We start from the raw sequence: 285,651 nt of genomic DNA, 5'->3' as shown, positions 1-285,651 counted from the left end.
CTTTGTGTTTGCCTGTGGCGGCTCGCAGGAGGGCGGGGCATGCTCATTCGGACTCTGACAGTGTGGGAACTCCTACCAGCTCTGTACAAGTTGAGTTCATCGCTTTAAGATGACAAATTAACAAGATCCTCCAACCTAATAACTCCTAGAGTGGCCTGTGTCCACTTTGGTCGATGAGCTGTGGTCGCATTAAGGCTCCTGGACACCTGCCTGTATGGTTATGCTCAAGGCTCTGGTCTATTACCATCCAGGCTGCGGAGCCAAGTTGGTGCCCAAAGCATATTTCTCTGTTTAATGGACAGTCTCTCGAGGACTCCAATTCTCCTTCTAAGTTTCCCCCTCCTCGGGACACCATCTTTGCCAACCATTTTCCTACCACGAGGCAGCTAGTCCCCAGGGTCCCACCCACCTGCTGCTCCTTGACCCACAGTCCAGTTCCAGGGACTCACTGTCACCCATTAACATTAGTCAACATTGCTGTGAACCTGTAAATTAAAGGAGTAACCAGGTACCAGGTTTCAGTTACCAGGTCAGTAAATACTAAAAAGATTGTCATGCGGGGGGCGCTTTGGGGACTTTGGAACTTTGGTCACTTATCTCTGTGGGATACTTTGATGTCAACTACCAGAAACATTAAAAATGAGTCCAACTTCTTAGAATTTGTCCCGAGGATATAAGAGATATGCCCCCCAGATTATAGGCACAACCATGTTTTCACAGCATTCTTATTAAAGTTAAAATCTGAACAATTTAAATAGTCAACAATGAAGAATTAGTAAATTGTATTTATTCAAACAACATCATTCTCTGCAATTGTCCATTTACTGACCTTGAAAACTGCTAGTGCTATAATTAGAAATGAAAAACCTATACAACAGATCGTCTATTACATGTTCATATAGGAACATGCATAGTTACCTATGCTTATACAGATATATGAGGCATTTTTCTGTGGGATGGCATTATGAGCATCTTTTTTTCTTTTTGTTTATTAATTATATATATATTTTTGCCATGAATATGCGTAGCTCGTGCAGCAAACGTGGAATAGGTGCTTCCCATGGTGTGAGCAGACTCCACATTCCATTTCTTAGTCTCAGGTCTCTGGAAAATGTGGTTTGGAACAGTAGACCCTCTGCAGTCTCGCTCCTGCCCGGACACCTGCTCAGACCTCTGCCAAAGAGCGGAGCCCTCTGGAAGCAGAGACCTTGCAAGCTCCCTGTGCTGGAAGAGTTTGCACATCTGTCTGGAGTCTGGTCGCTCCGCCCATGGAGCACCTGCCGGGTGCGCAGACACCCTGGGGATGGAATGTGCTAGACATGCAGCAGCAGGTCATGGCAGGAGCTCTCACACAGGATGATAGAAAACAGCGAGTGTGAGCTGAGCCTCAGCGATGGCTGCTGGGCCGACAAGGATAGCAGTGCAGTGCTAGGAACACAACCTCAGTGTCTGGGAATGACAAGAGAGTTCCAGTCACAGAACAGAATAATACCATGCGCTGAACAGAAAATCCAGAAATGCTCTGCCAGATCTCAGGATAAAGGGGTGAAAGGAACTCTTACAACTGGCTGGGCGTGTGGGGTGGGCTAACTGCTCTGACCAGTACTCACAAAAGTGCTTCACTGGCTCAGACACAAGACAAGTGTGGTCATCGCTCCTGCAAAAGTTGAAGGAGGTTCATTTGATGGGACAGGCAGGGTGAGGGCAGTGGGAGGGCTTGAGTAGGACAGAGGGTCCCTTCCCCAGTCAGCCATCAGGGAACAGGCTGCCATCTTCCACATGGGGTTTTCCAGGTCACTGGGCTGCCTCCCTTCCAACCTGCTGCAGAAAGAGAATGGGGAGGTGAGAGAGTCCGGGAGCATCACTTCTCCCCACAGTCTGTTGGCTGGAACTTAGTCCTAGCCCACCGGCCACAAGGAGGCTGGCAGTGTCATCAGAGTGTGGACCAGGAAGGACCACAGGGTCTGTGAAGCAGTGGGCGGCATCTGCGTGCACGAACAGTTAATTATTGATTATGTTGACACTTTATGTTTTCTAGAATAAAAATGATTAAGCCCTGGCTGGTTTTGCTCAGTGGTTAGAGCATTGGCCTTCGGACCAAATGGTTACAGGTTCAATTCTCGGTCAAAGACATGTATCTGGGTTGCAGGTTCGATCCTCAGCCCCAGGCAGGGTCGTGCAGAAGACAACCAATCAATGTGTCTCTCTTATATTGATGTTTCTCTCTCTCTCTCTCTCCCCCTCCTTCTCTTCCACTCTATCTGAAAATTAAAGGGAAAATATCCTCAGGTAAGGATTAACAGCAACAACAAAAATGATTCAGAAAAGTTTACATGTGGCAATGGCAGGTATAATTCATGAGAGGCCTCTCATTAGACACAGAGGGTCACTTCAACTCTGCCGCTGAGAACAAGAAGCAAGGGCATTTCGGGACCCACAAATCTGCCCTTTATTAACTTCTTCCCTCCTTTAAAATATAAGTAGTATAATTATGTTATGAACATACAGAGAACAATGGTTTTAGACTCACAATTACTGAAAGTATTTAATTATGTGGTTCTTTTCAACCAAAGTTAATGTAAATATCACAAAAATGTTGACTTGAAGATTTTGTTTCTAAAAAGAGCTTTCGTGGCAAACACTGCATATCTTTGAATGGCTTTTAATTTTTTAAACACATTTTCCTGTTTTTCTTCCAGTGTGTGTTTTTTTGTTTTTTTGATCCCCGTATAACTTTGCTCTGACCACACTTATTTTTCCAAATTCTTTTGTAATCGAATCCTGTATTTTCAGTTTGAACCAAAACTATGTGAAAGTTACCTCGACCAAGAAGTCCCTGGGCTAATGTTCACCAGATGGGCTGATGTGTGGCCTTCTCTGCAGGTCGCCAGGCTTCCTGAAGACGGATCGGGGAGGGGCAAGATGCTGCATTACTACCTCGACAGCTGCCAACATCCAGAAATGAAGAGAAGAAACGGTTCCTCTATCTACACTGCTTACAGGCTGAAGGACATTAGATGGGAAATCCTGATCAGCAGAAGGTACATGTAGCTTGTAAGCATCATAATTGCCTTGTTAATTGATCACAATCTCCACTCAACATCGTTTTAATATGGAGAAACCCCCAAATATAAAATTTTAAAGTGCAGCTATTGAATATGGAATTTTCCTTGCACATTACTTCTTACCGAAGGAATATGTCATCTAGTGATGGGAATCTATTTTAGGGGCTTACTTTCTTTTCCCGGTGGAATGCCCGGAGTCCGCAAGCAGATGGGGAAAGCCAGATCATGGTTTTACTGTAGCAGCAGCCAACTCCTCAGTCTGAGGAGTTTTAAAATGTTGAAATGGATTCTGCAGAAAAATCTTAAAATGTTAACCATCCAACCTCGTGTTGGCCTCTGAAACTTAATCTTTAGCAAAGAAATAAAAGCAATTCTAGATTTCTGTTTTATTGAGCTCCTCGGAGAGTAAAATTATGCAATCACATCATGGAAGTGGCTTTTTTTTTTTTTTTTTTTTTTGTTACAGCCTCTGGCTACCAGTCTTCACCACCACAGCTCTGGATATAAAATCAAAAAGACCAGCTGGAATGGAATGCTAGGCATACCAGCAGTATTTCTTCCTCTCGTCACATTTTGTGTAAAATAAGCACCTAATATTTTAGGAACAACTTTGGATATATTTGTTTTACTTTTAAAATATAAATGATTAAGTTTTGCACTTTATAAGAGTCCATTCTTCCATCTCAAGCCCTGTGCGCCGAGGGCCACCATCAATGGTGCATGGAGGGATGTGGGTTCCCGGTCTCTCTCTCCTCCTCATCCCCCCACCCCCACCTTTCTTTGTGCTCACGTTTCACTTTAAATATCCTTACACCTCCATCACCTGCTTTATCAATTTCAAATAATGCCTTTGAGCCCCCGGCGGTACAGGTGTGGACATCAGCGCATTCTTTCTCCTGCCCACCTGCTTGACCCTTTCCAAAGCCTTGTGAGTGTTAGGATTTCTCTATGGTCAGAAATGTATGACCTGACATTCTCAGATTTGTTGTAGTTACATTTGTTCCGGCCTTAGTCCTATAGTTAAACAGATTCACAGTTCACAGTTGGTTATTTCGATAATGTTTTAAAATTCGTTTTTAGTTCACTGAAATATACCCTCTGGCTCATAAGAACCATATCCCCTGAGTTTTGCATGTTGGGAAGTGTTTGTAGTGGCCTTTCACTTATGACAGTACAGCTGGTGATGACATTGCGTTCACACTGTCTTTCCCTGGGGGTCTCATGGGCAGTGCTCCTGGGCCTTCTGGTATCTACTGCTGTTGTGAAGATGTCTGAGGCCAGACTAATTTCTCTCTTTATAACTAACTTTATATTCTTGCTAGGCTGCTGAAAATGTTTTATAGTTTAATTATTTGTAGTCTGGTAAATTTCTGGGGTGTCATAGTGTTGGCAGTGCTGTGGGGTGCTCATTTTTCTTGCGATACAATGTTACTTTTTTAATCTCTATATCTGTCTCCTTTCATTACAGAGAGTATTCTTGAATTACATGCTTAAATATTTGTTCTGTCTCATTAGTGTGCTATTCTTCTTTGGGGCTCTAACTGTGCACATGTTGAAACTCACTTGACTGTTTTCCATGTTGAACATTTTCTCTTCAATTGCTTTTTTAAAGAAACACTGCTGTGGAAGAGCCTAGGACTGAACCTCAACCGAGGTACATGCCCTTGACTGGAATCAAACCCATGACTCTTTGGTCCACGGGCTGACACTCTAACCACTGAAATAAACCGGCCAGGGCTCATTGCTAAAATTTTATTGAGGATTTTTGCATCTATGATCATGACAGATATTAGTCTGTAGTTTTCTTTTCTGGTAATGTCTTTGTCTGGTTTTGTTATTAGAGTAATGCTGGCCTCATCAAATGAATTAAAAATAATTCCCTCTGCTTCTATCTTCTGAAAGAGTGTAGAATATTTGTATAATTTCTCCCTTAAATGTTTGGTAGAATTTACCAGTGAACCCATCTGGGCTTGGTGCTTTCCGTTTTGGAAGGTCATCAATTCTTTAGCAGATTTCTTTAACAGGTAGAGGTCCACTCAAATTGTCTACTTCACGTGTGAGTTTTGTCAGATTGTGTCTTTCAAGGAATTAGTCCTTTTCACCTAGGATGCCAAATTTGTGAGCATAGAATTGTTCATAGTATTCTTTTATTATCATTTTGATGTCTATGAGATCTGTAATGATGTCCCCTCTCTCATTTCTGATATTAGTGATTTGTGTCCTCTCTTTATTCTTAGTTACCCTGGTTAGAGATTTATTGATTTTATTGATCTTTTCAAAGAAATAACTTTTGTTGATTTTATCTATTGATTTCTTGTTTTCAATGTCATTGAATTCTGTTCTAATTTTTATTATTTCTTCTGCCTACTTTGGATTTATAATTTGCTCTTCTTTTTCTAGCTTCCTAAGGCAGAAGCCTAAATGCGTGCTTTTATATCTTTCTTCTTTTCTAATATATTCATTCAATGCCATAAATGTGTCTCTTAGCAGTGTTTCACTGCATTGCACACATTCTGGTAAGCTGTGTTTTCATTTTATCTAAAAATATTTTAAAATTTCTCTTGGGATATCTTCTTTGACCCATATGTTCTTTAGAAGTGTGTTGTTTTATCTCCATGTATCTTAGGATTTTCCAGTTATCCTTCTGTTACTGATTTTATTTTAATTCCATTGTAGTCTGAGAGAAGATATTATATGGTTTCTAGTCTTTTAAATGTGTTAAGGTGTGTCCTTGACACAGAATGCGGCCTATCTTGGTGAATGTCCCACGTGAGCTTGAGAAGAATGTGTGTCCTGCTGTTGTTGGCTGCAGTCAGCAGATGTCAAGTGCATCTAGTTGATCGATGGTGTTGTTGAGTTCAACTATGACCTTGCTGATTTTCTGCCTGCTGGAAGCTCTGTTTTTTGAGCCCATTATTTGAATCAGTGTTACCAGTGCGCTGTGTTCCTATGGCTACTGTTGGGATTTTCTACGGATCTATGGTTTCCAGTGATTTGACTATGATGGACTTAGGTGTGGTTTTCTATATATTTATTCTTCTTGGGGTTTGCTGAGCTTCTTAAATCTATGCACTTATGTTTTCCACCAAAATTGAGAAATTATAAGCTGCTATTTCTCTCCCTTTCTTCTCAGACTATAATTAAATGGATACTACTATACTTTTTAATATTACCTACAGGTCCTTGAGATCCACTTCATTATCCAAATCCTTTTCTGTCTGTATTCTTCTAATTGGATAAGCACATTAAAAAGTGATCAATGAGCCCAGCCTGTGTGGCTCAGTGGATTAAGCATGGTCCCACGCACCAAGAGGTCACCAGTTTGATTCCTGGTCAGGGCACAAGCCAGGGTTGTGGGCTTGATCCCCAGTGGGGGTGTACTGGAGGCAGCCGATGGATGTTTTTCTTTCATTGATGTTTCCATCTCTTTCTCCTTCTAACTTCCTCTCTCTCTGAAAATCAATAAAAACATATTTTTAAAAATTTTAAAGTAATCAATGACATTATGTATTTGAGGCTAGGGATAGTAAAATACAAGAAATTCACCCAGTGCCATCCCTTCCTCTGGTGTCCCCTCACCCCTCCAAATCTGCCTGATTTGGGTCACTACCCAGTGCCCTCCTGGAGCTGCCTTCATCTGTCTTCTGAGTGTATAGTTGTCATCTGGGACAGGGATGGAGAGATGAGGAGCTGCCTGGACTAACGGCAGAGCCTGCTAAATTTCTTTTGTTCACAAGATCACAACAAAAACATTTTAAAATATGAAGGAAAAACCAGCAGGGGGAAAAAAATCAGCCACCGTGTGAAATCTCTCAGAGAAGAATCATGTTCCCCGATCTAATCTTTATAAGTACACATTCAAATTTCTTCAGATGCAAATAAGCAGCTGAGATTTTATTTTTAATGTTGAAAATAGTGCACTGATTTATATTTAGACTGACAACTAAACCATCTTTATACCAACGACAGTAAAGGCCTTTCTGTGGGCGGATGTCAGGCGGGGGCAGGTTCCCTGGGCTCTGTCACCTCCACTCAGGGCTCAGCATTCCCGGGGAGCCCACGTGGAACAGGAAAGGGCGTTTGGTAGTCACCCGCTTTGTGGCCTCATGTGCCCTGTTGGGACAGATTGAATCTGGGTTTTTTTTCTACTTTCCTTTGGCTGGGTGTTAAATTCACTTAAAAAAAAAAAAAAAAAAAGAGAGAGGAAGAAGGAACCCAAAGCTGAACATCCCCACCTTCAGCATCGCTATGCTCACCCCAGAGCCCAGGCTCCATAGGTCACAGGTCAACATTCTGGTCCCTGCCCGCTTCTCTCAGCCTCCAGCGCTGGGCGGACCCTGCATCACCTTTGCTCTGGCCTCCCTGGGCCTCACTTCCCCTCTAATCAAAGAAGTGCCGTCTGCTTTAGAAAACTGCAGCATTGCGGTTCTGCTCCAGGACGCAGAGAAGGATTTTGCAGTTGGCTTTGAGTTGACTGGGAGTTTCAGGGGAGGCAGCGGGCCTCCAAGACCTCTGGAGCACTCTGTTTGCCCAGGTCAGCCTTGTTAGTCTCCCACAGGGTGGGCACGGTGGCCCTGGCATGCAGGGTCCCCGACATCTGAACCAGGCCGAGGGAGAAGCGGTGAAGCAGGAGATTTTACATGACCTGCTAAGTCAGCGCACACAGCGCGCGGAGCCACCACACCCACAGAGCTTCCCAGGGACTATCAAGTGACAACACATGCAAAGGCCACCGGCCAGCTAACGATTTCCTTTCAAGGCCAGGGCAATCCCTGTGAATGCAAAAATGTGTCGAGATGGTAACGAGGCCTCGGGTCCACCTTACCTTGACCTGGGCCTCCCTTACCTTACCAAGGGCCACCTATAAATTGCGCAGGTGGGGCCTACACGAATGAAATATTTCGGTTAAAAGGATCAACTTGAAAAGTTATTTATTGTACCTTTGCTTTCTTTTATATATATATCTATTCTTAATCTTTTAGCTTTTTACAATCTTTTTATTGTAACATAAAACACAGATTAAGAAAACCACACAAAACAAACACAGCTGAATGAACTGTAAAGTGAGTATCCATGAAGTGGAACATTACCAACCCCCAGCAGCCCCTCCGAAAACCCCCAAAGTCTCCACGACCCTCCTCCCCGAGTAGCCACGACTCTGACTTTCACAGTAATCACTCACTCTGGCTAGTTTTACACCCAGTGATGGACGAGACACCTTAGACGGGTCTTGCCCGCACTGCTGTATATAACAGGGTGTGTCTTCCAGGTCTCTTTGAACCTACGGGGCAACCCTCCATCCGCATCTTGTCCTTCTCGAGCTGACTGACCTGCAGAGGCTCCCGCAGCCGAGTTGCCCTCATGGTGCTGTTCAGCCAGTTCCTCTGCCTCCTGAGCCTGGCAGGTGAGTCAGGGACAAGAACAGGCTCAGGTCCCATACCTTTGCCAGGAGTCCAGGAAGAAGGACAGGCTCTGTTTCTTTGGGATGTCAGCAGCCTCTGACTCTTAATACTCACATCTCTGAATTCGCTGTGTTTACAAAGTGGTGATGTTCTCATCTTGTTATTTCTGTACCATTTGTTGGTTGTAAGACCATCGTAAAGGGGCAAGTCTCTCTTCTAGCACCTGTTTGCACAGTGGACTCGTTCAGATAAGAAAGGCTTGACTTTTTCCTTCACTTATCAGTTTTGAAGAAATGATTGGTACCCTATCCCTCTGATGATGACTAATACCTTTTAATAATACTATTACAAATTTGTGGCCTTATTTGATGGGTTTTAGACCATTGCCATGTTCATTATTGAAGCTCAAATTGTCCCAGTAGGAACCTCTTCAAATGGGCTCCTGAGTCTTTTTTTAAACAAAGTTTTAATTTTCTTTTCTTTAAGATGTATAGAAAAGTTGCAGAAATAGTACAGTGTCCATATGGCCTATGCCCAGTTGTACCCATTTGTCACAACTAATGAACCAATATTGTTATGTTATCAAGTTCATGCATTCCTTAGCTTTCCTGAGTTTTCACTTAATGTCTTGTTTCTGGGGGGAAGGGGTCCCAGATGCCACCACCCTACATCTTGTTGTCATGTCTTCTGAGGGTCCTCTTGGCTGTGACACTTTCTGAGACTCACCTTGTCTAAATGACCTTGACAGCAGGAGGAGCACTGGGCAGGCATCTCATAGGACATCATCAGTGTGGGTTTGTCTGCTGTTTCCCCTCGCCCTTCTGATATGACCCCCGTTGGATCTTAATGTCTGTTCAGGCAAGTTCTCCCTCTTTGCTCTTCTGTTTCAAACTTGACTTCCGCATGTGTTGCTCTGTCTTCTTTCCCAAACAAATATAGAAGGTTTTATCCAAAAGAAATCTGACTAGAATCTGATGGGACTGCATGACATTCACAGATCCTCTTGCGAAGAATGGACAGCATGACAGCATTAAATGTTCCACTCAAGAGCATAAGTGACTCCATTTAATCACACCTTGTATTAACAAGTTGTTTTTCTTCCTAGAAGTTTTGTGTACTCTTTGTCAGGGTAAGTCTCAGAGTTGTCTTTTGTTGCTATCTAAATGGGATTTTTTACCTTGTATTTTCTAATTTATGACTTACTCTCTAGTGCACCTTCTGGTTTAGTAGTGGAGAGAAATTCTGTTGAGTTTGCAAATCGGCCTTGTATCTAGAACTTTGCTACAGTCTATTATGAGTTCTGTCTTGTGCCTATTCTGTTAGCTTCCCACCACAGATGATCTGTTCACGTGTAGATAATGAGCTTTATTCCCCCCTTTCGGATCCCTACTTATCTCATTTCCTTTCCTTTTTCTTTAAGGGGCTAGGACCTGATCCCGGGTTACACAGAAGCACGACACTGGGCATCCTTGGTTTGTTTTTCCCAAGCGGAGAGGCAAGGTGTCTCCTCATCGAGTGTAATGTTTGCTGTAGGTGCTTGGTAGATAGCCTTGATCAGGTTAGGGAGCCTTTCTGTTTCTAGTCCCAGCCCCACCTGTTTGCCTCCACACCTGGCCTGTGTCGTGCAGGTGCATTTGGCTCCCAAGGGCACCGGACGGGGAGAGTGATGTGGAAACAAAGGCTGGACTCAGACTGCTTCTCCCAATTCTATGTTCCCAAAGCTTCGTTCCCCGCACCCAGACTGTAGTCACCACAAAATGGCACGCACACACACAGCCGTGGGTGCACACCCGTTCACTGTGCAGCCCGCTGACCCACGAGGGCCTGGGCGAGGCTGAGTCAAAGGCCCAAAATGTCAGGGCACCAAAAACTCAGGAATCAGTAAATTTTATATATATACATAAATAAATAAATAAATAAATAAATAAATAAATATACATTTTTATTTTTATTTTTTTTAAGGAAGGGAGAAGGAGAGAGAGAGAGAGACAGAAACATCGACAAGAAAGAACATCGACCAGCTGCCTCCTGTGTGCCCCCCACTGGGGATCGGGCCCACAACCTGGGCATGTGCCCTGACCGGGAATCGAACCAGTGACCTCTTGGTGCATGGGTTGACACTCATCCACTGAGCCACACCGGCCAGGCAGGATAAATAATATTTCAATGCAAGATCATTGGATATAAAGAATCCGTGAAGAACAAAACATCAACACAGTGGACAAAAACAGGAGCCGTGTCACTAACCTTTTGGCCTCAGGCCCATCGGGCACCAGGCACCGCCGGGCTCTCCCGGCTTCTCCACTGTGCATTTCTAGGTGACGAGACGTTCCCGTGACAGTCCCTCTGGGCTGCTTGGGACAGGAGCCAGCTGCAGCCCGGGCCAGTCCAGCGTCTTGGCGAGGCCCAGAGCCTGGTTTAATTCTCCTGGTTGCTTTCCCTACAGTGGATTTCTGGGAAAGGAAGTGAAAAGGGCACGGAGGGGGGCTGTCGCGTCCTTTCCTCCGTCGCCCCAGCAGACCCGTCCCGATGGGTTGTGGCAGCGTCCAGAGGGGACTGGACAGTTACCACAAAGCTTCACCAGCACGAATAGCTCAGCCATGGGTGAGATTCCGACTCGCCGTCGCCAAGTGATTTTTCAATGACTTATAACTTTGTTATTTTTTCCTTTTTCTTCCCAGAATCCCTCAGGAGGACTCTGAGAAGACCAGACACATTTCAGCTTGAAGCCTGGGCTGTTTTTGATTTATCTGTAGGCAAAATAACAGAATCCTTAGACGTCTTCAGAGTGCAAGCGAGGACTTCATCACCTCGCGTAAATTTAAAAATGCAGGAAAGTAATCCAGTTCAACTCTGAAATGTGAATTTAGACAGAACGCTTCAGGCTGAAAACAAACATTTGTGGAGCCTTAAAATAAGAGCTACAGTGGGAGGGCTGCTTCCACCTTAATTGCCACCTTCCTGTCCTCAAATAGAGAAGCCCCCGCACAGGTGCGGGCAGGAGCCCCAGGCACACGCTCTTGGTGGCTTCGCCGCAGAGGCGAGACTCTGGCAGCCCCCAGAAGCCATTTCTGGCTCCTGTGCTCAGTTCTCTCAGCCACCCGAGCACCCTCTGGGTGCTAGGCTCAAGGTGGTTTTTCACCCTTTTTCCCCAATAAAAGTTTACCTTGTCATATAAATCAGCTCAGAGGGACCTCTCAGGCCACCTCCCCCACACACCTCTGAAGGGCCCCTGGGTCACCTGTCCCCTCTGGAGGCCAGGATGACCCCAGTGTCCTGGAGCCTTGGGAAGCACCCTTGGGTACCATGTGGGAGTAGTGGGGACAGGTGTCAGTGAGCCACACCCCTCCAGGAGGGCATGGAGCACTGGGGACATGGGCACAGGGCACAGGGTCTCTGGAGCTGCAGCAGAGTCTAGACTGGGGGTTAAGGGTGCTTCATGGCGAAAAGGACGTCGTCAGTGACAGCCTCAAAAGACAGGTGGGTCTCAGGGGGACCCAGTGCCCACAGGCAGTGGCCTGAGAATGATTTGAGGCAAGGACCCAGCCAACGGAACTCAGTGGTGCAGAAGTGGGTGGGCACAATTCACATCTGCACACCTGGACAGTGGGTGGAGGAAGGGGGGCAATGTTACTTTATTTTGCAGGAAAAGATGGGACCCTCTGCCCTGTCGCCCACCCCACAGGTCTTATGGTGGCCCCTGTGATAGCTTGCACTGGATGGTGGGTCTGGGATGGTGGTCCAGCCCTTGGCCACACCTACCCACCACTGGGTGGGCTGTCTGCTCTGCTCCCCTCACACCTTTGCCCTGGGGGTCCTCCCAGCCTGACCCTGGGCTTTGAGGGACTGAAGCACCTCCTGTGAGCACCCCTCCAAACTCCTCCCAGGAGTGCCCCTTAGCATCCCCCTGCTAAACCTCCTAGGAGCCCACTAGCATCCCCCAGGAGACCCTGCATTGCTCTTAGTGGCTCCCTCCCAGTGCCCCTGCCAGGAATGCCCCAGGAGCATGTCCCTGGCATCCCCCCAGGAGTGCCCCCTAGGCTGACCCCCAGCACCTCCCTAAGGACACATCTTCAGGAGCCCCCCAGTGTTCCCCCAGCAGTGGCCCCCAGCAGCCCCACTCTACGCAGACCGTGGGTGATCCAGCATCCCAGGTGCTGAGGACCCTGCTCAGCTGCACTGGAGAGGACACCTGGGTGAGGTGTGCTGGACACAGATGCCCAGAGGCACCCAGCACCCCTGCTCAGAGGGGCTGGGGAGGCTCCTAGTGGCTAAGGCTCCCCAACATCTCCACGAATACAGACATACCTAGGGACCCCCAGCCCAGGACCCAAACAGAACCTCTAGCCGACCTGCCAACCCTAGGGATACCCCGAAGGTTGCCAGGTGCCCCAGGGTCTGAGTCCCAGGGTCCCGGGTTGGGGAGCCTGAGGGAGGCCATGACAAGCCTGCCTGCCTGCCTGCCAGGGACCCAGTGTGATTTTAAACAATAATAATTTAAAAAATAATAAGCCAAGATTTGTTCTCTTTCCTTTTTACCTTTTGGTAAATTGTAAATCCCTCCACCCCCCACCCCCCGTCACTTGGGACCCTTCGTTCTGAAAGGTGATCATTTTAGTGTTTTTATGAGTTGCCCCTCCTTCCCTTCCTCCCCCTTAGGAATGTTCTATCGCCAGCCCTTCTCCGTTCGTCTTCTAATCAAAAGTGGATTTCAATTCTGTTCCTAATCCTCTATTTTCTGATGCAACTTTATTTCCATTTCATTTAGGTCTTTTAAAAATGGGTTTAAAAAAATAAAGTCATCATAAATATGCAAACTATAACAATACAAGTACAGCCCTGGCCGGTGGGGTTTAGTGGTTGGAGTGTCGTCCGGTACACCGAAAGGTCGAGGGTCCCGTTCCTAGTCAGGGCACATGCAGGAGGCAGCAGCTCCATGGTTCTCTCTCTCCCCTCCCCTCTCCCTAAAAATCAATGAACTTGTCTTCAGCTGAAGATTTAACAAACAAACAAAAGCCAAGTACATTAACTGGCAGGCAACGCCCTTTTCCCCTCGGTATCCCAGGAGGTGCGGGTGTGGCTTTGCGTCACTCTGGTCTGCCCTCTGACACTTAGTGAGAGCTTTACACCCTGATTCTTTTAAAACATAACAATTCCTCAATTCGGAGTAGGTGATGCCCTCACAGCATCCTAAAGGAGCCCAGCGTCTCCTCTTCCTCTTCCCACCACCTGTGTCCTGCAGTCAGTTTCTGGACGTTGCCTCCTTCCCAGGGGTATCACAGACACGCAGGTATCTCATCCTTTATCTCCTGCGGCTGCGCTGTCCCTCAGCCCTGCCTGCTCTGTCTGTACCAGGAGCCAGAGTGTGCGGGAGAGCCCCTGTTCAGAGAGTGTGTTCCCATGCGTCACGTCTGCACACAACCCACTGTGTGAACAGCCCAGGCGGGCGGGGCTGCCCAGGTGGGTGGCAGATGGTTTTCAGTTTTTGTGTCTGGTGGGCCTGTAGGAAAGCCTCCTGGAAGGGGACATGTGAGGTCCAAGGGCCTGTAGATGTGGAACAACCTCCACGTGACAAGCCCACGGCACAATGTCAGCAAACTGGGACCCCTGCCAGTCCAATACGTCAAACAGAGCATCCCGGATAGGGCTGAACTGTATTTGGGAGCACTTTTCTCTCTAGTTTACAACCATTACATTTGTGTGTATGAGTTCTCTGATGTTTTCTTTCTCTCTTATTCTATCGTTACTCTTTTTATTCTTAATTTCTAGACACTCTTTATATATTAGAGGACTCAGGACTTTGTCTGTGAGATTGTCTTTTGACTTTGGTTACAATAGCTTTGGCCATGCAGAAATTGTTTTCTTTTTATGTGATCAAATTTATCAGCTGTTCACAGCTTCTGGATTCTGTCACAATTTTAAAGGCCTTTCTCATTCTGAAGTTTTAAATAATGTTATTTTTAAAATGCTTTTGAGATCTTATTTTTAACTATTAAATATTTGCGCTGTTTGGAATTTACCCTGCTGTATGGGGTGATGTATGAACCCAATTAATTTTTCCTCTAGGTAGCTACCGGGTGTCCCAACCCACCAACAAGTTCCCTGTGGACATGAGGTGCTGTCTCAGCACCGAGGACATCTGCACAGGGATTTGGGTCTGCTTCTGGACCTTCTGCTCTGTCACACTGACGTGCCTGTCTCTTCACTCGGTACTACTGTGCCATTTGGATGTTGAGGCTTTATGACATGTTTTATTTTATTTTATTTTTATCCTCACCCAAGGACACTTTTGCATTTATCTTCAGATAGAGCAGGAGGGAGAGAAGGAGGAAAAGAGAGAGAGAAACATTGATGCGAGAGAGACACATTGACTGGTTGCCACCCACACGACCCCAACCGGGGCCGGGGACAAACTGCATCAGAGGTACATGCCCTTAGCGGGAACCGAACCTGGGACTCTCTGTCCTGCGGGCCGACGCTCTCATTGCTGAGCCAAACCAGCCAGGGCATATGACATGTTTTAAATACTCTTCTTAGAAATTATCCTGGCTGTCCACGGTTCCCGACGGCCGCGGTAGTGGATGTTCTCCCTCCCTGCCTCGGTGCACGCCGCCCTGCGTGTGGTTCTCTTCAGCTGCCCTCCTCTCTCCTCTCCGCGGACACGCTCTGCGCCCCACTCCAGACGCGCCGTGGCCTTCTGTCACGTCAGCTCCTCAGACCTCTCTCCTTCCTCCCTATCACCAGACCCTGCTGCCCGGTCCTCAGGGGTCAGGGCAAGTCTCTGTCTCTCAGTTTTCAGAAAATGAAATTTGCATATTTTTATCTCCTCCTTGTCGCTTTTGCGTGATTTCTAGGAGGAGAAGAGGGACATGCTGGCTTTACCAACCCTCTTGGCGCGCTGAGTGTGGACACACCCCGCTGCCCTTCCTCCCTCCTCCCTCGTCATCGGCTGCAGCATTACTATTCCAAGGTCTAGGTCGACACTGCTTGCATTCCTTTTCATGTCACGGAGTACAAACCTCTGCTTCGTTTCGGGTTTGGAGCCGCCGGCAGCGTCCTTATGGCTCCGAGCTTGGTCACGCTCGGGGCAGAGAGAGGAAAGGCAGCACTTTCCTGTGCCCAGACTGTGCGGGAGGGACTGGCCAGTGTGGCGCCTGGTGCCTGAGGGAGCGTGTGCGCGAAGGAGAGGCCGGGCCCCCTCCCGCCCGAGTGACAGGTTTGAGCACCTCCTGCCCAGCGAGTCAACAGCCCCAGGCGGCCCTTGCCCTGAGTGTGGCTGGGGTGGGATCTGGTGGCGACTCGGAAGGTGCCGCCAGGCCGTCACCTGTGAGGGAGAGCAGAGCAAGCCTCACTTGTTTTTAATCTTCATCCAAGAACATGTCTTTTATTGATTTTAGAGAGAGAGGGAGGGAGAGAGGGAGGAAGATAGATATATACAGAGAGAGAAACATCGATCAGCTGCCTCCCGTACACACCCCAACCGGGGATCCAACCCGTCGACCTAGGTATGTGCCCTGATCAGAAATTGAACGCACAACGTTTTGCTGTACAGGATGATGCTCCAATCCACTGAGCCACCTGGCCAGGGCGCAAGTCTTAAATTTATTCAGGTCATCGCTCAACCCGACCACCTGTCACGGAACCTCTCTGGTTAGCTCCCTGGACCAGAAAGGTTACTTCACCTACAGCAGCGGTTCTCAACCTGTGGGTCGTGACCCCTTTGCGGGTCGAACGACCCTTTCACAGGGGTCGTCTAAGGCCATCGGAAAACACATATTTCCAATGGTGATTCATAACAGTAGCAAAATTACAGTTATGAAGGAGCAACAAAAATAATCTTATGGTTGGGGGTCACCACAACATGAGGAACTGTATTAAAGGGTCGTGGCATTAGGAAGGTTGAGAACCACTGACCTACAGCTTCTTCAGTCAGCACAAAACAAGGATTTACAATTTAATTTTCTTTTAAAGTACCATCAGGCCCAAATGATTCCTTCCAGGTTTGCCTCCGAAAGTGAGGCTTGCGTCCCTATTTTCCTTTGTCCTAATTTCCTTTGTCACAGAGAGGGCTGGTTTCGCTCTTACTTCAGACCATGACCTTGAGAAGCACGTGTTTTTTCATGCTTTGATTTCAGTCATGACCTGGCCACGTGTCATCAGAGGCAGACGCCCGAGCCTGGAACACAGGCGGGCTCTGTCACCTCACAGCTCCGTAGACTCTTGCCACATTGAGTTGGCTTCATATTTGGATGTCGACTTGCTTGGATAAGCCGTGTTTATCTCAGGGTCTCTAATTGCATTCTTTTTTCTTGATGACAGAAATATGTCCCCACCCAGCTCATTTTGCTTCTTAATTATTCTGTTGTTGAAAGGACTCTGCCTGTATTAGGAGACATCTCTGGGAGGCCCTGACTCCTGCTTCATGTGGAAGCTGCCATCTGGACCTGGGCCACATCCATCAACCCAAGTACCTCTCTGCACTCTTGTTCTTGGGGTTGGGACCACTTTTGCTGAGGTCCCATGCCTTCCCTTTTCTTTCCAATTTTGTTTCAAGTAGGATGGGAGTGCATGTCTAAGCTCTTGCATGTCTCTACTTTGCTGTCCATCTTGGTGGCCTGTTGGTCTGGGTATAGAATTCTAGGTTCTAAATCCCTGATTATCAGAAGCCCAAAGACCCTTCCATAGAAATCCAACATCCATGATGCTGATGCCAGCATGATTCCTTTCTTTTGCCAGGCTTTAGAGTCTTCTCCTGTGCTCCACATTCCAGAATGTCCCAGGTGTGTCTGTTCTGTCCTCACCCTGCTTAGGACACTGTGGGCCTCAGTCTGATGGTCTTTCTTCAACTCTGGGAAATTTTATTCCATTAATTCTGTTAGCATTTCCTCCCCCAGATTTCTCTTTTCTCATTCTGGAACTTCTATCAGCTAGTGTTCTGAGTACCTGAATTAAGCCTTCATAATTATTCATTTTTCCCTCCCTTGTTCACATTTTTATTTTCTTTGCATGTTAGAAAACGTCTTCCCCTTTCTCTTCCAGCCTTCCCACTGAATTTTTATTTTGAAAATATTGTTTCAAATTTAAATCCACATAGAGGTGGATTCACTCAACTCAACTGTAGTTATGACTTTGGGATCATGTGATTATCTCTAATGGTTTTTTAAAGAAATTAATCTCTAAAAGTGTAAAACTGAAAACAGATGTAATCTGTAAATACCAAACTACGCAAAATATGTCATTTCAAGAAACTTTATAATGCAGTATTTTGACTGTATGTTCCTAGTGGGAAGTATTCTAAAGACTCAAAGAATCGCATAGACACCTTAGCTTGCATTCGGCAGTCATCTTGTTAGTCACATGATCAGTGCTGTCATTTTGAAACCATTGTGGATAAACTGTAGGAGTAAGCACATGGTAATTAAGTCACTGCTGTTTACAACCAATACTTCCAACATAAGACAACTGAGATACCCTGAGACGCCCGTATCAAGTCAATGCAATGAAGTAAAATCTCTTTAGAGTATATTTGAATAAATAGTAGCAAGGACTCATACCTTTTCTTCTCCTAGAAATATGCACATTTCCTAAAGCTGTCCACTGAAACAGCTCAAAAACGATGGCGATCCAGCAGCAGCAGGCACTCCAAGCACCCGAATCCTGGTCTCTAAAGACGACTTCTCACTCTGAGAAGCCAGGACTTCTTGGGAAATGACTCTCAGAGGCTTGGAACAGAAAATGCATACAGTGAGCCTGGCAGAGAGCAAGGGCAAGGCTCAGGCTGCAGGGAGCTCCCAGGGTGGCATCTGACCCATGGTGGGGGGACTACAGTTCAGACTGAGGACCTCAGGGTGCACCACGTACCACGCAGGGTGAGGGTCGCATGCCCTCTGGGGACTCTGCTATGATCTGCAAGTCGAGGAAAGTGCCTTCTCTTGCCAACCATCCGTAGTGTGGGAGACAAGAGTACTTCCACGCAGGCCTAGTTGTACGACTCTCCGGGCAGCAGTGAGGGGTGGAGTGGGGGTGGGGCGCGGCATTTCCCATCATCTCATCCTCACGGAGTCAGTCCCATCTCAGAAGGGGTTAAATTGGGGCATGCGTGTGACTTGAACCAGGACTCTCGTTCAAGGCTGAGTCCCTCCCTGTGCTCTGCTCAGAAACGGCAGATGCTGAAATGTGAGCTGCGAACTTGTGAGTGAGGACGGCCTGGGCCACTCGAGGGAGATGCGAGGGAGCGGCTAGGTTTGGGGGTCTGGGCATGACTCGAGAGCATCCTGACGCCAGCTTAGTGGCTGCTGACGACAGCAGGATGCTGTGCACAGGTGTGGGAGGTCCTGGCCGAGGCCGAGGCCGCCACACTCAGCTCCGCTCAGGCGGTAATCCTGCCCCGAGGGAAGTGTTCCCCTGCCCGGCACCCTACACCCTCTGTGACCCCCGGGAAAACGCACGGCCCAGGGGAGCCTGCCTGCTGCATGCTCACCTGTTGGCTCCGTGGGCAGTTTCCTGGTCTGCAAGCCATCGCCCTAGGATCTGTGGTGGTCTCCACTCACCGAGTGGCCCCTCCAGTGAAGAAATCTGTGCCCGAGCCTAAGGATCCCAGCTGCTGCGCCAGCCTGCAGAGTGGTTTGCTGTCTGGTCCCAGCGGAGCCTGGTTCCTTCCGGCCAGTGGCTGGGGCTCCGGGCACATGGGAAGCAGAGTGTGGTCAGCTCGTGTTCACCAGCATGGAGCTGGGACCCCCTTTAGACAGGAGCAGTGTGGGGTCAAGGGACGTAGTTCTCATCTTAAAGTTGGTCCATTTTTTAAAATCCAAATCCTATCAAGCGTCGCATTCCTGAAGCTAAAAATAAAAGTGTAGCCCGACATTTCCTAAGACACAAACGTCCTGGCCAAGAACTTCGTGGCTGCAAATCCCACTGCAAAACAAGACTCAGACAGGAAAATAAATCACTGTGTTCCCCAACAGGCGTGTGGGACAGGCCTTTCGCCGCCACTGACCTCTTCTGAACCTCGCCTGTCCCCTCACACGTCTGCAGGCGTGACGAGTCCTCAGTCACAGGCCACAGCACGTCGGCAAGGGGGCCTCTCGCTCAGGGCCTGGCTTGACCAGAGCCCCCTTGCCCGCCACAGGCCTGGCGTCAGCCCACCTGGAACACGGGCATCCCCACTCACGGGGTGCTGCAACCCTGACGTAGAAGCATGAAGACGACAGCTGCTGACTCACGATGAGAATGCCTCTGGCTCTATCCCCCACCTCTCCCAGCTCTCACTGAAATCACCCAAAGGGGCAGGAACCTCTGTGGAGGGAGGGGGAAGTCCGTCTCCCATGGAAGACATTACTCAGAGTTTCTAGAACATATGCACAGCCCATTGTGATGGAGCGGGTGTGCTGACCACATAAGTCCTCGCATGCAGGGATGCACATGGATTCAGTGGAGGCCCCCAGGTTCACCCCAGGTGGGGTGGGAATGAAGAGAGGAGGCAGCAAAGGGCTCCCAGAGAGACCTGGCCCCTTGCCTTGCCTGACAGGTGATGGGGGGACATCACCCCACAGAGGGGCCCGGGCCTACCCCAACCACTGCAGCCCTGCCCTCCACTGACCAGGAGTTGAGTCCCCCAAGAATGAGGCCTGAAGGATCTGACATCCCAATGCCAGCAGGGGGCACCGACTCTGCTTAAGCCGCCCCTCAGGAAGAGAGGGGCAGGAATTCCCATGTGGAAGGGGAGGGGCCCATCTAGGCAGGCAGGACCATGCCTCTGTCTGACTCGGCCCCTCCAGGACACGGGAGCAGGGCTCAGAAATCCCACCTGTGCACTCAAAGGGAGCTCGTGTCGCCCTGGCTGGTCTGGCTCAGCGGTTGGAGCGTCAGCCTGTGGACCAGAGAGTCCTGGGTTCAGTTCCCACTAAGGGCACGTACCTCAGTTGCAGTTTGACCCCAGCCCCGGTTGGGGTCATGTGAGTGGTGGACATTCGATGTGTCTTTCACATCAATGTTTCTGTCTCTCTTCCTCCCTCCCTCCCTCCTGCTCTATCTGAAGATAAATGAAAAAAAAAAAAAAAAAGGCCTTAGGTGAGGATAAAAAACCAACAACAAAAAGGGAGAGCTCCTGTTGCTGATGTGCCTGCTGATGGCTTTGGTCAGGATCCCTCGGAGGGGAGGACAGGGTCCTGAAGAGGAGAGATGGGCTCGTCACCTCTGAAACGCAGCGGGAACAGCTCAGGGCAGCTTGGCCACCCAGAGAAACAAACCCAGGGATTGGGAGACATTCAGAAAGCCTCTGGGGACAGAAAGATGGATGTAACAAGACGAATGTGACAAGGGGACCAAAAGACTGGAGACGAAGCCAGGATGCCAGGCGCACACCATGGCACACGCAAACAGGGCAGAGGGGAAAGCCAGACATGGAGGACCCTTCCTCTAAGTTACAGGCAGACCCTTCCTCTAAGTTACAGGCAGACACGCGCTCCTTCGAACAGGACTGATTATAAGAAGTAACCCTGGCCGGGTAGCTCAGTTGGTTGGAGCGTCATTCAGTACAGCAAAAGGTTGCAGGTTCAAATCCCAGTCAGGGCACATACCTAGGTTGCAGGTTCGATCCCCAGCTGGGGTATGTATGGGAGGCAACCAATCGATGTTACTCTCCCCTTCCGTCTCTCTATTCCTGTCTCTCTAAAATCAATGAATATATCCTCAGGTGAGGATAAAATAAAATAAAACAAAACAAAACAAAATAAAAAATGAAAGAGAGGGAGAGACAAACAAACAAAGACAGAGACAGACAAATCAGAAGACAGAAAGAGGGAGAGCCACAGAGACAGACTTATTTTAAAGGCTTTAGAATAAAGAAAACACCCAGAGCACGTTGTTGGTGCTGAGGGATCAATCTGCAAAGGAGCAAACCCTCTTGCGTCTGGGCCTCTGCCCAAGCACCGGCGGACCTGGGGAGGAGGCGTGAGGAGCCCTCTGCTCGTCCCCACGCAGCCTGTTTGCAGAGGGGCCTGATGAGGACGAACCGGATGAGCCTCTCCGGGAGGTGGAGGGCGCGCCCAGTTGCCTCCCCAGCAAGACGGGTCAGCGCCCCAGGAGAGGAGCCACCAACAGCTCCTTAGAAGGACTGGGGAGAAACCCCTCCCCCAGCCTGACATCACCTTCCAGCTATGTTTATTAAATGTTCTGCTCTAGAGAAATTTCAAATTCTTAGACTATCAACTAGGTCCCTTTAGCTTTATGACGTTTGGCCCTGGGGCCACGCTTGAGTCCTTCCCCGCGGCACGATCTCAGTCCACGACCCTAGCTTGTTCTGATGGTTCATGATTTCGGCTGCGCATTTAGATACTTACATGTCAGACTCATTTGGGGCTCAGTGTGACCTATCGAGAGACACGTGAGCTGCTGTCGGCTTGTCCGTCATTAGGATCCTTGTAGGGCCCTCGGCAGCGGCCCTGGGTGACGGCTCCGTGGTGTGAGAGGATGGGGTGCCTATGGTGTACAGGACCCACGGGCCACAGCAAGCTGGCACTACCGGGAGACAGGGACCGAATGTGCGGCCCGATCTCTGGTGGGGCCCACCCCTGGAACTGTGATCAGGGGGCCAGGCACATTTGGGGGCAATGGGAGCCCATGTGGGCTCCAAGGGGAGTGGGCCTGGGGTCCCTGCATGTGCAGAAAGTGTCACAAACAGGCCTGGGGACAGGACTGTAGCCAATGGGTGTAATATGCCCAGTGAGAAAATGAGCAGTGTGGGGGGTTCTCCCTGAGGGAAGGTCAGTGCCCAGAGCCATCACCAGTCTCTGGGTGGGCATGGTCACGTCTGTGGATCCTAGACCCAAACACGGAGGGAGACAGGCTGTCGGGGTCCTAACAAGGCCAAACCTGAATTGTTCTCTGCCTTTCCCCTCCCACAGCCCTCAGGCCTCTGCCAGGACCCTGCACCCTGAGTTCCGGCTCCTGCAGACACGCTCCGCCCAGTGACCGCAGGGTTGGCTGTGTGAGACAGGGGTCATCTCTCGTCTCTGCTAACCACTGGCCCCACTGAACTGCTGCTCAGAGACAGGGCCTCATTCTCCGAGCCCGAATGCAAATTTCCCAAGAACTGGCCACCTCAATATCTTCTTTGAGACTAGTTTTTTTTTAATCCTCACCTGAGGATGTTTTTGCATTTATCTTCAGATACAGCAGGAGGGAGAGAAGGAGGAAGCGAGAGAGAGAAACATTGATGAGAGAGACACATCGATGAGAGAGACACATCGAGTGGCTGCCACCCACATGACCCCAACCGGGGCCGGGAACAAACTGCAACCGAGGTACGTGCCCTTAGTGAGAACTGAACCTGGGCCTCTCTGGTCCGCTGGCTGACACTCTAACCGCTGAGCCGAACCGGCCAGGGCTCTTTGAGACTAGTTTTAATTTCTCCTGGTGAGTTCCAGAGGGGGGTTCATGGACATGAGAGGTATTTCATGGCGAGGTCTCAGGTGTCATCGGCCATGGCAGCCCCTTCCCCAGAGAGGCCATGCTGGACCCCATTTAGGGGGGAAGGAGAAAGGACCGGGTGCAAGGTAGCCTTGGAGAAGCCGGGGCGGGGATGACAGCAACCGGTAAACGAATGGGAGCAGCAGTGACTGTCCTTCACCGGAGGCCGCCAGGCCCGCCAGGTGGAGGTGGACACAGGCGTGTGCAGAGATGGGCTCCCTCCCAGCGCCGGCTCCCACCAGGAGCGCTTGATGTGGAGCATCTCTGGCTATAAATACATGTGTGAGTCAGAGAAGAAAAGCCAGGCCGCCGGCCTCGGCAGCAGCTTTGCAGCCTTGAGGGTCCAGGCCCGTCGCTAGCCGGCCTGCCCTACTTTCCAGTGTAGATGGAGAATGATTAACAAAGGAAAGATTTCTGCTTCTCTGCCCCACCCCACCCCAGGCTGGGGAGGGTAACTGCACACCCTACACCCCGGCTGGAGCTAAGAGGACCTCAGGGGGCCATCAGGACGGTGCCTCACGGTACGGGGGTCCCTGTAGGCGGCTGTGGGACCCTGTCCTGAGGAGAGTCCAGGTGTCTGTCTCTATCCCTCCCTCCCCGATTCCTTCCTCCAGATATTCGTTCTTCCATCAAAAACCAGTGGTCTTAATGTGTCTTGGTCCCACTGTCAAGAGCCCACCTGACACAGGAGTACAGCCTGGTCACCTCAGGGCAGGCAGGAGTCAAGCAAAGCCCCACCTCATTCCACCCCACCTCCTCTTTCCTTTCTTTCCCTCCTTCTTCCAGGCTCTGGCAGCACAGTGGAGCCCCTGTGCCTAGTAACAGGGCCCGGTTCCATGGAGACCCCAACCTCTGACCCCTGACCTCCAAGGAGGCTGATAAGTGGAAGGCGGGCCAAGCCTAGTTTTCAGGTCCCACAGCCTCAGGGTCTTAGGCAGGGGGAACCCCAGATTTTGTGGGCTCCTGCCCCCAGCATTCATATGAGCAACTTGCAGTTTAGAGGACACACGGGTGCCTCATCTCTCAGGTGCCCCATGTCTTAAGGGTTTGGAGAAACAACTATTTTCCTGTCCACACCTCTCCCTGGTCGCTGATCCCAGTGGACGCTTGGCCCCACCCTGGCCCCTGCGGGTTCTTCCACAGGTGAGACTCCAAATCCTAGACAGAATTCTAAATCCGTTGGTACTGTGTTTATATAACCACGCGCATGCTGTGAGCTGATTGTGGGGAAAACACCCAAAAATAAAATAAACAAGGATGGTGTGACTTCTTTTTATGTTTTCACAATGTCCCACATTCTCCACAGCCAGCATCAGCACTCACAAGCTACAGGACGTGCACACCCGTTTCCCACGCCTGCCCACCGCCTCTGCCGGGTCCTCCCTGCCGCCTCTCCTCGGGATGCCTCGCCCCAGCCCCAGGCAGCGTGCCCATCTCCAACAGATTCCTTCCTCCGCTCTCCAGATGACACCCCTGCCTGTCGAACAGAAAGGTGCATGTGCTCCCGAGACCCCGGACTCGGACTCTGCTGAGGTGTGGCTGAGGTCCATGAGCTGCTCAGAAATGCAACCCCACCCCCAGAACAGACTCAGAACCTTCATTTTATCGAGATCCCTGCCACTCCCATGCGCACTAAAGCATGCGAGTTTCAGCAATTCACATACATATCACAACTCTGGAAATGCTTAGCTGTTCGGGGCAGTGGGAAACGAACATTTAGGGAGAGGTGGGGGCATTGGCCATACCTTTGGGGGACACCCATTATAATTCCAAAGGAGCTTGGCTAATTTCTTTGTTTTCCTGATCTTAGATACATTTAATTTTTTTTATTATACATGACAAACTTTTATTTCTCACAGTTCTAGAAGCTGGGAAGTCCGTGATCAAGGCACCAGCAGATTCCGTGTTTGGTTAAAGCCTCTTGCTGGTTCACAGATGGTTGTCTTCTTTTTTTTTTTTAATTAAAAAAAAAACAAACTCATTTTATTATTGTTGAAAAGATGCCCTCCCTTTTCCCCCCATTGACCCCTCCTCCCCGCTCCCACTCCGCTCCAGCTTTCCCCAACCTAAAGTCTGTGTCCGTGGGTTGTGCACATGTGCATATACGTTCTTTGGTTTATCTCTTCCCAACCCTCCCACCCCCATCCCTTGAGGTTTGTCTGTCTGTTCCCCACATCCACGGCTCTGGATCTATTTTGATCAACAGCATATTTTGTTCATGATGTTCCATAAATCAGTGAGATCATGTGGTATTTGTCTTTCTCTGACTGGCTTATTTCGCTCAGCATAATACTCTCCAGATCCCTCCATGTTGTCTCAAAGGATAAGAGATCTTTCTCTCTCACAGCTGCATAGTACTACATTGTGTATATGTACCACAGCTTTTTATCCACTTATTGACTGATGGACACTTGGGCTGTTTCCAGATCTTAGCTATTGTAAATAGTGCTGCTATGAACATAGGGGTGCATATATTTTTCTGATTGGTGGTTCAGGCTTCTTAGGGTACATTCCTAGAAGTGGGATCACTGGGTCAAATGGCGGTTCAATTTTTAATTTTTTGAGGTAACACCATAGTGTTTTCCATAGTGGCTGCACCAGTCTGCATTCCCACCAGCAATGTATTAGAGTCCCCTTTTCTCCACACCCTCACCAACACTTGTGTTTGAGGATTTGTCGATGGCGGCCATTCTGGCAGGTGTGAGGTGATAGCTCATAGTTGTTTTATGCATCTCTCTGATAATTAGTGACACTGAGCATTTTTTCATATGTCTCCTGGCCATTTGTATGTTCTGTTTGGAGAAGTAAAGCCAGGTTGGGACTGGAGCTTGGTACGAACAGGCAACTTCAAACAAAGGGCCCAGCTCCCCCCAAATGAAGTCACTTGAGGTGACCAGAGGCAGGTGCAGGGCTCCGAGCAGAGAAGCTGCTTATTAAACGCAGGCTTAGGGCGGGGGACAGCCTGCAGAGTTGGGAATTCAGGACTGCTGGCCACCCGACCAAGAAGAATCTGCTGCCCCAGGATGTGCTGAATGCCACCTTTGTCGGGCAATGCCATCTCGTTAATTCCATTTTCCGAACTGTCACACTCAGCAGTTCCTGCCCATCTGGGGCCTCATCAGACTCGTGGGAACGGAGGGAGGCCGGGTGAACTCCCCTTCTGGCCACACGCTCAGACACACACTCATTCAGGAGAGAGGGGCGAGGGGGCCCCATGCCAGGTCACACTTAGGATGAGGGGCTGCAGATCACACCCGTCCTTGGGGATGAGCGCACAGATACAGCCTGATCTTAATGGGGTGGGGGACCGGCAAGACCACCACGACCTTGTGCCTGTCAACTCTGAACTCTATTTTCAATATTAAGTCCTGATACGAGAAGTCAACACACCCCCAAACACGGAGCGACCCCAAGCTGCAGAGGGTCCACGCTGCCCCTCAGATAGCGCGGGGCCTCTTCCCTCCAGACCCTGGGCCAGGTCCTGAGGCCGGTGGGCAGGAGCCAGAGACATCTTGCACCGGGCGGCCGACTCGGTCCTCCCACCTCTGTCGGGCTCCCGTTCGCCCCAAGTGACCTGGTCATCTCTGCTCGTCTGCTTCTACTCTAACATTCTGGCTTTCACGTGTGGCTGGTGATGCCTGTGGCACCCTCCACAAGGGCTCACAAGGGCAGTTAGCTGGCCAGCAGGAGACCAAACACTCACCACCCAGTTGATGAGTCTGGACCGAGCAGGGCCTCTCAGATCCGACGTGCACAAGAGAGTCAAGCCCCGTTGGTCACCGGAGCCTGCTGACAAAGCCCGTCCTCCTGGGCCGCCGCCCATCGTCACACTGGCCCCATCCTAAACCAACAGTTGGGAAATCTGCTGGGCTGGGGCCCGCAGGCTCCCTGTACAGACGCCCTTCCTGCTGGGCCTGCAGTGGGGACAGAGGGCTCTACTCAAGGGTGACTGAGGCCCATGTAGCTCCCAGGCCCCGCACCCTCCGGCCCTCTGCCTGCCCTTTCCACCTCTGAATGTCCTGTGTCCCCACGCTGCCTCTCGGTCCTCTCTGCTCCGCTGCGGCAGGCCTAGCCCTCATGGGCTCCCTGCTTGAATCAATGCCAGCGCTCCAGTGGGACGTGGGTTCCTTTGTCTGCAGGCATTTATCACATTCCAGAGTGTGTGAGACCCCTCAGACCTCTGGTTTGGACCCTTCTGACGGGGCACTGCCTGGCTTCACTGGGACCTACCTCCTAGGCTCTGGTCTGCACAGTCAGGTTGCTCCTGAATCCTCGAGCTAAAAATACAATTGCTGAAATTATAACAAAACACAACTGTGCTCCGCAAATCTGCTAAAAGTCCTCCTGCCAATACATAGATCCGGAGGCAAAACAGCTGCTCCAAGTGTCTGTTCCTTTGGTGACATTGAAACAAGCGAGGTCATGTGGCATCTGGCACCCCGGGTCAGAGCTGTGACCCCTCACCTCCGTCACGAGTCCATCCTGGCCTCCTTCCCTGGTCCAGCGAAGGAGCTGGAGGCTGGCGAGGCAGTGACTGTCAGTGGCATGGCATAGCTCCTGGTGGCAGGGGAGGGGGGGCGACTTCTGGTCCTGGCCTGGGCCACCAGTCTGCACCCTGCCTGGTGATTGTACCTGGGCCCCTGGGCCCATTCTCCATCGGTTCTGGACTCCAGGATCCAGTTGGCAGGTGAGTCTACAATATACTCTGGCCAGCGGGATGGAAGTGGAAGAGGTCAACATGCCTCTCGAGTAATGTTCAAACAGAGCAGACATACTTCCTTTTCATGTAGCTTTCTCCAGTTTGCCGGATGCAGACATGATGGCCAGCACTTGGGCAGCCACCTTCCACTAGGAGTTAGCAAACAAGCATCAAGGAGGCTGCGCCGCAGGGCAAAAAACCAACGGTGCCCATCCCAACCCTGGGACACCACATTTACAGGAGAAAAATGAAAATTCTGTCTAAGCTGCCTTTTATTTCTCTTCTTGTCTTTCCTATGAAACATTCCTAGGACTTACGCAATGTTGACTAAAACGGTGATGGTAGGCACCTCTGCCTTGTCCTGGTCTTAAGGGAATGATTTCAAAAGTTTACCATTAACAGCCCTGGCCGGTTTGGCTCAGCGGTTAGAGCATCGGCCTGCGGTCTGGAGAGACCCGGGTTCAGTTCCCACTAAGGGCATGTACTTCGGTTGCAGTTTGTCCCCGGCCCTGGTTGGTCGTGCGGGTGGCAGCCACTCGATGTGTCCTTTTCACATCGATGTTTCTCTCTCTCTGTCTCTTCCTCTCTCTCCCTCCCACTCTATCTGTACAAAAAATGGAAAAATATCCTCGGGTGAGGATAAAAAAAAAGTTTACCATTAACATATGATATAGGTTTAAAAAAGTTTTTTTTTTCATTTATTGATTTCAGAGAGAGAGGAAGTGAGAGGGAGAGAGAGATAGAAACATGGATGAGAGAGAACATCGACTGACTGCCTCCTGCATGCCCCCCACTGGGGATCAGGCCCACAACCTGGGCATGTGTCCTGGCCGGGAATCAAACCAGCAACCTCTTGTGCATGGGTCGATGCTCAACCACTGAGCCACACCAGCCCGTCTATGATATAGGCTTTTAAAAAATTCCTTTTTATATAATCTCAAATGATGTTTTAGTTTAGAGTTAGTCCTTTCTTAAATATTGGTAAAACTTGCCAGTAAAACTAGGTTTTCTTTGAAAGGTTTTTATCAACTGATCCAATTTAATTTGTTTATAGAACTAGTGAGGTTACGTATTTCTTCTTGGGTTGTTTTTAAATTAGGCCATCCTAGAATTTTGTTCACTTCACCCAAGTTTTCAAATATATCAGCATAAAATTATTCCTAACATGCCCACTGTAATCTCTGGAGCGTCTGTGGTTTCGTCTCCTGTTCTCACTCGCAACACCGTTTATCGGTGTCTTTTGTCTTCTTCAGGATTACCAGGAGGCTGGTCAATTTTATCAGCCATCTTCAAAGATCAGCTTTCTGCATTGTTGATTCTGCACTGCACGTTGGTTTTGAACTTGATATCTGTCTCCCTGTCCCTGTGGGGTTGCCCCTCTCCTTTTGGCTGGTTTTGAATAATTATCCTGTTCCCACCCCTTTCCTGAGGCCCCTTCCCTTCAACGAGTTTCCAAGCTGTGTGCTCTGTGTCTGGCCTCTTGCTGGTTATGTAACTTACTAAGATCTGAAGTCAGCCCTACCCTGCCCTCTGCCCTCTTGCATAGTCTGCATTAGTTTCATCTTGGTGGATGGGCATCACGGGTCTTATCTGAGAGAGTCTACTTTTCAGGTTTAACTGTACACGTTTACTACTTCTTTCCCGTTAATCACGTACTCTTCATGTTTTCCATGTTTTTCTTTCTGCCGAAGTAGAGAAAATTTCTTCAGATCTGCTTTCTATTTCACTGGTTCTTTCTTTAGCTATCTCTAACTGCAATTCAATCAACCCACTGATTTCCAAATCTTTATTTTTAAATTTTTATTTATTTTTTAATCCTTTGAATTTTATCTCCACATATCATATTATTCATTTCAAGAAATTCTATGTGGTCTTTTTCAATTTGGCTTGATCATTTTTTTTTTTATGGTCACATACCCTTTATTCATATGTTAAATCCCTTTTAATTAACTTAAGCATATCTAGCTTACGGGGTATTCTGCCCTGAAAATCCCATAGTCAAAGTATTTGAGTCACTTTCTGTTGCCTGAAACTTTTCTGGCTCCCATGTGGTGCTTGTTGCCTGGGTGCTTGATGATTTTTTGCTGTGATTTCATGTGTCTTGGACTTTCGCCTGTGGGAGCCCCTTGAAATGGGGCTGAGGTGACTGGTGCACAGAGGGGCTCACCACAATCACTACCTACCTGAAACCATTTCAGTTGAAATTCTGGGCTTTGGACCCTCAGGTACTATAATTGGGGATGCCATCCTCAGGAGGGCCAGCTGGTGGTCACAGGTCTCAAGAGAGAGGTTTTCTCTTCTACTGAAAGCGAAAACTAGAGACTGGCATTTCCCTGGGTGTGGGGGTCAGGGCGCTGTTCTAGTTCATCCTTACACAGAGAGTGTGGTCCTTTGAGTGGCAGGGGTCCCCCGCTAGACTGTCCTCCTCCAGTTAGACTTGAGCTGTGTCATCTTCCAGCTGGGCCTCTGGGCCCAGCTCAATTCAAACGTGCAGTCCGGCAAGTGCTGCCCGGGCACAGACTGCCCCCAGCTCCCCGGGCCCTGTACACACCCCAGGTTCAGCCTGTCAGCGTCCATTCCTGACTGCCAGCTCACTCAAGGATCTGAGAAAACACCGCTCATGTTTTATTCAACACTTCTGCTTCCAGTGGGAGTGATGGGCAGGGAACCAAGTCCCCAGATCTGCCAGAAATAGCAGTCTTCTCTGTGTGCGTGTAAGCTCCCTGGTGCGAGAGGGCTCCCCTGCCTGGTCTGGGGTGGGTGCGGGGTGGTGAGAGGATGCCTCTGCCGCCTGCAGGTGACCTGTGTGCACCAATGCCCAGGTTGAGGCTGGTGGGATCAAGGATGCTCCCTGGAGAAATGCTCTTTGTTGTCGCTACATGAGAAAATGTAAAGGCCTCTGTCATATGGCACGTGCAACGTGCAAGGCTGGCTTTGCTTTATAACATGCACGTACTGTAGCTGTTTCTTTATTTTTGCTGTGCAGGTGTTTTCGTCACTGTTGTCACATCACAGTATTTGAGTGGCCTGGCCCTAGGTCCCCGACAGGCTGCAAGCCTGCTGCTGGGATCCCACTCGGTAGGGACAGATGCTTACCCAGCCTCGGCCTCTCTGTTCCTGAGACAGCCCAGTGAGTCATAAAATGACCTCATATCATCAGCAAAGGCAACTGGACAAAAAGCCCCTGTGTTAGGCTACGGTGGACAGTCACCGTTTGCGGAGAGGTGACTGGGTGCACAGAGAGGGCTCCGGCGATGCAGGGAGGGGCCTCCCCACCTGAGAGATTTAAAAGGCACAGCCACAAAATGCAGAGGAGCGCAGCCAGCACAGCAGGGTGCTCGATGATAAAAATAAAACCATTTCTGCACACATATCTCTGGCTGTTTACAGGCACTTCACAGGCCTCCTTCCACTGTTCTGCAAGGATTCACCAGCCTGCTTTGCAGACGCCCCATGGGCCCCACTGTTGCAATAGCCCCAGCCAGCCCCAGGGGCACATCCCCAGGTGGGCAGTCCCAGCGGGGCACCTCTTTCATCCTGCTTCCGCTGAAGACCCAGGGAGGATGCTCGCTGGCTGCATATGTGTCCGGGCTGTCTTGGGCGTGTGCCGCCTGATAGGTCCAGCTGGCCATTCATCAATCCAGTCCTTCCCTTCAGTGTCCTGTGTGTCCAGGGTCATCATTCTAGGCTGGTGCAGTTTGTTGGCTGTGGTTTTATAATTTTTGGACACCTTTCTGTTGCCGCCAGGTGAGTGTGGCTGGGTTTGGGGTAGTGGGAGATCCCTGGGCTGGCTGGCCCGGGGAAGGGCGTGTAGGGAGTGGGGACTCTTGGGTTCCCCTGACACTGGCCCCTCAATGTCCCTTTGGCTCGGCCCTTTCCTCATGTTGGTGAGAAGTTCATCCTGGCCCTACCCCAGGGCTGCCGCTTGACCTTGGTGCTCCAGGAGCATCAGCCCGCCCCTCAGGACACGAGCAGAGGGCCCTCTTTCCTTTCCCCAGCCCCCTTCCCCTATAAGCCTGATTGTGGCTAAGGGGTCCCCAACATTGCCGCCCAAAGCCTCGCTCTCCTGCCTTTGGCCCAGGCCTCATGAGTTGGAGGAGGCAGTGCAGGGTCTGCCACACGTGAGCCTGGCCCAGGGTGCAGCTGGCCAGGGCTCAGCTCTATGGCTCCTGGAGGTCACCTGTCCTCCTGGGGACGGGAGCAGCAGCGGCCCCTGCTCCAGGCTGTGTGACAGGAGCTCTGCATGCTCAGTGGGGCCAGCATGCAGCAGGGCCTTCCCTCAGTGAGAAGCACCCAGGCACATGTAGTGGGCATGTCCTTGTCCCTCCTGCGAGCCAACACCCAGATTCCAGTGGGGGCTTCTCCCCGCTCTCACCTGATGAGGTTCCTTTGGACTGACCTAACCTCCTCTGCTCAAGTGATGGGCAGTGTCCTGGCCTGTTCAATCACTCTACGCTTGGCCCCACCACTGTGATTAGCTCAGGATGAGCACGTGACTCAATTCTGGCCAATGAGCTTCTTCCCCGAGACTTTAGCTAGAACCAGGAGGAAAGAGGCCCTCTCCACTAGAATTGTCCACCTTGGGGAGAGGAGATGGCTGGGACCTGAGAATGAGGCCGACAGGAAGTCACCAGAGCTGAGGGGAAAAGCAGACAGGGAGAGTGCCCCCTGCGTGGGCTGAGTTGATTATAGCATCCCTGCCTTGGTGCAGGTGTCCAGGGCCTCCCGTTCCTGCCGCGACAGGTCAGAGTGGTGGTGTTCAGACCTCGCCTCTGGGTTTGGGGCACAACCAAACATTCATGGACGCGGGACAGATCGGCCTGTAAACCGTCAGAGTCCCCCACAGTCAGCAGACGCTCTGAGCCAGGTTCTTTCAAATCACACCACGAATGCATATCTGTTATGGGAAAGGGAGAAAACAGAGGCAGGCAAAACAAAACGTTTCAGGCCATCCGCCGTTCCCAAGTGACAATGGTTGGAGTTTGCTCTGACCTTTCTAGACAGTTTCCTGTGTAAAATTACACTTGTCAGCATCTGTGTATTGATAGTAACAGCCACTGCTCTGCACACTGTGTTCTAATCCCACTCTTTGCGTCGTGAACATCTTCTATGACAGCAAGGCTATAATGCAGCCACCGTTTTTAATGGCGACATGGATTTCACTGTGGAAATCGATGATAATTTACATGAACAATCCATTGTTATTGGTCTCTTGAGTTTTGTTGCTTTCCCTTGTTTTAACTGAACGTTTTGTCTACCTGCACCAGTTTGCACGTTTGTGCAATGAATTCCCTGGGGTTAATGATAGGCGTGGAAATGCGTGTGTCTGCTGGTCACCATGTAAGTCACCCGGACGGTGTCCGGGAGGGTGTGGGGACAGCAGGCACACGGGCTCCAGGGCCCGGTTACACTTTCTCATGACATTAAGACTCCACCCATCTCGAGGGTGGAATACGGTTTCCCACTAGAATTTGCAATTCTTCTATTCCTAAGCATTTTTATACAGTTGCTGACTATGTGTGATGTGTGTTTCTCTTTTGGGGGGGCACTTTCACCACGTCAAATGGGGGGGTATGTCTTTGTTTGACTCCCTCAGGACCACATCCTCAGTCAAGGATTTGCCTGTCAGTGTTTGGGAGGTGACCCCAGAGCCACCCAGGCAGGGAGACAGTGAGCTGGAAAGGGAAGGCGACCAGTGGGGGGATAAGCCACTTGCCCTGTCCCCCTGAGTGGGAAAGGTGGGGGTTGACCCCAGCACTGTTGGGCACTGTTACAGCTGCTGGTCGGGGGTGTGGGAACAGGCCCGGGACAGAGGATCAGGGTGGCTGGGGCAAGCGGGCAGGTGGGGGCACCTGACAGGTCGGCCAGGCTGCTTGTCTTCTTGGTCATTTGAAAGCTCTCCTATAGTTCAGTGTCGACTGTGTCAGCATCCATATCACACAGGCTGCAATTTCTGCCCCCACCCCAGTCGCTAGCCATTCTGCTTTGTTCTTGGGATACTTCTGCCATGCAAAAACATTAATTCCTAATTTAAGTCTTAGGCCTGACAGTTTCTGCCTTTATGCTGTGCTTAGCGTGTATTTCTTCACTCTGAGAGAACATAAACATTGTCCTCATTTATTTCTTGTATTTTAACCATTTTGTTTTGAAAAGAAGCCTTACATCCACCCAGAACTTGGCCTTGAGTCTCCCGGTGTCCTGGGGAGAAGCTGGGAAGAGCCATGCAGAGCTGCAGGGCAGGGGACTCCAGGCGCCAGGGGCCCAACTTTGATTTTGTATCAGAAAAGGGGGTAAATCTAGACAAAGATCAATGAAACAAGACGAGACGTCCCTTTTGCAAATGGTAACAGCAAACATTTATAGCCACAGTCACTGTCATGTGCAGGCTGTCCCTCCTCCTCTGGCCACCTGCATGGACCAGGGTGGGTGGCCGCAGGCTCAGGAAGGGCTGAGGCCAGCTCTGCTCTCCCTGCGTCGAGTGAAGGGCGACGGCACGGCTGAGGCTGCCCACGCGGGTTCCCACCCTCTCAGGGCCAGACCTGGCAGCAGTGCCCACACAGCCTCGGAACTGCTCCCCAAATGGCAGTGGGGTGTCTTCACCCCACCGCGAAACTCTGCTGCAGCTCTGGTCTGGAGTCCATGCTGGGCAGAGTCAGTATCTAGGCCTGTGAGCCGTGTGGTCTCTTGAAGCCCCTCACTTGCACGTTGCGGCCACAGACAGTGCACACATAAATGACGCAGCTGACTGCCAGTGACACGCACGAACACGAAGTTTGAATTCCACGTAATTTTCACATGATGATATTCCCGAGTTGGCATCCATGTGGCTTCTCACCCTGTCCTTTCTAGGGAAACCCCAGAGCTCACTTCCAAAGGCAGACTGTGTTCTAGCACGGTGAGACTCCAGGGTCTGTCCCGAGTCTCTCCCACCCTCCTCTCCCCTGAACATGTCACAGAAGTAGCTTCGGGCACCACCGGCCTGACCTCTGGGTGGACATCACGAGGCCCATGTCCCTCAGACCAAGGACTGCAGATGCCTCAGGGTTCCGACACCCAGGGAAGACGACATCAGATGGTGTGTGGACTGCACACTGGCCCACGTGGCTGCTTCTGGAACATGGCCTCACCTCTCCCTGGAGAGCTCCGATCACAAGCTGCCGGCCACGGCCAGCATTCCCCGGGGGTGCCCCCACTTTGGTGTCCGCACTGCTGGGCGCTGCGGAAGCCATGGCACTTCTGCTGCTTTGTTTTGGCGGCGTGGGCTGGACGCACAGTCCCCACTGGGCTTGCCTGGTTGCTGACAATCAGCACATGGTCGTAGGGGCCCAGGTGGCATCTGGCCTTGCTGGGCGCAGCAAGAACAGACTTCTCCACGGGTGGGCTGCACACAGGGGCCCATGCCCAGGGTCTGACAGATACCAGGCATGAGCACCGGCCACAGACTCCGTGCCACAGTCGGTCTCGATGTCTTCTGTTTGCCTGTGCCAGATCCAACGTCATGAAGCTTTGCCCGGTGTTTTCTCCTAAGAGTTTTGTTTTTTTTTAATCCTCACCTGAGGACATTTTTGCATTCATCTTCAGATAGAGCGGGAGGGAGAGAGGGAGGGAGAGAGAGAGAAACATCGATGTGAGAGAGACACACCGACTGGTTGCCACCCGCACGACCCAACCAGGGCCGGGGACAAACTGCAACCGAGGTACATGCCCTTAGCGGGAACCAGACCCGGGTCTCTCCGGTCCGCAGGCCGACGCTCTAACCGCTGAGCCACACCGGCCAGGGCTCCCCTAAGTTTCATTTCTTACTTGTAGGTCTTTGGTCCACTCTCAGTTGATTTGGTGTTAGGGAAGGCTCCAACTTCATTTTTTGCATGTGGATGTCCAGTCTTCCCTGCATCAAAAAGACTGTCCTTTCCCCACCGAATGGTCTTGACATCCTGGTCAAAAGTGACCTGACATCGATGTGAAGGCTTCGTTCTGGACTCCCTGTGCTTTCCCACTGGTCTGGATGTCGGTCCTCAGCCATCAGGAGGTGTGAGTCCTCTTCCACGTGCTCCTGGGAAGAAGCCGTGTCTCCACCTGAGGACGCGCACACTCTTCCCAGCCTCTGCCCAAGCACAGCCCTTGCTGGCCTAGCCCTGCCCCCCGCCCCAGGGAAGGAGGGATGGAGGAGGGATGGGGGCCTTCCCTCCAGTGGGGATGGGTTGGGAGCAGGTCAGGGTTCTCCATGTACTCTGGAGACCAGGAGGCGGTGCAGAACTGCACAGGGACCTGATCTATCGGGACTCACGGGCCATCGCAGTGACCCGTCGCTCCTGGTCCAGGCGCTCACGGTCCCCAGTGGAGTGGTGCCACCTGTTTCCTCTTACGTCGCTTTCTCGCCTTTGACGGCAGGAGTCCAGTTGCTCACACTGTGGTCAGCCTCGGTTTCCGGCCTCACTGTTTCACTGACCCATCTCCTGTCCCCTCTTGATGGGGCATGCGTTCTGTGGCCCCAGGTGACCTGCCAGCCCCCCACTATTTCCTCTGCACACACATGTCCCCATGAGCCAGAATGTGCAGCCTTGTCTGTGCCATGGTGGCATCCACAAAACGGTTGGGGCAGATGTCACACCCCATCAGCACCACATTCTGTCCCCTGTTCCATGAGAACATGGAGTCCGGTCAGTGCTTTCAACTTCTGGACACCGCGTCATGGAATGTCGGCCACACTAAACCAAGTCGTCCAAGTTCCACTCATGGAGGACTTCGGTGGCCAGAGACAGTAGGTGAGCAGACAGGTTGTTGGAGGAAAGTCCTGGGAGAAAGAGGGGGCCGGCTGAGATGACCAGTGGCCGGGCTGGGGGCTCCGCTGTGCCCGGGGCCCAGGAAGAGTGTCGAGAGACCCAGGTGAGCAGAGAGCTACAGCAGGTTGCCAGGTGCTGCAGGTGCGTCGTGGGCTGGAGTGCGGCCGGGGGAAGGGGGGTGCTGGGTCAGAGGGTGTGGGCGGTGGGGGCAGGTTCCCCTGGAAAGTAGCAGCTCTGGAAGGGACCCCACCAGCTGTTGTACCCAGGATGGGGGTTGGTGCAAGGGCAGGACAGATGTGGCTTGGACTTGGAGGCAGTGGGGAGGGTTCCCTGAATGGGGGGAGGTGGTAGTGGGGAGGGTTCCCTGGAGGGGGGAGGTGGTAGTGGGGAGGGTTCCCTGGAGGGGGGAGGTGGCAGTGGGGAGGGTTCCCTGGATGGGGGAGGTGGCAGTGGGGAGGGTTCCCTGGATGGGGGAGGTGGCAGTGGGGAGGGTTCCCTGGATGGGGGAGGTGGTAGTGGGGAGGGTTCCCTGGAGGGGGGAGGTGGTAGTGGGGAGGGTTCCCTGGAGGGGGGAGGTGGTAGTGGGGAGGGTTCCCTGGATGGGGGAGGTGGTAGTGGGGAGGGTTCCCTGGAGGGGGGAAGTGGTAGTGGGGAGGGTTCCCTGGACAGGGGGGGAGGTGGTAGTGGGGAGGGTTCCCTGGATGGGGGAGGTGGCAGTGGGGAGGGTTCCCTGGATGGGGGGGGAGGTGGCAGTGGGGAGGGTTCCCTGGATGGGGGAGGTGGCAGTGGGGAGGGTTCCCTGGATGGGGGAGGTGGTAGTGGGGAGGGTTCCCTGGATGGGGGAGGTGGTAGTGGGGAGGGTTCCCTGGATGGGGGAGGTGGTAGTGGGGAGGGTTCCCTGGACGGGGGAGGTGGTAGTGGGGAGGGTTCCCTGGACAGGGGGGGAGGTGGTAGTGGGGAGGGTTCCTGGATGGGGGAGGTGGCAGTGGGGAGAGTTCCCTGGATGGGGGGGGAGGTGGCAGTGGGGAGGGTTCCCTGGACAGGGGAGGTGGCAGTGGGGAGGGTTCCCTGGACGGGGGAGGTGGTAGTGGGGAGGGTTCCCTGGACAGGGGGGGAGGTGGTAGTGGGGAGGGTTCCCTGGATGGGGGAGGTGCCAGTGGGGAGGGTTCCCTGGATGGAGGGGAAGTGGCTGTGGGGAGGGTTCCCTGGAGGGGGGAGGTGGTAGTGGGGAGGGTTCCCTGGATGGGGGAGGTGGTAGTGGGGAGGGTTCCCTGGATGGGGGAGGTGGTAGTGGGGAGGGTTCCCTGGAGGGGGGAGGTGGTAGTGGGGAGGGTTCCCTGGATGGGGGAGGTGGTAGTGGGGAGGGTTCCCTGGATGGGGGAGGTGGTAGTGGGGAGGGTTCCCTGGAGGGGGGAGGTGGTAGTGGGGAGGGTTCCCTGGAGGGGGGAGGTGGTAGTGGGAGGGTTCCCTGGACGGGGGAGGTGGTAGTGGGGAGGGTTCCCTGGACAGGGGGGGAGGTGGTAGTGGGAAGGGTTCCCTGGATGGGGGAGGTGGCAGTGGGGAGGGTTCCCTGGATGGGGGAGGTGGCAGTCAGGAGGGTTCCCTGGATGGGGGAGGTGGCAGTGGGGAGGGTTCCCTGGAGGGGGGAGGTGGCAGTGGGGAGGGTTCCCTGGAGGGGGAGGTGGCAGTGGGGAAGAGTTCTGGGCTTGTGTTTGGAACTGGAGCCACTGCTTGATTTCTTTGTCGTTAGGTTGTTTCTAAGGTCCAGCTATGCAGAGGGCACCGCCACGCAGTGTGTCCTTGCTCCAGCTTGGGAGGCACTCGGAGCAGAACTGCTGACGTCCGTCTGATGTGCAGGCTCCCGGAGTCCTCAGCCCCTCAGCCCCGCCCACTGGCTCTAGCTTGTCTGACACACTGCCTGACACCACGTCTGACATGCTCTGGACACCACATGAAGGCTGTCCTCAGTTCTGACTACCGAGCTCTCTGGACGCACCTTGATACCCCCCCACACATTCCCTTCCTACTCAGTGGGGTTTCCAGCAGCACCGGGAGCTGGTTAGAAATGCTGCCTCCCGGCAACACTGACCCACAGCATCAGATCCGCAAGAAGCCCGGTGACCCACGTGACCTTGGAGAAGCTGTGCTCCACACCGGACGGGAAGACTCGCTGTACGGTGGACAAGCACACAGGTGATGTGACACAGGTTGGAGAGGACCCTTACCCCCAGAGGAGCAGGTGCAGCCCTCTGAGCTCTTGTTAAGTTCCCTCCTTTCGCCCAGAGCCCTGGGGGTGTCCTCTGCCAGGGCCCGGTGCAGTGCAGGGAACCTGCAGAGCCCTGATGAAGGTTCGTGGCAGAATAGTGGCCCCCAGGACAGCCACGTCCCCATCCCTGGAACCTGGGAACCTGGGAGGTCACATGGCAAAGAGGAGGGAAGGCTGCCGTCAGACCTCGGGGGAGGCTCCTGGACTCGAGGTAAATGGGCGGCTGTGGTGACGGCATGCGTGTGAAAGGGGCAGGAGGGGACCGGGATGAGTGGCTGGCCCTGAGATGGGGGAGGAGCCGGAAGAGGCCGGGAAGGATGCTGCCCTGCAGCCTCCAGAAGCCTGCCCTGCCCACACCTCACGTGAGCCCAGTGGGACGGCCTGGCTGGCCTCCAGCTTGTCCGGCTGCAGAGGAGCCTGGAGCCCACCTGTGCTCTCCCATCTCCAGTCGGGACTGAGCACCCGGAGAATCCCCGGCTGACCTCTGCTGCGGGGCCCCCTTCCCGCCTGGGACCCCTCCCTGGGCCCAAGGCTCCTCTCGATCTCTCCCCTCCAGCCCAGCTGTAGTGCAGGGCAGCCCCAAACCTGGGCCCCCTCGTTTTTCTGTCAGTGACCCACAAACGGGGCCATGCAAATGAGCAGCTCCAAGGACGGGGACTGGCTGGAACGGCGGCATTTGAAGCCCTAGGTGCCCCCACCCCCAGCCATCCACAACCTTCAGGAAAGGGCTATCTGCTAACGACACTTGGGTGACCACTGCACCCGCACCCCCACCCCGATGGACACAGCCAGGCCCCGGATGGTGGCAGCATGTTTGCAACACTCTCTGTCCTTCAGTCAAGCCCACAGCCCGGTGCCAACATCCCAGGACGACTCCACAGACTGGGCTGGGTGACCGCTGCCAGCCACGGAGGCATGCGGCTGAAGGCTGGTCCTGGGAAATAGGCACAGACCAGCCCAGGCGAGCGGCTGAACTGCTATCTGGGGGGGAACTCAGCTCTCTTTCACTAAGTCTTCCTGTCCAGAGCGCAACACATGTCTGTGTTTTTCCTGATGTCATCCTAGGTCTCCTAGGACCTCGGTCTCCTTTTTCACAAAGGCACCAGAGTGCATGAGGCCACTGTCCATTGCCTGCCCCCAGCCCCGGCAGCCTCAGTCTCGTCGTCATGGAATCGAGGGATCAGGACTGCAGAGCACTGAGCAGTCCAGCCAATGCCCAGCTGCCCAGGCACTGGTGCTGGCAAACCGTACTCCCCGAGGCCCGCAGCAGCCACCCCAGCCAGCGACTCCCTCCTCAGAGCCGTCCCGGCCCGTCCACGGCAGCAGCGGCCCGTGCACAGGGCCCCTCGGGTCAGGGCACAGGGTGGGAACGGAGCCCCTGAGTGTGCTGCCCACAAAAACAGAGCGGTGACCGATGGCATCCGTGGTGACAGAGCAGGGCCTGTGGGAGCCAGAGCTGGGCCCTCTTCCCAGCGCCGCCCACCAGGATGCCAGGGGCCCAGGAGCCCGAAAACTGTCTGGGAATGTCCAGTATCGGCTGGGGGTGAGAGTTTCCAGTCAGCCGGGCGCAGCTGGCCTCCGGGAAAACAGTCACAGATAAGGCCGGCGCGCTCGCCTTCCGGGTCCCGCTGCTGACTTTGGCACTGCCAGCGCCCCGCACAGGGACCTGGCGCCGGGGACAAGTGGGGCTCGAGGCTGGGGGCAGCCTGAACCTTCCACGTCCAGGTCCGATTCACAGGAGGACAGGGGTCCCGTAGGGGGCTGGACCCTGCCCAACCCACAACTCACACTGTCCCTCTGTTCCCACCGCATCACACAGGAGTCACTGACCCTTATCTGGCAATAAAGGGTTTGCTGACAAGGACAAGCTGCAGCCCGAGAGCCAGGGGAGGACAGGGACCTGGGGTGGGTCTCCGGCTGAGCGCAGCCCCGGCATGGGCCTTCTGTGGTTTTTGCTTCCACTGCAGTTTCAGTTGGTCAAAGACACACCCTCGCGTGGGCATAAAAGTCTGAACAGCACTAAGGAGAGAGCCCATGGTGCCTGCCCAGCCCCTGCTACCGGCAGCTGCCTCCCCTCCACCTCCCCCGGCCCCGCCCCGTCCTCCCGTCTGGACCTGTGCTCCCTAACCCCACGGGGTCTCCCTCCTGGCTCTAGGTTTCACCCAGGCCACAGGTGCAGTGACCGCCTAGGGTGGTCCTGGTACCACACTGCCACACAAACAGGCCGAGTCCCCCACTAACCGCTCCCACCAACCGCCCCCCCACGCTGGCTTAGAGGCGCCAGGGACTCAGAAGCTGGCCCTGGCGACCTGCGACCCCAGGCAAGGTCAGAATGGAGTAACTCAGCCCAGCCTGAAAGACGGCCATGGAAACAGTAGAGAGCAGCCACTGCCAAGGGCTCGGGGCCACAGCCCGGCCAGGAGCTGCCAACAGCCCAGCTAGGTGTCAGAGGAGGGCCCCAACATTTCTGCCTCTTTCTCTCAGTGGCCACGTGCAAAGGTAGCTGTTCACTTCTCACAGAGGGGACAGGGGCCCAAGGCCACCAGGCTGGGGCATCACAGCTCGTTTGTAGAACTGGGTTTCTGTGGGTTGACTGCATCAGCTCAGTTGTGGGCTGGAGGAAACGGGACTTGCCCTCTGAATGAGACGCTGCCTGGGGCTCCGATCTCTCGGGCAGACCCTGAGGCCCTGCCCATGTCCCTTGCCCAGAGATGAGGGGCCACAGGCTAGGAGGACAGTCCCCACTCCCCCTGCCCCGGTGCCCTACAGAGGAGGGCCCATGACAGCAAGCAGTAAGGGCCAGCGTGGGGGGATGTCCAAGGGGTGGGTCCGGCCTCCTTCGGGGCTCTGGCTTCCTGCCAGGGCCTCACTTTGGAGAAGAGCATCTGCTTTCCCACCTTGGGGGGCGCACCGTCCCTCCCGCCCTTGTCAGCGGGGACCCCGCCGTCCTCTGAAGGGGCTTCGCCCACGGGCTGTGACTTCTTCCCGCCAGCGCCGGAGCGGAGCTGGGGCTCCCAGGAGTGGGAGGCTCTAGGAAATGGCCAAGACCATTTGCCTGGTAAGCCCCTGGGCCAAGGCCAAGGCCCAGCACCGTGGGGGGCGCTCTGCCACTGCCTCCGGTGCTGCCCTCCTGCCCCACCTCACCACGCCTGCCAGGCCCCTCCGGCACTGCCATGTGCGACACCCACTCCTGGTACCACCTCACACGTGTCCACACGCTCTGACTGCAAACTCAGGTCCACTCCGGGTGTGCCTCCTGCCAGCTCAGACAAGCAAACACGTGCCTCCGGCTGGTGCCGCAGCAACATGAAGGGGACTCTGGTTCGGGCCCTGCTAAGTCACCGGGCCCCGTCCCTCTCACACCCAGGCTCTCTCTCCCTCCACGGTGGCCCGGAGGTGCCCCTGGCTGGCGTGCTCCAGGGACAGTGGGCACCTCTTTCCCGAAGGGCTCTGCCGGCTGGGCTCAGACCACGTGACTGTTTCTGACCAACCCGTCCAGGAGGAGTGGCCCAGCCTGTCTTGCACACCCCGTCTGAGAACAGGGGTCCCCAGTTACACCTCAGGCAGATGAAAGACCCGCATGATTCACAGTGAAATCTGGGAGGACCGGAGTGCACGGGCACAGGCCTGGGTACACAGACGGGGGGACACACGCAGCGGAGTGTACAGCACCCAGTCAAAATGCCAGGCGATGTTCTGGACAGACGCTCATACCGTGAAGTGGAAACACGGTGCCGGATGACATGAATAGTGGTCCCACACATAGCTGACATGCCCCGTGGTAAAGTAAACATCCGGGGACTCTGTCTGAGTGGTTGGAATACCAGAGAGTTTTATTGTCTTCCTCTGGCCAATCTGTGCTTTCTCAAGCCTCTAACAGGAATGCACACACATCTTGTGATAGGAAGGGGAAGGCAGGCTACTGATAACACCTCGGGGTGTCCTGGCCCGGCCCCGGGTGCCTCCTGGGGAAGCCTCCGTGCTCTCCCCCGTGACGTGTGGGCTGCCGTGACTGCAGCTGCGTGTCCGCTACCTGGCTGTCCTCCTGTGCAGATGACGTGGGGGCTCCAGACCAGCCCAAGGGGCTTCACTAAGGCTCATCTCCACCAATGGTGGACCCAGGCCCTCCTCTGGCCCTGGGGTCCCCTGCTCCCTGATTCCCCTGGCCGGTCCAGCTGTCCCCCTGGGAACCGCGGGCAGGTTCCCCAGACTGTCCCTCCCACAGTCACCCATCAGCTGCTGAGATGTGAGCAGGGCCCAGCCCCCGACCCTGACAGCCCCCAGCAGCAGCAGGTCTGGTTATCGCACCAAAACACGCGCAGCTGCCCACACCGCCTCCTGGGCCCGCACTCCACGGGCACGGTCACCCCGCACGCTCGCTGGCCATGCTGCTCGAAGCCTCTCCCAGGATCCTCGGGGCCCCTCGCTGCCCCTGCCTGCCAGCATGATCGATCCTCTTAGGGAAATAAAAACTCAGAACCCAGTATTGATCTCCTGGGAGGCTTGTCCGTTTCCTGATAAATAATTCACTGTAAAGCAGACCCACTGCTCACACTTAAGAAACACATCAAGCAAATGGATGGAGATACTTAATTTAACGGCGAGCACGTCCTGGCACTGGTGGCCTGCGCGCACTGCTCCTGGCCACGGCAGCATGGGGGGCCACTGGCCGGGGCCCCAGCTGTGCCTGGGCAAGCCAAGTCTGTGGCCAGTCCCTCCACATCTGGCCTCTTGGCCTCACGGGGCGGCCGCTGGGAACAGCTGAGTCCGGGAGGCGGGCTGAGTTCGGGCAGCCTGCCCACAAAGACCACCACAAGGCGAGGCTGCCTCAGAGCTCCCGATGGCCCTTCCTGCTGTGCTCAGGAGCCGTCCACAGCCCAGCTGGAGTGACAAGGACTGGACTTACTTTCCTGCCAAACAACAACAACAAAAAACACGTGAAACCAGGGTATTCGAGGCGCTGGACATCGGGCTACAAAGAGCCGCAGAGCCTGAGAGATGAGAAGACACAAGGTGACTGCCCCAGCTGGCTGCCCGGGGACTTTCCAGACCACAGGGCAGGGCGCGGACCCAGCTGGAGCCTGGCGGATCCGGGGTTGGGGATGCTGAGAATCGGGGAGACCAGGAAGCTACGGCCTGCAGCTGGAGACCAGAAAGCGGGCTGCACTCAGGGAAGCGCAGTTGGCCAAGCACACAGCGAAGGACAATCACAAACTCATCTCTCGTTAAAAACCTTCCCACAAAGGAACCCCGGGCCGGCCCAGATGGCTGCCCTGGGGAATTCCATCAGACAGCCAAGGGAGAGCTAGTAGCAGCTCCACACAAACACTTCCACAGAACTGAAAAGAAAGAAAGAATTCCCAAGTCATTCTACGAGACCGGCATTTTCCTGACACAAAAGCAGACACAATATTATAAGAGAAAAATGCCAACAAATATCTCTCACGGCGTAGATACAATTCTAAATAAATGCTTATTAAATGGAATCCAACAACATGTAAAAAAGAGAAGACATCAGAACCAAGTGAAGTTTAGCCCAAGAATTCAGGGTTAATATTCAAAATCCAATCAACATAACTCACCATATTAACAAACTAAAAGAAAAACAATATGATAATCTCAGTAGACACAGAAAAAGCGCATGACAAAATCCAACATTCATTCTGATAAAACCCTCAGCAAACCAGAAATAGAAGGGAACTTCCTCCACTTGACAATGGGTGTTTACAGAAAATCCACTTACTGGTGTGACTGAACGCTTTCTATCTCAGATCAGGAACAAGAGAAGGACATCTGCTCTCTCCACTTCTATTTAGTATCCTAGCCAGAGCAATTAAAGAAGCAGCACCGTGATTGGAAAGGAAGAAGTAAAACTATCTTTATTTGCAGGTGACATGCTCATTTATGCAAAAAATTTTATGCAATCTACAAAAAAGTTACTAGAGCTAATGTGTGAGTTTAACGGGTTTACAGGATCAAGATCAATATGCAAAACTCAACTGTATTTCTATATACTAGCAATGAACAACTGAAAATTGAAATAAAAAGAACAATTCCACTTATAATTAAATTAAAAATGAAATGAAAATTGAAATAAAAAGAACAATTCCACTTATAATTAAATTAAAAATGAAGGCTAAATCAGACAAAAGATTCAAAAGACTTCACATAAAACACTGCTAAAAAATCTAAAGAAAAGCTAAAAAATGTTTCCTTCTGCATAAGTTGGAATACTCAACATTTCTTAAGATAGCAGTTCTCCCCAAATTGAGCTGTAGATTCAAAGTCAGTCCAATGGAGAAAGGGGAGTCTTTTATTTTGCATTGATTTTTTTTTTTTTTTTTTTTTTAGAGGGAGGGGCCAACATGAGAGAAAAGCAATGATCAGTTGCCTCCCCAGTGCACCTGGACCAGGGATCCAACCCACAACCTGGGTATGTGACCTGACCGGGAATCGAACCAGCAACCTTTTGATGTATGGGACATCACTCCAAACAACTGAGCCACACTGGCCATGAGAGTCTTTTTAACCAATGCTGTAGGAACAACTAGCTAACCATATAAGGAAAATCAAACATTTATCTACACCCTGCACCATATACAAAAATCAGCTCAAAATGGATCACTGATCTAAATGTAAAACCTGAAACTATAAAACTTCTAGAAGAAAACAAAGGAGAAAATCTTTGTGATTTCTGGGTTAGGCAAAGATTTCTTAGATTTAATAACAAAAGCATGATCCTTAAAAGAACAAACTGATAAACTACCTTCCATCCAAATTGGAAACTTGTGTTTTAGGTTTTTTTTTAAATCCTCATCTAAGGACATGTTCATTGATTTTTTTAGAGAGGGGAAGGGAGATGCAGAGAGAGAGAGAAACATCAATAGGTTGCTACCTAGGTATGTATTCTGATCAGGAATCAAACCCGTGACCTTTTTCTGTCGTTGTTAGTTTTCACCTGAGGATATTTTTTCCACTGATTTTTTAAAGATAGTGGAAAGGAGGGAGGGAGGTAGAGCAAGAGAAACATCAATGGGTTGCCTCCCACATATGCCTCAACTAGGCCAGGAATCAAACCTGCAACCCAGGTACATGGCCTTGACTGGGAACTGAACCCACAAACCTTCGGTGTGCCCACCAATGCTCTAACCACTGAGAAACAGCCAAGGTTAAAACTTCTGCTCTTCAAAAGGCTCATTAAGAGAATGAAAGACGTGTCACAAACTGAAAGAAAATATTTGGAAACTATGTATCTGATAAAACTTGTATCCAGAATATATAAAGAATTCTCAAAACTCAATAATAAGAAAATTAACAACTGAGCAAATAATTTTAACAATTTGCCAAAGAAGACATACATATAGTAAATTAAAACACAAAATAACACTCAATATCATTAGTCATCAGGGAAATTAAAACCACAATGAGATACCCTATCCAACTATTAGAATGGCTAAAAATGAGAGTCTCAAGTGTTGGTGAGAATGTGGAACAATTTATACACTGATGGTGAGAAGGTACATCTTTTAAAAACAGTTTGACAATTTCTTAAAAAGTTAAATATGATCCAGCCATTTTACTCTCTAAGATAAATGAAAGCCCACATCCAAAGAAAGACTTATACATTAATGTCCATAGCAATTTCATCTGTAAAAGCCAAACTCTAGAAGTAACCCAAATGTCTACTAATATTTAGGTTGGATAAAAAAACTGTAACATATCCATACAATGAAATTCTAATCAGCAATAAATAGGAATGAAACATGAAGTCACACAGCAGCATAGACAGATTTCAAAATAATGATGCTGAGAGACAGAATGACTCCACTTATATAAAATGTAAAAAAATGCAAATTAATCTACAGTGACAGAAAGCATATCAGTGTCTGGAGACAGGGTGTGGTACAGAGGGCAGAGAGAGGGATCACAGAGGGGCATAAGGAAATTTGGGGGGAGATAGATATGTCATTATCTTTATTGTAATGATTTCATAGGTGTATACAGATGTCAAAACTTGTCAAATTGTGCACTTTAGTTAATTGTATGTCAATTTTACATCTATAAGGTTGTTTTTAAAATTCTAAATAATGAAACCAGTAAAATGGCAGAATAACACCCAAAGAGCCTTTTAATCATAAAAACAAAGTGAACGCTGGCAAAATTCAGTGAGAGCTCGCTAGCATATCTGAGCAAACAGAAGAAAGAGTCAGCAAACTTGAAGAAAGGTCAGCCTATCCAGTCTGAGGAACAAAACAAAAACAGAATGGCCCTGGCCAGTTGGGCTCAGTGGATGGAGCGTCAACCTGCGGACCAGAGAGTCCTGGGTTTGGTTCCTGCTAAGGGCACGTACCTCAATTGCGGTTTGTCCCTGGCACCGGTTGGGGTTGTGTAGATGGCAGCCAGTCAATGCATCTCTCTCACATCGATGTTTCTCTCTCTTTCTTCACCCCTCTCTCCCTCTCGCTCTATCTGAAGATAAATACACACAAAAAAAAGTCCTTGGGTGAAGATAAAACAAAAAACAAACAAACAAAAAAACAGAATAAAGAACAATGAGCTAAGTCTCAGACCTGTGGAACACCATTAAGCATACTAAAATATACATAACAGAGTCCCAGAAATAGAAAAAGGAGCAGAGAGAATATTTGAAAAAATAATGGCTAAAAATGTCCCAAATTTGATGAAAAGCATTAATTTATACATTATAGAAGCTCAACTAACTCTAAGAAGGATAAACTTACATTAATTAACACCTACACAAATCATAATTGAACTATGAAAAGTCAAAGATGGAGATCTTAAAATAGGAAGAGAGAAGTGACTCATCACATACAAGGGACCATGAATAAAATAAAAAACTGATTTCTCATCAGAATGCATGGAGGCCAGAAGACAGTGGGGAGCCATGTTCAAAGTGCTGAAAGATAAAGACTGTCAATCAAGAATTCTATATATAGTAAAACTGTCCTTCAGAAATGAAGAGGACACAAATTACAAAATGAAATAATAAAAATACTATTTATATTTTCACTGTAAATATATAAAATGAAAAAATATAAAAATGTTAACAAAATGAATAAAAGTAAACAAAATCTGAGAGAGAGAGTTCATTGCTAGCAAACCTGCCTTGCAAGAAATACTAAAGAGAAGCCTTTAGGCCAAAATAAAAGGATACTGCATGGTAACGAATCAACATGAAAAAATGCAGAACACTAGTACAGGTGACTCCAGAGGTAAACATAAAAAACAGTATAAATGTATTTTTTCATTTGTCAACTCAAACAGTTAAACAGTTACCACATGACCCAGCAATTCTACTCTAAGGCATACACCCAAGAGAATGAAGACGTCCACATAAAACCTTGCCATGTAGTTTTGTTCCAGCAGTATTCACAATAGTGAAAACCACCCAAGTGTCCATTAACTGAAGAATGGATAAACAAAAGGTGGTCTATTCATACAGTAGAATACCACTCAGCCATGAAAAGGAATGTGCTGACAGGTGTCATGGATGAGCCTCAGAAACATGCTAAGTAAACAAAGCTATACACAAAAAATCACCTACTACATGAGTCCATTCATATAAAATATCCTGAATACAGAAATCCATGGAGACAGACAGGAGATTCATGGCTGAGGGCCTTAGAGAAAAAAGAAAGGAGAGGGGTTGCTAATAGGTACAGAGTTTCTGTTTGGGGTGTCAAAAAACTCCGGAATGACACGGTGGTGATGACTGTGCAACTGTGTGTGAATGTACTGAATGACACTGAACCACATACTTCAAGGTGAGTTTCAAGACAGGTAAATTATACTTCAATTTTTTTAAATGCTGTAAGAAGTGATTTTTTTTTTTTTTAAGTAGGTAACTTTGGCCCTGGCCGGTTTGGCTCAGCGGTTGGAGTGTCGGCCTGCGGTACAGAGAGACCCGGGTTCGCTAAGGGCACGTACCTCAGTTGCAGTTTGTCCCCGGCCCTGGTTGGTCGTGCGGGTGGCAGCCACTTGATGTGTCCCTTCACATCGATGTTTCTCTCTCTCTCTCTTCCTCTCTCCCTCCCGCTCTATCTGAACAAAAAATGGAAAAATGTCCTCGGGTGAGGATAAAAATAAATAAATAAAAATAAGTAGGTAACTTTGAGTACAGGGATGCACCAATGGCAGGCCGTGTCCACAGTGCTTGGTGGTCCCTCGGGATGGGTGCTGTGCCTGACAGCAGGGAAGCAATCCAACTGTGCACCCGGGCCGATGGGCGGCAGGTAGGGCTGCCCTGGGGCCCAGAGGGGCGGACAGAGCTGGTCTCCTGTGGCTCTCAAGGAGTAGCCTGGCCCCGTCCTGACCCCGACACCCCTGTGCCGAGAGCCCTGGCATCCTGCCACAGCAAGCGGCAGTGTCTGGCAGGCTCCCAGCCCTCTCCTGCCCTCCAGGGCCTAATTCACTCGAATCTGCCACTGATTTCTGATTCTAAGGATGCTGTGTTTACAGTGTGCTGAGGTGAGTGTGTTCCTACAGGAAATTCTAGAAGCCAACCCTCAGAATGAGTAAGGTGGTAGGCTGGGCATCCCCTGCCCCTTGGTAACTGTGCCCCATGCCTGAGAGCCTGACCTCAGTCCTGGACACCTGGTGCAAGATGCTCTGGGGTACCAGATCAGGGGGCACGAGAGGTAGGAGCCCAGGACCATGGCCCAGCCCCTCATCTTCCAAGAAGGAACCAAAGGCAGGAGGCAGGAGCTCGGCCAGGTTCGTGGTGCTGAATCCAAGCCCTCGCTCCCCTCACGGGAAATTGGACAAGGGGACTGCAAATTCCTGCATTTTAAGAGATCATCTTTCTGACTCTCAAATATTAGAGTACACAGTTCCTTGGTTGTCCTATCTTCTTTCGACCAACCTGACTTTCTTGATCTCTATAAATTCTATTCTGTCTGGCATGAACACAGCCAGAGCAGCCTCCATAACCCCAACGGGCCCAGGTTGTGACCCCTTCCTTTTCCACCTCTGGTCTTGTCGAAGACGTGCCCCTGGAGGCTCCCACCTGCCCTGAGGGGCATTTATGTACCAGGATGCAGAGGCCCCGTCCAGGCCCCGTCCAGGCAGGGCTCCCAGCCCAGATCCTCCTGCTCCACCAGCCAGCTCCTGGCCCTGTACGCTTGGCCCCACCCACGGTCTCTCATTCCTCCCCGGTCTCATTTTGTCAACAGGGGGCTAATGCAGGATAAAGGGTTTCCACCGTTACCTTGTTTGACCAACAGCAGTGAGATGGGGCTGGCGGGACAGCTTCACTTGTGGGTGATGAGACAGCCTTGGCAGGCCTGGGGGGCTGGGACACCCGACTGGAGCAGGGTCAGGCTCAGTCCCTTCCCTGTCCTGAGCTGGTCAAATTCCCTGCTCTCCATACCTGGGGGTGCCAACTGTGTCACCCTCAGATGCCCTTGACCTAATGCACCATAAAAGACACTTTGACACCCTTTTCCAATGACTAGGCCACACAGCAGGAGGGGCAGAGCCGCCTGAAGTGAAGCCCGGCTTTCCTTGGGCCTTTAATGGTGTGACTGTGACTTCTGGGTCCAATGGGGGGTGTTGGAGGGGCCCAGAGCAATCTCCTGAGTTGGGGTTCAGTCGTAGAAGCAGGTCAGCCTCTCACTGTCCAGGCAGGGGCCACAGGTCAGCGGGGGCCACATCCCTCCAACCTTCAAGACCAGCATCTCCACCTCTCTGCTCAGTCATCGTGTGGCCTCTCTTACAAGGACACCTGTGATGGCATTTAATCCAGGATCATCTCTTTATTTTAAAATCCTTCATTCAATCACATATTTTCCCATATAAGGTGATATTCACAAATCCAGAAGTTAGGAACGGAACACATCTTTGGGGGCTTTTCTAGTCTGATACAGACTGCTATATTTTCTATTTCTGTGGTGTCGGTTGTTACTTCTCTTTCATTTCTGATTTTGTGTATTTGGGTTCTCTCTCTTTGTTTCTTGGTGAGTCTGTTATATTTTCTAAAGGCAATTTCCTATATGTAGGAAAGGCGTTGCTTAAACTTTTGTAATAGCATCTTACTATCTTTTATATTAGTTCTTATATTTCTCAGCTAATTCTCTCTGGCATTTAGAGTTAGCAGTGATCAGCCTGCAACAATGACTCATCTGTCATTTGTCCTCAGCTCATGGCATCATTGCAACTCCTGGCCTGTGTTAGACCCGGACAGGGCTCCATGGCAGTTTTACTGTTGGATATGATGCTGACCAACAGCTCACAGTGGACCTTCATACTTTTTTAAAGAGTGTCTTTCATGCCTAATTCTCTAAGATTTTCTTATGCAGAATTAAATGATCAGGACAGGGAGTCTCTTTACTAGGGGACAATCACCAGAACAACTGCACAAATGTGAAATTGATACCACTGAGTTTGCTGGAGAAAACTGTCAAGTCACCGTTAGCCTGACTGTGGATGATTTGTGGCAGGGCCTAAACTGTTTCTGTTGGAGAACCACAAACTTGAAGCAGGCAGGGGTAGAGCCTGCAGAGCTGGTGGGGTGGGTCCCGGGGCACAGGCATTGGCTGGGAGAGGAAGCTACCCTGAGGAGCTAACAGACTGGTTAAAGAGCATGAGTGGGAACATCTGCAGGGGGCCTTGACTGGACCACGCATGTGGGCACTGGTGGGGCTACACTGGCGCGTACGGTTCTGCCATTCCCACGAGAACTCGGAAGGATGCACACACCAGAGCCAGGGCGGTGGCTGCACGGCACCGGCCTGGCCATCCCACTGCCCTGTGTTGGTGCAGGGGAGCAGGACAGAGGGTCTGTTCTCTGCAGCATGGCAAGAAAGTGGCTAGGGCTGCGTGGAGACAATGGATTTCTTGGAAAACTTCACAGCAAAGATCTGCTTACTACTGCAGAGTTTGAAAACATCATAGAATAATTGGAGATTATCCTGGCCTGGAAAAAATCTCACACAACCAATACACTAGCCAAAAACTTTTGGAGATGGAAGACAGAGTGGCATGCAGGCCATGTTCACCAAAGCCCCCCACGCCCCTGAAGACAACCTCGTTTCACTTCCTTCTGTTTGCAACACGGGTGCCTCTGGGCCCCAGGGCCAGGCCAGAGCCAAGGCGCCATCCTCCTTGAGTGAGTCAAGGTGGGCTGGGTCACGATCAAACACGCTTCCTGCCTGCATGGCCGGCCGGGCAATCACTCCAGGCCCAGGCGGGCAGAACAGGACCACCTAAGACGTGTGGACAGCAGAAAGAACCAGAGGGAACCAGGGGCCTCAATGCCCCGGCCCAGAAGTGACACTACCTTCCCCTCATTTCATCCGCAGAGCAGGCCCATGGCCAGGCAGGAGCAGACAGGAAATGCAGCCCTTCCATGTGCCTGGCAGAACAGAGCGCTGAGTATCCTTGAACAGCCCTAACCATCCACACTGAGACCTCTGGGACCCCTGCTGCTGGGGGGAGACCAGCACAGAGGGCCTGTGGACTCTGCCCGCCACAGTGACAGAGGTGTGGGGGCTCCTGCGATCTGAACAGCTCTAGTTAAGAAGGCCAGATGCTACTGGACAACTGTCCTGAGGGTCAGAGAGCCATGGTGGTCCCAGGAGAGAAGTGGGGCATGAGGCTGGCTGGCACCTGGAGAACAGAAGTAGGATCTCAAGCGGCACGTGCCTCCTCTCCTGGCACCTGCGGTCACTTCCCACGAGAAGCCTGCTTCGGACCACCGTGCCCTGACTTGGAAAGGGCCTGGTTTATCCAGAGGAGCCTACACAGCAGCGGCCCAGAACCAGAACCGGTTCCACGGCTCTGGCCCCCAACCCAAAGCTCCTCCTTCGTGAAAGTCCTCTTACAACCGCCTTCTCTGGGCGTCACACGGGGCACACGTGCTACAAACGTGCAGCTACCTGTGCACTATCCCTGCGGGCAGGCGGTCTGTCGACTGGAAAATGTAACCATGGATAAAAACAGAGAAAAAGCCCTCCTCCAATTCCATCAAATCAATGGGAAATTAACTTATCAAAATGCAATTTAGATGTGCCTTTGCTGAAACACAGATCAGGACTTGTTAGACAGCTGCTTAGCCCTGGTTACATGTGTTTAGTCATTCAACAAACTCCTAAGAGCACCTCCCTGCCCAGGGCCCTGCCAGGCCCAGGCATGCCACCTCCAGGAGCTCATGGGTGCGTGTGCCGTGACGGCCGAAGGTGCAGGTTGCTGGTGCCAGGACTACTGGGCAGCAGAGAGGGCAGCAGCATCCGTCTAGGGGCCCCCACCCAGGGGCGCTGTACTGGGCTTTGCCTCTCCCACCCCCACACAGTGGAGACTCTTGAGAATGGGGTCACCGAGGACTTGGTGTGACAGGATGTCCTGCTCTGTCTTTTTACCTCCCACTGTCTCCAGCTTCCCCACCAAACTGCGACAAGACCATCCCGCCTCCAGCAAGGACAGTGGCACCTCTGGGGACCGCTTCCCTGGGGGAGGTCAGGATTGAGGGGCCTGGGTCCCCTCAGCTCTAGTCAGCACAGCCACGCCTTGGACACGGCACTGGCCAATTTCCCACAGACCCTCCGAGTTCACTGGCCTGCAAAGGCGCCCCCCACAGTTACCCCAACTGCCGGTCACAGCTGAACCCCATGACTGGGATCCAGAAAACTACACACAATGAAGAGTCGAAGAGACCAGGGTCCCCTCTGTGAGGAGCGAGGACACAAGTCAGTCTACACACACAGCCGTCTACACCCGCCCCGACTCCTGGGACCCCGCCTGGATTAAGGTGAAGGCAGCAGGCGCCATGGGACCCACTCCCTCTAGAGCAGTGGTTCTCAACCTCCCTAAGGCCGCGACCCTTTAGCAGTTCCTCATGTTGTGGTGACCCCCAGCCATAAAATTATTTTCGTTGCTTCTTCATAACTGTAATTTTGCTAGTTATGTCTTAGGCGACCCCTGTGAAAGTGCGGTTCTACCCCCCAAAGGGGTTGCAACCCACAGGCTGAGAATCGCTGCGTCTAAACGGTCAGGTAAGTCCTGCTGCAGAACCGGTTTTCAACCTTGCCTAACCCTGCACCCACCACCCCAGAGCTCATGAAACTGACCTTTGGTGAAGTTGCCATAGCAACAGACCATGAGTCAGGCAGGACCCAGCCTCCAGACATAGGTTCCTTTTGAGCAGGACTTTGAAACCCTCCTTACCCACCGGCTGCACTCCAAGCCGACAGTACCCTCTTTCTCCCAGCAGAGGAAGGTCGAGCAGCTGTCAATACTGAGCCCTGAAAAGCAGAGATGGGAGAGAGCATCAGAGATGGGGTGCCGAGGCCCCACCCAGGCTGAGCCAGCCCTGACGGTACCAGGGCTGTGAGGGCCACAGGGACAAGTGGTCCCTAAGCAGCCCCACTGGGCTCGGTACTCGGCAGGGGGGCTCAGGTACCCTCATGTGAGGCCTGGGAACTCCATATGAATTCAGCCCAGGAAGGCCCCACTAGTCGAGCCTCCCCCTACGGCCTGGCCCCTCCTCAGATCAGACCCTTGGCCTCCACACAGCTGTTTCCCCTGTACATCCCTGGAGACCGGAGATGCCAGTGACCAGGTGGGTGGGTGGCCAGAGACTCCAAACCTACGTCTGCTAATGCTCCTCGTATGGGCTGAGCTGTGCCCTGCAAAATCATTTGTGGAAGCCCTACCCCCAGCACCTCAGAATGTGACTGTATTTGGAGATGGTCTTTAGAGGTGATTCAAGTAAAGGGAGGTCATTAGGGTAAGACCGGATCCAATCTGACTGGTGTCCTTATGAGCAGGGATTAGGACAGACACACAGAGGACACAGGGAGAAGACGGTGTCTGTGTCCCACAGAGGAGGCTGCAGGAGGAGCCAGCCCTGCTGACACCTTGATCTTAGACTTTCAGCCTCCAGAACTGGGAGACAATAGCCATCTGCTGTTTACGCCTGTCTGTGTGCCTGGTCTGTGGTGTTACAGTGGCCTGGGCTGATTAAGTCACCTCGAACGCTAACTGGCAAAAGACAGACAAAAAGAGCCAAGGAGCTTGATCCTCTTCTTAATAAAGAGCAAGAACCCCGAGTTGCTGTTTCTTGCACCATTTAGCCATTTGGGAATTTGGGGACCGCCCGGGCAGCACCACAGACCCTGGCCTGGCCCCGGCCCGACTATGCTGCCCTCCGCACACTCAGAGTTCCTACATCACATTTTAGTAGCTCCTGTTCTCTCCCAGGGGAGCTTATGTGACCATAAACCAAAGGCTTCTCCAAGAAGCACCCAACTTGCTACATAATAGCACTCGAGCTGCCCACCCCATCCCTGCTCCCAAACCCTCCCCACCCGGGATGAGGGGGCGGCCAGCACCCAGGGAGCCGGTGCAGGACCAGAGCCAGGCTTCTGTGGCTTTGGCCCCCTCACCTCCCCAGCTTCCCAGGCCTGGTCGGCCTCAGCCCCTCCCTGTAGATCTGGGTGGCCCAGTGTTCCGGGGCACCGGGTGGTACATGGTAGAAGGGAGGTGACCACAGCAAGCAGAGGCCGACAGTTCCCTTATGTCCCTGTTGATGGAATGAGGGTGCTGGTGGGTCCTGCAGGGATCTCCCCTTGGCTCCTGGACGCAGCTGCCGAGTCAGGGGCTGCCGGGCACCACCGCCCGAAGAGGGCTGCGTTTCCTCTACAGGAGGGGGTGTGTCTGGTTGTCCACTGTCCCCCACCCCACGGGCTACTGCAGGGATGGCTCGAGGCCCCCCTCCTCCAAGCCGGGCTCGGGACGGCCTGTCCTCGGGAGCAGGCGACCCCTCCAGGCCGGGGGAGGCCGGGCGGGGACGCTCCAGCACAGGGTCAGCGCAGCGACAGCCCACTCAGCCGCCCTGCAGCAGTGCTGCCCGCGCTCCACACGCCAGCAAAGCTGGAAGCCGGACTAAAAATAAAAGGTGTTTCTCCTGGAGGAGCCAAGCTCGTGATGTCACCCCCTGCAGCCAGCTCCTGCCGGGTTACCCAGGATGCTGCGCTGGAAGAAGCTTCGGGGACCACATGACCCACAGAGAGGGGATTCAGTGTGACACTGGAGGCTGAGGGACCAGCCACAGACCCTGGCCCCGCAGCTCTGGTAACCCCCTCTTCCAGGGCCACATTCCGCCGCCCCCAGGAGCACCACTTGGGGGCCTTTCCCTCCCCGACCTTGTCCTAGGAGACGTCATATGCACCTGCGTGGGAAGCTCACTGGGAAGAGGGGTTCACACCTGGATTCCTATCCCCAACCAAGCCCCAGGGGATTGGGACCTCAGGGTTGGGACCTGGGCCTTGGACAGAGGCCAGGGCAGTGTGGGGCTCAAGGGCCAGGAGCAGGAGGGGGACAGCTGATGCCCAGCACCTGGGCACCAGGCAGGGCAGCCCTCTCTCTGGACAAGGAGGTCCGAACTCAGCACAGAGCACAGTGGCTTGCAGAACTTCCCTGGGCCCTTCGCTCACCCCCCCCCCCCCTCCCCATCGCTGCCACACAGAAGGGCCCGGGACGGCTGGGCCAGCCTCCGCTTCCACATCTGGCTCCCAGCTGCCAAGGGCCGTGGCCTCCGCAAACAGACCTGGGGCTGAAGCGACAGGGCCTGCTTGTCAGACCCGAGGCTCAAGTGTAAGACGAGAAAAGGGCAAACGCCATGAAGTGGCAGAGCAGTGTGTGGGCCAGGCCTCCTGTCTCTCCAGCAGGGTTGAAGGTTAGAGGAAAAACCCATTTTTCTAAAGAATGTCTGTTCTGGGTGAGTCCTGACAGGCCTCAGGCCAGGATCCTTCTGCTGCCTGCAGGACACTGTCCCCTGCGAGGCCATCAGCGAGGCAAGGTGAGGGGCAAGGCCACAGCCCCACCTCCAAGCAGCACTCTGCATCAGGGCCTGCGCTTGGAGGGACCATGGAGGCAGAGTCCCCTCTGGGAGCTGGTTTCTGGGAGCTGGTGCCGAGGCAGAGGCTGCGGCCTCAGGCTGATGGAGCTCCTTCCGCGTCCTCTGGTGCTCCACGTGGCCCCAGCTCTGTCCAGGCCAGGCCCCAGGCCATCTATTCCCAGATGTCACCCAGGGTTCCTGCTCTTCCTTCCTCTGGCCCCAGGGGGCAGGCTGCCGGAGCCAGGCCTCCTCGCCACCTGTTCCTGGGCCTGGCCATGGGCTAGGCCCCGGGCCCGACAGCAGCGAGTCTGCAGGGTCTCTGCATGTGCAGAGCTGCTAAGCCCAGGCCCCGTTACCGAGTGGCCACCAGCTGTCCCAGGTGTGGCCGCCAGCAGCTTGTTTTCCTTCCTCTCCTGAAAGACGGGCTGTTCCTGCTGCTTCCGGAAAGTGTTTGTTGTTTGGATCCTGGAAACACCACGTGATTCAACAGGTCTGCCCTGGCCTGCCAGTCAGAGGCTGCGGGCCCTGGGGACCCAAGGCAGGAAGGAGAGGCCACTACGCTCTGTCCTCCCAACTGAGACTGGGCTGCCGACAGGGAGAGGAACAGGGCTTCTCAGAGAAAATACCCACTGGGACTTACCCACCATCAACCTGCTGCAGACGCTGACTCTTCAGGTCGCCACCCCTCAATCAAATGGGTGCCTTGAGCGCAGGAGTTCAAGTTCAGAAACCAGAGAGGCCCACTTTGACCAGGTGGTTCAGTTGGTTGGAGCGTTGTCCTGGACACCAAAAGGCTGCAGGTTCAATCCCCGGCCAGGACACATACAGGAGCCAACTGATTGATGTTTCTCTCCCTCTCCCTCCCTTCCTCTCTCTAAAAATCAATAATAATAATAATAAAAAGAGACTCAATGGCACATATGTGGATTGACGCAAGCACATAAGCACACACGGGGCTCATTTATGCATTCTGTGCACACCCCCTTGCACACATTGGGACATACATACACATGTACACACACAGACACATGTATGTGGGCCTGTCTCAGCACCATCGCAAACTTATAGAAAAATCAGCTAACCCCCTAATAATTGGACAGAAATATAAGTTAACAAAGCCTCATAAACGGAAATCAAATGGGAATTGTGTTTAGAATGTGTGGAAATGGCCCTGGCCGGTTTGGCTCAGCGGTTAGAGCGTCGGCCTGCGGTCCTGAGAGACCTGGGTTCGGTTCCCGCTAAGGGCACGTACCTCGGTTGCAGTTTGTCCCCGGCCCTGGTCGGTTGTGTGGGTGGCAGCCACTCGATGTGTCCCTTTCACGTCAATGTTTCTCTCTCTCTCTCTTCCTCTCTCTCCCTCCCGCTCTATCTGAACAAAAAATGGAAAAAAATATCCTCAGGTGAGGATAAAAAAAAAAAAAAAGAATGTGTGGGAACGCAGCCTACACTGGCAGACATCTCCCCCATCACTGACCCACGAGCTTGACAGCTGTCCCCAAACATTCCTTCTTCCTCTCCCCAGGTGCCCCAGCCCTCCCATCCCACAGCCTATAGCCTTGAGGACATAAGCCAAGACCATGGCCACCATGCTTGGGCAGCAAGGGCCCCTTGGAGGGACTTGGGTCTCCCCTGGGACAGCCATAATCCGGCCACAGCTCATGCAGGATCTGCGTCATTGCCACACGGGAGGGGCTGCACCAGGAGGCGAGGGCAGCTCCGAGACCAGCTGTTGTGAGCTGGCGACCTGTGCACCTCAGGCTCCACTGGATGGGTGAGGAGACCTGCCTCCCTGTGCCTGTTTCCTCCTCTGTCATATGCAACAGTAATGACACCTACTCTGTGGGGCGGAGAGGGTTCCACAAGATACTTGGCAAGAGCCCAGCACCCACTTATCATCCCTCTCATTAACATCCCCGACTGCACGTCGCCCCTTTCCAGGCCCACGGTGAGCAGCGTCTCCGCAGCGGCCTTTGGAGCTCGGGCGCACGAAGTCGTCTTGAATGACAGCAGAAGGGCCATGAGGCTCGTGGAATGCGACGCTCCCCTGGGCTGAGGCTGCACTCACATTTTTCTAGGTGCGCATAGTGGAAACAGAATGAAAATATTATTACAAGGCTAAGTTCTGTTTTACAGCCGCCGTTAATATATAACAGTCTTGTTTTAGTTTCATCTAAACACTTTCCCTTCGCTCCAGGCAGCTGCTGGTCTTTCTGCTCAAGGCCCTGGAGCTGGACACAGGCACATGTTGGCGGTGCTCAGGGGTCATTCATTCAGCTAGGAGAGGAGCCACAAGCAGACATGGGGTCCCCTGGCCAGTGTTGCCCCCAAAATGCTTCAGAGACCCCTGCTTTCTCCTGGAGGTGGGGAGGGAGTGGTGCTTGGCTGAGCAAGTTCTGTCCGTGGGGGGAGAGGGGTGCATTGTTTCCTTCAGTGTTCATGGTCCCTGTGTTTTCTGAGGTGCTAGGTAGCCTACAGATTCTCAAGATGTGTATGGTCAGCTCCCCTGGACAGAACAGAGACGATGGGGTCCAGTAGTCACCCTGGCATAGCTGTGGTGGGTACTCTGGCCTGACCTCCACCCCAGCCGGCCGGGCTAAGGGCGCACAGGGAACTTCCTGGCCCACAGCCCTACTGGGGCTCCTCAGGCACTCACAGCCCAGCCATCAGAGCCTGTGGCTCTCTTCCCAAGTCACTGAGACCATCTGGCCATGAAAAATGACCCTTTCGAGCAGAAAAGGCCCTTGACCCCCTGCACCACCCTGGGAGCCCAGCTTCCTACCGCTCAGTCCAAATCCTTCTCTTCAGTAGGCGTGGTGCCACTGTCTGCCCTCTCTCCGCATCACCAAGAGGAGCAGAGAGCTCCCGGCTGGCAGATCGGTCTCCAGGGAAGAGTCATGATGTTCCTCACACCAAGACCCGGCAGCAACGACACCATGAACGCTACAGGACTAGGAATAACATCTGTAGAACCTGTCCTTGTCCCCGTGCACGGGGGCTGAGTGAGGCACAGGGGCTCCCTGGCTATAGGAGGACAGGCTGGAGCCCGTGGTCACCTGGCCCCAGGGCTGGTCCTGGCAGAGCAAGGACTGCCCTTCTCACAGCCGCCAGGTCAGGAAAGCCAGGTCACCACATTCCTCCACAAGCAATCCTAGGGGCCATCAGGTCTTGGCTTTATGGATTCTAAATTCTATCTTTTTTCTGTTGACACTTCTTTCATGTTTTTTTTTTTTAAACATGTTCCTCCTGCTTCCTTGGGCTTCAGGCTTTATCTCATTTTTCTTCTCTACAGTCTGGTAGTGAAGGCTTAGGTCATGCACTATTTATTCTCTCTTGTACATAATGAAAACATCTGAGATGTAAGTCTCCTCCGCCTGCCTTCTAGAAGGTTCACTGGATCGCCTCTTCTGCACTAGTGTTTTCTACACGGGCTGTTGTGTGCTGCTACCTCCTGTTGGCCGGTCACTTGGAGGGATCTGTTTCTCTCCCAGGTTGTCGCTGGGCTCAGTGGACCGAGGACCACTTCCAGCTCTAGGTGGTGCAGCGGGGCCGTCAGTGGCAGTGTTCAGTGTCTGTCCGGGAACGTGGCTCCTGCGAGCAGGTGCTGTCCCATGAACGGCCTTCACAGGGGACAGCAAAGGACAGTATGTGTCATGTCAGGGTGGAAACCTACCTGGAGGCCTGACTGTTTCTTCCAGAAAGTTCTCATTTCTCAATCCTTCTGGCCTTACTTGCTGATGGACCTCTGCTGACCTCAGAATGGAGAATGACTGTTCCTCCGTCTTCTCAAAGGGAACCAGAGGGGTGTGTATCCATCACCACGTGCTAGACTGTGCTGCCACAACGAACATTCCCACACGGCCGATGCTGCCTCTTGCTCACGCAACAGGCCCACTGTGAGCTGCCGGGGGCCCTGCTCCGAGTGGTCCTCACGCCAGGACCCACGTAGGCTACTGTCTGAAGCGCGGCCGGTCACCACTCGAGCACAGGGCATCATGTGCTGACTCTGGAAGCTTCCCTAAACTGTCACACGTCACGTACGTGTACTTTTCTGGACAGATCAAGTACACAGCGGTGCCTGACTCCAAATGGAGGAAAGGGTCCAGGCCTGCACGAGCCCAGGAATGCCAAGCCAATCGGCACATGGAAAATTAATCACAACATTTGCCCCCCACCTTGGGAAGGAAAAATAATAACAGAACACAAGACTTTTTCAACAGGAAGCAAGATAGAATTAGATCAAATTCAATGTCTCTCCTTTTTCAATCCTCACCTGAGGACATGTTTATTAATTTTAGAGAGGGGGATGTGGAGAGAAACATCAATGTGAGAAAGAAACATCAATTGGTTGCCTTCCCGTATGCACCCTGACCAGGACTGAACCTGCAACCTAGGCATGTGCCCTGACCGGAAATCAAACCTGCAATCTTTCAGTGCGTGGGACGATGCTCAACCAACTGAGCCACACAGGCCAGGGCTCACTGTTTCTTCTAAATAAAAGTGCTCTACATTTAGGAATGATTCCTATTCTGACAGAGGACCCACTGAGACACAAATGCCTTCCTGATACCTGATTGGATTGGCCCCTGACAGCACACACACTCACATGCATAGATGTTAAGTACACATGCACATAAAACACGTATGCACATACACGAGCTTACACAACCGCACGCACGGGCACCCACGTGGGCATGCACACACACATGCACACACACACCACGGCCCCCTCATCTAAGCCAGGGGTGTGAGTGCAGGAGCAGGAGGAATCAGCTACGTGGCCTCCTTGGGGAACCTGAGCCCCCAGGGCAGCCGTCAGCCCAGCCTCACAGAAGCCACCCTTTCCAGGGTGCTGTCCTCCCTCTCTCCCTCCCCTCCATCTTCTCCCTCAATTTAACCCCAGTACCAGTCTCTTCAATCATTCATGTTTGGGATTCGGGCCACCCAGGATCCCCACTGGGCCACCCAGGATCCCCACTGGGCTGGTGTAAGGATGTGGGGTTGCCCTGGGTACCAGGAGAGTGGGGACATGGCGCTGGATAAGGCAGGGTGTCCAGTATCACTCACCCAAGTCTTGCATCCAACATTGGGGTTATTTTTTCTCATCTACACAAACCAAGGACCCAAGGCCCAAGTGATTGGCCAGGCCCCCCCAGATGGGCATGAGGTGGACCCGTTTCTCTGGCCGAGTTGTCCTCATCCAGTGCAGAGGGCGACCTGACTTCAGAGCAAACCCAGACACCCCCTACAGGTGCAACAAGGCGCTGCTTTTAAATGGAAACACCCCAGAATAGGACAAAAACATCATTCCTAACTGTCCGGTACAGCTATTAAGAAGAGAAGTTTGCATTTTATTTTGTAGGCTTGACATTTCGGTACCATGTAACATTTTCCATAATTATAGAACAAAGTTAAACGTGAGAAGCAAGCCCTAAAAATCAAATGAGACAAGTGAAGCCGCTGTGTGTCCCACTGATGGCAGTCAGAATCAGGTGCTCCGCAGACCTGAACGTGAGGTGACGCCAACCGCCAAGAAAACGGGACAGTCAACGAGACGCGGAGGCAGGAAGACCGAGGGGACACGTAACATTAAGACACTGTCGCTCACTTTGTTCGGTCTGACTCTGGTCTGTGCTCACTCAGGAGCCTGCCGCTGAGATCCTGCGGAAACACTCCGGGTGGTGGAAGTGATGCCAGGTCTCCTTGGCGGGGGCGGGGGTTGGACTTGGTGGTTGTGGACACACAGGACTGCCTTCAACTCCTCCTTGGTTTCTATGTGCCTAACATTTGTACAATAAAGAGCTAAAAAAAAAATACCACTCAGACTGCACTTTGAACTTGAAGAAAGGACTATTTTTGGAAACGATGTCTACGTGGGCAAAGAGAAGGCTTTCTGAGGAGCCATGGGTCAGGCGCCCTGGCAGGCACGCTAGGCTCGGTCTAAAGGCTGCAAGGGGATGTAGTGCTGACCCCACATACTAACCCCCCCAAACTGGGGAGGCGTCTGAGAAGGGGAGTGGGGAGCAGGTCATACCTTTGTGCCATAAAGCATCTTCCCATCAGGCAAAAGACAGAGGCAGCATGTGGCCCTGATGGCCTGAGGCCCAGCTCCTTCCTGGCTACCCCTGGCCCCAGGGTGGGGGCCCAAAATACACTTGGATAGAACCCCGATCCCTCTGAATGAATGAGACTGAGCTGAAGATGGGTCCTACCAGGTGACAGGCCAGAGGACAGGGGCACATTAGCCGGGGGCGGGGTGGGGTGGGGGTCTGGGTCTGTCAGGCCCAGGGCACGGGCAGGAGGCTGAGGGAAGACTCCAGCGCATCCCGAGGGAGCTCTGCAGCCAGAGGGCTGATGGGTACTGGATTCTCTAATTAAACATTGTTATGTAATTAGAATCTGCTCCCCAGCCCAGGAGAGCCCCGAGGTGGGAGTTATCACTGCTGTGCTGGAAGCCCAGGCACCAAAGGCAGGGAGGCTTGTTGGGAGGTGGCTGCTCCGGGTGGGGGGAGCCCTCCCAGGGCACCCTGAGCCCTGCTGACCTAAACTGAGGCTGGAGGTCAAGTGTGTACATGGCGGTCATGGGGGCGTCAGGAATCTCTGAGGGTGTTGTCAGGAAAAGCACCGACAGCTCCCAGGCACCACTCAGCCTGTCACAGGAGGGGGGCATCCCCTTTTCTGCACCTGTTTTCCCTCTGGAGAGAAGGTCCCGGCCAGAGCCCCAGCTCGCCTGGCTGCCAGGGCCTCCCCTCAGGTGCAGGGACCAGAGGGACAAGGAATGATAAGGCAGCCTGTCGCAGGGACCCATGGAGATGCCACGGTCCCAGAGCCTCTGTGGCACTGGGGATAACACTTGGGTTCAGAAATACAAGTAATCACTGTTTTTGTAGCAACAATGTTCAATTAAGATTTCTCCAATCTTAAGAAAAACAAGCCAATATCAGGAATATGCATGTACATAACTGTCATTTTAACCAATTTTATTTGAACATTTTTAGAAGAAAACGCAGTTTAGTCGAGTCTGACTTGAAATTAAGAAGGTTCTTTCTCCAGGCAGACCCGCTGTCTCAGGTCCAGAGCAGGGGACCAGCTGCCCTAGGAACATGACATCAGAGAAAGGCCCGGCCGGCCGGCGTCCTGCTATCTCCACCAGCAGTTGGCTCCCCCGATATCCTGGAACCAGGCACCCTGGAAAACTCTAGTCATCGGGTGAGAACCCATGAGGGCATGGAGGGGTGGGCCCCCACATATCAGCACAATGACCTCACCAGCTTTACTGCTGCACAAGGAACATTCCAGAAAGCAGTACAGCCACTGTTTGTACAGCAGCTGGCTTCAGGCAACATAGGACCTTGAGGGGTGCAGTTGCTGGGCCTGACACCCCGCTGTCTGATGCTGCACGGCCATCGTATGCCCTCTCTGTCCAGGACAATGCTCGAGAAAGCCAGTGCTTGGAGTACAAAGGGTGTCTGAATCCCTCTGAGGGCTGGCACATGAACTCAGGGACTGGGCAGGTGTCGGGAAGGTGGCCACAGGTGACCCTGATGCAGCCATCATCAGTCCAATCATCCAGCTGCCCTAGGCATATGACATCTGAGGGTGGGACCCACACATAGGCCAAGGCTTGGAGGCAATTCCAGCAACCTGGGACCAGGTGCCTAGTGCAGAGGACCCCAGGGTCCACCCTTCCAAGCTGCACATCCTTCACTGTCCCTGAAGGATGTGGGTGGTCAGCTAGTCCCCACACAGCCCAAACCCCACACCCATCCCTGAAGGTCTGAGAAAGGCACCCACCCCTCCCACATCTTCAGATCAAGGGTGTAAGTCAATGTTTCTGTAGCCCAACCTTCTTACCCGGGACCTGAAACAACAGTAACTGTCTCGTTCATGGGACAGCCGAGCACCAAAGGAAGCATTGTCCCACTGCCTGGGTTCATAAGGCATTTATTCACCCTCTGGGGTTGGGGGTGAGTGGTCTGCCCCACCAGTCCTAACAAGTGAGCAAGGGCCGAAGCGGCAGCCCTCCAGGCTCAGGGTGACGATGTGAGGAGTTGGTCCTCCCTGCCACCTCACGTGCATCCTCGGAGCTCACGGCACCCCTGGGGCCAGGTCAGAGCAGGCCACCACCATCCAGCTGCATCTGCCGGGCCAGCTGTTGCCCGATGGCCAGCAGGGGGCTGGCTCTGTAGGCTGGATTGGCCAGCAGGTCTCGGAAGCGAGTCCTTTCTTCCTCGCTGAAAAATTGAAATCGGAGGTCAGCACACCCCAAGCCCCTGGGGCAGTGGGATGAGCATTCAGCACCCAGGACCTGCCTCAGGTGGACCACCCCACACCCAGATGCCTCGGGGCAGGCTGAACCCTGGAGTGGACAGCAGAGGCCGAGAGTCGCCACAGGGAGGGACAGCGGCAAAGGGCTGGACAAGGGACAGGGATGAGGAAGGGAATCTGAGCTGCTCAAGTGGGACAGGCACGGCCTACGGGTCAGCCCAAGGGGGCCCGAGGGCTGAGCAGGGCTATGGGCGGCAGGGAAGAGGATGACTTGGGCCTCCTCATGGTCACACAGTGACCCTAGAGTCACTGTGCCCACCCATGAGGTTGAGGGGTGCTGGCATCCCTGCCCCTTCCTCAGAGAAGGGGTTCTAGGCTCCTGTCCTCAACCCTGACAAGGAGCTGCTATTAAAGGCCAGAGGCGGCAGCCCGCAGGCACCCTGCACACACAGCCTGACATCAGGGCCTCTCCCTCCGGCGCTGCCCAATCACACATGGCCACGGCAGGAACGAAGGGCCAGGAGTTCTGTGTCCCCACAGGCCCCAGGCCAGCTCTGCGCACAAAGGGGCACCATGGTGACAGGAGACACCTGGTGCCCTCCCAACAGAAAAGTTAGGTGGATCCTTTCCTCCTACAGGAGGCCCTGATCCCAGAGTCCTTAGTGGAGGCTGCTGTTCCCCGCATGCCTGTCTCGAAACCCAGCCAGCCCCGCTGGTGCAGGCGCGGACATGCTGCCTTCTGGAAGTGCTGGGGCAGCTCGAGTTCTGCAGGCCCTGCAGCCCAGCCATGGCTGCTGGTGCCCTGGCTGGGTGCTCCTGGGGGAAACTGAGGTGACCCGGTCAGAAACCTCAGGTGGCAGCTCCAGGACAAGTCCATTTGGACCTGCTGTGGTGGGGAGGGCGCCGTGGCGGAACGACCTGCCTCATGTGTGTGACCGTGGGCAGAGCCACACCATGCCAGGCCCCAGCTTCCCTGGTTGTTAACGAGAAAACCTGAACCCCACTGGACAAGGAACTACCTGAGCCAGATGACACCTAGCACAGCACCACCCCACCCACCAAGGACCCGGGCCCGAGGGCAGCCCCTGAGAAACAGGCTACTTCACTGAGCCAGCCGGGCTGTGCCCCAAAGCTGGCCCTGGCTGAGATGCCCACAAAGCCCGAGGGGACTGCGGTTGGGGGACCTGGCCAGACACCAGACAGCCCTGACAAGGGAGGGTGGGAGCACCAGAGCCTCGTCTTGGCGGCGGGCCATACTCACAGGAGCTGGAGCCGCTGCGTGGCGCTCATCCGGCTCAGCTCGGCCGGCCGGGGCTTGCTGCTTGTCCTGCTGTGGACAGAGAGGCCAAGTCAGTGCCACACACTGTGTACCTGGAACGTCTGCCAGGGGCACATTTCTGAGGTCGCAGCCCACAGTAGGCTTTGGGGGGTGCCAGGACCAGCACTCCGCTCCCTAAGTGAGACTGGGAGCAGGAGTGGCCTCATGGAGGGAAGAATCCAGCGGAGGTGGCAGGGGGAGAAAAACTGCCCATCCCGGCCAGGAGGCCTCTTCTTTAACTGTTACTTCTTTTCAAGTAGGGACGAAAAATATTTCTGGTCCACCCTGAACAATGCCTGCATCCTCACGCTCCTGTTGCCCCAGCCTGACTTGGTCCCAACTGTGTCAGCTCCAGGACACTGCTCTGCTCTCCCAGCCACTGACCCTGCCCCTGTGTCCACCTGAGCGTGGGTCCCTTGCTGACCACCCACAGCTCTCCTGGGCTTGCACGTGCAGAACTGGGGTTCGAGCTCCCTTCCCCCAGCCAAAGCCCCCAAAAGGTGGTCATGCTCTAGGAGGTTCAGAAAGCGGGGTCCAGCACAGCCCTACCAGCCGAGGCCTCAGGCCTTGGATCCCCACCCCCACTTACTAAAAGATAGAATGGCAGGTGGGCGGAGGCCTCCCACAGACCCTTCCGGCCCAAGGGGGTACAGACGAATCCAGGAAGCTCTTCAGGCCTAGAGTGGCTTGAGCCTTCAGTGAAAGTGGGAAGCAAAAGGGGTCAGGACCCTCACCCAACCTGAGGGCCCATCCAGGGCCTGGTAGGCAGCTCCAAGACAGGCATGACGTCCTCCCCAGTGGGGTCCCCATGAGGTAAGGACACAGTGGACAAAGCCGGGCCAGGTAAATCTCAACTCAGCAGCATGGGGAAGGGCTTTCACACGCCAGTGCCAGTCCCAGTCCTGCCCCCGCTGTCCTGACTGGTCTGGGCTTCGGCCAGCTTGGACGTTTCTCCAGTGGAGAGCCTCTGACTGGGCGGACTCACTCACAGCCTAGCCAACGAAGCCTCGAGCTCTCCAGGTAGCTGCAGATGGACACTCACCCTCGGGTATGTGGCTGCCTGGTGCCAGCCTCCAGCTCCAGTAACTCAGGGAGGGCGTCCCGAAGGGGCTGCAGATCCCCCACCACCACCGTGGCCCGCCGCCGCTTCTCCGCCTTGTGCTTCTGCTCAGCCAGCTTTATGGCTTCAATTTCTGTGGAAGGGCAACAAGATGGTTAATGAGGGAGCAGAGGACGGAGGAGCCCAGCCATCGGAGCCCAAGCCTGGGCCTGGGCCTGCTCCCTTCCTGCTGCATGACAGGCCACTCACTTGTTTCTGTTTGGCTGGCACCTCCAAGCCACCCTAGGAACTGGGGGTGGGCTGGCTTCGAGTTATTTTCTCCCGAGAGGTGCGCTTTTAAATTACAGGGTTGATGATGAGGCACTGAGGACTTTTTCTCCTAAAAAGGGACTCAGGTACAGGGGCTGGGCTCTCAGTGGGCGGGGGGAGCCACACAGTCACAGAGAGGTTGGTGGGAGCATCACACACCTCCCCCCCGCCCCCCGCTCGGGGGGGGGGGGGATGCACAGGAAAGGAGAGTCCCATCAGAAAGAGGTAACTGTTCTCAGAGGGGGGCCGGATTCCTAACGCTGAAACGGGTGCGGGGACAAGCGCTGCGGGGGCGGGGGCTCAGAAGGCTTCCGCACAGTCCCTGGGAAGGAGGCACTGGGACAGAAGAGGGAGGTGGTGAAGCAGAGCAGGATGCAGAAGAGCCAGAGGGTGAGGCTGTGGTCGGTGCAGGGCCTGAATGAAGCACCGCATTGCAACTGATTTCCATTTAAATACATATTTATTTCACCCTGGCTGGTTTGGCGCAACAGCTACGAGCACTGAACAGTGGACCAAAGAGTTGCGGGTTTGATTCCGGTCAAGGGCATACACCTCGTTGCGGTTCAATTCCCAGCCTTGGTCAGGTCATGCAGGAGACAACCAGTCGATGTGTCTCTCTCACACTGCTGTTTCTCTCTCTCTCTCGCTCTCTCCCTCCTTCCCACTCTATCTGAAGATAAATGAAAAAATATCCTCAGGTGAGGATTAAAAATTGCTAATAAAATACACACTCCGACATGATTTCCAGTGTGGCCTGTGGAAAAGGCTGAACTGCTGATGGGCATGCAGACCTTGGACAAAGGCCCTTCCGTCCCCAGGGATACAGGGGCCAGGCCACCAGAGGGGCCCCCACAGGCAGCCTTAGATGAACCAGTGGATGGCCAGAGGCTATGCTAATTAAACCTATGCTAACTGATCTATTAATCTGCTCTGCACTAGATTTCTCTCATACATAAAAAAAGGCTCTGCTACTAAAAATGCTTGGAAATGAGGGCAGTGATAGGCTTGGGGTGAGATCTGAGCTTGACACCCATCCCACTGTGGTTTGTTGGGCTATAATGGGGTGTAGACTCTGAATCAATCTAAACAGGGAACTAAAAGCCCCATTCCCAACAAAGTGCAGGGACAATTCACAGCCAGCTCCTCACAAAGCACAAGATGCCACCAGAGAAGAGGCAGCCAGTGGCCCATTGGCTAGGTACCAGACCGTTCCCTCTGTGCATTCTTGTTGTGACTCTACGGCCAGGACCTTCAGAGCACTGTGGCTGCCATCAGCCCCACAGGATGGACGCAGGAGGCAATGACGGGCACAACAGTGATTGTCACCAGGTGCAGAGTAGGCTGGGAGAAACCGGGGACCTGGGTGGAAACCCCAAGCCTAAGGATAGACTCAGGACAGCCTGCCACTGATTAATGCAGAGAAAGTGTGCGCGGCACGGGGCCCAGCAAGTGTGTGAAAGGTGACTGGTAAGTGAGGACCCTGGCAGGCTTTTAAGAGGCGAATTTCCAGAAACTGATACTATTCATCTTCTACCAGGCAGAAGTGCCTGGCAGGCTTCCCAAAGGCCAGCTCCTCTCCCAGCTCCCAGCCAAAGCACACTGACTACCCTGAAGCCTCCCAGATGACCAAGAGCAAGCTCTGGAAGGCCCCGAAGTCTGGGAAACATGCCTGGCCCCAACCACGGTCACTGTCTAAGAGCATCCCAAAGGGCCTTGTGTAGAGAGGGTTGTTCTCCTGGCCCCAAATAGCTGAGACCAGGGCACAGACCACCCATCATCCTGGGCCCTGTGCAGCAATCCCACACCATCCCTCGGAGTCCCGCAGTTATGAGGGTTCATACGGTGACAATTCAGGCGTTCCATCTTTCTAGAACGATGGTGAACTGTCTGCTCAGCACCTTACCACACCAGATGCCTCTTCCCAGAGAGCCAAGCACCCTGGGGAGGGAGGCAGCTGGGGCGGCTGGGGTTGGGCCTTAGGGGGGCAGCCTTGGGCAGGAGAGGAGACCGGAAGGGCAGCGCCCTGAAGCTGTCACTTTTCACTGACTGGAGTGGCAGGCCCAGCGCCAACGCCGCATCAGGACCAAGCAGAGCAAAGCAGAGCCCAAGGCTCCAAGGAAGCCGGACACAAACGGTAAACCAACGAAAGCCAAAGCCTTTTAAATTAACACAGGGGTGGGAAACCTTTGTTCTTCCAAGGGCCATTTGGATATTTATAACATCATTTGTGGGTCATACAAAATTACCAACTTAAAAATTAGCCTGCTATATTTGGTCAGGCTCATTTGGTGAGGAGTTATTAACACGTGGTGTCCAATTAGGGAGTGTCTGAGGCATGCAAGAACGACTCACGTGGGGACATCTGCCAGGCAGCCCATTACAGTGGCCGCTTTAGAGGGGAAGCCATTAGTCACCAGAAGTGCCAAAAAGAATCCAACAGAACTCACTACCCACTCACGATAAAAATGACAATGAAACCACGAACAGAAGGAACGGCCTTAATCTGACACAGATGACCTACCTCCCAGAGAAACCTGTAGGAAATATCACATGAGTGGTGAAACACTAGCCACACTCAGTTATGAAGCAGAACAAGAAAAGGACAACCATGACCCCTGCCAGTGCTGGAGGCGGCACAGTCCCCAGAGAGGGATCATGGGTGGGCAGGCCTCCGCCGGAGGACACACACAGCTGCCATGACAGCTTACAGGGGCCAGCTCGGCCTCCCCACCAACCCACAAGTCTGACACGGCCTCAGTCAAACTCCAACAAGTAATTCTTAACCAAACCTGTGACGCTCGTTCTAAATCTTACTTTTTAAAAAGACTCAATGGCCCTGGCCGGTTTGGCTCAGGGGTAAGAGCATCGGCCTGCGGTCCAGTGACCCGGGTTTGGTTCCCGCTAAGGGCACGTACGTACCTTGGTTGCGGTTTGTCCCCGGCCCTGATTGGGTCGTGTGGGTGGCAACCACTCGATGTGTCTCTCTTGCATCGATGTTTCCCTCTCTCTTCCTCCCTCTCTGTCTGACGATAAATGCAAAAATGTCCTCAGGTAAGGATTAAAAAAATAAATAAACAGTCCAGCCGGTGTGGCCCGGTGGTTGAGCGTCCACCCATGCACCAAAAGGTCACCAGTTCGATTCCTGGTCAGGACACATGCTCGGGTTGTGGGCCAGATCCTCACTGGGGATCATGCAGAAAGTGGCCAATCGATGTTCTCTCTCATCGATGTTTCTATCTCTCTCTCTCTCTCCCTCTCCCTTCCTCTCTCTCTAAAATCAACAAAGGGAAAATAAATAAATAGACTAAATGCATAAGAATAGCAAAAAAACAGATTTGGAAAAAAACAAGCAATAAAGAGTTGACCTACTGGATATTAAAGCAAATTATGAAAGGACAGAAATTCAAACAGACCCATGTGCAAAAGAGCCTCGCAGGGAGGCAAAGACGCAAAACAGTGCTTCAAACTGACCACTGACCGGCTATCCTCCTGGGGGAGAAGCTAACCCCTCCCTCCTGCTATTCCTAGAAATTAATTATAACAGAATTAATCATGACAAATCAAAAAGAAATCAAAGGTCAAAAAATACAGGAAGAGCTGCTCAACTCCACTTGAAATCAGGGAAAATGACAATGGTGAAAGTCGTTTGTCACCTGTCAGAGCAGCAGATCTGACAGCCCAACAGTACCAAGAACGAGAGGTCGGGGGCGCGGGGGCGGGAGCTGGGACGCGGCAGAGGCTGGGCCCCAACGGGCAGGTAAGGAGAGCCCGAGTGCCCGAGGCTGGGCTGTCGGACAGGTCCCGCCTCCGGCTCTGGGTGCTGGGCAGCGTGTGAACAGGAGGAAGGGGCTGGAGGCAGAGCGCGGGCGGGCCCGCCAGCAGGGCTGGTGGGACACAGGCCCTGGGCAGGAGCTGCATGGGGCAAGAGGGCAGCTCCACCGGCACCGACGGGCACGGCTTCCACACATACTGAGTGCAAAGGCACAGCAGAGGAAAAGCCTCTCTCTGACACACACACACCACGCATTTCCAAAGCCTCGCACCCAGCTCGAGTGCACAAGTGAAGAGAAAGGTCTACAGTTTAATCTCACACAACCAACCAGTGCTCACTCCTGAGAAGAAAACCAGATGCAAGTTTGGTAGCTTTGTCTGTTTTCCTTGAATAGTTTCATAACTTATTACATTACTCTGTCCTTAGATGTGGATGTCATTCCATCCCAGACTGGAAGATGGCAAAGAACAGTGAATTTAAGGGGTGTCAGTTCCATGCCAATGGGCTCCTCTCCCTCCTCTGCCCTGTGCCCCACTGAGCCTGCCCTCCCCTTCTAGACAGAGATGATAGTGGGAGGAGGAAGGAGGGAGAGCTTGGGCACTTACTGCCCCTGCCACCCCACCACCCACCTTCCTGGCTGTGGCCCTTGCCAAGCCCTCTTCTGGGGAGGGGGGACTCTTCCCTTTGCCCCTGCAGGCTGGGCTGGTACTGGTTTCTCAAGACCCTGGGGCCTCATCACTCTCACTGGCTCCCTCCACACCTCTGTATCTAATCCACGCACAGCCCCTTCATTAACTTCTCTCCGGGAAACCCTTTGGAGGGTGCCAGACTGAACTGACCATGTGCTGATGTTTGTCCCACCAGGGCAGGATTTCAAACCCTTTGGAGGGTGCCAGACTGAACTGACCATATGCTGATGTTTGTCCCACCAGGGCAGGAGAGCAAAGAAGGACAAGAAAAAGTCCCTTCTATCAACTTTGTCGTCTAAAGCAGCAGGCTCTGAAACACTGACAGTTGGGGAGCATCTCCAGGGGCTTGGCTACTCTGATCCCTCTACCCTCCCCCAAGGCTCTGTGCGGGAAGGTTCCCACTAACAATGCTGCTCATCCTAGGAGGTTTAATCTAAAACTAGCTGAGGTGCAATCAAGAAAGCTTAACAGGCTTCCGGTCAAGATGGCAGCATAGATAAACGCAGTAATCACCTCCTCCCACAACCACATCAAAATTACAACTGAAATGCCCTGGCCAGTGTCCTCAGCGGTTAGAGCATTGACTGGCCTACCAAAGAGTTGCAGGTTCAATCCCTGGCCCCAGTTAGGGTCATGCGGGAGGCAACCAATTGATGTGTCTGTCCCACATCAACGTTTCTCTCTATCCCTTCCACTCTCTAAATATCAATGGAAAAACTCCTTGGATGAGAATTAACCAAAAAAAAAAAAAAGGAAGCATAACATATGCAAATCAGGTCTCTAAAACCAATCACACTGGCTATGTTGAACATGGAACATTTTTATGGGCTGAAACCTGCATTTCTGTATGTTCCCCCTACTGAACCAAGCAGGTTGGTAGGACAGTACCATGGCCTCAACCCCTGGTTCTCAGGAACAGGAACAATTCTCACGGCTTTTATCACTGCACCAAAGGTTTGAATCACTGCAGTTAAGATTACAAGAAGAGATCTTTCTTTCTTATAGCTGCATAGTACTCCATCATGTATATGTACCACCGCTTTTTTATCCATTCGTCTAATGATGGACATTTGGGCTGTTTCCAGATCTTAGCTATTGTAAATAGTGCTGCTACAAACATGGGGACACATATATTCTTTCTGATTGGTGTTTTGGGCTTCTTAGGGTATATTCCTAGAAGTGGGATCACTGGGTCAAATGGAAGTTCAATTTTTAATTTTTAATTTTTTGAGGTAACACCATATTGTTTTCCATAGTGGCTGCACCAGTCTGCATTCCCACCAGCAGTGCACTAGAGTCCCCTTTTCTCCACACCCTCGCCAGCACTTGTTGTTTGATGATTTGTTGATGGCGGCCATTCTGACAGGTGTGAGGTAATACCTCATTGTTGTTTTACTTTGCATCTCTCTGATGATTAGTGATGTTGAGCATTTCTTCATACATCTCTTAGCCATTTTATGTCCTATTTGGAGAGGTGTCTATTTAGTTCCTCTGCCCATTTTTTAATTGGGTTCGTTGTCTTCCTTTTGTTGAGTTGTATGAGCACTCTCTATATATTGGAAATTAACCCCTTATCTGATATATCATTAGCAATTATGCTCTCCCATACAGTGGGATAAAAAGATCTCTTATCCTTTGAGATGACATGGAAGGACCTGGAAAGTGTCATCCTAAGCGAAACAAGCCAAACAGAGAAAGACAAGTATCATATGATCTCACTTATTTGTGGAATATAATGAACATAACAGTCTGAGGAATGGGGTAGTCCCAGAGACGTGGAAGTGGGGTACAGACTGACAATCCCCAGAAGAGGGGGTGGGGGGAAGATAAACCACAGAACTTATATGCATGTATGCATGAACAATGGGCATGGACAACAAAGCTGGGGAGTGGGCGGGGAGGGGGGGAATCAGTGGGGGGGAAAAGGAGAAACATCTGTAACAAAAATAAATTAATTAAATAAAAAAAAAAGATTACCAGAAGACTCTAAAACAAAGTTTGGAAGGAAGATATAAAACTGTCTCTATTTTAAATGGCATGAGATGAGTACTAGTGTAGAAAATTCTAAGGGAGCTACAGAATAACTACCAGAACTAGTATGATTTTAGCAAGATTAAAGGATGTAAGATTAGTATTAAAAAATACTTTTACGTACTAGTAGAAAACTGGAAAATGTAGATTTTTGAGGGTTCTACTTATAATAGTTTTAAAAACTATAAAACAGCAATGAACTTATTTAAAAAAAAAAGTGAGACTTCTATCTATATAACACTGACGTAAAAAACTAAATAAAATCTCAATAACTGGGGAGACATAGCATGTCCAAGGACTTGAAGTGTCAATATTGTTAAAATGGAAATTCTCCCAAAGTTGATCTATAGATTTGAAGCAATCTCAATCATAATCCCAACTAGATTTTTTGTTGGTGATGGTGGTTTTTAATAATTGACAAACCAAGCTGATGAACAAAACAGACCCAGAGACAAAGAAGTAGGGATGAGACTGATAAACCTCAGAGGAGGAGGGGGAAGAAAGAGATAAACCAAAAAACTTATATGCATATATGCATAACCAATGGACATAGACAATGATACTGTGAGATGGGGGGAGTGGGGAGGAGGGTGTCAACGGGGGAAAAAGGAGAAACATCTTTAACAAAAATAAATTAATTTAAAAAGTATATAATTAACAAGCCGATGCTAAGATTTGGAAACGCCGAAGGCTGAAGTGCTCAAAGCAATCTTAAAACAGAAGGACTAAGACACAGGACTTCCATTATCTGAGTCCAAGACTTACTCTGAAGCTACAGCTGTCCGGACTGCCCAGAACTTACTAAGGCACAACAAACAGCAGGAGTCCATTTGATTTGTCACAAAGACACCAAAGCAATTGAATGAGGAAACAAAATCTTTACAACAGTGCTGAGCAACTGAATATCCACCTGGAAAGACTCATATCACAGACAAGCATTAATTCAAGATGGATCAGAAACCTAAATATAAAGGTCAAAATGATAAAGTTTTTAGAAGAATAGTAAGTCACAGTCTGAGAAAAAATTATTTCCAAAACATACAGCTGTCCAAGGACTGGTGTTCAGGACATAAGAATTCTTAGAGCTCAATAATAAGAAGGCAAAATGCCCTGGCCAGTTTGGCTCAGCGGTTAGAGCATCAGCCTGTAGTCCAGAGAGACTGGAGTTCGGTTCCCGCTAAGGGCGTGTACCTCGGTTGCAGTTTGGCCCCGGTTCCTTTCACGTCTGTTTTGCGCGCTCGCTCGCTCTCTGAACAAAAAATGAAAAAATGTCCTCAGGTGAGGATAAGAAAAAAAAAAGACGAAGAGCCTCAGGGAATACTCGCGATACTCACGACACTGGCGAGAACTGGATGCACAAAGGGGCAGTTAAGACATGGAGATGCTGATTTGGGCAATGAACACTGATTCCACAATAAGCTACCACTTTGTGTTCGGCAGACAGCCACCACCACATGCCCGCAAAGCTGTGCCACAGCCAGAGCTCCCAACATCATTGGTAGGAGTGTAAATGTACAACCACTTTAGAGAAACATCTGGTAGTTACTTGTAAAACTAAACATACAACTACCCTATGACCCGGCGTTCCATTCCCAAGTATTTACCCAAGAGAAATGAAAACATATGTCCACAAAAAGACTTGTAAAGAATGTTCAAAGCAGCCTTAGTCATAGCAGCTAAGAGAGAAAAAAGACCAGGTGTCCATCAATAGGAAAGTGGGCACCAAATACTATGTCCATATAAAGAAATACTTCTCAGCACCAGAACGGCAGGGACCACAGCCACCTGCAGCACGGATGGATTTCAAAACCACAGGAAGAGCACATCCCACATGGCTCCATTCACATGACGTCCAGAGCAGTGAACTAAACTGTGACCCAGAAGGAGCAGGCAGTGGTTACCCTGGTGGTCATGCGATTTCTGGGGTGGGAATGTTTTGTAGTGAAAGGGATTATGGCTGCACAGTTGTGCACCATCGTCATGAATCCCTCACTGGCACACTTAAGATTCCATTTCATTGTATGTAAGTTTTATCTAAAAATAAAAAAGAACCATAAACAAATACTGAACTCTGGCAAAATTACTTGGGAGAAAGTGTACTGATGTCTGCACTTCCTTTGGAATGTGTAGATAAAACATGGGTTGGTAGATGGACAGGCATGTGAATGAACAGTTGCACAGATTATGTAACAAAGAATTTAAAAAACTATTTCACATACAGTTGTGTACAGTACATAACACTTGATCATGATAATAAACAACTGTTACTGGTTTATGTATTTACCACATTATTTTTGAGTATACTCTTTCTACTTTAAAAATCTTTGCTGTAAGACAGTAGCCTCACACATCTGGTGTTTACGTCTCTTGACTGAGTCATTTCTCCTGGGCTTGATTTGGCCTAGTTCTGAACAGTAACCTGCTATACAGGCTTGTAGCCCAGAAGCAAGACGCTGCACCATACACCTAGGTGTGTAGTAGGCTGTACCATTCAGGTGTGTGTAACTGCTTCTGCGATGTTCTCCCTAATGATGTCTTTCTCAGAATGTGTCCCCATCAAGTGTCATGTGACTATTTTCAATCCAGGTTGGTAGAATCCGAGGATGCAGAACCCAGAAGGCCAACCGTATTCTGACTTACAGTAATCATAAAAGTCAGCAGAATCACACTAAAAACACAACAGTAAGGGAAAAAGTATAAAACAATCTTTACAAGGAAAATCTTTAGAAAAACATTAGCAAATATTCAGCATCATAAAAAATAACTATATTTTCCAAAACAAAATTAGTGGGAGAGTGGCATTCAACCTGTCACGAGACTCAGCCGGAAGTGCGTGAAGGAAACCACCGTTACAGACAGGTACCTGGAGACAAAGGCCCCTCTGACCCCCAAAAGATCCGGGACTCAGGAGCCCTCGGATCACACAGAGAACCACTGTCGCCCAGAAGCCGTGTGCAGGTGTGTGCCTGGAGGTCTGAAAGGACACACCCAAAGGGACGATTTTTCACCTACCACTCCAGACAGTTTGTATCCTTAAGGACTCACAACAAGCATGTGTCACTTCTGTTAACTACAAATTCGTCACAGGGTCAAAAACAAGAGTTTCTACACACAAGAAGCTGAGTGCAGCACTTCCTGGGACCATTTTTTCAGGGAGAAGTAAAGGCTCTGTGGCAGCTCATACAGAGCCACCCCCAGGGCCATCTGTTTGTCACATCACAGGCCATCTCCAGTATGCTGCCAAGGCCCCAGCCCATCCACCAGCCACGGTGGGGCCTTGAAAGGTGCAATGAGCTGGACAGAGGACAGGAAGCCCGCGCCCTCCTGAGCCACGCCACCGCCGGGAACGCACTTACTCTGCAGCCACCGCTCACGCCGCAGCTTCAGTTTCTCCTTCTTGGGCAAAATCGTCTTCGCCTCAGCACCTGAGGACAGAGCACATGTGTGATGAGTAGAGCGTCCCCGTTCCCACAGGACACAGCCTGAAGCTTCCACCCACAAAGCCTGGGAACAGAACTGGGCAGGTTCTGATGGTGCCAGGCAGCACTGCCGCCACATGGACCACTGCGCCCACAGCAGCTGGGCTGTCCCGAGGACGAGGTCAGCCCTAGCCTCTCACGGCACCCAGGGAAAGATGGAGCAGCAGCTCCTGCAGTGCCAGGGACACCATGCTGCACCTCAGCAGAATGGCAGGAGGGTGCCCGAAGCACAGGGGTCCCTCTGAAGCAACAGGATGCCCAGACAGGCCTTCACCTACCACCCTCTGCACCGCACCCAGGATGACCTGCAGGAGGACGCTGCGTAAGCATGCTGACAAGAAAGGGCCACAAAACTCAAAGAGGACCCATAGCTACGGAGAACTGAGTGGGCACCTCACAGCACCAAGAGTCCCCTCTGCTGAGCCTGGGGCCTGGGCACACTGGAGCTTAGGCTCACAAGCACCATGGGCTTGGAATTTCTCTGCACAGGCGCTGCCAGAAGCCCAGAGAACTCAGGTGAGTACAGGCTAAGCAAGAAGTCGTCCCACAGCTGATCAATGAATCAACCAAGATAAGAAAACCTACTCCCTTCAGACATGCCTTCTCCCAGAGCCCTCTGTCCACCCTCACCGCCCACACAGGGATGTGTCCCTGGCCTCACCTGCCAGCATCAGGGTGTGAAGTACAACACACACCTTCTCCTTTGTTCCCCAAACAGCTGTTTTCAAAACACTGGCCACCTAGAGGACCCTCTCACTGCCCACCCGACTCCCCTCAGCTCCTGTCCCATCCTCCTCCCCACCCCGTACTGTCTGCTCTTACTTTGTGGTGACTTCAACCACATAGGTCTGTGGCCTCCCCTCCGTCATGTTCCTGTCCTCACCACCGTGGCCTGTCTGCACATCTCTACTGTGACAGGCTCAACTCTGTCCTCCAAATTCACATGCTGAAGACCTAAGCCCAGTACCTCAGAACGTGGCAGTACTGGGGGAGAAGGTCTTGAATGAGGTAATTAAGTTGGAATGAGGTCATATGGGTGAGCTCTAAGCCAGTAAGACTGATGTCCCTATAAACAAGAGGAGATTAGGATACAGACACGTACAGAGGGACAACCACGTGAGGACACGGGGAGGAGAGGGCCGTCTATACACCAAGGAGAGGCCTCAGGAGGAGCAGCCACCCAAGACCTTGCTCTCGCAAATGGCTGCGGTTTGAGCCCCTGGTCTGTGGTGCTGTTACGGCCGCTGAGCTAAGACACCAATGTCTCCTCAGTGACAGAGCGCGGTGCTTCCCGCAGGCCAGCCAAGCTGCACACCTCTCCCCTCCCTGTGAGCAGGCCCCTCCCCGTGAGCACATGCAGCAGCACAAGCTGCTAGGAGCCAAGACGCCATCACACTTGCTAGCCTATGACACTTGCTAGCTCCTGAAGAAACCTGATAACCTCTAGGAGCACTGGGCACATTTATGTCAGTGACCCCATGACTAGTCCCATTTTACAGATGAGAAAAACAAGGCTCAGAGGGGGCCAGTCACAGGGAACTGCTGTGGACCAGGCCTGGAATGGAGTGTGACATGCGGGCTCACAGCCACCAGGCCTCCACAGCAGTGTCCTTGGGCTGGGTGCCACGGAAGCTTCACCAGCACCCCTGGGACCAGGCCACTGGAGGGGTACTGGGGACGGGATTTGGGGGTTAATTCCCCCAAATAAACTATGAACCAAAGTGTGGCCACAGGTGCAGCTCCCAGAGCACTCAGATAATGCACATGGCCCAACTGCAGGACACGGAGAGTCTCAGGTCAGCCTCACTGATCCCCAGGCTGTCACCTCCCCCACTACAGGCAGTGGGGTGGGGAACGAGATACAGAACCCATGCCCCCAACAGGCACTTCAAGGTGGGCGGACTGCCAAGGCGCAGCACAGTGCCCACTGCCCTGGGTGGGAGCCAATGCCCGTGTTGGCCAGACCTGACTCCCAGCCGGACAAAGACAGTCACAGTGTGTCTGAAGCTATCGTGTGGCCCCAAGAAGGCTCAGGTAGTGCCAGCTGGCACATCAGGCAGCACTGGACTCCGCTTGGACAGGCTGGAGCGCCCATATACATCCCGGCCCAGGGGCAGGAGGGGGGACGCTCTGGGGGGAGCCGACACTGCCAGGCTGGCGGGTGCGCCACTCTGGGAGCACAAAGACGACGCAGTCCAATGGCTGTCTGCCCGACGTCAGGACTGTGGCATGCGGGCTCGCACGCGGGAGGGTGGGAGGTCGGAGACACTAGACCTGCCAACGTCATCTCTGCTTCCAGCTTGCTCTAAAAATGGAGCGAACTCCAGGCTGACCACAGTTCCTTGGCCTTAACTGGACCCAGGACGTTTAATACGAGATGTACATCTGGACTCATCTTTACTTCATGCAGATTTTCTTACTGCTACAACCGATCCATGACATCTGAGAAAAACAACGCAGAAACAAGTTCTGTCAAGAGCCAGGTGGTGATTCTGCTCATGTGAGAAACTCGTATAAACCCTGGAGCATATGACTTCACAGGAATTACAGTCCCTTTCCAAGAGTGAGGCCCTACGTGCTGGCCCCACTACACTCCCAGACGTGCCCGAAATCAACAGTAGCCATGGGGAGGGCGACGAGGCGTCCAGCAGCATTTCTGATGAATGACAAAGTGAGAATGATCCAGATTCTGGGGCAGGCCATCCCAGACTGAGCGCTCCACCTGAACCTGGGCAAGGACCAGAAACCTCGAGTCCAGGGCAGGTCTAGCCAACCTGGAGTGTCCATGTGACCCGGCAAGCAGTTTTTTCTTATCTTAAAGATGAGTAAAATTCTCCAGAACCTAAGATAAAAACACTTAAAACAATCAACCAACCAAGCTAAGCACTGGCAGGGTGGGTGGGGCTGGCCACCCTGGGCCTCCTGCTCAGCAGACCAGGCTCCTCCCGTGCCCAAGCCCTGCCCTGTGCCTGCCCTGAGGTGCCTCCATGGCCCATGGGTGCCAGCAGTAACCTCAGATGCAGACCCAAATGGTACCCAGGAGCACAGAGAGAAGGCCCAGTGCAAACTCAGGCACAGGTTGCTTTCACAAGAAAAGCTGAAGGTAAGATGCTGTTGTGTATACAGCAGAATGATGAGCTTTGGAGCTTTGACTATAGAGACACAACTTGGGCAGCTATCTGACCCATTTGAGCCTCAGTCTTATCCAGAAAACGGAAGTGCAACTCCAGCAGTGTTAGTGAGGTCAGTAACCCTCTGCTCTCTTCTCCTAAAGGAGCCTTGTGGAACAGAACACAGAGTTCAAGCAAGGGGACACCTGTCTGCTTCCCCCTGTGCCACCCCTATGCCTGTGCGGCCCACCCCCTTTCCCAGGTCACCAAGGCGACCACCAGTGTGGGATGGTCAGAGGACAGGAAACAGTTTTGCAGGTGCTGACTTCTGGGAGGACATGGTTAACAGGCTATCACACGAGCATGTTCTAAATGGAACTATAAGAAAAATCAATATGTAATCAGCCTTTCTATAAATGATGTCAACAACACTGTGTAAAAGGACATGGGCACAGGCAATGAGAGATAACTATAAGTTACAGCTGATGTGACCAAACTCATAAAATACAAAGGCATTCATGATATTGACAGTCTCCTTATCACAATGGTAACACAACCTAAGACACAGATTTGGGGAGAAAATAAAGCAGGAATTGTTCACCTCTCTCTGTAAGGTCCCAAAAGATTAATGTGTAACTAAAAAAAAAATAAAGCCACAAAAGTACTACAAAAAACACAGAAGAATTACAAAACACAAAGAAAACACAGATTTGACTATATACAAATGTAAAACCTCTGCAAGGAAAAAAATTATGTGAACAAGTGGACTGGAGGAAAGGGGCCCTTCTAGGCAAACTGTCCTGTCAGTGCCTGCTCTCTCCTGCCCCGTATGATGCGAGTGACTCTTTTCTGGGGCCCCCATCACTCTCTCCCTGTCTCCACTAACCCAGCCCATCTTGAGGTTATCAATAGATGGGATGGACCCAGATGAGTTCAGGCCACTCTGGAGTGCTAGCATCCAGCTCCTTGGCACAGCGGTCCTGTTCACACAGCATCCCTCAGCCCAGTGTGCACAAACATGTCCTCACAGGTGCCCACAGGCCATGGGTCAGGTCATTCCACACACCATGTCCAAAGGTGTGAAGAACTTGTTGGGAAACAGAGTGACTGTGGCTTGTTCCAAAGTGGGGAGAGAAGGGAATGCAGGCACAGGACAAGGTGCACTCACGCTGACCCCCCAAAGCCCTGACATGGATAAACCTGGATGCAGGACCCTCCACCACCAAGGAGGAGGCAGAAACTGGCAGGCCCAGCCCTACAGCCGTTCATTCTGCCCCAACCCCTTCCCTCTCAAAATGCCTAGGCAGAGTCCTCTTTGGTTGCTTCCTTAACCTTGCCCTTTCCTGCTTGTCTGTTAAAAATAAAGGGCCCAGCCCGGCCGGGGTGGTTCAGTGGTTGAGCGTTGACCCCTGCACCAAGAGGTCATCGGTTCGATTTCTGGTCCGGGCACATGCCCAGGTTGTGGGCCAAATCCCCAGTGAGGGGCATGCAGGAGGCAGCCAATCAATGTTCTCTCTCACTGATGTCTCTATCTCTCTCTCCCTCTCCCTAAAATCAATAAAGAAAAAAAAATTTTTAAATAAAATAAATAAAGGGCTCCATGCGGACCAGGCAAGAGCAGCCTGACAGCAGGGACCTTCCCACCTGCCCCATGCCACTGCACAGCCAGAGCCACAGCATGTGGGCTCAGCAACCTCCCACCCCCAAGCCGCCAGAGGCCCAGGGCGGAAGCCCAGGCTCTGGTCCTACACTTGGCCAAGCACACAGGCCGTCAGGCCCTGCGGCCAGGACTTCCCTGGAGGCAGTGGAGGCCCTCTCTGGGGCCTGGTGGAAGCACTCCCGCCAAGGACCTACTCCCCACAGCGGTCACCAGAGCCCAGGACACATGCAAGTTGCTCATAACCAGCACCCTGCAACCACCTGGGACAGCCAGCAGCACACGCATGGCAAGGACACAGGCCCCTAAACACAGCAAATGCCACCCACTCAAGACTCCAGGATGCCCGTCCATTGTCCTCAGGGAGCCCACACACAGCTAAAAACAATGCCAAGTAGTCTGTCCAGAAAATGGCTACCCCGAGGCAGTTAATTCCCTCTCCACACCCCTTACTCTTCATTGGTTTCCCTTTTACAACTGGGGGTGGGGTGGAGGCGAGGAAGGGGAGTGGACTGAGTCTGTCTTACTGCTTACTGCAAGGCTGATGGAAAAATGGGAAGAGTCTTTGGAGGGGGACTTTGTGGAAAACTCCTGAACAACCCCTGGAAAGCCCTGGGGTTCCCCTTGTGCTGGAGCCCAGCTTCCCCAGCTCCTTTCCAGAAGCAGGACTGGCCTCTCTCATCTGAGCTTGGCAGCAGAGGAGACACAGCTTTGCTGCCCTCTGCTGAGCAGCCCGGTGCCTGCACCTGCCCTGCTCTGGACTCCTGTTTCATGGGGAACCCCTGCTGCAGGTCAGAGGCACAGGCTGGGAAGCTCAAGCACAGGGAAAATGCAGTCGCTGTACTGTGGTCTGCATGGCCATGAGGCCCAGAACTCTCTCGGCTTGGGGGACACGGGGGGTCTCAGCAGCACAGTCCTGAGACAGAGAAGGTGAGCGCACATGTCAGGGTGTCCCTACAGCAAGATCCCTCCACTGTGGCATCCTTGTCCACTCAACATCACCATCTCCCCAGGTGCTTGTCTGAGAACAGAGAAGGCTTATTCTCTGCAACTTTCCAGCACAAAGGAATATAGGACTAGAAGTAGAAGGGCAGAGCAGCAATCTTGTGAGGGAGGACTGCATCGCCACATTCCTTCAAGTCCCCACCACAAGGGAGAACACAGGAGTGAAGAAGTCCATGAGCCCAGGTGCCCTGACTCTCAGGGCAAAGCCAAGCTTGGCTGGTGGTGGCTGGGGGTCATCTGCAGAGGGAGGTAGGTGCGGGGTGGCCTCTAGCTGAGTAGTTCTGCACAGGAAGCATGGAGCCCTGTCTGCAAGGGGGAATTTGAAGGGAAACGGGAAAGACTGGGCTCCAAAGGCCACAGGGCTCCAAAGGCTCCATGCAGCAAAGCAGGTCCCACTGTGTCCTGGGGCTGCAGGGAGTGTGTGAGCGCACATCTGCCTGGAGGAGGGCAACACACACAAGCACATGGGAGATGCACGATGGACATTTATCCACCCAGGTGATAGACCCACAACAGGCCAGGCTCCCCCCTGGGTGGGCTTGGCCTCTTCTAGTCCACGCTGGCTAAAAGGCAGACACAGCTGGAGAGACGAAAGTACTTCTATTTGTGACTCAGCCCAGGGACTTGAAGAAAGGATGCATCTGAGCTAATCCAGGCAGACAGGTGCCCTCGCCTTCACAGCCCAGCAGGTCACTGAGCAGCACTGAGAAGACTGGATACCACTTTCCACATGACCTGCACCTACCCCGGGCCACCAGCCCCAGCTCAGGCCTGGGGACCACAAGACCCATTGTTCCCCTGGAAGATCCAGGCGTTGGCCAACAAGGAGGGGGGCAAAGCTGAGGAAGGCCAAAACAAAAGAGCTGCTGAAAAGGGAGGCTCAGGTGGGAGACAAGACTGAGACACAGTCACCTGCCACCAGGAACCTGGGGCATCTGGACACCTTGGAGGCTCCTTCGGGAGCTGCAGCCGTTGCAGGACCCAATCAAGAAACCAGGGAGTACTTGGCTGAGCACAGCTCAGAAGCCAGAGGGTCCATCTGAGCTCCAGGATCTTCACACAGAATGAGAGGGCTTGTGTTCCTGTAGCTGCCAAGCAGGACCCACTAGGCTCTGGGCCAGGGTCCCACACTTGGCAGCATCAGAACCTATGGGAGGGTGTGTGAAGACAAGGATCGGCAGGTCTGGGAAGGGGCCCCAGTGGTGCTGGTGCTGACCTGAGGCTCCCTGAAGGTGGGTGCACAGTTTAGCCCGTCTCTCTGTGCAGGTGGAATTGTGACAGTGCCCACAGAGAGCAGTGCTGGAGGGAGGCCAGATGGTCCTCCTTTTCCCAGGTGAGGCCTCAGAGCTCTGAGCTCAGCAAAGAAAGGGGCCAGCACCTATGATGGCCTTGGCCTTCCCCTGCATCAGATCCATGTCTATGAAAGATGACAAAGTGGGCCAGCCCTTCACTGTAACGGGAGTACCACTGGTCAGCATGGCTGAAGAAGCCCAGTAGGACCCCCAGGCAGGCCCGCATAGCACACCTGGCCAGTAGATGCCATGCTCATCTGATGCTCAAGGAACTAACGGTCCTGAGAAGCCACACAGATGCCTTCGAATCCAACAGCCAACAAAGCAGAGCACCGGGAATCCAACTCAGCTCCTGTGACTGAAAACTAATGCTCTGTCCCCTCCACTTCCTCCAAACTGCTGGGGGACACCAGCTGTAGCACACATGGCTTCTCCTCCTGGGTGTGTGCACCACCAACAGGCAGGACAGCATGCCAACCTGGACCAACAAGGCAGAGCCTGTTCTATGAGCAGAAAGTAAACTCAGTCCCACAACCACCAGGAGAAGCGGGAAGGAGAGAGAGAGGTCCCAGAGATGATAGGCAGGAGGGGTGGGAAGAGCCGCCAGGGGAAACTGTCAGAAAAACAGCATTTGTCAGCTCTCTCTCTGGGGGAATAACTTTCTCAACAATTCTTAAAACCCAAGAAGAGTTTTTTGTATGACATGACAAATAGTTGACCTCTAAAATACCTAAGCACTTGTTCAAGGCTAAGAAAGGCGATCAGAACTGCCCCAAGTACTTAGACAAGCCATAAGAGAATCAGCGAACAACAGAAAACTGATTGATTGCATTGGTCACCAAAGAAACTTCTGAAAAATAAGGACTGCCATGAATCCCCTCTCAGGGGGAAGCTTTGTGGCTGTGAAGGTGAGGGAAGGTCAGAGCCAAGATGGCCCCTCATAGACAACTTCCTCCATTTGTTCCCCTCTATTTACCTTCCTACAGTCTGTGCCTTGTAAGCCTATAAACATACTGCTTGTTGCTAAGATGCTATAGAAGCCAAGTTCTCCCCAACCCTTTGAGTTTCTCATCATTGCTGCTTCTCCTGTGTGAAGTGTACTGCACACATTAATAAATTGATTTTCTCTTGTTGATCTGTCTTTTGTGAATCTAATCTGCAGGATTCCAAGGAGGGTTGGGGGAAAAGTGTTTGCTCCCTACAGTTTCAATGCACAAAGAATGGCAAGGAGATTCCCATACATCTCCCCAGTGACATAGCAAAAACCCAGAGCAATGATATAAACAACATAAAACCCCACAGAAGATGCTTGAAATAAGTCATACCTGTGAAATAACCACATATTACAACTCTAAGCTGTTTACAAACTGTAGATAGAAACCTGGAAAATGATACTAAAAACCTGGATGCTGCTCAGTCAATTAACAAGAAATAATTAAGAAAAGTCTGTACGTCAATTCACTAGAGAATCACAAGAACACAAAGAGTATTAGAGCAGTAAAACAAAAAGGACAGCTACTTACAACTTTCAAGATGAGAATGCATGGTAGGACCAAACCAACAGAAACAGATGTGCAGGTCGGGTACAGTAGGACTACCAAGAGACTAGAGTGCTCTTAACAAGGCTACACACCTCTATTATTTTCTTTTTTATTTATTTACTTTTATTTATATATTTTTTATCCTCACCCGATAGTCTTCCATTGATTTTTAGATAAGAGTGGGAGGGAGAGAGGGAGAGGGGGACAGAGAGGGAGGTGGAGGGGGGAAAAGAGAGAAAAAATCAATGTGAGAGAGACACATCAATTGGTTGCCTCCTATCAGACTCTGACTGGGGCTGGGGATTAAACCTGGGCAGCCCAGGTATGTGCCCTTGACTGGAATTGAACCCAAGCCCCTTCAATTCAATCCGACGTTCTAACTGCTGAGCCAACCTGGCCAGGGCCACACCTCTATTATTTTAAATGTGCAACTGTGTATGTGCAGCTCACACCCAGGCAGCATTAAGGCTTCTCTCCAGACAGGGCGGCGGTGCCCTCTCCAGGCCTCGGGAGCTCACTCCACCTCCAGGGCAGCTCGAAGGAGAGCGGAGCTGCTCTCCACTTCCAGGGAAGCTCAGCCAGAAAGACGTGGCCAAGCCTCTGCTGATCAGAGACACATGTTAAAGACACCAGGAGAAGGCAGCCGGCAAATCCAAAACGGGGAAAATGCCCTTCCTCCTTACATCATAAAAACATGAGGAAAGGTCAGGAGGGGATTGCAATGCAGTGTGGGCACTTGTTTGCACCCGGATTTTTTAAAAAAGCAAACACTATGAGGCAATCATGAAGATGAGAGCACTGTGTGTTTATTTGAAAAGAAATTACTGCTAATTTGTTTAGATGTGATATTGGCATTGTAGGTGTTTTTCTTAAAAAAGAGCCCTTAGAAAAGATACTAAAGACTTCATGAGGGAAACTCTTTTGCTTCAAAATAATGCAGCATGTGTGTGTCGAAGGTGGGTGATGGGCACATGGGATTTATTTATACCACTCTCTCTATTTTAGCAAATCTTAAATTTTTCCATTAATAAAAATGTTTTAAAAATGTACAGTTAACTGAAATTTGCTCTGGCCCATGCATATGAATAACTCAAAGCCAGCCAGGCACTGTAAACATACAAGCCCTAAGGTCCACCTCGCTCCCTCTCACCTCTCCTGATGGAAGTAACGCTCCTCGTGTCTAAGTCCAGCTTCTGCACCAAGGTGCTGGGGTCTATCTTGGTCCTGGCAAAGATGTCAGTGTTCACAAAAGCCCACTCCTAAAAAAGAAAGAAAGACGACCACTTAAGACTCGCTCCATGGCCTCATGGTGAAATGCAAGGCCTGTCACACAGCAGGGAGACCCCTGGGTGAGGGTCTCAAGATGTGCAAGGATTGGCCCAGCTATCACAGAGGAGGACCTGGGGAAACTACCCTCACTCCCCAGCAGGGAAGTCCCAGGACCCTCGGGAACTCAGACCCCAGAGCCCTACAGTGGCACCTTCAAATCACCAGGCGGGCCATCCCTATATCAAGGTTTCAAAACCCTCCAAGTCACTCTGCCCATCACACCATGCTCACCCAGAGCCCACCTCCCAAGCCCAACCAGCTCATTCCAGGGCCAAGCTCCAGGATAGGGGCGTCAAGAAGGACCTCAGCATCCACCTCCAGGGTAGACTTACACCAACGGACAGGATGGGATGACGCAGAAACTAGCCTAAGCGCCAAGAAGGTTTTGGGCTGAGTGCACCCACCAGAGCACCTGACAGAGAAGCCCTGGCTCCTGGGGACTTCCCAGGAGCAGTAAACAAGAGCCGTCAGAGAACTGACCAGCACAGGGAATAAAAAAAGCTGGGGCTATTGGGGAACACATGTCGAGAAGGGCAGAGTGAGGGTGTGGCAGACTGTTTCCCCAACAACCATTTAACTGGAGAAAATGTTAAGTCTCCTTAAGAATTTATGGCATATCAGAAACTACCACAGCTTTATCCCTTCCCCCAGCTCCCAGTCCATGCCTATGTTTTCACTGGGGTCAGGGGAAAGGGGTGGAGAGTCAGGCTGCCAGCAAGTTCCCCCACCCCAAGTTACACAGGCTCTATTCCAATAAGGTGAGGCCAGAGAACCAGGGCTTCCTTCCCCTGCCTCCTGATCCCCACTTGTTTGGCAGACACTCCACCCTAGGTAGAGAAGGTCTAGAATACTGGGTCCTGACCATCCTTACCCAGCACTGCAGGGTGGAGCTACTCACGAGCTAAGAAGATTAGGGGTCACTCCCCAGATCCACTTGTAGAGGGGGTGTCATAGTGAGAAGCTGAAGTTGTCCCTACCCACTTCTCTAGTGTGGGCACAGAGATTCCACCCAGGGGAGGAACAGGCTCTGAGGAGGGGACTGACTCTAACAGGACAGAGTGAGAAGTCCTAGCCCAAGGGTGTTGTGGGACACTGGGGATCTGAGCTGGCTGTGCAGCTCACTGCGCCACAACACTAGCAGCAATCAGCTACACGGCAGAACAAGCAAAATGCAACAGAGAGAACACTGCAAAGACGACAGCAAGAGCCCTGGGGTGTAGGCTGCACCCCCTCAAGAGCAATCTACTGCGAGCCCTTCCCCTATCACAACCACCTCTGGATGGGCACAATGGAAAGCATGCCCCAAGCAAATACAATGCCGGGCAAAGGCCCTGCGCACAAGGGCTTATGCATAGAGCCCCTCCAGGAGTGCACCCTGGCAGTCTGGAGGCCAAGAGGCTCTAGGCCATGCTGGCTCAGGAGCAATCACAGGGAAACTCAAAGCTGCTAGTCCCTGGCTGAAGGTGATTAAAAAAATGTGAACTCCTGAAGGTGACAGCAGCCTGCGGGCCTCATGCACATCCAGTGGTGAAGGGCCAAAACCTAACTGGATGAGGGGGCTTACACACAATCTGACTAGTAAGTGGCTTATGCTGATCCAGGTAGCCAGGCGAAAAGATTAAAACAGAAAAATATATATGAGCCAGAAGATCTGAGGCTGCACACTGGAGGGAGAGTAGAACAGACTTCACAAAGTTAGTTCAGAGCCAGGCCAATACACAAGTAAAATGACCAGGCAAACAACATCACCCCCCTGGGGTGCTACAATGCACTTCCCAAAGGTCCAGTTTCCCACAACAACCAAGTATGACACATACAGAGAAACAGGAAAGCGTGATCTAGGTCATTGCAGCTGCACTGAGGGGCCCAGCCTGCATGTTGAACTTACTAAGACTTCAAAGCAGCCATTGCAGTTAAGGCCACAGAACTAAAAGAGACCATGTCTACAGGAGGGTACAATCACATCTCATCAAACAGAGAATATCAGGAAGAGAGAGAAACTATTAAAACAAAATAGTCCGGCCGGTGTGGCTCACTGGTTGGGCGTTGACCCACACACCAAAAAGTTGCTGGTTCAATTCCTGGTCAAAATACATGCCCAGGTCGTGTGCCCGATCCCCATTGGGGTGGGGGGGGCATGCAGGAGGCGGCCAATTGATACTCTTTCTCATTGATGTTTCTATCTCTCTCTCCCTCTCACTTCCTCTCTCTCTAAAATCAATAAAAGAAAAAGAAAAATAAAACATAAAATAAAATCCTGGAGTCGAAAAGTAGTGATAAAAATGAATAATTTCATTTGAGAGATTCAAAACTAGATTTGAGCTGGCAGAGGAAAGAATCAGCAAATTTAAAGAAAGATGGATAGCAATGATGCCGTCTGAAGAAAAGAGAGAAAATAACAGAGCATGACAGACAAATCAATAGAAATAAGTTTACAGAATAGGCTTGCAGATGTGAAAATAAAGGGAAACCTGACTGAAATGGAGTGACCAGTCCAGGAGGGGAGCTCCAGCCAGTACCCACCTGACACCAATTACAGGAAAAATAGTCAATTACAGACCCCAACAGAAGAATCCTCCACAGGGAGGAATCACCAATTACAGGCCCCAAAGGAAAAGCTGTACATGGTATCTCCTATAAGAAACCGACTCCCCAGCATTTCAGCCAATGAGAAACGGTCACTTCCCTGAATTCTCCCTTTTCTCCAAAGGTCTTTCCTTCAAAACAACCCCTCCAACTTCCTCCTTTTCCTGTTAAATACCTCTTCCAACTTTGTTAGACTTGCCTGTGGCTTTTGCTATAACTGGCTTGTTCCAAACTACAATTCTTTGCTATTCCCAAATCCGTTTTTTTTGCCAGTAAAATAACTTTTATTTTTAAGGGCAAGGTGGAAAAATGAATAGCATCTTAAGAGTACCATTCAGCACACCAACATAAGTAATAGATGTACAAGAAAAAGAGAGAGAGAGGGGGGCAGAAAAAATATTCATAGAAATAATGGTGGAAAACTTGCCAAATTTGATGGAAAACACTAACCTATATATCCAAGAAGCTCAATGAACTCCAAATGGATATACAAACTCCATACAGAATAAACACAGAGATCTACATCAGGCACATCACAGCCAAAATGTTTCAAGGCAAAAAGATAACCTTGAGAGCAGTTAAAAAAAAAAAAAAAGATTCATCACAATGGAGGGCACTCTTATAAGATTAACAACTGACTCCTCCTCCTCAGGGACCATAGAGGTCAGGAGGCAGTGGGATGGCATACACCAAGTGTTCAAACTATCTTTCAAGAACGAAAGTAAAAAAAATAGTCCCAAATAAACCAAAGCTCAGAGAATGTGTTAACAGACCTGCCTTCTAAGAAATATTAAGTAAAATTTTTAGGCTGAAAGCAAATGATACCGAACAGTAATTCAAATCCACAAAAACAAAACAAAACAGGGAGCCTAGAAAAGGTAAACATGTACCTAATAATAAAAGAATAATTGTAACAACTTCAGGCTGGGCTGTAAAATACAGTATATAGGAGTGGGCAAAAGTAGGTTAAATTACTAGGCATGAGTACCTAAAAGATAAATCCTAAGTAAGCATACAGAAGAAGAAGGAGGAGGAAGAGGAGGAAGAAAGAAGAAAGAAGAAAGAAGAAAGAAGAAGAAGAAGAAGAAGAATTAATAAATAAATAATACAAGAATAAACTGCTTCAAGTACTCACAACTGTAAACCTACTTTTGCCCACCCTTATATAGATACAATTTGCAAAACAATATAGTATGACAAGGGATGGCAGGAAATGGAGCTATACAGATTGTATATTTCACTGGAAGAAGTCAATACTGAGATATATCATGGCCCTACATTAACCCCTAAAGGACATCCATTGTCAAAGAGTCTCTCTATAACCAAACCCTGCTCAAGCTCCTCTGTGGTTTCCTTGGCTTTTTCACAACACCAAAAGCACAAGCAACAGAAGAATACAAGATAAATCGAACCTCATCAAAATTAAAACCTTTCTGCTTCCAAGGACAATACCAAGAAAGTTAAAAAACAACTCAGAATTTGAAAAATATTTGCAAACCATACATATCTGATAACGGTTTGCCATCCAGAGTATATAAAGAACTATTAAAACTCAACAAAAAGACAAACACAATTTTAAAATGAGCAAGGGACCTGAACACACATTTCTCCAAAAATATATAGCCAACAAGCTCATGAAAAGATACTCAACATCATTGTCCTTAGGTAAATGCAAATCAAAACAATGAAATACCACCTCACATCCACTAGGATGGCTATAATAAAAAAGACGGACAATAACAAGAGTTGGTGATGGGATGTGGAGGAATTCGAACCCTCATATATTGCTGGTGGGAATGTAAAACGGTGCAGCCACCGTGGGAAATGGTCGAGCAATTCCCCTAAAAGTTAAGCATAGCATTCTGTACCACCCAGCAATTCCACTCCATACATCCACTGGAAACTCTACAGGAATGTTCACAGTGGTGTAATTCATAATAGCCTAAAATTAGAAACAACCTAAGTATCTGTCAACTTATGAATGGGCCAACAAAATGTCGTGTGGTATGGTACAGTATACCCAAACAATGAGATGTTTTTCAGCCATAAAAAAAAAAAAATGAAGACAACAAAGAAATGAATGCTACAAAAATAATACTACAGGGAACCTCAAAAATATGCTAAGTGAAAGAACCCAGATACAAAGGTCACGTTAATATAATATTCCATTTATATGAAAGTGCAGAACAGGTAAACCTATTAAGATAGAAAGTAAATACATGGTTGCCTGAATTATTATTAAGTACAGGCTTTCTTTTTAGGGTGATGAAAATGTTCTGAAATTTGTAGTGATTTTTGCACAACTCTGTGAAATACTAAAAAATACCCAGTGAACTGTACACTTTAAATTAGTTTTATGACATGATAATTATATCTCAATAGTTTTTATAAAAACCAGAACACTGGTACCAGACCCTGGGTTCAAACATCAGCTCCTCCATCAGCAACTAAGTGTCACTGTTAATTTACTTAAACTCTCCGCTTTTCACCTACAAATCAAGGGTTAGGGCAGTCAGAAAGATGTGAAGTGACTGGCACATAGCAAGTGATCAATAAACACGGCTGTTCTCATTATAATTACTTAACCAAAGTCTTGGTCCGCACGGACCAACAAGGTCTTGTCTGCTTTCCCGCAGCTAGCCTCTTGGCTGCACCCTAAATGCTTCCAGGGTAGTTCAAGGGTCTGCCCCTGGATAAACAACCCGTGGTCTATCCACACCGTAGATTATCCTGCCATAAAAAGGAACGACGCACTCATATACATAAGATACCACCTGGATGAACGTTGAAAACTGAGAAGTCCAAGAACCCGAACACAAAGGCCACAATGTAGATGACTCCAACCATGTGAAAAGTTCACAGGAGAGAGAAAGTAGTGGCTGCTTAGGGCAAAGAGGGAGGCAGGGATGGGTCTCTTTTCAGTTCGCTCCTTCCTTTTTCATTAACCCTGGGAATTTCCTTTGCATTCCTAGGAGCTCAGCGGGACTTGAAAAGGTTCTGCCACATTTGCGCAGCATTTCTGGACACTGGTTGGAGGTTCCTGGTTCTCTGTCGCGGAGCTGAGGGCGCGGGGAGTCACCCTCACCCGCCATCCGAGTGACAAGGGCCTGAAGGCCACCACACTTCGCGCACCCACAAGGCGCTCAGGTCGCACAGCAAACACGACTGAAGGCGGGCCCAGGGTCGCAGGAGACCTTCCCAGGGAGCCACAGGGCCGAAGCCAGCCCGGGAACCCCCACAAGCGGCACAGAGCGGCGCCCCAACCCACACCCGCCGACCCTGTTCCCACCGCAGCCGCCCAGCGCCCCCCTGCGGTCCCTGCTTTACCTTCCTCCCGACTCCGCCAGCCGAGGCCTGCGGAGGGGCCGCCTCCTGGGCCTGAGGGGCGAGGCCGGGCGCGGACTCCCCGGTCAACCTCACGGCAGCCTGGTGCACGCGGGCCCGCAGCCCCCTCACTTTCCCCATGCCTCGGGTTGAGACCCACAGTGGGCCGGAAGCCACAGGGCGCACGAGTCGGAGCCTGTGGGACGCTGCTCCTGCACTCTCGCAGTCCGGCGGAAACTGGAGCCCGGGCGGCTGGGTTCCGAGGTCCGCCCCGCAGCGGCTGCGCAGTCGCTCGGAAAAGCAGGGCAGCGTAAGGGTGGGGCCGCGGAGGGGCGGAGGGGCGGGGCCGGGCGGGGCGGGGCGGGGGCGTGTGTCCCTGTCCCGCGGGGCCCCAGCCTCTGAGAACCGGGCCTGCCCCGCAGATGCGGTCTAATTGCTGAATCCAGGCAGCCTCATTGTGGTTTGGGGATAATGAATATGGAGCTGGATGTAACAAGCTTGTTGAAAACACACGAGTGTGTTCGCCACACGACACTTGTGCCTTTTATAGTCTCTGAAGGAGAAAAAGAATCAGAGGACTGGGGCAGGGGCCTGCATATTTTGAGAAGTGGTGACCAGTCTACAGTGGAAGATCCGGGACTCAACATGGATGAATCTCAGAGGAGCCCAAACAACTCTTGCCTGAGAGTCCCTTTGTTTTATTAACTGTGCTTGAACCGTTACTTCATGTCCATCTTTTTTTCTTTTTTTACAGCATGTCATTTACTCCTCAAAATAATTCCTGGAAATTGGGTGTAACTCGACCCTTTAAATGGGAAAGAACACAGTGGAATACCTTTTGCCACACAGGAGTCCTGTGCTAGGAAGTTCCAGGACCAGGACCTGAATGAGCTCTGCTCTTGGGGTCTCTGGTTTACTTTCAGGCTCCCACGTATCCAGCCCTGAGAAGCTCGTTCAGGAAAACAAGCTGGGGGTGGGGGTGGCTTTCATCCTCAAGAAGCCCCTTGTCCTGTTGGGGCCACACAGGAGTCCAGGCTCAGCCAGGAGAGAGGACACACCTCCCCCTTTCACTCCCACTCCCCTACACAAGGGAGGCCTTGGGTTCCAGCACTCAGGACTCCACCCAGTCTAGGAGTCCAGAGGAAACCCAGCCACAGAAATTAGTCTTTGGAGAGAAACAGCAGGCCCCACACAGAATTGGGTACCACTTCTCAAAAAGGATGAAAAGGTATTTGCCCTGGTGTGTGGTCTCCCCAGTGCAGGCAAGTCACTATTCTTTTTTATTCCTCACCCGAGGACTAGATAGAGTCGGGAGGGAGGGAGAGAGAGACAGAGAGAAACATCAATATGATAGAGCCACGTGGACTGGTTGCCTCCCGCACAACCCCAACCAGGGCCAGGACGAACCGCAACCGAGGTATGTACATGCCCTTGACCAAAATCGAACCCGTAACTCATTGGTCCCCGGGCCAGTGCTCCGACTGCTGAGCCAAACCAGCCAGGGAGGAAAGTAAATATTTTATTGGTTGTTACAGGTCTGTTCAAGGTGTGCAGGAGCTGACCTGTACAGTTCTAGATTGTTCAACATGGAGGGGACATTTGTAGATGATGAAGGCCCCGAGGTACACGAGGCCTGAACATAAAGGAGCAAAGTCACAGCATGGATCCAAGCTGAGGAAGAACTCCAGAAGCCAGCTCCCAGGTGGGGTACCCCGTTCTGTAAGAGCCACAGGCGATCAGTGCTTTTCCAGGAGCCAGAGACTGCCACCTGCCCAGTGCTTCCCAGACCAGGTGGTTGAAAGGAGAGCCCAGCCTTCTTTGGCTGAACCTCTAGCTGGGCTGAGAGCTAGACTGGCAGGTGGAAGCTCTGGGAAGTAAGGATTTTGGCTCAGCAGATGGGCTTTCTGGAATGTGGAGAAGGCCATGCCCACTCCAAGTCAGGTACCCACCAATCCCATGGGACTTACGTCTTTATGGGGGTGTCATCCATCAAATGTAAAAGAAGCCTGGTTCTAACCAGTTATTTGAGGAAACGAAGCAGTTCCCAGCTTCGCCATGATAGAACAAGGACGCAGAGGTAATTTCTGCTAATGAAAGTCATGCAGGGGTGAGCTACGGGCATAGCACACAGGCACAGAGACAAAGCCCAGCTGGCCTCGAGGACTGTCCTCTTGGCAGCTGCGCAGGGACACTAGAGAACATCCCAGAAGCAGCTCCACTGGCCCAGCATTTCTGACCTGATCTTTAACAAACTGTATCCTCTGCATCCAGCCATCCTCATTTCCTGAGTTGTCCGAGGCAGAGAGACCCCAGCTTGGCTCCTGGCAGGTGACAAGGTTCCCTGCCTGACCCAGCCAGTGAGCAGCTCCAGAGGCCGATAGGACAGCTCCAGTTTCAGGCTTTCCTTTCTGCCTCCCTGTGCAATCCATGCTGTCTCACTGCGAGGAAACAATGGACACTGCTCCGAAACGGATGTGTCACAGCTTTACAAAAATCCTGCGGCCCCTTCTCTCCGTGTCTGTCCTCTCATCTCCCTTGTGACCACCTGTCCAGGCCTCTCCATGCCAGAAGGGTGCCCAGGCCGTGGTCTCCCTGACTTTGACCTCTACGGGAGCTACTCGCACCCCCCTCCTCCCCAGCAACATTTTATTCTCTGGCTCAATGTTTCGTCGCCAGAGGGCACTTACGGGCCAAGGGGGGCACACTCCTCGCTGCTCCACAGAGCGGAGGACAGGGGGGCAGACCCAGGAGTGCCCGGAGAATCCCAGCGAGGGGCCGCTTCTCTCCGACACCGACGCCCTCCAGTTACCGCAGGACGCAGACCACGTAGGAGCCCTAGAAAGACCTCTTCACCCTGGGGTCAGGGGTCCTTTGCAGTAGTGGTGTTATAACCCAGTAATTCTCCATCTGCTAGAAGAAGAAACCTCTCCCGGGTTCCTTGAGCCCAAGTTGTTTTTACAAAAACTCTTGAAGAGATGGATCAGCCATGACCATGAGCTTAACTAATCAGGAGATGCCAGACGGGACAATGAGGCATTCAAGGCTAGAGTTTAGTAAATGTTAAGAAATATAAAACAAACAACTTGAACAGTTACTAACTGCTGATATCTGCTTCTGTACACGTAGCTTGCTTGCTCTGCTAAACTCTTGAGTAACCCCTGTCCTATATAAGCAACCCTCCCCCTGAGCTCGGGGCTGCAGTTCTCCTCTGTGTAGGTTGGCTGCAGTCCCTGCGCAGGTAATAAAGCTCCTAATATTCAAAATTACTTGATGTCTGAGTGAGGATGACTCTCCTGGGTTACAACATTTGGAGGCCCCAGCGAGATCAACCGCGAGGTCCCCCTTTTCTGTGGGGTCGACCTCCTCAGACTACGGAGGGCTGCCTCCTCGCCCTCTGCACCTACATTTGTTCTGGCTTTTGATTCGGCTAATTCGGACTAAGACTTCTGCCTCGAGGATCTGGGTAAGGGATTTCCCCTTCCATCTGTTTTCTGTCCGGTAGCTCCGGAGCATTCTGGGATTGTTGCGGGCGGGACGCCGCTCAACCGCACTTCCCCCTCAGGGTCGGGACGCCGACTCCTGACCTGGGAAACCCGGTGGGTTTCCATCTGTTCTGAAATTGGTACCAATCTGTTTTAATCTGGCACTTTCGGGTGCAGGAAACCCGGTGGGTTTCCATCTGGCACTTTCGGGTGCGTCTGGCACTTTCGGGTGCGTCTGTTCAAACCCATCTGGCATTTTCAGGTGCGTCTGTTCTGAAATTAGTATTTTATGTTTTGACCGCGGTTGTCTGTCTATTTGTGTTCCATGTTCTCTGCTGCTCTAACTGTTTTGCTTTCCGTAGGATGAGACAAGGACCGTCAACGCCCCGTACCCCCCTTGAATGCATTCTTGCTAACTTTTCTGACTTTTCCAGGAGATCCCAAGGCTACAGAACACCAGCCGATCCTGGGGTCCTCCGGACCCTCTATGAGTTGGAATGGCCAACATTCCGAGTTAAATAGCCATCCGAAGGGTCTTTTGACTTGAATCTTTTTGCTGTGAGGTCCGTTATGTACGGGGTTTCCCACCCTGATCAAAGGTATACATTGATATTTGGATTAGAAATGTCAGTGTCCGGAGGTTCAAATGAAAGGAAAAACAGTTTTGTTAACAATGCCTCCGCCTGCCCTGAAGGACAGTTAACTCCTCCCAGCCTCAGAGGAAATTCTATCTTGTCCTTCAGGACCCCTCTTGAGGATATACTAAAATGTTAATTAACCTGAGTTTGCCTACTTTGGGTTCTTATCACAGGGAAAAGGAGAAGATGAATTTGGATCTATTAATGCTTTCAATGCCAGCCTGGGCTGCTCCTCCGCAGCGGGTTTAGTAGCAACTAATTTCCAACAGGCTTCTCTGAACTTTAGGGAATTAAATATAGGGATCCCAGGCACGGGTACAAAGTGCTCTTGGAGAGTTAAAAAACACTCTGCCCCGCATAAACATATGTGTTAGGATATTGCTCCCCTTTCCTGCATCCTTTTGTAAACCTGGGGTCAGGGGAAATGTTCCCATTCCTCTGACTATGGTACTGTTGGGGGAAGGGCTTCCTTAGACACATTTCACCGTGTTCTCTTGTTAGGCCTATTGGCCCAATTGGCTGAATTAGCAAAGGTAATAATAGCAGATTTAAGGGAAACAGGGCACACAGAATAGGGTCACCCTAGGAAGGGAAAAATGAGGAAGGGTCAGGATAGGAGGCCTAGGTCCCGATTAGAGATAAAAAAGACAAGGGCAAAGTCAGGTATAGAGGAACAAAATGAAAAGCCATCCTTAATTTAGGAAAATGACAGGGCTAGGGCTCCTTCAGCTGAGCCCTCCGGAGCCCAGAATAATACAAGACAATAGGGAACAAACTAATTAGTTTCTTGGTAGACACTAGTGCAACAGACTCAGTCCTGACCGAGCCAATGGGACCCTAACCTACCCCTAGACTTCAAAGAGGACTATAGACCTTGGGAAAAATACTGTGACTCATTTGTTTCTGTTCCTGCCGGAGTGCCCATATCCCCTACTCAGACGTGATCTCCTCCAGAGATCATTCAATTGCTGGCCACTGCCACTCGCATCAAGTTCCCCAGGATATTGCCATCAATCCTGCCAGCCTGCCTCCAGATGATGACCCGGAGAAACCTCTGCAGGACTGCCTGGAGGCAATCGACACTGCAGATGGCCGCCCAGACCTCAAGGATGACCCACTGCCATCATCAGATGAGGTATTGTTCACGGACGAGAGCAACTATGTCCAGGAAGATATCAGGTATGCTGGGACAGCAATAGTAACTCTGGACCATATCATTTAGTCTCAGTCTTTAAACAGAGGAACTTCAATCCAAGGGGCTGAACTCATAGCCCTAATCCAGGCTTTCTGATGAAACAAGGGGAAACCGTGCTACAAATAAGGAAGCATGACAGGTGGCCCTAAAACCAGTGGGGACCTATCCAGATATCAGTCACCATGCCAAACCCAAGTTTGCCTCTGACTCCTACTTACACTGGGTCAGAAAATGACTTAACCAAGCAGAAACAAGCCATGAAGAAAAGCAATGGATAATAAATACTGTCGGATGGGAAATTATTAATCCCAGAGGCTCTAGGTCGGACTTTAATCAACCAGGTGCACCAGACTACCCTGTTAGGTTACACCAAGCTTACTGAACTCCAGTAAGGTCACAGGGAAAAGGAGAAGGTAAAAGAAAACAGAAATATATAGATCTAAATAGGGAAAGGAGGAGAAAAGCTAGGGGATGTGCAGACAGTAGATAGATTAAGCAAGCTCTCAGGTTCACGTCAGAGGGACTAAGAAAGTCGCAGAGGGTCTATGTAAATTGAAGAAGGATTATATAAGTCGCAGAGGGTCTATATAAGTTATAGACAGGAAAGAAATAAAAAGAAAAGGATTATTCAGAGGAAATAAAAAGATAAGGAAAGATAAAAAAAAAAGGGACATAGAGCCCTGGCCAGTTTGGCTCAGCGGTTAGAGCGTCGGCCTGCGGTCCGGAGAGACCCGGGTTCGGTTCCCGCTAGGGGCACGTGCTTCGGTTGCAGTTTGTCCCCGGCCCTGGTTGGTCGTGCGGGTGGCAGCCACTCGATGTGTCCCTTCACGTCGATGTTTCTCTCTCTCTCTCTCCCTCCCACTCTATCTGTACAAAAAAAATGGAAAAATATCCTCGGGTGAGGATAAAAAAAAAAAAAAAAGGGACATAGATATTACAGGAAGACAGGACATTGGAAGAATACTCAAGAAGGGAAGAAGATAGGACACTGAGAGGGAAGAGCTTGCCCCTAATAAGAGAATAACAGTCTAGAATGTAATAAAGGGAGTAACAGGTTTAGGCTACTCCTGAGCCTTAGATCAGACAATGGCTCCGCCTTAATAGCAAAGATATCACAGAATATCTCTAAGGAATTAAATATAAATTAAAAGCTCCATTGTGCTTACCACCCACAGAGTTCTAGGCAGGTAGAGCACATGAATAGGACCTTAAAGGAAACCTTAACCAAATTTACTTTAAAAACCGGTGAAAACTGGACCACTCTGCTCCCCTTCACCCTCTTACAATTCTTACAGGCCCTGCAGTCTACCCAGAAGGCCATCCATAAACACATCTGCGATGCCCTGCCTGTGCCCACCTCAAACCTGTGCACCTGTTCCAGCTCAGGGATTCGATATAGGTAAAGAAATTCACCACCCAGGGACTAACTCCGGCCTGGAAGGGACCATACACTGTCATCCTGCCTGCACCAACGGCTATCAAGGTCAACGGCATCTTAGTCTAGCTGCACCATTTCTGGCTGAAGGCGGAAAAAGCGGAATAGACAATGCAAGCCTCTCCAGATCCTTAAAAATGAGACTCTTGCATTTATCAGGACTCTAATTTTTCTAATTATAACTGTACAGGGGAATCTTTATAGATCTGTACTCCAGTAGAACTGGGAACTTAGAAATAGAATATTGGAAAAAATCTTAAAAATGTCACCACAAAGGGGATGTAATAACTCCATTCTGACCCTCAGTTACTGCATGTACACACCCTAGCAGACTTTTTTTATGAACATAAGGGCTTTTAGAAACCCAAAGAAAAATATGAAGATAAGGGGTTAATAATGGCCTTGGGGAACTCAGAGGAACCATGAGAAAAATAAGATTAATAGCTGCCCTGACAAAACAAGCTCCTCTTTCCCCCTTCTCTGTATCAGACCCCCCTTAACGGTGCCAAAAGCAGCGCCAAGAGAATGTAGTTTTTTTCTGTTGTTTGTGCCTTTAAAAGCGGACAACAAAGAAGGCAGGTTACTGAGGATTTGGGGAATGCCCCCCCACCCGGCCTGCCCATATAATAAGGTGCTCCATTACAATTTGGCTCTCTAGTTATCTCACTGACACCTTACAGCATTTAGAGCACTAAGGGAAGCTTGCTGTTTTTATACCAATAGATAGGAATCATCAGAGGGGGTATTCAGGTTCTTAGGAAGCGCCTCGCAGAACAGGCCAGAAGCGAAGAGGCCTCTAGTAGCTAGTTCGAAGGCCTTTATAACTGGTCCCCCTAGCTCACTACTCTTCTCTCTGCTCTAGCAGGCCCCCTCATACTCCTATTTCTAGGACTATTTCTATGGACCTATAATGATAAACAAATTAATAGCTTTCATAAGAGAGAGGGTCCAATCTATCAAATTATTAGTCCTGGCCTCTCATAACCAAAGGTTGCCATTAGATCAAAGATTTGATCTATGCATAAAACCAGTGGGGAATGTTATAACCCAGTAATTGTCCATCTGCTAGAAGAAGGAACCTCTCCCGGGTTCCTTGAGCCCAAGTTGTTTTTACAAAAACTCTTGAAGAGATGGATCAGCCATGACCATGAGCTTAACTAATCAGGAGATGCCAGACGGGACGATGAGGCATTCAAGGCTAGAGTTTAGTAAATGTTAAGAAATATAAAACAAACAACTTGAACAGTTACTAACTGCTGATATCTGCTTCTGTACACGTAGCTTGCTTGCTCTGCTAAACTCTTGAGTAACCCCTGCCCTATATAAGCAACCCTCCCCCTGAGCTCGGGGCTGCAGTTCTCCTCTGTGTAGGTTGGCTGCAGTCCCTGCGCAGGTAATAAAGCTCCTAATATTCAAAATTACTTGATGTCTGAGTGAGGATGACTCTCCTGGGTTACAACAGTGGAAGGATGATTTCCGGGACGTGCAAACACCCCCGCTGTGCATCGCTGTCCCCCGGGTCCTGGGGCTCTGCTCCAGCACTTCTAGTGAAGGAGCATTCTGCTGTCGGGTTTTCCAACCCTCCAGGATGAGCGTTAGAGTCGACAACGACCTGCCAGCAGCGGAGTTGCTTCTCCCAGAGTGACCACTGACAGTCCTGGAACATGAAGCTCTGGGGCCCGCTGCATCCCAGCCTTGCCTGACCCTGGCCCAGTGAGGGAACCACAGGTGTCTGTGTGCTAAGTGGCAGGCCTTCATTCCTGGTCTGGTCATGGGGGTTGGCCACCAGCCTCCCGGGTGCAGTGCCCAGCCCAGCCAGGTCAGCCTGACTCCGAATGAGCCTTCCTCCACCCCGGGTATGTGTTTTATCAGCCGCTCTTCCCACTATCATTTCTCCCCCAACCCCTCCTGATCAGAGTCCAACCTCACTTAGGGAGGGGAGGCCCCAGGGAGGCAGCCAGGATTGGAGGTGACTCGGGTAAGGCAGGAGCTTCTGATCCTCAGTCTCCCCATCTCTACAATGGGGATGCTGTAGGGGTCTTTGAGGATGAACAGCTGAAGAACCAGGAGCACCTGCACGTAGCACGTGCATGTGCCTCTCATTTCCACGGCCAGATAGAGGTGCTTCAGTTTTGGCGACTCCAGTTATGGAGAGTTCGGATATTAGGGTTGGGTGTGGGGTGTCTTGGGGTCAGCGTTGGCACCAGGCAGGACCCCGCAGAAGGTGGAGGCTTGGTGCACCAGCCTTGGGGTGCCTGAGCCAGTCAGGGGCGAAGTCCTGAGCCGACCCAGCCCTTCCTGGGACTCCAGCCCTTGGGGCGATGGGAAGGAGAGGTGACCTCCCCCTCTCCTTGGGGATCCTTCCCCAAGGAAATGGCTCTGGGAAGAAGGCACCTTGTTCCAAGGCCTATGCTGAGACTTGCCTGACTCAGCACTCAGGGATGGGAAACAGAGGCAGGCGCCACGTCCCGCAGTCCTACATCAGGCCTGGTTCTCTGAGGGGTGCCCAAGCTTCACCCAGACAGCTTCTCTGAGGCCCAGTAGGGGCGCAGGTGAGTGGCAGCCCCTAGGGGATGAGGGCCACCGTGCCTCAGCAGCTCGTGGGCACCTGGGGGCAGGTGCTTCTCAGTCCCACTGCCTGACAGAGGCTCCTCGGTTCTGGCTACTCCAGTCACTGGCTGCGCTGGCTACGAGGACCCAGCACGCTGGGCTGGTGGTCGCCTCTGCCCCCCGTGACTTGCGGACTTTGGCTTTAGTTCAGGGACTCTCATTGGGCCAGGGTCAGGGTTTGGCTTTAGTTTAGTTTAGTTTAGTTTAGTTTAGTTTAGTTTAGTTTAGTCTAGGGTTAAAAACGATCGGTTGGGGTTTTTGCGGGACAGTTTGTCGTCTGAACATCTCAACTGGGCGAATTTCCTGAAATCTGGCACAGATGTCACCCTCTTCTCACCTGGGACAGCAAGGCCGGTAACCAACCTGTGAACCTTTGTGCACAGCGACCGCGGGGTGGCCCGTCCCTCTTGTCATGGGACACGAAGTCAGATGCAAACGATTTGGAGCTGAGGAGTTCCCACATCTGGAAACTCATGGGGTAAAATGCTCTGTCGGACTCACAGGAGGATCGGGGTGCGATTCAGGGGAGATGGGCGGAGTAGGAAGAAGAGGCTGCTGGCGGGATGGGAGGATGTTGCCCAAGTCACGATTTCACCAACCTACCTGAGTTCCTCCTAGGACAATGGCGCCGCCCTTGTGGCCTGTCCTAAATGATGATGGCCAGACCTTGTCGCCCTCCAGGGACAGCCCCAGAGCCCCCGCCCACCCTTCAGCTTCCCTTGGTTCCTCTCCTTCCAGCCCTTTCTCGGCTCCTCACAGGGCGAGCACGTGGTCTTGGGTCCCTTTGGTTTGGTTTTGTATCTGATTAACTTGATTTATAGTAACTTCCTTTTCTGATTATAAAAATAATACGTGGCTATTGTAAACGATAGCCCTTTGATCTGATTGTCCAGAAAAAACCCCAGTGCATACGGACTGGGCAGTGTATAGGAACCCGCCCTCCCAGCATCTGTATTTTCCTTCCCTGGGTCACACAGCCTGCTTAACTGGGAATTTTTGTTTTTGCTAAAGTGTAAAAATGGTTAGTTCTTCCTGGTAACCACCCAGCACACAGCCCACCCGCCTGACCATGGGGAGACAGCACTCGGGCTGGACCCTTCAGGAGGGGAAATGGGGGCCACAGGGCGGGGTTCAGAGTCCACTGTGGGGTGAGACACACAGGTGTGCTCAGGGATGAGGCAGGCAATGACTTTTGGCTCAAGCTAAGGGGTCCCCAGTGGAGGGAGGTTAAAAGTGCGCTTTCTCTGTAGACCTTCCCAGGGATCCCGGTGGGGAGCAGTGCAAGAAAAATTCCTCAGACGTTCCTCCAAAGTATCAACATGCCCCAACCCACCTTCTCCTGGGGAGGGCAGGGCAGGTGTTCCCACCTCTCACCCACCCCTCCCGGGGAAGCCTTGGATGGCAGGCCTTGCTCTGTATCCTCCCCACTCCTGCTCTCACCGTTCAGAGGTCAGGGTCCGTGAGCACCGTGTCTCCAGGAGGGATGGGGGAAGAATCCGATTCCTGCCTGTGACATGCAAAGAATCCAGTGCCGAAAAATGAAATTGTTCCCCCGGGTTCAAAGTTAAAAGGTAGCCCGGCTGGAGTGGCTCAATTGGTTGAGCATCATCCGTGTACAGAAAGGTTGCCCATTCAATTCCCTGTCAGAGCACATCCCTGTATTTTAGAGCATAAAGTTGGATCATTTCTTAGAAACCACGCCTGTCAATATCTGTCTTGAAATTGGTGTTTTACACTTAATGTAGTTACTGAAACGCTTGGATTTAGGTCTATCATTTAAATGTTTGTTTTCTGTCTGTCCCCTTTTTCATTTTTGTTTCCTCATCTTGCTTTCTTCTGGATTGTACTAGTATTTTTAATATTGCACTTTAATTGCTTATTTGACTTTTTTATTATATCTCTGTGAAAATTAATACTAAAGGAAACCTCAGCTAAAAGTGGAGTTGAGAGAGCCTGTAGGGAAAACTCTCATTCATTGTCAATTACTCCAAACAGGAAAATGCCTTATACTGTGCTACCCCTACTAATGCCTCTATATAAAGAACAGTTCCCATGGATACTGTCACTTACATGGGAGACTTATTTATACCTCCTTGCTACATCTTTATATGTGGAGGTTGGTAATGGCTTTAAGGCTTGAGTAACTCTTTGCCTTGACAGCTGGAGGATAAAAGTACTGTGTGCACATGCTCACTGCCTATTCTATTCTCTTTTCATAACAAAATAGAACCCTCCCATTGGCCTGTCCCATTAAACCTCTATAACTGCCGTAAACAAGAACCAGGAGGCATGTGAGATTGTAGGTTTGCCTCCACAGGGGGAGCTTTTTTCTATGGATAGCAGTAAGGGCCACTGAACAAATTATTGGAAATCTCTCACTAACATTAAGAGAGTTGGCTGATTTCATAGCCAAAGCAGTTTCAGCTCAGCAGTGATCATTGGCTCAATGATCATTTGACTCACTGGCCAAAATAGTTTTGGATAATCATCATCTAGCCCTGGATTATTCATTTGCTGAGCAAGGAGATGTCTGTGCAATAGTAAACACCTCCTGTTGCACATGGATAAATGCTTCTCAAGAAGCAGAAACCCAATTACATAAAATGAAGAGACAAGCATACTGGCTACAACTTTCACCTGATGATTCACTGTCTTTTGATCTGTTCAGCTGGTCGCCTTCAAGTCTGGGCTCCTGGTTAGGCTATTTACAGACTAAGTTTATATTGTTTTTGTTTTGCTCAGTATACTTGTTAAGATCTGTACCTGTTACTTGTTGAACTTAAGAAATGTCCGAGAGTTCTCACTACTACCTGATCTTGTTACCCAAATGTGGCCACAAGTGGTTCCCACGCCATGCCCTTTCCCTCAGACATGGGACACGACACTCAGGAAAGGCTCTTCCTGGCACCAAGGCACAAAGGCTACAAATGCTTTGGATCAGTGATGCTTTCGGAGAAAGATCTTGATCAAAAAGGGGACATATGGCCCAGCTGGTGTGGCTGAGTGAACTGAGTGTCATCCTATTGACTGAGAGGTCCCAGTTCAGGGCACATGCTGGGTTGTGGGCTCCATCCCCGGAGGGGCGAGGGCATGCAGGACACAGCCAGTGTTTCTCTCTTACATTGATGTTCCCTTCCCCTCTCTCTAAAAAATCAATAAAAACATATTTTAAAGGGGAGGAGGGTGAAATTTAATGAAGGAAACCTCAACTAGAATTGCAGCCTGGAAAAGACCTGCCTTGCAGATGTTCTCTATTTTACTTCCCCAGCCTGGGAAAGAAGATTTTCTCCTTGCCTGGCAATAGGCCCAGCCAATGAGAGATGTCAAAACTCAACCAATGAACAGCCACTACACTTCAACTCCTAGTTTCCTCCAATGAATACTTTATTTGTAACATCCCTTCCCAAGTTCCCCCTTTCCTCTATAAAAGAATGTCCCTCTCCTTTGTTTTCTGAACTTGCCTATGACTTTGCCATAGCATGCTTGTCCCAAATTGCAATTCTTTGCTGTTCCTGAACAAACCCATTTTTGCTGATAGAATATCTGACAGTTTTGTGTGTTTTTTAAATCCTCACCCGAGGATATTTTTACATTTATCCTGAGACAGAGTGGGAGGGGGAGAGAGAGAGAGAAACAGCGATGTGAGAGAGACTCATCGACTGGTTTCCACCGCACAACCTCTACGGGTAGGGACGAACCGCAACCAAGGCACGTGCCCTTAGTGGGAACCGAACCAGGGACTCTCTGGTCCGCGGGCCAAAGCTCTAACCACTGCGAAAAACCAGCCAGGGCCGACAGTTTTATTTTTAAGGTCAACAGTCTTTAATGTAGGTTTTTCAGTGGTTGCTGTAGAGATTACAGTATTTCTACTAAAGACTTCCCCATCTACGTAAAATAAATAATGTAGCCCTGGCTAATGTGTCTCAGTTGATTAGAGCATTGTCCCATGTACCGAAGGGTCACAGGTTCCATTCCCAGTCAGGGCCGATGCTCAGGGCCCTGGTCAGGACACATATGGGAGCAATCAATTGATGTTTCTCTCTCATACTAACATCTGTCTCTTTCTCTCTCTCTCCCTCTTCCTCCTTCTCTTTCTAGAATCAATGAAAACCATATCCTCCAGTGAAGATATAAATAAATAAATAAATATTGTACAATTTCAAGTGAAATGTAAAAACTGTGTAGGTTCCTTTACTGTCCCCTCTTTTTTTTTTTTGCTCTAGTTGTCACATATTGTTACATCTACATACACTGAAAATCCCACTAAGCAATGTTATAATTTTTGATATCAACAGATTTTAAAAGACCTTAGGCGAAGAAAGTCAATTATATTTACCCAGAAATTTTCCATTTCTGTTGCTCTTTCTTTGTCTCTAAGTTTCCAAGTTTTCTTCTGGTATAATTTCCCTTCTGAAATCTTAAGGTTTCTTTTAGATCTTGTCTATTGGGAACAACTTTTCTTTCTTTTTCTTTTATCCTCACCTGAGGACATTTTTGCATTTATCTTCAGATAGAGCGGGAAGGAGAGAGGGAGAAAAAGACAGGGAGAAACATCAACGTGAGACACATCAACTGGTTGCCACCCACATGACCCCAACCGGGGATGAACTGCAACCAAGTTACGTGCCCTTAGCGAGAACTGAATAGGGGACTCTGGTCCACGGGCTGACAGTCTAACCACTGAGCCAAACTGACCATGGTGGAAACAACTTTTCTTACTTTTTCTTCATTTGGAAATGTCTTTATTTCCCCTTCATTAGTGGGGAAGAATTTTTCTGGAATAGAATTCAGGTTACTGTCCTTTGCTTTGAGAACTATAAAAATATTGCCCCATTTTCTTCTTGCCTCTATGAATTCTGATGGAAAATTTTCAGTTATTTAAATGGTTGTCCTGCAACATGTAACATCATTTTTCTCTGGATGCTTTTAAGACTTTTTTATCTTTGGTTTTCAGCAGTTTCAGTATGATGTGTAAAGGTTTGATTTTCTTTAAGTTTTTCCTATTTATTTGTTTGTTTTTTTACCAAATATGGAAAGTTTTCTGTCATTATTTCTTCAAATATTTTTTTCTGTGCCAACCTTTTACTCCTCTCCTTCTGGGATTCCACTGACACAAATGTTAGACCTCTTTTGTTGTTATTGCACAGGTTCCCAGACTCCATTCCTTTTTGGTCAGCCATTTTTTTTCTTTTTGTCATTTATATTGGATAATTTCTATTGGTCTTCAAGTTCACATGCTATTTCTTCTGTCTTTTCCATTCTCCTATTAAGCCCATTCAGTGAATTTTTAATTTCTGTTATGTTTTTGTTTTTTTTTTAATATACCCATGGATTTTTAAAAAATAACTTCCATAACTCTGCTGAAAAATTTTACCTTTGCATTTGTTTAAAGAGTGTTTTCCTTACTTAATGTACCGTATTTATGATAGCCAGTTTACATGCTTTATGCAATACTTTTAACAGTTGGATTATTTCAGAGTTGGCATCTGTTGATTATTTCTTTTCTTACAAGTTCTTGAGATTTTTCTTTGTTGTTATTGTTGTTTAAGTACTTTTAGATTGTATTTTGAACATTTTGAATATTATTTAATGAGACCCTGGATCCTATAAAAATCTTCTCTGATGTTTTCCAAAAGGGACCGCTGGAGTCGTCTGAGATTAGATATGTGTGTTACTGCATAAAAATGAGGATGACATTCTGATGAAAGGTGGTAAAAACATATTTATATTTGCACTTATCAGGATATAAAGTTACATCCACTGATTACACTGTCCCCCAATCACGTGTGTAGAAAACATTAATAAACTTTCCTAGAGTCTTTCCATGGGAGCGTGCTCTGCAGGCTATGTCCTCCCTCCCCCACCCCGCTCTCAACACACTTAAAGGGCTCATGGCGACATTGATCCCTGACCCAGGGCTTGACTTTCTTGTCTCCTCCACCACCTGCTGGCCATGCATACAAGGCCTCTCTTGATCGCAGCCCCTGCTCCACATGTAAGCAGCGCTCAGAAGATGTGGGGCAGCCCGACTGGAGGAGGCTCTGAGAAGCCTGAAAACGGTGGAGCAGGCCCAGAAATGAACATCCTGTACCCCGTCTCCAGGGTCTACTCATGCTCTTGGGAAATGGGGTTAGGAGGCAAATGGAGAGTTAATTTTTTTTTCTTTTATTGATTTTTAGAGAGAGAGGGAGAGGGAAATAGAGACAGAAACATTGATGAGAGAGAACATCGATTGGCCGCCTCCTGCATGCCCCCCACTGGGGATCGGGCCCACAACCTGGGCATGTTTCCTGACTGGGAATCAAACCAGTGACCTCTTGGTGCATGGGTCAATGCTCAACCACTGAGCCACACCAGCCAGATGGTGCTACGCATTTTAGATCTTATTTCAGATTCTGTTTTTGCATACTGGATTTGCATTGGTTTACCATAAAATGAAAATTGTTGTAACTGTCTTGAGGTATCTGTGGATGAGCCCAAGTCTTTAAATATAACAACGGCTTACCCCCTTATCTTCATAGTCTTTAAAGCCACAATATCTACCACATGGCCAAAATGAGAAAACAGTACATATAGGGACCTCTTCAATTCTTCTTTTTAAATTTTGTCATTCATGCTGTTGATATAAATTGTACGGTTTGGCCTGATATCCGTCTTTTGGGTTAAACTGCTCAAACAGCCTGAGGCTGGCATGGTGCCTACAGTTTGTATTTTAGAGGGAGGCTGGTCCCTACCTTTCCTGTCTCTGCCAGAAGCAGGGCTTTGAGGAGGGGTGGCAAGGGTCACGCAGATGCTCAGAGTCCAGCACATCTGGCAGCCATCTGTGCACAGCTCAGCTTCCATGGAGCAAGGAGCTCAGATAGGATGGGGCCAAGGGGCTTTGTCCACAGCCCAGACCCTTCTACTCCTCCTGAAAGTCCAGAGCAACCTCCTATCTGCTTCTCCCAAGCATGCTAGAAGCCAACCCTGTCCCGCTGCCCCTAGGCACTTCTCTCCCGAGCACAGAGATGTCCCCTCAGCCAGATGCTGCCCCTCGGAGGGCTAGGGCCTCGCTGCAGCCAGGCTGAGGCTCTGCTCTGTCCAGTGTGGCACCAGACATGGTGAATTTATCTGCCAAGTGAATGTGACCACATCCCATCAGAACACCCAAAACATGCGTCAGTTCATAGGAGAGACCTCAAGTGTTCTTAAACCCCAGGTGACATGTTCTTCTGCCACTGTGTGATTAAGCCACTGTTAAGGCCCTTAAACCCAACATGTGACTTTGATCTGAGGGACACTCAGCCAGCCATGCGGCCCATGAGTATGTCAGCTCCCACACTCCAGGACAGGGGAGGAGGTGGGGGTCACTGTGAGCCTCCATGCCACCTGCTCGGGCCATCTGCACTCAGAGCTCTGCAAGAGTGAACTCACAGGGTCCCCTACAACCCTCCTTGCAGATGAAGAAGCTGACCACAGCAAGCCTCGGGCTGCCGTTGAAGACACAGTGGACAGGACATGACTCCACGCAGCATGCTGGCTCCTGACCACCCACCAAAACTGGAGAAAGAGTAACTGAAGCACATTCCACCAGGACAAACACACCAGCACTGCAGATGGTGCACCTGCCTGTGAGGAAACCCCAAAGTGCCACTAGGAGGCAGCACAGAAACATCTATGAGTCACACTGGCCCAAGGGCCACGGTGTACCCACCCCTGGTCCAGGGTCTCTATGTGTCACCTCAAGAACCCCAAAGTCAAGAAATAGCAACTCACTGGCTTCCTGAGGCAGAAAAGCTATGCCTTCCCAGGCCCCCAGAGGGCTTAGCAGAACGTTCTGTGACAGTCATTTATGGGGTCCACAGCCATGAGAGGTGAACAGAGACACCTAGAGCCATCCCAGGACACAGGGATGAGTGCCTCCCCTTGCCGGTGCCACACAGGAGCACCCCCAAGGTCTAGAGAGGAACCCAGACCCACAACTGGGCCCCGCCCACAGGCACACCAGAGAGCCGTGACCAGTGACTCAAAGGCAGCAGCATGAATGAACACAGGCCACGGTGGCTGCCCAGGGTATCATGGCTCACAACAGGGTGCAGGCCCCACTGGGCATGGCTATCACTGGGCCAGTGCCACCGCCCCTCTGAGCAAAGGGCCCCCCTTTCCTCCCATCAGAGGGTCTCTGGCTTGGCGATCAGTTTCTGCCTTTGCACCCTCAGGAGAATGAAGGGTAGGCCAGGCAGCCGCTCTGCAGAACCAGGGCCCAGGGGCCCAGCTGTCAGCAGGAGGGGTTTTGGGAGGGGAACTGGGAGGACAACACGCTCTCTGGACAGGTCGCTAGGGTACCACAAAGAAGGGACAACACTGAGAGTTCGGGCCCAGGCTGAGGCTCCGAGAGAGGGAGTCCCCGAGAGAGGGCTCCGGCCTCTGGTGCGGTACCCCTCAGGCTGGCTGGGCCTGGCAGGGGCGGTGCTCAGAGAGGGTCACCACACTCCACAGACCCTGCTTTCCGCCCTGCAGAGCCGCCTCTGCAAGCCACCTGACGCCCCTGCCTTCAGTGGGGGCGGAGGTCGAGGACAGTCATGGGAGCTTTTACCACTTCCCCTAAAGCAAGGGAGGGGTGGTGAGTGGATGGAGTTCCTCCTCCAAATCCCACCCACCCAGCTCCTGCCCTGGCCTCCTTTGGGTCTCCCTGCCCAGTCGCTCCACCCTGGGTCAGAATGGACACCCCCTTCTGCTTACAGCACCCCTATCTACCCAGAGGGGCCCCCAGGCCATGATATTCCTGGAAGGAACCCCTAGCCTTGACCTCCCCAGAGCACACCCTCCTTCCCCCTCCCTCGGCCACTCTTCCTTTCCCAGCTGTCCCCTGTACTGTCTGCCTCCACACCAGACCTCGGGGCCTTGGTGGGCCCCTGCTCCCAATGCATGGCTGGGCTGTGAAGGTGTTTGTTTCTTCTCTGACTCAATCTTTTGTCGACCAAGGGCACTCATGGACCAAGGAGGACGCACCCTCTACTGCTCTGCAGAGCTGGAGACAAAGTGGGTATATACTCAGGGATGCCAGAAGGTCTCAGCAACCAGGCTGCTTCTCCCAAACCCCAAGTCCCACCAGCCCATGCCGGGCACGGACCACACAGGAGCTGTAGGAAGATCTCTGCCCACTGGGGCCTGGGGGTCTGCGCTGCTGTGGAAGGATGGCTACCTAGACATGCAAAAAGCCCGCTGTCTGCCTGGTCTGGGGCCCTCCACCAGGACTTCCTGGAGCAGCGCCAGGTTTGGCTGTTGGGGTTCCCAAACTCCCAGGATGCCTGTCAGAGTGGACAATGACCTACAAACGATGGGGCTGCTTCTCCCAGTGTGACCAGTGACAGTCTGGGACCTGGAGTCCAGAACTCGCAGCACCCCAGCGTTGCCTGACCCTGGCCCGGTGCTGTAACCACAGTGTTCAGTGTTAGATGTCTCTTGCTGGGCTGGTCATGGGGGTTGGCCCCCAGCCTCTTGGGTGCAGCCCCCAGCCAGGTTAACCTGGCTCCAAATGAGCCTTCCTCTGCCCCAGGGACAAAGACACATCCTAGCAGCTTCTCTCCCCACCATTTCCTCTCCCCGCCCCCCTACTAGGCTGAGTCTGACCTCACTTGGGGAAGGGAGGCCCCATTTACAGCCCCCAGGGCGACGGCCAGCCTTGGAGGTGACTTGAGCAAAGTAGGAGCTTCTGGTCCTCATTCTCCCCATCTCTAGAGTGGAGATGTCATAGGGGTCTTCGAGGATCAACGGGAAGAACCGGGAGCACCTGCATGCAGCACCGCATGTAGATTCCAGCAACTCCGGAGTAATTACAGGCTAAGGCAGATAATTCACGGATGAGGTTTGGGGTGTCACGGAGCCAGGTGGAGGCTCAGTGCACTGGCCTCGGGGTGCCTGGTCAGGGGGAAGTCCTGAGTCTGCCCTAGCCCTTCCTGCCTGCTCCAGCCCCTGGGGGTATGGGGAAGGGGGGCGGCTTTCTCTCTCCAGCACCTCCCACCTTTTCGGGAACCCTCACTTGCTTCCCCAAGGAACTGGCTCTAGGACAGAGACACCTTGCTCCAGGGCGTGCCCTGAGACCTGCCTGAGCCTCAGTGTGCGGTGGGCTCCTTCCACCGGCTACGGGTTGGGAGAATGAGGCAGGAGCCAAGTCCTGCTGGCCTGTGCCAGGCCTGGTTCTGAAAGGGATGCCCAGTCCCCCCAGCTCGGAGCAGCTTCTCCCAGACACAGTGGGCAAGCAGGTGAGCAGCTGGGGACAGGGAGGGGATGGGGGGCGGGAATGCAGGTCGCCTCTGCCTCTTGGACTCCTTGGGCACTGGACACATGTGCTTCTAAGTCTCAGTGCCCGAAGGGGGCACCCAACCTGGGGGACATAGTGCGCTGGGCTGCTGGTCGCCACCTGCAGCCTTTGGCTTTGGTTTAGGGACACCTGGGGTTTAAAATGATCAGTTTGGGTCTCTACGAGACAGTCTGTCTGAGCATCTCCCTAACTGGACCAATGTCAGGGAATCATTGTCCCATTGGCGCCTGAGACAGCAAGCCTGTGCCCAACCTGTGTGCCTCTCAGAGGCGGGATGGCCAGTCCCCCTTGTCCAAGCCCAGGAACTCGACAGGAAGTCAGATGCAAATGATTCAGCTGAGGAATTCCTGCATTTAGAACCTCCTGGGGTAAAATACTGTGCTGGACTCAAAGTGGGTAGAGTCGTGGGATCAGTGGGATCGTGGGATGGCTGGGGTGATTGGGGGAAGTGGGTAGGGTAGGAGGAAGAGGTCTAGGGAGGAGGTTGCCCAAACCACAGTTTCAGCAAGTGAGGCCTTCCGCCCCACCAGGGTAAGGCAGAGTGGCCCTATGGCTGTCCCTTTGCTCTTGAGGAGAGACCCCTCCCACCCTCAGCTGCAGTCACGCCCCTCCCTCCAGCCAGCCCTTCCCCAGCTCCTCACAGGGTGGGCATGTGGGCTTGGGTCCCTTTGATTTGTGTCTGATTAATCTGATCGATTGATTGATGGCCTGGTTCCATGTGAGAGAGACACATTGATTGGTTGCCTCCCGCAGAACCCCGACTAGGGCTGGGGATCAAACCACAACTGAGGTACGTGCCCTTGACTGGAAATTGAACCCACAACCCTCTGGTCTGTGGGCTGATGCTCTAACCGCTGAGCCAAATCAGCCAGGGCTGATTAACTTGATTTATAGTGACATGCTTTTCTGATTATAAAACTAGTATGCGGCTATTGTAGACAATTTGGAAAATATAGGAAACTATTTTAAATGCTAAAACCCCTTTGATCCTGGGCTCAGAGATGGCAGCAGGGCACGTGGGTGGGCAGTGCATAGGGACTAGCCCCTTCCAGCACCTGCTTTCTCTCCTTGGGTCAGGCAGCCTGTTTAACTTGGAATTTTTGTTGTTGCTAAAGTGTGACAAGGATTAGGTCCTCCTGGTGACCATGCAGCCCACAGCCCACAGTCTCAGTTCTATCTGCCCAGCCTGGCCTCCCACCCATGGGTGACCTTTAGCGGGTCATTTCTCCATGGACGAGGGCACACCCAGATAAAGACAAATGCTCCTTCCGCTGCTTGGCCTCTGTCTCACCCCTGCTTAGCTAACATCAGGGTGAAATCCCCTCTCCTCTGCCGCTGCCCTGCTTGACTCACCGCCCTGCTGGGCTGGCCCCAGGCGCTTGGTCCTGACCTCCCCACTGCCACCCACCTTGCCCTGCTCTGCTGACAGCCCCACACACTTCATCTCTGTCCTCAAAGGCAGAACCTCACCCCCATGTTACAGATAGAAAAAGGCCTTCCGGTAGCTGCCCAAGGCCGGGGCCGCCTTCCCAGGGGCACCGTGGGTGTGCAGAACTTCAGTGCGGGCTTCTCGGAGCCCCGCCACAGGGCCCCCTGCTCCCATGCCCAGCTCCTCGGTGTGCCAGAAACAGCAGGGCCCCACGTTCCCACGCGGAGAGAGGTGCTATTTTCGCTTAAGAAAGAAAACCTGAGGGAGCCGAAAGATGGAAGAGAGCCCCCACCCCACCCACCCGCAGCAGCCTTCAGGGGCTTCCCGGGAAAGGAGGGCAGGATCGTCTGAACGGTCCCTTGAGCTGAGAGGCTGTTTCTGAACTGGGCCCCAGAACCTGAGGGGGGGAGGGGGACAGGTCGTCGGAGGTGGCACTTCCCCTGCGGGAGGGAAAGAGGCCAAGGCCCCGCACCAATGTCCACAGACGCTGGGACACCCACCCAGGGGTTCTGTGGGAACTGGGGGCTCAGATGAGGTGTTCAGTCCCCTCTGGGGGGAGGAGGTGTCCTGAAACTATCAGAAGAAGCCGAGAGAGAGGAGGTTTAAAAGAGAGGGCAGAGACCCTTGGGGTTCCCTTCAGTGTTCAGAGGTCTCTGTCCTGTTCCCGGCCTCTGTCCTCCTCCTCTTCCTCCCGGCCCACGTGCCTTCTATGCGCAGGCCCAGTGGGGCCTGGGAGTCAGGCTTCAGTCTGGACCGTGTCTTGGGCTGATGATCAGACCACCCCAGTGTTTGTTAAACAGACACCAGGGCAAACCTGGGATCTGGATCCAATGGGTTGGATGTGGACCAGTGGATCAGACCTGCATTTCTGACAAGGGCCCAGGCCCAGTATTTGCAGTTTCACGTGTGTGGCTCCCTGTCCCCTCACATGATCCTCACTCCCCAGAGAGTGACTGGTCTAGGGCAGGGTTCAATGATCTACCACCCAAATAAGGCTGGCCCTCCACCTTATTTGTAAATAAAGTTTTATTGGAACACAGCTCTGCCCATTCAATCACAGGGGTCTGTGGCTGCTCTGGTGCCACAGCAGCAGAGCTGAGTAATTGTGACAGGAGCCCTATGGCCAGGAAAACAAAAACATGTGCTATCTGCCCTTTCCAGAAGCAGTGTTCCCACCCTGCCCAGTGGAGTCATCAAGCTAACGTTTGCTGAGCCGTGTCTCTGTGCCGGCTGTACTGCTCATAACTCCTAACCTGGCACACGGTGACGTAGGCACAGTGATTGTCATTCCCACTGGCTGGTGAGGGGACTGAGTTCCAGGGGGCTGGGTGTCGCCACGCCCTTCCCCTCTGCACAACGGATGTGCCATGTGTGTGTAAAGTGTCACCCAGGAGCCAAAATAAGGAACAGCTCCTTACAATTTAGGGATACAGCAGGGATAAGTGAGGTCCTGGGGAGACAGCACTCGGGCTGGACCCTTCAGGAGGGGAAATGGGGGCCACAGGCCGGGTTTCAGAGTCCACTGTGGGGTGAGACACACAGGTGTGCTCAGGGATGAGGCAGGCAATGACTTTTGGCTCAAGCAAGGGGTCCCCAGTGGAGGGAGGTTAAAAGTGCGCTTTCTCTGTAGACCTTCCCAGGGATCCCGGTGGGGAGCAGTGCACGAAAAATTCCTCAGACGTTCCTCCAAAGTATCAACATGCCCCAACCCACCTTCTCCTGGGGAGGGCAGGGCAGGTGTTCCCACCTCTCCCCCCACCCCTCCCGGGGAAGCCTTGGATGGCAGGCCTTGCTCTGTATCCTCCCCACTCCTGCTCTCACCGTTCAGAGGTCAGGGTCCGTGAGCACCGTGTCTCCAGGAGGGATGGGGGAAGAATCCGATTCCTGCCTGTGACATGCAAAGAATCCAGTGCCGAAAAATGAAATTGTTCCCCCGGGTTCAAAAGTTAAAAGGTAGCCGGGCTGGAGTGGCTCAATTGGTTGAGCATCATCCGTGTACAGAAAGGTTGCCCATTCAATTCCCTGTCAGAGCACATCCCTGTATTTTAGAGCATAAAGTTGGATCATTTCTTAGAAACCACGCCTGTCAATATCTGTCTTGAAATTGGTGTTTTACACTTAATGTAGTTACTGAAACGCTTGGATTTAGGTCTATCGTTTAAATGTTTGTTTTCTGTCTGTCCCCTTTTTCATTTTTGTTTCCTCATCTTGCTTTCTTTTGGATTGTGCTAGTATTTTTAATATTGCACTTTAATTCCTTGTTTGACTTTTTTATTATATCTCTGTGAAAATTAATACTAAAGGAAACCGCCCTGGCCGGTTTGATCAGCGGTTGGAGCGTCGGCCTGCAGTCCAGAGAGACCCGGGTTCGGTTCCCGCTAAGGGCACGTACCTCGGTTGCAGTTTGTCCCCGGCCCCAGTTGGTCGTGCGGGTGGCAGCCACTCGATGTGTCCCTTCACGTCGATGTTTCTCTCTCTCTTCCTCTCTCTCCCTCCTGCTCTATCTGAACAAAAAAAAAATGGAAAAATGTCCTCGGGTGAGGATAAAAAAAAAAAAATACTAAAGGAAACCTCAGCTAAAAGTGGAGTTGGGAGGGCCTGCAGGGAAAACTCAGGCAGGCACTCACCCCCGGTCCTCAGTGGCACTGGCCAGCACTGGCGTGTGGACGAAAGAGGACCCCACGCTAGGCTGACAGGCTCAGGGGAGGCCTGCATGGCCGCCTTGCAAATGCAAGGACCTGAAGTAACCACAGAGGATGGTCTGAAGTTAACTTTTTAACTGAAAGCAGTTTAGGGCAGGTAGTCATGTCCCAGGCTGGCATCTTCCTTCACAAAGGTCAGTCTTTACCTTAACTGAGCCTGTCTATTGTCTCTTGCATCTATTATAACATATCTTTGGAATGTCAAGGTAATTTTCCTTTTTCAGGACCCCTCAAAACACAGGCACCGCGCTGTGGAGACCAAGTCCCCTCACTGTTATTGAGTTAATCGTTGACCGTTAACGATCCTATACCCACCTACGTAACAGATGTGCGTGTCTATCATTTTATTTTTCATCCAACCCCAGAGGTTTCCCCGTTTTGCTTTCTCCCACCTCCCTAATCTATCACCAATGGATTTCGTGTAACTCACATCTTCTCTTTTGACTGTAATGTATAAAATAAGGTGCAAAACTGCCTTCTCTGGAGCATTATCTCGATCCGCTGAGGTTTTGCTTCCTGGCAATTGTTGACAGTTTGGGCTCAAATAAACTTACAAAATTCTTTATAGGTTAGAATGTTTCTTACGTTGACAGGTGGCAGCCACGAACTGAGTGGGAAATGGCAGCTGGATGAGTCCTAGGATGGAGGGGAGTGACCTGAGCCTGCATTAGAGTTCGGTGGCCCCTCAGACACTGGGGCCCCACAGGTCCGTCTGGCCTTCGTGTGAAGGGAAGACATGATTCAAGGGTGTGAAGGCATTATGACTTTCCTGTTCTGGTAGATGAGGGTTAGCTCCTCACCCTCCACCCCCGCCCCTCCCTCTCCTCTCTGGAGAGCTTGATGGTTTGGCCTTTCACCCATGCTCATTGCTTTCCTTGTTTAACCGTGTAAATGCTGGACATCACTGAGCAAACTTTCTGGTTTTCCCCCAGAGTTAGTAATTGCTTAAATCTTTTTCTCCTTAATCGCTTTGAATTTAAAGCCAAGTCCTTTTTGCTGACAGATCTGTAATCCACTTTTCAGTGTGACTTGCCACATGGTCACATCTGTCAGTTAATCTCTGCATTCTTATGAGGGTTGGAGACCCCTTGCTCAGGCCAAAGGTCAGCCCCCCTCAGCCCACTCTCAACCTTCCTGGGTGCTCTGGCACCTTCATTTGGGTGAGTCAGGGAAGCAGAAATGCCACTTCTTCAGCTTCCTCCCAGGGAGGGAGGAAGCCAGAAAGAGGAAGGCTAAGGAGAAGTCTGCCCAGTGTGGGTGGTGACTGGGAAGGAGGTGGGGCTGAGGCATCCAGGCCCGTGTTCAGGGCAGGAGATGGCTAGAAATTCCCAGCCTCTGGCATCTCTTCTCTCCTTTCCAAGTCACCTGGCTGTCCCCTGGGTCTACATGGCCTGGATTGCACAGGGATCTTCATTGCCCTGGCTGGATTACTTACTGCTGTTTCTGTGGATCTGTGAGAAACAACTCTTTGGAGCTCTTACCACAGCCCACAGTGCTTCCTGCTCTGCACCCCCAACCCCAGGGAGTGTGCCTACCTCCCCATGCTCCTCTGACAGCTCCTCCCACCCTCTGCCTCCGCAAAGGGGCGAAGGGTGCAACAGCTGAATTAACACTGCAGGAGGAAGTTACTAGTAGGAAGAAATTAAAAATGAAATGAAAAGCAAAGATGGGAAAGTTTCAGAAAAAGACTAGGGTCCGGTTGCTGGGAGAATTTGCAAGCCAGCTGGGAGAGAAGGTGGCCCAGAGGCCAGAGTGAAGGTGTGAGGGGGAGGAGCCAAGAGCTGGAAAGGGCTGCAGCAGCCTCCCTGCACCTGAATGCCCTCCCACCACCCCATGAGACTGCTTCCTGCCTTCTGGGTGATGGGCAGCGGGGGGTTGGGCTGGACCCCGGTGCTCCTGGCTCACTCAGCCCACCACCACCACATCATGGGCTGCGGTGCCTTATCCTCTCCAGCTCTCACCCCAGCACTGCATCAGAGGCTGATGCCACTGCCTCCGCCCTCCGCTGCCAACTCCCATCACGGAAACTCTGTAATGTGAGCCTGGGTCCCCTTGCCTCACATTCTCCGTTATAAAAATACTTCTAATCTAGCCCTGGCCAGTTTGGCTCAGCAGTTGGAGTGTCGGTCTGTGGTCCAGAGAGTCCCGGGTTCAGTTCCCACTAGGGGCACTTGCCTCGGTTACAGTTTGTCCCCAGCCCTGGTTGGGTCATGTGGGAGGCAGCCACTCAATGTGTCACTTGCACATCTGTCTGAACAAAAAATGGAAAGATGTCCTCCAGTGAGAATAAAAAAAAACCTTCTAATCTTTAATTTTTTTTTAACCCTCGCATGAGGATGTTGTTCCATTTATCTTCAGAGAGAGTGGGATGGCGGTAGAAAGAGAGAGAAACATCAATGTGAGAGAGACACATCGACTGGTTGCCTCCCACATGACCCCGACCAGGGCCAGGGACCGAACCACAAATGAGGTATGTGCCCTTGACCAGAATTGAACCTGCAACACTTTGGTCCATGGGCCGACTCTCCTATTGCTGAGCCACACTGGCCAGGGCAATACTTCTACTCTTTAAACCATCACAAAGAAGCCCCATTCCTGAGCTTTCGGGCTGTGTGTTGTTGAGACGCAGCTAGGTGGGAAGTAGGACTGGGGTGCCTGAGCCTGTGTTCAGCAAGGAGGTGAAAACAGCCTGCCTCTCTCTGAGCTGCCCTCAGTTTTTTGCTCACCTGGCTGCCCCCACACACACTTGGATTACACTTCGGGAGACCCTTTCCATTCTGCCTTGTATCAGGGACATGCTTGTCTCCTGACTGGGGGCGGGGGGGTGATATTCTGGAGGGCTTGGGCTGTGTGGCCTCTGGGCATCCAGCTCATTGTTGGGCAAGTGCAGGGCATCCTCAATGATCCTGGGTGAAACACAGCCCATGTTCTAGAAGACCTAAGTAAAAGTGACAGCGAAGAGAATTCTTGGCTGATTTGGAGGACAAGGCTATTCCGGAATCCTGCCGCAAATCTCACCCATTCCTGGCTTCAAAATGCAAGTCTTGTCCCTGAAATCTCTCCCCAGCCTGTGATGCCCCTTTAACAGGTTACTTGAAAGACAGCATTTTTTACGCTTTCTTTTTCTTTTAATTGTGATAAAATACACATAAAACAAATTTAACCAGTTGACCACATTTATCATTCTTAAGGGCATATAGTTCAGTATTGTTAAGTGTATTCACGTTGCTGTGCAACCAATCTCTAGAACCTTTTCATTTTGCAAAACTGAAACTCTGCACTCATTAAACAACTTTACACTTCTTTTAAAATTTACTACAGAAAATTTCATACGTATAAAAGTAGAATAGTTTAATAAACCCAAATGTCCCCAAAATCTGCTTTAATAATGATCAACTCATGGCCTATCTTGTTTTATTTACACTCTTCCCCACTCTCACCCATCCCTCTCCACTAGATTATTTGGAAACAAAGAAAAAACATAATATCATATTATCTAAACTATTTCAACACGTAACTAAAGGATGGAGATGCTTTTATATAATCACAAAACATTCGATATACCTAAAAAACTAACAGTAATATATGTTATGCATGTGATGGGTTGATGCCTCTTAAATCTCTTAATCTATGGGATCTTCACCATGTCTCTCCCCCCCACCCCCACTCCCTTACCCTGTATAATTTCCTTGCTATTTTTGATGTTCTGTGACAGCCTCAGAATAAGCCTAGTTACAGGACCTTCTTTCTCTCTCCCTAAGACATGCAAAGACTCTTAATCTGGGTCTTCTTTCTGGAATCAAGCTCTTATCTTTTGTTGTCTGAGTATCTCCTCTTCTTTGTTCACTCTTCTTTCCCCTGGACTCCTGTTGGGCATCCATGGGACAGAAGGATGTACTTGCCTCTTCCCAGCTTCTTGTGTCCCTGAGCTGATCTCTCATCCTGTTCTCTGATTCGCTCTCCAGCCTTTGTCCTTCTGTTCTTTGGTTCATGTAAACTTTTTTATTTCCATAAACAAATGTTTGTCCCCAACACCCCTGTTTGCTTCTTTTCTGACAGGTGCACTGTCCTCTCTGGGTTCTCAGTCTGCAGGCCAAACCTCCTCTCCTGGGCACTCCCTCTACAGTTCTCTGTTCCCTGCAGGGCACAACCACCTCCTCTGCATGTGGTGAGTCCTTCAGTGCCACCATGGGGCCCTCTTCCCAGTACTTATACCTCCTTTTCACTACTCTGCTTCTCCCCATGACCTACATAATGAATGTCATGTCGCACCATCTGATATCCCCCCTTGGGAGCCTGTGGGCTGGAGTTTCATGGGCCACATGTGGTGCAATCACCCACGTATACTACTTCCTCCCTATTGCTGCCTTAGAACAGGAAGCATTGTGTCTTCACCATCAAAGTCTCAGCTGGACAGTTTCCTCCCAGACATTCCACAGAGCCAACCTGGTAAAGAGAGGGCAGAAGGCCCTGCCAGCCGAGCCGGACGCTCTTGCCACAGTCTCCAGAACATCAAGCGGGTGAGTGAACAGGGCTTATGTGTCCAGGCTGGTCTTTCTAATTAGGAACAGTTTGGCCTGTGGCTCTTCCTTGGAGAGTGGCTGTTGCTGTTCCCAAGGGAAGCAGCTCCAGCTGGCCCAGCCCTGGTGGTCTTGGTCCCTGATGCCAGCCCTGAGATCAGCCTCTCCTGGCCTCCTTTTACTGAGATCCAAAGCGGGGCAGTGCTGTGCCCACTGCAGGCGGAGCTAAGCAGACACATGGCAAGATCTGTGACTGAAGAAGACAGGACCCAGCCTGGTAGGAGGAAGGGCACACACCCCAGTCCTCGGCATCTGGATCTAGAGTCTTCCAGCAGCCACAGACACCTTCTGAGCCCCCGAAATGAGGACTGTGAGGCTGGCAGAGGCAGAAGGAGGCTTGCGGCAGGCAATACCCCCCCCCCCCAGCTGCTGAGTATGACACTGGGCTATGTGGGAGGGTAGTGGGGCCTCACCAGCCGTATCTTCCTCTTCCTGCCTGAGTCAATCCCCCTCTTCTCTTCATGCCTCCAGAGCTGCCTGGGTGGGTCTGTTCCCAGCAGAGTCTGTGTACGTGTCTGAGTGTGAGTGTGTGTGCTTGGTGTGTGTGTATATGAGGAGCTTGTGAATGATGTGCGTGTGTGTGAGAAAGTGTAGGTACATGTGAAGGTATGTGTTAGTGTGTGTGGTGTGAATGGAGGTGTAAGTGTGTATGTCTAAATGTGGATGTATGGGGGCGGTGTGGGGACATGTGAGTGTGAGGTGTGTGTGTGTACATAGCACATTTTCTTGGTGGTGTGTCTGTCACTTCTCTTGTATTCTCGAAGGGTCACAAGCCCAGGCCTGAGGATGTGTAAGTGCTGAGTGACAGTGAGTTTTAGGAAGACAGGCATCATGTATGTGAGCTAAACCAGTCTTCTAGAGGCCTTGCCCAGGGTCTCCTGGGAGTGGAGGAATTGGAGCCAGGGGTCCACTGAGACCCACTGCACAGTGCTAGCCCTCCTCAGTCCCCCCTCCACCTTCCCCTGGCATCCAACCGCTGTTCTCTTCTCCTGACGGTGCTGCGCGGGGACCCCCTGCTGTCCTCAGCCCGTCTCCCTGCACCTGCACTCTCCTCTGAGGGCACCTGGGACCACGGGTGGAAGAGAAGGGGCTGTATGAGAGGGAGGGGAGAGCGAGTTCTCGCCTGGCCAAGGCCTGGGTCTTTCCACACAGTGAAGAGGCCAGATGCCCGGGAACTAGCAGAGAAGAGCTGCTGAGAAGCTTCAGGAGGTCGATGAGTACCCAGCCGCTCTGTAATGCAGGGGCCCCCACCCCACTCAGCCTCTGCACTTGGCCGCTTCAGAATCCAAGACAGTGTCCCTGTAGCATTGAGGGAGTCCCTTCACCGCATGGTCCTGGCATGGCAGTGGTTGAGCCCACGCCTCTGTATCGCATCCTGAGCAGAGCCATAGGGCCGTACTCTGCGCATGCCCGTACTCTCCGGGTGACCTGGGAAGGCTGGCCCAGGTCATGCGGGTCTCTGTGAGGTTAAGTTCCTGGTCTAGGACGTGTCAATGGCATGTCACTGCAGCTCAGACACTGCAGCATAGCCAGTGAGCGAATCAGCGAGCAGTGGGCAGAGGTGCCTATGGACAGGCAATGGCAGAGGGCACTAGGGGCTGCCCCAGTGCTCTGCCCGAGGGAGGAAACTGAGGCAATTCCTGAGGGGCCAGCTGGACAGCCAGACGCCTCTCCACCGGCCTTGGGTCTCTCTGCTGTCATCTGGGCGGGTTTCCCAGCCCTCCGACTGTCAGCTTGCCCACGGGTAGTAGGCCTGGAACAAGAGAGTTATTACCTGGAGATGTTGTGGGGGAAGAAGAGGCAGTCCAGTGCTTCGCCAAAGTTCTGCAGAAGAGGCACCCACTATCTGGGAGATGGGATGGGCCTGTCTGCACCCTGTCCCACCCAGGAAGAGTGTGACATGAGCCAGCTGCTTGGTCTTCCCATCTGTGAAATGGGTGGGCTGGGCTGGGCCGGACTGTAGTTTAAATTCCAACTAACTCTATAGTCAAATGTAAAATCACACCTCGCTTCCCCAGCAGTGCAGGTGTGGGGGACCTGTGGACAAGAGGTGCCTGTGTGCAGAGGGGTCCTGCAGGGTCAGCTCAGGCCCAGGCCCCTGTCCATGGATGGGGCAGACCAGACCCTGGGGATGCCATGTGACTCAGGCCCTGCAGTTCTGGAAACACGTCTGGAGGGCTCACCTTTCTGCTCACCTGTCACTTTGTGAGTGTCCCACGGTCCTGCCTGAGGCAATGTCAGGGGCAGCTGACTCCATTTTGCAAATGAGGACACTGCCTACAAGGGGTTGCTAACACTTGTGTTCCCCCAGCGGGTCGGGGGCCTGACCATGTCGGGAACCCTCACTTCAGGGGCCCCTGTGCCCTGTACTGGGCCATCTTTTGGTGATGTCTGGGTGACATTCACCAGGCAGATCTGGCCGGAGTGCTCACTGCCTGTTTTCCTTTGCACAAACTGGACCTAAAATGAGAATGTTGAATTTGTCATCATCTCGCCCAGACCCTGCCTGTGACCATGAGGCTAAGACCCTGTTCGAGGGCATCTGCCTAAACGCTCCACCAAAGGGAAGCGAGCAGCTGGGTAGGGCGGGGCTCCTGGGTCTCTATGGGCCCTGTGATTGTGATCTTGAGACCCCAATCACTTGTACAGTGCAGGCCACCTGTCACCTGCACTGGCTGCAGGGCTGGGCCTCCTCCCTACACGTGGGCTTCCCACGCCGCGGGGCTCGCAGGGTTCTGCATTCAGCTGGGCCAGAAGGTGAGAGGGGTGCTGTTCTAGGCTTAGAGGGGCCGGTAAGAGCCCTTCAGCACTTTTGCTCAGGACAGGGTGGGTTGTGGGTGGAGTGGGAGTCCTTGACAGGGCTGGGGGGTTCCAGTCGCTTCCACCATTGGTGAGTGGGCGTCTTGGTGATGTGGTGCAGGCAAGGTGAGGCTTGGGCAGGCACAGCCAAGTCCAGAGCTGCCCAGTCTGTGACATGGGCAGGCCTTCCAACTTTGGCCCAAGGCTGCCCCCTCCGAAAGCTGAGGGCGTCCAGGCCACTCCCCCTCCCAATAACCAAGTAGCAAGGCCCAGGGGAGTTAGGGAGGAGGCAAACCTCGGCTTCTGCATTAGCCCCTTGCATGGGTCCCTGCTCAACACAGAATCCACGTAGCCCAGGTCTGAGGGCGTCATGTGGCGTCATCTCAGCTCTGGGGGAGCTGTGATGCCACAGCCCACAGCTCTGATTGGGGGGAAGAGGAATGGGCTTAGAAGTACCGCCATGGCCTCCAGAACCCATGGAGTAGGAAACCATGGTGCAGCCAGCCCACCTCAGCTTCAAGCTTATTAAAAACACCTCTAGCGCCCTGGCCAGTTTAGCTCAGTGGTTAGAGCATTGGCTTGCAGTCCAGAGAGACCCGGGTTTGGTTCCCGCTAAGGGCTTGTACCTCGGTTGCAATTTGTCCCTGGCCCTGGTTGGGTTGTGTGGGTGGAAACCACTCGATGTGTCCCTTTCACGTCGATGTTTCTCTCTCTCTCTCTCTCTCTCTCTTCCTTTCTCTCCCTCCCACTCTATCTGAACTACAAATGGAAAAATGTCCACAGGTGAGGATAAAATAAAAACACACCTCTAGCAATTTTTCCTGAACCTGGACATATATCTTGGGATCTGTAGCGGTCAGGGTTCTCCAGAGAAACAGCACCAACAGGATGTGTGTGTGTGTGTGTGTGTGTGTGTGTACAGAGAAAAACTTATTTTAAAGAATTGGTTCATGCAATTGTGGAACCTAGCAAGTCAAAACTCTACAGGGCAGGCCAGAAACCGAGGAAAGAGTTGATGTTGCAACTTGTGTTGGAAAGCCATCTACAGGCAAAATTTCCTCTCTCTCCAGGGATCCCAGTCTTCTTAGGGTCTGCAGCCGATTGTGCAAGACCCACCCACACTATGGAGGGCAATCTGCTTTACTCCAAGTCTACTAATTAAATGTTAATCTCAAAATAGCTTCTCAGCAACATCTAGATCAGAGTTTGAACAAATATTTGGGTACTGTGGCCCAGCCAAGATGATACATGAAATTCACCATCATAGCATCCTTGGTTCTCTTTAACAAGCGAGGAAACTGAGACTCAGAGGGCTGAAATGGCCTGTCCACAGTCACTCAGCTGCTGAGTGTAGGTGTAAAAGTGTCATCCTGATGTGATTATGTAGGCTGGGGAAGGGACTGACCCTCTTGATGCCATTGCATGGAAAGGCACAATGTAACCCCTTGTGGATGGGGGTGAATTGAGGCCATGAGTGCAAAATGTAGCCAACAGGGTGGTGCTGCGGGCAATGCCCAGTGTTGTTCTCGTGGGACCCGCAGTGCTGAGTGGGGATCTGGCAGAAGCTCCCCATGAAGACGGGCCATGTCTGCTGTGGTCCCCATTTCTGCATAGCGGGCCTCCCACAGCCACTGCCCTTCGCCCAGGAGGTGTCACAGAGTGACTCACGGCCTCTTTCCATTTGGCAGGAGATGTGGGCTTGGGTGGGGCTTGGACCTCTTGGGTGCTCAAATCCAGCCAGTCTGAGATGCAGAGACCTCCATGCTCAGTAGTGTGAGCCCACTGCACTGGAAGCTTCTGGAGAGAGGGTCACTGGGGAGTGTTGTAGCCTGGGCTGCAACTAGAAGTCGTCTTGTTATCAGTGGAAGTGGAGTTCTCAGGGTACTTTAATGAAAATGATTTCCTGAGGCCCCATGGGAGAATGGGGTTGTGTGGAAAGCTTTTGATGTAAAATTAAGGGAGTTCCCCTCCAACGTCCCATCTCTGCCCGTCCCACCATGGGAAAGTCCAATCTTGTCTTTAGCAGGGCCAGAATTAAGGCTACTGCCCAAAATTTCTATTCCATATTAAAGTCTAGTCCAGCCCGGCCACTGTGGCTCAGTGGATTGAGTATCATCCCATGGACTGAGAGGTCCCGGTTGGATTCCCAGGCAGAGCACATGCCGGGATTCAGGCTTGATCCCCCGTAGGGAGCATCAGGGGGCAGCCAATCAATGTTTCTCGCTCACATTGATGTTTCTATCTCTCTCTCTAAAAAACCAATGAAAGATAAATATATATATTTAAAGTCTGGTCCAGTCCAGCATCTGGCTGACTTAGCTTGCGTTCAGCTGTAGTTCATCGTGTGTGGGGTGTGCACAGCCATGGACTGTGCAGCTGCTTAAAGCCACACGGCTGTGGAGAGAGCCCAGGTGAGGACACAGGCAAGTGTGCCCCACAGAGCAAGAAGAAGAGAACAAGAGCAAGCAAGAGAGATGGAACTCTGTCTGGGGTTTTAGCTTTCCAAGATTTCACACATTTCTGATGGGGTCCACCCCCCAGCCCATCCATTGTTCTCCAGGCTGGACTGGCAGGCAAGCACTTCCCCTGTGGCACCTTTACTTCTACTGCGCATGGGTCCATCTCACCCATCGTCCCCAACAGTCCAGTCCGGGATGGGGAAGGGAGGGATAGGAATCCCCTTGGGGAACCATGCTGTGTAAAGTTGTAGCTTCCAGGGAAAGCTTCCCAGGTGGCCATGCCCACAATGTCTGACTTCCCTTCGTTTTCTTTCCTTCATTAATATTAACTAGCTAATTATGACAGTAACAGTCTGAGGGGTTTCCTGGTGGTTGAGGAGCTAAGGCAGCCCCTGAGGCTGGCCTCATTGACAGCGAGACCTCACCAAGCCAGGGCCCCTGCCTGGGAGAAGCCATGGGGACAGCAGGCCACCCTGGTGCCTCTTCGAGCACTGGGCCACCTGGGACCACCCTGGGCACGGAGCACAGGTTCCCTCCCAGTGCTTCTGTGGCTGGGGACACACGCAGAGTCAGCCCATGGAAACAGTGTTTCCCCAGTTCATTTTATTTTTAATTTTTATTTTTTTTAGGGATGGAAATGGAATGTTAGTTGGTTAAATATATAATAGACAACCTTTTATCTGACACAATTGGGATTGGCAGGTTAACCAAGAAAGTGAGAAATTGTATCTTAAACTGGGAAAACATTTAAAAAAATAGTACTTCGACACTTAAAATACTTTAGTTCCACTTACATATAAAAATACATGTATTTGCCTTTGCCAGTCTTCTGGTGTGGAGCCAAGCACTTTTCTTCGTGAATGAGTTTATTAACTAGATTTCTGCATTACGTTTCTTCCATAAATCAAAACCATAATGCATTTTCTGATTTGCAGTGTGTTTCTCTAATGGAGCAAGAACACAGAAACTCTTCTGAAGCAATCTGAGTGGAGGTTCCTTACTGACTTCCAGTTTTTCCATAATTGTACAGTTGTCTCACCTACATCTAATTCAAAAGAAATACTTCATCCATTTAAATTAATGAGTCTTGCCCGGGCCAGTTTGGCTTAGCGGTTAGAGCGTCATCCGCGGACCAGGGAGGCCCAGGTTTGGTTCCCGCTAAGGGCATGTGCCTCAGTTGCAGTTTATCCCCAGCCCTGGTTGGGGTTGTGTGGGTGGCAGCCACACAATGTGTCTCTCTCATGTCGATGTTTCTCTCTCTCTCTCTTTCTTCCTCTCTCCCTCCCGCTCTATCTGAAAATAAATGAAAAAAAATTAAATTAATGAGTCTTTCTAGCCTGGCCCGTGTGGCTCAGTGGTTGAGCGTGGACCCCTGCACCAAGAGGTCACCAGCTCAATTCCCAGTCAGGGCACATGCCCAGGTTGTGGGCTGGATCCCCAGTGGGGGGCATGCAGGAGGCGGCCAATTAATGTTCTCTCTCACTGATGTTTATCTCTCTCTCCCTCTCACTTCCTCTCTCTCTAAAAATCAGTAAAGGAAAAAAAAACTTTTTATAATGAGTCTTTCTAAAGGAACTAGATTGCATAGAAACTACCCCCACCCCTTTTCTCAGTTCATTTCCGAGGCATGGACGTGGCTGAACTTTGACTTGCCCAGTGCAGAGGCTGCCAGCGGGAGTGTGGGGGTGGGGTGCTGCGCCGGCTCAGCCGTCAGGACCCAGCTCTGGGAGGCAGTGCTGGAGAAGAGACCCTCAGCCCTTGTTCAGCGAATACACGAGAGGACGAGCGAATGCACGCACCACCCACGAGTGTGTGTTCCAACGGGGCCTACCTCAGCGTCTCGGTTCTTCCCACCACCATGGAGCAACCAGCCTCACACCCGTGGGCAGTAGGAACAGAAATTCAGGACAGTTCCTCAGCCACCACAGAGTATGGATGTTCTTAGATGAATTAACATTTTAAAAACCATTATGTATGTTGATTGTAGAAAGTTTGGAAAATACAAACAGAAATAATGAAGAAAATTGAAAATACTGCTCATTGCACCATCCAGAGAGAAACCTGGACAGTTCTGGTGACTTGATTTTTACTGGTTTCCCACACAGTCACTTTGACCATGAAAAGCGAGCCATTCGCACATTCTAATTGCTGTTCGGGTTCTGCTGGGGGGCCTTAGAAATGCTAAACACATCTGCTATTGGTAGCTAGCCAAGAAATCTCATTACTTTGACCAAGCAGGGTAACTTTCATTTACTGACCAGTTGCATTTTCTCCTTTGTGAAAACTCTGTCGGGCCCACAGCCTTGTCGATGGGGTATTTGCCTTTTTGTTATTCATTTCTAAGGCCTCCTTGGAGAGGAAAATTACCGTTCACTTTTTTTATCCTCATCTAAGGATATTTTCTTTTTAAAATTGATTTTAGAGAGAGAGGAAGGGGAAGAGAGAGAGAGAGAGAGACAGAGAGACATCAATGTGAGAGAGAAACATCGATCAGTGGCCTCCCACACTGACCCCGACTGGGGATTGAACCCACAACCTAGGTATGTGCCCTGACCAGGAATTGAACCCACAACCTTGTGGTGTATGGGACAATGCTCCAACCACCTGAGCCACCCGGTCAGGGCACCATTGACCTTTTGCATCAGATAGTAGTAATTAAACATTTTCATCCATTCCATTTATTTTATGTGCCAATTTGTTGTTCAGAGTCATCGATCTTCTTGACCTTTTTTCCCTTAGTTTTTCTCTTTTTAATCCTCACCCGAGGATATTTTTCCATTTATTTTCAGTCAGAGTGGGAGGGAGAGAGAGAGAGAGAGAGAGAAACATTGATGTGAGAGAGACACATTGACTGGTTGCCTCCCACACGACCCCAACCAGGTCCTGGGACTGAACCAAAACCGAGGTACGTACCCTTGACCCGAATTGAACCCGCGACTCTTTGGTCCACCAGCTGATGCTCTAACTGCTGAGCCAAACTGGCCAGAGCATTCCCTTAGATTTTATGCTTAGGTTTCCTCACTGTAAAATACACATTCATCTATTTCTTTTATTTTATTTCCTGAAACTGAATTAACATGCCTGTAGCGTGAGGGGCCCTGACAGCCAGGCTCCTGGGGTGCAGTGCCCAAAGCAGACTGCCTTCAGGGGATGGTGTGTCCCTGCTCAGCGCCTACAGGAGGCCAGTGTCACACCTGCCCCCTCTTCCCTTGCAGGGCCAAGGACTGTAAGCCAGCATCACCTGGACTCCATTCTCGAAGCTTCTTACTGCATTTACAACCCAGTTAATAACTCTACTCGCAGGCCTGACTCTTCTTTTCAAAGTTCCTTAGCTATTGTCATACATTTTTCCCTTCCAGATGACCCATTTTATTGCTTCTCCCCAGGAAATGGATTTCGATGTCATTATCCACTTTTGCTATTGCGCTTGTTTTCTGATGCACAGACTTCCAACCATGTCCGTGTGTGTCTGCATCTGTTCCACAACTCGCTGCTCCTCCGCTCACCTCTGGACTCTCTGGCCCTGGAAGGGAGCTGTCATTCCTTCACCTTTGAAAGTAGGGCATCAGCGTCAAGTCCCCTAGGGGGACAGACGGTGCCATCGCCCTGCACAGAGGATGTTTTCGTCACCTCCTTTTCTGCAGTGTCTGTAAATATGTTTGAGTTCCTCTTCAACTTAAGACAGTGAGTTTCAGCCAGGGTGCGGCGGCACACTTGCAAGAATTTTTAAAACATGCAATATCTGACTATTTCGTCAAGGGCACTGGCCTCTTTTCCTTAGATTATCAAACAAAAAAAAATGATAATAGCTGTCTGGTGTGAATGAATCAACATTATACCTATCTTTTTGTTAGATGGACAAAGAAATATATTTTTTGGTGTGACACAGAATTTCACTAATTAGTTTATGTGTGCCTTTAGATGATAAAGGTGGAAAATGTGTGTGTGTGTGGGGGGGTGTCTCATTGTATTCCATTAAATCAGAAACTGTGTCCTTCACATTTCTGCTCTCATACGTCTCCAGTGGTGAAATTAACAGCTGTGACCATGTCCATGGGCACTGGGACAATGTCTCTGTGGGGCTGGAGTTTCAGAGAATGGGAGACTGTATCCTCCTGAATCCTCATACCCTTTTGTTCCCTGGATCAGTCTGGACTTCTGAGATCCAGGGTGGTGTGTTCCTGCCCCCACTGGGTCATGCTGTCTTCTCTTTCGTGTTTCTATAAAGCAGATAAAACAGATCACATCCTGACACTCTGTCTTTGATTTGAAAGGCTGAGGTCTCTTTTAGATCTATTGTGGACATTTGCTTTTTTCTCTCCATAAAACAGCCCTGACTCATCCACTCCTGGGTGGAGAGAAACCTGCCTTCTCTTCCTCCACACTCTCCTCCCCGGGATGTCATCCATGCGCATGCCTCCCTGTCCCTGGGTCTGGGGTCTCTTGTAAGCCAGCACTGAGGTGGGTTTACTTTCTGATCCCAGTGGTCAAGGGGAGCTCCATGCCCAGTGCTGATGGGCAGTGGGACCTCGGCAGCTCCGACAGCCTCGTCTGAGGGTTGCACTTTGGCAAAACCTTCATTTTTGTCAGGAAGCCTGAACTGACACCAGCTTCTCATCCTGATGCTGTTCCTCCCCCTGCTTCTTGCTGAAAGTTGTGTTTCTTTTCTATCATTTCCTTTTTCTTTTGTCGTTTACCAAATATGGATATCTTTGTGTGTGTGTGTGTGTGTGTGTGTGTGTGATTTGAAAGGAATACTCTATTTGCCTTCTAACGCTTCTCTTGCATCTCAGAACCTGACTATGTCTGTGGTGAGCTGGCAGCCTCGGGAGCAGCATTCGGGGGATGTGAGGGGAGGGCTCCAGCTGGCACAGAGATTTGGGGATGCCCATACTGTCGTCTCACGCAATTATGCCATCTCTCCCGTAGTGGGCAGGGTCTAGGGCCTGGGGCTTGGGGTTTCGCAAACTACCTAATTTAGGGTTTTGCACCTTGCGTGTTGGTGAGGGGAGCTTTCGAGATCTGGGACATTGAGGTCTAGCTGGTGGGAGGGCACTCGGGCCCCTGGCAGAAGGGTGGCAGGGCTGCCTGTCAGAAGAACACCTCTGGCATGAGCTCAGGCGGCCTGGCTGGAACCGCGCCTTCCTCCCTGGTGGCCCTGCCCTCTCCCCTTGGCTCAGCCCTGGGCCTCCCCCTTGCCTGCTCCTTCTCCTGCCGGCTGTCCTTGCCGGTGCCAGGTGCTGAGGTCGCTCTGTACATGACCGCAACCCAAGCCTGTTCTCTCCAGAGCCAGGGGCAGGTCTACACATCCCTCCAATCACACAGAGAACTGGGCAGAGCACGTCGCTGAGCAGGCCTGTCGCCCAGGCTCGGCACTGCACAGTGCTGACCTGGGGACAGCCTCCAGGACAACGCCCAGAGGGGAGCTTGGTCTGGGAGCGTCCACAAGCTGGATTCGGGCAAGGCCTGGGCCTCTGAGGGTGGGTTCTGGCTGCCATGCACAGCCCTGTGCCCCAGGCCAGAGAGAGTCCTGCCCAGCCCTGCTGGCCGGCCGCAGAGAGGGAGGCTGACTCCTAGGGTCCACGCTGCCTCTTCCCTCTGCCTGTCCCCTGAACCCCCAGAGCCACCACGTGTCCGGGCGTCCTGCCCCATTCACCTGCGGCCGGTCCAGTGCTGCAGTGAGTGAGAAGTAACACGGGGGGAGAGGGCAGCCCCCCCACCCGCCCCTGCCTGGCTTCCTGTGGCCAAGGTCAGGACCTTGCGGCCTGTGGTCTTACCCTAACGAGGTGCACTCCCCTCTCTGTGGGAGGAAACACACTGAGTGTAATCATGCCCAGGTCCACATCCTGCTGCTGCTTGGTCCTCAGTTTCCCCAAGTGAGGACTCAGGTTTGCATGCTGGTTGAGATGAATGTTTGGGGGGTTGGGTCTGTGGCCACAGCAGGGAGGACAGAGCTGGGGGGGATCCAGTCACCCTGCCAGACCACAAGCATGGTTGGAGCACTTGGGGAGGGAAGTCACCATCCTCCGCTTGGAGCTGCCTCAGCCTCAGAAGTGGGGGTGCTATCCTGGGGCCAACCAGACCTTGCACCCTGGGACAGTGCAGGTCAGCTGAGGGTTCAGTGGGCACACTTAGGGCACCAGTCACACTTTAGGGAGACGCAGATGGAAAGCTGAAGCCAGCCTTGGCCTGAGCCCGTGCCCCATGATTGTGGGAACAATGGGGGCCTGGAGTGAACCGAAACCACCTCTGCTGGCTGCTGCTGTGACCAGGAAGCCAGAACACGCAGGAGTTCTTCTTTCAACTCCTTCCGAAAGAACTGAGGGTTCTATTCTGTTTTGACATTTCTGGGTCCCTGGTGGGGAGCAGGGCCACCTAAAAAGACAGGAACTTGCGGCTGAGCAGGAGAGGAAAAAGGAGGGCAGGATCCACCATGGGGAGCACCCAGAGGCCCACGGCAGGGACCCCATGCACCCAGAGCCCTATAGCCATGGCAGGGACCATGCAGTCCCCAGAACAGGCAGGTGGGCTCTGGGTTGGGGCATCTGCCAGCCTGAGTAGACCCACCCCAACTAGGCAATGTGTTGGGGGGCAGGGCACCCCAGGAGCCTCAGAGGCCCACCTGGGAGAGCAGCTGGCACTCACATTGCCTTCAGGGTAAGTTGTGTTGATCTTTGCTTCTGATAAAAAACGGCCCCTTCCTGCCCGCTACCTCCTGGCTGCTGGCTTCTCAGCACCTTCTCAGCATCTCGGTGTCAGATAAAAGTTCTCAGACCTGGGGGCACACCCACTCAGGAAGCCTGGCCTCCCCTCCCTGGCTGTTTTGGAGGGTCAGTGCTGCTTTGTGCCCAGCCTGGGACTGCAGCCCCCTTGGGTGTCCTCTTTCTGGCCTCGCCCAGTGGGCGGAGGGTTAGAAGGTCCTGCCTCTGCCTCAGAGAACCACAGCAGAACTAGTAGGCCAGGCCTCCACCCCGCACCCACGATCACACCTCCGGGAGCATCCGCAGTCAGACCACTGACTGTGCCACCTTGCTGGAGGTCCTGTCCACGCCTTATCCCGGTACTGGGTTTGTAGAGACAGCAGGTGTACATCAAGAAAAACAATGGTCAGCGACAGCTAGTGCCTTGGACAGGTGGGTAGTGGCTCTGCAAACCCTCCCTCACTCCTTAGTGCAGGGGTGTGCTGGGTGCTCAGGGTGGCTTCTCTTCCTGGTCTGCCACCGGCCAGAGGTCTGGGCCACCGGAGTCTCTGCTCTGAGCTCAGTGCTCAGTTCACTGAGGACTCAGGGAGAACAAAGCCACCCACGGCCCTGAGCCAGAGTGTGTGGCACCAAGTGTATATGTGTGGTGTGTGGTGTTTATGATGTGTGTGGTGTATGGTTTGCAAGTGTGCATGTGTATGTAGTGTGTGTGAACATTTTGTGATTGTGTGATAGGTGTACAGGTTTGTACATGCATGGGTGCTGTGTGCACATGTGTATGCACTTGTGTGACGTGTGTGGTATGGAAAAGTGGGTGTGGGTGTGTACATGCAAGGGTACACAAGTGTGCTGCTGGCATTAGGCCCACTCTGGTTATCTCTGGAGGCCCTGTGGGCTCAGGGGTGTGTGGCCACTTTGCAGGGAAGTCAGGGAGACTGACCTGTGCTGGCCTCGTGCACATGCTAAATGCCCCAGGCAGCAGGGACAGGGCCTCCTGGCTCTGCATCTCCAGGCTAGTGAGGAAGGGCTCCATGGGCGGTCAGCCCCAGACTCTGGGGTCTGAGGACCTGTCACTGAGACCTGTCCCTCCACAGGAAATGCTGCGTCCGCACTCCCTGCTGCTCACCCTGTGGGGTCTGCTCTCCCTCGGGTCCGGTGAGTTCAGTGGGACATTCCTGGTCAGGAATGATGGGGCCACCCTTGCCCCTTCCGGGGGGCCCTTCGCTGGAGCCTGGCAGACACAACCCTCCTGGCTGATCCCATCCTTCCTGGTCCTCCTGCTAACCCTCCTTCTCCTTCGCCCCTGCTCGTGGGCTTGGTCATCTGTCCACCCGTCCATGAGCGCAGCCCTTGAGTCTGCCGGCTCTCCGCATGGGGTCAGCAGCCCCGCTTACAGAGCCTGTCTCATCTCACCCCAGTCCTCTCCCAGGAGTGTACCAAATACAAGGTCAACACCTGCCGGGACTGCATCGAGTCGGGGCCCGGCTGCGCCTGGTGCCAAAAGCTGGTAAGAGCCTCATTCCTGGCCGGTCCTTCCCACCTTCCCGCCTCTGGACTGCACTTCCTTTCTCTGCCTCTGACACCGCGGGACCCAGGACCACCACCAGTCCCTTTCCTAGTGGGGCAGGAGAGAACAGGGTGGCAGACAGACCCCACCCGTCTCAGGGCAGCCTGGACCCCCGTCAGGACGAGGCTGTGCTAGGTCAGGACAGGCCCTGCACCCTGGGCCCCCAGAGGCAGGAGGCAGGGTGGAGGGAGGTGCTTGCCAGAGGGTCCAGCTGCCAGAGGGTCCTCTACAGGCCAGAGCACACAGGGAGGTGAGAGGTGGCCCAGCTCTCAGAGGTGGGTTAGAAGTGGAGAAGTGCCCTGCTAGGACCCTAACTCCCTCTGTCTTCAGTTGTTTTATGGGTGAGGGCCCTGGGACGAGAGGCAGAGGCCCAGGACAGCCAGGGTGCAGGGTAACTCCTTGTCCCTGGGTCACAGCCCCTGTCCCAAGCCCACCATCCTCCTGGGGAGGCACCTTCTCCTGGGAACCCCCAGATTCTGACCACACCCTTCTTCCCGGATGACCCCCATCATGTACTGACCATGCCATTCGTCCTTCCCTGGGGACCCCCAGATTCTGACCACATTCTCCTCCCCTGGGGGCCCCCAGATCCTGACCACATTCTTCTTCTCTGGGGACCCCCAGAAGCTGACCATGCTCTCCTCCCCTGGTGGGGGATCCCTAGGTATCTTTGGAAATACACTGGTTCACTCTCACACATTATTAATTTTTCTCAACCATTTGAGAATCCATTGCAGACATGAAGCCACTTTGCCACTTAGTATTTGAAATGTCATTCTTAGAAACAAGGTGGCCCTTAGAAAACTTTGGTCCAGTCATCAAAGATTAGACAAGTAGCATGGTACTTCACTCAGATCTCGTACACACCTTATGCAAACTGTGCCAAGTCTTCCAATAATGTTTTGGTAGCAATTTTTTCCCTGGTCGCTATTATAACCCGGGACCATGTATTGGCCTCAACTGTCACGTCTTGTTAGTCTCCTTGAACCTGGAGCGTCCCTCACACCCTTGACGAGCGTGGTGGACGCCCCTCCGTGGCGTTGGTCTGCCATTCCCTCTCATTCTGGCCAGGTAGACGCTTGGCAGGAACCCCACACCGGGGCTCATGCTGTCACCGTCCCAATACTGGTGACACTAGCTGGGACCACTCAGTTGAAAGGGCACTTGCCAGGCTTGTACACCGTGAAATCACTGTTTCCCTGTGCACTAACAAGTAATCTGTGAGGAGGAGCTTGAGGCCAGCGAACATTCTGTCCCAACAAACTTCCACCACGAACCTCAGCCTCCATCCTGATCTGAGCTTGAGCCAGTCGTCACTGCGGCGGCCGGTTGACTCCCAGTGGCTTCTGACGTCAGGAGATCCACCAGCCCGGTCCCGCCCCCAGTCTCTCTGTCGTGGGTAGAGACCCATTGTTTTTTACATTATTCAGTTGCTCAAATCTATCACTGTCATTTTTTTGTGCTCAAATAGTCCCAAAGTTGGCCATGGGACACCCCTCCAGGCTGGCTCTGTGACCTCAGCTGCCCCAGCCTCATCTTCGCGCCCTTTCTCACTCTCCGGAGTAACAAGACGCCCCGGCCCGTCTTCACTGTGGGCCCAGCTGTGGCATCAGGCCCTTCTCTGAGGCTGCTGCCCTCTCGTGAGGGGCGGGCTCCTTAAACCCGTAAACATTTCCTTATTTCCTCCATCCTACAACACACAGAAAGCTGTCTCCGAGTCACCAGCCCACACCACTGCCCCGAGCAACCCAAGGGAGAGGTCGGTGTGGTCGGCGTTCCTCCTTCCGAGGGGATGTCACTGCGCGGGGGACCCTCCCGCTCCGGCCGGGGTCCTCCTGCCCTGTCCAGAGCATTTCACATTCCTCTGAAGCCTCTGTGGGCCCAGTGGTTACGTCTCGGGGTTGTTCCTTCTCCGTGCCTGTTGAGTTACTACTGTTCCTCGGGTACTTGAAGAATTCACAGGGTCCCAACACTGAAGACAGTACCGAGGCAGGTCAGAAAGCATGGCCCCTCCTCTCTGTCCCCTCTCCTGCCCCTACCCCCGTCAGGAAGCCCCTGCACCCAGCCAGCCTCCTGCCTGTCTGCTTCCTCTCCCCGAGCCTGCGTGTGAAAGGAAGCAGAGATGGGAACATCCTTCCAGCAAGTCCTGTGTCAGCTCGTCCTCCCCGGGGTGTGGCTGCCGTGGCCCAGCGTCAGAACCCAGCCACATGGCCCCTCTCTTTCCGGCCGGTGCCAGAATCCAGGGGCCTTTATGGGGGCAAAGTGGTCACAGAGAATATGCCCTGGACCCAGGCCCCCTCCTCCCTCCTGCCACATTCTTTTTGAATTGCTGGGGCCTCGGCCCCGAGCTCTGGCCTGTGTTCTGGGGTTCCGGAGGTGCCCCGAGGTCCTTGGGACTGCCACGAGGTGAAAGTGGACACCCACATTTCTTTTTCTTTAAAAAATATTTTTTCTTTATTGATTTTAGAGAGAGAGGAAGGGAGAGGGAGAGGAAGATAGAAACATCGATGAGAGAGAACATCGATGGGTTGAGAGAGAACATCGATGGGTCACCTCCTGCATGCCCCCCATTGGGGATCTGGCCCACAAGCTGGGCATGTGCCCTGACCGGGAATGGAACCAGTGATCTCTTAGTGCACGGGTCGACTTTCAACCACTGAGCCACACTGGCCGGGGCTACACCCACATTTCTTTGTGAAAGAGCCACTCCCCTCCAACAAAGGGTCTGCTGAGGGAGGGCAAAAATCCCCAACCAGATGCTCAATGAGGCTGCGCCTGGCTCTGGGCCATGGAGTGTACCCCCAGGGTGGGCCTGGCCTGAGACATGGGTTCTTGCGTGGTGTCTGCTGCGGGAGGCAGTGGGAGAACAGCCTGCCCCAGGCTCTGTGGTCTGGGCACCTCATGGAGGAGCCGTCTGAGGTGGGTGTCTCCCTAGGGACTGTCCAGCCCCCACCTCCTCACCACATCCCTGCGATGCTTGTCTTGAGTGCCAGAGCCAATGAGGAGGGTCTGCCTCCTCAGGGGACCCTGAATGTCAGCCTCGCACACAACTTCAACAGTGTGGCCCTCCACAGTGCTCCCTCTTTCTGACCCCCTCCCCCCAGAACTTCCCCGGGCCAGGGGAGCCTGACTCCATTCGCTGTGACACAAGGGCACAGCTGCTGTCCAAGGGCTGTCCAGCCGATGACATCATGAACCCCAAAAGCCTTGCAGAGACCACAGAGGACCAGAAGGGGGGCCAGAAGCAGCTGTTCCCACAGAAAGTGACGCTCTACCTGAGACCAGGTAGGCTTGGTTCTGACTGGGGTTCTGCAGCTGCGGACCAGGCATCTTTTAGCCCTGTGTCCCGTATTCCTTGTAAAAAGGAGGGGAAAGAAATCAAGAAAACACTATTCTATTCCTTTCTCAGAAGGCTAGGTGCTCCTGGCAGAGTAAAGGCTCTGATAAGTCCTGCCATCAGCAACCTGAGTAACACTTTAAACCAGCTTTGGCCAAACCGACTTGCCCCTCACTGTTTCTGGTCTCTGCGGCAGGTCAGGAAGCTGTGTTCAATGTGACCTTCCGGCGCGCCAAGGGCTATCCTATCGACTTGTACTACTTGATGGACCTGTCCTACTCCATGGTTGACGACCTCAAAAACGTCAAGAAGCTGGGGGGTGACCTACTCCGGGCCCTCAACGAAATCACCGAGTCTGGCCGCATTGGTGAGGTCAACCTGCTGAGTCCTGCCCTGAATCTCGGCTGGCCCTGCTGCCCACACGCCTCCCCCAACCCATGTCCTGAGGGACAGGGCGCCGGGGGCTTCACGCAGTGTCCCTCGATGCGTCCTCACCAAGGCCATACCAGGGGGCTGGCTCGCCTGACGCTGCAGACACCGTCCAGCCTCTCCGCTCCCTCTCCTCCCCTTCCTTCTCCTTTTGTTTCTTCTACAGTATGTTTGAAGGCAATAGTCCTGCAGTGCTAGTTATTAAAACATTAAAGACCACGAGAGTATACAGACTGCAGGGCAATCACACAGTTAATGAAATTATCATGTTAAACATGCACAGCCCTGGCCTCCGGGCGGAGGGCCTCCGCGCTGGACGAGCAGGGACTCACTCACAAAGTGAGGGAGATGGAACAGCCCCGTCTCATCTCTGCCTTCCTCCGAGCTGTTGTCTCTCTGTGTGGGGGCACACACACTCACACGTGTAACTAATTACACGTGTGCACACACTTGGACACACACCTGTGCACTCACCCCATGGGGGGTCCTGCTTTCTCCCCTGTCCTGTACCAGGTAGGAAAACCGAGGTTCCACCCTCGTGTCCCCGGGCTTGTGGCTCTGCTCTCCCACCACCTGGTGCCACCTCTGTGTCCCTCACTCACCCCCCTGCTGCCCCTTAGGCTTCGGGTCCTTCGTGGACAAGACGGTGCTCCCCTTCGTCAACACACACCCCGAGAAGCTGAGGAACCCATGCCCCACCAAGGAGAAGGAGTGCCAGGCCCCGTTCGCCTTCAGGCACGTGCTGAAGCTCACCGACAACTCCAACCAGTTCCAGACAGAGGTCGGGAAGCAGCTGATTTCTGGGAACCTGGACGCACCTGAGGGCGGGCTGGATGCCATGATGCAGGTCGCAGCATGCTCGGTGAGGCCCAGTCCCTGCTCTGTCCCTGGATCTCCCCCACCTGGAGACCTCAGTCCCACAGCCACGGGTGCAACCATCCCCTGGAACACCCTTAGGGGACCCTCCAGTCACCCAGAGATGTCACTATCAGTGACACATCTTCTGAAGCATAAATATGAGCAAATAGTCTTGCAGAGCAAGACCAGTGAGCAGCCAGATCCTGGGGTTCCTGGAATGGAATCACCCCTGCCTCCTTGCCCCTGGGAAATACGAGGCATCCTCAGAGGTTTGCCCATGTCATGTGGCCTAGGCGGCCATGTCTGGCCTACCCCTCGCCCAGCGGCCGTCCCCTGCCCAGGCTGTCCTGGTCCACCCATTGGATATATGACATAAATGGTACAATACCACCGACCCCATGTGTTTACCCACGCAGTCCTGACCCCTTGCAAACTGGCTCCCAATCCCCCAGCTTCTCTGTGGGTCCCTCGCAGGGTGGTCCTTGTATCACAGACACACACTTCCCTTTCGCGTGACGTCACAGTGATGACACGCATGTTGTTAACAGGCTGTCTCCCTCATCCCCCATTTCGGGGCCCCTTAGGTTCTTTGCTCTTTGTATCTGCAGTATCTTCAAGTGTCATACACATTTCCACAGGTATTCTCTTTTCTTCTTCAGCAATAGTTCCTTAGGATTTAGTCCCAGGTCCACTCTGAGTGGGCCTTAGGGGACATATGTGTTTTCATACAAACATGCATTTCATTCCCCTCAGTGTCCCACACATTTATTGGGCGTTTGGGAACTTGTTGTCCTAAAGACAATTCACAGCCCCGTGTGCTGGAGTCTGGACCGGACAGAGGAACCCGGGTCGAGAAGCTGGTCCCAGACGGGGTCCTTAAAACTATAGTCTGGGTCCTCCTGCCGCGGAAACCCCAGAGTGGAGGGGCAGGCACAGCACTTTGTCACCTCTCCTCTATGAGGGCCCCACAAAGGAAACTGAGGCAGGTAACCCCACCTTCTTCTCAGGAGGAAATCGGCTGGCGCAATGTCACGCGGCTGCTGGTGTTCGCCACAGACGACGGCTTCCATTTTGCTGGCGATGGGAAGCTGGGAGCCATCCTGACCCCCAACGATGGCCGCTGCCACCTGGAGGACAATATATACAAAAAAAGCAATGAGTTTGTGAGTGTCCCCTCCCTGGGGTTCTTGTTGGGAGGGGGCACAGCACACGGGACTGGGGAGGAAACACTGGGCCAAAGGGGGAAGCCCAGGGGTGTCTGTAGTTCTGTCCAGGGGGACCAGAGGCCAGAGTCCCCCAGCCTGGCTGAGAGAACACATCTGGGGGTTCAGAGGGGCGGGAAGGGGCCCTCTGTTCAGGTGAAGAAGCTTTATGGTCTGGAGAGGTCAGACATTCTTCACTTTGGGGGTGAAGCTGCTGCCCTGAACCTTTCACCTGGTGTGAACTGATGCTGTGCACCCCGAAATTGTAAACTCTGGGTGCTACAAAGCTCTTCAGAGATGGTACAACTCAGGGGATCTTTGCCCGGCACCTACAGACTGCAGGGGAAGGTGTTGGTGGATACATTTCAGGGGTCTACAATTTGTACAGGAAAAGTACGCCATCTGAGGTTCTGATGAACCTCTGCCTGAAACTGAAAATGTCCCTCATTTATGAAAATAAGCTGCCCCATGCTGGGGGCCGTGTGTGAGGTTCTGCCCCTGATCAAAGTCAGAGGAATTCTCCAGCACTGCACAAGCACAGACACCCCAACATTATGCTCACTCCTATCTCTACTTCGCACATCAGGGAGAGCTGGTTTGCCGCCAGGCTTCTTCTTCAGTGTGCTGATCAAAAGCATGTCACAACCTGAACACTTTCTTGTCACCTGATTGTTGTTGGTGCCAATTCAATGCCAATGGGCATGGCCAAGTGCAAACAACTCAATCATGCTAACGATGACCGTGAGGTTGCCCTGGCCCTGCTGGTGCAGCCGGGCCCCCTCTGGCTAGACAGTTCTGCTCAGCTCCAGTCTGCGCGGTGCATCTGCTCAAAGGCTCCGTTCTGGTGCTCAAGGCTCTGGACAGGGAAACAGTATTTGGAGGAAAAGGAAAACGCCCTCCCCAACCAAGTTAGAGGGAAGCTGCCTTACATGGAGAGAAGTCCCTGCCCTGATCATTGATTGGCTCCTTCTCTGCAAATGAGGATTCCAAATCCTCACAGTTTGATTGGTCCAAAAAGCACTATCCTGATTGGTCAGAATGGAGCCACTCTGATTGGTCAGTGAAGATGCTGATGGGGATCTAACTGTGCAGTGCCAATTGGGCCTGGAAAGTCACAGTCCTATTAGTTGAAATACAATTCCAGCAACTTCATTATAAGGACTGCCTTGGATGGCAGGAACCCAGGGCAGGCAGGCAGTTTACCGCAGGCTTCTCCCTGAAGCATATCTTGCAAGAGAGGCCCCTGTTCAGAAATGGCTTCTAGGTTCTGTTTTTAAATTTGAGCCCAGTTACACCAAGAGCCCTTCTTGCTAGTTATCTTTTTGCTCAGGGTCAACATCTTTAATTGTGTTTTAATATAACTGGTTTCCCTCATAATCCCAGTGTTTTATGCATTTGTCCACATCGTTCCAAAGGGCTCTGTGGAAAGGCTCAGCCTCTGGGCCCCAGGCAGTCTCTTCTCTGGGTGGAGTGGGTGGTCGGCCTGGACATCTTGTCCTGGCCTCCGGGCTGTCTGACCAGGTCTCTCCCCTCCAGGACTACCCGTCGGTGGGCCAGCTGGCACACAAACTGGCTGAAAGCAACATCCAGCCCATCTTTGCTGTAACCAAGAAAATGGTGAAAACCTATGAAGTAAGTGGACTCGAGGTCTTGAGCAATAGGGTGGGACTCGGCCATGTCAGCATCACCACAGGCTGAGTTCTGCTTCCGTACACAGCTTATGCAGCCGGCGGCTGCGTGGGGCCGTGGGTTTAGGGGTGTGGACGCTGCTGTTGGGGAGTCTGAGGCCTCTCTCTGCCACGTGACATTTCTGTGTAGATAAAAGAGGATTGTTTCCCTTGAAATTTAGGATATTTGCAGCCCATGTCTTGCATGGGCCCTGAGGTTTTCATTTTTGCTACCACATAGCAAGTGTTGTGACTCCGCAGCTCCAGTTCTTCCTCGTAGGGACACTCCCCTGCTTGGTGTCCACATACATGCAGCGTAAGTGTTTCCATGAAGTACAGGACATACCTGGAAATTTCACGAGCCTAAACGTGTGGCTTGGTGGACTTCCCAGGGAAGCACACCCACGTTACCAGCGCCCTGGGCCCCCACCAGCGGCTGACTCCCCATGGAAACCTACACTTTAACATCCTGAGATCACTTCCTTCTTCTCTGTCTCAAGAACCCTGGTCCTTCCTGATTTTACTGAATCATTGTTCTTACTACATTCTTTAGTAACATGGAACTCTTGTGAGGGATTGTCTCCTGTTCCCAGGGCAGCTTCTCTCCATCCTTCCTTCGCTCTTTTTGGTCAGCGCTGTGTGTGTTTGGTGTGTTTCCATTGGCCAAAATTTAGCAAAGGGGCTCCTCTTGCTCTGATGGGTATGGGACTCTCCTGGCCCCTCTCCGACCCTAAGCCTCGTTCAACATTCTGCTGCTGCGGGGGAGCCTGCTGCGGCCTCTGGTCACGAGGCATGGGCTGCTTGACCGTGGCCAGTTGTGAGACCAGTAGTTCCTGCTGCCTTTTCCCAGACTCTGGAGTAAGGACAGGACCTTGTGGGACACACAGAGAAGTGGGAGGGGCAGGCAGTGGGAGTGGGCCAAGCAACAGGGACAGCGGCTCGACTCCCTTCAGGGCTGTTGGCTGGTTGCAGCAGGTTCAAAGGCCACCCATACTAGCTCCATGAGCACCCGCAGGGCAGGCCCTTGCAGCCACTGTGCTGACTGCAGTATGGAACGTGATGGTCCCCTTCTCACCAAATTGTAGCGGGCACCAGTAATTTACTATTAGCCACAGGAGTTGTATTCCAAAAGACAGAGTAATGACAGGGCGGAAGCTGAGACAGGAGACTTGAACCCCAAACCGTGCATAGACAAGGCCCTGGGCAGGTCACAAGGCTTTCTGAGCCTGTTCCCTGACTCCCGTTCACAGTGCTCCTGAGAAAGGGGTGTCAGGGCGATCAGTTGTTCATAAGGACCGTGTACACTAGACCCTCCTGTTGTTTCTGCACCCAGTCTCTACACGGTGGAGAAGACAGGATGTGGAAGCCACAGCTGAGACCCTCAGCTGGGGTGGAGAGAGTGGGTGGTAGAGGTTGGGGGCGGTTGGTGGTCAGGCTGTAATGGTCCTTGTGAGCTCCACGGAGGTGATGGGACTCCACTCTGGAGAGTCACAGAAGGACTTTAACGTAGGAAATTGACCCAACCATCAATTCTGTCAGATAAAGTATTGGAGCAATTGTCCATGAATGATGTGTGACCCTTGAACCAGGTTAAGGTGAGTGTGGGGAAGGAGAGAGCCAAGGTTCCCTGGAGACTGGCCGAGGCCTGTCTGCATTATAGGTGCTTGGGCCTGCTACCCCACCGGCATAGCTGAACCAGCTCACCTGGGCCTGCCAGAGCCGATTATCACATTGTTTCTAACCTGATCATTATTAAAACTGAATTATATCAACTCATTGAAATGTTCCAAACACTCCTTCCTGATGTGTTGTCATATTTCCAATAACCTACGCCCTGGTTGTTGTGCCGATCATATCTGCATGGTGGGAACACTCTCTAACCACGGCAAGGCGCCGCTCCCCAGCTCTATGTTCAGTGTTATCAGTAGTGTGAAATTGACACAGATAGAATATTTATACCAAGGAAATTGGCAAACACTAAAACTCAGGGTTTTCCCTCTGAGAACCTGATGTTAAAAATTTATCAGCACACCACTGATTATGCAGTGTCTTAACTAAATACTGTAAGAAATTGGGGGTAGAGGGAATAGTCTGACGCATTGTACAGGCAAGAAGGAACTCTCTGAGGTGTTACAAACTGGTGGATGCAGAGGTTTCCATGGCCCCAGGGTTCCATCCATGACCCACCTGGTCTTCTTGCCTAACAGAAGCTCACCGAGATTATCCCCAAATCGGCAGTTGGGGAGCTGTCAGAAGACTCCAGCAATGTGGTCCAGCTCATTAAGAATGCCTACAACGTAAGTTCTCGGGTGCTTTGTGGGGGGCAAGACACTCAGCACAAATGCCACCCCCGGCAGGTAAACAAAGGGTGGTCTGGAGAGGCGAGAACAGGCATTGTAAGGGCCACCCTCGGGCCTTGTGGACAAAGTGACCCTGGGCTTCCCACAGGGCCGCTGTGTCCTCTCTTATTGATGGTGTGATAGGTATGTGCCACATCAGACCTTCAACAGTGCCTTCTCTGAAACATGAGTCCCAGCCTCCTTCTTGGCCAAAGGTCCTGACAGCCTCACCACACCACACTCCCTGGGAGCACTCAAAACACACTGAAGCCATTGACTTTAATGAGAACCCATTTGAGGAGGTGCTGATGGCTTCTTGTATGCTCTTGCTGCTTTATACCCCCAAAGAGGGCCCTCCAAACCCCAGTCGCTGCCTGTGGATGCTCCTGTCTTTTCCAGAATGGTGCCATCTTCATTGGTTCACTCACCATCTCTCTCTTTCTCTCTCTGGTCTCTTCCTCTTTATTTGTCTCTCTAACTGTCTGTCTTTCTCTCATGCACCTAAACAGTTTTCCAGCTCCTACCTATGCCAGGCACTGGGGATTCAGTGGTGAATGGGATAGCCAAGCCCCCACTCTCATGGGCTTGTGATCTGTCTCCATATCGGTCCCCTCACTGGCTTGCATTGAGGGACAAGACTGTGGCGATGGTAAGCCCAACACCCGCTGCACAGGACACAGGACCAAGCACCTACCCGGCTCTCACTGGGCCGAGGGTCAAGGGAGGGGAGGAGAAACGGAGAGGTGTGCGAAAGCCATCTCCTGGAAAGGTCTGGGAAGAGCCAGTGATCCTCCTTAATACGCAGCTGCTCTCTGCCCACAGAAACTCTCCTCCAGAGTCTTTCTGGATCACAACCACCTCCCCGACACTCTGAAAGTCACCTACGACTCCTTCTGCAGTAACGGAGTCTCGCAGGTGAACCTGCCCAGAGGGGACTGCGACGGTGTGCAGATCAACGTCCCGGTGAGATCCCATCTCAGCATTCTCCCAGTAACAGCCAGAAGGAAGGGCCCCCAGGCCAAAGGGAAAGCTCAGGAACAAGCTGGGGCAGGAGCCAGGGTCCGCCAGAGGTCCCGTTCATTCCTTTCAAATCCCCTCTGAGGTGAAAAGTACTGGGGTAAGTTTATGTCTTACCTGTTAAGGGGGAGCAGGTGGTGCACTTAGCACTGTCCTTGCACAGGACTTCCTGGTTATCCACACCAAAGACGCCCCTTGTGTAGCCCTAAAGAGCGGGAGGTCAGCAGCGCCCCCTGGGAGCAGACACTGGAACAGCATGTAGCCACAAAGAAGGGCCTTCCTCCACATACTACTCATCTGGGTTGGTTTTCCTGATTTATGTTTTTGTTTGTTTGTTGAAAACACATTAAAGCATGAGCCAAGCAGGTGATTAGAAATAAACACTGACTTCTTTTCCTAATTTTTAAAATAATCCTCACCCAATGATATTTTTTCCATTTATATTCAGGTAGAATGGGAGAGGGAGGGAGGGAGGCAGAGAGAGAGAGAGAGAGAGAGAGAGAAACATCGAAGCAAGAGAGACACATTGACTGGTTGCCTCCCACACGACCCCGACCAGTGCCAGGGACTGAACTGCAACCAAGGTACGTGTCATTGACCGGAATCGAACCCACAACTCTTCAGTCCACCACTGAGCCAAGCCAGCCAGGGCTATTTTTCTAATATTTTAAATTTATCATGACCATAACAATTACAATTTTTTCTTTCACTGGCTATGAACTAATATTCAGCAAAATACTTGCTTTTATTTCATTTTTAAATATGACATTAGAATTTCTTCAAACATGTTACTTACTAAATGCCACAGGTGAACTTTTAGCCAAAAATCTTCTTGCCCTGGGAAATTCACAAGGGAATTTATGCAGTCTTGTGGTTGGCTGATTGCTTTTTTTGTTGTTGTTAATCCTCACCTCAGGATATCTTGTCTATTGATTTTTAGAGAGAGAGACACACACATGAATTGGTTGCCTCCCGCAAATACCCTGACAGGGGCCAAGGATCGAACCTGCAACCCAGGTATGTGCCCTTGACCGGAAATTGAACCCATGATCCTCCTGTGCAGAGCCCTGTGCTCTAACCACTGAGAAAAGCCTGTCAGGACTGATTGCTTCTTACACATACATTATCCTGACATTTCTGCTCTATGTTAATGTACCTTTCAGAAATTCATTGAAATTGATTTGGGGGTGCCTTGCTCTTGACAAGCTGGCACTCCCTGAGGTTCAGTGCCGGTGTCCACTCCAAGTGTGCTTGTGGCTGGTGGGGACTCTGCTCAGTCCCACTCCATCCTCTCAGGCATGATCTTGACCCTTTATTCAAGGTCAGACCAAACATCTGCGTTCAGAACTTAGGATCTTCTGTGGAATTCAGACACCTTAGCATGCTGAACTTAGAGACAAAGTGTATGTCCTTTACAAAGTCGTTTTTAAATCCTTTTGAACACTTGTGGTACAGAAAGTATTCTGAAAACCGTCCTCCCAGCCCAAGTCCAGACTATGGAGAGTGGGTCAGGGAACACCATGGGCCTGCTACTGCCGTGTTCCAGCATCTCATCCTTTTCTCAATCAAGTCCCACGTTCCAGAGAAAAGCCTAGTCTTCTGTGTTCTGCCCCCGCCCCGATCTCCGACTCCCTCCGGGGACCCCTGAGAAGCCGGTGCCCTTCAGCCCGGAAGCGAGCCCTGGTCCTGGTGTCCTGACCTCTCCTGAGCTCTGTTGTTCCCCACACAGGTCACCTTCCAGGTGAAGGTCACCGCCACGGAGTGCATCAAGGAGCAGTCGTTTGTCATCCGGGCACTGGGCTTCACGGACACGGTGACAGTGACAGTGCTTCCCCAGTGCGAGTGCCAGTGCAGGGACGGGAGCCAGGACCGCAGCTCCTGTGGTGGCAAGGGCTCTGTGGAGTGTGGCATCTGCAAGTGAGCCTCCCCACCCCACTCCTCCCAACCCCGGGCAGGAGCGACACAGAGCAGCAGAGGGGCCCGAGAGGGCGCCCTGAGCTGTCCCGCCTGTTCCAGGTGTGACGCCGGCTACATTGGGAAGAACTGTGAGTGCCAGACGCAGGGCCGGAGCAGCCAGGATCTGGAAGGGAGCTGCCGGAAGGACAACAGCTCCATCATCTGCTCGGGGCTGGGGGACTGCATCTGTGGGCAGTGTGAGTGCCACACGAGCGATGTGCCCAACAAGAAGATCTTCGGGCAGTTCTGCGAGTGTGACAACATGAACTGCGAGCGCTACAATGGCAAAATCTGCGGGGGCATCGGTAAGTTCCCGGAGTGGGGGTCGGGCAGAGTGGGTGGTGCGGCGGCCGGCAGACCGAGCCCAGGAGCAGGGCCGGGGCGGGGCCTGGGGACGGGAGGCCAGGTCAGGGGTGCGGGCCGGGCCGGGGACTCCGATGGCCCCTGTCTCCCAGAGCGTGGGGAATGCCGCTGCGGCAAGTGCCTCTGCAAACCGGGCTACGAGAGCTCGGCCTGCCAGTGCCACAAGTCCACCGATGGCTGCCGGAACCTGCGGGGGTCCGTTTGCAGTGGCCGCGGCCAGTGCCTCTGCAACGTGTGCCAGTGCGACAGGGGCTATCAGCTGCCCTTCTGTGAGGAGTGCCCGGGCTGCCCATCGCCCTGCAGCAAGTACATGTAAGTTCTCCCTCCGCCAGAGACAGGTGCACGTACCAGCCCCCAGCAGAAACCCACTGCCTGGCGGAGGCCCCAGCAGGAGACGGGGGTTCGTGTAGGCTGCCCCCCTCCAGGTTCTGCACACCGGCTGCTGTCCTTCAGCTCCAGGGTGGCAGCCCATCCTGGACCCCACCTGTCAGGCTTCCAGGTCCCAGGGGCTCCGTCCACCTTACTCCCCGGGAGCACCACCTCCTACCCCAGCCACACAGGTCACACAGGCTCCAGTGCCAGCCCCAGAGCACCCAGGACCAGCCCCACCTGAGCACCCTGGTGCCCAGACAACGGCACTCTCTCAGAGTATTGCACACGCTCGCACCTGCTCGCACACCATTGTGCTCCCTGTTGCACATGTGCTCACACAGGGGCTCTTCCACAGCTCCTGTGCCGAGTGCCTGAAATTTGACAAGGGCCCCACCATGAAGACCTGCAACGTGGAGTGTCAGAACCTCAACCTGCTGAGTGACCCCCACGAGTCTGGTCGGTCTAAGAACCCCAAGCTGACCCGGAAGTGCAAGGAGCAAGACTCAGAGGGCTGCTGGGTGACCTACACCCTGTGGCAGGTGGATGGGAGGGACACATACGACATCCACGTGGACGACATTCGAGGTAAGGCCCTGCCAGGTGGGACATGGGGGCCAGAACTCAGGGCATGGGAACTCTGGCGACGGTGAGGCTGCTGTGCTGGGCCCTCTCCTTGCGGGAAGGCAGGACTGGCAGGGTCAGGCAAGCATCCCAGGCGGTCCTCCTGCCCAGACCCTCTCCTCCAGTCTCTGACCTCACCTCCTCGTGAGTGACGGGCAGTGGACGGCCTGCGTCTTTGGCTCAATGGGACAGGACACTGCTGGAGGGAATACATGGCACAAGAAGGTGATCACCCTCAGGAAATGACCACGACCAGGAACCCCATGTCCCAGACCTGGTCCAGGGCCAGCTTGGTGGCCTGTGAACAATTTTCATGCTCGGAGTTCGGCCCTGGATTTGGGGTCCTGGGGTCCTGGGAGACCAGGCACCGCATTTCCCAAGCGCTGCTCATGGTCTCTTTGTTCAGCTCTGGGTCTGTACCAGGCCCGATGATGACATGAAGACACCAACCCTGTCATCACGGAATTAATGTGCCGAGGGGGTGTGAGCCCCTCGGCCAACTCCTCAGAACTCTAGTGCCAAGACAGGGGGAGGGCTTGGCCAGGGCACAAGGCGCGAGCACCACGTCCGTGATCTTCCCGAGAGCAGCTGTTGGAGCTCTCAGAGGAGGACACTGCAGCTCAGAGCAGGACGAGAGCATCCAGATGTGGGGCCAGGGGCTGTGCAGTCAGAGGCCTTGGTGCCCGTCGTTCAAGGGCTCTGTGTCCTGGGAGGCATTCGGGTCTCTTTCCAAACATAGCAGGGAGCCCTTAGCAGAATTTCTGGAGAGTGAGGGACACATCTGAACTGTTTTCAAAATCCAGACAGAGACCCGTGGGGCACGGGGTGAACACAGGACTTCGAGGGGCCAGGTGGACACACACCTGCAGGGGCTGTTTGAGGTCCAGGCGTTGAAATTCAAAGCTGAACCAGGTGGGTTATGCTGGACCATGGGGTACTGAGGACAGAGGAGGGGACAGCCCACAGATGGAACATGGGTACCTAATCAGCAGCAACGGGGGACAGGTGCAGGACCCCCAGGCTATGAGAGGTAGCCGGGTTAGGTCAATTCCAAGGAGGTACGTTGGGTGACAATGACAAAGCATATGTGGGACACCATGACTTGTGGTAAACCAGACCCCCCATGGATGGCTTAAGGGCTTCAGACAAGCAGCATGAGGAGTCCACAAACTCTCAGCATCCCCACCTGTTCCTGCTCAGAGAGGCTGAGGGGACACAGGGCTGAGATGGTTCATGACCACACGTGGGCCAGCAGTGCACCGTGGCTCGTACAGGACTGAGACCTGCTCTTAGCTCCCTCCCCCACCTTGGGAGCCCTCCGTGTGGCCTGGAGAGAACAGCCTGTTCACAGCTGGTGTCCCGTCCATGCTCTGCCCTGGTTAGCTGGTGACCTGGGCCCCTCTTTCTTTGTAAACAAGAGTCCTCCCAGTTTCACGGGCAACTGCACAGCCTGGTCCTATCCCCAGCTCTGTCCTGACCCAGACTGGGGGTGGGTCAGGTTGTTCGCTCAACCATCGGTGACTGTAAGTCAGGTGGTGGGAAAGTTCTGTTCACCTGAGCACTGTGCGGTGACCTGGAATGAGGACACACATGAGTCCTGGGAGCTGGGGAGGCCTAATGCATGTGCTTCCTCCTCACCATAGAGTGTCCAGAAGGTCCCAATGTAGCTGCCATTGTGGGTGGCACTGTGGCAGGAGTCGTGCTGATCGGTGTCCTCCTGCTGGTCGTCTGGAAAGCTGTGACCCACCTGAACGACCTCAAGGAGTACAAGCGCTTTGAGAAGGAGAAGCTCAAGTCTCAGTGGAACAACGTGAGTGGCCATCCCTGGGGGCCCGAGACAACTGGTCCCATGTGAAGAGTCTCACCCTCTGGCCCCCGTGTAACCCTCACATGTGGCTAACACCTGCCTCTTCCCCCACCTTCCAGCCCCCCAACCCCCGCCCCGCATCCTCAGAGCTGCTGAGCACAAGTCCTGCCAACAGGATCAGAACTGGCGGGAAGGTCACCTAGATCTGAGCTCCTCCCTCCCCGGCACTCACACGTCCCATTTGCTTTTCCACTAGGATAACCCTCTTTTCAAGAGCGCCACCACGACTGTCATGAACCCCAAGTTTGCTGAGAGTTAGGGGCACGTGGTGAAAATAAGATCATCTGAGCTGAACAAACGGAATCACCCCCAAACCACGTCTCCCCCATCAGGCAACCCTGCTCCATGGACATGGCTCACCACACCTGACAATTCCATCCATTAATTGAAAATCCAATGTTACTTTCTGTCCTCGGAATGACAGATATGGCCATGTGATTATGTGGACTCCTCAGGAGACCAGTTGCCCCTTCTGATACATACAACCTTCTGGTAGAGACTTGCAAAGGGACTGCTGCAGTCTTAGGGGTTAGATACATGTGTTCCTGTGTAAAAATGAGGATGGTTTAAAAAAAAAAAAAAAATGAGGATGGCGGTCCAATGAAAGGTGGTAAAAACATATTTATATTTGCACTTATCAGAGTATAAAGTTACATCCATTGATTAGACTGTTAGAAGGGACAGAACTGAAGGGACCCTGCGCAGAGTCCCTCTCCCACACCACCCAAGACGCCATCTTTCCTAGGTAAAAGGGGAAAAAAGATAACATGCTACTGTGTATAGAGAACCCTAAAAGATTCTACCAAAAAACTAATAGAACTGATAAATAAATTCAGTAACGTAGCAGGATACAAAATAAATATTCAAAAATTGGTTGGATTTTTGTACACCAATAATGAACTATCAGAAAGGGAAACTAAGAAAACAATCTCATTTATAATTATATTAAAAAATAAATAAAATAACCCAGCTGGTGTGGCTTAGTGGCTGAACATTAACCCATGCACCAAGAGGTCACCAGTTTGATTCCCGGTCAGGACATATGCTCAGGTTGTGGGCCAAATCCCCAGTGGGGGACATGCAGGAAGCGGCCAATCAGTGCTCTCTCTCCTCAATGCTCCTCTCTCTCTCTCTCTCTCTCTCCCTATCCCTTCCTGTCTCTCTATAATCAATAAAGAAAGAAAATGTTTTAATAAAAAAATAGAATAGAATACCTAGGAATAAATTTAACCAAGGTAGTAAAAGACTTGTACTCAAAAAATTATAAGACACTGAAAAAAGAAGTTGAAAAAGGTACAAATAAATGGAAGCACATACCATGCTTATGGATAGGAGGAATTAACATCATTAAAATGTCCCTACTACCCAAAACAATCTATGGATTTGTCACAGTTCCTATCAAAACACCAATGGCACATTTCACAGAACTAGAACAAATAACCCCCAAATTTATATGGAACCATAAAAGACCCCAAATAGCCACAGCAATCTTGAGGAAAAAAAGAACAAAGTTGGAGGTATCACACTACCTGAAATCAAATTATACTACAAAGCTATCATAATCAAAACAGCATGGTACTGGCATAAAAACAGACATATAGATTAATGGAACAAAATAGAGAGCCCAGAATAACCCCAGCCTATATGGTCAATTAATATTTGGAAAAAAAGAGGCAAGAATATACAATGGGGTAAAAGCAGTTTATTCAATAAATGGTGTAGGGAAAATTGGACAAATACATGCCAAAGGATGAAACCAGACTACCTTCTTACACCATATACAAGAATAAACTCAAAATGGATTAAAGACTTAAATGTAAGACTCAAAACCATAAAAACCTAGAAGAATATAGAGGCAGTAAAATCTCTGACATTTCTCTTAGCAATTTTTTTCCTAATATATCTCCTCAGGCAAAGGAAACAAAAAAATAAATAAATAAACAAGTGGGAATATATTAAACTAAAAAATCTTTGCACAGCAAAGAAAACCATCAAAAAATGAAAAGAAAACCTACTGTATGGGAGAACATATTCACCAATGATACATCTGATAAGGGGTTAATATCCAAAAGTTACAAAGAACTCTTAACTATGTATAGTGCGACGTGGGTATTGGAAATATCAGGGGGAATACTTTGTAAAGTACATGACTGTTTTGTTTTGTTTTTTTATCCTCACCTGAGGACATTTTTCCATTTTTTGTTCAGATAGAGTGGGAGGGAGAGAGAGAGAGAAACATCGATGTGAAAGGAACACATCAAGTGGCTACCATCCACACGACCAACCAGGGCCGGGGACAAACTGCAATCGAGGTATGTGCCCTCAATGGGAACTGAACCCGGGTCTCTCTGGACCACAGGCCGACGCTCTAACTGCCTGAGCCAAACCGGCCAGGGCACGTACATGATTGTTTAACCATTATGCTGTACACCTGAAACCAATACAAAATGATATTGAATGTAAACTAAAATTGAAAAATAAAATTATGTAAAAAAAAAAAAAAAGATTGAGAGAAATAAAACTGTGCCCCTCATTCACTGAATTTCAACTGCTAATAACTCTCACTGCTGGTTGTCCTGGGACCCTTTCCCTTCCCTGTAGACTACAGTATAGTGAGCCTGTGCTACATTGTGAAGTGCTGAGAGTCGCACCTGGCTTAAGCAAGAACTCAATGGGATTAGCTACCTTTTTTTTTTTAAGCCAGAAAGGGAGAAAGGGAGAACAAAAATAATAGTAAATATATCATATATAACTTTTCTGATGATAGAAAAAAGTATGACTATAAGAGCAAATCATATAAAAAGAAAACCAAATGTTCTATTAAGGCAAGAATCTTTATTTGTGATTAAACAAGTCAGCACTCAGTTATTCATTACACTAATTGAAATGAATCAATAGAAAGGTTAAGGAAAGATTCCGTGGGAGGTTGAATAGTGACCCCTAGAATTCTTGTCCACCCACAACCACAGAACATGACCTTATTTGGAAATAGGGTCTTTGCAGATGTAATTAATTAAGATGAGGTCATGCTAGATTAGGGAGGGCCCTAAATCCCATGACTAGTGTCCTTATAGGAAGGGAAGAGGACACACTCAGACACAAAGAAGAGAAGGCATAGATTGGAATGATGGAGCCACAAGCCAAGGAACCCAAGGATTGTCAGCAACCACCAGAAGCTGAAGGAGGCAAGGAAGGATTCGTTGTTAGCACTGTGAGAGGAAGCAGGGCTCTGTCAACACCTTGACATCAGACTTCGAGCTCCAGAACTGAGAGAGAACACATTTCTGTTGTTTTGAGCCCCCCAGTTTGTGGTATTTGTTAGGATAGCGACAGGAAATGGATCCAGGTGCCATGAAGTACAGCCACCAGACCACAAGAGGGCACTGTCTACCATCAAGCACTACATACATATAAACTTGGGTCAAAATAACGGCGGATATTTGCAGAGAAAGCCCTACAAATTGTGTTCAGATATAATTTAAACACTTGTTGTTTTTTAAAATTTCCAACCAGTTGCTCTGTACATGGAGTAGCTACTCTCTGTCTCACTGCTTCACTAATAAACTCTTTCACTTTAAACTCTAAAAATAATAATAATAAAATAAAAATAAGAATTTATAGCCCTGGCTGGTTTTGCTCAGTGGTTAGAGCATCGGTCCCTGGACCAGAGAGACCCTGGTTCAGTTCCCACTAAGGGCACGACCTTGGTTGCACTTTGTCCCTGGCCCCAGTTGGGGTTGTGTGGTGTGTGGGTGGCAACCAGTCCATGTGTCTCTCTCGCATCCATGTTTTTCTCTCTCTCTTCCTCCCGCACTATCTGAAGATAAATGCAAAAATGTCCTCGAGTGAGGATAAAAATATAAAATAAAATAAGAATTTACAACCATTTACATATTGCTGGATAGTTTGTGACATTTGCAACAAATTGGCCAGGAACTGAAGGCATAAATTCCCCCCAACAATTTCCCTTCCAGGAAGAGGAACATATTTTGAAATTTCTATAGTCAAGGCCTAATTCCTCTCCAAAGAGGTAATTCTATGCTACATACTCAACAGAAATATACAAGAAAGGCTCCCCTCACCCCCCAGCCTGGGCAATACTGCTCTAGGAAAAGCAGTGATGTGGGTCCCAATACTGCTCTAGGAAAAGCAGTGATGTGGGTCCCAATACTGCTCTAGGAAAAGCAGTGATGTGGGTCCCAAGGACAAGGCTAAGGGCCCATAGACCCACATTTCCCAGCTCAAGTGCTTCACCAGCCTGATAGGAGCTGAAGATCCCCAGCCCAGCATGGGGAGAGCTGATGCCCCTTTCCAGCCTGGAGCTAGGCTTTTAGACCACACTTCAGCCAGTTCACGCCACATGTGCAGGGAGAAGGTCTTGCTTCAAGTGTGCGGTGTTTATAGCACCCCTTTCCCCTGAGTTTCTCTGAATAAGGAGGCCAGAAACTAAGTTATGGTACCAAACGGATAGCCGCCATGGTGGCCTCAAGAATAGTTCTAGACTCATAGATACAGAGAACATTTTGTTGGTTGCCAGATGGGAGGGGAGTTGGGGGAACAAGTGAAAAAGTTGAAGGGATGAAGAAGAAGTACAAATTGGTTGTTAGACTGAAGAACCTCAAAGGGAAGCAGGGAGGTGGGGTGGGAAGAGAGAGACCAGAGAACTATGCATATATGCATAATCAATAGACACAGACAACAGTGTGGGGAAGGCAGGAGGGGGGCAGGAGTGGGGAGGAGGGGGTCAAGGGGGGGAAATAGGAAACATCTGTAATACACTCAACAGTAAAGATAAGTTTAAAAAGGAAAAAAAAAAAGACTAAAAATAAAAAGAATAGTTCTCACACCCATGCATATATGGTCAACTAATATTTGACAAAGGAGCCAAGAATATTCAATGGAGAAAAGACAAGCTCTTCCCCAGCTGGGAAAACTGGATCTTCACATGTGAACAAAGGAAACTAGACTCCTGTCTTACACCAGTCACAAAAATTAACACAAAGTGGATTACAGACTTAGATGAAAGGCCAGAAACCATAAAACTCCTAAAAAAAATATAAGGAAAAAGTGCCTTGACATAGGTTTTGGCAATGATTGTTTTTTTATGTGACGTATATTTATTATTATTATTTTTTTTTATCCTCACCTGAGGACATTTTTTTCTTTTTTTTGTTCAGATAGAGTAGTAAGGACAAAGAGGAAGTGAGAGAGAGAAATATCGACGTGAAAGGGACACATGCAGTGGCTGCCTCCCACAGGGCCCAACCAGGGCCAGGGACAAACTGCAACCAAGATACGTGCCCTTAGCGGGAACCGAACCTGGGTTGCTCTAACCGCTGAATCAAACCTGCCAGGGCTGATGTGATGTATAAAGCACAAGTCACAAAATTAAAAAATAAGCTAACAGTACCACATCAAATTAGAAAGCTTCTGCCCAGCAATAAAAATGATCAAACAAATGAAAAAACAATCTACAAAATGGGGAGGGGGAGTTTACAAACCATATATTTGATAAGGGAGTAATAAGCAAAATTCATAAAGAACTCACACAACTCAATAGCAAAAAAAAGAAAGATCCAATTAAAAAATGGGCAGCCCTGGCCGGTTTGGCTCAGCGGTTAGAGCATCAGCCTACGGTCCCGAGAGACCGGGTTCGGTTCCCACTAAGGGCATGTACCTTGGTTGCAGTTTGTCCCCGGCCCTGGTCGGTCGTGCGGGTGGCAGCCACTCGATGTGTCCCTTTCACATCGATGTTTCTCTCTCTCTCTCTCTCTCTCTCTCTCTCTCTCTCTCTCTCTCTCTCTTCCTCTCTCTCCCTCCCACTCTACCTGAACAAAACAAAAAAAAATGTCCTCGGGTGAGGATAAAAAAAAAAAAAGGGCAAAAGGGCCTGCACAGACATTTTTCTAAAGAAGATATGCAAATGACCAGCAACTCCATGAAAAGGTGCTGAACGTCACTAATCATCAGGGAAGTGCAAATCAAAACCATGAGATATCACTTCGCACCTGTTAGGATGGCTATAATAGAAGTCAAGAGGCGAATGGTGGCGAAGATGTGGAGAAAAGGGAACCCATGTACACTATTTGTGGGAATATAAATTGGTACAGCCACTATAGAAAACAATATTAAGTTTCTTTTAAAAATTAAAAGTAGAACTACCATATGACCCCGTAATTTCATTTTTTAATTTCAAAGGAATGTTCATCACAGCAACAGTAGCCAAGACATGGAAACAAGTTTAGTTCCATCTATGGATAAATGGATAAATAAAATGTGATACATATATACAATGGAGTATCATTCAGTCACTAAAAAGAAGAAAATCCTGCTATTTGTAACATGGATGGACCTTGAGGGCATTATGCTAAGTGAAATAAATCAGAGAAAGAAAATACTGAATGATATCACTTATATGTGAAATCTAAAAAATCTGAGGATTGCCCTGGTGAGGTAACTCAGTTGCTTAGAGCATCATCCTGATTCACCAAGGTTGCAGGTTTGATCCCCAGTCAGGGCACATACAAGAATCAACCAATGAATGCATAAATAAGTGGAACAACAGATCGATGTTTCTCTCTCTCTCTAAAAATCAATCAATAATCAATCAATCAATAAACTGAGAATTAATAAACAGAAACCTCATTTGAATTGGAATTCGGAGGACCTGTGGGGGTAGATCTTACCCCTGTACCATTCACCGATTACCCCAAACAGGAAGAGAGGTATTTTCTATCTCCAACAGGAAGATGTTTTTCTGCTCTATTCTTCCAGCAGGAAGGAGGATCTTCTCCTTGCCTGGCAACCACTTAGCCAATGAAAGACTGCTACTATTCAGCCAATGACAAACCACTATACTTTGGGAGCTCCCAGTGTCTCCCCATGGACTCTTTGTTTATCACAGGCCCTCTGAACTTCTGCTTTCCTCTATAAAACTGCTTCCTCTCCTTTGTTTCCTGGACTCGCACTAGTTCCCCTTTAGGCCACATGTCCCAAACTGCAATTCTTCGTTGTTCCCAAATAAACCCATTTTGCTGGAGAAACATCTGGCTGTCTATATGTTTAAGAGCAACAAAATCAGACTCATAGAAACAGAAAGCAGATTGGTGGTTGCCAGAGGTGGGGGTGAGAGGGGTGGGAGAAATGGGTGAAGGTGGTCAAAAGGTATCATCATTCAATTTTAAGACAAGTTTTCAGGATGTAATGACAAGCCTGGCAAATACAGTCAACAAGACTGTATTGTATATTTGAAACTTGCTAGGAGAGTAGATCTTAAAAATTCTCATCACAAGAAAAAAGAATTCTAACTATGTAAAGTGATGGATGATGTTAACTAAAATGATACATACAGCAAAGCATTATGTTGTACACCTTAAACTTACAAAGCTGGAAAAAAATATAATGACCTCCTGAATGGTTGACTAGAATAAGACGTGAATGGACCTGCTAGTGGATTTAATGTTGGCACTGGTCAAGGCAATGATGTAGCAGAGAGAAAATTAAACTGGGAATTTGAAGACTTGATCTCATCTTGCTTCAGGCACAGGCATGTAGTGTGACCACTCACAGGCCTTTATTTCCTCATGTGCAAAATAACTGAGTTGGACCAACATCTAAGATCCCTAGCAATAAGTCTACTATTTTTTTTTTTAAGTATATTTTGCCCTGGCCAGTTTGGCTCAGTGGTTACAGCATTGGCCTGCAGACCAAAGGGTCTCGGGTTTGCTTCTGGTCAAGAGCATGTACCTGTGTTGCAGATTCGATCCCAACCAGGGCCATGTGGGAGTCAACCAATCGATATGTCTCTCTCTCTCTCTTCCACTCTGTCTAAAAGTTTTTTTAAAACATTTTTTAAATCTATGGAAAAATATCCTCGGATGAGGATTAACAACAAAAAAAAGTTTTGTTTTGTTTTTTGCCCAGCCGGTGAGGTTCAGTGGTTGAGTGTTGACTCATGCACCAAGAGGTCGCCGGTTCGATTCCCAGTCAGGGCACATGCCCAGATTGTGGGACCGATCCCCAGTGGAGAGCATGCAGGAGGTGGCCAATCGATGTTCTCTTTCATCGATGTTTCTAGCTCTCTCTCCCTCTCCCTTGCTCTCTCTCTAAAAGCAATAAAGAAAAAAAAGTTTTTTTAAAGTGTTTTTTTTTTGCCACCCACTTTCATTGCAGCGTTATTCACAATAGCCAAGAGGTGGATACAACCTGAGTGTCTGTTGACAGATGAATAGATAAAGAAAAAGTGGTACATCTATACAATGAAATATCACTGAGCCTTAAAGAAGAACATTCTGGCCCTGGCCAGTTTGGCTCAGCGGTTAGAGCGTCGGCCTGCGGTCCGGAGAGACCCGGGTTCAGTTCCCGCTAAGGGCACGTACTTCGGTTGCAGTTTGTCCCCGGCCCTGGTTGGTCGTGCGGGTGGCAGCCACTCGATGTGTCCCTTCACGTCGATGTCTGTTACATGCTATAGCATGGATGAACCTTGAGGACATTATGCTCAGTGAAGTAAGCTAATCATAAAAAGACAAATACTGGCCCCAGCCAGTTTGGCTCAGCATTTAGAGCGTCAGCCTGTGGACCAAAGAATTGTGGGTTCGACTTCGGTCAGGGGCATGTAGCTCATTTGCAGTTTGTCCCCAGCCTTTGTTGGGGTCATGCAGGAGGCAGCCAATTAATGTGTCTCTCTCACATCAATGTTTCTCTCTCTCTCTCCCTTCCTCCGCCCTCCCTCCCACTCTATCTGAAAATCAATGGAGGAATGTCCTCAGGTGAGGACTAAAAAAAAAAAGAGACAAATACTGTATGATTGCACTTTTATGAAGTATCTAAAGTGGTGGTCAAATTCATAGAAACAAAGTAGAATGTGGTTACCATGGGGGCTGGGGGAAGGGAGAAGTGGGGGGTGGTTATTCAAGGGGTATAGTTTTGGTAAATAAAATGGAAAGTTCTAGAGATGCGTTGCACAATAACATGCATACAGTTAACACTGCTGTACTGTACACGGAAAATGATTGAGATGGTATATTTTGGTAATGTGTTCCTCATCACAATAATTTTTAAAAGGATAATAAAGGAAAGAACAGCCATCCCACTATAGCCATCCCACACCTTCTTCCCTGCCTCCTGCTCGAGCCCTGAGGGGACCTGCACGGACCCCATCCTCAGCACTCAGGCCCACAGCTCGCAGGACAGGAAGGTGGGGGGGGGGACAGCGAAGCACAGGGTTTTGCAGGACTTGTCTTCTCCCGCCACCCTCCGTGGCACTCACCATAGCCTGACCCTCAGCTACTTCATTGGTCGCCCTGGGAAGGGCTGGGGCTGAAGAATGGGGGCTGGAGAAAGGACAAGGGCACTTACCTATGGCCTGCTCAGCTCTTCAGTTGACTCAGGAACCTGACCTTAATCTTGCTTCCAGGGAGACAATGGGCTCCACTCCTGCCTGGGCCTGCCTGGGCACCCGAATGCTGGGGAAGCTCACAGGAGTCCACAGTGCTGCCTTCAAGGTGGGGCTGCAGACAGTTCTCCCGTCTCACCTCCGCCTTCATTGTCGTTCGCCTCCAACAAAGGAGTGGCGGAGCTGTGACTTACCCAGGAAGACCGGGAATCGCTGCAAGCTGGTCAAGGTGCTGGTTGGCCAGTGTCTCCTCCTGCTGGAGAACACAATACAGCAAACATTTCTGCCACGTTCCCATTTGCCGGGACTGCTCTGAGCACTTTTATAACATTAACTCATTTAATCCTTACAGCAATCACAAGAGCTAGGCATTGTGGATGTACAGGGGCCACATGCTAACCGGACAAGCTCAGGGGAGGCCTGCGTGGTAGCCTTGCAAACGCAAAGACCTAAAGTAACCACAAAGGGATGGTCTGAAATTAAAACTTTTTCACTAAAAGCAGTTTATGGCAGGTAGTCACGACCTAGGCCAGCATCTCCCCTGACAAAGGTCAATCTTTACCTTAACGGAGCCTGTCTATTGTCTTTTTGCATCCACAATAACATACCTTCGGAAGGTCACAGTAATTTTCCTCTTTCTGGACCCCTCAAAGCAGAGGCACCGCTCTGCAGAGACCACAAATCCCCTCACTGTTATCGAGTTAATTGCTGACTGTTAAGGATCCTTACCCACCTGTGTAACAGAGGTGCGTGTCTATCATTTTACTTTTCATCCAATCCCAGAGGTTTCCCTGCTTTGCTTTCTCCCACCTCCCTAATCTACCACCAATAGATTTCGTGTAACTCACATCTTCTCTTTTGACTGTATAAAATAAGGTGCAAAACTGCCTTCTCTGGAGCATTATCTCAATCTATTGTGATTTTGTTTCCTGGAAATTGTTGACAGTTTGGTTCAAATAAATTAAAAAATTCTTCACAAGTTTGAGTGTTTCTTACGTTGACAGCACTTTAGGAACAAGCAAACTGAGGCACCGAGAGACTGAGAACTGTGCCCAAAGCCACAGGGCCCGGAAGCAGCAAAGCCGAGAGCAGCGCCATGGGCAGGGAGATGTCCCCCTGTCTGTTCACCCCTCAACATGCTGGAACCTACAGTGGTCAGAGAGTGACTGGAGGACATGGGTGAATGGATGCCAGGGACATCCAGTCCCCCAGATGACAGCAGGCCTTTTGAACCAGAACTCTGAACATACCACGTTAATGGTGAAGGCTTAAGTTGTCACCCTAATTATTTAGGAAACACAAGGAGATAATCTCAGAGTGAGAGCAAAGCCATTTTTTAAAGAATCACAGCCCCGGTCCGGTTTGCTCAGCGGTTAGAGCATCAGCCCGCAGACCAGAGAATCCTGGGTTCGGTTCCCACTAAGGACACGTATCTTGGTTGCGGTTTGTCCCTGGCCCCGGTTGGGGTCATGTGGGTGGCAACCAGTAGATGTGTCTCTCTCACATTCATGTTTCTCCCTCTCTCTCTCCCCCTCTCTCCCACCCGCTCTATCTGAAAATAAATAAATGTCCTCGGGTGAGTTTATAAAAATAAATAAGTCCTGGCCGGTTTGGCTCAGCGGTTAGAGCATCGGCCTGCAGTCCAGAGAGACCTGGGTTCGGTTCCCACTAAGGGCACATACCTCGGTTGCAGTTTGTCCCCGGCCCTGGTTGGTCGTGTGGGTGGCAGCCACTTGATGTATTCCTTTCGCATTGATGTTTCTCTCTTTCTCTGTTCCTCTCTCTCCCTCCCACTCTACCTGAACAAAAGGTGGAAAAATGTCCTCGGGTGAGGAATAAATAAATAAATAAATAAATAAATAAATAAATAAATAAATAAAAATAAATTTCTAAAAAAAAAAAAAGGAATCACATCCATTAAAAACCACCAGAACCCATAACTCTCCTGAAGAGGCTCCATGGCCACCGGGAATGTGGGTCAGGCTCAGATCCACCATCCAGGTCAGGTTTTCATGAGACAGTGGGTGTCCAGTGGCTCTCACCCTTTTATGTCATTCTTCCTCAGCCTCAAGAAATGTATCCAAGTTTTTTCCCCAAAACCAGTACTTTTCTCAAAGACTGTTCACCACTCAAATCCTTTGTGGGATACGTGGAAGGGTACCTTTCCTCAGTCCTGGAGGTGAGGTGGAAATCCTCTGTGTTGATTGTATTAGCTTCTGATTGCTGCTGTAACACACTGTCACAGATGTAGTGGCTTAAGACAACACATGTTGATTATGCTATAGTTCTGAAGGTCAGAGTCCTAAGTCAGGAATCCTAAGTCAAGAAAAATCTGCATTTCTTCTGGGGGCTCGAGGGGTGGAACCATTTCCTAGATTCTAGCTTCCAGGGCTGCCTGCATTGCTGGGTCCCCTTCCTCCATCTTCAAAGCCAGCAATATAGTGTCCTCGAATCTCTTTCTGATTGAACTTCCTGCTTCCCTCTCATAAGGACCCTGTGGTCACACTGGGCACACCAAGTAATCCAGGGCAATCTCCCCACCTCGAGATTCTCAATTTAATCACATCTGCAAAGTCCCTTTTGCCATGTAAAGTAACATTTGCAGGTTCTGGGGCTGAGGGCATGAACATCTGGGCAGTGGGCATCATTATTCTACCACAGAAACCTCTGCCATTTCCAAACACTTTCTCCTCTTGTCTCTTTTGAAAACCCAATTCTTCTGAAGATTGTGCGTCACTTTTAACCAATTACCCACCCCGTTACCATAACCCAACGGCTCCCAGCATTGGAATCACCAGGAGAACTTTTAGAACTCCCAGTTTTTGGGTCACACCCCAGACCGATTAAACCACAGTATCTGCGGATGCAGCCAGACATCAGTACTTTTTAAAAATATCTTTGGGAGAGCATCTGAGATCTTACTCTTAGCATATGTCACCAGTTTGGCTCATATAAAGTCATAAAAATTCAAATGTGTATATATATAAATATACACATTTATATATAATTACATATAATTATGAATTATAACATGAAGAACTTGGGGACCACTGCTATAAGGAACAGACTTCCCCTGCACCCCCCTGTGAGGCCCTGCTTGATTTGCAGGGCCAAGAGCAAAATGAAGGGGTGGGGAGACCCTTGTTAAAAACCAAGCATTTCAGTAAAAAAAAAAAAATATATATATATATATATATATAGCCCTGGCCGGTTTGGCTCAGCGGTTAGAGCGTCGGCCTGCAGTCCTGAGAGACCTGGGTTCGGTTCCCGCTAAGGGCGCGTACCTCGGTTGCAGTTTGTCCCCGGCCCTGGTCGGTTGTGCGGGTGGCAGCCACTCGATGTGTCCCTTTCACATCGATGTTTCTCTCTCTCTCTCTCTGTTCCTCTCTCTCCCTCCCACTCTACCTGAATAAAAAATGGAAAAATGTCCTTGGGTGAAGATTAAAAAAAAAAAAAAAAACCAAGCATTTCAGGACAGTAATTGCAGAGGGGACAAACCTTGAGGCCAGCACATGGCTCAGTATCTTCCCTCCACACCTGTTCTCACCTCTAATGAGGTTGGTAGCCATGTGCAGGATCCATCCAGTATATGGCCTCCAAGTCCCTTGACTCCTTCACACCAACGGTATCTGCATGCCCCCTTCACGTGGTTCATCGGTACAGCCTCTGAGACCTCGATCTTAAAGCATCCCACACTGACCCCAAGGACCTGGCTTCCTCCGGTCCTGCTCTGCTTTCTGGGGCCTCCAGTCCATTGATCCCCAACTGTTTCCCCCTCGTTTTAAATCTCCAGCTTCTCCATGTCCTTCCTTCAATGCTGATAGGCCATGAACCTACACTAAAATCCTGTCCTTATAGACAGGCTTCACTCTGTCCTGTGAGCCTGGTAAAACACCAACCCTCCAACTTTACACGGGTCATAGGCTGCATTAACAGATGGAAAAGCTGGAGGGGAGATTTCAGGAGGCTAATGATGCTCTATTGACATTCTGGCCACAGATCACAAACAGGCCCCCAACTCCGCGAGTCAATGCTGCCTCATTCCCTAACACATCCGTGTTTCCACTCTGCAACACAGCTATTCTTTCCTCGAATCTCCCAAACTGATCCCAATTGCTAATGACCTCAAATCGTTCATCCTTCCTAGAGAAAATAACACCCTCCCTCAAGGAGGGCCACCCAACCTGCCCGCAACTACACCTTCAAGAGCTTTCCTCCTGGTACAGCCAGCAGCTGCCTGTTTCCCAGGCTGAGCCCATCCGAGCCCAGATCCCACTCGCACCCACCTTCCCACACCCACCTTCCCTCACATTGTGCTCTTAAATGATTCCTCTCTCCTTCGCCAATTTGTATCTGTTTGACATTATGGCCATTGTATGAAAACATGCTTTAATATCTCTCTCCCAGCTTTCAAAAAGAATTCAAGTCATACCAAATATGTTCTCTGACTACAATGGAATTAAGTTAGAAGTCAATAACAGCAAGATATCTGGAAAATCTTAAAACAGTTGGAATATGAAAATATACTTCTAAATACCCATGATCAAAGATGATATTAAAAAGTAAATCACAAAGTATTTTACACTGATTGAAATGGAAACACAACATATCAATGTTTATGGGATGCCACTATCTCACTACTTAAAGAAAATGAATAGCCCTTAATGTCTCTATTAGAAAAGAAGAAAAATCTCAAATCAATGACCTGTTTCCATGGTAAAAAAAAAAATTAGAAAAAGCAAATAAAAGCCAAAGTGAGTAAAAGAAAGGAAATATAGGAAATATAATGTAACCTGAGAAAAATACCAATAAAAACAAAAGCTGCTGCCTTGAGGAAAAAAGAAGAAGGAAAAAAAGATAAACCTCTAGTCAGACAGATCAGGGGAAGAAAATATGAAAGATACAAATTAGCAATATCAGGAATAAGAGAGGTGGTAGCACTACCATGATTAATGAGGGCATATTGTGAACAAATTCATATCAACAGAGTCAACAACTTAGATGAAATATACTCATTTTTTGAAAAACAAAAATTAGGCTCACTTGAGAAGAAACAGAAAATCTGAATACCCCTATATCTTTAAAATAGAGTTCCAAATAATCTGTAGGGGGTGGGATTAATTTAGTCACAACAGGGGACTGCACATAGCAGGTGCCCACCTTCCTGACCTCACCTGTTGACTTGAGAAGGTGGAGTCCAGGTGACAGAGGCTCTGCCGCTCTGCTAGGAAAAAGCTGAGTCATAATGAGATCGAACCTCTCCAAGTCACCATGAAACGCCCTGGGATCAAACACATTCAGATCACACTAAAGAAGATGGGTGGAGGAATTCTAATACCGTCCACACCTTGACACACCTCTGGGAATTCCTCTTCAGTTGAACTTTGTGGGTACACAGATTTTACTGGAGAGAAAAAATTATGCATGTCACCTTGGACAAACCTAAAATGCAGACACTTAGCCCCCGTGGGGGTTATGTAAGGATCAAATAAAAACATTCCAGTAAAAGGCTTGGCACAAGGTAAGAGCTTCATAAACATTCCCTCCCACTTGGGGGCGCACAGGGAATCACACAGAGCCATGTATCAGGCCCACCCCTCTAAATCTACTCTTAGGAACTTTTTGCTCTAATTCTCCCTCGAGTTTCTCTTATGCAAGCAACGGGACCTATGTTCTCAGAAGCAGTTACCGTGTCTAAAATTTCATTCCATTTTAAGGAATGGGCAAACATTCTCATCCTACGGGGGATGATGGGCGCACACCAAAGAAAATCTCAGCACTTGCTTTTCTCCGCTTGGGGTTCAACTAAAATAGTTTCTTCTGCCCAAGTGCCATGAATCTCTAGATCCTACCGACCTATCCCCATCGGGTTTTGCTCTGGGAGAAGGACAACCGCTCCACCCGCAGACCATGGCTTGACTCAGAGGAGGCTGAGGACGCAGCGCGGGCAGCGGGCAGACCAGGGAATGGGGCGTTACGAAAGCTTCGGGAACAGAAGGCCCCTCCTTGGAGGGAGGGACCGACGCCCGGGCCTCGTTCTTCAAAGTCGCAGCACTGAATCCCGCAACTCAGTTCTGTGCGAGTTCTCTGACTGAGGCCGGGGCTTCGGGTAGCTTCCAGCCCGATCCACTCTTCACGCACGTACCCCGCGTGCCCCGCACCCAGCCATGTCGTCCTGCAGCCGCGTGGCGCTGGTGACCGGGGCCAACAAGGGCATCGGCTTCGCCATCGCACGGGACCTGTGCCGGCAGTTCTCTGGGGACGTGGTGCTCACGGCGCGGGACCCGGAGAGGGGCCGGGCGGCATTGCAGCAGCTGCAGGCCGAGGGCCTGAGCCCCCGCTTCCACCAGCTGGACATCGACGACCTGCAGAGCATCCGCGCCCTGCGCGACTTCCTGCGCAAGGAGTACGGGGGGCTCAACGTGCTGGTCAACAACGCGGGCATCGCCTTTAAGTGTAGGTGCGGGAGTGGGAGTTCGCGGGGCGCCCCGAGGGTGTGGGGCAGCGAGCCGCAGGAGCCCCCACCCACCCACTTGAGTGATCAGGGAAGGCAGCGTGCGCCCCTCTGGTCTCCCGCGGCGGGTCCCCGCTTCCCGGAGTTGCGGGAGCGGTTCGCTCAGCACCAAGCGGGCCCGGGTGCTGGGCACCGCGTCCCCCGCCCGCCCGCCCGCCGTCCTGTGCGGGCCTGTGCACCGCCCAGGGCCCTCGCCGAACTGTCAGCTGCCACAGTTGGCAAGTAAACCGCCTCCTGGGAGGGGACCACGCCCTGCTTAGTTCAGCAGCTCTCTGTGTAATACAAGAAACATTTTCTCTGGAAGGGTCTCCGAGCTCGCTTTGGGCTTTCGTTTTCTTGAAAGGGCGCATTCACAGCCGCCAGGAGCCATCTGCCCCGGACAGGAAATGAATCTCGGAGATGATTAGCGCGCACTTGCACATTAGTGGACTAGAGGCTCTGTTTGCTGGAGAGCGTTGATAGGCTCTGGCATAAAGGAAGCGAGCCTGTTCCCTCCCCTGGAAAACTTGTGTTTGTTATCAAACACACTAGGGTGGTTTTAAGTAGCATCTTTGATACTTTGGGGGACAGGTAATCGAGGCGATTACTTACTCTATTACTCGATTAAGAAAGTTATTGAGCTGCCAAGTGCTGCGGGTAGAAAGAATGAACAGACCAACCTCACTTACAGCTTAGCGAAGAGAAACCTAGAGGCAGAACGGAGTAAAACAAACTGTTGCGAAGCATGAATCGTCATCCCCTTGGCCTTGGGTATTCCCATGGCTGTGTACCGGTACCTGCAACTCAGTCTTGGGGCTTTCTGGGAGCGACCTCTACAGCCAATAGCTGAGGGACTGGTGAATAAATACCCGACTTCCCAAACTGCACGTGGGGAACACTAACGTGTGTAGGAAGCCTTGCCCCTCAAAGTGTGGGCAGTGGACAGCAGCACCTGCAACCCTGGGCACTCGCTGCAATCACAGAACTTAAGGCTTTGCCCCACACCTGCTGAATCAGAATATGCATTTTAACAGAATCCCCAGGTGCCCCCTCTGCCGGTCTAAGTTTGAGAAGCAGTGGTCAAAGTCAGGCTCAGTGCAGACCAGTAGCTAGATGTAGGGTCCCCTGCGAACTCGTTACAAGTGCAAATGCTGGCTTCCACCCAGACCTTCTCCATCCAAACTGGGGTTGGGGCCCAGAAAGGTGTGTTTTAACAGGCCCTGCAGGTGATTCAGATGCAAGGTTGAAGTTTGAGAACTGCTGACCTAGTGGTTTAAAAATTGTTGTTATTAGTCTTTCCCCCTTTAATTAGAGATAAGATCCACTTGTCATGTGAATTTCAGGGGGGAAATGCCTGACTTGTCTCTGTTTCCTTCTCATTTTGAAAGTTGATGATCCAACGCCCTTTGACATTCAAGCTGAGATAACACTGAAGACAAACTTTTTTGCCACGAGAAATGTCTGCAACGAATTACTGCCGATAATAAAACCTCATGGTGAGTCCCATGTGTGGATTGTCAAGTTGCATCCCCCAGCAAGGAGTAAGCCATGGGGCTACACTTCCCAAAGGAATTACCCAAGGGTGCTATTTCTCCACAGGGGAAAGGTAGAAAATGACATTATTTTTTTGATAGTACTATATTTGGTTCTTCCCCCAAACATTTTAGCTTTAGTTTTAAAAGTAAATAAAAGTTATGGCAATGCTCTTGGGTCTCACATGTCATGAACTCAACCCTAGAATAATGTATTGCAAGTCTCAAAAGTCCTCTTGCCTTTTTGCATCCTCGGTGAGCCCTCCTCCAGCTCCCCATGGTGACAGGGCCATATCCAGCTCATCTGAGGGTATGGGGAGGGGTACTATCTGTCCTAGCATTATTATGACTTTCCCTGTATTCCTTTCTTCTTGTACCAAACTTTGTCTACCCGATTCAGAACACCCACAAGAAAATTTTCTTTATTAGGAAATATCTTGCCCACGCTCCAAAGCTTTCAATAAGTAACTTTAATTACTTTTTCCACAAATATTTACTGAGTGCCTGTCATAGCCCAGTCATTACTCTAGGTGCTAGGTATACTATAGGCCAGGATAGGCGTGCCCTTGGAGCACAGAGTCTAGTAGGGGAGACCATCATTAACAAAGAACCATGTTTCCATCACAGCTGTGCTGAAGGGGTGGGGCTTTGGCTCCCTGAGGATTTTCTTTTCCAAGAAGTCAACTGTGATTCTAAGAAAAAAACAACTCTGTGGTTCTTAGTCTAAATGTGCTTTTAGAAATTTAATGTTTTGAATAAAGATGATCTCTAGTGCACCAATTTGAAATCTAAAAAGTTGCCTGGTGAGAGCTGTACCTATACTGCATCCCACCACCAACTTGCCCAACTCCACTGTCCACCCTCCACAGGTTAATTCTCTTCATTGATTTCTTAGTGGGGTGGGGTCATGAAAAATCCATAGGTAGAGCTGCAGGTAGTGGCTGACGGAAGCCTTGTTCCAGGTTCATGGAATTGGTGAGGGCCGGGGCCAAGAGGATGGAATCTTAAATTCAAATCTAAGCAAATCTAAATACATATTTTTTGCTCCCTTTTTTTATACAAAAGGGACATTAAGAATAGTGTTTGCCACCGTGTTTTCTTCATTTACTCTATCTAGGGCTCTTTCCAGATCAAGACAAAGTTTTCTTACCCTTTTTTTTACTGCTGCATAGGATTTCATTGTAGGGGTGTCTCTTACATAGGATTTCATTGTAGGCAGTTGTGTCCCTATGGATTTTAGAGTCATAGAATTAGAAAGCTGCAAGGTACTGAAGAAACCTTATGTTCCTGCACCTTCACTTTCAGAGAAGGAAACTGAGGCCCAGAGAAGTGAACGGAGCCAGGTGGTAATGGAGCTGGAAACAGTATCCATGTTTCCCCGACCACACCCCTCAAAGCAGGATAATTAGTTCTAGTGAAGTAAGGATTGCAGCGCCAAGTGATTGCAAACCAAGCCATTTTGAAAGAGAAAAGGCGGCTCTAGGGAGGATGGGGCTCAGGGATCAATGCAGAACATGTGAATCACTGCCTTTAATTCATTCTGTAACAGTATTTCCCAAAGCAGAACCTCTGCTTGACAACGCATTGAGAGTATTTGTGACTTCAGTAAACCTCACGTTTACCTGGAGGGGAAAATGCTGAATATTGTTGTCTCTTGATTTGTAGGGAATTGTTTTCTCCTTGATTTAAAAGCCACTCTTTATTTAGGTTTATAATATCACTTTTTAAAAAGTTATTTCTTTAAAGCAAGTGGCAAGCCACTAGAGGGAGCAGCTTGCCCACTCTTTCTAAGAAGGGGTTTGTTTCTGGATCAGTGAGGCCACCTGGACCTCAGCAGAGAGGATGGAGGTGGTATGGGTACATCACTTCTCAGGCTGATTGGACCCACCTGGCTGTTGAGACTGTTACCCCTTGGCCTCTCCCAGAGGTGTGCCCTCAGATCAAAGAGGACACTTCTGCCCTGGCTGGTGTGGTTCAGTTGGTTGGAGTGTCATCCTGTGCACTGAAGCATCGTGGGTTCAATTCCCAGTCAGTTGAAATGTGTGCAGGAGGCAACCAATCAATGTTTCTCTCTCAAATAGATCTTTTTCTCTCTCTCCCTCTCCCTTCTTCTCTCTCTAGAATCAATGAAAAAAATATATATCCTCAGGTGAGAATTAAAAAAGGACATTTCTGCCCTGGCCGGTTTGGCTCAGCGGTTAGAGTGTCGGCCTGCGGTCCAGGGAGACCCGGGTTCAGTTCCCACTAAGGGCACGTACCTCGGTTGCAGTTTGTCCCCGGCCCTGGTTGGTCGTATGGGGGGCAGCCACTCGATGTATCCCTTTCATGCCAATGTTTCTCTCTCTCTCTTTCTCTCTCTCCCTCCCACTCTATCTGAACGAAAAGTGGAAAAGTGTCCTTGAGTAAGGATAAAAAAATAAAAAAAGGACATTTCTTCCTCTTAAAAGTTTTTTTATTTCCATCAGAAGCATAGGGTAGCTCCTGTAATTTGTTTTTCTTTTCTATCTTCCTTTCCCTTTTAAATTTAATTCCCTGTAGCAGCCAAGTGACCGGGAACAATACAGTTTAGAAAGTAATGAAGAACACAACATCTCCGATGTAGTACTCCTGGCCAAAATATTGAAGTGGATCTATCTAATCATGGGAAAATCAGGCCAATCCAAATCGGGGGAAATACTGCAAAATAATGGCCTAGAGTCTTCAAAAAGTTCAACTTCTCTAGATTAAAGTGGACTAAAGAGATAAGACAATTAAATACAATCCATGATCTCACATTGGACCCTGGATGAAAAAAAATAAAACTTATAAGATTACTGAGACAAATGGGGATATTTGAATTGGACTAGCCTTTGGATCAGTGAGTTTCAACCTTTTTCATCTCATGGCACAAATAAACTAAAATTCTGCAGCACACCAATATATATATTTTTTTGCTGATCTGACAAAAATTTAATTGATTTACAAAAAAATAATAATAATAGCAATTACCTACCTGTTTTGCTCCAAAGTTACTTTTTTAAAAAATCAGGCACCTATGCTTGTACATAAGATTTCTAGTACCAAGAATTAACCAATCAAATGCAACTTTATTGTGCAATGTGACCATTAAGATACAACTCTATTATATGACCTATATATTGATGGTTCAAGACAAGGCATTCACACCGGACAGCTATTGTTGTATTGGCTGTTGTCATTTTTTTGTTTGATAATGTAAGGGAAAACAGGTCAGTGCCCCTGACTAGTCAGGTATCGCATGTTTTAAAAATTCTTAGGGCATGCCTTGGCCAGTTTGGCTCAGCGGTTGGATCGTCGGCCTGCGGTCCAGAGAAACCCGGGTTTGGTTCCCGCTAAGGGCACGTACCTCGGTTGCAGTTTGTCCCCGGCCCTGGTTTGTCGTACGGGTGGCAGCCACTCGATGTGTCCCTTTCACGTCGATGTTTCTCTCTCTCTCCCTCCCACCCCATCTGAGCAAAGAATGGAAAAATGTCCTCAGGTGAGGATAAAAAAAAAAAATTTGTAGGGCACACAGGTTGAAAATCACTGCTTTAGATAATAGCATTGTAACATGATAATGTCTTGAGTGTGGCAAAATGTTAATTGGTAAACTTAGGTGAAGGGTTTATAGGTATTTATTGACTTATTCTTACAACTTCTCTATAGTTTTCAAATAAAAGTTAAAACTGGGAAGAAAATGTGTGTGTGTGTGTGTGTGTGTGTGTGTGTGTGTATTACCAGAGAGAAGTAATGAAAAAAGGAAAGGAAGAATATACTGAAGATTCTTAGATACCTGGAGATTAGTGGGTGCTCTTGTTCAGGGTCAGAGTAAATGTACCTCCGTACAGGGTTTGTACCTGTGGTGAATGCCACTCAGAAAAGGAAATAAAATCCAGTTACACTATTGGATGCAAAGAATGTGAATTCAGAATAAACACATAAGAAAAGAATTCCCCCAAATTGGCGGTTGTCTTTTTAAATCCTCACCCAAGGATATTTTTCCATTGTTTTTGTTGTTGTTGTTGTTGTTGTTGTTGTTGTTGTTGTTTAGATAGAGTGGGAGGGAGGGAGGGTGGGAGAGAGAGAGAAACATCAATGTGAGAGAGACACATCGATTGGTTGCCTCCCAAACAAACCTGACCAGGGCCAGAGATCAAATCCTAAACTGAGGTACATGCCCTTGATTGGGAATCAAACCCCAGACTCTTTGGTCTGCTGGCTAATGCTTTAACCCCTGAGCCAAACTGGCGAGGGTCAAATAAAATAGGTGTTTATCAATATTGGATGAAATGTGTAAATTCACACGAGTACTGGTTCTTGGATTTCCACCAACACTTCAAATTAGTTTAGTTTTGGCCTGAATATTTGTGTTTACGGACAGAACTGTGTCTTTAGTAGCTGTAAATTATTGTTAAAACGAATATTAACTCATTAACTAATTACATTTAATTATTTATTAATGATCATTTAAAATGTAAGGAAAATCAAAACCAGGATGGAGAATCAACACACACCAAGTGTGAAAGTATTCATCATTGAAGAAGGGACAAAGGTCATCCCCAAGGCATGGCTTGACCCTAGGAAATTGTGCAGAGAGCTTAATCCTCAGAGTGAGGGCGCTGTCCCTAGGAAAGCAGGTTCAGAAGCACCTGGAGTGTGTGTGGGGAGGGTCAGAGTATTTTATAAACTACCTGGTGATTCTACTACAGATCTCACCTAATAGGGGGTCACTGCTCTGTAGCCCTTATTATGATGGAAGGGTGTTTTTCCCTTTAAGACAACTGGGGCCAAAAAAAAAAAAAGGTTAAACCCCAGTGGTGCCTTCTAGGGTCATGTTTTCTAATCAGCAATTAAACCGGCACCATGATTCAATCACAGTCCATCGTTGACATAGTCAGCCAACAACTATTTATGTGACACACTTTCATATTTTTTATTATTCTGTTTCAGGCAGAGTTGTGAATATCAGTAGTCTCCAGGGTTCCAAAGCTCTTGAAAACTGCAGTGAAAATCTGCAGGAGAAGTTTCGCTGTGAGACAATCACAGAGGAGGACCTGGTGGACCTCATGAAGAAGTTTGTGGAGGATACAAAAAATGAAGTGCATGAGAGGGAAGGCTGGCCCAACTCGGCTTACGGGGTGTCTAAGTTGGGGGTCACGGTCTTATCAAGAATCCTGGCCCGGCGTTTGGATGAGAAGAGGAAAGCTGACAGGATTCTGCTAAATGCGTGCTGCCCCGGGTGGGTGAAGACAGACATGGCTGGGGATTACGGCTCCAGGACTGTGGAGGAAGGGGCTGAGACCCCCGTCTACTTGGCCCTCCTGCCTCCAGATGCCACTGAGCCTCATGGCCAGCTAGTCCGTGACAAAGTGGTCCAAAACTGGTGAATTCCTTCTTTGGCGCTTAATGCTTAATAAATGTTTGTGGGATGAAGGAATGAATTCTGGTGTTGTAGTCTGATGTGTTTCTGTCCTTCAGGAAGGAGTGTCCCTTGGGATCTCCCCATGAAAACGTGCCTAGTTCTAGAATCGAGCTGAGTGACTTCGTTATACCCAGACTGCAGCCTGAGAGGAAGAACCCAGTCCTGTGGTTGTCAAATGTTAGTGGGCGTCAGAGTCACCTGGAGGGCATGTTAAAACATTGTCCAGAGCTGGGGCCCAGAAATGTGCATTTCTCACAAGTTCCCAGGGCCTGCTGGTGCTGAGATGGCACTTTGAGAACCACTGGTCTAGCACAAGGCCTCAGGAATATGGAGGGTTTTCCAGCTGCCCTCTGCTATTTCTAGGCTGTTGACTCTGAAGGGATGATGCTCTATCCTCTGTTTCTTAGCTCTACGCCCCTGCCTTGTATCCCATTGCTTTATTATATTTGAGTACATTTTAATTTGTTCTTATACTTATAAAGTAGTATATGTAGCTTGAAGGACCGGAGAAGAATGTCTTTTCTTCCTGAGGATGTGAGTTCTTCCATAATGGGTTTTTCTTTTAGGCTTTGCATTCTGTATTCTTCCCAGATAGTTTGCCACTTCCTTCACCTTGTTCACATGTCCAGACCATCTCTTTTCTCCAACATATGCAGATGTCTTTTCCTTAACCTGTTTGTTCCCTGCTCCCCTCTGGGCTACGGCCCACACGCCTCCTTGGGTCCGTTCTGTAGTCTCTCTGACAACAGGCAATTCCACATTCACTGCTTTCAAAAGGGATGGGTTTTGCAGCCAGCTTCCTGAGTTCTGGTTATACCCTTTAGAGACCAAAGAGAAGAAATACATTTGCGAAGAAAGTTTGCAAAGGAGTCAAGACCTCTGTCAGAATAACTAGCCGGACAACAACACAAATATAACAGGTGCGCAGTGGACAGCATACAAAGGAAAGAAAGCCACATTTACCGAGTTTATGATGGACTGTTCACAGTGGGGAGCAGCAACACTGCTACTTGGTTATGACCACGAAGGTCACATCTCCTGACAATAGCTTTGTAGGAAAAAGGGATAGGACTGTTTTCCATTTGGGAATCAGTAAAGTATGAAAAGGCTCAAGGTTTCATTTATTTGGGGGACCAGGACTACACAGCTGACCGTGTTATTTCTGGTCTATCCCAGGGTACAAGGTATTTCTTTTTCCTAACTCTCCAACTTACAATGGCAGCATGGCAAAATGCCAGTTTAGCTCTCTCAGTCCTCTCCTTACTTTTTCAAGAAGTCTGAGTCCCACCCAGCTTGCAGTTCACTCCCTTCAGCCATTTCTAAGTTGCCTGGGTAAATACAGCATGCTCTTATGTTCATCTCAGACCATAGCTCCTAAGACATTTTAATGACTTTGTATCTGGCTCTAAAAACATTTTAATGGTTTTCGATAAATTTCCTGAATCCCTTTTACATCCTGGTCTTCCTCCACATCGCACCTCGAGTCCTGCCAATGATGAGCAGTAGCACAGGGACTGAGGAGCACTTTCAGGTCGGCCTGACGGCATCACAGACAGGAAGTGTACAAGTTAACAAACAGGCCAATCCCTTTCATTTTCTCTCCCCTTTTTTTTTTGTCTCTAGTCAAATCACACCTTGACATTTCTGGATCAGCATGTAGTCCACTTAGAAGATTCTTGATTGTAAACTGCTGATCAGAATGGTGCTTCTCATTTTGAAGGTAAAGGTCACAGGGGGCCCTTATTGGATGGTCTGGCCAGCATCCTCTTCCTAAGAATTATCTCCTGCTCCCTACACTTTGCTTCTTCCCTAGGTTTACAGCTGCAGCAGCCACAGGTGACTCTGCCCTGCGAGCTTCAGTGACTACTGAGCTCTAGGACCAGCTGCAATGGAGCAGGAAAAGCTCAGAGCGTTCCCGTGAGCAGCCCTGCCCCACCCCATGTAGTCCAAGGAGCAGTGGCAGCCAGGCACTGCCAGAGAAGGAGGCAATGGCTCTCAAAAGAAGCAGTTACAGTGTGGCCCAAAAAGAGACAGGCTCCTCCCCACGATGACACCATGGCCTCAGACCATTTTGAGATTCCTAGTTCTAAGATATGCTCCAAGATCCTCTGTATTCTTAAAAGAAATTTCCCTTTTTCTTAAGTTAGTTGGAACTGGGTTCTTGTTCCTGCAACCAAAAGGAGTCTAATAAAAGTGCATGAAAATGCTTCATGGTATGCAGCAGTGAAAAAAAAAAATTAGGTTTGGAATCAGAAGAAAGAAAAAAATATCATGAATTGAGAACCCATGGCATGGTAAGACTTTCCTGCCATTATTTTACATAATTCTCACGACCGTCCTTTGAGGTAGGTATTAACGTCATTTTTCAAATGAGGAACTAAAGGCTTGAAGAGGTTTATTAACTTGCCAAGATCACATGTGATCTGAGGCCATGAGCTGGGACCGTTTTCAGGACTGTCTCAGTGAAGGGTTCCCTGGCTCTTCTTGGAACCTAGCACTTGTCACATCCAGTTTCACTGCCTACAGACAATGGGCAACTCCCTTTACGTAAAAATTAAGGGAAGTGATACATTGAATGTAAGTGATTTGTAAGCCATCTGGTTATTAGATCCCCAAATTAGCCTCTGTGTGAACTTTTATATAAAGTAGATAAATGAAACATGGCTTAAAAGTGGCATATTTTAGCCCTGGCCCAGCAATTAGAGCTTCAGCCTGTGGTCCAGAGAGACCTGGGTTTGGTTCCCGCTAAGGGCACGTACCTCGGTTGCAGTTTGTCCCTGACCCTGGTTGGGTTGTGGGGGTGGCAACCACTCGATGTGTCCCTTTCACATCGATGTTTCTCTCTCTCTCTTCCTCTCTCTCCCTCCCACTCTATTGGAAAAAAAAAAGAAAGAAAGAAAAGAAAGGGCTTTATTAAAACTTTAAAAAATAAACCTTTAAAAAAAAAAAAAGTGGCATATTTTAAATGGGTTGTCTCATAAGATGTGTTTTTTAGGCACCAGATGGAGCCAGTGATCCCATCCACATCAGCTTCTCTGTGACACACTTTTCTAGGTTGATGAGTGTGTGATAAACCCACACACAGAATCAGCCTGAGACCTGGCTTGGACTTCTCCCTCACCTACTGAAGTGCAACAAGGATGTGACAGATCAAGCAGCTGAACAGCGATGGAGTGTGGAGATGAAACTAGTGATGATGACCATCCTATCCTGACAAAGGTTTAGCTGTTCCTGCAGGTCAACCACAAGTGGGCGCAGCACCAAGTACAGAACTATGCAGGACTTCTATCTAGATGGGTGGAGTAGAAAACAGTTTATAGAAGAGACAGGCTTAAAAGGTCACCAATATCTGCACACAGAGACTCAGAATGTGTTTACCTGCCAATCTCTCTAATAGGTGGGCCAGCCTGAGCCAGAGAATGTCGTCATTTCTGATTTATAATGCCTTCTCTATGATCAGAAGAGGTAAGAATTAAAGTTCTGATTTAAATTAAATCTGAAATGCCGTGGCTAGTTTGAGTATTATTATGCAAAAAACTTGCTCTATTTACATGTCTTAAATAGATGAACATAGCTAAATAGACTTTTAAGTGTGACAAGACAACTTAACCCAAGAAGCAGATTTCTTGTGGGAATACACTTTCAAATCTTAATGCTGTACATTTACTGTCAACCCTGGTTATAAATGGAGTTATTATTTTAAGGGTTTAAAATACAGTGACTCTTGAACAACAAGGTAGTTAGGGGTGCTGACCTCCCACACAGTTGAAAATCCATGTATACCTACTACTTGAACTTGTCAGTTACTTTAAATTAACTTCCCACACACCATCTTGAAGATGGTGACATAAATACAAGGCATGTATATTATTTTTATAAACGTATTAGAACAAAGTTGTTCCTGGTGGTTTTGACACAGACCGGCAGTTCTTTCATCTCTTACTAGTTCAATGCAGTGTGGAAAGTGCCTAGGATTGGGAAAATATCACCGTTTGTCAACTATGTTTTTGTAAAAATAAAGTTTAGCATCTTTATTAGGAAATAAATTTTCATGAAATTATTTTTTTTCTTGCAAAATGCTCAACCCTTTAGTTTTCCTCTGCTTCTACATTAAGATCATTCCCCAAATTGACGGTTAGAGGATTTACATCAGTGGCACTTGGTATATGCCAAATGGAGATGGAGAGGTAGGCCAGAGATCCAGCATCCCAAACTATTAAAATATTCTTGGTGATTCTGGAGAGGTGATAGATCCCCTTGGGAATCGGAGACAAACTATATACCCTTTCTCCAGAAACATACATATGTATATTCAAAAGGTTCTGTACAATTTATAGTGTTCATGGTCCTCCAAGGTTCCACCCCCCCCCCAAAAAAAAACAACGCTTTCATGACTGCCTTGCTTTCAGAAGCCCCAGAACAGATCTGAAAATTCCTGAGGGACCTTAAGGGGTTAAATGGGTAGAGGCCTCTACAGAAATTACAACCTCAATCAACAGGTGGCATTGCTTTGGCTGGGTAGGAGCCCCAGCTGGTGCAACCAAGGTGCTCAGGTGAACTCGGCCTGACTCTCATCCTTCAAGGTGCCTCTCGCCCTGCAGCTGTCGGTCCAGTTTGGGTGGGTCTGAACTAGCCAGTTCCGAAGGCTCCTGAGAATGACAGGAAGAGCATTAATGCTCTTTAGAGGTAACGAGAGGCCCCCTTTCTGAGCCAGAGTGCACTTAACGAAGCTCATTTCAAGAATTAATTTCTTCACCTCCTCTGATGTCAAGGGGGGGAAAGGTGAGGCCTATGGGGAAGAGGCACCTTAACCAGAGTCCCAGAGCCCCCTGCGGCCTGCTTCCTCCCGAGGGTTTGGGTGAGCCAGGTGCCATGGGTCCCACTTCTCTTGAATCCTACGGTTCTCCGGTCTATTCTGTAACTCCAAAGCCCCTCCTCAGGCAGGCTGATCCAATGACCGATGTCCCTTTTCTTTGGGTGTGTCAAGGGAGCTCCAGGTGAGAGGCGGAGCCACCCTGCCCTCCTGTGTGAGGCCTTCGGGGGCAGTCCCCTGGCGAGGGTTCAAGCTAGTTGTCCCGCCGAGAGCGATGTCCACTGTGGGAGGGAGCCCGGCGCTCCGCGGTCTGAGCAATGGACCCGCCCACTGACGCTAAGAACCCGCCTCCCAGCCCCCTCTGCACGCCGAGGTACCGCCTCCTGATCAGTCCCTGGGTCAAGGGCCCGCCTCCCGACCCCGCCCCAAGCGTCGAGGATCCGCCCGCGGCCCTGCCCCACGCATCGAGGAACCTCCCTTGGCTCCGACCTCGTTCATCGAAGACCTCTTCCTTTAGCCCCGCCCAACGCACCGAGGACACGCCCTTGTCCCCGCCCCCGCAGCCGGGGGTCTGCCTACCTGCCCCGCCCCCTAGAGCCCGCCCTCGGCCCCGCCCCACGCACTGAGGTCCGCCTCTAGCTCCGTCCCCGCGCGCCGAGGGCCCGCCTCCGGGTTCCGCTCCACCCCCTGGAGCCGTGGCCGCACGGGCTCGGGCGCGGCGCTCCCTCCGCGGTCCCGGCTCCCGGCGGCGCTGCAGCAGTCGCCTGCTTTTCCTGCCCCAGCCCGGCCGGCTCCTCCGCGCCGCCCGTGTGCGAGTCCCCGAGAAAGGCGACCGCCGCTGTGGGTAAGTCGGGCCTGCGCCCTGGGCCGCCCTGTGAAGCCGGGGAGCCGGGGCGTCTCCCGCGGGCCCGCGAGTGGCGAAGCGGCGCGGGCGTCCTCCCCCGGCAGCGCAGGGTTAAGGCGGCGCCGCGGGGGTGGTTCTGGAGTGTAGGTGGTTCCCGGAGCGCGACCCGGGCCCGCACTGCTGCAGTGCGGGGCGGCTCCGGCAAGGCTGCGCGTGGGCGTGGGCTCCGGCCCGGGACCTCCGAGGGCAGCCCAGGATGCTGGGCAGGGTCACCTCTCTGTTCCCTCCGCTCCCGGAGGGGCGGGAAGTGTTGCTACGCCCTTGTTGGCTCAGCGCGGCCTCTGGTCCGGCAGGTGGAGGTCAGGTGGGTCACAGCCCATCAGCCCCTCACCTCGGCCTGCTGACGACAGAGAAAATGTACCTTTGTTTGCTGTGCCGTCCTAGTCGGGAAGGAGGGCTAGGGACCCAGACCTTTATAAAACGAGGGCTTTCCTGTTATGGGAAAAGACCCCAAAGTCTCCCAGACTATCCCCAGGAGAAGGGATCCGAGCCGCAGTGCGCGCACTCTGCTCGCCTGGCCCCTGCTTCTTGCAGGATTGCCGGCTGTCGCGGGCGTGGGTGGCCCTTCAGCAGCTCACGGTGCAGCTGCTTATGGAGACTGTACACGCAGGTGTTTCTTTAACCTGGGACAGCTGCCGTACACTTAGGAAAACCTTGGTAGGATTTTTTTGGTAAGGAGATGGAGCCCCCCCCCCCCCCATGTCTTCAAATTTTACACAATTTAATTACCACTTGAAAGACCAAATTTAAAAAAATGTGCCCCAGAGTTGACTAAACCAATTAACCAATTGCAGATGAGTGTTTCTGTGGCTTAAGAGTCATTATCTGTTGATAAGTGTTCTTGCTCATGGGAGGGTGGCTGTCATTTTTCACTGTTTTTATCTAACTCAGAAATGTTCCTTCATGTAAACATCTTTACAATGAACTTATTTTGGATCTGGCAGTTGATTTTTCACTTGAATTTTTTTAAAGAAATTAATGTATAAGGTGAGAGACTTTCTGACATTTTAGATTTTCAGGCAGATACATCTGGTCAGATATGCTTGTTTAAGTGACGACACTTGTTTAATTGCTAGTAGGCTGTTTTAATGAGCTATGGAGTCTTGCACAGAAAAGTTATTCAGGATAGATTGCACAATCATTATCAAAAGGGCTGACCTCTTCATTTTACCTGTAGCATAGTGTAGTGAAAGCTCTGTGGCTTTGTGCTTACCTGAGCTGGAATCCTGATTCTGCCTCTTGTTTGCTGTGTGACCTGGGCAATTTTCTGCAGGTCCTGATTCCTACTCTCCTCATCTGGAGGCTGATACCCATCTCACAGGACTCTTGCGTGTAGCATGAGGTAAATGCATGCATAAATGTTGGGTTTACCAAGCCCACCCAGAAGACTTCCTTAATAGCATAATTTCGAATGCCCTATATTTTGAAATGAAGGAGCTTACCTGAATGACTACTTCCAAACTTTTCAACTGTGCTGTCAGTAACACTGACTAGTACTTTTTTCATATAGCCAGCCATAACATTGAACTGCTCCAGTCACCTGCTCTTACCTGGTCAGCACCCTCGTTGCCATGAGCAGTGATGCCCCTTTGCCACCCACCTCCTAAATACACCTTATTGCTGACAAGGCTCTCTTCCTGCTAAGTAGCTGCCCATACCTGTGGACTTTGAGGGCCTCTCTGCTGGTAGTTGGGCTTCCTCTGTCCTTTCCTCTTGCCAGTGTCACTCTGTTACTTCTGCCTACCCCCTGTCACTGTGTGTGCCATGTTAAATTGAAATTATGTAGTTAGATATTTTCTCTTTTATTAGACTATGAACTGTGAGAGTGGAACCCAGTCTTTTTCATGTGTCTTTCCCCAGTTCCTAGATATTTAATGTAGTGGACAGACTAGCATGGAGATTGCAGTGGTTCAGAGATGCTGAATTTCAGACCTGTATATTTCCTGGAAAAAAAGTTATGGACTATTTGGATGTACTGACTTCTTACTTGGCAAAATAAACTACCACTGCTGGTTACCATCCTTAATATTTTCAAAGTGTGAAGGCTATTTCAGAAAAAATGGCAGGCCTTCCCGAGAATGAGTAGGCAGTCCTCATATGCATAGTTCAGTATATTTTTGCAGAGAGGCACAGCATGTGCAAAGGCTCTGTGGATAAGTTGGTTAGAATAAACAGAGTGCCTTGAAGAGAGAGGTAGGTGGAGCCTTGAAGGCCTTGGAGTGAGTGGGGGAGGGGCTTGGATTTATTGTAAGTTTAATGGGAATAGTTTAAACATGGTGGGGATGTGTTTTAATTCATATGAAGAGGATACTTGGAGCACAGTATGAAAGTACATTGAAGAGGGGCAAGCATGAAGGGGAAGAAAGCATTAGGAGGCCTCTGCAGGCTTGCAGGGGAAAGTTGCCTTGCACAGTGGTGCAATAAAGATGGAGAGAGAGTCCACAGGTGTTATGGGAGAAGAGCCAACTGGACTTGTTTTGAGTGTGGCAGGTGAAGAGAAGGAAGAGTCCAGAATGATGTCAAAGTTCCCATCAGTGGTGGAGCCACTTTCTGAGTCCTACACTTCTGAGGAAGGGTAGACTGGGGAGCTAGCTGAGCAGATAGAAACAAGAGTATAGGTTTTGTTTTGTTTTCTAAACAGCCTTGCTGAGATATAGTTTGCAGACCATAACATTCATTCGAGTATTCAATTCAGTGATTTTTAGTAAATTTGCAGAGTTGTGCAGCCATCATCATAATCCAATTTTAGCACATTTTCATTTCCCTAAAAAGATCCCTTGTGCCTATTTGCATTTACTCCGTTTCTACTCCCCACCCTCAGCAACCACTGATCTACTTGCCTACTCTATAGATTCAGCTATTCTGGGCATTTACTACAAATGGAATCATACGTGGCCTTTTGCGACTGGCTTTTTCCATTAAGTGTGTATTTTCCAGGTTCATCCTTCCTGCAGTCCCTACCAGTACTTTGTTCCTTCTCATTGCCGATTAGGATGTATGTTCCTTCACTGTGGCCAGTAAATGAATGTGGCTAGACCACATTTTGTTGAGGGACACTTGAGAGTCTAATTTGGGATGCACCAGTTTGAGACACCCATGCTACATCCAGGTGGAGGGGTCGAGTAGACATTTACATGACTCTGGACATCAGAGGGGGAGGTTTGGGTGGGTATTACAAATCCATGGGTCGTTGGCATGAGGATGGTATTTATGAGTTATAGGAATGGGGAGATCACTGAGGATAAAGAGAAAGAAAAAGGACCTAAGGCTTGGTGCCAGGAATGCCAATATTTCCATATTTTGTCAAGTATTTTTCAGAACTCTGATTTGTTTAAATAGACTGATGGGTTGACCTTCAGATTTTTTTTATAGGAAATATTTTTATTTCAAAACATGTATTGAAGGCATTCTAAAGCCATTACAGGATTCTGGACATGTAATCCTATAGAAGAGACAAATAAATACACACACCTGCCCCACCCTCTGGGTGCTAGACACTAGAGGGAGGGTGTCCTTTAGTACCTATCAGCCTCTGAAGTAATAAATATAGAATACTTCATAGATCAGCATTAAATACTACTACAGAATATTTTAATGAAGGAATAAAAACAAAATGACGTAAGCGTGCATGTTTACGTATAAGCATTACGACATATAAATGATGGGTGTTTTCACAAAGTCACGTCAGTGCAGCATTACCTGTTCTTTATTTCCTTTTGTCACATTGGGGATAAAAATAAAAGTAAGCAGTTGCTGTTGGAGTTAAGATTAGACCCTCTACATCTTGGACTTTACCATAGCTGCAAAATGATGGTTGTTGGGCCCTGGTGTAACCACCCTACATCCAGACTATATGCTCTGGCCTAAAGCTGTCAGGGCAGCACCTGGGGGGGCTGGTGGGTGATTGGAGCTTAGTAACGGAACAGGCTGTCAGATACTACACTCCTACATCCTCATGTTTTTAATTTTTTTTGTCCAATCCTCTATTCTAATCTAGTTGTAAAGGGTTGGACTGCCAAATAGGTTGTTTCCTTGGGTTTTATAAATGCCCTACTATGGGAGGGGCCATCTGCATTCAGAATTACCCATCGGCAACAATATGTAATTAGCTGATTTGTGTGTTTTGCTCCTAGAATTAATTTTCTCAATGAAGTAAAACCTTGGCATTTTTGCTTCTACCTGCTCTGTCTATTCTTCTCACTCAGAATCCAGGAGGGCCGGAACTGTTTATCTTTTATCTACCATCGTGCCTGGCCCAGAAGCCTTGCTAAATATTTGAATTGGATCGCCTGCACATTGAGTTTGTGTGTGGTAGTGTTTGTGGACAGACGCCTGTCCTCTGTAGCTCTAGGCTGGGAACAATTTGTGTCCTGGAGTAGCTGCCTCATCTGTTTATTTTTTATCCCCTTTTAGATACTTTGTCTGCTGCGAGAATGTAAGATGGATCCAGAAGAGCAGGAACTATTAAATGACTATCGATACAAAAGTTACTCTTCAGTGATCGAAAAGGCTTTAAGAAATTTTGAGTCCTCCAGTGAATGGGCGGATCTTATCTCTTCACTGGGCAAGCTCAACAAGGTATGTGGGCAGGGCATGTTTGAATTGCATGGTGGCAGGGACACAGCCTTCCTTTTACTTTTTTAATTGATTGTCTTATTATTACACTATTGTTAACCAATCTAAAGGATTGTCTTATTATTACACCACTGTTAACCAGTCAGTCTACATACTTCCTTCCAGCTTTCTTTCCTGAGCATAGAATTATAGTGTGGAGATAGTAGAATAGCTGAACAGTCCAGTCAGTTACTCAAAGATGAATTGTTCTGCCCTAGCTGGTGTAGCTCATTGGTTAGAGTATTGGCCTGTGGACCAGAGGGTCACGGTTTCATTTCCAGTCAAAGGCACGTACCTGGGTTGCAGGTTCGATCCCTGGCTCCAGTCAGGTCACATATGGGAGGCAACCAATTGATGTCTCTCTCTCACATCGATGTTTCTCTCTCTCCCCTTCTCCCCCTCCCTCCCACTTGCTATAAAAATCAATGGAAAAAAATATCCTTGGGTGAGGATTTAAAAAAAAGATGAATTGTTCTTTATGTACTACTTAGGATTTATATGACTTTTTCTTTGGTTTACTTTTTTGACCATTTTCCTGCTGATTGGTAACTCCTGGGAGAATAAAGGGTGAAATAAATATTGAAATCTGCCCAGAAATTGTGGGTGTTTGGACAAGGAAAAGGGGTCAGATCTAGGAAGACCAAAACTGGTCACATGCAGGCTTGACCTTGTGTTCCATAGATGTGACCATTGTATTTTCCCATGCTGTCCAGAAGGAGGATGACACAGTAATGGCCAAGTACTCAGATGACCACTGTGACCATAGTTAGAAGATATCAGCTTGAAGAGGCTGCACTGGCTCTGTGGCTGTCGGGCCAGGACTCCTGGCTGGGAAACTTTGGAGCCCCAGTGCTATGTGGGAGTTGGGGGTACCCAACCCAACTCTGCAGCTCTCCAGTCCCCAGGTCACAGACATGGGGGACTCTACCAAACCTCACTAAAGGGAAAGAATTTCTCCATCTGCCCATTCAAGGAATAGGGTGGGGAGTGAAGAATGCCAGCGGGCTGACCGTGGTGCAATGCCTGGGCAGCAGTCCAGCCCGGGTGCACTTACGGGTGGCTGTCAGGCATGGCACAGATAGGCACTGATTATAGGCAGTGGCCGGGAAACTGTATGATGTCCTGCAAGGTATATTTACAACCTGTGGATGTCATGCTGGGTACTGGCTGGGATGGACATATGTCAGAAGAGAGCAAATAAGAGCCTGAGAGTTAGGTTTTAGGGCTCTAACTCAAGAATTCTCAAGCTGAGATAACACGCACCATCTTGTCTGAAGGTGCCTTCCTTTGTTAGGGGCAAGGGAGAAACGCTGGAGTAGGATTTTTAGGGGTACTCAGGTTCTTCCAAATGTTTTGCTGTTTTAGTTCTTGACTTTCCTGGAATTTAAAAATAGCATACGGTACTTATTTTGGGAGGGTGTGTGCATTATTTTTATGTTGAGATAAAATTTATAAAATTTACCATTTAACCATTTTAGAGTGTATCGTTAAGGGGATTTTAGTACATTCACAATGTTGTGAATGGCCACTACCTAGTTCTAGAACATTTTCACCATCTTGAAAGGAAATCCTTTCCACCCCTCCCCTGCCCCAGCTCCTGGCAACCACTGATATACTTTCTGTGTCTATGGACATTTCATAAAAATGGAATCATACATTAGGTAGCCTTTGTGTCTGGCTTCTTTCACTTAGCATGTTTTCAGGGTTCATCCATGTTGTAAGTTATATCAGTACTCTATTCCTTGTTATGGCTGAATAATATTCCATTGTAAGGGTAGACTGCATTTTGTTTACCCATTCATCCATTAATGACATTTGGGTTTCCACGTTTGGACTGTTTAGTACTGCTATGAACATTTATGTACAAGGTTTTGTTTGAACACCTGTCTTTACTTCTTTGGGGCATACATATACCTAGGAGTGGAATTCAAATGCACATTATCAAGTACAGTTGTGACCCTTCTTTATGGAGCTTTTAAAGCATTGGCCATTCCTTCCTTCATTCTTTCATTCATTCATTCAGTAGGTAGTACCTCATGCCAGTACTGTTCCAGCCATAAGGGTACAGCAGAGAACAAAGGGGAAGCTGGATGATAAAATATATGGGATCTTAGATAGATGAATATTGTGGGAACAGTAAAGAAGGGAGGGAGGGGACAGTAAGTGTTGGGGGGAATGGCATGGTATTAAATGGACTCATCAAGGAAGACCTTGCTGAGAAGGTGCCATTTGACCAAGTTGAGAGGCTGTGGTGTGTCTGAGGCCAGTGGGATCACAAAGCAGGAAAGGGATGGGGAGAGCGTAGGAGATGCGGCCACAGAGGCAAGAGGTAGGGAGGGTTCCTGATCTTGTAGGTCTGTTAAAACTGGAATCTGCCCTGGCCGGTTTGGTTCAGCGGTTAGAGCGTCGGCCTGCGGTCCTGAGAGACCCGGGTTCAGTTCCCGCTAAGGGCACGTACCTCGGCTGCAGTTTGTCCCCGGCCCTGGTCATTTGTGCGGGTGGCAGCCACTCGATGTGTTCCTTTCACATCGATGTTTCTCTCTCTCTCTTCCTCTCTCTCCCTCCCACTCTACCTGAACAAAAAATGGAAAAATGTCCTTGGGTGAGGATAAAAAATAAAAATAAAAACAAAACTGGAATCTGACAGTGGCCACCGAGTCAGCAGGGAGCCCTTGAGGAGCTGAGCAGAGAGGAATGGCTGGGCTTCCCTTCTAGTATGCGAGAACCATTTCCACTGCGGTAGAAAATGGGAGGGGTAAAGGAGGCAGAAACAGGGACACCATTCAGGAGCTGTTGCTGTATTGTGGTGGTGTCATGGGGCAGTGTTTGGATTCTGGATATACTTCAAAGGTATAGCTAACAGGATTTGCTTGTGGATCGGATGTGGGATATGAGAATAAGAGGAGTCAAGTGCGACTCCCAGGTTTTCTTTCAGGTTTTCAGCTTGAGAAGATGCAAGGATGTGATAGGGAGACCGGGGAGGAGCTGGCTCCATGGGTGGGCAGGGAGACTGGGGTCACTTTGGGACGGGTTAGTGTGAGGCGTCTGGTAAGGGTTGCATAAGCAGTTGGATGAGTCGTATTGAATAAAAGTTTAGAAGCGCAACTTTTTGTTATAGTTGGTACCCAGTTCTATATAATCCCACTGTGTCCTCTTTGCTCTACCTTCCTGTTTTGCTGCTATGATTAGGCAATGAATGAGAGTAACCCACTTGAAAAATTTACAAGACATCAGTGGGATGAGGGTGACACTGCCCCTACCTTAGCCCTGTCTGTGACAGGTGACATTCATAGAGAGCATACTGTGTGCTAAGGACCTGACATGCATTACTGTGTAATACTCACAGCCTATCTTGAGATTGGTCTCAGACTAAGCAACTGGCGCCAGGCCATAGCCAGCAAGAGGCAGAGGAAAGGCTCAAACCCTGGCTGCCTGGCTCCAAAGCCCAGCTCTTGAACTTTTTTCATGTCAGCGTCTGGGAGGCTCACAAGGGGCCAAGGTGCACCTCTTAACTGTAAGGGGCACTATCTTTAGTATTCAAATGAGGTAGCTGCAGTTATTAGCCCCCTTTTACTGATGAAGGTTAATTGTCCAATGTCATATGGCTATGGTTTTTATGAGTTGAATTGTATCCTCCAAAAAAAATTGAAGTCCTTCCTATTCCCCAGCACCTCAGAATGTGTCCTTATTTGGAGATTGGGTCTTTCCAGTTAAAATGAAGTCATTTAGGATGGGTCCTGGTCCAATATGATTGGTGCCCTAATAAGAAGGGGAAATTTGGACTCAGACATGCATATGGGGAAGACACCATGTGAAGATGACGGCAGAGATCAGGGTGATGCAATTACAAACCAAGGAACCGAAGATTGCCAGCTGACCACCAGAAACCAGAGGAGCCTCCTGGAGCAGATCCTCCTTCACAATCTGAGAAGGAACCAGCCTGCCCACACCATGACCTTGGACTTCTGGTCTCCAGACTGTGAGAGTCCCTTTCTGTTGTGCTTGATGTGTGGTGCTTTGTTACAGCAGGCCTACCAAACTGATGCGTGATAGAACCAAGATAGCAACACCTGGGTGCTGCGGAGGACAGCACTGAACACAGAGTTCCTGCTCTCAAGGAGCATAAGGCTTTGGTGGCAGGAGACAGGCAACAAAAAAAAATGTGATGTTGGGTGCTGACTGCTAAGAAGAAAAATAAACTAGGGAAGGAAGGTGGATAGGGTGCTGGTTTAGACAGAGATGGCTCTGTGATAACGTGACATTTGAGATTTGAGCGGAGGCCTGGATGCAGTGAGTGAGCTGGTGGGGAGACCATCTGGGGAATGGGCCTGTGTCCAGGCTACAGTAAGGGGAGGGTGTGGCTGGGCAGATCGGTGAGGGGAGATGAGGGAGGAGAGGTAGCCAGGGCAGATCATGAGTTTTGTTCTGGGAGGGAGAGAGGCATGGAGCTTCTAGGGAGGTTTCGAGCAAGGTGACTGCTGCCTTACCTCTTAGGAGAACCCCTCTGGCTGTTGCGTGGAGAGTGAACCCGAGCCTGGGAGCCTGCCCAGGTGGCAGCGGACAGCTTCAGCACCCAGAGGAGAGTTACTGGACATGGGGAATTTGAGAAGGCACCGGAGGGAGCAAGCCTCCGTTAGTGTTAGTGATTACCTCTGCATTCCAGGACACCTCGTGGGAGTTAGTGTGAATAAAGAATTTCGTTAAGGCTTTAGTGGTGGTTAGATTTCTTGGACTCATTCATGTACACAGAAATTCAGTGAGTAAATCAGTGATGAATCAGCAAATATTTTTATAATAAAAATAGATACTATTGTCTACAAGGTTAGGTCAAGATGCTTTCTAATCAGAGATGATTGAGGTTATCAAACATAAACTATGGACTCGACAGAAGGCTCACCTTGACAAATGAGAGCCCCAAAAGGTCTTGGTTTGTCAGACTATATACAGGTTCTAATTGCATCATTTAAAAAACTTGCTAAACCTTTCAGTGTCACTGCTAGTTTTTTTCTGTGTTAAAGAATAGTTCATCTTTTATAGTTTTTAGGCATATCCGTGTGAATAGGATATTTGCTTAATTGTGTATCTAAGACTTCAGACCATCACTTTGCACTTAGTATATTTAGATAAATTTTAATCAAGTGTATTTTGAGCCCTGATGAACCCAACCACTGTGTGCCAAACCCGGATTACAACTTTGATTATGGAAATGAAGGATAGTACAAATGAATAAACACTGTACGTTTAAAAACCTCATCACTAAAGCTTCTTTTTGTTGCTGCTGTGTTTCTCACCCGAGGATATTTTTCCATTGATTTTTAGAGAGAGTGGAAGTGAGGGAGGGAGAGGGGTAGAGAGAGAGAGAGAAAGAGAAACATTGATGTGAGAGAGAGACATTGGTTGGTTGCCTCCCACATGACCCCATCTGAGGTCGGGGATGGAACCTGCAACTGAGGTACGTGCCCTTGATCAGAATTGAACCCGCGACCCTTCATTCCTTAGGCCGAGGCTCTAACTGCTGAGCAAAACTGGCCAAGGCTAAAGCTTCTTTTTAAAAATGTCATAATGTTTCTGACCTGGCCAGTTGCTCAGTGGTTAGAGCCTGGACCCTCAGACCGAAGGATTCCAGGTTTTATTCTGGTCAAGGGCACACACCTGGGTTGCAGGTTCCACCCCCAGCCCTGTCGGGATCGTGCAGGAGGCAACCAGTTGATGTGTCTCTCTCACATTGACGTTTCTCTCTCCCTCCCTGCCACTCTCTCTAAAAATCAGTGGAAAAATATCCCCAGGTGAGGATTGACAACAACAAAATAATAATAATAAAAAATGTCATAATGTTCCTAAATGAACCCCATTTTTTGCTGCTTTTGTTTCATACTCTACTGATTCACAAAATGATCACAAAGCAGGTGACAAGCATCACACAGGAAATGGGAGGTCTTGGGTGTTGTCACATTTCAGCTTCTAAAGTCATCACTTAATTACAGACACCTTTTCAAAGCAGAGCCTCCTCATTGTGGCATTCAGACTGGCGGTGTGGCATCGTGGGCAGAGCGTGGGCGGGAGCGCAGAGACAGGCGAACTGTGCTGGCACTTTGCAGATCAGCTTCAAGACCTCTTGTACCTGAAAACTCGATGAGCCTGGACTGCACCCTGACGGTCACCCTCGCTCTGATCAGCTGCTCCCCTCTGTTCGTGTGTATCAGTCCTGATACAGCGCCTTTAGTTCGGGATCTGTGCGAGTTGGCACGGCTGCCTTAGCAGACAGAAATTAACTTGCTCACAGTTCTGGAGCTAGAAGTCCAAGATCAAGGTATTGGCAGATTTGGTTTCTACTGGGGCCTCTCTGCTTGGCTTGTAGATGGTGCCTCCTCACTGTGTCCTCGTGGTCTTCCCTTGGTGTGTGTCTGTACCCTTATCTGTCTTCCTAGAAGACACCAGTCATATTGGATGAGGGCCCACACTAATAATCTCATTTTATCTTAATCACACTCTATTTTTATTATTATTTTTTTTTATTCTCACCCAAGGACATTTTTCCATTTTTTGTTCAGATAGAGTGGGAGGGAGACAGAGGGGGGGAGAGAGAGAAACATTGACGGGAAAGGGACACATTGAGTGGCTGCCACCCGCACGACCCAACCAGGGCCGGGGACAAACTGCAACCGAGGTACGTGCCCTTAGCGGGAACCGAACCCGGGTCTCTCCGGACCACAGGCCGATGCTCTAACCACTGAGCAAAGCTGGCCAGGGCCTTAATCACTTTAAAAGCCATATCTCCAAATACAGTCTGAGGTGCCAGGGGTTCAGGTTTCAACATAGTAATTTGGGGGGACACAAATCATCTCCTCCGGACCGCAGGCCGACACTCTAACCGCTGAGCCAAACTGGCCAGGGCCAAATCATCTCATAGGGTCTGACAATGAAATGCAGATTATCACTCCACATATCAATTTTTGTAAAAGGCTCATTTCTGATGGAAGCCCAGATGGTTTTTCGTCAGTTCCTTATGGGAGAGTAGAGTGTTATTCAATCTTTTATGACTGGCCAGGGGCGCCATGGGGAACGTCACTTCTCACGTGTAGTGGTACCATATACCTGGAACTTCCTAGTTGCTTGGGGCTGCCTTCCCTATTGTCTTAGTCCATTCAGGGTTCTAATACCAAACGGCACAGACTAGGTGACTTAACAGAAATTAACTTGCTCACAGTTCTGGAGGCCAGAAGTCCAGGACGAAGGTGTCAACATATTCAGTGTCTGTGAGATCCTGCTTCCTGGTTCACAGTCTGTGTCCTCTCTCTGGGGTCTCTTATAAGGACACTCATCCTATTCATGGAGGCTCCACCCTCCTGACCTAATGATCTCCCACAGTTCCCATCTCCTCGTCCATCGCCCTGAGGGACCCGATACTCAGATGTAGCGCCAGGATTTGTGCCCATCTGCTGCACTGCACAGGCTCTGCACCTGCTTTTTTTTTTTTTTCCTCACCTGAGGACATTTTTGCATTCATCTTCAGATAGAGCGTGAGGCAGGGAGAAAGAGAGAGAGAGAGAGAAACATCGATGTGAGAGAGACACATCTACTGGTTGCCACCTGCACAATCCAACCAGAGCCGGGGACAAACTGCAACAGAGATGAGTGCCCTTAGCAGGAACCGAACCCGGGTCTCTCTGGTCCGCGGGCCGATGCTTCAACCGCTGAGCCAAACTGGCCAGGGCTGCACCCACTTCTTTGTGGGGCTTATCCCTCCAGGGTGGGATTTCCCATGTGTTTCTTTGTGGGGGTCTTTTCAGTCCTCCTCCCGCTGAGACGAAGTTTGAGTCACTGCTCCTGACCTTGCTGGACCAGACTGACGAGCAAGTGACCTAGAGTAGGGCCTGAGCTCCTCTTCGCCTGTGTGATGCCTGGTTCCATCTTGTCACCTCACGTTTAGGGCCACATCTGTTAGAGTACGATAGCTCGGTTTGGAGCAATTATTTTAGTCATTTCTTAGCAACTTTGTGCTGCTGACCTTGAGGTGGAAGTTGTCAGATAAGCGGGTTGTAGGGACATATTGGAACGACGTAGGCCTTAATATCTTCTGAGAAGAGACCAATTTGAAAGGATGTTGTTGGCAATTATGGACCTTTTCACTTTGGAATAAAGTCCATCTGTACCTTTGCAGGAGTCAGTGGAGAGTACAAGGCCCATTTGTTTCCAGCAGTGTTCTGATTTTCTTGGCACCGGAATCTGGAATATGCACCTAACAGGATGTCAATGGAACTCTCCTTCCTAATGGGTGGCATCCTAGCCACTGTTCTTTCCTTCTTTTGGTAGGTGACGTATGGGGCTCAGATGGCATTATTGCTTCACGCCCAATCCTAGAAGGAGCTGAGAATTGGCAAGAATCTTGCTGACTTAGGGTTGTAGAGGTGCCTGCCTGTGAGCTGCCCAGGCACTGAGGCTGACATGTCCTTCTGGAAAGAGCATTTCTCTGCTGAAAGGGGTTTGGTACACTATTAATAATTTATAGAGCCCTGGCTGGTTTGGCTCAGTAGTTAGAATATCGGCCTGCGGTCCAGAGAGACCCGGGTTTGGTTCCCGCTAAGGGCACGTACCTCGGTTGCAGTTTGTCCCTGGCTCTGGTTGGGTTGTGCAGGTGGCAGCCACTCGATGTGTCCCTTTCACATTAATGTTTCTCTCTCTCTCCCTCTCACTCTATCTGAACAAAATATGGAAAAATGTCCTCTGGTGAGGATTAAAAAAATAAATTTATAGCTAGGATAGTCCATTTATTTTGTGTGTGAGCAAAGGGATGGACATAGTCCAGATTTGGACAGATTAATTAATACTTCAGTAATCTAATGATAAAAACTTATCCAGCAGAACTAAGAGTGTGGATAAGGGAAGGGACTTTGTGGTCCACTTACATTTTATAAATTTTGTCAAGAAGGTTACAAAGCTAGAAACTTCACATTGGGCCATAGTAAGGAAGGTGCTGTGGACTGAATTGCGTGTCCCTCCTAAATTCCTATTTCGAAGCCCTAACCCCCAGTGCGACTAGGATCTTCAGGAGGTAACGTTAAATGAGGTCACAAGGGTGGGGCCCTAATCTGATAGGACTGTGGCCTTACATGAGGGAGAGACAAAGAGGTTAGTCACTCCTCCATGTGAGGACAGAGCGAGAGGACACCTGTCTACAAACCAGGAGGAGAGCTGAATCAGCCAACACCTTCATCTTGGACTTCCAGCCTCCAGAACTGTGAGAAATGAATATCTGTTTAAGCCCCAGACTGTGGTGCTTAGTTACTGTAGCCCAGATAGACTGCTACTAATGAGTTGACATTTAGCTGTTTTTTAAAAAGGATAATTGATTGATCATGAATACCAATATTCACGCTTGTATTTGAGCCAAATATAGAAGTTCCTATTTAATTAATTTTTCAACTGGTCTTATTCCCCCCCCCCCCCCACACACACACACACAGTTCTATGGACATATACTAAACTCCACTCATATTTAAAGAGTATAATTTGATGGGTTTGACACATATTTCCCTGTGAGACCATCACCACGTGGAAACAGTGGGCATGTATCCGTCACCCCAGAAGTTTCCTTGTGCCCTTTGTAGTCCCCCACCCTGGTCCCCAGCAACCGCTGGGCTGCTTTCTGTCACTATAGATTAGCTTGCATTTTCTAAAATTTTATACAAACACAACCATACAGTATGTTCTTTCTCTCCTCTTTCTTTCTCTCTCATCTGACCCCTCTCAGCAGAACAATTTTGAGAGTCTGAGTCTGAGTCATGTATTGCTAGTTCGCCCCTTTTCATTGCTGAGTAGGATTCCAAGGACATACCCCATTTGTGTATCCATTTTCCTGTTAATGGACATTTGGGTCACTTCCAGTAGGTGTGTCTTTATTTTTAAAACTGCCACATTGTATTCCAAAGTGGTGGTATCATTTTGCACCACAGCAGCAGTGTGAGAGAACCCCAGTCCATCCCCGCCACACGGTGTAGGCAGTCTTTTTATTGCAGCCAGTCAGTGTCATAATAGCTCCTTGTAGCTTTTGCTTTTCCCAGATGACTAATGATTAGAGAGTTAATTCGTGAATTTGTTTTAACCCTATAGAAATGCAACACAAAGATATCTGTAAGAATCTTCACTGTTTTATTGTATGTAACAGCAAAAGATTGGAGGCAGCCCTTGTCAGTAGTGGGGCGACAGCGGAGTAAGCCAGGATACACAGTGCAGCGGCATGCAGTCATCCAAACAGCGTGGACCACAAATGTGAAAAAATGCTCATGACAAAGTGAGGGGGCAAAAAGGCATGTGGAACCGTTCATATCCAGCTCTCTCAGTCGCGTGTGCAGGAAGGGACAAGATCTAGAAGCTCTTTGTTGCTGTGCTGGTTTACTTCCAGGTTTTCATAACCCTAAATGAAGCTCTTGTGGACATTTTCTGCACATGGAGGTTTTTGCCAAGGTGTGTTGCCAGAGATGGAGCTCCTGTGTCATTGATCATAGAGTTGAACCCTTGGACACGTGCATCTGTGTGGACTTTCGCTTGATCCGCCGGTGTGTCTGTGTTGGGGCCAGAGCCGCAGTGTTCACACTGCTGTGCTTGCCAACAGCCTTACCGGGCAGGCGGGCCCGAGCCCACCCAGCCACCCATCTGTTTCAGATCTCTCCACACTCCCAGGTTGTCTTCTTCCAGGCTCGCTGTAGAATCATTTGTAAGGTTCAGAAATCTTTTTGGGAGTTGATTGGTGTTCAGTAACAAGTATAGAATATTTTGGGAAAAAGAGCCATTTTCATACAGCTGGGCCCTCCCACACAGAAATGTGGTAGTTCTCTTCATTGATTAAAAAATATTTGCTTATGTCCCTAAGAATTCAGTCATTCTTTTTACATAAGTCCTTCCTATTTCTTAATATATTAGATATTTTATACACATATTTGTCCTATTTTAATGGGATTATTTCCTGCTATATATTTGTTTGTTTTTTAAATCCTCACTCGAGGATATTTTTCCATTTATCTGCAGATAGAGTGCGGGGAGGGGAGAGAGACACATCGACTGGCTGCTTCCCTAATGACCCTAACCAAGGCTGGGGACTGAACCGCAACTGAGGTACATGCCCTTGGCCAGAATCGAACCCGAAACTCTTTAGTCCATGGGCCGGCACTCTAACCGCTGACCCAGCCGGCCAGAGCTTCACTATATATTTTTGTTTTTGTTTTTTTAACCCTCACCTGAGTATATTTTTCTATTTATCTCCAGATGGAGTGGGAGGGAGGGAGGGAGAGAGGGAGAGAGAGAGAAACATCAAATGAGAGGGACACATTGACTGGTTGCCTCCCTCAGGGACAAACTGCAACCAAGGTCTGTGCCCTTGACGCGAACTGAACAAGCCACTCATTGGTCTGAGGGCTGACACTCTAACCGCTGAGCCAAACTGGCCAGGGCTCCACCATATGTTTTAACTGGTTGTTGGCATGTAGGAAACTATCAACTCATGGAATTTAGAAACTGGCCATCTTAGTGAATTTTATTTTTTTCTACATTTTTCAACTGATTGAGTTCTTCAGGTAGACAGGCATACCATCAATCAGTACTGAGTCTATGTTTATCATATTTTGCTAACATTTTCTGGAACAGTATTAAATAACAATGATATGATCAGTGTATTCATTACAGTGGTGTTAGCTGCTGTAACGAAGAAGTCTAAAAATTCAGCACCACCAATAAGATTGAAGTTTATTTCTTGCTCATGTATCAGTTCAGCACAGTGTTCCAGATTGGGCAGCCGTCTTCCACATGGTCATTCCACAGACTCAAGCCAGGGACTCTGCCATCTTTAACACATGGCTTTCCAGGTTGCTCCGTTCACTGCCTTTCTGTCCCACGGGAAGATGGAAGCATGCATAGACCTTAATGGCATGTGTAACTTCCACTCATGTCTTCAAAGGAGGAAAACATGCCCTGGCTGAGCAGCCATACCCAACTACAACCCTTCTTATGGAAGGGCAGCATGACTGGGGTGGATGGTCCCTGCCCCAACCCAGCACACACTAATTTTAATGGGTGTGCCTCTAGTGTTTCACCATTATCTCAACCCTTGCAGGCTCCATCGTATTGCTTGTCTCATCAAGGATCAGTTTATTTGTTACTAACCCTAATAACTTCTTATCTCTGTATAGCAAGAAATGTATGTCATCCACGTCATTATCTGATCAGTTTGGAAAATGCTGAATTGCTTTTGCCAAGCAACACAGTTCTGCCTTACCTTTCACTCACGTGCTTTTGGTGATTATTGTACTCAAACCAGATTGTCCCAACACCTGAGACAGGCCTTGGCTGTAAATATGTTGAAAAGTTTGCTGATTCAGATGTGGCATGAAGGAAGGAACACTGAGTTTGGAAGCAGAGCAGCTGGGTTCAGGGTCACCATTTACTTCTGAGTTTGGGGCACAATTTCTGGCTGCCCACTCAGTAGCCACTCACCCTCTTCTTGTCAAAAGAACCCATTTATGTTGAGGGATAAGGCGGTGGTGTGCTGTAGGGTGGTGGCCCACGTGGCCCCCATGGCCCAGTCCCAGCGTTAAATGTTGTTCTAGGACTAACACCTATTAACATTCTATTTTTCTTCTCAGGGATTGATTTAGACATGACACGTGACCTTCTCTGACCCATAAGGTATGGCCAGCTGGCTTCTGGAAAAGATTTCCTCTAATGCAGAGAGACAGGAGAGGAACAGACGCTGGATTCCCCGCCTCCTCTCTAGTAGTGTGAGGATTTAATACCTGAATGTGTGGCAGACATCTGAGGCCATGAGAGCAAAGCTAAGGTTAAGTCAGCTCACTGCTGGGACAAGTAAGCCCAAGAAAACTGGGGTCCTTCAAGGGTGCCATTGACCCCTTGCGTTAACCAAACGTATGCTGCTCTAGATCAGGGCTGCTTGGCCTCTGCACTGTGGACATCTGTGATGGGGCGGGGCACTGTCCTATGCACAGGAGGGTGTTTATCAGCATCTTGGCCTCTGTCCCCCGGATCCGGATCCCCCCATCCCCTACCCCATTGTAACATCCAGAAACATCGCCAGATATTGTCATGTGTCTCAAATTGGGGTAACATTCCCCAATTTGAGAACCACTACTCTAGACTGCTGGTCATCAGTTACATTTCTTCATTCTGACTCGTATAGTTACATGGCCTGTTCTGTTTTTTTTGTTTTTTTTTTTTTTTTTTTTTTGCATTTATCTTCAGATAGAATGGGAGAGAGAGAGGAAGGAAGGGAGAGAGAGAAACATCGATGTGAGAGAGACACATAGAGTGGTTGCCACCCACACGACCCCAACTGGGGCCGGAGACAAACTGTAACCGAGGTACATACGTGTCCTTAGCAGGAACCAAACCCAGGACTCTCTGGTCTGTGGGCTGATGCTCTAACTGCTGAGCCAAACCAGCCAGGGATGGCCTGTTCTTTATAGCTGGAAGCTTCATAACTGAGCTGGGGACCCTGAATCACTAAACCCATCAGAGCCTGCTTCTGAGGGCTGATGCAGACACACTTGTTTCTTGGTGGTAAAGTGTCTGTGTCTCTGTGTCCTTAAAAGATGCAGGACATCCTGTGCTGACTCAATGCCTGCACCGGTGTGGTCCTGGCTGGTGTCAGGCTTTTATAGAGAAACTGCAGAGGATTTTCTGTCTCCCCGTCTGCACAGGCTCCATCCTAAGAACAGAGCCCCTGTTGTATTTACGTGGAGGCCAAGTTCCAGAGCCAGCTTTATGTCAGCCACGCGATCTGCCCCTTAGTTCTTGAGGCCCCAGGCAGTTGTACAGCTGCTGGGTTTTGTAGAGAAGAACCAGCTTTGGGCTGAGCTGACCTGAGGAGGTCCAGGTTTTCATGGCTTAGTCACTGTTCCCATGTGCATCGTTGGTGGCCCCTTCCTTCCCTGAGAGCTTGTGCACCTGCTTCTATATAGATAGCTTGTCCTGGGGACGAGAGCAAAAGCACAGGTCGGATGCAGATGAGATCGAGCAGATGATGCAGCCTGGAGAGGTGTGTCCTCACCTCCCACTTGAGACTGAGTTCTGTTCCGTTCTGAGTGACACTGGTCATAGTCCGGTGCCCAGGCGCCTGGGCTGGCTGAACCAGAGTGCCCAGGGAGGACGTGTCCTGGGCGCCAAGCAGGCACTCTGAACCCCTCCCACTCTAGCCCTGAGGCCTGGGAAGAGCCGCTGGGGGCGCTCCAGAGGAGGTGCTCCGTGCAGGAAGGACTGACGTTGCGTCTCTCCAGCCAGTTCTGTTCTTCTTGGTGCGAACTTGGGAGAGCATTGACTTCTATCAGAGGACTTTTGGAGACTGAAGCCTGTTTAGGATTTGTAATAAGAATCTGTTCCCACAATGTTCTTTTCTTCTCCTCTGGCTCTGAATTTAACAAGTTGATTTCCAAAATAATAGGCTTTGGGTTGGTTTGTTAAATATATCATTTGTATGTGAATTAAATTTTGTTTAAGCAAAAGCAGAAAAATAATTTTTCTAATCACTGCATCATTTAGTATCTTCATGGTCTGATTACTTTTATTAGATCTCTGGTTTGTGATTATAAATTCTTAAGCATTTCGGTACTCTCTACATCATGTGTGTTTCAGATTCAGAATATGTTCTGAAGGGCGTGTCTGTCCCACGTTCATTTTTGCATGTTTTACTACAGAACTCAGTCACCTTGACCTCTCCTCACTGTTTTCCATCATTTCTGAGCCTGTTGCCTCTTACCCCCCAAATAGTGATCCCCTTTAGTGAGCCCCTGTTGTATGCTTGTCACCCACTGCTTTTCAAATCTGGAATCCTCCAGGGTCGCCGCCGCTGAACAACACTCACTGACGGCGACGCTGAAGCGCAGATTTGCTGGCGGCCTCCCAGCGCCACGGGCAGTACTTCAGCCCAGCCAGGGCCCTGCTCGGCCCTCGTGAGGTCTGGGGGCAGGGTGTGGGTGCCAGGGAGCACTGAGCAACTGCAGTGAGGTTGAAAATGAATCTAAGGCTGGCGACATGGCAAGTGAGACAGCCAGCCGTCTGAAGTTCCTGCGTGGGAAGGTGGGGAGATGCGTGTCTGCGGTGAGGGTGAGCGGCTTTGCAGTCTGCGTGTGTAGTGAATTCAGAAGGGGACAGTACCGGGGGGTCTCCGTGAGACAGCATGTCTGTCCCGGTGTCTTAACCAAGAGCTTGGGAAGGGCCCTGGCACTCCTGTCACGTGTGCCTGACCGGTCCTGTTACTACCCAGTGTCTGTTCTGTTTTCATTCCTTCTGGAAGGGTGGGCACTGTTGGCGGCCCTTGGCAAATACTTAATGAATGTTCAAGCTGCTGCCACCTGGCCAGTCTTACTCACTGTATAACGTCATTTTTTATGGCACGAAATGAACATCCGTACAAAGCTGGCTGACTTCCAGAAGGAAGACATGCCGGTATTTTACCCTCTGCTTGATGAAAGACGTGCTATTAAACTGGCTTGCTTACATTTTTTTATCCACAAGGCCTGGCATTCTGAAGTCAGTGCTCTGTGCTTTGCTCTCTTCTAGGAACTTTTAAAGGAGACATTTACAATTTTATTTCACAGGGTAAAACATTTTAAAATCAAATACAATTTCCCCACCCATATTGTAAAACTACCTTTTCAAACAACTTTAATTGTGATAAAATACACATAAAGTTTATCATTTTAGCCAATTTAGGTAAAATATGCATAACATAAAATTTACTGAATCGGTTTTTGAATCATTTAAAGTGTATTGAATTCCTTTCTGAGGCCAGGGTCTATATACCCTGTGGAGTTTCTAATCATGTTTCTTACCTCAGTCCCTTCTAGATCCTACAGGGTGTCAGACTGTATGTCAGAGTAAAAGTGCGACAGACGTTGTCTGGGTGGAGCAATAAGATGCTTCCTGGTTTCTATTAATGAAGCTGGGATGTGGTTCAAACCTTTTTTTTCAAACTTCTGTTATTTTGTTTGAAGGTCAACCTGCTGAACCCATGAATACAATGAAGTTAAAAATATTTTAACTGTATCTTAATTATAGCTCAAGGAATGCTTTTAAAATAGTATAGTGTGCAAGTGAAATAAATAAGGAAGTTTAACTTCCTGTTTAACTATAGTTTCTCCTTTCTGTTTGGCCCTTTAAAAAGTGATTTTGAAAACATGGCCCATTTTTCCTTCCCAGTTCATTTGTTCTTTGTTTCCCTGAGGTATGTATTCTGTCGTTGTAAAAGAACATGTCTTTTTTTTTCAGTATACATCATTTTTGTTCAGTGGCCAAGTCACTTTGGGTTTCTGGTCTCCTGAAAAACAGAACCCAAACAATGGAACGTCCTGAAACTCCCTGCTCTGCACTCTGCTCCCTGGAGAAGGGCCCTCCCAAAGCAGGTCCTGGAGGAAGGCTGGAAGGTTGAGGCAGGGATGGGCGGCCCTCCCTGAGCTGTGCCAGGCTCCCCCCAGGCCTCTGAACAGCTGGCAGGGGGATGAGAGGAAACCAGGAGTTTTCAGGCAGAAGAAGGTGGCGCTCAGGTCCAGGTGGCTGTTTTGCTAATGAAGGGTTAAAACTCACTCAGCACAGGCTGAACCAAGTCCCGGAGTCCTTTCAGAATTTGTTAAAAAGCAGTTCCATTTTCTCTGGTCCGGGAAGAGTTTTTAGCTCAGTCCAGTGTGCGATCATCACTCAAAGAAAGAGCTCCTGGTCCTTAAAGGGGGTGAGGCAGGTGGAAGAGGGTCTAGGGGGATAAATGGTGATGGAAGGAGACTCGACTGGTGCTGGTGAGCACACGATACAATATACAGATGATGTGTTAGAGAATTATACCCATGAAACCTATTTAATTTTATTAACCAATGTTGTCCCAATAAATTTTATTTTAAAAAAAAGAGTTCATGGTTCTTGCAGCTTAGCTGACAAGAACAGTTGCATGAGACCCAGCCTTCATTTCTTTTTTTCTTTTTTGCCAGCAATAAAATATCCATAACATAAAATGTACCATTTTAGCCATTTTGGGTGTAGAGTTCAGTAGCACTCAGTATATTCACATCATTGTGCAAGCATCACCACCATCATCTCTCTCTCTCGGGAACTTCATCTTCCCGTACTGAAACTCCGTACCCAGTGAGCACGAGCGCCCCCTCTGCGAGCTCCTGGCTCACCGTTCTGCTTCCTCTGTTCATGGGTTTGAGTGTTCTAGGGACCTCGTATAAGTGGAATCATACCGTATGTGTCCTTTTGTGACTGGCTTATTTCGAATAAGGTCTTCAAGTTCATCCATGTTGTAGCATGTGTCAGAATGTCCTTCCTTTTTAAGGCTGAGTGGTATCCCATGGTATGTAAGCACCACATCTTGTTTACTGGTTCATCCATCGGTGGGCACTGGGGTGTTCCCCCCTTTTCTGGATCCTGTGAGTAATGCTGCAGTGAACATGAGTGTACAAATCATTGGTTTGAGTTCCTGCTTTCAGTCCTTTTGGATGTGTACCCAGAAGTGGGGTTGATGGATCATGTGGGAATTTGGTAAACAAATCAAATGTATAAAATTTTGAGGAGCTGCCACGCTGTTTCTAGGCAGCTGCGTTGTACATGCCCAACCGCAGTGCCCAGCGCTCAGCTTTGGAGCCTCCTAGGCCAAGGCTGCTCTAAGTAGAACATTTTCTTTAAAAATTTTTTTTCTTTATTGATGTTAAAGAGAGAGGAAGGGAGAAAGAAAGAGAGATAGAAACACTGATGAGAGAGAACATTGATTGGTCGCCTCCTGCATGTTCCCCACTGGGGATCGGGCCCTGACCAGGAATCGAACTGGTGACCTCTTGGCACATGGGTCGACACTCAACCACTGAGCCACACCAGCCGGGCAAACATTTCCTTTTTCAAAAGTAGCAGCAGCCATGGGCAGCAGGCTTGATCCCAGCTCCTGGAGAAGACAGCAGAACTCCTCCAGTTTCCTACCGAAAGGGGCCTTTGGGAGCCTCGCAGTGGCCTGGCCACGCTGACCACACACTGTGCTCCTGCCCAAAGCCCTTGAGTTGACAATTCACAGGTAGAGCAGCTTCTAAATCAAGAAATCAAGGGCCCTGGCTGATTTGGCTCAGCGGTTAGAGCATCGGCCTGAGGTCCAGAGAGACTCAGGTTCGGTTCCCGCTAAGGGCGTGTACCTCGGTTGCAGTTTGTCCCCGGCCCTGGTTGGTTGTGTGGGTGGCAGTCACTCGATGTGTCCCTTTCACATCGATGTTTCTCTCTCTCTCTCTTTCTCTCTCTCCCTCCCACTCTATCTGAACAAAAAAAAGGAAAAATGTCCTCAGGTGAAAATAAAAAAAGAAATCAAGGGTGTCTGACCGAAGAAACCACAGGGCTGGACTGCCACTCTGAGCTTGGACTTTCTAGCAGCCAGAGGGAGGGAATTGTTAGATAACTCTCATTGTCTGTGAAGGTTGCCCCCAAAACAGGGAAATGTCCCCAAGGCTGTACGTTAGCTATCAGTGAGGCCACAGGAAAAGTCGCATAAAGGTAGAATTTTTGGGGGGTCCATAGTGGGGACCTTCATGGTGACCTTTTACCAGTGACTGAGGCAGCTGGTTCTTCCTCACTGTCCCACCCCCGAGCTCCTGCACAGAGCAGAGGGTGACAGGAGAGCGCACCTTTCTTTAAAGGCATCAGGAGTTGGGCCGTGTTCCACACCAAGTGTTTTCTGAGGTGCTCCTCAGTGCTGCTCACACAGAAGGTGTTTTCAGGGGGCCTGCAACCCCATTTCCTGAGTGCACTGTCACTGGGGAGCAGGAGCCCGGGTGGGCGAGGCCCATTCCCCGACGTGCCTCGAGTCCTCTGCATGGCGACTCTCATCTCCAGTCTGAAGACTTGCCAGGTGTTTCTTTAGAAATTTTCATTCAGTATCACTTCGAAAGCCTGTGCCAGAGGTGACACGTGTCATTCTGCTCGTCTCACTGGCCAGATGAGTCTGGTTCGAGGGGCAGAGAAATTCGATCTAGCCGCGGGCACAGCCCCAGGGAACCAGACGCTGGTGTGTCCTCTGCACCTCTGATGACCTGAGAGCACACTGAGCAAAAGTGAGATTTGGGAGCAAATTAACAAGCAAAAGTTCTGTCCTGACAAAAGTAAGTTTCACTTCTGCATTAGAGAAAGCCCATGACCAGCCACATCACCGGCAGGCCAGCTGCGCCACAGCTGTGTCTTTCGAAAAGCTGTGTCTCCAGGACTGGCCAGAGGTTGATCTGGTTGGGCTGGATGATGGTGCTGTTGGTTTTGTACCTGTTTTTCTGTAGGTTTGAAAATGCTCGTCACAAAATGTGCCATTTCCTATGGGTTCCCGGTTCATTTCCTCTTTGCATGCGTCTCTGGTCACCTCCTCCCTCAAGTGTTTGTGTTTTTGGACTTAAGCACATTTAAATGTTTTGTTGACTTTACCTTTGTTTTAAGATATTAGGCTCTGTAAAATAATGTTTCAAGGTATTCCTTGCCGACCTGTGGTTTATCTATTTTTCAAAATTGAGTTTTACTGAATTTGAGAGTTCAATTACAGCACAGGCTTCTTTCTTTTTATTTAGTTATTTATTTTTATTTCTCAGTTACTACTTCAGAGAAACCTGCACTCTCCCAGTCTATGTCTTAACACACTATTGAAGGCCCGTGACTTATATTTGTTAGCGTTTTTCCGGTATAAATGACGTTTGTCGCCCTGACAAGAATGCATGTTGCATGAGAACTAGAAATCTGCTTTTGCTCATTATCTTATTTCTAGCACATAGGAAACTGCTTGACATTTCATAGCCATTAAATACCTATTTATTGAAGGGAGGCAAGAAAGGAGAGAGGAAGAGTAAAAAGCAAAGGGAAAGGAAGACATAGGAAGTCAGTGAAATCTAGAAATGGATAGAAGCTGTGATCAGAAGCCTACAGTGTTAACACTCATTCAGAAACTCAGTTCAGCTCAAGGTTTTGTTTAGTTCATCACACGTTTAGTAGAAATCAGATATTTTACTAAACGTAAATGAGCCAGGTATTATGTGTTGAGTTTTATCCTCGAGACGGTATGGTTTTTCCTCCCCATGGACATCCCTTAGGGGCAGAGTTCAGTTACACCCTGGGTAGCATTCATGAAGGCTCAGCCCGCGCCTCCCAGAGCCAGCCGGTGGGAGAGGGGGTTCCTCCTCCTGCTATATCATTAGGCACGTCCTCTAATAGAGCACAGGCTTCTGCTGAAAAATATTCTTTTCCTTCTCTTCCTTTAAACTCCTACACAGCTTCAGTGTTTATTTTAGAGGAGGGATCCTTTTGTTTATTTATAAAACTCAAGCTGCGGTATCCTAAGGGTTCTGACCCGGGGCATTGTCTGCGTCTGGGACTTCCTCCAAGTGGCTGCTGCACTGTAGGCTCAGAGGGCTGAGGACCACGGGGAGGCAGACCCGCCCTCGAGTAAGGCAGGCATGAGGCAGGTGATTGCTAGAACAGCGGGAGTCCATGGCGGGCGTGCACATAGAACCCGGTGAAGGAGAGACTGAAGGTCGGAGAGGGGACCATTCTGTCTCCACGAGGGGGCACCCAGCTGGTTTTATGTGGAAGATTAGCTGGGTGGGTGGGAAGTAGATCTGTTCGGGCCGAGGGACCGCCAGAGGCCACAGTGGGTCTGTCCGTGTTGGAGTGAGAGGCTGAAGCAGGCGGGAATTGTGCCGTGGAGGCCTTTGAGTGGCTTTATGAAGAGCGTGGACTTCACCCTGTAGGTCTTCAGTAAATATTTGCATGAGTTACGTCCACCATAATGACAGACACTCAGTATTATAAGATTGAGTCGTGAGGACACACCCAGCCAAGGTGCTCAGTGCCTTGACGAGCAGTGTTGACCGCTCATACTCCCGGTAAGCAAATAGCCAGGGATGCTTTAGCACAGATAAGGCCGGCATCCTGCTTGGGGACACACAGCCGTGGAGCCAACAGGGTTCTGTGTTTCAGCCGTGGAACTGACTGTTGAAGGCACCAGGAGTCACAGCCTAGAAGTGGCCCCACCCATCTCTTCTGGGGGCCACCTAGCTGTAACAGTGATTCAGACTCTTCCTCTCCCTGGGCAAAAACCCAGGGGCTTCCACAGCGCAGAGTCGTCACAGGGATGGGAGGTCACCTCACTGCACATGGTCTGCGTTGTGCCTGGGCTTGTAGACTGGGGCTTCCCCAGACAGCAGCACACAGCTCTCACCTGTGCACAGGTGCCCAGATGTGTCTGAGAAGCTGGCCCAATGGTGCCACAGTCACTTTGAGAGAGACAGCTTTCCCTTGCTCTCGCGTCTGGAGCCCGTCTCACCCCCAGCATTGCTGAGGGTGACCCTGGCTCCATGTCCTGGGGCCTGCTTGTGGCCCCAGGCCCTGCCGTGCAGTCCCTCTGTCCCATCTCATTTCTCACAGCCACCTGGGGCCTGCTAGTGTCTCCCCTTGTCAACACCACTACCTTCCTCCTCATTCACGTCTCCTCTTGTTTCCCAGGCCCTTCAGAGTAACCTGAAGTACTCCTTGTTGCCACGACGGCTCGTCATCAGCAAGAGGCTGGCTCAGTGCCTGCACCCTGCTCTGCCCAGTGGCGTGCACCTGAAAGCCCTGGAAACCTATGAGATCATCTTTAAAATTGTGGGGACCAGATGGCTGGCCAAGGATCTGTTCTTATACAGGTACGCTAGCTCCCTGGTGTTTTATTATCCAAGCATCCATGTTTCAGTTCACAAGATCGGTGGATGATAAACCAGCAGAAATCAGAGGGTGTGCCGCTGGTCACCAGGAGAGAAGCAGGGCTCAGCTTCTGGAGCACCTCCTCCCAGAGTTCTCTTTGAGGGAGGTGTTGTATAGTGGCCTGCTCTTTGCTGACGGTGTGTCATGGCCATCTCGGACAGGCAGGCGTAGACGGCCAGCTGGCTGATCATCTGGAATTTCTGAGTAGGTGTCTCATTCACCCCTCTGCCCCTCTTCTTCCCCAAAGCTGCGGGCTGTTTCCTCTCCTGGCACATGCAGCCATGTCAGTGAGGCCCGTGCTGCTTGGCCTGTATGAGAAGTACTTCCTCCCGCTGCAGAAGCTGCTCCTGCCCAGTCTCCAGGCCTTCATCACTGGCCTGCTGCCCGGCCTGGAGGAGGGCTCGGAGATCTACGACAGGTGGGTCTCAGCTGTGCTGTGTCTTCTGTCACCGCTGTGTAAGAATCTGGGGAAAAGTGCAGAGATGCCTGAAGCAGGGCAACGTGCAGAAATGGGCCGGTGGTGTACACTTCCGTGCTCCTCTCTGCTGGACCAAGCACGTGTTCTCCTGGGAGTACCTCCACTTACAGGTGAGAGGCAAGAAGGTCTTCGGGAGTCTCACAGTCCTTGGTGACAGATGGGATTCTGACCCACAAATGGCAGACCCCACAGTCCTCCTCCTCCCCGCCATTCTAGGCTACTTCTCAGTAGGAAAGCAAGGCCAGGTTTCATTGATGGGTGGGGCTCAGAAAGGTGATGCTAAGCAAGATAGCTTGACACATTTTAGCAGCACTTGGAGAAATTTGTGAAGCTGAAGCACACAAAAGTTCATGCAAGTATTTTGGTCACTGCTTAGGAGTGGGAGAGAGTAGATCCATTCAGACTTGAGTATGTACAGTGTCTTGTTTTTCCAGAGAACTGAATGTAAGAACACATTCCCAGCAGAGGAACTGTTCTGAGTGATGCCATAGCGACCGACCTCTGTTCATGTGCTCTGTTTTCAGATCCCGTTCAGCCCGACTGGGAGGTTTAGAAACCTTTGTGCTTGCAATAGTTTCCATTGATTACACAACCCACTGCTCCAGTTGTTTCCACACCAGAGTCCCCAGTCGCCCACTTTTGCCTTTGTGCTGGTGGTGACTAGGGAGTGGGTGCAGGGGTGGAATCAAGGAATCAGTCCGAGGTCTACTTGGAGTGCTCCCCTAAACTCCAGGGAACCAAATAATCAGAACAACTCGAGGGCATATGCTAGTGACCAAAGGCGAGTTTAAATCATAAGGATCTGTGCTGGGATTTGACAGCTCACCAGGAATTTGCACTTGCCTGTTCCTAGCTGTCCTGTAGAGCGAGCGGGTGGAGCTTTGCGTTCCCAGTGGAGAATCCGTGTTCACAGTGGGTGGAGGCACTAGGATCCATCCTTAGGAGGCATCTGTGTCCCTGCAGTTTCAAAGCCTGGCCACCGTGCCCTGTGGCTGCACACGGTGAGCTGGGCAGGTGTGTGGTTAATAAAAGGTCAAGGCCACAGAGGGGTCAGCAAGAGGACCTTTACCAGACTCTGTCTCTTGACTCCTCGACCCAGGTTCTTCCGAGAAGTTCTGGCCCATTCATGTTGTTCAAACAGATATGTGTATGTTTGTGAGTGTGCACATGTGTGCGCACATGTGTACAAGGGCTTTTTCCATCGTCTGAAGATGAACACTAGTTCCCAAAATGTACTGCATTTTTAAAAAATCTGTAAGAATGGCACCAGAAGCATGTCAGTCGTTAGGGTGATTTTGCGTGTTCTTTTAGTTGATAAACGAGGGTTCACTGAACAGTTGCTGAAGCTATTTTTTCCTAACATTGAGATTTCTTGACGTTGAACCAAGAACTGAGTAAAGCTGCATGAATCACTGAGTAGGTTTGGCTGTGACAGGAAACCAGGTTCAGTGTCTGCAGCACCCAGAGGTTATTCCTTATCTGCTTTTTGCTGTAGATGCTGGCTGAGGGTTCTAGAATCTCTGAGCGCTACGTGTGGGTACAGTAACTAGGCGATTGCACAGATTTTTTTGGTCAGTGTATCCATGTTTGAGAGAGTTCTGCAGCTGTTTCTTCTGCAAAGTGCTCGGAATTGAGTCAGACATCCCTAGCAAACACTGCAAAGATGCAGAAGGAGGATGTAGTGGGGTCATGATATCATGTTGGCAGAAAATGCAAAGGGGGTGAGTTAAGGTGGGGCCATGAAGGTCATGAACTGTGGGTCATGAAGGCAGGTGACCCACAGTTCCGTGGAGGCTGAGCCTGCACCTGGTTTGTGCTCGTTAGTGAGCCATAAGGAATGGGAATTTGGGCCATTGTCAGTTCTTACTGTTCACACTGGCTTTCTGACCCTTGGATGCCTGCAAGTTACTCATGGCCAGAATTCCTTTTTTAAGTGCCCATACAGTAGCTATATAGCTGTGTTTTTCTGTACTGAGAAAACAAGATTAGCTGGGAAGGTACTCAGGTCCTCTCTTAGGAAGCAGAGGAGAGGTGACTGTTAATGGTTGTGAGCAGAACTGCTCACCTGGTGTTTTCATTGCGATCAGTAGTTCTCAGCCTGGGGACATGTGGCAATATCTGGAGACATTTCTGGGGCGGGGAGGTGCTCCTGGCATCTCGTGGGTGCTGGCAGCCATCCTGCAACAGAGACCACAGTGTCCAGGTTGAGAGAGCCTGACTTCATAGGAATTGAAAATATCATTGGTCTCTCTTTTGGTTGATTCCAGGCACCATGATGAGCTCTGCTGGTTCTAGAGTGTTCTGCCCCTTGGTGGACACGATGTCTGACCTGTGATGGTGCAGGATACTGCGTCACCACTCTGCTGTTCCGTGTTGTGACAGCTCGGTTTTCCATGACTGTTGATCGGCAAGGCGGCTGCTCAGCCAAGGTTGTGGCTCATGGCACATGACTCCATGTCACTCACTTGTCCCAGCTGAGCCGAGAAAAGAGGGCAGTGGCAGTTGAATGAGCTTGTGTTAGCAGGAGGCACAGAGAGCAGCAGCCAGGACACATGAGGAAGGATGGAATTAGTGGGGTTTGGGGTCTGGTTCTGTTTTTGTTTGGTTTTGAATAGAAAAGATTAGAGTTCTGGGCTCTGAACTGGACACGTTCATTTTATAATTTCACAGCTGAGATGATAAGGGAATCTTATTTAGTAGATTACGTAGCTGTTCACTCCAGTTACCTTGATTTTTACTTTGTTCTCCATTGCAATGTCATCATAATTGCTGTTTTCAGAACTGTAGCATCTCTTAAATTCTTAATACCCATTAAGTTTTTTTTCAGAATAAAATGGAATTTGTCCTGGCCGGGTGGCTCAGTTGGAGCGTCATCCCGCACACCAAAAGGATGCAGGTTCGATTCTCAGTCAGGTCACATACCTAGGTTGCTAGTTCGATCCCTGGTTGGTGCGTGCAGGAGGCAGCTGATCCATGTTTCTCTCTCTCTCTCAAAATCAGTTTTTAAAAAAATGAAACTTAAAGTTGTGTTTATTTAATAAAGAAAACTAGCCAGTATACTCTGAATATTGAAGAAGGGACAGCATGTGTGACATTTCCCAGGCTTTGTGACAGTGGAACCCCTCTTCAGTGGATCAGCTCGAGTGGCCATTGTTCCATAGAACACACTTTGGGAATACCAAGTTGTAAGCAAAGGAGGGTGTCATAGTGTGTGTGTGTTGCAGTATTTGTGATGGGTTTGGCACAGCACTGGCCTTCTTGTGAGAGGGATCCTGGAGAGAGAGGAGCATTCTGGGGCCCGTGAGAGGGATCCTGGGGAGAGGAGCACTCTGGGGCCCGTGAGAGGGATCCTGGAGGGAGAGGAGCGCTCTGGGGCCCGTGAGAAGGATCCTGGAGGGAGAGGAGCACTCTGGGGCCCGTGAGAGGGATCCTGGAGGGAGAGGAGCACTCTGGGGCCCGTGAGAGGGATCCTGGAGAGAGAGGAGCACTCTGGGGCCCGTGAGAGGGATCCTGGAGAGAGAGGAGCACTCTGGGGCCCGTGAGAGGGATCCTGGAGAGAGAGGAGCACTCTGGGGCCCGTGAGAGGGATCCTGGAGAGAGAGGAGCACTCTGGGGCCCGTGAGAGGGATCCTGGAGGGAGAGGAGCACTCTGGGGCCCGTGAGAGGGATCCTGGAGAGAGAGGAGCACTCTGGGGCCCGTGAGAGGGATCCTGGAGGGAGAGGAGCATTCTGGGGCCCGTGAGAGGGATCCTGGAGGGAGAGGAGCACTCTGGGGCCCGTGAGAGGGATCCTGGAGGGAGAGGAGCACTCTGGGGCCCGTGAGAGGGATCCTGGAGGGAGAGGAGCACTCTGGGGCCCGAGAGAGGGATCCTGGAGGGAAAGGAGCACTCTGGGGCCCGTGAGAGGGATCCTGGGAGGGTGGGAGGAGCACTCTGGGGCCCGTGGGAGGGATCCTGGAGAGAGGGGAGCACTCTGGGGCCCGTGGGAGGGATCCTGGAGAGAGAGGAGCACTCTGGGGCCCGTGAGAGGGATCCTGGGGAGAGGAGCACTCTGGGGCCTGTGAGAGGGATCCTGGAGAGAGGGGAGCACTCTGGGGCCCGTGGGAGGGATCCTGGAGAGAGAGGAGCACTCTGGGGCCCGTGAGAGGGATCCTGGGGAGAGGAGCACTCTGGGGCCTGTGAGAGGGATCCTGGAGAGAGGGGAGCACTCTGGGGCCCGTGGGAGGGATCCTGGAGAGAGAGGAGCACTCTGGGGCCCGTGAGAGGGATCCTGGGGAGAGGAGCACTCTGGGGCTTCCTGATTTAATTTCGTCCTAGCTCAGGACCATCCTGTCTGTGTGGGGGACAGGACCCATCTGCTCAACTTACTGCAGTTGCAGCCTCTGAGTGTTGCTTGTGCCCAGAATTAGGCCTTTGCTGCATTTCCCAGAGCTGGGCAGAGATCAGTTCTATTTGCTCAGCCCTGCTGCAAGACCAGTTGATACCCTCAGCTGCTGAGCCATTCTGGGTGCTTTCCCTAAACACTCGGCTGTTCCTCAGGCCCCTTCATCTTTGTTTTTTCTGAGAAGGTGTAATAGGATGCATCGTGTGCTACAACTATTATTAAACAAAGTGTTAGTAATAAAGTTATCAATATAATAAGTTGTATTAGACAACAAGGCTCAGACTAGTGTTAAGGAGACTAGAATTCATTTTTAATGTAAAAAGGTAGTAAGTTTTTTGTCTGAAAGGTTTTTGTAAACACTGAACTGGTTATTGAAATGTAAGCTGAAGACAGTTTGAGTAATAATAACACGGAAAGAGTGGCTTTCGTCTGATAGTAGTTTCCAGTGCCACCTGTGTCAGACACTCACCTGGGTACCAGGGACATGTCGGCAAGCAGAGCTGACCTAGCAGTAACAGTAGGGGATTGCCCTTCGTTCTCACCACATCTCCATCTCTTTCCCCATCTCGTAGTGAAAGCTGATGTGCACAGAGGTTCAACTTTCCCTGGGGACCACAGCCAGGAAGCAGACACAGGATTTAGACACCTGATAGACCACCACATTGCACCAGGCCGGTCCTTCTGTGACTGTTTTCTAATTTGTAAATAGGAAGCACATAAGAACCCTTCGGGATTCTGAGTCACATCGCTCATTAAGTGGAGTCCCTTTGTAGGGATGGGCCTCTGCTGTTTTATTGGCAGATGCTGTCACCCAGCCCGCCAGCATTGTCTTCACTGTTGACAGGGGCGGTGCCCTAGTCAGCTGCAGGTGCAGCACCGAGCACAGGAGGGCTGGCCCGGTCGGTGTCAGGGAGAAAACAAGCCCTGACCCTTCTCTTAAAGGACCTATGTGAAGCTGCTGACGTGTCATGGGAGAGACCTAGATACAGACAGAGATGAGTGTGTCAGCCACGGCAGGAGAGCTTCCTGGAGTGGGAGTCAGTGTGTGGAGGTGCTGTGGACACAGTGACAAAAAACACCGTCCCAGGCTTGATACAAGGCTTGATACAAGGCTTGATACAACTTGCAGTGCAGTGGGAGGCCCCGGCAGATTTTATCCCCAGTATTTCTCTCTCTCTCTCTCTTTTTTTTTTTTGTTCAGATAGAGTGGGAGGGAGAGAGAGAGAAACATCAATGTGAAAGGGACACATCAACTGGCTGCCACCTGCATGACCCAACCAGGGCCGGGGCCAAACTGCAACCAAGGTACATGCCCATAGTGAGAACCGAACACCAGTCTCTCTGGACCGCAGGCCGACGCTCTAACCGCTGAGCCAAACCAGCGAGGGCTATCCCCAGTGTTTCTGAAGGCAGATGTTACTTGACACATTTTTCGCTGTGTTCAAGTTGAAAGCATGTTTATCATTATTAAAGTCTCCAATCAGTCACAATAACCTTTTTTCGACACCTTAATGACTCCTTATGCTTTGATAAGCTCTGCCTGTCCGCTTTCTGGTGGCGGCCCCACCCTCCTATAAAGCAGCAAGGTGTCCACGGAGCCAGATCTTGGTGCTGCGGTGACACAGCCCATACATGCTGTCTGCTGGCAAGAAGCTGTAACCCTCAGAATATGTGTGTTTGAGCAAATCCAGTTTCAGTGACAGCGGCAGGTGGACAAACAAAGAGGTGGCAGCAGCTCAGAGTGGTGAGGACGCTGGTGTTTCTGTGGCCAGGGAGCATAAGCTGGGCTGTTCACAGAGCATCCACGGAGCAGCAGTGAGACTCAGGCACTCGGGGACCCAGCTCCTAAATTCTGTGATTTCTTGTCCACAGAACAGATGCTCTGCTCCTGAGACTGTCCCTGGTGGTCGGCAAAGAAGTGTTTTATGCTGCCCTTTGGGGTAGTGTCCTGGCGAGCCCGTCCATCCGCCTGCCTGCCTCGCTCTTTGTCGTGGGTCACATCAGCAGGGACTCACCTGGCAAGGAGCAGAAGTACATGCTGGGGACAGATTACCAGCTCACGGTGGGTGCTCCGCTCCTTGCTGGCGTTGTGGGGGCCCCTGGGAGACGCAGGCACAGGTTGTCACTGGGGCTACAAAGGGACAAGGGGGAGGTGTCCTCATGCACAAGGAAACCCAGGGTGGGACTTGTTTTTAACGTATGCATTACGGTGCAGATATTCAAGTAAGTGTTGTCCACAGCCAGGGAGGGCGCTCTGGAGGCAGTGTGGTTAGCTGTACAGTCCCGGAGAGCCTTGCACAGGGCCTCGGCTGCTTTCATTTCATCTGTTTTCTTTCTTTTTATCCTCACCCGAGGACATTTTTTTCCATTTTTGGTTCAGATAGAGTGGGAGGGAGAGAGAGAGAGAGAAACAGCGACGTGAAAGGGACACATCGAGTGGTTGCCACCTGCATGACCCAATCAGGGCCGGGGACAAACTGCAACCGAGGTACGTGCCCTTAGCGGGAACTAAACCCGGGTCTCTCTGGACCGCAGGCCTACACTCTAACCACTTAGCCAAACTGGCCAGGGCCTCGGCTGCTTTATAAGACCTGGTTTTCTTCCTGTGCCCTGCGTCACTGCCCACTGCCCACACGTGGGGCGCCTCTCCTCAGGCCACCGAGAAGGTCCCTCCCCAGCCACATCCTCTCCTCTGGCTGCTCTCAGACCTAAATTGTCAGAGGTTCCTCAGGTGTCTGTCCCCTGTCCCTTTGAGGACAGCACTCTTCCCTGGTAGTGACAAGCCTTCTTCTCATGACCTGAAAAAAAAACAGAACGTCCCAGGTCTTTGTCTCCTGTGTGTTTAACGGCCTGCTATCTATCGCCACCTAGTGGTGCACTCACGCTTGGAACTTAAAATGTTGAAAGTTCCATAGTAAGATCTGTCACTTGCTGTGAATTACTTCCCCCTGGGCCTCTTGGTCTTTGCAATGTGGGGATAATAGATCTTCCTCAGAGTCCTCTGAGGCTAAGTGAAGAGATTGATGACAAGCACCTGCACAATGCTTAGGGCACAGGAGAGCTTCATAAATATGTTCCTTCTCTCCCGCCCCATCAGTACCATTTCCATCTTTCTCTCCATTTTCATGGCCCTACTCCAACTTCTTCAGTCTTGCTTCCAGACTATAATATAATTTCTTTCTATTTTTTTATCCTCACGCGAGGGTATTTTCTTTTACTTTTATCTTCAGGCAGAGTGGGAGGGAGGGAGGGAGGGTGAGAGAGAGACAGAGGCAGAGAGAAACATTGATGTGAGAGAGACACATTGACTGGTTGCCACCCGCATGACCCCAACCAGGGCCAGGGACAAACTGCAATGAAGGTACGTGCCCTTGGTGGGAATCTCGTCCACAGGCGGACACTTTAACTGCTGAGCCAAACTGGCCAGGGCTATAACATAATTTCTAACTGGTTTCTCCCCTTCCCGTTCTCAACCCATCCTCTCCCGTTCAACTACTGAGATTTGCATAGAGTTGCTTATGTCCACACTGTGCTTGAAAATTATCTGGCTTCCTGTAGCTTAAAGTCCAAACTCAAAACTATTCTTAGCAATCTGCTCCCAACCCACCAATACCTAACTCTCCCCTTCAAGCCCCCTCCACTCCCAGAGCCACTTCCCAGTCTGGCCTCTGGCGGTTGGGATGCTGTGTTTGCTCCCGATGTCCCCTCCGGCACTCACTGCCCAGGGTCTCTTCTCCAGAGGTCTCAATGCAGATGCTTTATGTCCTTCAGGCTCAGCTTTCCCACTAAGTTTCATTGTTTTTCCAGAAGAAAGATCTCTCCCTCCCTTCTGAATTTTCATAGCTTTTTATTGGCATTTGACTTAGAGCTGTCATCATCTATTATACAACTGTATTATATCTTTTGTATTCAGAAAAGACACTCAAGGTACTTAATTGGTTTGGTGTCCATTTGACAGAATGTCTTTGGATTATGAGTTTATCTGAACGTTTCTATTGGAACCTAAAGACATTCCTTCTGGAATCATAGAACCCTACCATCTGGTCCAAATCCCTCCAACTCTGAGACAAGCAAGTGAGGGCTGCAGCTTACTGGCTTCCCACAGCCCCTAGCATCTGGAACTGGAACCCAGGTTTCGAACATTTATACCGGTTCTGTTCTTCATGATGTAACACGGCCGTTTCAAGTTCCTGGAAAAGTTACTTTCATTTCTATGACTAAAGAGTAGCTTGCAGGTCCTGGCTGGTTTTGCTCAGTGGTTAGACCATCAGCCTGCGGACCAGAGAGGCCCAGGTTCGGTTCCCGCTAAGGGTGCGTGCCTCGGTTGCTGTTTGTCCCCGGCCTCAGTTGGGATTTTATGGGTGGCGACCAGTCGATGTGTCTCTCTCACGTCGATGTTTCTCTTTCTCTCTCTCTCTCTCTCTCTCTTTCTCTCTCTCTCTCTCTCTCTCTCTCCCCTCTCTCCCTCTATCTGAAAATAAATGCAAAAAATGTCCTTGGGTGAGGATAAGAGAAAGAAAACAGAGTAGCCTGCAAATGATGTTAAAGGTTTTGGGAATAAAACGTCCATATCGTTTATCATTTATAGGTAAAGGCTTTATGCGCATCACTGTTGGACTCCAATGTTCTGGTGCAAAGAAATAACCTGGAAATCGTTCTCTTCTTCTTCCCGTTCTATACCTGTCTGGTGAGTCGATTGTGTTCTTGCAGAGAAGTCACTGGTATTTGCCACGGAGGGGGGTGGGCAAGGCAGGCCTCAGGTGTTTGTCTCGGGAGCTGAGCAGCCACTCGGTGATCACCATTTGCTTTCAGCCTCTGAAAGGTCCTTGTTCACTTTTGTGAGGCTGGTGATCACGTAGCAAAAAGGGAATAGCTTCTGTCCCTGGGCCCGGGGGAGAACTGCCTTGTAGAGAGAAAGCTCTGGAGATTGTAAGGAAGGGCCACATGTCGAAAATGGGTACTCACTCGACCATCTCCTCTGTCCTCGCGATAGGATTCCCAGGAGAGAGCCATCCCCCTGCTCAGACCCGACATCGTTCGGATTCTCTCAGCTGCCAGCCAGACCCTGCTGAGAAGAGATATGTCTCTGAACAGAAGGCTTTACGCGTGGTTACTGGGTACTGCAAAGTACACAACTGAGAGTTCGAGGGAAACCTCTCCATGTTGATTTTGCCATAAATTTCTGTCTCATTTGCACATTTCTGAGTCCTGACATGTGAAAACCTAATCTAGTGTGTATGACACTGGGCAGCTGGGTTCTGCCACCCACATCGAAGTTGTGGTTATTTTGCAGCTATTACTTTAAAAACAGGGAGATAGTAAATGAAATTTTAAAAATGCTAACTGAATTCCATTTTAAGGAGCTTGAAATATCACAAAAGCTAGAGCTAAACCGCATTCGAGTAGAAGCCAGGTGCAATGCAGAGTTTCACAGGGTGAGGGTACGTGAGAGAAAACCCACAGAGGTGGCCTGTGTGGGGAAGAAGGTTTTCATGGATGGGAACGTGTGTGGCACAGTGATGTGTGGGAGGCACCCGGATGACTGGGAGAGCGTGAAGACTCGGGGCAGGTTTTTATGGTTTACAGCCTATAAACTTGTAGGAAAAGAGCCCTGACTCTTGGTCGGCAGGCTTCACAGGGACAGGGTCCAGGACGTCACAGGCTGAAAGGGTAGCGTTTTCACGAATTTTCTAAATTCCCATATCCGTGTACCTAAGAAAAGATAACGTACAAGGAAATTGTGAAAGGACTCTACAGCTTTTTATTTTTTTTTTAAACAACTATTTTTTTAGAGCAGTTTCAGGCTCACAGCAAAATTTAGAGGAAGGTGCAGAGATTTCCCATACCCCTCATTCTTGCACACACACAGCCTCCTCATCACCAACATGACCTCTGGAGTGGGACATCTGTTACAGCTGATGGACCTACACTGACATGTATGATCCCAGAGTCTGCAGTTTCCATTAGGGGTCACTCTTGTGGAACATTTGGTGGGTTTGGACAAATGTGACGACATGTATCCACAGACATGGTATCATACAGAGCAGTTTCACTGCCTCAAATCCTCCGTGCTTCACAGCTTGTATTATTTATTTATTTATCTAATTTTCACCCGAGGATATTTTTCCATTTTTTTAGATAGAATGGGAGGGAGGGAGAGGGCGAAAAACACACCAGTGTGAGAGACACACATAGATTGGTTGCTTCCCGAACAACTCTGACCGGGGCCAAGGATGGAACCCGCAACCGATGTGCGTACCCTTGACCGGGAATCAAACCTGAAACTCTTCAGACCTGGGGCTGACGGCTGTAACTGCTGAGCTAAAACGGCCAGGGCTTCACAGCTTTTATTACCCCCCAACACATACATCTTATTGCACCAAAGGCAGAAAGTCGTCTTGACTCTTTCTTCCCTCTCTTCCCCTAGTTATTGTAACAGTTTCAGAAGTCATCGCATGGAAGCTTATAAAGCATTTCAAGATAAATACTTACAGGTTCTTTAAGCATTTTTTATCAAAAGGATGATTTTGTTAAATGCATAGCTCCCTCTTAGTGGGGCTGGTCTTGCTGTGTACAGTGAGGACCCAGGTACCGAGTTCTGCGCCTATTCGATCCCTTAGCCACAGCCCAGGAGCCTCGGGTTCTGTGCCTGTACTGAGGATGCTGTTCCTGGCCCTGAGGACCTCACAGAGTTGCCCAGGGCTCAAAAGAAGGACGTACAGATGAGAATACCTTGATTTCACATAATGCTGTACAAAGAAACACTGATTTTTAAAAATAATGCTTATTACATTAGATCCTGGTAATCACACCTGTCACTGACAATTGGGCTGAACTCTTGGGACAGACTAAATTGGTGCCCATTGAGATGGCATTCTGTCTGTCTGGCCCTTAGCACACCACTGCCAGAATATGTGCCTTAATCTTGCTGGATCTGGTTTTGTTTCCTGCTGGAGGAATTATATTTTTAGAAATATTGTAGCATGAGACCTTTGCATAATCTGATGTTCTTTATAAGTGTAGATCTATTTACAGCTCACAATACTTGTTCTTTTATAGGTTCAGATATCAAAGGAAATACTATTGTGCCGGAATCCGAAATCTTAAATTCTTATGAAGACCAGTCCTCATATTTTTTTGAAAAGTATTCCAAGGATCTTTTAGTTGAGGTAAAGGAGCACTTCTGGAAAGTCAACCCCAATTCCTGATCATGTGCTTCCGTGTATTTCCCCGCGGGTCCCAAAGTAGATAGACATCGGGCATGTTCCTTGGTGCACAGGTAATTCTGTGTCCTCCATGCCGTGCACCTGCTTTTCTTTCTGTCTCAAGAGCACCACCAGTATGATGTCATACTTTACTGCATACAATATCCTAATATGTGGCTCTTCTTTTAAAAAAATAGGGCCTGGCTGAGTTGTTGCACCAGGAGTTCTCAGATGCTGATGTCGAGGAACGCCACTCAGCATACCTGAGGCCTTTCCGCATCCTCATCAGTCTGCTGGACAAGCCGGAAATAGGTACCGTTGGAAACCCTGTTCCACACCGTGTGCCACACAGACTGCCTTTTTCAGGGAATTAAAACACATGAGGTGCAGTCAGCACGCCACTTCAAATGAAATTTATCTTCGGAACTTCAGAATCGTGAAGTACTTTATTCATGTTATAGGGTTCAGTTATCATATCTGGGCACCACTTAAAAGTTTTACACAAACCCTGGTCTGTTTGGCTCAGCGGTTAGAGCGTTGGCCTGCAGACCAGAGAGTCCCGGGCTCTGTTCCCGCTAAGGGCACGGACCTCGGTTGTAGTTTGTCCCCGGCCCCAGTTGGGGTCGTGTGAGTGGCAGTCAGTCAATGTGTCTCTCTCATCGATGTTTCCCTCTCTCTTCCTCCCTCTCTTCCTCCCTCTCTCCCTCCCGCTCTATCTGAAGATAAATGCAGAAATGTCCTCAGGTGAGGATAAAAAAACAAAACAAAAAAAGTTTTACACAAAAGTTTTGAACATTTCTGTCAGGAAAATACCTTTGAGCTCCTGCTGTGCATGGCCCTGGAGGTGCCTACCGAGCACGCACAGGATTGACTTTGTGAGAACACTTCTTCAGTCAAATGTCGTACTTTAGATGAGCTTTGATTTTATTTTCAAGAGCATAGCGGACCCCCCTTCACCTTTTTTGCCTTGTGACCCTGGGCAAGTCGCTTCTGCCATTTGGGCCTCAGTCTTCTCCTGTGTCAGTGAAGAGTGAACTAGACTCTGGCTCCTAAAGGACCCTCCCCTACCCACTGTGGTCCTATGAGCATCAGCTGAGAAAAGTGACCTTCTCTCTCCCTCGCTTTAAAGACAAATGCTGCAGTTTCAATTCGCTGCGTGATCTTGGCATCTGATCACTTGAGCACCAGTGGGGAAGAAAATCCTCATCTTCTCCATGGGATTTCGACTGATGGCGCTGTCTGGGTGCTCAGCTGTGCCCTCCGTCTGGTTGTGTTTCCTCGTCCCTCTGGCCTCAGGATGGAGACTTCTGCCTACTCCCTGAGAGACAGGCGTGGGGCATCCCCGTGCGGCAGGGCTGATCTAGGCTCTAGTGGAACAAAGGAAAAACAGCTTCCAAATCAGAAGGAAGGGAGACTCAGGCCCTGGTGTTTTTTTGCTGCTGTTACTAATAACGGCTGATGTTTCTTGAGCAATATACAGCTCCATACATACCATACCTCCAGGCCGCCAACAACCCTAAGATGGGTTTTCTTACTGTACCCATTTCACAGATGGAGAGACTAAGGTTGAACAATGGTAAGTCATTTGCCTGAGGCCACCCAGGAGCTGGGATTAAAACTCGGTGCATTCGACTCCAGAGCCAAAGCTCCTTTGAGAAGACACTGCTGTGTATCTCAAGGTGCTCTGACACCTTCTCCGAGACATTACTCAGGGAGCACAGATGAACTTGGGTCGCGTGACATGGGCGGCTCTAGCTACCCCTGTCCAGAGTCAAAGCCTGAAGTGTCTGTTCCCCCAGAGTCCGCCCTTAGTGCTACCTACAGGTCCCTGTGCATTGTGCAGACTTTCCCTCTTACCCCCCAGCTCCCCTGCCTCGGTCACCCAGCACTGGTCCAGTAGATTCTTCTCTCAGCGAAGACTGACTGCAGCTCTGAAAAGCCACGGTTTAGTCTGAAAAATGAAATGACTTACATAACTGTGTTGGGAGCTTGCTGTGTAACTTGGGGAAGTACTCAAAGAATAAAATGTAAGTTAGCATTTTGGAGATAGGTGTTAATGTCACAGCCGTATGCCCTCAGCCGACTAAGGCATCGCTGCTCACCTTGGCTCCTGGTCCTATTTTCTGGAAGGGATAAATGGCAGGCTTCTGCCCAGTCATAACGGTCGTTTACTTTGCTCTAACTGATCATTTAGTTGTCTGAGGGAAGACACACTTGAGAGGCAAAGGACTGGACAGTGCAGAACGAGAAGGCACAGGACGGGCCTTCAGTCTTGTCTGCTCTTCTGCACTGAGGATTCAGCCGCTGCCTCCACTAACTGGGACAGCAAACCTGCCTTTACTTGTAAAAAAGAATTCAGCATTCTTATGCTGAAGATAAAAGGCATCATCTGCTGATTGCTTTTATCTATCTATCTATCTATCTATCTACTCATTACCTCACCCGAGGATATTTTTCCATTTTTGTTCACATAGAGTGGGAGGGAGAGAGAAACATTGATGTGAGAGGGACACATCGACTGGTTGCCTCCTGCACAACCCCAGCTAGGGCCAGGGATGAACTGCAGCTGAGGTACGTGCCCTTGACCAGAATCAAACCCACAACTCATTAGTCCACGGGCCAACGCTCTACCCGCAGAGCCAAACCGGCCTGGGCTGCTGATTGTTCTTACACACTATTGACAACCCTCTTTTTCTCTGAGTCAATCCTGTGTTCATCCCCCTGTGTACATGGGCGAGAGTCCTTCCTCACTGTCTGATGGTTGCTGTTTTGGAGCAGAAATGTCTGGCTGCCTTGCAGCTGCCTAATTGGACACAGTGCTTCTCCAGCATGCAGCTGGTCCAGGTCTTCGTGCCGCCTTCATAAGCTTTTCAGGATTGGTGTTTTCTTTTGTGGTTCTAGCTCATGATTAAAAGAATTTTGAGTTGTGTTTATATTGAATAATGTCTCTGGCCAAGCAGTTTATGCACATTTGAATCATTGTGCATACTTAATCAATGTCACCCCAATAAATCCAATAAAAAATTATTTAAAAACCATAAACACCATTGCCCATACAACCTGGCTCCACCCAGCAGAATCTGGCTTTACATGACCTGAACTCTGCCTCAGTCTCCTTCTCCGTAATCAGGACAGAAGATGGCACCTGGTCATGTGGCTGCTATGAGGGTTAAATAAGTTAATAGATATAAAATGCTTAGAACAGTGTCCAAAACATAGTAAGCTCTACAAAAATATTGACCATTTTCAGGGATGTTAATCCTCAGCTAAAGCTGCCATCACCACAACTTTAAGTGCATTTTAGACAACATGAATTGTATATACAGGGTTGCTGTATACATTTCATTGTGTGTGATTTATTGATTTTAAATGGATTGTTAATCTTTTGCTGGCCATTTTCTTTTTAATTGCAGGGCCTCAGGTGGTTGGGGATTTGTTTCTTGAAGTCATCCGGGCCTTTTATTCCTACTGCAGAGATGCGCTCGGCTCTGATCTTCAACTCAGCTACACCCAGAGTGGAAATCTGCTGGTCAGGTCTGGGTTTGGCCCCCAACTTTACACTCTTCCCCCCTCCCTAATGCTATGGTTTTGTTTCTCTGTTGTTTACCATAAATGATGAAGTTCTAGGAAGGTGGAAAGACAGCATATGTTATCGTAACGATAAGTCATCAACATGAATTGACTGTTTCCTATTGAATACTGTGAGGAGTTTAAAAGGAGTTTCATCTAGTCTCTGCCCTAGCCTGGGAAGTACAAACCATATTTATTGGTCAAGTATGAGAAGTGTTCAACAGAGGCAGCCGGATCTAGATTACCCAAGTAGTGGGTTAAGACAGGAGGGCGAATGGGAGGGGGATAAGGTTAGGAAGTGGAGCCCAGGGACATGAGTCTTCGAGAGATGAGTTGTATGGGGGTCAAAGTGAGGTCACCCCAGGGCATGTGCTGCAGCACCCTGAGGGCAGGGGGAGTGGGTTTTGAGAGAGAGCAGACTCATTGACTTAAAGTGTCTAGTTATCTATCAGCCCTGTTTTGTTTAGTTTTTGTTCTTTTTAAGATAGTACAAAGTTCTTTCTTACTATTTTTCTCTTGATATAATTTCCTTCTGCTTGAATTGGCATTGAGTATACTGAAAATTTAAATCAATTAGAAGATTTTTCTGTTTTTTAATTGTAAGTGTACCAAAAATTCTTAGTGTTTGCTTTTTTCTCCCCAACTAGTTTATTGTTTTTCTGAGTATAACAGTACATGCTCATTGTAGACTATAGCAATATTTGAAGATATCAAGAAAAAAGGCATCACCCATAATTCCATTATACTCTTCTGTTCTCTCTTGTGGAATATAATGGTTGTCTTAGATTCCTTGGTAAGAATTTATCACTTATTTAAGAAATTCTGACTGGCCATTCTCTTACTGATTTTTAAGTGGTTTCCACTTTCCCAGTATCTTTAATGACCTTGCAGTGGTATCCTTGTGCACACATCTTTGTGTGCAAAGCTTTGTGCAGGATAAATCCCTAGAGTAAATTTCCTGAGTCATAGAAGATGCACATTAAAATGTCAGCCCCGTTGCCTCCTGAACGATTGTGCCATGGTGTTCCACCAGTGGAGCATCTCATTGCCGGCAGTTGTAACAACTGGTTTGCTATATCACATTCTTTTTATGATAGTTCTTTTTTTTTTTAAGAGAGAGAGAGGAAGGGGGAGGGAGAGAAACAGAAACATCAATGAGAGAGAACATCGGTTGGCCGCCTCCTGCATGCCCCCCCCACCCCCCAGGCATGTGCCCTGACCGGGAATCAAACCGGAGACCTCCTGGTGCATGGGTCAATGCTCAACCACTGAGCCACATTGGCCGGGCTTTTTTTATGATAGTTCTTAAGCTTATTTCTAAGAGACTATGTCAGTAGTGTTTAGGGTGGCATTATACATGCTCTTTCCTATAGAAGAACAGTAATATTTTTATCTCTCTTTTTTAATGTTGTTTATTGATTTTGAGAGAGAGACAGACAGATTGCAGTTTGTTGTTCCACTTATTGATGCATTCTTTGGTTGCTTCTTGTATGTGTCCTGACTGGAGATCGAATCTGCAACCTAGGAGTATCAGGATGATGCTCTAACCAACTGAGCTACCCCCAGGGCCTTAGTAATATTTTTATCTTTAACCGAGTTTATCAGTTCCTCTAGAAATAAGTTGTAAATGGTAAAGTGAATTAGCTTTTCAGACATGGTGTTCTTGTCATACAGGGTTTTTCAGATATATTTATAAATACCCCTCTTCCTTTGCAGTACAATAAAAGAAAACAGAAATGCCTCCGAGATCGTTAAAACGGTGAATTTGCTGATCACTTCCCTGAGCACAGACTTCCTCTGGGATTATGTGACCAGGTGTTTTGAGGATTGCTTTAGGTAAGTGTCCAGTTTAGGAAATTACTATTTAGGAAGGATGAGAGGGTTTCGTGGTGTTGTAGCTGCTTATTGTGGTCAGATTACACATACTGGCTAAAGTTGGGTGGCCTCTGCCGAGTGCACAGTTGGAAAGAATTCCCTCAAAATTGTAATAGAATAAAAAAGCGTTGTCATTAAGAAGGTTCACATCATCTTTGCCACATAATTCTGAAGCTTCTTCATTTCTTAAAGTCAAACTTTAGGAAATCCCCGGTGTGTTTTCTAGTTACCCTGATGAAATCCGCTTTCTTCACACAGTTCTCTTGGAGGTTTTATTTGTGAAAGAAGCTTAAGTTTGTGTCTCTGTGACTGGATAGAGTATGTTTGAAATTATCTGTCTCCTTAAATCCTTATTGAAATCAGTGTATAATTCGTCAGATAAAAGCGTTAATGTGTTAAGCTACTATAATCAGCTTTATATCACTTTGAATCTAGTGAATTACACCAGCTCAAAATCGCAAGTGGTGGTGAACTCTAGGGAGTATTTTTATTTATTTTTTTGTTGTTAATCCTCATCCAAAGATATTTTTCCATTGATTTCTGGATAGAATGATGGGGGAGACAGAGAGAGAGAGAGGGAGGGAGAGAAGCATCAATATGAGAGAGATACATTGATTGGTTGCCTCCTGAACGACCCTGACCAGGGCCGGGGATCAAACATGCAACCCAGGTACATACCCTTGACTAGGAATTGAACCTGAGACCCTTCGGTCCGAGGGCTGACACACTAAACGCCGAGTTGAACCAGCCAGGGCAAGTTGTCTACTCTTAAAAAGAAGTGTTGAGTTTCAGTGCTAGGTAAGCAGCTCTCAATAGCATCAAGCAGAAGAGATGCACTGCTCTGTGGAAGCTGAAGACTCCTGAGCAGTTCTCCAGCTGTGGATGAGCTCTGGTGTTACCAGGAGCGCCGGGTCAGGTTGCTCCTTCAGCAAGTTGACAGGTGCTCGGCCCGCGCTGTGCTCTAGCCAAGCTCCTTCCCTGGGAACAGGCTTTTGGTCTGGGTTGTTGGCCTGGAATTGTTGCCATTGACAGCACTTCAGATCTGCTGGCTGTGGATCCCACGTGGGCATGGACCACCCTTATCTGAACTGATGAATTTCACGGTAGAGTGAACCCGTTTTTGAAATAAGCAGATATAAGATACTTACTGATACTTCTCTTTGTTAGGAGATTTTAGGCACCAAAGTTTAATGATTGGAACTATAGAAGCTGTCTTTAATTGTGTTTGAAATAGAATAAGTAGTTTTATCAAAAATTAAAGAAATGTTTGAGCCCAGCTCAGTGGGTTGAGCGTCGTCCCATGGACTGAGAGGTCCCAGTTCAATTCCCAGTCAGGACACATGCCCAGGTTGTGGGCTTGATCCCCAGTAGGGGGCGTGCAGGAGGCAGCTGATCCATGTTTTTCTCTCACATGGATGTTTCTCTCTCTCTCTCCCTTCCTCTCTATCTAAAAAAAACAATAAAAACATACTTAAAAAAAATAAATGCTTAAAATTATTATAGGAAAAAGAATTGACCTGTTTTTTTTTTCCTGGGCCTTCTGTAGACCAGAGAAGCAGAGTCCCGCCATCGGGAAGAGCGTCAGCCCTCCCCCGACGGTCTCTGAGCTCTGCACCCTCCTTGTGTTCCTTCTGGATGTCATTCCCTTGGTAAGGCCCTTAGCTGTGGAGGATGGCTTGACGCTTGCTGTTACACTGTCATTAGTGTTGTTGCTTGTTTAGTAAACCTAAACTTACTAAAAAAATAGTTTTACTTGAATACACAGCACTGTTTTAATGTATCTTTCAGCATGGAAGACATAGCTGGTCGTAATCTCTCATATCTTTGTGTCTTATTTAAAAGGGGTTATAATTTTTGAGCCAGCTATAAATGGGCCGGGCTGAAGTTGTGTAAGCCAGATGGTGAAGTGGGCATGATCCTATACTACAGTTACTTAGGAGTGGGAGTGAAATGTATTTCCTACTTAAACTTCTGTATTTGGCCACTTTTCTCAAAGGAAACAAGTGTCCGCAGTGTAGAAATAAATGTGGCAGTGATTTTCTTTCGAAAGGGTAAAGCCACTAGAAAGGAGAGAACGAAAGTTCATTGATTTGTCCAAATCAAAAAGAAATAGTATTTTATTTTCTGATTTGGGAATTCACATGAAACTTCCTTATGCTCTAAAAAAATGAACTTTCTAAGACGCCATCATGAGGTGCATTTTTCCCTGGTGATTGTAAGCTGAAACCACGTTCGTTAAACCCGTCCTTATTTCGCAGGAACTTTACTCTGAGGTGCAAACCCAGTACCTGCCGCAGGTGCTCGCCTGCCTGGTGCAGCCTCTGGCTGAGGACATGGAGGCTTTAAGCTTACCTGAACTCACGCATGCCCTGAAGACATGTTTCAAAGTGCTCAGCAAGGTCCAGATGCCACCTTCCTACCTGGACGAGGAGGCCACAAGTGGAAACTCAGTAAGTGCCGGGAACAGCCGAAAGGGTCCTCTGAGCCAAAAGGAACTTCTGCTTTGCTGGGAGCAGAAGGTAGTTGGGGTCGGTTAGCACGGGAATGAGGACGAGAAGATATGTAGGTCATATCTACAATACCCTTCTCAGTCCTCACTTGATGAACGTTTTTAGCATGGACGTGAAATCCCTTTCCCTTCACTCACATCCCTGCTCCTTCCCTGCGGGAGTCCAGAGCTATAGCTCATGGTGAGACACACCCCACCATCTAGACCTTTTTTATGTGCTTGTTTGTATGTGCATAATTTTGTTTTTAAAAATATAAGTGAGATATTAGTTTCCTTGGACTGCAGTAACAGAGAGTCATAGACTTGAATAACAAAGTTACTGTCTCAGTCTGGAAGCCAGAAATCTGAGATGAAGGTGTCATCAGGGTTGATTTCTTCTGAGAGCTGCGAGGGAAGGTTCTGTCCCATGTTTCTCCCTTCTGGTGGTTGTTGGCAGTCTTTGGCATTCCTTGGCTTATAGACACATCACCCCAATCTCAGCCTTCACCTTCACGAGGCGTCTTCCCTGTGTTTGTGTCTCTGTGTTCACATTTTCTGCTTTTACAAGGACATCAGTCTCTGGGTTAGGGCCCACCCTAAGACCTCACCTTAACTTGACCATCTCCAAGGAGCCTCTTCCAAATAAGGTCACCTGACATTCACAGGTACTGGAGGTTAGGACTTCATAATCTTTTTTTAGGGAATGCTGTTCAACCCATAGCACACATTGATTTGCTTTGCTTATGGGCATTTTTCCGTATTGCTAGACACAGAGGTGTCCTGTTCTTTTTTAGGTTCTGCACGACGGTTTGTGGTATGGCTTTAGAATTTCCTCGACCACTCTCCTATTGATGTCATTTAGGTTATTTCTAGTTTTTCAGTCTTACCAACAGTCCTGCAGTCAGCATCCTCACAGAGCTTTCCATAGTTGTGAGTGTTTGGGGAGGATCAGTTCCCAAAAATTGGATTGTAGTTAAACCCATTTCTCTATAAACTGGGAGAGAGGCTGCCAAATTGTCCTCCAAAAACACTTAACAGTTCCATGAGTAGTTGGAGGTCCATGGTCTTTGAATTATTTTTATTTTCTTCTTTGTCCAAGGATTGGAAAATTCTGTCCTTGAAATCCATTGGACCCAGGGGCAGGCAGTGTGTGAACGGACTCGGCAGGGGGCCTTCCTGGAGCCGTGTGTCCCGGTGGTGCTGGGAGGTAGATGAGCTGCCTGACGGGACAGAGGCTCAGCTCACAAACTCATCACAGACGGCTGCCTCAGTTGCAAAGTTGTGTGTTTTGGGTTTTTTGTTTTTTGTTTTTTACTATGCCAGTCAATTTTACTAATTTCAAAGATATTGCCATTTTTATATACTGTAATGATTTTTCAGTATTTTTTAGCTGTTTGGCTTTTAGCACAGCCATTTATATACTGTACTGTACAAAATTACCAGCAAGACTGGAATGCTGTATTAGTAGAAGGCACCATTATGCTCATTACATTCCCAGAGAACAAAATACATTGAAGCCAGTTTTCACGGGAACAGCCTACAGAAAGGAAGACGGTGGGGGCTGTGTGAGCAGCCAGCCATCCCTGCAGGAGGCCGGTAGGAAAATCTTAGCTGTGGGTGGAGCTACTAAATCTGGTCTGGTATTCAAGACTGTAGCATTGGAAGTTTTTATTTTTCTTATTTAGTTCAGGTGGAATGGTTTCCTTCTGGAATATACTTACAGTCTTGTTAAGGTTTATGTGTTCATATGCTGGTCACAGCAAGCTAGAACAGCTATTGGAGAAAAGTATCCTAAAATTAAGATGTAAAGTTTAAGTCTGTGTAGTCTACAAATTAAAAAGAATATATCTCAAAATTGCATAATAGTCTTCTGTTCTTTCCTAGAAAGCACCAAGGGTTAAATGCTGAGGAATTTTAATTTAATGTAATACTATCTAAGTAAAGTGTAAGAAAGGAAAAGAGGCTGATTCATTGAAGGATGACATGTCATCCCTTTGGAAAAGCACAAAGATATACACAGCGGGTCTCCGAATGACACACTTTGTTAAAACAATGAGATGACTTAGGGACTTCTGTTTGTATCAGTTAGCCTCTGGTAAAATTGCTTTCCTTTTATGTCATTTTGCTTACAGTCACAAAACCTGTTGATGTGAAGTGAGGGCTTACTATACACATACTTATGTGTGTATAAAAACTTTGTTCTGGCTTTCTCCTTTTATGTTACTTCATGTCTTTATTTTACCCTCAGCCCAATTTTCTCAGTCATATTTTTAAGGCTGTCAGAAACTGTTTCTAACTAGCTTTTTTAATGCTAAAGAATCTAAATAAGTAACTCAAGGCCATGAAGAGCATGGCTGTCTGTCTGCCTCCACCTTGGGCCAGCTGCCTCTCCTGCCCATGTTGCGTCTTCATTTCACTGTACACTGTGCACAGGGGTTCTGTTGGTGTAGAGAGTTACAATTTTAAGTACCAGAAAGTACACATTTACCATTTGCCTAATTCAGCTGATAATTGAATCCTCTGGTTTTACAAGATGCATATTATACAAACTTTTCATTTTTTGTAGAGTCCAGTAAAACATGAAAACAGTGACATCATTTTAGACACAAAGGCAGTGATCCCAGGTGATGAAGACGCTTTGTTTCCTGCACTTAAATCTGAAGACAGTGGGATTGGGCTCAGTGCGTCATCACCAGAGCTCTCTGAGCACTTGAGGGTCCCCAGAGTCTCTCCTGAAAAAGACGATGTTTGGAAGACGGGCGGGAGTATGCAGAGGACATTTTTTTGCATCCAGGAGCTAATTGCCAACTTTGCCCATAAGAACATCTTTGGAGTACAGCTAATGGCGCCCGGAGCGGAAAACAAGGCTGAAGAGCCTGGGGGCCAGAGGGACGAGGCCAGGCCTTCGGGCCCAGAGCCCAGCCTCCGTGGCAGGAAGAACTCGTGGGAGGCCAGGCCCATCAGTGTGCCCCAGTTTAAGCAGATGCTCTCAGACTGGTTCACAGTCCGAGGGTCTCCATTTAAGACAAAAACTGTGGAGTCGCCATCACCTTCGCCCAGCAACCCTGGCCAAACAAAGGAGGGAGACTGGGCCGTGGACCAGGTGGTCACTGACCTGGGGAGCTCCAGGGAGGGCTGCAGGGAGGCCTTCGCCGCTGCCTGCCACCTGCTGCTGGACTGCGCCACCTTCCCCATCTACCTGTCCGAGGAGGAGACGGAGCAGCTCTGCGAAAAGCTCTTCCAGCTCCCTGGTGAGGTTGGCCGCGATGGTCCATCTCGGGGACTAATGGTACTTAGGCCATTGACGTTTCTAGAAGAGCTAGGATCATGTCACCCAGGGAGGAACTGTGCCACATTTATTTCCTTCCGTAGTTCCTGATTAGTTGTGTATACAGATGGCAAATGGGTGAAACCAGTCTTTATTGTTAAAAGGTCTGGAACATAAAAGGTGCTTAATAATAGTTGGTAAATAGACTATTTCATGAGATCTGTTGTTAAAGATTTGTGCATCAGTCTGCCAGGACTGCCATAAAAAAAAGTACCTCGCGCCCTGGCCGGTTTGGCTCAGCGGTTAGAGCGTCGGCCTGCGGTCCGAAGAGACCCGGGTTCGGTTCCCGCTAAGGGCATGTACCTTGGTTGCAGTTTGTCCCCGGCCCTGGTTGGTCGTGCGGGTGGCAGCCACTCGATGTGTCCCTTCACGTCGATGTTTCTCACTCTCTCTCCCTTCCTCTCTCTCCCTCCCATTCTATCTGTACAAAAAATGGAAAAAATATCCTCGGGTGAGGATAAAAAAAAAAAAAAAAAAAGTACCTCGCCCTGGCCGGTTTGGCTCAGCGGTTAGAACGTCGGCCTGCGGTCCAGAGAGACCCGGGTTCGGTTCCCGCTAAGGGCATGTACCTCGGTTGCAGTTTGTCCCCAGCCCTGGTTGGGTTGTGCGGGTGGCAGCCACTCGATGTGTCCCTTTCACATCAATGTTTCTCTCTCTCTTCCTCTCTCTCCTTCCCGCTCTATCTGAACAAAAAAATGGAAAAAATATCCTCAGGTGAGGATAAAAAGTAATAATAAAATAAAGTACCTCAAACTAAGTGGCTTAGGCAACAGAAATGTATTCTCTCACAGTGTGAGGCCAGAAGTCTGCAATGACGTGTCCTCAGGGCCGTGCTCCCTCCCTATGTTCTGAGGAGGGACGAGTTCTAGGTCTCGCCCCTAGCTTCTGGTATTTCCTTGGCTTGTGGCATTATAACTCCAGTCTTCACATGGCGTTCTTCCCGTGTGCGTGCCTGTGTTTAAATTGCCCTTTTATAAGAACACCTGTTGTATTGGATTAGGGGCCCACTGCTCTGTGACCTCACTGTAACTAATTATATCTGCATCAAACCTGTTTCCAAATAAGGTCACATTCTGAAGTGCTAGGGTTAGGGCTTCAACGTGAGAATATTTGGGGGACGAAGCACAACCCGTAGCAGGCAGTGTCTGAGCTCAGGCTGTCCTAATGAATACCATAGGCTGAGCGGCTTGAACAGTGAAACTTGATTTTCTCACAGTTCTGGGGCCTGGGAAGTTTGAGATTAGGGTGTCAGCATGGTCGGTTCCTAGTGACAGCTCTCCTGTTGGTCATAGGCAGCCACCTTCTCATTCATTGCTCACATCCTGGGTGTGTGGGGGGATCACTTTGATGTTTCCTCTTTTTTTTTTTTTTTGTTAATTCTCATCCCAGGATTTTTTTCCATTGATTTTTTAGATAGAGTGGAAGCGGGGGGGGGAGAGAAACATTGATGTGAGAGAGACACATCAACTGGTTGCCTCCTGCACGACCCCAACCAGGGCCAGGGATCGAATCTGCAACCCAGGTATGTGGCATCGATCAGAAATCGAACCCACAACCCTTCAGTCCAAGGGCCGGTGCTCTAACCGCTGAGCCAAATCAGCCAGGGCTCTGATGTCTCTTCTTAAAAGGGCACAAGTCCCATCTCGAGGCCTCACGCTGAGGACCTCATCTAAACCTAATTATCTCCCAAAGGCTTCACCTCTGAACCATCCCACGAGGGGTTGGGGCTTCAACGTGAATTTGGGACAGATATAATTCAGTCCCTAGCAGGCAGTGAGCACTTTAAAGGAAAAAAGGGTGGGAGAGGAGGGGTATAGAGGAAGGTGGAAAACAAGAGCAGTTAGGTTGGCGGGAACATAGGGCGAAGGTTCTCCGTCGGGCAGCCATTACCTTCCATTTCCCGGGCACTTGGTTGCCTGGCCCAGCTGCCAGTGGAAGACCCTCGGAAGAACTGCATTGAGAACGGGAACCCTGCATGTTTCTGCCTTTCAAAGTTAATGCCATGTGCCCTGCCACCAAGAGAGCCCTGGAAAACAATTCGAACTCTGCCCGAAAGTGTGAATTTTACTTTATGTAAATTTAAAAATGTTTTAATGTGAATTTCACTGTACCTAAATTCTAAAAAGAAAACAAACATTTTGAATCATCGCAAAGCCGGAGATTGACACTGGTAGAATTCAAATAACTTGACCAGCTTGTGAAACCAGACTCGGTCTCATTCGTCCGCTGGCCCTTTGTGCAGTCTGCATACCAAGTCACCACCAGAAGGTCCAGGTGGCTTCCTGGATCCTGGGGTGCCTTAGAACCTACACATCTGAGCACCATTCTCACGTGGCTTTGTTTGTTCCCATCCTCTGTGGTTGGCTTCCTCTAGGAGCCGGCGAGTCCAGTTTTCCGTCGTGGCTGAAATCCCTCATGACCATTTGCTGCTGTGGGAAGGACTGCTACCTCCAGAACGTGGCCATCTGCACTCTGCTGGAGGTGATCAACCACTCCCAGTCCCTTGCGCTTGTCATTGAGGACAAGATGAAACGCTATAAGAGCTCTGGATACAACCCATTTTTCGGCAAGCTGCAGATGGTGACGGTGCCTCCCATTGCACCAGGAATCCTGAAGGTCATTGCAGAGAAAACAGACTTCTATCAGGTATTTCCCGCTGGAAAGAGGGTCGGTGGGACCCTGGGATCCTCTTCCCAGACCGTTTATTGAAAGTTGTCCCCAAGGCTGTAGCTGCTATAATGAGGAATGTGGCAGCCTGGTGACATCGGAGAGGGTTGCTAGAGACCTGTGCCTGCCTTGGGCTCTTGCCACAGTGTCTGGCCCGGGAGTGAGTTTTCAGTATCAGCAGTTTAGTTGTAACTTGATCATTGGAAACCGCATTCCGGTAAGTAAGAAAATAATGGTTAGGGGCTTGAGCCAGTCAGTGATTAATTTGCTCTGTGCAGAGAAGACAATTCTGTTGCATGGGAACAAATGGGCCAAAAAAAGTTCTTTGATCTAAGATGTCCCTAAAATATTAGATCTACAAGACATCTTTTTCTATGACCTGGAAGAATGCTTTTAGAAATCCCCCTCCCGGAAGTGGGGACCAACACTGCTTTTGAGTCTCACCCTGTTGGGTCAGACACCCAAGGGGGTGTTCCATGGGACTTGGGGAGGGGCTGCAGCAGGCTGCAGGCCCCGTGTCTTTAAAGAGCTAAAATCAGCGCTGGGGAGATGGAGGACTCGGTTTGGGATACCATTTGTGTCCTGACAGTGAGCCAGGCGTCTGCTGCGGCATTGTCCACAGAAATGGGAACCAGTAAGTTTGTGGAAGTAAACCTCAAAGCCAGTTAGAGCCCACCCCAGGTGGTGAGGTGCTGCAGTGTCCACCTCACAATTGGTGACCAAGGGCACATTTCTGGAACCCCAGTGCCGGCTCATGGGAAGGCTTGGGTTGTGCTTGTTGAAAGGAGGCATCGACCAGTAGGTTCTTGCTTCTGGTTGACTCCCTCTTTGAAACTGGAGGTTCTTAGTTGACCACAAAGCTCCATGTATAACCTGTATCGTTGCCTCTGCCTGGGTAACTTCTGCTGGGTTTCATGGTTTGATGTGGGTTTGGGTTTGTTTTGTGTGTTGGCGATGTTTCTTTGTATAGTAAGGATTCTTCATAGCAAATGTAGGTAGAAGCCAGTACCTTGGGACTAGGACTGGACTAGGCAAGGAGGAAGTGGCCAGGTGCTGCCTGCGTTCACTAGGTGTCCCCTTTGTCCCAGAGGGTGGCTCGTGTGCTGTGGAATCAGCTGAACAAGGAGACCCGGGAGCATCACGTCACCTGTGTGGAGCTATTCTACCGGCTGCACTGCCTGGCCCCAACGGCCAGCATCTGCGAGGACATCATCTGCCACGCCCTCCTGGACCCTGACAAGGCAAGTCTCTGCAACCCTAACCTCCATCCTGCGAGGGTCCTCGCTGCTGGGCCAGCCTGTCACTTCATGGGCTCAGGGCAGACTTCATATATCCAGTTGAGGTCATTCTGGGGCCCAGCGGACATCCTAGTTAATGAACAGAAGGGTTAGAGATGTTGAGACTGGAAGGCCTCCAGCAACACAAGCTGGAGTCCCCAAAACATCTTAGGGCTCACCAGGGAAATCTGCCCAAACTCCCGTGATGTTTGCAGGACCTGTAGGTACCTGCACGGCTTCTGGAGATGCTGGTGCAGTAGGCAGTCGTAGAGAGTGTGTTGGCCCTTTAAGCCCTGGCTGTCGGCCCAATGGTGTCTTTGTGCTGTAAACCATGTGGCCCGTCACTTTTAAGGGAAGGGCATGGACCCCACACTCACTTGTGTTTTCCTTCGACCACAGGCCTACCTGTGACCCTGGGCAGGGGCGAGTGCGGAGTCTGGACTGTGCTCTATTGACAGTGCATTGTGTTACAGCCAGCAGGAGAGAGGGCGCAGGTCGGCCACCAGGCACAGTGACCGTCCAGCCTCTGCTGCGCTGCCGTCCTGCTTCTGAGCTCGCATTTGTTTTTTTTTGTTTTGTTATTTTTGTTTATCTTCAGATAGAGCAGAAGGGAGAGAAGGAGGAAGAGAGAGAGAGAGAAACATCAATGTGAGAGAGACACATTGAGTGGTTGCCACCCACATGACCCCAACCGGGGCTAGGGACAAACTGCAACCGAGGTACGTGCCCTTAGCGGGAACTGAACCCGGGTCTCTCTGGTCCGCAGGCCGACGCTCTAACTGCTGAGCCAAACCGGCCAGGGCTCACATTTGTTTTTAAATGTAGTTTCACGTGACTGAAAACAGCGTCCCGTCAGGAAACCAGGTTCCTCACGCCTGTTTGTTTCCTAATCAAGGGGACCAGATTGGAGGCTCTGTTTAGATTTTCTGTCCTCTGGCACCTGACGCGAGAGATCCAAGGCAGTCGGGTGACATCTCACAATCGCTCCTTCGACAGGTGAGGTTGTCTCTGTTATCATTGACCCTCAGTGCAAAAGGATACTTTGCAGAGAGGTTGCTGGTCAGCATGTTGGGCTGGGGGCGGGGAGATGTGTGACATGGACACCATGACCTTGTCTTTTTTTTTTTTATCCTCACCCGAGAACATTTTTCCAATTTTTGTACAGATAGAGTGGGAGGGAGAGAGAGAGGGAGAGAGAAAGAGAGAGAAACATCGACGTGAAGGGACACATCGAGTGGTTGCCACCCGCACGACCAACCAGGGCTGGGGACAAACTGCAACTGAAGTACGTGCCCTTAGCGGGAACCGAACCTGGGTCTCTCCGGACCGCAGGCCAATGCTCTAACCGCTGAGCCAAACCAGCCAGGGCTCTTTTTTTTTTTTTAATCCTCACCCAAGGACATTTCTGCATTTATCTTCAGATAGAGTGGGAGGGAGAGAGAGAGAGAAACATTGATGTGAGAGAGACACATTGAGTGGTTGCCACCCACGCGACCCCAACCAGGGCTGGGGACAAACTGCAACTGAAGTATGTGCCCTTAGCAGGAACCGAACCCAGGCCTCTCTGGTCCACTGGTCAACACTCTAACTGCTGAGCCAAACTGGCCAGGGCATGACCTCGTATTTTTTTTTTATCCTCACCTGAGGACATTTTTGCATTTATCTTCAGATAGAGCAGGAGGGAGACAGGGAGGAAGAGAGAGAGAGAAACATCGACGTGAGAGAGACACATCGAGTGGCTGCCACCCACACTGGGGACAAACTGCAACCATGGTACGTGCCCTTAGCGGGAACTGAACCCAGGACTCTCTGGTCCGCGGGCCAACTCTCCAACCGCTGAGCCAAACTGGCCAGGGCATGACCTCATGTTCTTGATGTGCAGCAGTCTCATGATCCCCTAAGTGGGTTTAGGCCGGACACATGTGAGTAAATACATGGTTAAATACATGGTGGGGATTTTACTATGGTTGGGGAGGGAGGAGACTCAAGATGCCTCGAGTCACCGGGGAGCTTTCAGAGCCTGCCCACCCCTCCTGGGAGGTGGGTAGAGGGAAGTGGAGATGGTCTAGCTATATTGGAGTGGCGGCCACACTGGGTGTACTGTATGTATATACTTGTAAAATCACTAACCTTACACTTAAGGTGTAAATTTATTGCAGGTATATTATAATTCACATCTAAAAATCCCTACCTTGTTTCCAAAACTCTAGGTGTGTGGCCAGACACACAGCCTTACATGCAGCTGATGTTGATGCCTGGGGCCCACCCCTAAGTCCCAGCTAACTGGTTGGGGCTGGGGCCTGGGGGATCAGGATTTTGAAAGCTCCCCGGTTGCTTCTAGCATGAAACCAAGGCTTAAATCCTATTATCTACAAGCCCAGCATGGGCTGAGCTCCCTGAGGGATCCTGGCACACGGGAGCACGACACACTAACTCCACGGTGCACGTCCCACCCACAGGTCCCTGTTCGTTGTTCTGGACAGCCTGACCTGCACCGACGGTGCCATCGGCGCGGCAGCCCAGGGCTGGCTGGTGCGGGCACTTTCCCTCGGTGATGTGGCACGCATCCTTGAGCCCGTGCTCCTGCTCTTGCTGCAGCCCAAAACCCAGAGGACCTCCATTCACTGTCTCAAGCAGGAGAACTCAGCAGGTGAGCTCGCCAGTCCAGGCAGCCAGGCCAGCCCTGTGTTCCAGGCCCGGGAGGCAGGAAAGGGCGGTGGACCCAACTGCCCCTCTTGACAGATAAGGCACTTAGACCCACTTCGTGATTTTACCAGGTTCAAATAGTGTGAAGTTACTTTGTAAACTTGTGGGGACTTTTAAAATTTAAGGATCAGATGAACCATCACTTAGAAATTTTAGATAGTGGGTTTGTTTTCAGTAAATAAAATCAGTCTCTTAAGAATGAAATACAGCCCTGGCCGGTTTGGCTCAGTGGTTAGAGCGTCAGCCTGCTGTCCAGAGAGACCCAGGTTCGGTTCCCGCTAAGGGCATGTACCTCGGTTGTAGTTTGTCCCCGGCCCTGGGTGGTCATGCGGGTGGCAGCCACTCAATGTGTCCCTTTCACGTCGATATTTCTCTCTCTCTCTCTCCTTCCCACTCTATCTGAACAAAAAATGGAAAGATGTTCTCAGGTGAGGAATAAAAAAAAAAAAATTAAAAAAATTTTAGTAATCTATGTTCAAATAAAAATAGCTGATTCTTGATTCTTGTTCTAGAGAAAACATCTCAAGAGCATATACGGTAGGAGGCAGGAATAACAGACCATCTACCCTAAGGTCTTCAAAGCCAATGGCTTCACTTGAAAGGGAGACAGACTTTCAGTCTGAGGTCTGGCATGAAGATAAATCTGGGTTGGCTAGGCCAGCACTTCTCCCAGGTCCCTGCTCAGACCTGGGGTTGAGATAGGTTAGAGTGCATTTAAATATGAATGACCAAGAATATCGAATTTTGCGCAGTTTTTAAAAATTTTTTTTTCCTTTATTGGTTTTAGAAGGGAAGGGAGAGGGATATTTAGAAACATCAATGAGAGAGAACATCGATCGGCCGCCTCCTGTATGCCCCTCACTGGGGATTGGGCCCACAACCTGGGCATGTGCCCTGACCAGGAATCAAACTGGCGACCTCTTGGTGCTTGGGTCGATGCTCAACCACTGAGCCATTCCGGCCAGGCGCACAGTTTTTTTTAAATCTGCTCTTTAAGGTTCTTTTCAACTAGAATATAGTCAGAAATGCAGAAGAAATAACCTTTGGGTTCAGAGAACTTCCAGAAGCAACTTGAACACTAATGAAAGAATATTGGTAGGAATAAGAAAAGAAAGACTAAAACCTGATGAGTTCATACATGAGACGTAATATCTGCCACAGTTCGTGAACATCACTTCCCACAATAACTACACTTTATGACTGCCTGCCTGCCTACTGTTTTCTGAGCCGTGGCTTTACAAGCTTTGAGTTAGTTTGTTTAGGTCCCTGGACTGTAAATACTCTGTCTCGGTGTTATCTTAAGAGAAAAGCAGCCTAGCACCTAACTAAGCAAAGATCTCCAAGAGGGTGTCCTCTCTTCACAAGGTTCCTTGCCTAAAACTGTAAGTCCAGTTATCTGTCAGGAAGGACCGCAGGCTGCCTTCTCCAAGGGGAGGCATTTCATTATTCCATGTTGTAAGTAAGTAACATTCCAAGATGTATAAGCTAAGCAACTTCTTAAAAGTTTGACAGTCCATTATGGTGGCCACGCTTTTTAGTATTCCTTTATCTGTTTGAAGAAGAAAGTTTTAACTCCATGTTTATTGGGTTTTAAAGTCCCACAGCCCTTCCGGCTGCTTCATCTGCCACCCTCCTGATAAGAGAAAGCGTAGCTTCATTTCTCTCCATGTTCTCTTCCCCTCGACACACGCTGCGTATCCCCTGCCCTCCCTGTGTTCAGAGAACTTCCAGAAGCAACTTGAACACTAAGTCTGTGTGCATCGGCAGCTCATCTCTTTCTAAGACCTCATTCTTCCTTCCTTCTAGTCTTGCTTCATTCTCATGGAACAGATTGTTACACATTGCATATTTAAACTGTGCGGCAGTCCCAAAGACCTCTGGCTTTCATTCCCTTTTTAAAATATCTGAACAGAGCGTCGGCCTGCGGTCCAGAGAGACCCGGGTTTGGTTCCCGCTAAGAGCACATACCTCGGTTGCAGTTTGTCCCCGGCCCTGGTTGGGTCGTGTGGGAGGCAGCCACTCGATGTGTCCCTTTCACATTGATGTTTCTCTCTCTCTCTCTCTCTCTCCTTCCCACTCTATCTGAACAAAAAATGGAAAAATGTCCTCGTGAGGATTAAAAAAATAAAATAAATAAAAATATCTGAATATTTTTAAATGTGTATTTTCTGATTACAGAAGGACTAAAATTGGAATAATGAAGTAAAAACACAAGCAAGAGTCCCTTGTAGTGCTAGCTGATAGAGCTAGTTATGTTAATGGTTTGGCAGATGTTCTTCCAGACATTTTCACGATTGCATGCTATAGGTACTCTTCCCTAAATGGGCTTGTTTGGTACAGCTCAGTTCTGTAGCTCAACTTTTTTTTCTTGCACTTTATATATCTTGCTCATTGCTCCACATCAGTGCATATAGATGGGTTATTTCATTGTTTTTTCTTTAGAGAGAGGAAGGGTGAGGCAGAGAGCTGGAAACATCGATGAGAGAGAACATTGACTGGCTGCCTCCTGCATGTCCCCCACTGGGAATTGGGCCCACAACTGGGCATGTGTCCTGACCAGGAATCAAACTAGCAACCGTCAGTGCATGGGTCAACGCTCAACCACTGAGCCACACTGGCCGAGCCAGTTCGGGTTCTTTTTAATTCTCACCTGAGGATATCTTTCCATTTATCATCAGATAGAATGGGGGCGGGGGGCAGAGAAACATTGACTCGAGAGAGACACATCGACTGGTTGCCTCCTGCACGACCTGACCAGGGCCAGGGACGAACTGCAACCGAGGTACGTGCCCTTGACCAGAATTGAACCCATGACTCATTGGTCCGAGGGCTGATGCTCTAGCTGCTGAACCAAACTGGCCAAGGCACCGGTTCAGGTTTTTAAAAGATCCATCTGGTGGTGTGGCTCAGTAGATGAGTGTCGACCCATCCACCAAGAGGTCGCTGGTTCGATTTCCAGCCAGGGCACATGCCCAGGTTGTGGGCCCGATTCCCAGTGGGAGACATGCAGGGGCAGCCAGTCATTGTTCTCTCTCATCGATGTTTCTCTCTCTCTGTCTCTCTCTCCTTTTCCCTCTGTAAAATCAGGAAAGAAAAAATATTTTTAAAATAAAGTAAAAAATAAAAACCCGAACTGTGCCCTGGCCGGTTTGGCTCAGTGGTTAGAGCGTCGGCCTGCAGTCCAGAGAGACCCAGGTTCGGTTCCCGCTAAGGGCATGTACTTCGGTTGCAGTTTGTCCCCAGCCCTGGTTGGTTGTGCGGGTGGCAGCCACTTGATGTGTCCCTTTAACATCGATGTTTCTCTCTCTCCCTCCCACTCTATCTGAACAGAAAATGGAAAAAAAATGTCCTCGGGTGAGGATTAAAACAAAAAAACAAAAAAAAACCCTGAACTGTAGTCCATTGCATACATGTGCTGTGATTTTTTTTTTTTTCTGTCTCTTATGGATATTTTGTTTGCTTTCCTGTTTGTCTTCATATAAGATGTTTCAGTGAATACTCCTAGAGCTTTAAAACCTTCTGCTGACATTTCTGTAGGATATATTTCTTGAAAGGAAGCTCCTGGGACAAAATACACATTTTTTAAAATTGCCCTTCCTGCCCTGGCCGGTTTGGCTCAGCGGTTGGAGCGTCGGCCTGCAGACCAAAGAGTCCTGGGTTTGGTTCCCGCTAGGGGCATGTACCAAAACTAAATAAATAACAATGCCCTTCCTTCAAATGTTGTGATATTTATATTGTATAAATGTATGATAGTATAACTAATTTATCTGATTACTTGAACATTTTTAAAGACGTGTTCACTTTACCTGTCTACCTTTTGTCCATCTTATAATCTAGACTCTGGTGGTGTAGTTTCATGGGGGAATTTTATTAATAGTGATCTTTCTGCCCTGGCCAGTTAGCTCAGCAGTTAGAATATTAGCCCTCGGACTCATGGGTCGTGGGTTCAATTCCTGGTCAAGGGCATGTACCCAGGATGCAGGTTCGATCCCCAGCCCCAGTCGAGGTCATGCAGGAGGCAACCAATCTGCGTGTATCTCTGACATCGATGTTTCTCTCTTTCTCTCCCTCTCTCTCTCTCTCCCTCCCTCCCTGCCTTCCACTCTATCTAAAAATCAATGGAAAATTATACTCAGGTGAGGATTAACAAAAAAAATAGTGATCTTTCTGTCTGGTTTTAATACAAAGATAGCTCTAGAACTAACATGTCATAGTTCACCCTTCCGTTCTGAAGTGGTTTGTCATTTTGTAATTTTCAGAGGACTTGCATCGTTGGTTTAACAGGAAGAAAACCTCTTTCAAAGAGACATGTGGAGTGCCCGAGCTTCAGGAAAGCAGCTCAGAAGACAGCGTGCCTCTGAGCCAGTTCACCACGGTGGACCGCGAGGCCATCTGGGCCGAGGTGGAGAAGGAGCCAGAGAAGTGCTCGCCGGGAGGCCAGCTAAGCGAGGAGGATCTTCCCTACTACACGGACCTTCAGGACAGGACAGCCCGAGGCGCTCCGGACAGCAGCGAGCACACCGAGTCTGCAGACTCGAGCTCTGCCCACACGGACAGCGAGAACACCTCCTCCTTGTCCTCCCCTTCCCACGACCTGCAGGAGCTGAGCAATGAAGAGGGCTGCTGTGCTCCCGTCTCCGCGGGCAGCAGGGTTTACCCCCGGCGCTCCGCCTTCCTGGCGGCCTTCCAGGCCGAAAGCTTCAAGTCTAATGCCCAGCTAAGCTTGGCCCGCGTGGACTCAGACAAGACCCAGGCTTCGGAGTCATTCTCCAGTGACGAGGAGGCGGACGTGGAGCTCCAGGCCCTCACCATGTCCAGGCTGCTAAAGCAGCAGCGGGAAAGGCAGGAGACAGTCGAGGCCTTGTTCAAGCACATCCTGCTCTACCTGCAGCCTTACGACTCCCGGCGGGTCCTCTACGCCTTCTCCGTGTTAGAGGCCGTGCTCAAAACCAACCCCAAGGAGTTTATCGAGGCCGTGTCCAGGACCAGCATGGACACGAGCTCCACCGCGCATCTCAACCTCATCTCCAACCTCCTTGCTCGTCACCAGGAGGCCCTCGTTGGCCAGAGCTTCTACGGAAAACTCCAGACCCAGTCCCCCAACGTGTGCCCCCACTCTCTGCTGATCGAGCTCCTCACCTACCTGTGCCTGAGTTTCCTGCGTAGCTATTACCCTTGTTACTTAAAGATCTCCCACCGAGACCTACTTGGCAACCGGGACGTCCAGGTCAAAAGCGTGGAGGTTTTGATTAGAATAATGACGCAGCTGGTCTCAGTGGCCAAGTCCACTGAAGGGAAGAACGTGGAGTTCATCCACAGCCTACTGCAGAGGTGCAAAGTGCAGGAGTTTGTCCTGCTGTCCCTGTCAGCGTCCATGTATACAAGCCAGAAGCGCTATGGCCTGGCCACCGCAGAACGAGGCCAGGCCCTGCGGGAAGACAGCCTCTTCGAGGAGAATCTCATCAACTTGGGCCAGGATCAGATCTGGAGTGAGCACCCCCTGCAGATCGAGTTGCTGAAGCTCCTGCAGGTGCTAATTGTCTTGGAGCATCACCTGGGCCAGGTCCATGAGGAGGCTGAAAACCAGCCACAGTTGGCCCGGGAGTGGCAGAGGGCCCTCAACTTCCAGCAGGCCATCAGCGCCATGCAGTACATCCAGCCCCACCCCCTCACCTCCCAGGGGCTGCTGGTGTCCGCTGTGGTGAGAGGTCTGCAGCCGGCCTATGGCTACGGCATGCACCCCGCCTGGGTGAGCTTGGTCACCCATTCCTTGCCGTACTTTGGAAAGTCCCTGGGCTGGACAGTGACACCCTTCGTTGTCCAGATTTGCAAAAACTTGGACGAGCTCGTCAAACAGTATGAAAGCGAATCTGTGAAGCTCTCTATCAGGTATGGCGATCCCTTGATGCATTATTGCTCTGATAACAGTTTTTATAAGGAATGGCTGATTTGCCGTAGAGCCAGCTGGGGGATGTTTTAACTGAGAAGCCTGTTTAGCATTGTCAGGAGGGATGATAAGGAATTAAATGTGCAGATCCTCTATTTTTAATACCACACAGCTAACCAGGTTGGTTCAATTACAGGAAAAATTAGTCACTGTTACTAAAACACCTAGAAACATTTTTCCAAAGTGACTGCAGGAATGTAAAATAGCACACAAGACGCCTACTAATATTATAGCAATATTTTATTATGAGAGTTCCAGTTTATTTAAGGTGGTGATAGTTCTCTGGTTCCTATGTTTGTATGTAGGATTAAAAAGCCTATGTTTGTAGCCTCATTCTTAAAAATTGTCAAAAACCTGGCCGGTGTGGCTCAGTGGTTGAGCATCGACCCATGCACCAAGAGGTCACCGGTTCGATTCCCAGTCAGGGCACATGCCCAGGTTGTGGGCTCGATCCCCAGTGGGGGGCATGCAGGAGGTGGCCAATCAAAGTTCTCTCTCATCAATGTTTCTGTCTCTCTCTTCTTCTCTCTCTAAAAATCAATAAAGAAAAAAATGTTTAAAAAAAAAATCCTCAAAACCACCTTCTCATTTCTTCACCCAAGCATCACCTCCAAGAGGGAAAACATTTCTCCGGATTACCCACTCACTCTTTTGGAAGGACTGACAACCATTAGTCATTTTTGTCTTTTGGAACAACCCAACCAAAGTAAAAAGGTAATAATTTGTTTTTTCTGAGTTGGAGGCAATTTTCATAATATTGTTTTGTCTTCTTTGGGTTATAACTGTTTCCAATAAGAAATGTTTGAATGTAAATAATGCAAATATGTGTGCAAGTCTATGCATATAAATAATGCAAACATAATTCAAATGTGTGTGGAAATGTACGTACTTAATGCAAGTGTGGTTTTGTTCTTCTGGTCACTTCTTCAGTCCTAGCCCATGTTTCATCAGTAAAGCCACTTGGGATAAAATGTAAAGCCACTTGCTTGATTTTAGGTTTATATTCCTTTTTTTTCCCACTTACGCTGTCCTAGTGTTTGTGAAATCTGTGTTGGGAGACATTTGAGCTGTTAATTGCCCTAACCTATCTGGCATTAAATTTGCGAATGCAGCTAAGGCTTCAGTTGAATGATGGAAAGAGTCTATAATGTGGCCTCTCAGACTCTCAGACGTCCCTCTTTGAAAGAAGGCCCTGGTTCAGACGCACAGGGAAGTGTCCCACTTCCAGACCAGCACATGTGGGACTTGCTGAGAAGGGGCTGCAGCCCCAGGATCCTCCACCTGCACTGACCACTGTCCTCACAGAGAGGGAAACCTGCCGCAGGTGCAGCCAAGTCTCTCGTGTTCATTTTCAGACCATAGCTGTAAGTGATCCCACCAGTCTCAAAAATGCCAAGAATGCCATTCTGGAGGAGCTGCCCCGAATCGTTAACACCATGGCTCTTCTCTGGAACGTACTCAGAAAGGAGGAGACACAAAAGAGACCCGTGGATCTCCTCGGAGCCACGAAGGGATCCTCTTCCGTTTACTTTAAAACCACCAAGGTGAGAGATCATCCTCTGCGGTTTTATTATTTGCTTTGTCTTGTTTTGTCCCACCAAAAATAAAGATTTACACTCAGGAATACATACATAAATAATCAAACATAATGTGCTCAGTGAAATCCAAGTTAGAAGGAAGTTGGAAGTAGAAATCTCCAATGTGTTTTGAATAATTTTTCTGTTCATGGAATGGAAGGCTTGGTCCGTGGTTTCTGACCTATTTTATTTCCCCTTTACCTTCTTTTTTTTAACTAAAAATAAAGTCTCTGGGGGTTTGATGTCAGGGTTAGGGACCCCAATAGTCTCATTGGAGCAGAAACCATGGCAGACTGGAGGGGACATCTTCATCCCATGCTCAGTGGTATCTAATGTGAATCTAAACATAGGCAATGGAGACATAGTAAATGTTCAGTAAACTCATGCATTTGATGAACATCTGTGTGCCTGCTGCTGTACCAGGCCCTGATTGTATTCCAGGATAGAAGAAGTCCCTGCCCTCATGGCAGACAAAGACATTAACTGGCAATTAACAAATGATGATGATCATGCTAGGGAGAAATGCACGGTGCTCTGCCAGCGTGCAGCCAAGGAAGCTGACCTGGTCGGAGGCCTGGGAGGCCCTCTGAGGCAGAGTGGCTGAGCTGAGACCAGGGTGGGAGGATTTGAAAGGGAAGGGCTGTTAGAGGCTGGGAGACCCGCAGGATTTGCAGAGGAAGGAGTAACAGCAGTTCTAGGAACTGAGAAAATTGTGTTGTGAAAGAGTAGTGAGTGAGGTCCAGGGCCATGTCATAGGCTTATTTTAAATTGATTAAATTATAAAATTAGTTAAATGATACTTATTTTTGGAAATTGAAAACATCTTTCCTGATGAATATAAGTCCCTCCTGGGCTGATTGAGAAGATGGAGGTGGGGGTTCAGATGGGGACAGTGGCGGCTCCGCTGCCTGGTCTCCCCTTTGTCCCTCTCTGCAAAGCATTGGGTAGCTTCCTTCCAGCCCCTGCCCTGCTCAAGGCTGCTGTGCTGAGGGTGACATTCCTCACCTTAGTCTCTTCCTGCTCCGCCCAGCTATCCCTCTGTCTGTCCATCCCACCACCCCTACCCCCGGCTACCGCTGACTGGCACAGCCCTGCTCCAGGGTTTATCAGCAGTAGTGGTCAAGTGTTGGGTACGCTAGAGCCCTGACACCACTCTGCCATACCTGGATTTTTCTTTCCTCATTTTTCAGACTATACGACAAAAAATCTTAGACTTCTTGAACCCCTTGACAGCCCATCTCGGAGTCCAGCTCACCGCCGCTGTCGCCGCAGTGTGGAGCAGAAAGAAAGCTAAACGGCACAGCAAGATGAAGGTGAGTTAAAAATTAAAGTAGTCGGTAAACTCATCCTGACAAAAATACCAAAAAGTCGTGTGTCATCAAAGGTGACATCAGCAGCTGACGTAGGAAAATACAGAAGCATTTTCACCATTTTAAATGCCGGAGATAATGCCTCTGATTCCATTCTTTTGTTTTCTCTCTGCTTTTTTTCTTGGCAGATTGTCCCCACAGCAAGTGCATCCCAGCTAACCCTCGTTGACCTGGTTTGTGCGCTCAGCACCCTGCAGACAGACACAGTGCTGCATCTGGTGAAGGAGGTGGTGAGGAGGCCACCGCAGATCCGGGGGGACCAGGTCAGGAGCCTGGGGAACCTCCAGAGGACCGCGGGCCATTGTGTTTGGGAAGAAAACAGATTTAAAGCAACTAGGAATTTGGGGTGTAAAACGGAGGTGCTGTTACTGGGTTTTGGGAAGATGGCATGAAATGTGTCCCATGGGCTTCCAGGTGCCTGTGTGAAGGTGGGAACACTTGAGGTCAGGGGCCATCTTTCGTCCTTGCTCCCTGCTGCAGAGCGCACTGCCCAGTGCTGGGTTCCCGGCAGGTACCTCCTGTGCAAAGTGACACCTTTACAAAGAGGAAGTGGCACTTGCAGCCTAGAGCGCATCCGTGATAAAGCCAGACACGAGTTAAAGGTGGTAAAGACTGATTTTATTCAGTAACCACTGTGGTAGGGGGGAGAGTTGAGCTCAGGTCCCGTTTGTGCAGAGGTGACCTGGTTTTTTGTGTAATCCTCACCTGAGGACACACTCACTGCGAGTCCGAGTCCGCTGGGCCTGCTGACTGCTGACTGCTCCTGAGAGGTAGGCCCCTCCACTCCCGCCAGACTGGAGACGGGCCTAACTTTCCTGATGGTGTTTCAGAGGTCAGCTCTGGAGCTGTAGGAGCTACATATACATCTCAAAGGGACAGGAAGGAGGGAGGATGTATAACTTAACACTTTTCTGAATAAGAAAGGGAGGTTGTAGGAGCCCCTCGTGTTGGCTGAATTGTTTTGGCAGCTTCAGCTTTCTCTTGCAGGCATTCTGTGGGGGCTGGGTGGTCATCCTAGGGACAGGCCCTTGTGCTGCTGGAAACGTGCTGGTGTTGGTCAGTCTCAGTGTCGGGGCGGACAGAATTGTTTGTGCTGAAAGTTTCAGTCCTTCCAGGCCAAGGTCAAGGCCTAGTCGAGAAAAGAGCTCAGAGGAGCCCAAGTAGAGTTGTCTGTTTTATTCTCAATTAATTAATTTGATAGAAATAATTGTCTTCTATCAAGTGATTTAAAATTATACAGTTAGGAAAAATTTAAGAAAAATTCCCTAAATGAAAATTAGTAGGATGGACAAAGTGATTATTAAAATATTTTACTCAAATAGATATTTGTACGCCAGTGTTCAGAATAGCATTGTTCACAATAGCAAACGGTAGAGACAGCCCAAGTATCCATTAACAGATGAATGGATAAACAAAACGTGGTTCATAAATGCAATGGGATATTACTCAGCCTTACAAAGGAAGGAGGTTCTGACACCTGCCGCAGCCGGATGAACCTTGAAAACATTATGCTGAGTGAAATAAGCCAGTCACCAAAAGGCAAATATTAAATGATTCCACTTATGAGGTCCCCAGAGCAGTCAAATTCATAGAGACAGAGTAGAATGGTGGTCACCAGGGGATGGGGTGGGGGGGAGTTCATGTTTAATGTGGACAAAGTTTCTGTTTGGAAAGATGAAATTGTTCCAGAGATGGCCCTGGCCAGTGGCTCAGTGGCTGGAGGGTTGGCCCATGGACCAAAGGGTCGCAGGTTCAATTTCTAGTCAAGGGCGCATACCTGGGTTACAAGTTCTCTCCTAGCCGCCCCTGGTCAGGAAGCGTGTGGGAGGCAGCCAATCGATGTATCTCTCTCACATCAATGTTTCTCTCTCTGTGTCTCTTCCCCTCCCTTCCTCCCTTTTACTCTACCTAAACATCAATGGAAAAAATATCCTAGGGTGAGGACTAACCAAAAAAAAAAAAAAAAAAAAGAAAGCAAAAAAGAGTTTCAGAGATGGATGGTGGTGATGGTTGCCCAGAAAAGTGGATATACTGAATACCACTGAACCTGTACACTTAAAAATATGGTTAAGATGCCCTGGCTGGTTTGGCTCAGCGGTTGGAGCATCGGCCTGCGGTCCAGAGAGACCCGGGTTCGGTTCCCGCTAAAGGCATGCACCTCGGTTGCAGTTTGTCCCTGGCCCTGGTTGGTCGTGTGGGTGACAGCCACTCGATGTGTCCCTTTCATGTCGATGTTTCTCTCTCTTCCTCTCTTTCCCTCCCATTCTGTCTGAACAAAAAATGGAAAAATGTCCTCAGGTGAGGATAAAAAAAAAATATATATATATATGGTTAAAATGGCCCGGCATGTCAACCCATGCACCAAGAGGTCGCCGGTTTGATTCCTGGTCAGGGCACATGCCCAGGTTGTGGGCCTGATCCCCAGTGGGTGGCATGTAGGAGGCGGCCAATTGACGTTCTCTCTCCTTGATGTTCTATCTCTCTCTCCCTCCCTTTCCTCTCTCTCTAAAATCAATAATAATAAAAAAGTGGTTAAGATGGTAAATTTTATGTATATTTGCCATAATAAACATTTTTAAAAGGAAATTGCCTTTAGAAATTAAGGTCCTCATACTCAGGATGGTGAATAGAAGCTGAACCTTGGAATCAGAAATGTTTTCAGCCATTTTCCACCCCATAGAGAAAAAATGACCAAGAACAAGTATTTTGGCAGCTTTTATAACTCTGCCTGCCTTGGAGTAGAACTCTCCATCTGGGGCTTCTCCTCTGGATGGGCCTCTGGCCTGTGGCCCGGGGAAGCCCCCCGCAGGACGTCCGTGCTGGAAGGCTGGCCCCTCACTCCACATGTTCACTGAACATCAGCCTGTGCACCAGTGAAGCTGTGCCTGCCCTCCGTCAGTCCGTGTTCTAGTTGGGAAGAGAAGAGAGGAGCTAGCCTAAAGGTTAACACTGTGAGGCCAGGTTCTAGAACTGGCTAAGTGCATAAGGAATCAACGTAAAATGGACATGGCGACTTCCATGGCGTTTGTCTGTCAGAGATCATTCCTGGGTCTTCCACAAGTGTCTGGTAGTCTTGTTGCCTTTCACTCTTATACATGAATATGAAAGTAACTTGCCCCTGGAGGAGCAGAGCAGGGATGGAGGGGCCATCGGGTCCTGCAGGAATTCGCATGGTGACTGCGCAGATCTCAGGGGTCGGGCTGTCCTGGGAACGGCGTCAGTGAGTGCCCCTAGCAGGCTCTGAGACAGCCTGTGGCAGATGGAGCCGGCACTTGTAGATTTTCTCCCCTCACATTACTTGAATTTCTACAAATATCTGCAACTTCTACCTCCAGGCTTTAAAAAAAAAAATAGATCTTAACTGCCTGGCTGGTTGTTCAAATAACAAAATTATGTTTTGTGGTTAGTTCAGTTAATTAGCTCAACTTCTATAATTTCTACAAATAGCTGTTTCCAAGCAAGGAGGAAACCAATGTCTAAGTAACTCCAGCCACTTGAGATTTGGGAAAGTTGCCTGGGCTGGGTTTGAGGAAATTCCTTGAGCGAAGAATTAGAAGTTTTAATTGTCTCTTGTCTGTAGCTAGTCACAGGTATTCAGAAGGGTCAGCATTGGCCCCCAACCCTTTGAGGAGGTTCAGTTATAATGCCAAATTTCCTCTGATTCTTTAAGAGCCTGAAAGGGAAGTAGGTCAGCATAAAGGGAATCACTCTGGAAGTCTGATGGGAGGGGCACTAATGCTTAGGGACCTCGTAGGATACATTTATTTTTGTTACACATGGGGGATGCTTTCACGGCTGTGATTATATTCGAACAACACTTTGGCTAAAACCCTCTGCTTTCTTATGATGCAGAATCTGTTTCACTTTTATTTGAATTCACTTCCCACCAACACGGAAGAACAGGTTTTGCTTTAATTTTCAGAAGTCGCCGCTCGTGGACATCCCTGTGCTGCAGTTCTGCTATGTTTTCATCCAAAGGTAATGGGGCCCCCAGAATCACGTCTCAGTTCCAGCGGCTACTGCAGAGATCACAAATAGTAACTCTGATGCTCGTCCTGACTACTGGAGAGCCTCGGTTCAGGAAGTGTCTTAATGGTGTCCTGATTCCTTCCCCAGGCGTGGGCATGCCCTGGTGGTCTTACTTTTCCTTCTACAGAGATCTGATCTGACATTTTAAAATCCGTGTGCTGTATGCTGAACACTCGGTCAGCAAAGCTTTATGTGAAGCCTGGTAAACATTCAAAGAAAGTTTGTATTAAATTGATACAAAAAAAGAAAGAAAGAAAAAGGAAAGTGTTCAAGACCCCTTTTAGAAAAAGGAGAAATGATTATGTTTGGGGCTTTCCCGTGTGTTCTGCTGGGTGGCTTCTGCCTGGTTTTACTGAGCTTAATCTCCACATTCAGCAGGCTCAGCTACAGGGGGAATCCCTGTGGTGCCTCAGATCTTACACTGGCACCCCCATGGGCAGCTCCCAAACCCCTCCACTGGGTGGGGCATTCTCTGCTGCAGCAGTGAGGTCAAGGGGGGGGGGGGTAGACTCCTTCCCAGGGAAGCCTGGCCATCCTTGTATCCATCAGGAGTTTCACAACAAGTGAATCTGACACCAGGTGCAGGCTCCTTGGTTAACTCAGTTCATAGTCCATGGTTATTCCCATTCACCACATCCTGAAGACGGGAAGGTAAATCAAGGCTCCTAATCCCAGGGGTCCCTGTGTCTGGGATTAAGTTCAGACCAGCTCTGGACCCTTCACCCACAAGCATCATTGTAGTTCTTTCCTCCTGGATTTAGATGAGCTGGTCACGGCTTGTGATCATTAACATGGTGACATGTTATGTGGCCTAAGTGACACCTGAGCTTTCTTGGCAGCTGCAGGTTCGGTTTTATCATCCTCCCTTTGCAGAGGAGGCACTGCTCAGGAGTAAGTCAGGGACCAGGGCTTGAACCTGGGGCCCTCTTGCTGTGGCTGTGCTGTGCGGCCTCACTTTGTGGCAGCAACGCTGAGGCTTGTCCTGAGCTGTTGAAGATCAGCCTCCTGGTGGGTGAGCCCTGGCCTGTCGCTTTGCCACCTTTGAATAGGTGACTATGTGTCACCGACATTGTTGAAGAAGCCAAATGTTGGATTGAGACTGGCCCAAAGGATCACAGACAATCCTCTAGGTTAAGACTTTGATTTTGTAGAGGAGGAGACCCGGAGCAGCTGACCGTCGGCCGCAGGATTTCAGGTCTCCGAATTCCAGGTTCTTGCCAGAAAACCACAATTTAGCTTATGTCTATTGTGATTGGTAACAGAATAAACAGATCAGTCAGATATGCATCTTCCCTCTGCTTTTCAACTGTCTGGACCTAAAATCTGCTTGTAAGTAAACATTTTGTTTCAACTTGCTCACGGGCGGTATTTTTCCTGGTTTTTGGAATTAGGCTCCCAGTGGCCGCCTTGCAGGAGAACTTCCCTGCGCTGCTGGGCGTGCTGAAGGAGTCGGTGCAGCTGAGCCTGGCTCCCCCTGGATACTTTCTGCTTCTCAGGTACGGTGTCCCAGCATTCGCTGGACCGCGGTTTCTGCTGGAGCGTGTTGTGTTTCTGCAGCATTCCTAGTCTGAAGCTGACTGTCTCTCAACAGCATGCTCAACGACTTTGTGACACGAACGCCCACCCTGGAGAGCAAGAAGGATCAAAAAGACCTGCAGGTCTGTGTGTGGAAAGTATCGCAGGTTGTTACTACCCCGGAGCACCGTCCATCTTTAGAGGGCTTCGTTGTAGAGAATAAGCACTGGGCAGAATCGGACCTTTGATCTGCATATGTTCTCAGGTCTCACTTCCTCCGTTTCTGTCTTCAGAGGGCTTGATATTCTCCCGTGAAGGTTCTTGTGTTCAGCTTGAGCACCTGCAGAGGAATTTACAAGCTGCCCTCGCCTTCCCACTGTGCACAGGTGCATGTGGAACTGACCTTAATTAAGCATGATTGAGATAATAAGTTTATCTCTATACATGGATTTCTTCCCCTAAACCCTTTCTCCCCTCCCCCCCATTAAAGCAATTCATACTCATGGGGAATTTCAAAATTACTGAAAATTAAAGGGAAAACATACCCAGAGGAGAAGGAAAATCTTGTCCTTAGAGTGGAATGCAACTATAAATAGACATAACGATAGAGTTAGAAAATCGATATTTTTCAGCCATTATAAGCACTGATTGAAGGGCTTTTTGAGTCAAAGGCTTGGCTAAGTCAGCTGGGATGTATGTTTTGTGCCTTTGGCGATAGTCCTGCTGATGGTTAGGCTCCCTGGCATTTGTGAAAGGTCTGTGCAGTTTCCACTTCTGAACCGTTGCTGTGTAGGTGCAGTCAGGCATCATTAGGCAGTCCCGGTGTCTCCTCTGGCCTCGACCTGTGGAGAAGCAGCATCACGACTGTACAGGCCGATTGCCAGTAGCCAGCCGCTCCCCCTTCAGCTCTTTGGCCTCAGGTGCCCCCTCCTCCACCACCCGGCAGGCAGGTGTGCTCTCCCTTCGTGCCCACACACAGCTGCTGGGCTTACTGTGGAGTCGGGATCACTGAGTCCTCAGGTATCCAGGACCCACAGACGCTCTTAGCTGGCGATGTTCAGTGATGCTGGCCTGAGAAAGCAGCCAGTGTTTCCATCTCTTTGTCCCAGCTACCCGAGCAGATCCTTCACTGACTACTCCTGACCTGGAGGGCTCCTCCTTTCACCCCCATCAAGTCCATTTAACTTGTTTTTGTTCCTTGTTTTATTGTTGACAGGTGCATTTCTAGCAAGAACCTATGGTTCTAAAGAAACCAGAGAAGTAACCTGCTAAGTGCACTGTGCAGCTGTGCATCCTCTGTGCGCTGCTCTGTCTCCGTCGGCAGTGCAGGGTCACTAACCATATGCGGCTATTGAGCCCTTGAAATGTGGCTCATCTGAGTTGAATGTCCTATAAGTGTAAAATACATATCGATTTCAAAGACAGTACCAAAAAGAAGAATGCAAATTGTCATCAATAATTTCTATATTGATTACATGTTGGTAATATTTCAGATATATTGTGTTTAGCATTACCAACTTGTTTCTTTCAACTATCTTTTTGTGTGTGTGTGGTACATGCCCCTTTCGGGAACTGAACCTGGGACTCTCTGGTCCGCAACACTCAACCGCTGAGCCAAACTGGCCAGGGCTTTCAACTGTCTTTTAATGCGGCTCCTAGAAAATGTAGTATCACCCACCTGGCTCAGAGTTGTAACTTGTGTTGTTTTTCTGTTGGATAGTGCTCTTTCGGGCACGTGAGATTCTTTTTTTTTTTTTAACAGATTTCCTCTTCTCTTTCTCCCAATTCCTCCCAGGAAGTCACTCAAAAAATCCTAGAAGCTGTGGCGAACATCGCTGGCTCTTCCTTGGAACAAACCAGCTGGCTGAGCAGAAACCTGGAGGTGAAGGTGCAGCCGCAGATCTTTCTGGAAGAATCTGATGCTGAGGAAGATGTGTACGGTAGGTGTAGAAGAGTCAGCAGGTAATGTCTGCTGCCAGCTAGTGGGTCTGGTATTTTCTTGAAAGTAAACTCTGGCCTGTCCCGTGCGGCTCAGTGGTTGAGCATTGACCCTGCACCAAGAGGTCGCCGGCTTGATTCCCTTTAGGGCACATGCCCAGGTTGTGGGCCTGATCCCCAGTGGGGGCGTGCAGGAGGTGGCCAACTGATGTTCTCTCTCGTCTACGTTTCCATCTCTCTCTCCCTCTCCCTTCCTGTCTCTTTAAAATCAATAAAGAAATTTAAAAAGTAAACTCTGTTTTTACTTTGTACAACCTAAGTTGGATGTATAATAATCAGTAGGATCTCACTAATAGTGTGTCGAGTGACAGGCTCCCATGTTAATCCCTCACTGTGCCCAGATGGGGGTCCACCAAAGGAATTTCCCAAGGTAGTTTGCATGGATTCTGTGATAGAAATCTTTGTGGGATTAAAAAATAGGAGAATGTATGTTTTTCTTTTGTGGAATTGTAGAAAGAAACAGTAAACCGTGAGCTCCATTCTTATTTACATGAAAATCCTCTTAAGCATCTTTCCTCACAGGCTGTGGGCGCAGAACTCTTTTGTGCCATAGCCAAGCATACGTCTGCATCCTTTGTCTTTACTTAAAGCTGAAGCTGTGGGCATGTGTGCTCGATTTCCTCCATGGTGTCTGAGGGAGGCCCACTGGAAAGGGATTTGGGGATACCTGTTTCTGACTCAGCATCAGTGCAGTGGCTCAATGTGTGGTCCCCAAAGGAGCAGCAGCAGCACCCCTGGGAGCTTGTCAGAAATTCTCACTCCCCACCCCAGACCTATTGAATCAGAAACTTAGGTGGTGGAGACCAGGAATCTGTTTTAAGGAAACCTCCAGGTTTTGGAGGCATTCTGCCACATACTACATAAAATTTGAGACCCATACAAAAAAAAAGAAATCATAAACTGTCAAACTGTTGTCAGGCAGTTTACGTTGTGGATTTCATGCACTTCATTTCTGGCTGACACACCCTTGCTTCTCAGGGTCCTTGTATTTCATCATTGCCTGGATGTGGAGACTTTGTAAGGGAGGTCACGTAGACTGTACACACACAGCATTACTACTACTGAAAGCTTCCTAGGGAAGCGGTCAGGAGACTCATCCGTCAACTTGGAGGACCACTTCCAGATACTCTGGAAGAGTCTGGACAAATGCAGTAGTGCAGCCTGTCAGTTGCAGGTGCCCTAAAGACCGCCAGGCAAGTGTGTCAGTCAAGCAGATCTTAGGCTGTTAGACCTGCAGTGAGGGAGAAACTTGGCGTCATAGGAGTGCCTCATCAGGGGGTGTGGGGGAGAGTGTTTATAGGGTGGCAGGGCCTTGGCTGAGTTGTTGGTGGCAGATCTTTCAGTGTGGGAACTGGCTGGGTTTGGGCCAAGTTAATGATAAATACCTTTGGGTTGGTGGGCGTGGCACGAGGCGAGGGGCCAGGGGAGCTTGCTGAGCACGTTGCTCGTTTTGATACATAAACTGTTTTAGTTGGTTTACAGTTTTTCTTAGGACTAAGTCTATCTTAGAGTAAGTAGTTATCTTTTCCAGTTCTCAGTATTATTTGACACAGGGACCGGAAAGTATGTCCAGTCCCACCCAGTATTGCTTAACACCAGATGAGAAAATCGGTTTGGCCTCAGTTTTGACACAGGGCAAAAAAAAAATACATTTAAGTTCTCAGTAACACAATATCTGCCACAATGTAGATGTTGAGAAACTGTTCTATCATTTTTTTATTACCTCTGTCATCATCATTAGCAGAAACAAAGCTGAATTTTTTACTTTTAATATTTGGGGAAGAAGTTTTGAGAAGTCAGGGCTCTTTTCTCTTGCAAGTATCGAGAATCCAAAACAACACACAGCTGCTTGCCTCCAGTGAGGAGCCCAGGTATCAATACCTGGGCTTAGGTATGGCGGGCGCTGGTTCTCAGATGACGTTAATCAAGTCCCACACGGAGGTTCTGATTGGCTCCTCTGGGGTCACGCACTGACCCGGAGCTGGGGGAAGGGTTAGGGTATGGCACCACGAGAACTGGGCTCCCCGCGAGAGGGGGTTCTGGTCCCAGGAGGAGGGAGGGTGGTGTGCTGGACAGACAGTGGTACCAGTGTCCCTCTCTCTGTCATATTTGTTTGCTAGCGGGTTTAGTGGTTTGCATGAGAGAAATAATTATACTCTATAATGAAAACACTGTAACTAGTATACTATCATTGACTGATGTAAGCCAACAATTAGGCTTTCTCGGTCTGTGGTTATGGTTTTAGTTGTGGTTCTAGAAAAACAGCTCTTGCATCTCCTTGGCTAATTTGCCCTCAGGTGTTTCTGCCGTGTGCACGGACAGACTGACCTCTGTCTGCACCACCAGCACCACTGTGCTGTGTCCAGTCCAGTGATTGGGCCTGGCTTTGGTGCAATAATGACCTTTAACCTCAAGACAATACCGTAGTAATTACCTTTTGGGTTTTTTAAATATGTTTTTATTGATTTTTTTAGAGAGGGGGAGGGAGAGAGAGATAGAAACATCAATCGGCTGCCTCCCGCACACCCTCTACTGGGGATCAAGCCTGCAACCCCGACATGTGCCCTGACCGAGAATCAAACTGGGACCTCACAGTCCATGGGCCGATGCTCAATCCGCTGACCCATACTGGCTGGGCTAATTACCTGGTTTTTTTTGTTTTTGTTTTTTGGATTTTTTTTTGGTAAATCATACCTTTCTATAGCTTGAGGTGACTTTTGAATTTCTCAGTAAGACTTAATTTGCACATTTCATAGTACAGTACCAGAAACCAGAGTGTTTGGATCACAACTCTGTGTTGCCTCAGTCTTGAACAAACTAAGTATACACACCAGCAATGTAACTCATGTTGCAGAATGGGGCTCTGAAGGGCGTGTTTTTTCTGCTGTGAGACTTTCTGTGCACGCAGTGGGCGTGCAGATCCCTGTGTGTAAACATGTGCCTGGTGTGTGCCACGCCCTGTGCCGAGTGCTGGAGCCACAGCTGCAACAGAATGAGCGGGGCCTCTGCTCTTGTGGGGCAGCTTTTCAACTCTGCTGAAAATCCAGAATTATTTCAGACATGTTTTTTAAAGGGCCACAAGAACGAGTATATTACCAAGAGACTTTCAAGTGGCTCTCACTATTCTAAGGAAACGAAAGTAATGTTATAAATAGTGACTGGGAGGGAAGCAGGGGCCACTTGAGATGGTGCAGAACATGTCCCTAAGAAAGATGGGGGGCAGTCCTGGCCCGTTTGGCTCAGAGGTTAGAGCATTGACCCACGGACCGAAGAGTTTTGGGTTCGACTTTGGTCTAAGGCATGTACCTTGGTTGTGGTTTGGTTCATGGCCCCGGTCAGGGTCACGTGGGAGGAAGCTGATCCACGTGTCTCTCTCCAATTGATGTTTCTCTCTCTCTCTCTGCCCCCTCTCCCCCTCCTTCTCCCTCCCTTCCACTCTATCTGAAGATAAATGGAAAAAATATCCTCGGGTGAGGATTTTTTTAAAAATGAAAGAACCCTGGCCAGTTTGGCTCAGCAGTTAGAGCGTCGGCCTGCGGTCCTGAGAGACCTGAGTTCGGTTCCTGCTAAGGGCACGTGCCTCGGTTGCAGTTTGCCCCCAGCCCTGGTTGGGTTGTGTGGGTGGTGACCACTCGATGTGTCTCTCTCACATCGATGTTTCTCTCTCTCTCTCTCTCCCTCCCACTCTATCTGAACAAAAAATGGAAAAATGTCCTCGGGTGAGGATTAAAAAGAAGAAGAAGAAGAAAGAAAGATGAGGGGCAGGCATGCAAAGACTTGGAAGGGCACTGCCCAGAGGGGATGGCAAGTCCTGGAGGCGGGAGTGGGCTTGACCAGGAAACTGAAGACCGGTGTGGTGGGAGCTTGCTGGCTGGTTGAAGAGGTCCGGGGAGAGTGGAGGCTGAAGGTCGTCGGGCCTGATGTAGCGCGTGGTTACCAGCTTGGATGGCATCCCACTTGCTGTGGGAAGCCATTCAAGTGTCTAGAGCGGTGACAGGATCTTGTTCAGTCTTCAGAAAACATCACTTGGGCAATACTGGCTATATGAAATGAGGGCAGAAACTAGAACTCCAATTAAAAGGATTTTGCAGTGGTTTGGGCAAGAAAGGATGTTGGCTTGGAGGCCAAAGCGATAGGGAAATACAGAGTCAACATTTGCTGATGGGTTGCAGGTGGTGGTTAAACAAAAAGGTCAATCAAGGATGAATTAGGTTTTTGGCTCAAGCAACTTATTTAGGTGGAGCTGATTGAGGCAGGAACGTTTGGACAGGGAATTTGAGCCTGGTTCTGCACAGATTACACTGGAGATGTCTGGAAAGAAAGGAGCCAGAAGAGACACGCGTTCCCTGGGGTGGGAGAAACACCAAGAACACCGAGTCCGGGAAACTCTGAGAAGAGTGTTTCGAGAAGGAGGGGGAGGAGCACAGTGGGAGGCTGTGGAGAAGTAAAGGAAGGACAGAGACCCGCTGTCCTTACCTGACAGTGTGGCAGTCACGGGGGACGAACGCTGGAGAGGAGTGGGTGGGGATGAGGAAGGGGACGAGGGACAGGAGTCGGTGTCTGCACATAACTCCTTGAAGCTCATTTGTCAGTAGGGCAATAACCAAGGAGAGCTGAGGACCAAAGAACATCTTTTATCATTTTGAGTTTATTTTTAATTTTTTTAAATTGATTTTAAAGAGAGAAAAGGATTCATTGGTTGCTTGTTGTATGTGCCCTGACCAGGAATTGAACCCACAACCTTAGTGTATAGCAAGGATGGGGAGCCTTTTTCTGCCAAGGGCCATTTGGATATTTATAACATCATTCGTGGGTCATACAAAATAATCAACTTAAAAATTAGCCTGCTACATTTGGTCAAACGTATAATTAACTCACCTGTAACATGATGGCTGGAACTGCTTCTCTGTGGTGAGGTGTGTGATGTCAGCTGGTATTGGTTGGCCTGCGGGCTGATGTCCCCACCCTAGTGTATAGGGATGATGCTCCAACCAACGAGCTTCCCAGCTAGGGCCTTGTTTTGACTTTATTTTTAAATTAGCGTATGACAGCCCTGGCCAGTTTGGCTTAGCGGTTAGAGCATCAGCCTGTGGACCAAAGAGTCCCAGGTTCGATTACAGTTAAGGGCATGTACCTCAGTTGCGGTTTGTCTCTGGCCAGGGTTGGGATCATGCAGATGGCAACCAGTCAATGTGTCTCTCTCACATCGAAGTTTCCCCCCCCCCCCATCTGAAGATAAATGTAAAAATATCCTCGGGTGAGGATTAAAAAATAATAATAAAAATAAATAAATTGGAGTATGACAGAGCATATTTGTGTGGTGATGGAACAGTGCATCTAAGAGGAAGCAATTTATACCAGAGAGAGAAAGGATAATTAGAAAGCAAAGCCCATGGTGGCCACAGAGCTGGGATGAACATCAGAAATGGAATTACTGCTCTCTGATAGGAGCCAGGGACATGTCTAGTAAAACCAGAGACAAGGCAGAGAACACGGATGTGAATGTTCTAAGTTAACTCATGGTGGTCAAACCAAGGGCGTTCCCACTTAATTGCAGTAATTTTCTCCGTGAAGTATGAAGTGGGGTTATCAGTTGAGAAGGAGGGGCAGTGATAGCAGGCTGTTGAGAGAGCGTGTGAAAGAGTTACGTTGCCGAGGGATAAGGAGCATACCGCTGAGGAATATGTGGTGGGTTACCTGGTAGTACTGGGTCTCTTTTGAGATTTCATGCTCATGAAATACACCAGGATCAGTTTCAGAGCATTTAGCTACATCACGCTACCTAGACAGATCCTGGAGGTCAGCCAGCCTTGCAGGTGAGAACCTCGAGGGGAGAGAAGCAAGAGAGCTAAGGATGTTTGAGAGGTCGCCAGTAGGCCACGGGGTGTAGGTGGGGAGGCAGAGCAGTGGAAACCCGGGGGAGCTGATGGGTAGACTCAGAGACTGGAGCCTGTACAAGGATTCAGGAATTGCCAGGGTGGGGCTCCAGGAGTAAGTGAGCAGGAAAGATAAAAAGATGTTCTACCAAGATGCTGGAAATGGAGACTTTGGACATTGGTGAGGCCAAGGGTATGATGGTGACAGTGGGTGGCTGAGCTGGAGCAGTGTGAAAGATTGTTGGAAGAGGAAAGGTCAGAGGGCTCAGAGGACAGGATGTTAGATCATCCAAGGGAAGGTTGAAGTTCCAAGAATGATGATGATACTAGAAATGTGAGGAAGAAGACAGTGAGTCAGTGCTAATTTATTTGGTCAAAATATACAGATTTTTAGTTGCTGAAATTAAGCATGTTAACACAGAAGAACACCTAAATTACATCCATATGCATAATCAGTATGAAAGATGGGATCTCATGACGCGTTCACAAGGGCATAAGTGGTGACCTGTCCATGGTGACAACACAGATGCTCTTTCGTTAGCAGATGCTGCTGCCGCTGCTTCAGCCATGGTGTCTGCGTCTGCCCCATCCATGTACAGTGTGCAAGCCCTCTCCCTCCTGGCAGAGGTGAGTCCACACCCGACTGTCCTCCCGTACAAGGGATTGCATCCTGAGTCTTTGGGAAGGCGTGTCTTCCCAGGTGCCAGTGAGTGTGGGCTGCACCGTGGCGTTTCCTGTTAGGTTACATATACCTTGAGGACTAAATTTCCCACCTTCACTTGGTTCACAAGATTTGTGTTTTCTTGCGATCCTGTCCTAGGTTCTGGCATCTCTCCTGGACATGGTGTATCGGAGTGATGAGAAGGAGAAAGCTGTGCCGTTGATCTCCCGCCTGCTTTATTACGTGTTTCCTTACTTACGCAATCACAGGTACCGTCTCCCCATTGTATCCCACATGTACAGTCGGGACAGCAGGTTATGGGAAATGCGTCTAGGAGCTTTCCTTGGGCAGTCTCTGACCTTGACCCTCTCTTTCCACCCCGTTTAGTGCCTACAATGCCCCCAGCTTCCGGGCCAGCACTCAGTTGCTGAGCTCTCTGAGCGGTTATGCCTATACGAAACGAGCCTGGAAGAAGGAAGTCCTGGAGCTGTTCTTGGACCCTGCCTTCTTTCAGATGGACACATCTTGTGTACAGTAAGAAACGCTGTCCTGATAAAACGTTCCCTGAATCTCCAATGGGAAAAAGTGTTTCGCCGTACATCAGTAATTTTCATACCTGAAACAGCACCAGAGTTAGCATCAACCTAAATCATAGAACATCTCTGTCACAAACCCCAGGGTTAACTGTGTATTCATGGGAAAGGAATTCAGTCTTTTAAAAATGCTAAGGTGCTTTTTTTAATCAAAAGAATTTCAATTAAGAGAGCACATGATTCCTACAGAGCTTACTACGGGGTCCCAGCGGTTCTCGGTCTTGTGCTGCTTTCTCTTGTAATCACGGAATTTTTGACACTGCTGTGTCCTTGTCCCACTTCCCAGCTCATACGCATGAGTTCTTACTGAGACCTTGCAGCCAGCCAGGCCCTGCGCTGGCAGCCGAGATACAGCTGACATACAGCTGCAAGGTGAACTTCTGTGCCTATTTCTTGGAGGTCAACAAAACCACCCGGTGACTGTCCTCATGGCATGGCTAAACATGTCTTTATTAACTGCAGGAATAGAGGATGGGATTGGTCAGCTCTTTGTGTGGCCTGGAAGTCCGCCCTGCCACCACTAGAGCCCAGTGGCTCTCAGAGATCCTATAACCCTGTTTCCTTCTGGGGGAGCCCCTTGGAAGGCTCGTATTTGTCTTCACTGCTCCCCTTTTCTTCCCATCAGCTCAAGTGGGTGAACATTATCCCGTGTGAATGTGTTTAAGGGCAACCCTTTGTTTTCTGTTTTGGTGAGCTGGGGCTCACTTGTGATTCCCTGTGTTACTCTTTCCATTATTATTATTTTTTAAGTTCTACATATCCTTCAAGGTCCTTTTTTTTTTTTTAATATTCTTTATTGATTTTAGAGGGAGAGGGAGAGAGAGATAGAAACATCGATGAGAGAGAACATCGATTGGCCGCCTCTTGCATGTCCCCCACTGGGGATTTGGCCCACAACCTGGGCATGTTCCCTGACTGAAAATTGAACCGGCGACCTCTTGGTGCATGGGTGGATGCTCAATCCACTGAGCCACATCAGTCAGAGTCTTTCCATTATTTATTCCCTCCATTACAGTTATAAATGAAAACTTTTTGCATAACTTTCCCTTACATAAAAATTATTCATTTCACCCTGGCCAGTTTGGCTCAACGGTTAGAGCATCGACCTGCAGTCCAGAGAGACCCGGGTTCCGTTTCCGCTAAGGGCACAGTTTGTCCCCGGCCCTGGTTGGGTTGTGTGGGTGGCAGCCACTCGATGTGTCCTTTTCACGTCGATGTTTCTCTCTCTCTCTCTCTCTCTCTCTCTCTCTCTCTCTCTCTCTCCCTCCCTCTCCCTCTCCCTCCTCCTCTATCTGTACAAAAAATGGAAAAATGTACTTGGGTGAGGATTAAAAAAAAATTACTCATTTCAGTAACTTTTCAAAAAGTAGTTTTTAGTTGAGGTCTATCCCAATGGGCCTTTTTCTGTAGACTTACATTGTAAGAAATGCCTTGTAGAGTAAATATGTTGCTTCCCTTATTCACAGAACTATGTGTTAGATCTGTGGGAAGGAACTACAAGACAGAACTGCTAAAACTAGGGAAGACCTCACTCAGTGTGTTTCTCTCACATCAATGTTTCTCTCTCTCTCTTCCTCCCTCTCTCTCTCCCGCTCTATCTGAAAATAAATGCAAAAAAAAAAAATTATTAAAAAAAAAAAAACCCTGGCCAGTTTGGCTCAGCGGTTAGAGCGTCATCCCGCGGACCAGAGAGGCCCAGGTTTGGTTCCCGCTAAGGGCATGTACCTCAGTGCAGTGTGTTCTCAGCCCCGTTTGGGGTCGTGTAGGTGGCAGCCACTCAATGTGTCTCTCTCACATCGATGTTTCTCTCTCTTCCTCCCTCTCCCTCCCACTCTATCTGAAAATAAATGCAAAAAAAAAAAATTATTAAAAAAAAAAACTAGGGAAGACCTCATAATCTAATTTTTTTTATCTTAGGTATTTGTATTTGTATATCCCAAAGATCTATACTATTCTAGGGAGTAAGAGCTTAGGAGTGAATGTGATTTGAACTTACTTATGTTTAGAGGGTGTCTGAAATTGAGAAACCAGGCAGATCCATCTACTTGGACCCTAATCGTGGCTCTAAAGTAAATTGCTTGAGGAAGTTGGGTCCCAATGATTATAGGTGGGGAATTTTTTAAGTATGTCCCTATTCAAGTATAGATCAAAGAAGCTCAACTAAAAGAATTGTGGACTGACTGACATGACAATGGATTGAACAAAAAAGGGATTGAGAGTCAGACTCAGGAGGAACTAAGGCATTGGAAGGACTCAGAATGTGAATTTCTTAAATAAAAATTTATTAACTTTACATTTTAAAAAAGTAGTTTTTAATAGATCTTAAAGGGGCATGTTTTTTCTTAATGCTTTTCATCAGACTGTCATTTTTTGCATGTTTAACTAATTTTGCTTTTTTTACTATCCAGTTGGAAGGCCATTATTGACCATCTTCTGACTCATGAGAAAACAATGTTCAAAGATTTAATGAGTAAGTTCTGTGTTCCTTGCACATAAGTCACACTTTAAGGGACCAGCACCACCATGGTCAGCTTTGCCCACTCCAGTCCCTCCTGAACCTTCATGGTGCCATCTAACTGCACGCTGTAATGTGATGGGCGTCATATGTTAGGACTACGTGAGTGAGCCTTTCCAGTCCAGTCTGTTGACAAGATGTCTTATTAAGCATTTCTACAGCTTTATTGTGAAGGAAAAATGTTTTTTTTCTTTTTAATTTAATTTTTTAAATTTGTACTTACTGATTGATTTTATGTATGTATAGAGAGAGACGTTGACCTGTTGTTCCACTCATTTATGGACTCATTGGTTGGTTCCTGTATGTGCCCTGACTGGGGATGGAACCCAAAACCTTGGTTTATTGGAACAATGCTCCAGCCAACTGAGCACCCAGCCAGGTCCTAGGAGAAAAACTTTTGAAAAGTATGATAAGTTTACCATAATTTATTAGGAGTACTTTTCTTTTAATTGTTGAGAGTATTATAGATGTCCCCCTTTTTTTCCACTTTGACCCCCTCCTTCCCACTCCCACCCCTGTCCTGTCTTCTCTAGCCTAGTGTCCGTGTGGATTGGTTGTGCCCATATGCATATAAGTTCTTTGGTTTATCTCTTCCCTCCCCTCACATCCCCGATCTCTCTGAGGTTTGTCAGTCTGTTCCCTACTTCCATGATTCTGAATCTCTCTTGGGCATCAGCTTATTTTGTTCATTATATTCCACAAATAAATGAGATCATGTGGAACTTGTCTTTCTCTGACTGGCTTATTTTATTTAGCATAATACTTTCCAGGTCCCTCCATGTCATCTCAAAGGGTAAGAGATCTCTCTTACAGCTGCATAGTATTCCATTGTGTACATGTATCACAGCTTTTTTATCCATTCATCTACTGATGGGCACTTGGGCTGTTTCCACATCTTAGCTATTGTAAATAGTGCTGCTGTGAACATGGGGGTACATATCTTCTTCCTGATTGGTATTTCAGGCTTCTTAGGATATATTCCAAGAAGTGGGATCACTGGGTCAAATGGCAGTCCCATTTTTAATTTTTTGAGGAAACACCATATCGTTTTCCATAGTGTCTGCACCAGTCTGCATTCCACCAGCAGTGTACTAGAGTCCCCTATTTCTCCACATCCTTGCCAGCATTTGTTGTTTGAGGATTTGTTGATGGCCACCATTCTGGCAGGTGTGAGGTGATATCTTATCATCGTTTTAATTTGCATCTCTCTGATGATTAGAGATAATGAGCATTTTTTCATATGTCTCCTGGCCTTTTGTGTGTCCTGTTTGGAGAAGTGTCTATTCAGGTCCTCCGCCCATTTTTTAATCGGATTGTTTGTTCTCCTTTTGTTGAGTTGTATGAGTACTCTATATATTTTGGATATTAACCCCTTATCCCATGTTTTGTTGGCAAATATGTTCTCCCAGAGAATGGGTTCTCTTTTCATTTTGATTCTGGTTTCTTTTGCTATGCAGAAACTTTTAAGTTTGATGTAGTCCCATTTATTAATTTTTTCCTTTGTTTCTCTTGCCCTAAGTGATGTATCAGTGAAAATTCTACTACATATGATGTCTGAGAATTTTTTGCCTGTTTTTCTTCTAGGGTTTTTGTGATTTCACGGGTTACATTTAAGGCTTTTATCCATTTTGAGTTTATTCTTGTGTATGGTGTAAGTTGGTGGTCTAGTTTCATTTTTTTTGCATATAGCTGTCCAATTTTCACAGCACCATTTATTGAAGAGACTGTCTTTTCTCCATTGTATGCTCTTGCCTCCTTTGTCGAATATTAATTGAGCATAATGTCTTGGGTCAATATCTAGGTTCTCTGTTCTGTTCCATTGATCTATATATATGCCTGTCCTTGTGCCAGTACCAGGCTGTTTTTATTACAGTGGCTTTGTAGTATAACCTGATATCTGGTATTTTAATCCCTCCCACTTTGTTCTTCTTTTTCAAAATTGCTATGGCTATTCAGTGTCTTTTATTGTTCCACATAAACTTTTGGAGCGTTCTAGATCTGTGAAATGCCGTTGGTACTTTAATAAGGATTGCACTGAATCTGTAGATTGCCCTGAGTAGTATGGAAGGAGTACTTTTCTATACCTCATATCGTTTTCTAATCCCTTATCGTTAAAGAAATAAGTATTGCCCTGGCCGGTTTGGTTCAGCGGTTAGAGCTTCAGCCCATGGACCAGAGAGACCCAGGTTTGGTCCCTACTAAGGGCATGTACCTCGGTTGCAGTTTGTCCCCAACCCCAGTTGGGGTTGTGTGGGTGGCAACCAGTCGATGTTTCTCTCTCTCTCTTCCTCCCTCTCTCCCTCTCACTCTATCTGAAGATGAATGCAAAAGTGTCCTTGGGTGAGGATAAAAAAAAAAGAAATAAGTATTTTGCTCTGGCCAGTTTGACTCAGCGGTTAGGGTGTCAGCCTGTGGACCAAAGGATCGTGGGTTCGATTCTGGTCAAAGGCATGTATCTGGGTTGCAGATTCAGTCCCCAGCCCTCGTTGGGACACATGCCAAAGGCAACCAATTGATGTGTCTCTCTCACATTGACGTCTCTCCCCCCCACCCCCTACTCCCTCCCTCCCTTCCATTCTCTCTGAAAATCAAAGGAAAAACATATCTTCAGGTGAGGATTTTTTTTTTTAAAAAGGAAGTATTTTTACAGATAAATATGCAAATAATTACCACATGCCTTTACTTTAATCAAGATCTTGGTTTTTTACCAGGGAAGGTAAGAATTACACTAGTTATGAATTGCCTGTCACTCTAATTGTGGTTTTCTCACTAAATGGAACTTATTTCCTTTTATTCTAGGCATGCAGAGCAGTTCCTTAAAACTGTTCTCAAGTTTGGAGCAGAAAGCCATGCTGCTAAAGCGCCAGGCTTTTGCTGTCTTCAGTGGCGAACTGGATCAGTACCACCTTTACCTTCCTCTGATACAAGGTAAGAAGGCCAGTGCCCCACCCCCACCCAGGCTGACTACCCAGACCAGTGGCTGAGGGGGCTGGCTGCCAGAGGGGCCCCAGCGTGTCTGGAGGAATTAAACTGCCTACTCAGCAGGGGTTATTGTAGAAGAAATTCAGAAACTGTCAGTAAACCAGAAACCTCATTTTAAAAATCAATGATTATGCTGTTAGTTTTGATTGGGTTGTTTTTAAAGTCTGAGAATATACTTTCTCAGCACTGTCTTGCTGGATTCCTCCTGTAGTCAAGATACTTCAAGTTTACAATGCTGTGGCCAGTGAACAAGCAATATTTTGGAGAAGCACCTCATTTTTTGTAACACTTTTTTCTCTTCTCCACACTCACGATATTGTTTGTCTACCTCAAAAAGGAGTTATTGTGGATATTGTACATAATTTTGAAGTTTTTCTTTCATCCTTATAAAATATTATTGTGGCAGAGTGGACATTCTGTTTTAATTCAACCTCTCCAGATATGAAAGAATTCTCAAGTAGGAATGTGTTTTCCTTAAGACTCATAGCCTATACGGAACCAAATACAATTCTTGAAGGATTTTTTTGTTTGCTATTATGAAGACTAGTATAAAACAATTTTATAAATATTAGAATTATGGTGTATATCTCTTTTTTGGGGGGTCAGGTTATTAAGGTATAATTTACATACAATGAAAGTCACCTTTGGTTATACAGTTCTGTGAATTTTTACAAACATAATCATATAACCAGCACAGTAAAGACAACAAACATTTCCATCACCCCAAAGTTTCCTCATGCCCCTTAGCAGTGATCCCCTCCCCCGACCCCAGCCCCTGGCAACCACAAAACTGTTTCTGTCCATAGGATTTCATCTTTTCCAGAATGTTACCTATACGTAATTAGAGAGTGTGTAGCCTTTGAGTCTGACTTCTTGACTAGGCATAAAGTCTTTGAGAGTCATCTATCCGGTTGTATTCATCAATAGCTATTTCTTTTTACTACCGAATAACATTCCATTCTGTGGTTTGTTTACCAGCTCACCAATGGAAGGGTGTTTGGGTTGTTTCCAGGTAGAATTTTTATATAAACCTCTAACTCTGCCTTTTAAAAATATTGTTACAACTATCTGTCAGCTGACAGAGCATGTGCTTTTTTTTTTTTTTGGTGTGTGCCCCTAGCAGGAACCGAACCCTGGACTCTCTGGTCCACAGGCCCACACTCCAACTGCTGAGCCAAACCGGCCGGGGTGTATGTGCTCTTCTTAAAATCATCTCGATGACTACGTATAGTAGTGCTGTGGTCAGCCGCTTCCCTATTTAATTAACTATTTGAAAGGACTTACTGTTTTAGAGCAAAAGATTAACAGCTTTCACAGTTATTAATATGATATTTTATATTTGCCATAGTAAAATAGCTTTATACTTCAACCGACATGATTTCAACACAGAAAGCACAGAGGGAGATTTTACATCATCATGTCTTGAATACCTTAGATCGGGAAAAGCAAATGTTCTGACGGTCATGGACAGAGCCTTTCTTGAGTTGCTGGCAGGAGGCGGTTCGACCAGGGGTGCCTGGGAATGCCAGTGAGGCAGTGAGGGCGACAGCAGCCCTCTAGAGGAGCTGAAAGCAGAGTCTAAGCGGAACGTGGTCGCCTTCCTGCACCGCACGCAGGGAGAAAACGAGGGCACCGTGTCCCGAGTTCACGGGCAGCACCTGGCGGTGCTGCGTGTCCGAAGTGCAGCGGGAAGTTTGCTCTCGGTAGAGGAGGGAAGCAGGAGGGGGTGTCGGGCAGGGTATCTCTGAGAGCAGATGACTGTTCCTTCTCTCCCTATCTCCCATCACAGACGCCTCTGAACTTTGGGGTGAGGCCCAGAGAGCTAAAGAAAGAGTATGGGGGTGAATGAAACAAGAACAGAACAGACAACAGCCTTTCTCAAATAGTCATGGAGGAGTTGACCCTGGCAGGGTTTAAACACCCAGCGGTTCTGAGAAATCATGTCTTGGAAAGGGAGAGAGAAGCGGGAGCAGTATGACATTATTTACATTAGATACTCTATTTGTACCTATAACATATGTAATGTATATTTATACATGTGCGTATAAAATAAAATTGGCATAATGCTGACTTCAATAGGAGGCGGGTTTGGGGGTCTTCGTGGAGGAGGAGTTTCTCTCTGAATAAGGTTGGTGTGCATGGGGAGGGAACCTCAGCAGCTCCGTGCATCTTGGATCAGAGGGACATAAATTTTACATTTATCACAAAAGGAGCTATAAATAAGCCCAAAGCAATTTTTTTTAAAGGAAAAGAGCAAAATGCTGTTTGTCTAAAATGAGAAGAAGGGCATTCATCCCCCATAAAGCCCCCTGATCAGAGACCAGAAAGATCTGGAGACAGCACTGTCCCCTTTGAGCTGCGTGAGTCTGGCTCCCCAGGTCCACTGGAGTACTTACCATCTGCTAAGTCTCCCTCCTGTTCCTGCACGTATCAGCCCAATTTCCACATCAGGATACAGATACTCTGAGATTAGCACCTGCTTATGGTTGAGTTGCCTCTAACTGGCAAAACCTGGACTGAAAGCTGGGCCCTGGGCCCCAGCGACAGGTGTGATCTTCAGTAGGTGCCCTTTGAGGCAGGTGGAGCAGGTGGGAAACCCAGGCACAGCGAGTTTAAACCAGGTTCTGAAACCTGGAACCATGTGCTGGGATTCTGGCTCGGCGTGGTCTCCAGCTCTCTGCTCACAAAGACTCCTTAATTTGTAAAGTTTATCACTCAGCTAAGGAAGGAAAATTAGAGATTGAGGAAAATTAGGGATTCTAAAATAGATTATCTTGGCTAAAGAAGATCTCATGACTTTAGCTTTATTTGGAGTAACAATGTGCTGCTATACGTGTACAGACCACTTTTAAAACAGTACTTTCTATTTTGAAATAGATTCAGACTCACAGGAAGTTGCACAAATGGTACGATTGTTCCCGTGTGCTTCCGTCCAGCTTCCCTGTGATGACATCTCTCATTAGCATAGCCCGTTAGGAAAACTAGGACATTGACATGGGTGAGGGTATCACCATAACTCAACCAGAGACTTTTTCAGATTTCACTGGTTTTTATGTGCCCTCTTTTTGTGTGTTTGTGTGTGTATCTAGTTGTATGAAAGTTATCACATATACAAATTCCTGTAGTCAGCACCATAACTGGGATACTGAACTCGACCATCCCCACAAGGCAACTCCTTCATGTCACTGCCTCTGTCGTCACCCCTCCACCCAACCCTAACCCCAGGCAATCACTGATGTGTTCTCTATTTATTATTAAAATTATTTTTCCCTTTATTGATTTAGAGAGGAAGGGAGAGGGAGAGAGAGAGAGAAACACTGATGAGAGAGAACATCGATTGGCTGCCTCCTGTATGCCCCCTACTGGGGATTTGGTCCACAACCTGGGCATGTGCCCTGACCAGGGATCAAACCGGTGACCTCAATGCACAACCACTGAGCCACACTGACCCGACTGTTCTCCATCACTTTAATTCTCTCACTTTGAAAATGTTACATAAATAGAATCATATACAATGTAACCTTTGAGATTAGCTTTTTTCATTTAGTACAGTTCCTTTGAGTCCATCCAAAGGCTAGTGGGGAGATATCCCTGAGTGCATCAAGAATTTGATCCTTTTTTAAAAAAAAAAATTTTTTTCTTTATTGATTTTAGAGAGAGAGAGGAAGGGAGAGGGAGAGGGAGATAGAAATACTGATGAGCAAGAACATTGATCGGACGCCTCCTGCATGCTCCCCAATGGGATTGTGCCCACAACCTGGGCATGTGCCCTGACTGGGAATCGAACCGACCACCTCTTGGTGCATGGGTTGATGCTCAACCACTGAGCCACTCCAGCTGGGCAAGAATTTGATCCTTCTTTAAATGGATAATTATTGTTTCATTTTATGGATATACTACAGTTCCTTTACCTATTTATCTGATAGATGTTTGGGTTGTTTCCAGGTTTTTGTTTTTGTTTTTTGGTGTTTTTTTTAATCCTCTCTGGAGGATATTTTTTCCACTGATTTTTTAGAGAGAGTAGAAGGGAGGGGAGAAGGGAGAGGAGAGAAACATCAATGTGAGAGAAACACATCAATTGGTTGTCTCCACACGTGCCCTGACCAGGAACATGGCCTTGATCAGGAATCGAACCAACGACCCTCCAGTGCCCAGGCTGACACTCTAGCCACCCAGCCATGCTGGCCAGGGCTGTTTCCAGTTTTTAGTTATTACAAATTACGCCTCATTGATAAACATTCATGTATACATTTTTATGTGGACATGGCTGTCATTTCTCTAGGATGAACACAAGGGTGTGCTTACTGGGTGCTATAGTAAAGACACATTTAACTTTGTATGAAACTGCCTTCTAGACTGGGTATACCATTTTGTATTCCCATGTAAACAATAATTCAAATGTCATTATTATTATTATGTTTATCCTCACCGAGGACATTTTTCCATTTTTTTTGTTCAGATAGAGTGGGAGGGAGAGAGAGAAACATTAATGTGAAAGGGACACATAAAGTGGCTGCCTCCCGCACGACCCAACCAGGGCCGGGACAAACTGCAACTGAGGTACGTGCTCTTAGCGGGAACCGAACCAGGGTCTCTCTGGGCCGTAGGCCGATGCTCTAATAACCTCTGAGCCAAACCGGCCAGGGCTCTTTATCCTTTCGATTGTCTGTAGGGTCTATAGAGATGTCCTTTCTTTTATTCCTGACTGATGTGTGCCTTCTCTCGTTATTTGTCAATCTTGCTGGAGGTTTATCAGTTTTACTGTTCTTTTCAAATCATCAACTTTTAGTTTGATTTTTCTCTATTGTTTTTTGTTTTCAATTTCATTTGTTTCTGCTCTTCCTTGTTTATACTCACTTTGGGTTTATTTTGTTCTTTTTCTAGCCTCTTGAGGTGGAGGCTTAAATTATAGATTAGAGTCTTTTCTTCTTTTATAATGTAAGCATTTTGTGCTGTACATTTCCCTCTCAGCAATACTTTAACTGTGTCCCACAAATTCTGATGTGTTGCATTTTTATTTTCATGCATTTCTTCATATTTGTTTTTATTTCCTTCGAGACTTCCTCTTTAACCTGTGTCATATTGAGAAGTTTGTTAGTGTCCTAGTGTTTGGAGGATTTTCCTATTATCTTTCTGTTATTAATTTCTAGTTTGATGCCATATGGTCAGAGCACATTTTTTGTAGGATTTAGTTATCAAAGTTTGTTCTATGGCCCATGATACAGTCTGTCTTGGTGAATGTTCCATGAACTCTTAATGAGTATGTATTGTGCTGCTGTTGAGTGGAGTGTCCTGTAATGTGAACCAGATCCTGTTAGGGGGTGTTGTATTGCTTACCCCTCCTATATCCTTACCAACATTTTTCCTGGGAGTTCTATCAGTTATGGGGTAGGGATGTTGAAGTTCCAACTGTAGTTTTTGGTGCTTGTTCTCCTTTGAGCACTGGCAGTTCCTATTTTATGTAGCACTTCTGTTATTTGGTGCATTTAATGTTACTACGTTTTCTTGTTGAATTGACCTTTTTACCACTATGTAATACCCCTCTTTGACCCTAGCCCTTGTCTTTGCTCTGAAGTCTATGTTGTCGTATATTAGTAGAGCCACTGCAGTTTTCTTAAAATGTTTGCATAGTGTATCTTTTTCGATCCTTTCACCTTTAACCTACTTCTGTTATATTTGAAGTGAGTTTTGTGTAAGATAACATATAATTGGTTCATTTTAGTTTAATCCATTCCATCAATCTCTTTAATTGGTGTGTTTAGACAAGTTTACATCTGATGTAATTATTGGTATATTAGGAATTATAATTAATTTTTCCCAATCTTTTTTTCTCTTCAGTTTCAGTAATTCCCATTGATTCTGTCTTCACCTTCCCTCTTTTCTGTCATCTCCATTCTGCCCATGGGCTTTTCAGTGAGCTTTTCTGTTTTCAGTGGTTATATTTTTGAGTTCTAAAATTTCCATTTCGTTCTCTTTTGTTTTTTTAATCCTCACCCGAGGACACTTTTCCATTTTTTGTTCAGATAGTGTGGGAAGGAGAGAGAGGAAGAGAGAGCAAGAGAGAAACATTGACATGAAAGGGACACATCAAGTGGTTGCCTCTCACACAACCCAAGCAGGCCAGGGGCAAACTGCAACCAAGGTACGTGCCCTTAGCAGGAACCGAACCTGGGTCTCTCTGGACCGCAGGCTGATGCTCTAACCACTGAGCAGGCGAAGGCTAGTTCTTTTTTGTATCTTCTATTTTTTTGTTGAGACTTTCTATTTTTTTGTTTGTTTCAGCTGTTTGTAATTGATTATTGGAATATTTTTAGACAGCAGCTTTAAAATCCTTTCTAATCCAACCTTTGTAGTATCTCTGCATTGGTGTCTTTTGGTTATCATTTCACATTCTAGTTGGGATTTTGGCATTCTAGGTTATAGTCTTCTCAGATGCCGAGGCCGGCATGAAATTGAAACATCAAATATATATTTTTTAACAACCCCAGGAACCTCACCTCCAGGTCAAAGGCCCCAAGTTCCTAGCCACTCCTGCTACCTGTCCTTCACCTTCAGTTTTCTTTTTTTTTTTTATCCTCACCCGAGGACATTTTTCCATTTTTTTTTTTTTTTCTTTCAGATAGAGTGGAAGGGAGAGGGAGGAAGAGAGAGAGAGAGAGAAACATCGATGTGAAAGGGACACATCGAGTGGCTGCCTCCCGCACGACCCAACCAGGGCCGGGGACAAACTGTAACCGAGGTATGTGCTCTTAGCGGGAACCGAACCTGGGTTTCTCTGGACCCTACGCTGACGCTCTGACCGCTGAGCCAAACTGGCCAGGGCCACCTTTCAGTTTTCTGATAGTTGCTTTATGTATTTTGTTTAAGGATGTCTTTGTTTTTGTTTTAATTTCCACTAGAGAAATAGGATATAATATACTTATTCCATCTTGTCTAGAACCAGAAACAGAAACCAGTCTTGAAAAATGCCAGCGTGTCTCAAGTATCTGAGTGTGCAGGATCCTTCATGTGTCAGTGTACTTGTAAAGGCAAGAAGCAAACACCCAATGAATCTGGCTCAAATAAAGAGAAGTTCATTACTAATGTGCTGCAGTGACTCTTTACCAACAGTGACTTCAGTAGACAAGTGGCTGTTAGGGGCTAACAGAGTTTAACTCACAGTATTTTTTTCCCTGTAGGAATTAAAGTTTTTGTCATGGCCATCAAATATAAACCTGATTGAATATATCTATTGTATTCATTCATTCCACTTCCTACTTCTCACCACCAAAATATGGTGTCATCTGCCCATCACTCTATATGGCCTTATGGTCCCATCATTCATCAAGGACGGTCCTTGGTTTCTGTGCCTCATATTTGATATTCTTAGAAGAAACTTTAGGTGGTCATTGATCACCCAATGGATTTGTGACTTGAGTCAAAGTTCATGCCTTTCTCCTCAGCTGTGGCAGGGGAAGGAGAACCACCTGACTCACTTCCTCCAGCAAAAGCCATGAACAAAGACGGGGCTGGGTTAGACTAGGGCACAGAAACATCCCCCAACACCCATTGCTTATATTGGGTGTTATGATATGTCAAAGCAATGACAGTTTTATATTTTTCTTTTGTCTGTGAGCAACCCTAAACTGACATCTTTAAAATCTTCTTTCCTTAGAACGCCTAACAGACAATCTCAGAGTTGGACGGACATCCCTAGTTGCTGCTCAGATGTTCCTTTTTTTTAGAGTTTTGCTGCTAAGAATATCTCCCCAGCATTTGACTTCATTGTGGCCAATAATGGTCTCTGAATTAGTAAGTACAAATACTTTACCCTTGAAAGCAAAGTTGGAGGTTTTATTTTATTTTATTTTATTTTATTTTATTTGCATTTATCTTCAGATAGAGAGGGAGAGAGAGAGGGAGGAAGAGAGAGAGAGAAACATCGACGTGAGAGAGACACACTGACTGGTTGCCACCCACACAATCCCAACCAGGGCCGGGGACGAACTGCAACCGAAATACGTGCCCTTAGTGGGAACCAAACCCGGGTCACTCTGGTCTGCAGGCTGACGCTCTAACCTCTGAGCCAAACCAGCCATGGCCAGTGGAGTTTTTAAAAATGCTTTTTCATGTACAGTCATGTGCTACTTAACAATGGGGATACATTCTGAGAAATGAGTCATTAGGCGAGTTCATAGTTGTGTGAACATCACAGACGCACTTACACAAGCCTGAAGGCATAGCCTGGTACAGACCTCGGCTGCGTGTAGTCTGTTGCTCCCAGGCTACACGCCTGTACAGCACGTTACTCTACAAACAATACAAAAGTAAATCATGCACAAGAGAAAAAAATGATGCTATCAGGAGACACAGTAAATACGAGACGCTGCTGCCAGTATAACACAGCATACAGTTTACAGCAAACTTGTTTTTTGTATGTAGGACGAGTACATGCTAATGATAAAGGGTATAGCATAGTAAATGCATAAACCAGACACACAGTCATTTATCATTATTATCAGGTATTCTGTACTGTCCGTAATTGTATGTGCCATACTTTTTACAGCTGGCAGAGCAGTAAGATGGTTCACACCAGCATCTCCACAGACACACTGGGCTACCACATTATGCCAGCTATGAGGTCACTAGGTGATAGGACTTTTTCAGCCCCGTGATAATCATATGGGACACTTGTATATGCAGTCCATGGTTGAGCAAATGTCACTATGTGGCATGATTTTATCTGCAAAATTTCCAGGCAAGTTGGTAGCACTAGTCAGTTCTTGGTTAAATAAAAACTATTTTATCTTGTCCTGTAATCATATTTGATTCTCAAATATCAGTTATTCCAATTAACTTGTACTATTCTTTTATTTGCTTTTTTTTTTTGCACTTATCTTCAGATAAAGAGGGAGGGAGAGAGGGAAAAAGAGAGAGAGATAAACATCGATGTGAGAGAGACACATTGACTGGTCGCCACCCACACAACCAGGGCCGGGAACAAACTGCAACTGAGGTATGTGCCCTTCGCGGGAACAAAACCCAGACTCTCTGGTCCACAGGCTGACACTCTAACTGCGGAGCCAAACCGGCCAGGGCTTTATTTACTTTTCAATACCTATTTTTTATTAATTTATTGGGCTGACATTGGTTAATAAGGTCATATAGGTTTCAAGTGTACATTTCTATCACTGTTTGCTATTTTTAAATGTTTTTTTCCAGTGGTTCTTTTTGTTTTTAGAGAGTATGTTTATTAAAGCTGGGGACGGTGAAGCAAGGAAGGAATTAGGATAAAAGAAGCAACAGGAGACCTAGGCAGGGCTGCTCTTGTTCTCTGGAAAGTCAGAGAAAAGGGGGCTTTGGAGACAGGTTCAGGGGGTGAGCCTGGGACTACCTGCCGCTGCTCGTTACTCCCCTGGTTGCAAGTCTCGTAGGGACCCCTAGAATCTAGGAGATGCCTGCCTGTGGGGGAGAAAGGCCTGGGCATGCTCCTGAGAGGGAGAGCATGCTGGTTATTTCCAGTTTTTGGAGATATAATTGGCATACAGCAATATATAAGTTTAAGGTGTATAACATAGTAATTTGACTTACATATGTTGTGAAATGATTACCACAATAAATTCAGTTAATCTCCGTTATTTCATATAGATACAAAAAGGAAAGAAAGAAACAGTTTTTCCTTGCAATGAGCACTCTTAGGATTTCCTCTCTTAACAGTTTCTCCCTTGCCATACAGCAGTGTTCATTGGCATCGGGCAAAAGTTTCACTGAAGGTTCCCGGCGGCGAGGTTCTCTGGTCCATGGGCGGGGCCAGGGAGGGAAGTCGCGCTGCTATTTTCCCCCAGGGAAGATTTATAGGGACTTTAGGGACCTGGGTGGGGTGATTAGGTGTGGTTAGGTGTGGCGTCAGGTGCCGGGCTAGCTGCTGGGGAGATTCGGGTGTGGCATATGTTGATTGGCTGGGAAGGGTGGTGGGATGTGACCAGGAGTGTCACCTCAGCCACATTGGGGTAAGGTGGAATCTCCCAAGTTAGGTTTCGATTTGTCCTCTGACCATTCATTTCCAGGTCATGCGACTTCCCAGTCATGTGACTCCCCGGAGCTCGCTGGCCTTACATTCCGACCTTTTGTGTTAGGGGCACCGCTTTCTGTCTGGCTACTTCCTGCTGGATAGGGGTGTCGTTGGTCAGGGAGGTCGGTGGCCAGCGGCTCAGTTGGGAGTCGCATGTAGGGATGAAGCAACATCTGGTTCACAGCCACTCGAGAAACCTCATGGATGCTGTTCTGCAAAAATCCAGTCCGGAGTGGTTTAGGATTTCAGTCCCTTGGTGTTATCAGGGCCAACCAGGAGAACGGATTAGAGTGCACATCCTGCCGGGGCCAGGGGTGGCTGTCCAGAGCAGCCTCATTGCGGAGGATGACGCTGGACACCTGGCCCAGTTGTTCCATGGCCTCTGAGATGACGCATGTATAGGTCCAAAAAATTTTCAGGGTGCCTGATGGGTAAGCATCTGAGTGCCATTTATAGACTTTTCCCTCTATCCCCTTTATCCATCACTCTATTGTCAATAGGGGAACAGAATTTGTTACTACAAAGGATGTCTATTTGACACCATTATTATTTTAGGCTAGTTAATTTTAAGAAACGGCAGACAAGCTTTTGAAAACCAATTAGAAGGTACCCTTTGTAAAAGCCTTTACATTTGTAGGGGAAATCTCCATTTGTAAGGGTCTTCCTCCCTGCACCAGGAAGAACTGGATGACCTTATCTATAGAAACTCTTATCAAGTTGATAGTACATAGGTGGAGGGATTGTGCGAAATGGAAGGTTTTTATAGAAAATAAGGGTGGCACCCTGGCCAGTTTTGCTTAGTGGTTAGAGCATCAACCCGTGGACCAATGAGTCGGGTTCGATTCCAGTCAAGGGCGTGTACCTCGGTTTCGGTTCTTCCCGGCCCTGGTCAGATCATGTGGGAGGCAACCAGTGACGTGTGTGTCTCTCTCATGTTCATGTTTCTCTCTCTCCCCCTCCCTCCCACTCTGTCTGAAGATAAATAGAAAAATATCCTCAGGGTGAGGATTAGAAAAAAAAAGAAGGGTGGGGCAAGGAAGCTATTAGGAAAAAAGAAAGGGTTCCAGGACACAGATTGGGAAGGGTTTTATTAAGCAGATCGCCGCCTCTTTTGGGAAATGTTAAGGGCCCTTGTGACAGATTACCTCATTGGTGTTGACCAGAAAATTCCAGACTGGTTGATTTAGATTACACTTTGCTTTCTGAAGAGGTTGAAACTGCAGTTACTTCTGGTATTAAATCTAAGTTTGATGTAATGGGCTTTAGCACAAGTGACACCATTTTGGACCTGTGGTTTTCTCTTTAACAATAGGTTGTCTTTTAATTTTATTGATTGTTTCTTTGGCTTCATTTGCTATTTTTTATGGACATTTTAAACATTAAGCTAGATTCAGTCTCTCTCAAATAGTAACTTGAATTCACATTTTATTTTTAAGATTCAGACATTCATACAGCTTGAGGAAGATCTGAAAGAGGATGACGAATCATTGAGGTACGTAGGTAAAGGGTCTGTGCACATGTGTGTGAAGGTTAGTGGGCATCACTTTATGATGTAGGGTTATCTAACATACCACTAAATACAACTTTTTTGAAGTTCTTGTGAAGGGGCCACCTATTTTGATAATTTCTTAAAAAGAAAAACTTTTTTATGGGCATTTTGTTAGCAGTCCTAACTTGTGCTTCGTAAGGCCAAAACCCAAAAATGTCCGAGTTCGGAGTAAAGAAAGGTTTATTGATCAAGAAGGTGCCAACACAGAGGATGGGACTTAGTGTTGCCTCAAATCTATCTTAAGAAAGTACAGAGTTCTGGCTTCTTTTATGTCACAGAGAGGGGAAATGGGAGGGGCAAGAGGTGATTGACAAACGAAGACATTTAGGCACCACCTGGGGTCAGAGGAAGATTGTGCTTAGTCAACAGACTAAGTTTCCTGCTAATCTTTGGTAAACAATACTTACTTCCCTTATCTCCTGGGAAAGGCAATTGATGGTAAGGAGGCTTGTTTTTGTAAAACTCAAGCAGAATTCCTCTAATGATTAGCAAGTCTGTACTGCAAGAAGCTGTTTGCCTGAAGGCCATGGGAACAAAGCTGCCTTGAACAAGATGGAATCAGAGAGGCCCAGCATTTTACTCTGTTATCGTGGCATAGGAAGATGGACTGCAGCAGATGTGCATGAGTTTGTAACAAGAGTTTCTTTGCAAATTTATAGAAACAGCAACAAAATGAACAGAATGAAAGTTTCAGTCGCTGATGGAAATGGGCCCTCAACGGGAGAGATACCTCAGAGTGAACTCATCTTGTATTTATCAGCTTGCAAGTTCTTGGACACGGCACTTTCTTTTCCATCTGACAAGATGCCATTATTTCAAACGTAAGTCAGATAAGACCATGTGTCCTTTTGGAAGTAGGTGACTTTTCTTTTTTCGTAAGCACTTTCACTATTCTTTTCTGTTCGGTATGTGAGAAGTCACAGTGCGGTTACTGGTGGCCGATGAGCCCGCCCAGCACACCAAGATTCAGATTACTTACATCATCTGTAGTTTTGTGACTTTGGCTCACAGTAGTGTATTGTGGGCGTGTGTGTATGTGTTTGTGTGTGTGTTTAGGTGCTTTTTGCTACTGAATGCTTATAAAACAGGAGGCACACACTGGTAGTCCGCACTGCATTTGTGTAGATTTTTTTGTCTTTGTTTTTAATTAAATAAATGGAACATACCATCTTCAATTCACTTTTCCCCTGTTGGCTTACATTTCCTGTAGGCTTAACACAGCTGCTCATCGTTTAATTTCATGCCTGGCCCCAGATGCCACTTCCCTCTGTGCCATTCCACTAAAGAGAGTAATCATGTAGAAATACTTGTGAAGAATATAAATATGTTTTCCTTGCCCAGCTGGTGTGGCTCAGTGGTTGAGCATCGACCCATGCACCAAGAGGTCACTGGTTCAATTCCTAGTCAGGGCACATGCCCAGGTTGTGGGCCCAATCCCCAGTGGGGGGCATGCAGGAGGCAGCCAATTGATGTTCTCTCTCATTGATGTTTCTGTTTCTCTCTCCCTCTCCCTTCCTTTCTTTCTAAAATCAATAAAGAAAAAAAAAAAACTTTTAAAAAGAAAAGTGTATACTCCTTAAATGCATGTCACTACATGAAAAAAGCCAGTCTGGAAAGGTTACATGCTGTATGATTCTAACTATATGACATTCTTTAAAAAGCAAAACTGAAGGAAGTAAAAAGATCAGAGGTTTCCAGGAGTTAGTGAGGAGAGAGCAGAACACAGGATTTTTAAGGCATTGAAACTACTCTGTATGTACTATAATGATGGTACATGTCACTATATGTTAGTCCAAACCCATGGAATGCTTAACAGCAAGCAAGAGTGAACCCTGTGGTAAACTATGGACTCTGGGTGATGATGACATGTCTGTGAGGTTCATTGACTGTAACAAGTGTACCACTCTGGTAAGGGATGTGATAGTGGGGGAGGCCATGCATGTGAGAGACACTGGGTATTTGGAAACTCTGCCCTTTCTGTTCAACTTTGCTGTGAACCTAAAACTGTTCTTAAGCCCCACCGGTGTGGCTCAGTGGTTGAGTGTCGACCCATGCACCAAGAGGTCACCGATTTGATTCCCGGTCAGGGCACATGCCCGGATTGCAGGCTTGATCCCAGTGTGGGGCGTGCAGGGGGCGGCCCATTGATGTTCTCTCTCACGTCGATGTTTCTATCTCTCTCTCCCTCTCCCTTTCTCTCTCTCTAAAAAAATAATTAATTAAGAAATATATATTTAAAACTGTTCTTAAAAAGAAAGCCTTTTTTAAAAAGTGGGTTCTGATGTACATGAATATGCATAGCAGCATTATTCATAATAGGCAAAAATGGAGATAACTCAAATGTCCATTGACTGACGAGTGGATATATAATATGTGGTCTATTCGTGCAATGAAATATTCAGCAGTAAATAGAAATGAAGCACTGACACGTGCAACAACATGGATGACCTTGACCACAGGATGTTAAGGGAAAGAAGCCAGACACAAAGGACCCCATATTATATGATTCCATTTATAGGAAATGCCCAGAATAAGAAATCTGTAGAGATAAAAACTATATTAGTGGTGGCCTAGATTAAGGGGTGTAGGGGACTGAGGGGATATGAGCAGGAATTCTTTTTCTGGGTAATGAAAATATTCTAAAATTGATTATGGTGATGGATGTACAATTCTGTGATATACTAAAAACATTGAGTTATACACTTTATTTATTTATTTATTTATTTATTTATTTATTTATTTATTTAAATCCTCACCCAAGGATATTTTTCCATTTATCTTCAGATAGAGTGGGAGGAGGGAGAGAAAGAGAAACATCAACGTGAGAGGGACACATCGATTGGTTGCCTCCTGCATGACCCCGACCAGGACTGGGGAATGAACTGCAACCAAGGTATGCGCCCCTGACTGGAATCGAACCCATGACTCTTCGGTCGCAGGCCAATGCTCTAACTGTTGATCCAAACTAGCCAGGGCAAGTTGTACACTTTAAACAGGTGAATTGTACGGTATGTGAATTGCAGCTCGATAGAACTGCTTCTGAGGGGGCTCCGAGCCCGCGCCTGACCTTGGACTCCCCTGCAGGTACAGGTGGGCATTTGTGCCAGAAGTGGACACAGAGGGCCCTGCCTTCCTGTCAGATCTGGAGGAGAATCAGCAAGAATGCAAACCCCACACTGTTAGGATTCTAGAACTTCTAAAATCAAAATACGGGGTAAGTGTTTTCCTTTTTAAAATGTCTGTTCGTGGAAAAAGAGAGAAGGGCTGAGTGAAGTATTTCAATTCCCCACCTGATTTTAGTTACTAGGAATAATTTTCAAAATCTCTTTTCTCTGAGTGTTAAAACTTAGTGGTTACAAATTCCATCTTTATTTTTTTATTTATGTGTCACTTTCTCATCCCAGTTGCTAAGAGGTAAGGCTCCCTGGCTAACACAATCATATAGAAGCTGCTTATTACTTAGAAGAGGGGCCTGTTGGAGGAATGGCAGGGGCCTCCCGTCACGGGTGCACTGTGGGCGAAATCCTGGTGGGAAATGTCACTTGAAGACCAATATTTGAGTTGGTGCGGATGTCCTTACTGTGACAGTGAGCTTCATAAAGAACCCGTCTCAGGATTGGCTGCCCGCAAGTCCTGCACTTGGATCTCCAGCTCTTAGCGAAGCCATATCATTATTATAGGTTCGGTTTTTGTTTTTTTTGCAGGAAATTAGCAACTCTGATGAGATCACCATGAAGAGTGAATTCCCTCTTCTGCGCCAACACTCTGTTTCCAGCATCAGGCAGTTGATGCCGTTCTTCAAGATTCTAAACTGTGCTTTTAAAACCCAAAACACACTGCCCATTGACACCCAAGGACCTCCACTCTTCGAGTTCCCTGTCACAGACAGCCCAAGGGTCTTAAAACGGCTGGAGGAATGCATTGAGTATGATTTTTTGGAGAATCTGGAATGTTAACCTTCTAAGACTGTTTGATTCGTTTACTGGTATGTACTTCAGTGGAAGCCGATGTGTCCCGAACAAGAACAGAGCCTGGGCAGGCTTTAAAAACACGCCTGTTTCAGTGTTGAAAGCAGATTTCAGATGATGATCTGCTGGGCAACAAAACACACCTCCCTAAATGCCTTGTAATATATTTGGATCGAATTATATGTTTCCTCAATTTATGTAAAGAAAATAAAGTTAATATATCATCTAACGATCGCACAAAATTTGTAAGTTGAAGTATGAAGAGAGTGAAGAGTTATTTTTTGTGTTGACGTAGATACATGGATCTGTCTCAGTATATTTCTCTAAAAATTTTAACTTGTTGAATATTATTTTTAACTTTTCAAACACATGTCCTCTAAAATGTAGAACTAAAATAATTTTCTGAAAACAGTAATTGCCCAATTATGATGGACTATTTAGCAGCGGTGGGCGCTTGAAGAAGCTCTCTGAGTGTATTTAGCTCCTGCCCGTTAAAACCATGCGTTTGCACTGTTCAGCTGCGTAAGAAATGCCGAGTTTCCAGAACTCTGACAGTTGTCACCTTAGGCTTGTTCCAAGGTGTACCTTGCCCGTGCTTTCCACTTAACATAGACCGGCCGGCGTAGTCACGGAGCCTTGCGTGCCTGACACAGCTATCAGGGAAACTCACTCTTGGGACACTGCCCTCTTCCCTTCTCCTTTCTGGGATCTCTGAGCCACTATGCACACATCACTGCTCATTACAGTAATCCCTTCCTAGGCACAGACTTCTCTAGCCTGGCAGCATGTCATCCCACTGTTTCCAAGCCTTTTTGTCCTATGCCAGCTGCCCCATTTAGAATCCTGGCTGGTCGCCCCTCCTGCTGTGGCTTGCCTTCCAGACCTGCCTGTCTGTGTCCTCGTTCCAGCCCCCAGGGCATGAAATCTCTTTCCTGGCCAGATGAGGCCTGCCTCCTAACGAGCACGCAGGCCATCCGTCCTGCAGACCAGGGTGCTTGGGGATTTGACCAACAATGGGTTACGCTGCTCTGACATCCACTGCTCACTAGTTTGTGTGCAGTGCAGAAGCACTTGGTGTCCTTAGCCCCAGTACAGCGTCTGGGGACACAGAAGCACTTGGTTTCCCAAATAAGGGCCAAAAATAATCAAAAGGCACCACTAGATATATGGATATTTATACAAATAGGTGTTAAAAATTACAGGGAAATTGTTTTTGCATGTTGGGAAATATCTTTGAAAACATTTGCTGCAAGTTTGGCCACTAAAATTTTATTTTATTTTATTTTTTATCCTCACCTGAGGACATTTTTCCTTTTTTTTTTTTTTTGTTCAGATAGAGTGGGAGAGAGAGAGAGAAAGAGAGAAACATTGACGTAAAAGGGACACATCGAGTGGCTGCCACCCGCACGACCCAGCCAGGGCCAGGGACAAACTGTAACTGAGGTACGTGCCTTTACGGGAACTGAACCCGGGTCTCTCTGGACTGCGGGCCGACGCTCTAACCACTGAGCGAAACCAGCCAGGGCGGCCACTAAAATTTTAAATACTGAAGTACAGAATTATGTATTCCATGTAACATACTCTACGTTACCTATAATTCAGGTTGTGAGGAGATAACCGTGTGCTCATTAGTAGTTAACATCAAGGTGGGTATCGATGATCATCTGTCATAATTTACAACAAAACTAATAGCTTATTTATGTCGTCAGTAGCTGTTATGCCATGAAAGACAATTTTTTGTTTGTTTGGTTAATCCTCACCTGAGGATATTTTCCCATTGATTTTTAGATAGAGTGGAAGGGACGGGGAGAGAGAGAGAGAAACATCAATTGGTTGCACAACCCCAACCTGGGTCAGGGATCGAACCTGCAACCCAAGTATGTGCCCTTGACTGGGAATCAAACCCGTGACCCTTTAGTCCTTGGTCCAACCGGCCAGGGCAAAAAAGGCAGTTCTTATATCTGTACTTAAATTTACAGATTTTGTTTTTCATTTTTTTGCTCTCTAGGATCTAAAACATAATGGTCACTGATCATTTAATCCTTATTTATTCAAGAGAAATCTTAAAGGACAGAGATTCAGGGACACATCCCTGTTTCTCATAGAACACTGAGGAAGTCTTACAAACATGTACATTAAAGCTCTTTGTCGGGATGGACCACAGTAGTTGAGGATAAAGGCTTCAGCGTCAACCTGGCTGGGTTGGTCACTCAGCCTCTCCGTGTTCTAGCCTTGGCAAATACTTTGTGTCTCAGTTTTCTCATCTGTAAAATGGTAATGTCAGTGGTAACTACCTCTTCGGGGTGTAGCAACTAACCATCGTTGCCGCCTCTGTGATCTTTATAAACAGTTTTGATCATGCACCCATCAGTAAAAATGAAGCCTGTGCCCACTCCCAAGATCTGTAAACCTATGAGTTACCAACATACATTGTATATTTTCTAAAAGAAATGGCTATTTTTACCTAAATACAAACTACATTGTGTATGTCATAAAAGAGGAAATGGAGAGTTTTTTAACTATGAGAAAAACAAAATTAGCAGTTCTGATATTTTCTTCTTACTTCCTTCTGCACCCTGCTTTGGAGTTGACTGCTCTCACCCAGTTCCTCCCAGAGGGAGTTGGTGCCATGTGTCCAGCCCAGCAACCAAAGGGCCACTGCACTAGGGCAAGCAGTGTGTCAGGACAGGTGGGGTCGCCAAGGGTGGCCGTAGCAAACGAGGACAGGCTGCTGCTCTAACAGCTGCGGAGTGGCGGGGCAGCCGTGTGTGGGCATGAAATGATGCCTGCCACTGGGGTGCTTTCCAGGGGCCCGGCTTAGTACTGAGTGTGTCACGTGCATGGTTTTCTTGGTTACCACCCTTTGGGAGGTGAGGACTGAGCCAGCAGAGCCAGGAATTGAAACCTAAGTCAGTTTCACTCTGGAGCCCTGCTTCAGCCCCAGTGCTGAGAAAGTGAAACAGGAAAACCTCCAGATGACTGCTGCTGTTGGGCAATGCACGGAAGAGAGTTTCTGAGACTACCCCGCCCCCTTGACTTCCTGCAAGTCACCTGAGAGCCATAGTACAGAGGGTGGCTCCTAGCTCTCCCGAGGTGTGGGGAGCTGTGTTTTAAAGGACAGGCCCTATCTTCCAGTACTTGTATGTTATGCCCAGTTAAATTAGGAGTAGAATCGGCTAGATTTGTCGAGTTTTGAACAAGGACCTGGGAGGCCAGACAGAACTCTGTGCCATTGGAATTACATGCTCTGATGTAAGGCAGGGCCTCCCAGCTACTATTTGCAACTCAGTGGGACACAAAAACCAGTGAACATGCAAAACTAACACCATCAAAGAAAAGAACATCACTCACCTGTACATAGGCCAGCTTAAGGAGTTCACCTATTTTTATACCAAGGGGCAGTTGGACCTTGGGGGAATTAACTGGACCTTGGGGGAATTATTATATTAGTATCTTTTTTTCCTCCACCACCAATTATTCCCCCCTAAACCCTCTTCCACCACATTGTTGCTCTTTCTCTTTTTTTTCCTCTTTTGCTTGATACCTCCACACCCCTTTCTATTAGTATCTTATGCGTATGATCATGCTTACATATTTTGTTAAGTCATAATCATTCCGTACCATGAATTCAGTCATCTTCATTCAGACTTTGTGCTGTCTAGTGAAGAGAACCCCTTCCAGCCTTGTTCAGGATGGTCAGGAGAACCTTACACTCAGAAATCTGTCTGTTGCAGTTAGAATGGAGCAAAGCAACTCTGCTTAGCAGGGGCCCTCGCTCCTGTGTGCTCTTGTGAGAATCACCTGGAGAGCTTGCTCACTTGCAGAACGCCTGCCCTCCCCTCTCCACAGGGTCTGAATCAGTAGGTGGGGTGACATTCACGAATCTGCATGTGTAACGAGTTTTGTTTTGTTTTCTTTTCTTTTCAATTCTTATTAATTTATTTTTGTTACAGATGTTTCTCCTTCCCCCACCCCAGACACCCTCTTCTTCATCCTGACCCCCCACCTCAGCATTGTTGTCTATGTCCATTGGTTACGCATACATGCATATAAGTTCTTTGGTTCATCTCATCCATTCCCTCTAACCCCCAACTCTGAGGTTTGTCAGCCTGAACCATATACTCCTTTCTATGTCTCTGCACCTATTTTGTTCATCAGCCCATCTTGTTCATTATATTCCCCAAATAAGTGAGATCATGTGGTATTTGTCTTTCTCTGATTGGCTTATGTCACTTAGCATAATACTCTCGAGGTCCCTCCATGTCTCAAAGGATAAAAGATCTTTCATTCTTACAGCTACATAGTATTCCATTGTATATATGTTCCACTGCTTTTTTATCCACTCATCTATTGATGGACACTTGGGCTATTTCCAGATCTTAGTGATTGTAAATAGTGCTGCTATGAATATAGGGGTAGATCTATTCTTTCTGATTGGTGTTACAGGCTTCTTAGGATATATTCCTAAAAGTGGGATCACTGGGTCAAATGGCAGTTCAATTTATAATTTTTTGAAGTAACACCTTAGTGTTTTCCATAGTGGTTGCACCAGTCTGCATTCCCACCAGCAGTGTACTAGAGTCCCCTTTTCTCCACACTTCTTGTTTGATGATTTGTTGATGGTGGCCATTCTGACAGGTGTGAGGTGATACCTCATTGTTGTTTTAATTTGCATCTCTCTGATGATTAGTGATGTTGAGCATTTTTTCATATGTCTCTTGGCCATTTGTATGTCCTTTTTGGAAAGGTGTCTATTTAGCTCCTCTGCCCACTTTTTAATTGGGTTCTTTGTCTTCATTTTGTTGAGTTGCATGAGCACTCTATATATTTTGGAAATTAATCCCTTATCTGATGTATCATTGGCAGTTATGCTCTCCTATATAGTGGGTTCCCT

The 285,651-nt window shown here is 49.2% G+C and overlaps 4 protein-coding genes and 1 non-coding gene across 11 annotated transcripts; 4 read left to right on the top strand and 1 right to left on the bottom strand.

The window, feature by feature from the left end:
• Positions 1 to 63,536: 63,536 nt before the first annotated feature.
• On the bottom strand, positions 63,537 to 93,526 carry FAM207A (family with sequence similarity 207 member A). Of its 2 annotated transcripts, none has more exons than XM_036243876.1 (6): positions 93,309 to 93,526; positions 87,217 to 87,325; positions 77,339 to 77,407; positions 67,164 to 67,314; positions 66,065 to 66,133; positions 63,537 to 64,769 (listed from the first exon to the last, which is right to left on the bottom strand). In XM_036243876.1, the coding sequence occupies exons 1-6, from the start codon at positions 93,444 to 93,446 to the stop codon at positions 64,646 to 64,648; spliced, it is 660 nt and encodes a 219-aa protein (XP_036099769.1). In that variant the 5' UTR covers positions 93,447 to 93,526; the 3' UTR covers positions 63,537 to 64,645. The 2 variants fall into 2 exon arrangements, with proteins under 2 accessions (XP_036099769.1, XP_036099770.1); XM_036243877.1 differs by having other exon boundaries at positions 66,065 to 66,130.
• Positions 93,527 to 121,512: 27,986 nt separating this feature from the next.
• ITGB2 (integrin subunit beta 2) lies at positions 121,513 to 151,817 on the top strand. Its single transcript, XM_036242587.1, has 16 exons — positions 121,513 to 121,619; positions 134,733 to 134,793; positions 135,057 to 135,145; positions 138,310 to 138,490; positions 138,739 to 138,909; positions 139,592 to 139,833; positions 140,837 to 140,992; positions 142,568 to 142,663; positions 144,906 to 144,995; positions 145,860 to 146,000; positions 147,784 to 147,971; positions 148,071 to 148,315; positions 148,466 to 148,685; positions 149,101 to 149,330; positions 151,010 to 151,176; positions 151,430 to 151,817. Exons 2-16 carry the CDS (start codon positions 134,736 to 134,738, stop codon positions 151,490 to 151,492), a joined length of 2,337 nt encoding a protein of 778 aa, XP_036098480.1. The 5' UTR covers positions 121,513 to 121,619; positions 134,733 to 134,735; the 3' UTR covers positions 151,493 to 151,817.
• A 14,864-nt stretch (positions 151,818 to 166,681) lies between these two features.
• Positions 166,682 to 174,086, top strand: CBR3 (carbonyl reductase 3). Its single transcript, XM_036243284.1, has 3 exons — positions 166,682 to 167,083; positions 168,509 to 168,616; positions 173,600 to 174,086. The coding sequence occupies exons 1-3, from the start codon at positions 166,795 to 166,797 to the stop codon at positions 174,034 to 174,036; spliced, it is 834 nt and encodes a 277-aa protein (XP_036099177.1). The 5' UTR covers positions 166,682 to 166,794; the 3' UTR covers positions 174,037 to 174,086.
• Positions 174,087 to 179,630: 5,544 nt separating this feature from the next.
• On the top strand, positions 179,631 to 280,992 carry DOP1B (DOP1 leucine zipper like protein B). Of its 6 annotated transcripts, none has more exons than XM_036242377.1 (37): positions 179,631 to 179,728; positions 184,202 to 184,366; positions 205,910 to 206,091; positions 206,397 to 206,567; positions 212,883 to 213,072; positions 215,599 to 215,697; positions 216,004 to 216,127; positions 218,070 to 218,179; positions 218,413 to 218,527; positions 221,629 to 221,749; positions 223,502 to 223,621; positions 225,207 to 225,309; positions 225,919 to 226,110; positions 228,715 to 229,399; positions 231,851 to 232,122; positions 233,232 to 233,384; positions 234,316 to 234,416; positions 235,880 to 236,070; positions 240,386 to 242,015; positions 242,676 to 242,787; positions 243,429 to 243,617; positions 244,841 to 244,963; positions 245,149 to 245,283; positions 248,943 to 248,998; positions 250,441 to 250,545; positions 250,641 to 250,707; positions 252,360 to 252,504; positions 258,983 to 259,065; positions 259,259 to 259,368; positions 259,487 to 259,633; positions 262,101 to 262,162; positions 265,007 to 265,135; positions 272,844 to 272,980; positions 276,677 to 276,732; positions 277,449 to 277,610; positions 279,874 to 280,003; positions 280,494 to 280,992. In XM_036242377.1, the coding sequence occupies exons 2-37, from the start codon at positions 184,229 to 184,231 to the stop codon at positions 280,743 to 280,745; spliced, it is 6,897 nt and encodes a 2,298-aa protein (XP_036098270.1). In that variant the 5' UTR covers positions 179,631 to 179,728; positions 184,202 to 184,228; the 3' UTR covers positions 280,746 to 280,992. The 6 variants fall into 6 exon arrangements, 4 of the variants coding, with proteins under 4 accessions (XP_036098270.1, XP_036098269.1, XP_036098271.1 ...); XM_036242376.1 differs by having other exon boundaries at positions 258,980 to 259,065; XM_036242378.1 differs by lacking the exons at positions 276,677 to 276,732; positions 277,449 to 277,610; positions 279,874 to 280,003; positions 280,494 to 280,992 and adding an exon at positions 272,127 to 272,217 and having other exon boundaries at positions 258,980 to 259,065; positions 272,844 to 272,951.
• On the top strand, positions 261,069 to 261,199 carry LOC118618014. The gene has a single exon (XR_004956959.1). It is a non-coding gene; the product is annotated as a small nucleolar RNA SNORA18 (small nucleolar RNA).
• Positions 280,993 to 285,651: the final 4,659 nt, after the last annotated feature.

This window comes from Molossus molossus, unplaced genomic scaffold, assembly GCF_014108415.1.
Source record: "Molossus molossus isolate mMolMol1 unplaced genomic scaffold, mMolMol1.p scaffold_m16_p_5, whole genome shotgun sequence".
NCBI lineage: Eukaryota > Metazoa > Chordata > Mammalia > Chiroptera > Molossidae > Molossus > Molossus molossus.
This window is presented reverse-complemented; position numbering and strand designations above follow the sequence as displayed.

Coding starts and splice junctions, on each gene's coding strand:
- FAM207A (XM_036243876.1), bottom strand. CDS start 93,446: ATGGGGAAAGTGAGGGGGCTGCGGGCCCGCGTGCACCAGGCTGCCGTG. Junction 87,326..93,308: donor CTGGCGGAGTCGGGAGGAAG/GTAAAGCAGGGA, acceptor TTTCTTTTTTAG/GAGTGGGCTTTTGTGAACAC. Junction 66,134..67,163: donor AGGCAGCCACATACCCGAGG/GTGAGTGTCCAT, acceptor CTCTGTCCACAG/CAGGACAAGCAGCAAGCCCC.
- DOP1B (XM_036242376.1), top strand. CDS start 184,229: ATGGATCCAGAAGAGCAGGAACTATTAAATGACTATCGATACAAAAGT. Junction 206,568..212,882: donor GGCTCGGAGATCTACGACAG/GTGGGTCTCAGC, acceptor TCTTGTCCACAG/AACAGATGCTCTGCTCCTGA. Junction 277,611..279,873: donor AAGATGCCATTATTTCAAAC/GTAAGTCAGATA, acceptor ACTCCCCTGCAG/GTACAGGTGGGCATTTGTGC.
- CBR3 (XM_036243284.1), top strand. CDS start 166,795: ATGTCGTCCTGCAGCCGCGTGGCGCTGGTGACCGGGGCCAACAAGGGC. Junction 167,084..168,508: donor CGCGGGCATCGCCTTTAAGT/GTAGGTGCGGGA, acceptor TCATTTTGAAAG/TTGATGATCCAACGCCCTTT. Junction 168,617..173,599: donor GCCGATAATAAAACCTCATG/GTGAGTCCCATG, acceptor ATTCTGTTTCAG/GCAGAGTTGTGAATATCAGT.
- ITGB2 (XM_036242587.1), top strand. CDS start 134,736: ATGCTGCGTCCGCACTCCCTGCTGCTCACCCTGTGGGGTCTGCTCTCC. Junction 144,996..145,859: donor TCATTAAGAATGCCTACAAC/GTAAGTTCTCGG, acceptor CTCTGCCCACAG/AAACTCTCCTCCAGAGTCTT. Junction 148,316..148,465: donor CAAAATCTGCGGGGGCATCG/GTAAGTTCCCGG, acceptor CCTGTCTCCCAG/AGCGTGGGGAATGCCGCTGC.